Raw genomic sequence first — 288,358 nt, forward strand, 5'->3', positions numbered from 1 at the left:
CAAAGTACGATGTAACTACCACTTGAGTGCACTGGCAGGCAGTTCTTCAGTGATTTAACTCTGTTATTTACAATGCTGTTGAACTCTGTCTTACCCAGCAAATAAGTGCAATGCTATACCTGATTACAATTAAATGTATATTAGTGGTTGGTAGATCAGGGCCAGGAGATACAGCATACAAACCTAATACTTGTTGTCACTATTTACAATAAATTTATCTTATCTTTTATTAGGGTTTGTTTTGCTTTGGTTTTTTACTTATGTTGTCAAATTTTTTAGTTGGTTCATGACTCTCCTGCAGTTTCACTGCAGGGAGGTTTGTGTTGTCAGGTTTGGAAGGATGAGTATTAGTTTGACAAGTCACCCCTCAGGTCTCTTGGTACTTCCTTATTTTCCATGTGTCGTGAGTTAGATGTTTTGAAGATTAATTTTAAACAAAGCAGCATATTTGATTTCCCTTCAGGAGCAGAGAATTTATTTTGAAGAAAGCTCTAATTCTCCTCGTCAAAACCTACGTGATCCCTTTCCTTTTTCTATAGCTAATTAACTGATCTAGCTGCAGGATTTTCCCAATTTCAAGGTAAGTTTTTTTCATTGCAACTGTGTGGATTGTAGCATAACTGTGAAGATCTCTCAATACTGAAAAACCAACTTGCTTTCTTTACTGGTGTGTGTATTGTAAAATTATTCTTTTGCATTGCTATTACTACTGAAGTGAATTATTTTTAGATGAAAGAAGAGAAGTGTAGTGTAAATTTTCCTATCTGAGGATTAAGTGGCACTGGGATAGTTTTATGTTTGCCATAATGAAGGGTGAATTTAATGATTTCCATTTTAATGTATCTCCATGTTGACTAACAGAGGCTTTCCTTTAGTGTTGACTTTAGTATGGGAGTTTTAAGATGAAATCTAAAAAAATAGAAAAAGCTGCGGGCAGAGGGCAAAAAAGATTATTTTTTAGTTTTTTTTAGGAGGAAAGTGGACTGTAACAATAACTTGCCAGGACTGTAGCACAAACAATGGGTTAGGTAAGGCAAGAATAGAAAACTGGAACAAGAACAGGAAGTGCAAAGATGAAAACTATTAAGGAGAATTTCTCATTTCAGGTGCTATCTCTCTAATTGGCTTGGCTTCCTAAAGTAGCTGCTCATTGTTTGGTATTCTGGATCTTCTTTAGACCTGCTTGTACTGCAGGGGCACAGATCTGCAATTCTGAGCAAGTCAGGTTGTCTGTAATTCCTCCTCTGATTCCCTCATTGCTATGTTCAGACTGTATGTATGGTTGTTCTGTATTCCAGTGGCACAGTTCTGTGCTTTCTGCCCCGGATCACCACTTGCAGCCAGAGATGTGTAGGCATTGCTTTGGGTCTGTCATTCCCAGCCGCCGTGCCTGCCTTCTGCTGAGCCGGAGGAAGGGAGTAGGCTCAGCTGCTTCATTCTCCGAGTGTTATTCATAGAAGCTCAGGGGAAGAAAGGTCTCTCCTTTCCAAGTGTCTCAATAAGGATTTTTTGTTCATGTTTTCAAGATAACGGCATACTTAAAAGTTGTTGCTTTATTTGTTTTAGGTGGTTTGTTTCTCTCTCCTTAGGGACATACAGGACAATTTCTCTGGCAACTTTCTTGACTTTCAAATGCCTTATCTATCTGTTTTTAAGTGTTTCCCGCTCTTTCTTTCATTTTCAGAGATACATTTTCATCCTTCAGTGTCATCTCTGATGGCTTACTTTGTTCATTCTCAGGATAAACCTTTGGGGTGGAGGCAGCTTTCTTTGTCCTTTGCTTAAGCCATGCCAGGTGCTTTTGCTTGTAGGAATTTTTATTATTGCGGTGGCATGGTCCTTCAGGGAGTTTTTGCAATGTTTTTAGTGAAGTTCTGGTGACGTTAGCAGGTGTGTCTCCACTTACAGTGATGTTGTTTGGACAGTTTACCCTTTCCTTCCTTCCTGAAGGATATTGCCTTCTCATACTTTTCTCTGGAAAATCAAAGAAATATTTTTTCAACACTGATTTCCTTGTGAGGGAGAGGGAATAGGTTGCAAACACCACTTTTTTTTTTTTTTTTCATTGTAGAATTAGACGACAAGAGCTGAAAATACTTCATAAGAAAAAAAGAGGCTCTTAAAATTTCCCTCTGTCCCTGGAGGTTTATGTGGTTTCTATAAATACTTAATTTCTTTGCGTTGCTTCAGATATTTGACACTTAAAAGTCAGGGAAGAGCCCAGATTCATGTGAGATGTTCTCATTAATTATTCCATGGAAGGATATTTATACTTTTTCTTACAAACTTTGTTTGTATTCCACACAGAACAGGAGTGGAAAGTATGGAAGTTTTTAAGTGGTTCAAAGATACTACTGCTGCCTTTGACCAAATAACTGCCTTAGAGTTTTTGAAAAAACGTGTTTGTGTTTCTTCATTGTTGTCTTATGATGCTGTTTAAAAACTGTGATTTCGCTCTTCCAGTGACTGTTTTTTGGATATTGTTAATGAATTTTATGGGACTGACTCTTGAGTGTCAGAGTCAGGAATAATGCAGTGAAAGTCCATGAATTAATAGCAGTTTAAAATTATGTATGTGTTAAACCCATAGTAGTGGGCATGTTTAATTATTCACCTGAAATCATCGTACAAAAGATGCTTCTCAAACTGGTTTGTAAATTTCATAGGGTGTATTTTATCTCTATAATGTACATAAAAGATGTCCTAGAGAAAGAAAATTGATTAGGAAATTCTGGAGTGCTAGGATTATTTCAAAGCAGTGAGATTCTTTTTTATTTTTTCTCTAAGAACCTCAGTACTTAGTAGTATTATCCATTTCTGCCAATTGCATCAAATGGAAACCTCTCATCATCTCACATTGTTGTAAAATTTAACAGAGATAAAGCAGTTTAGTTCAAGCCATATCGAGATATCCATCCCTTACCCTTAGGCTCATTCCAGTCACCATCTGAGGATGCTCATCCTCACTTTTCCATCGTGGACCCAAAGCTCCTTTTCCCAACTGGCAGTGGCACCAGTAGCTGACAAAGCTCAGACATATTTACTCCCACTTGGCGCACTCCTCTTTGCCTGGCTTCTTGCACAGCTCTTAGTCTGATTGAAACAAACATGATCACTGAGATAAGTCTGGATATATTTGATTATTTGGCTGCTGCTTCAGAAATGAAGATTGTTACTGACTCACCGAACAAGACAGGTGCTATTTACAGAGTGGAGAAGCTGCTCTGCAAACCCAAGTCTGTGACTGAGCAAGCAGCAAAGAAATCCTCTCCTTTGCCCTCTCCAAACCCGGACTTTGGCTGTACAGCTTCTTAGGTTTGCATTTGAAAGGCAGAGCAGGCAATCTGCTGCACGACTGATGTACTGATTAGCCCTCAACCCTTTTGCTGTTTGCATGCACTGAATTGTTTTTCTGCTGGCAGACACACAGAGTTCAGCATCAGATTTTGACACACATGCTGCTGTCCCGACGGATTCACAGAGCGGGCTGTGTTGCAGCTGCTGCATTTTCCACCAGTTAAATTGACAGTTACCTACTGTGTGGAGTTGCTAGGAGAAGGTGAACAGTCATCATTACAGCATATTCCTTCAATAACCTGTAGCGCTCTCTGATTTCTCTTCTGCAGGGATTTATATATGTCTTTGCTGCAGACTTAGCATTTGTACAGTCATATTTTTTTTGAGAGGCTGCTAGATATTTATTCACTAAGAAACAATTCAGGATCAACTAAAGAGAGGAAAGCTCTGGCATTCGAACATATACTCTTTTTGTAGGGTGATGTGGCTGATACTGGCTTCTACCATCTGCTTTCCTATTGCAGCCTGTTTCTCCAACCTGCAGAGCAGAAACCAGCCTTTCTTTCCTTCTGGATTGTTAAAGCCATTCACATTTCTCCTTCATGGCAATGAATCATAGTCCGTTTTAAGGAATCTTTTGTGCCGCTGTGTGTATTCCTACAGCAGGAAAAGTGCATGAGAAAGGAGCTTGAGCAGCCAGTAGTATAGTAGCTGGCTCACCCGTATGGATTAGACTCGTGAGGTCAGAGGAGCTGTGTGTACTTGCTCTGTGCTTGGGGGGGAAGAGTGGATCTGTCTGTCAGTGAATAGCAATTCAGGCAGGATCGTCCCTCAGCTGTTGTAATTCTGATGTGTTTTGATATGACAGCAGCTACTGTCTAACATGCGTGGATCTTCTGAAATTTGTAGTGGACTAAAGACTGCTTTTACTTGCTGCTGAGCCTGACTGTAACTGTATCGCTGTAGGACAATAACGATGGGGGCTCGAGCGACTGAAACAACTCGGGAACTGGAAAGCGCCTCTGCAAAGTATCAAATAGGAGGACATGCAGAGAAAATGTGGCAACGGCTCAAAGGAATGTGAGTAGCTTTTCTCCTTGGCTTTTGTTCTGTTCCTTGGGAAAGATAGTTTTCTTCTGTTTGTTAAAATGACCAATTAGCAAATGGGAGAGTTATTTTTAAGCGGTGAAGAGTATTTGCTCTCATAATGCAGTACATCGTTCTCATTTACAATGGTACTTAGAATTAATGTCAGACTGTATAAGGTTCAGCCACCTCATTTAAAAGATGTATAACTAATGAGAGTTATTATCCAAATTAAAATGCAGGTAGGTCCTTTCAGGTTAACACTTCCATAGCTCTGATATGATTTTGTAAATGTTATCTTCAGAATCAGCATTTCTGGAACTGTTTCATCATTCCTGTCAGTATGTATGGGTAAGTAAATTACTGCAATTCTATAGGACGTATTGGTACCTTGCCTTTTGAGAGTGCCAGTAAAGAAGTCCATATTAAAAGGTGCTTAGCTATTAGGAGGTTGCTGTGTCTCTGGATTTTTGTCAATTATTTTGGTGTTCACTAATGCTAGAAACTGATTGAAGGACTATTTGAACGGACCACTTATGCACCTGCTGTGTCTAATCCACTCCTCTCAAATGCAGTTTTCACTGTAGACTTTTGAATCAGTAAATAAATATCTGCAGGCTGTTGGAGAGAAACTCTGTCAAACTAGTGTATCCTAAATCCCTCAAACTTCGACACCTTCTTTTAGGTATTTGCCTGATTTTTGCTCTGAAAACTGATGTTAGGATGTTACAAATAAATCCATGTTACATTTGTTACTTTGGAAGCAAGGAAATGGCACTCCTATTTTTGCTGGAAAGATTTGAAATACTGGGTTTCTCAAGGTATTCCACAGATGCTATATAGTGCCTCTGCTGCTGAAGGTAAACAGGTTATTTACAGTGCCGAGGATTATGATGCATTGGCTATGGCACTGCTTGTTTCCCCCCTGCATTGGGTAGAAATTCAGAGTGGCTGTGGGGAAGGGGGTTTCCACCATCTCCTTTCTTTCAAGAGGAATTGGTTTGCTCCATTGGAAAGTCACTTTTCAGTTATGGCCAGGAGTTTATCATGTCTTCTCTGTGATATGCTTTTGAATATTTTCTCACACTTTGGGAACAATTTTTCCACTAGAAACCCCAAAATGCACAAAGCAGAGCAAATATTTTGATCATTTGCTGATGCCACACATTTTGCCTCTGAGTTTCCCCTGCTGGAGACCTCCATCAGTTTGTGCAGATTTCCATTTGTGTAGGGTCTAAGCTACTGCATTTTTTTGTTCTATAAGTTCTCTGTTATCACTGGACTCTTGAGTCGAAACATTTCCTTTCATCTGCCTCTGGGATGGTAGCATTAAACTAATGTAATAACTAAACTACACTAATGTAAATAACTAAACATTAATGATACTCAGTATAAGAGCTTCAGGAAATAAGGTTCATTCATTAGAAGTAGTTAAAACAATATATGCAGCCCTACAGCCAAAGTCTGTGTTCTGTATGATAAGTAAAAATCCAACTCGATTTTCTTTACATTGCAATTGCAGCAATGCTGCAATCAAAGACATTATCTGGCAGAGAAGATAGTAATTTGAATTTCATCACTTTACCCCTAGCATTGGTACTGATTTTGTTGATACCTGAGTGGGTAAAACACAAGCACGCTGAAACAAGACTTAGTTGTGAAAATGAGTCGTGTATGTTTCTGTCTTGACTGTAGCTTCTGGTCTTTGAATTAAATATTTTCAGTATGCAGACTGAAAGCTTCTAATGTTTTGTACTTCATGGAAAGAGAAAAAAAACAAATAATGAGGGACTGCTAAATAATTTACATAATACTGTGGCTTTTATAATTCTTTGTTGTGCAGAGGAGTAAAAACAAAAGCCATTCAAGCCACTGCAGGAATTCCAGCTGCCTGACTGAAGGGGAGTGTTGTACACCTTCCACTTCAGAAGACACCTTGTCACAGCCTGGCCAAGGGAGACTCCTCAGGCCATTTAATGCTACTGATTACACCTTTTCTCCCTCAATCTTTTATTCTCTATTGGATGGAATCTTACTATGGACAGTAACTAAATCTCCAACTTAAATGTATTTTGGTGTCAAGAGGACTAGAAGATCTGCTGCCTAGGAGAGTTTGTCTTCACATGCTGATAGAGCATGGTAGGGAGGTCAGAAAGAGAAGCAGTTCTTTAAAGAATTTTGGTTCAGAAAGCAGAAAACCAGACATGAAGCAGAGCTCTTTATGCTTACTGACCTTGCAGGGTTTGGTATTCTTCTTCTGCAGGTAGACTTGACTTAATTCTGTATTGTTCCTCATTGTGTGAAACTGCCTGTTTGTGGTATATGTTGTCTGTCTGACAATTCACTCAATGTTAACACAGCACTGTCAGACATCTCCTGCCATCTTATTTTATTTTGCAAGTAGACATCTTTACAAGTAGCTTCTTGTATCCCTCTCACTGTCAAACATAATGTTAGCGGTGGGTTCCATTTCTGAGCTTTAAATTCATTAGTGAAAAAATGGTTTTCATAGATAAGCATATTTGCTAGAATTGTCTCTGAGAAGCTAGAAAATCTCTGAAAGGAAAAATTTAAAATCCAAGGTCCCAAGAGTTTGGGAAATTGGAGTTCACATGTGGCTAGTATAGGCTAGTTTATGAAATTTTTACTGATTTAAAGAGAATATGTGTTATTGCTGTCACTGGTTAAAACTAATTTGTGCTAACTTGGATGGCAAAAGGGATCTGAAGAAAAGCATAAGCTTCTTTCCTTACCTTCTTCCCTTTCTTTTACACCATATCCAACATAATAGACCCCAACTGCTGCAGAAAGGAGAGTCTAAACTTTTAGACACTAAAAGAGATGTACTTGTGGACCCAGTTTGTTGATCCTGCAATGCTGCAGTGGCAAACTGCACACATACACATTTTGTAGAGACAAAAGGGGCATTAGTCATTGATTTGAGGAAATTTGGCTTGATGTCAAGGAAAGTAGAGAAATGGCTTCCTCCTCAATGCTGAATTATCAGAAGAGAGAATTCTTTTAAAGGCATCAAATGGAATCCAGATTAGCAAAATGTACCAGAACACCCAGTCATTCTTTCACTAAGTCTGTGGATACTGGTGTAAGAGCTATAGAACAGTTTCCAGAACCAGATATGACAAAGAGGTCTTTCCATTCTTTTTCCAGGTTTCTTGTTCCAATTTTATTTTATACAGTATTTGATGTTTGTGTTTACTTATTGCCCTTTTTTCTATGCTCTATTTACCTAAACTGTGATAGTTTAGTAAAGGTTAATTGAAGAGATTATCATTATCAAAAATTAACATATTATGATATAAAGATTTATAAGTTTGTGAGTACTGAACAAATGAAAAGAGAAGAGGTAGAATTACAGGTGGATAACTACGATAAAAAATAGCAGGACAGATTGTCACTTACTGCTAGCTACATCAGGAACAAATGGATATATATATTTCAAGTAATTCTTGTAATTTGGCCTATTTTTACTTTTTTTTTTTTTAATGTGAAAACTTTTCTTTAAAGGAAAATCATAAACTCTTAAAAGTCGTCCAAATGACAAATATGTCTAAGAGGACTTTAAGCAAAACTAAAGTTGATTTCAGAAATGCTCTGAACAGAAAATTGAGGAAATTATATAATGAGATATCTGTTGATTGATATGTGTTTCGTTAGTGCTATAATTACAGTAAGAATAGTTTAATTATAAATTGTGAACAGCTTTTTTTGATTCTAAAACCAAAGTCTGTTTCTGCACCTGAGTAGTCAGGTAAACAATTTATAATTACAATTTTGTAACTTATAAATATGTATCTAATTACATGTATAATATGAAATATTTTAGAATTTTCAATAAGTCCAGATATTTTAGCTACTTAGTATTAGCAATTTAGAGAACTCTTTAACCAGTCATATTAGAATACTGATATTTTTTTGCTTATTAGAAAGGTATTATCGTGTACAGGAGGTATAGAATTAATTTTCAGGTTCATACTAATTTTTTTCTGCAATTTCTGGCATGTTCCAGTGCTGTTGATGGATTAGAGTAAATGCTAGTCCTCCAATTTACTGTGGGTAGGTGAATTGCTGTGCTCATAGAAAGCTCTACTAGGAATGATTACAGATTTAAGAAGTGGTGCAGAAACCATAATTTGCCTATGATATCAGTAAGAACAGTAGCAGAACGTCTTTACAGGTCTCATGGTCTGCAAATAATACAATAAAATATTGAAATTCCCTATTAGAGCTTTAAATGAACATGTACATACACCCCTGACATATGTGTCCAATTGAGTTAAGTATTGTATCTTAGTGCAATGTGAAAGAGATTAAAGATAACATTTTATGAATCTGACTGCTAAACTGCAATTAAATGATCTCAAACTTCTGTATTCTGTATTTTTGTTTAGCTTAGACTTCTGACTCTACGTATGCTACATCCAACACTTTTAAAATTTCCTGAGATATGCTTACTGTGACTATTTACCTTATAAGTGTTCTGTTCAGATTTCTGCCTAGAAAGAGATTGTGTATAGTTGACTGCGCAAATAATTTCTTTCCTCCTATTTTGAACTCCTGTCAGCTCCTTGTGCAGGGGCCCTTGTTTGCCCTGCAGACTGGCGAATTATTATAAACATTTCTTTCAAAAACTTCATTCTCCAGTTTAGCTGTTGCATGTTGAAGCTTGCCACAGTTCCTGAGAGCTAATGGTCAAAAATTTAGAATTCATACTGCCCTCCCCCATATAACTCCCAGATTCTGCTCCACCTCCATAACAGAGTGAAGTCAAAATACCTGGATAGGAGAGAAAAAAAGCCTTTTCTCTTGCTAATTATATAGAGTTAGAAAAATGCAAATGCCTAAATACTGAAATTACACAGTTACCAGTGGAAGTTGTAATAAAAATAGGCATTCATTTCATACTTTTGAAAGGCAAACATAACCTCAGGTTTATCAAAATTGCATCTGACAGTTTTCCTGTAAGATGTCAAAATAATCATTCAGGAGTGAACCCATTTAGTACAGTTCCAATTTGTTTGTGTTTGCCATCAGATCTGGTTTACTTTTGGTATCATCTCTGGAGTAGGGCTAGAACAAAACCATTGCAATTATTTCTGCTGCCATTTACTGGAGACTATTTCACAACTAGGGCTGCAAAAAAGGTTTGAGATCTACTATGGAAGTGAGTCCTACACTGCTTTTGTATTGTTGTATCTAACCTGTAAGTTTTACTTTTGTCAATGCCCCCACCACCCAAGACATCCAGAGCCTTCCAAAAGGAAGGAAAATTAACCAACCCATCAACCCACCAAGGACCAAAAGGGCTAAGCTTGAGGCACAGACTGCAGAGTGATGGAGTACTTTACTCATTCTCTGGTGACAGCAGGTATTTGGTAGCATTTTTGTTTTTCCTTTACTGCCTTCCCGTACAATTTCATGATGTACTTGAGATCATCAATGCAATATATGGAACTTTTAAAACAAGGCCTCGTAAAAAGGAGCTATAGAGGCAGTCAGAACTTACTATGAAGTCAATCCTTTAATTTTGCCAGGGAGGTGGGGAAAACTGAGCAGTTGTGACTAAAAGAAGAGATAACTGCACTCTGCTATGGTTAAGGGAAGCTAAACAGAAATTGAGTACATCAGTTATAAAGTTACAGCTGACAATGAAATGACTCAGTTTTCACAGTCCATAAAGCTTTGCAATTAGTCAGGCAGTGTTGCAGACCGAAGAAGCCAGACTTCTCCCCGACCTCTCTTTTAGAAAGCTGCTTAGGCTTGTAAAGAACTACATTCAGTTTCTGTTAAAGGATGCTGCTGGTTACAGCACAGTCATAGACACACATTTCCTGAACACATATATGCAAGGAATAGTGATCTTAAAGAACTATGTGACTTGCTCCTTAAAGTTTGTGGGATGCTGACTGTTTGCCAGCATATGTAATTCCATAAGTGAAGTCAAATACTGTTAAAATGACGTTGCATTTATTCTTGTGGATTCTGCTGGAAAAGTGATTGCTAGAGAGATTTTCTGTGAGCTGAGGGAGTTTGTCGGATGCAGGGTCCCTAAAAGATGACCTTTTCCAGCAGCCATCATGGATTAAGTTGTTCCCCATGACTCATTCGTGCCTCCTAACTCTCATTGCTGCCTCCATGCTCGCTCTTAGCTGTTTCAGGATGACTGGTTTTCATGCCATTTCTTCTATGGAAAAAAACAGCAATAAGTTTTTTTCTTCCCCTACTATAAATTTAAACCTCATCAATTCCTAGGTTGGATTCCTTCTGTGTTTTCGTACCTAGTTGCATCCTTAAAATGGAGGAAGTTGTCTGAGGATGGGACTACCTGAAGTGAAAGGAGAGGGTCCTGGTTCAGCAGCTCTCTAACGAAACAATTGTAGTCTTGAATCTGTCATGTTTTAAGTCCTTGATTCTGTGATACTGTAAATCCAGCATTAGGGTACCTGGTATTGTATCAAAACATGACAGAAAATGTTGATCCAATATGAACTTTTGAGGGTTCAATTTTGTTCCAGTATTCTTGAAATGTTAACTTTGAAATAGCAAGTTTTATGAAGATCAAGTACTACCCATGTCACTCGAGCTTTATGGTGCTTCTGTAGCCTCTAGAAAGCTGGCCTGAAAGAATGCCAATCTAAACACCCGTGTGGTGTACTTTGGCTAATTCAAGACCATTGTAATCATGTATTGGCACCCCAGCTGAATCAGTTAAGCACTGCTAGGTAATCTGTAACTAGCAGTTACAGAACTGTAATCTAATCCCCCAGGCCTATTGTTTGCCTTTGCTGTATAAAGCTCTTTGTCACCACTGGCAATACTTTGGGTGTCTGCAAATCGGAAAAATGGTGAAAAGTGCTTTATTAAAACTGTTATTCTTCTTGATGTGAATGCCCTGAGAATGAGTACTCATGAGCTGCCATTGTGCTGTTGTGGTCTGTACCTGAAGCTGGACCATAATGAGGTTTACTATGGGTTCTTCTGAATGAGTATGAGAAGTAATGCTCATCTGAGTCAGTGTCATAAAATGACAAAATTACTTGTCTGTTTTATAATTTAGGCAAATACATTTGATTTTAGGCCTTCCAGAGAAACCACTATACCTTGCTGGAGAACACTAAAATGAGACGTATGTTAAAGCTTTGCTTTTTCCAGAATTAGAAGTTCTACAAATATCCCTCCGATGTTTAAAAAAGATTAAGAAAGAAAAGAGAAAAAGAAATGTGCTTTTTCTTGTCTTCCTCACTGATTTCATGGCTGATGCATGATGGCACGAGTAAATTTTTGTAATCGTTATTATTTAGCATTTTTGTCTGATTTTGTTGCTATTTATTTAGTGAGTTTTTTTGAATTAGAGACTGTTGAATTCCAGCAGTTCAACCTTCCAAGCATAATGTAGATATTATTTGAAGCAGTGTTATTTAACAGGGAGTGATCTAAAGGAAGATGTTTGTCTATGCAAGTGCTTATGCTCCATTATCTATTGTTTGACATTGGCTGCAGTTTGTTTGACCCAACCATTCTCCAGACTTTTGGCGCCCCCAGGAAAACAAGTAGCAACCATAAATATTATACAGACATTTAATTGTTGTGAATTTCTCTGATAAATAGTGTTTGGAGGCAGTTGCATTTGAATCATTCACTGTTAGTGTAATTTACGCCAGAAAGACACTAAGAAACCAAGTACTGGGTAGAATTTACTTCTTTCTTTAGTTCATCTACAATACTGAACTATTCTTCTGCCTGGAAAATTTGAAATTAAATTAATTTTTTTTTCTTTTTCTTCTGTGTTGTCTGCAGAATTTATTGAAGAATTAATGTCTAACATTATGCTTAACTGCAGTTAAATGTTTTGTATTTTTATTTACTGTTTGTTTTGAATAGTTTAGTTTTTGTTTTGTTTTTATTTTGTGATAAAATAAAACAAAAATATCAAACACCACTTAGTCTAATTCAGTAGCTTTTTTTCCCCTTTTTACTGGAGGCTTGACGAAGGTTTGATTTTCTTTTCCTCTCAACGGAAGATTTTTATTAATATCACTGTATTTCCTAACCTCAAATATATTCATTTAAGATAACTGAGGCACCTGTTTGGCAGAGATGGCAAACATACCAGACTCAGCTGGAGCTGCAAATTGTTGTCCCTTTTGGACAGTCCCTTTTTATCATCAGTGTGTTATTTTCTGATGCACAGGCAACTGCACTGCAAAAAGCATTACATCATTGGCACTAATTTCCATTAGGGTGGGCTGGAATGCAGAATTCCTGCTCTGAAGAAAACTAAATACTTTCAAAAAACCCTTGAAAAAGGCCCCCAAGATTAAATATTCAGAAAAATGAGTATCCTGAAATTTCTTTTAAAAATTTTGAATAAATATTTCTTTCTGAATTTTTCTACTTCCAATACCTTAAAGTGAGGTGCCAACCACCTCATTATTTGAGAACCGGTTGTCCTAGTCCCTGTGCTGCCAAAGATGACGTGGGAGCACAGCTCTGAGCAACACAGAGGAATAGTTGCCTATAGTCAGGAAATCTCCAAGATCCATATAATTTTATAAGCAAAGTAAGCTGTGCATGAAATCTGAAATTTCCCATTGGAGAAGTTCAATTTGGAAATTACTGACCAACTCTGATTTACTTATTTTCAACTTAACAAGAAGCCATTGGATTTCATAGGTAATTGAAAATTAGATGTTTCTCACAGAAAACTGCTAAAGTATCAGAGAAGGTTTTATGTTTCAGTAGCTACCAAGACACCTTCACCAACCATCATGTCATTAGTTTACAAAACAGGTTTATGAGATAGTCCTATAGCAGTTATGGCAGTAAGATGGAGGTAGCCTTCTTCCTGCCATATACTGCTGTGACAAGGAAACTCTTTTAGTATTATATCTCTCTTGAACAGACATTATAAGTCTTCAATCTAAATAATTAGACCAAAGATGAGACTTCAAATTAATTTATCTGGAGTATTTTAAATTTATGTCTCCCTCTCTCCGTGTAATGGATTTCTTTTATGCTTTTAACAGTGGCCCATTATTACATGGCACTGGAAGTGCCATGTAATAATGTTTTTTCCTGATGTCTCCATCACAGAGACTATTCAAACCTGTCTGTCTTGATTTATTGAGTGAAACAGTACACTTACTTCTAGAAGGAAAACTGCAATCATTAGATGATTGGAAGCATTACTTATAGTGCTGGGAGTATATGTGAAAGAAGTGAAAAGAATTTTTACTCTTAAAAATAAGTCTATCTCTACTGGATATTTTTTGATTGATGTAAATTTTGTTCCTAACTTAAAATGTGGTAAATAGAAATTTGGCTTATTCGGGCCTTTTGACTTTGAAGTTCCTTTCTAAGCAGATTGATTTAATATTGCTTGTTTCTCTAGAAATATTAAAAAATATTTGTCAAAGACATGTCAAAATGAAAGATGGTAATAACATACACATGTAAATAGTTTAGTGATAACTGTGAGGAAGCTTTGCTTCCAAGAGAGGAATATTTAATTTTATTTTTGGTTATTATCTTGAGTAGTTCCATTAGCCATTTTCTACTTCATGTGAACCACACATCAAAAAGAGATTCCTTCTCCACTTGATCACTAGAAAATCCTACTGTTCCAGAAATGTTTAAATATGTAATGTGTAGAAGTAACTAGGCATGAAAGTCTTAAAACATTTTGGTTCAATACACTTATGAACCTATATAATTATTCATATTCCTGGTTTTGTAATTTAAAAAGTATGGTGCATACTTAGAGACTTTTTGATAAGAAATAAAAGATTAGTAATATATTTCTCTCCTGTGAAAGAGAAATTGCATTTCCAAGAATGCCAAATGGACAGCTCATGAACACTTATGTTCTAGGCTATATGATTCTTAATTCTGGTTTAATGTATCAAACTTTTCCTTTTCCTTCACCACTAATGTACTGAATGTGGTTCATATGCTGTATGAAACTGAACATTAGCTAGGAGAAAAATGGTTTACCTACTTAGCAGACAGGGACAAAAAGGTTTAAATGTGAATGTAAACCAGCTGCAAGTCTGTTTTAGAGCTGGATACAAGGTAAACACAGGATATAGAGCATCCCAGAAGATTATGAGGGTTTATGAGAGTTTATAGTTCAATCTAAACTTTCTGAGTTACTCCTATCATTGTTAGAGCCAAACCCCAAATTTTTGTTCAAACACTTAGAGCCTTTTAGAAGACTAAATTATGATAGATTTAATACAACTATGTCAATGTGTGTACTCATATCATATAAAAGGAAAAATAAACATGGTATTAGAATTCTTATAGAAAGTCTTACTTTGATTTGATCCTTTAATTGTAACAAACATGACGTAAGATTTTAATATTATCAATTCCTGGAAAAAAAAATTTGGCTCAGGTGGACATAAGCCATATGGAGCCACCACTGTCATCTCTTTTTCTCCCTTGACTTAGTCAGCTTTGACCAGATAAATTCTGGATACTTGAAAGAGTCAACCTTGTCTTAATATGAGGGCATGTTTAACCTTCTAGTACTTTGCTCATCCTCTTTTCTGTAAGAGAAAGGGCTGTATCCAAAATGGTGTTGTATGTAATGTAAAAATGCCCATGTGTTCCCATAGAAGTATGGAAGCAAAATATAGAGTAGATAATGAGTTAATGAAAGTACATAAGTTCCTATGAGTTTTACCTAAGACTTTTAGTTTGAAAGTTCAGAACATTTTCATCATCGGTTCAATGCTGAAATCATCTTGTTGGTTTGGGAGAGAGGACACAGAAGCTGCAGAGTCCTTGAATCATGTTACTACTTAGGGAAACATGGTTATTAATAGAATTTGATTTTTAAATACTTTTCAACCTTTATATGTCAAATGTAATCTCAAATGCACTCTTAGTTTCAATGACCAAGGGAATAGAATGAAACTTTATACTAAAGACATTAGCTTCACAGAGGAAGATTTCAAGAGGAAGATTTCTACCTTTTCTTGAGGAAAAGGTAGAATTCATAGAAGTTTTAGAGATTAACTGTATTCTTTTCATTCCCAGTAATGAAAAACAGTATTGTAGCTTTACATATGGTAACTCTGAATTGAAATAGACTCAAAAAATACTGTGTAAAGCTCTATAATGGCAATGTAAAGTGATAACAGATGTGATTTCTCACACTAAAATGCATTCTTATCATTTGACAATGATTCTCATTATGATGATCCTGTTGGCATGGAACTGAAATTTTTCTACATTGTACAAGCTATATTAAATCTGTCTTTAGCTGGCACCCATGCCTTACTGAAGTTGGCAGAGTACCACATGCATGGGATCAATTCCAGCTTTCTACATGGGCATGAGTACAAAAATCTCCATATGATGCTTCACTTCTGAAAATTAGTTGATGATTTTCACAAAAGGGCTGCTGCATAATGCAGTTCTGTATCTCAGCAAGAAGTACTTCACGGCCCAGCTATGGGTTCTACTTGCCCAGTCATCTGCTTTTATTCAGTCCATTAGGATCTAATAATATTTAAAGGTACTCCAGTTCCTGGCTGTACAGGGGCTTTGTGGTTCATCCTGAAAAGTCTGAGAATCTTGTAGCTTTACAAGACTGCAGTTCAGAGATGTAAGAAAACTTTAGGATCCAAGAATCAGTTTGTTCCTTCAGGTACAACATGTGTTTTTCTACAGATTTTTCTGAAAATGAACAGCATAAAAGAGGTTTGGGTTTTTTGAATGAAGAAAATATAAGATACGTATAGTTTTTGAGGAATAATTAAGATAATACAGTTGATGTTGTACCTATAGAGCATAAAACATAGAACTTCAACCTGTGATTTCTCAGTCAAGTCCATAATCTAATTAGCTTGGTTCTGGTCTCAGTTATACCAGTATAATTGGACGCGATTGAATTATAACACAATAAATGAGACCTCAAAACATATTTACTTTAATGTGACAAAAGAGCACAGTATTTCATGGAAGCAGTGGAATTTGGCTAAGGTTTATTGGTCATTCCTTTTTATGAACACTGGGCTATGTCAAGTATGTTATAATTCTCAGAGTTAGTTGTTACTGAATATTATTCTTATATTCTTAATTGCTGAGTGAACAAAGCACCTGATAGGACAAGAATGATTCCCTGAGGCTTCTCTTCCCCCTCCCCCCCTTTTTTCCCTTTTCCCAAAGGAAAGAAACATGTTTACCTCCCTTTGTCTATCACTTGGCTGCCACTATAGTAGTAACACAGAAACAGATTGCATCAAATTTGCTATTTATTGCTCTGATTTTGGATTTTTGCCACTCTCGCTAATGAGCTATGTTTTTGCAGATAGACAAATTAAGGATGGGCTCCTCAGCTTACATGCATTTGATTGTATCCCAGTTTGTCATTAAATTTATTTTTAACAATAGAATCAGCAGATTGTAGTTTGTATTATGATTATCTCAAACAGATCTCACCATGTTTAATGCAACTGTGAAGCTTTGACTGCAGATGAGGGAAGTTAGGACTTGAAAGAAAAAACAGTTGCACAGCATCATCTAAAATTTTATTTTTGCAGGTTTTTTGTAGTAATTTGGGGAATGGGAACAGGGAAAAGGGAGAGATAGATGGGACAGGGCAATTTTATCTAATACCACTCCCCCTCAAAACAAATAATTACATTGCGTTCCTTTCTAGTGCAGCATTCAGTTAGCATGACAGGCACAAGATTGTGCGGTATTTGGTATAACAGTAGAAATATCCACCAAATTAAATGATGAAGTCTTAAATGTTGTATTTGCATTTTTATGGGTAGCCGAAGGCTTCTCAATATACACTCAGCAGTTCTAAAAGTGTTTAGCAAAAGTTAGAAGTTTTGTTTTTCTCTGCTGAGTTGCCTCGGAGGAAAGTGTCAGAAGCACAAAAGCCTTTGTTGCTTCACTTCATGATTAAATCCAGCCTTCCCCATTGAAAGAACTCTTTTCTTTTGCATTATTACCCTGTTACAAAATGTCTCTTCCCATCACAAATATTTCAGTTTCCCTATGCTTCTCTTCATAATTAACACTGAAAGCCTAAAATTGTGAGTCTAGAAGCTGCCATTTCTTCATGTGTAAAGAATTAAGCTCAGCATTTACACATGTAAAAGAGATGTTTTACTCAGTAAACTATCACTTTACCAAAAGTAGCCTGCTAAGAAGCAAATGTGGGCTACCATTTTTAATTTAATTATCCACTAAGCACCAATGCCTATGTAGGTGATTGCAGCTACCCAGATTGCCTTATCTTTGTAAACGAATTATGAAAGTGAAAATGAGCAAAGGCATTGTCTGAGAAACAATATATTACCAATTGTAGTGATGTGATTATACAGTTATAACACTTCTATTCAGGCCTTTGTACTTCAATGGAATGTAGCTTTTTTCTGTTCACTTTAACACTTTCCTAACAGATTTAGTAAGCTTAAAAGGGTCACATTTATACTGTGGGAAAAATTAACACTAGAAGTTATACCACTTATCTGTGTCAGCTGCAGTTCACGGCTTTGGATTCAGTAACATGTGCTTGCTTCAGTAGTCAGGTTACTTTCTTCTCACTTCTCCAATCTTTTTTGGAAAGAAGAGTTACCTTTAATCCAGATTGTTTGTAGGAATCCAGATAATTTCAAGGATCTGGCTTCTTGGCACAGTGAAATGGATAATGGATGTGGCATGGAGTGGGACTGAACTGTCGCAGCTGGGGTGCAAGTAATAATTCACTGCTGAAACTGGTGTATTGAGAAACAAAATCCCTAAATTGTATGAAAAAGATTTTCCCTCAGTGAAGCTGAAAAACGCGGGGAAATATTACCCCAGTGCTGTTCACAGCAATGCCAGTGCTGAAGCGCTGTTAAAACCTTAAGATTGCTTCCCTCCCCCAGCGCAATCGGAACAATAGAAAACACAGAATCAAAGATGCAGTGTTTTACATTTGCTTTGGCATCATGCTAACTTAATCAAGAATGAACTTGCTTAAGGATTTTTTCCATAGAAATAGGACAACAAGCCGTTCTGGTACCACTCCCAGAGCATGACTCACAAAGAGAAAGCAGCAGAGAAAGAGAGTGGTTTTTTTTCCTTTCATGAAACCATTCACTTACTTACAAGGTTATGCACTTGTTTTTCTTTCTGAGTGGGTTATTTGATTCTTTTCCTATTAATGTTCGAAAAATTAATCTTAAAGGTAGATGACATCAATTTTTTAAAGGTAGATTGTGTCAATATTGATGAAATGGGTTGTCATCCCCATCTATTTTTGCTTAAAGATGCATGCTACATTCTTTCTGTGTTTAGTCACTTTAATACAATGTGAAATCCTGACATGATTGCAAGTTCTCTTGACTCCTTACAAAATGAGTTTGTTCTAGCAAAACAGACCTAATGATACCAATAAATTTTCTCTCAACATTCATTCATTAGCATTACAAAGTATTGTGATACACAAGACTTCTCTTGATGCTCCTTACTCAAGCTAAACCCAAAGCCAAGCTTTTCACTTAATGTTTTTTAATAGTCACCTTCTAAAAAATATACTGAAATATATGCCCAGACTACCCTCCACTAAAAAACTGATCAGCATTTTTTATCCTACTTGTTACAGAGTTATAAGGTTGCAAAGTCCTGAACTCATATTTAGTTGCAGTTACTTGGTAAAATTATTCCATGTTCATTGTTCCACCTTCTTGTTTTTTTGTCTACTGTAGCTCATTTTCACAGCGTGGGTGAGATTGGAAGGGACCACAGTGGGTCATCTGGTGCAACCTCCCTGCTCAAGCCAGAGCACTTGGCACAGGATTATGTCCAGACAGTTCTTGAATATCTCCACCGAGGGAGACTCCACAACCTCTCTCGGCAATCTGTTCCAGTGCTCAGTCACCCACACAGTAAAGAAGTTCTTCCTCATACTCAAGGTGGAACTTCCTGTGCACCAGTTTCTGCCTGTTGCCTCTTGTGCTATTGCTTGACACCACTAAGAAGAGCCTGGCTTCATCCTCTTGGCCCCCTTCCTTCAGATGCTTGTATACATTGACAGGGTCTCCTCTCAGTCATCTCTTCTCAAGGCTGAACAGGCCCAACTGCATCAGTGTTTCCTCTTAAAAGAGATGCTCTAGTCCCTTAATAATCTTTGTAGCCCTCTGATGGACCTGCTCCAGGAGCTCCATGTCTCTTTTGTACTGAGGAGCCCAGAACTGTACACAGCATTCCAGCTGAGTAGGATCGACTTCCTCAACCTGCTGGCAATGCTCTTCCTAATGCACCTTGGGATACCATTGACATTCTTGTCCACAAGGATTCACTGCTGGCTCATGGACAGCTTGTCCACCAGGACCCCCAGTTCCTTCTCTGCAGAGCTGATTTCCAGCAGGTTGGACCCCAACCCGTATTGGTGCATGGGGTTGTTCTTCCCCAGGTGCAGGACCCTGCATTTGCCATTGTTGAATTTCCAAAGGTTCCTCTCTGCTCATCCCTCCAACCTATCAGGGTCCTGCTGAAGGGCTGCACAGCATCTGGGCCATCGATCCCACCTTTGTGTCCACAGCAAACTTGCTGAGGAGGCATCTGCCCCCTTCATCCACCTCACTGATGAATAAGTTAAACAATACTGGGCCCAGCAGCAAACTGGAGGAACACCATTAGTGACAGGCCTCCAACTAGACCCTGTGCCAATGATTACAACCCTCTGGGATCTGCTGTTCAGCCAGTTCTCAATCCACCCCACTGTCCACTTATCCAGTCCCCACTTCTTGAGTTTGCATATGAGAGCTATAGCTGAGGGCTGCATACTCTAGATAATTCCTGTACCTGCAATGTCAAGATTGATTTCTGTGCTAGGTTTTCATCTTAAAGGGACTTACAATTCTTTTTTTTTTTTTTTTCATCTCAAGTGTAGCAAAACCAAATCACTTGACGAGAAAGTTATATTGAATTCTCTTCATCTCTACTCCTGCTCATCTCTGCACTTTTGGATTATTCAGTGTTTCCCTGATATATACCTGCATGACAGCTCATTTTTCTGGACTAACTTCTGAGGCCTCTGAAATCCAGAGTCAACTGATTAAAAGCTAAAATCTCTATCCCGAAAGAAATGTTAAATTTTATAGACTTCTTACCAGATTGTAAACTGTTTCAAGATGGGGAAATTCATGCATCTTTTTCTTATGTGTTATGCAATCAGTTAATCTGGGAACTCAGTAAGAACCCCAGACAAATGGCTATTGATTTGTTCAGGTGATTTATTGTAATGGGACCTGCCCAAGTCCACCCTGCATGAGAGCGTTATCTTGTTAAAGATGACGATATGCAGGGAGAGCAAGTTCTGAAACCTCTCCTCATGCTCTTCCAGCCTACAAAGAAAGATTCTGGATAGTGGCCAGACTTGGAAAGTAGCTCTACAGGGTTCACAAAAATAGTGTTTTCGTCTGAGATTTCCTGATCTGCTTATAAAGACAGTCTTGCAATAGGGAGTTTTTGTAGTGGGTATATGTGGGTGTACCACAACCTTCCACCCTCTGCATACTCACATAGACTTACATCTCATTATTGTCTAGCTATTAGTTGTATGTGTCTGTGAACAATGATGGCTTCAAGTACTAAGCTGTCAATATGACTTTCCCAGATGAACATCTGAGTAGGCGTAAATGTCATGATAAGCATGCTGCCTTCATGTATCACAGAAAGTTATGATCTCCTTTTTGCTGATTCTTATGTAACTATACTTTTGGCTGATAGAATGAATACTTAATATTTTTTATAGTCAGCTGTATTGAACATATATATGTGAAAATTCCTTTTACTAATAGTGATATTTTTCCTTCAAAATACTTGTCAAATCTGACCAATAGTCTTTCACATATTCTTACTTAGGTGAACTGGAATGCTTTAGAGAATTTAGGTATGCAAGGGTTGGATACACCAATATCAGTTCAAGTCACCAACACCAAATGGCTCTCAGAAACCGCGGAGAAAGAAATTAATTGGATACTTTCTTTTACCTAACAAAATGTAAGGGTAATCTTTAGTGGTAACATCACTACATGCCATTGCTAAACATGTATCTGAGGGGCTGGACTCATCTAAACTTTTGGAAAGCTATAATTAATTTAAAATACACTATTTTATTTGGATTTTTTCTCTGAGTTTTCCAAATTGAAATACTGTTAGATCTATAATAAATAGTGCAAAACTAATAAAAAAATATGGCATGAAATTGATACTTTTGAAAAATTGGAAACTAAAAAGGCATCAAAAGTAGAGCAGTGCAGTCTCCACATTTAAGATAGGTATTGTTAATACAAAATATCACAGAAAGACATTTTGTAGCAAAAAAAAAGTACAATCATTAAGCTCCTGTAAAAGAGCGTATTATTATTATTTACAGTACAGCATGTAAAAACATTTTAGAGTTTCCTGGGCAGTATTGTCTGGGCTTTTTAGGTTCAAGGCTGCTTGTGTGGCTCTTAGGCTGCACTGTTAGTCGTGCTTCTTCCTGGGAATCAAAGTCTGACAAATGTGATGAAATGCAGAATACCGATAAACGGAAAAGGAAACCAAACCCAGAACTTAAATGCAAGATGTTTGGGCAATTCATATGTGAATGTACAGCCTGCCAGTACTCATTTTGTTTAGCATTTACTGCTATGGCAAGCAGACACTTTTAAAAGAAGTTCTTTATTGTAGTTTTGTGGGATTTTTGTGCCGGGGTCAGGAGCAGATGCTTGAACTTTCTAATCTCTTGTTAGACTAGTGCATGGAAAAATCAAGCAATGCTGCCTGCTACTTTCAAACCTTTCAGAGACCTTATTTTCAGTGGCAGTCGCAGAACGTAAGTGTGAAAATTTTTAAACCAAATGTTCACCAGACATCTCTCAGTGTTCATGCGATCCTCAGTGCTCAAAGGCTTTCAGAAAAAGCATGGAGAGGAAGGTATATCTTATATCTTATTCCTTTTTAAAAGATACTGCTGCTTTTACTTGTAAATTAATGCAATAATTGTATAAAATAGAAAATGCTTCTTTGCTTTTATAAACACTGTTTCCTTGGTCTACCTCAGTGAAGAGCATAGCTCTGTGCAGGACATAAGAAACTACGCTCAGGAGTGACTGACAGTTGTTAATTAAATCCCAGATAAAATGGAGAAACGAAGGTTGAACTTTTAGGAAGTAATTAGGGTGTTTCAGTGCCTAGCCCTGAACTTTTGATGGAAACTAAGCAGAGAACTTTAATGGGACTTTTAATAAGACTTTTGATAGTCTCCCCTCAATCTGTAATGCTATTAAGTTCCACCATTACAAGATTCTCCTTGAATAATGGACACAATACTAATTATTTCACTGAAGTATCCATTTATTGCAAAAAAAAAATGTGACTCTGTCTTCTTGCCCCATCTCCTCTTCTTCAGTCCATTTATATGTAACTGGGTCTCTGCAGATCTTTCATCATATCCCATAGCTTAACATTCCTCACAGTTCTTGTTCAGCATTTTTTTTCCTCATGCTTTATTCCAAGTTTCTTCCCCGTACCAGTGTGGAAAGCTTAATATTCTGGCAGTTAAAACAAAGTCTCATTTTTCTGTGAGTCTGTTTTAACCCTTGTTCTGGAAAAAAATGCTGCAGCTTTTTGGGCATATGCCAAAATAAAAGAAAAAGGATAAGTGCCAAGTTCTTAGTTTTAAAGTAAGACCAGCATAAGAGTATGAAATGATTCATCACTTCCTGGCAAGTGAAATTATCACTACAATCACCATTCCCTATCTATTTGCACCCTTTAAAAGGTGCTAAATATTACTGTAAGTTCTGAAAGTTATCATTTCAACTGAATCAACTGAAAAAAATTAGAACATCACAGGTGTGTATTTTAAACAGGAAATGATACTGATCTCCAGGCCTCTAAGAACTGCCTTTCTTACAATAGCCTATAAGAAATATGTTGCATCTGTGTGAAAATGGTATATGCTAAGGTGAGGGTAGTGCCTATACAAAGGAAAATATTTCAGCTGGTTTAGCTATTGTATTTGTCATTGTTGGAAGATGACTGCTCAAATGTGAAACCAGTTTCACCTCTTATCACAGAATCATAGAATATGCTGAGTTGGAAGGGACCCACAAGGATTATTGAGTCAACCCTTAGCGCTGCACAGGACCATCCCTGAGAGTCACACCAGGTGCCTGAGAGTATCATCCAAACCTTTCTTGAACTCTGTCAAGGTTGGTGCTGTGACCACTTCCCTGGGGAGCCTGTTCCAGTGCCCAACCACCCTCTGGGTGAAGAACCCTTTTCTAATATCCAACCTAAACCTCCCCTGACACAACTTTAGGCCATTCCCTTGGGTCCTGTCACTGGGGACCACAGAGAAGAGATCAGTGCCTGCCCCTCCTCTTCCCCTCACAAGGAAGTTGTAACTGCAATGAGGTCTTCCCTTGGTCTCCTCTGCTCCAGGCTTAACAGATCAAGTGACCTCAGCCTCTCCTCATTGGCTTCTCCTCAAGGCCCTTCACCATCTCTGTTGCCCTCCTTTAGATGGTCTCTAAGAGCCTAATATTTTTTTCTTATATTGCAGTGCCCAAAACTGCCACAGTATTAATGGTGAGGCCACACCAATGCTGAGCAGGACAATCCCCTCTCTTGCCTGGCTGGTGATGCTTTGCCTGATGCCTCCCAGGACACAGTTGGCCCTCTTGGCTGCCAGGGCACTGCTGGCTCATACTCAACTTGCCATCAACGAGGACTCCCAGCAATTATTCCTTGCCTAGACTGGGACATTGGAGATACAGTAGTTATGTTTAGTATTCCATTTGCATATTTTTTTATCCATTTTTAAGCAAATCACTTGTAGCTTCACTCCTTTAGGTGCTCTCCGGCAATTATCTATAACCAAAGAATGTTATTTTAACAAGGTAGAGTTGTAATTTCTCTGTATTTTGAACCTTATAAAAATGACTCAAAGCATAATTAATTCTGCCTATAAGTAAACTACTGTGGGATGCATTCTCACCAGTCATTGCTGGAAGTTTAAAACAAAATTCAGACTTGGTAACATATCAATGTACTCATTTCTCACATAACATATGTTGTGAGATCTTTGGGGTAGCAGTGAGATTTTTGTTCTGTTTGTATGGCAACTACACACTGCTGTCTTTATCTACCACTGCAAAATTTGGTAGTATCACAGCAAACAAATGTTTAAAATAAATTGTTTAAAAATTTTACAGTACATGAAAATTTTTTCCAAGTTGTCATGAATGATTGCTGTGTTAGTGAAAAGTCTTTACTTAACAACTAAATGCTATTATTTAGTATTTCAGCATTTATTTTTGCATGTCATCTGAGCTCTGTTCATGCTCAGGGAGGTTAGGCACAAAGAGCTTCCTTTATTTTCCTTATTTTCAGGCATTCAGCTCTAGCTGAAGGTAACCTTGTATTGTTGTGTGTGAGGATCAAAGCCTTCCCAAAATATATCTCATCCTGGAATACTACTAAAAGTGGAGGAATCAAATGTTATGTAACAAAAGAAGTTTTAAGAGTGGCAGAAGGGGAGGAGGAAATTACTTCCATGGAAGTAGTAAGGAATAGAAAAGACCTAATACTCCATAGAACTGATTACTGTGGGAATGGCCAAAACTCACATTATCCTCTAGATTTCTGCTGATTAATTATGTTAGGACAAAACAGCATTTCAAAGCAGGTTTCAGCCTTAGAATGAGTGAATATATTCAGTCTGTCTGGGAGGACTGTGTCAAAGTGTAAATATTTCAGTACTTTTACACCAGGAAAATAAATGGATATTTTGTGTATTGTGATATTCAGACTGGACTAAAGATGTTTTTTAGTAAAAACTAAGATTATGTATATGCAACAAATTACGTGTGATCCTGTGGTTTAGTGAGTCAGCCTGGTCAAGTGCAGTGGCCTTCTTCAAGGTTCTTTAGTATTTCCCACTGTGACTTGAAGGTTTATTTGCATTACTGACTGAGCAAACGTCTGATATCATAGATTGAGTTTGTCAGCAAGCTGGCAGAACATAAGTTTTCCTTTCCTGGCACAGATAACATTAAGAATTTTATCAGGGAATATTATGCAGACTCAAAATCTGTCAAAAATATGAATGACAGTGTGACAGAAACCACCTGTATAGCTCATGATGTTCTTGGATCAAAGTACCAGCAGGAAATTGCTGCAGTATTCCAAATAGTAAGTATGGTTTTGTAACAAAGCAGAAACCTTGAGAACAAGTAGATATTTGCTTTTTGTCACTTTAAAGCAGTTCTTTAAAGCTTATACTAGAGGACATACTGAATTTGTGGCAAGTGCTAGTAAGAAATATTGAGTTACATATCCAGAAATTAACAAGACCTATATGAGGCTGGGGCACCTGATATATGAGGGACAAAAAAGATACTGTTAGATATGACTGCATAGGAAAGGAGTTTCAGAAGAAGATGTTGCTATCAAATCACTAAGATGAAAATTTACTTGATACTGGAAAAGAAAAAGGGGTAGAAAAAAATACCTAGTTCTTGCAAAGACTTTTAGTCCATAAAAATGAAAACACCTTTTGAAGGGAAGAAATTTTATCAGCGCTCAATGTTGACCTTAGTCTGAGTTAAAAGTGACCTGTCCAAGATAAGTCAACGGACTCATGAAAGGTTCAGTGCTTTTAGGTCCCAGCCCGGAGCCTTATCAATCAGTCCACAGTTTACATTCGTACAAGAAGGGAAAATAACTAAGTTATTTTTGCCATTAATCTATTTTAAATGCCACTCACTTCACTTAACTAAGGACGTTCCATGAAGTGATCAGCTTCTATCATCAATATGGCATAAGCGTACAAGACTTTGCATAGTATTAGCAATAACAAGCTAAATCTCTGTAGGTTAGAATCAAAGCTGTCTCCTATGCATTCAAACATCACTTCAGCGTCATAACTTTAGATTAAGGTAAGAAGAACTGTGAGGATAATGTACTTACCACTGATGATGAATGTAGGTTCTGTAGGTGGTTTTGTAGTTGATTAAATTGGTTTTTATCTAATTTATATTTAAATTATAGTTGTCAACATCAATTTAGGTGGAGTCCAAGGAAGGATCATTCCTTAAAACAGTTACTAGTAGAAGGATATTTTCCTGCAAAATTGGAGGTATGCTTTTGATACTACTTGGTTGAAATTAGAGTGCAAGTGTGATCTGTTTGCTCTGTGGTAGCTTTGTCTTTTAGACATAGTTTTTCCACTGCTGTGGTCACTGTGAATGAATACAGTGACTTGCTTCATCACTTCTTTTGTTCTCTGGTTCCTTGAGAAACATATCCATATAGTTGCTTTTAGGGCTTGGAGCAACTTTCTAAGAATCATAAGGTGGCTGGAAAGTATATTTGGCAAAGTTATCAAAGGTCTTTTCTCAGAATAGAAAGGTGTTTCCACTGGCTCTGAAGAGATGGCACGTACCTCTGACACAGGTACATTTTTGTTCTTTAATTTGTAGTATTGTTACTTTACAGCAGGATCTGCAGATACAGTGAGAGCAAAATTAGAATTCAATATGATACTTGTCCAAAAATACATTAAAATTGCCAGACTTTTGCCACATTAAGGTGACAGTAATCAGCTGTACAAACACAGTATGGGGAAAAACTAGCTGCATTGCAATATCACAGAAAAGGATCCAGGAGGTAATCACAAAGTTGAAGAAAAATCAACAGTATCCTGCTGTTATGAAAACAGGTAAAGTATCATGCTGGGAATATAATCTCTGCTAGCACTTGTGAACACTGTCACAGGGATCTGACTTCTGTAGTTCGTGCATCTCTTTCCAAACACTGATCGTTGTCTTGGCTTGTACTGTTTCTGTTGGTTGCTAAATACTACTTATGTACCTGATTTTGAGCTTCACATGTCCACGACAGTGTTATTCTTGAGAGGTTTTGTACCCTTTTTAGTGTTCACAATGTCAACGTGAAGTGAAAAATGTTCTTTATTTGCAAATCCAACTTGTCAAGAGCTAATACAGTCTTTCAGCCATATCATTCTGAGATATTTGTCCCACACCACTATCATAATTTGTTTTGGTTTGGTTTTGTTTTCAGAGAGTCAGACTGTGTGTTTATGTTAATGAGTGATTAGGTCTCCCACTTTTTTACCCTTTTCAAGAATATGTGTTTGCAGTTTTGAAATTTTCAGTTTTAGATGGAATGCAATTTTTTTCAGAATCTGCAAATACAGTTTCATAGTTAGTGTCATTGCCTGATCTAACAGGAAAATGCTGAGATGTGAAGTGCATCAGAACCAGTAATTCTAAGAAATGAAGCTACCTTCTGTTTTATTTCCTCATGGCTGGAAGCCGTTGCTGGAAGAGGCCAATGAAGCATTTTTCTAATCTGCAATTATTCTTCCTGATGTTTCCAAGAAGCCTCAGCTCTCTGGGAGTTTTCAATGGCTCCCTTGCAGTCATGTTTCTTGCTTTTGATACCTTGAGCCACTCAGAAGTCTAATTCGTAATTATTCCAGATCCTTATTCCTCCATGGATATGTAACATAAGCTTCTGCACAACACAGTCACTGTTTGAACTCCTGCTGAACCCCTCCCTGAAGATATGGTTCCCCAAACCAGAGAAATCCAAACCAATGTTTTCCACAGGGATAGGAAAGACAGACACTATCAGAAACAGAAAACAACTTGTTTTTGATAGAAGTGTTCCTGGTATTTCTATGGTCTTCCCTGTGTTTCTTTTGTAAAAATGATCACACCAAAACAGCCTTAGCAGAATTGACCTCAGTGGCCCATTACATTTTCCTTAGGTTATACGCTTTATGAAATGTTTTTCTTAATCATGGTTTTTAAAGATTTAAAAGAAGCATTTCCTGAAGGTCAAAGAGTATAATGGAAGAATTCATATAACTAATCTGGATAGATGATAATTAAATAGCATTTCACTGATCCAAGTGAGAAAAATTTGTAGTCGTAATTGACATTTTACTGACATATAACATGTGGGCACAGATGCTTGGTTGTATAGAGTCAGGGTGAAAGCCAGGTTCATAAATGCCTCAAACACTCTTTAAGAAAGGCTGTTAAATGAACAATTATATTTTAGCACCTGTCATAGAGTCATTAATTATAACAAACTCATTTCATTTTACGTGTGACTTAAATGCTCTTGATTATATGTGTCTTTAGGATGAAGTCATTTCACTGAACCAAACCAGAATCATTCTATGTCACTGAATTTAAAGTCTTTAATATACTATAGTGGCCTCACAATAAATATTGTGAGTTACTTCAAATAAAACTGAAGAATAGGAGCAGTTGTCTCAAGCTGAACACAAGACTTAACACAAGAAGTTCAAGCAATGAGCCTTAAGAAACTGAACAGCAGTATCAGAGTAAAGGGTGCAAGCTCAGTCTGTGTAGTTTGCAGTGAGTCACAGGGCACTGTCAGGTGAACATCAGCTACTAAAGGGTTGATTTGACCCATGCCTGGTTATCTCAGACTATGGCTTGGAAAAATATACCATGCTAAGTGCCCTGCTAAGGGCTGTGTGATAGTACAAGAGGCTGTTCTCTAACATTTGTGTTTCTGAGCTGTACTAGTGCTGCCATCAGGCTATATGGAGGGATGTTTAGTGTCTCCATGGCTAATATTGCTGTTACTTAAAGGGGTGTAATTCCTCATTTGAAAAACTGCACTGAGCTTTGCTAACATATCTGGAAGAATATAGGTCATATCCAAGTTCAGGGCTCTTGGGGGTGAAAAATGTTAAAATTCGGTGAAGAGTGTGTTTTCCCACAGGTTTACTTCATGAGCCTCAAAACTTGTTTCTTTAAAGGAATAGAAGTAGTTCCTTCCTAAGGCTATCTCAAATTGTGTTTTTTATTTTCTACTGCAGATGTCCTGATTAGTTAAGACCTACCATAACTTGATAGGTCTGTTTGCTGGGAGTATGATTTACCACATACAGCATATTTAATGACTATTACTACATCTACTCTTTGAGGACCACGCTGAGGGAGAGTTAGTCATGTACTGAATGCTACTGACATCAGTGGGACTGATGTAATAACAACTTCTCTCCAGTGTGAAGGAAACGTGATCTGTTTTGCAAAATGTACAAGATGAGACTTCTACAACTCATGGTGGGGAATACTGAATTAATCGAATTTTGTTTTGCTGTACCGATTAGTTTTAATGAATTACAATTACAACCCCATGCAGCACTACAGGCTGGGGCAGAGTGACTGGAAAGCTATCCAGTGGAAAAGGAGCCAGGGGTGCTGGTTAACAGCCAGCTGAACATGAACCAGCAGCGTGCCCAGGTGACTGAGAAGGCCAATGGCATCCTGACCTGTATTGGGAATAGTGTAGCCAGCAGGACTGACGAAGTGATTGTCCCCCTGTACTGAGCACTGCTGAGGCTGCACCTCAAATCCCATGTTCAGTTTTGGACCCCTCACTACAAGAAAGACTTTGAGGTGTTGGACTGTGTCCAGAGAAGGGTAATGAAGATGGTGAAGAGTTTAGAAAATGAGTCTGATGAAGAAGGGCTGAGGGAACTGCAGTCTTTTAGCCTGGAGACAAGGAGGCTCAGGGGAGACCTTGCTTTGTACACCTACCTGAAAGGAGGTTGTGGTGGGGTGGGTGTTGGTCTCTTCTCCCAAGTAACAAGCCAATTCTTTGATGAGTTGAAATGATCTCAAGTGGCATCAGGAGTGGTTTAGATTGAATATTAGGAAAAGTTTCCTCACTGAAAGGGTGGTCAAGCATTGGAACAGGCTGCCCAGGGAAGCGGTAGGATCACCATCTCTGGAGGGATTTAAAAGACATGAAGGTATAGTATTTAGGAACATGATTTAGTGGTGGACTTGGGAGTGTTTACAGTTGGACTCAATGATATTAGAGGTCTTTGCCAACCTAAACAGTTCTACGATTATCCTATGAATTGATGGTGTTAAGTGTGCTCAACTGCAGCCATTGTGACTGGTTGGGGCTGCTTACATCACCAGTACGTCTTATGTTTCTTTTTTTCTGTATGCATAGGTTTAATTCTTGTACCAAGTGTCTGGTCTGAATATTCAAAAACATAGAGCAGTAGACAAAGTAAAAGTCTGATAATAACAGAGCCACTAAATGCTTAGCATTCCCCATGGCAACATACTGGGCTTCAGTGAAAACATGAGTTTGTGATACACGTGGTAGTATCTGTTACACATTGTTTGTCTGGATTGGATGTTGTTATCTTGGATATACTAATTCAGGTTCTAGTTTGTCTTGTCAAGATAGTAGCAGTTTGCTTTAATGAATGTATGGATCTCTCTGCTTAATAATAAATTCTGCAAAAGATAATTAAAAATTTTACACTTGGCTATTTATATAATTAATTTAAAATTGGTCTCATTATGTTTTACTGCTTGATAATAATCTGTATAATAGAAGAGATTTACTGTGCTCATGGCAGTGGTATTCAAAAGCTGTTGAGATATGTATTTTATATTAAAGGGAAAATACTAAATATTGGGGGATTTTATTGCTCATAAAAATGAGATTAGAAATTAATTACTACTGTCAAACATTTAATAGGTAGGAGAAAGGAAACAAATAGTGTGAAATGTACTGGTCAAAGAAGAAATTAATGTCAAAATGACCACTGTATTGCACAATGTAATGACAACTTTTGCTTTTGTCATGAGAATTTGTAAATAATAAATGATTAAAGTGCACAATATTTAAGTGTGCTGACTAAGAGGAACCATGAAGCTCCTCAGACACAACAGAAGAATCTCACATCTTTGCATAAATGATTCTCATCTGAATTGTGTTTCAATCATGTAGTTGAAATGGCCAGCTGATGGTATATGATTGTTGTCAGAAGGTACCCACATAACATAGTTCAGAATCATAACAAATAACACAATTTAGCTTTTTTTTTTGACAGGTTTCAAAGAAAAAGGTGACATAGTGTGTGAAGCAAAACTCCTTCCATTAGGGAATGAGTGGAACTGAGTGGTAAAATTCTAGTAAGAGCTACAAAATTGGCATCTTTTGGAAGGAGAGAGAATACACCCAGTCTTCAGTTTAGATAACATAAAATATTACACAGTGGCCAGTTTTAATCTACATGTAATTAAAATTATTTTCCAGATGTTGTTAAGAGGTTTTCAGATACTGGAAAACCTTTTTCTTACTAAATATTGGGTTTTAACTTACATTCAGGAGTACTTTTAAAATTTTTGACTAGGTAAGTGATGTACTGATAAGGTCACTGTAGATTAGCTGACTGTCAAAATTTATCCAAAGGACTCCTGAACGTGAACACACTAGTGAACCCTTCTTCATTATCATTAGGATTATTACCAGTGTTTTCAGTGGGAAATATACTGTATTTCCCACACTTGTATAATTGTACCTACTTTCTCTTGCAATAGGCTGAAGGATTCTTTTATGGTGTTGCACACATACTTTTAAAATCAAGTGAGCTGATACATTTGAAATAGTTTTGGAGTTCTCTCATATCTAGACTACAGTTACCAGGAGAGCATTGTTTTATATAGCTTAGTAATACTAAGAATTAACTTCATGTGGTTGGGAGAGAGAGAAATATTTGATATACAAAACATTTATATTTCTCCTTTGCTTGTTGCTTTACCTCTCTGGAAATGCTCTTGCCAAATAACAGGATGAGTTTCCTTCTGAGTCTCTGTAAAGTTTTGCTAGAAGAGATAAACTTCCTGCTAGTCTTCTGTCATGAGTACACATATACTTGGCACGCTTGGAAGACTGTCATCACAGTAAATAGAGACTTGGGAAGAAGTGTGTGGGGTGCTGGGGAAATGATGAGCTAGTATAAGAAGGAAAATAATGTAGATAACTTATATATAAAATAAAAAATGAATTCTGTGAGTCTTATTATCTTTTAAAGACAGTACTGTGTATTCCAAAGGCCATAATAGAATCTAGATAGAAAGAAAAAAAATTGAGATCATTGCTGTATGCATTACATTTTGTGAATATCTTTGTAATAGAAAGACGAGAATGATCAAAATGTTATTGTGTTAGAATAATAGATTTCTGACTCATGCACAAGACATTTTTTGTCTGTGGCCATGTTACATATGTGAGGATAGAGCTGAACTCAGAATTTAATTTATCACTATTTCTAAGACTTTAAAATGATGAATGTCAGATTTCAAGACATCTATGGGGAAACTGTTATTTAAAGGCAATATTTCACAATCAGAAAGCAAAGATTGGGTATTATTAGTGTTGCTATTTCAGAGAAATAGTTTTGTAAGATGATATGAAATGACCTGTAGAGTTTTTGCTGTTGCAGCTTTTTTTGTACCTACCCAATGGATAATGGCAATGTGACCAAAGAACAGTTGATATAAAAGACATGTCAACAAGTCTCAGATACTGCTAATTCCCTAGGGAAATGCATGTGTTTATAATTCCAGATAGTTTTGTGTCAGTCAAACTGGATATCAGAAATCTAATTATGAAAACCAGAAAATCTCAATAACTGTGCATAGACCAGGGTATTTTAAGCAATGAAGTATCAGAAAACTATGAAATATCTGATCTTGAAGACCATGATGAAAGACAGTGCAAAATATTTTCAAAATCTAAAATGAAAAAAAAATTTTTTTCAAAAAAATAAAGTTTTAAAACTCTGCCACCTACACAGAAATTTGAAACCAGATGTGAACATCAGTTAAGAGTAAAAATCTGTGTAGTGAAGAGGTAGTTATTATAGATTCTTGCCTCTTTATTCCAGACTTCCAGATGAGAACTATTGTATACAGAGAAAATTAATGCAGCCTAGCATATATCTTTTTATTCCTTATAGCATGGCCTCTGTCCTATTAAGTGCCCATATATTTTCCATTAGGAACTGCAGGTTAGCAGAACATTTTTTTTTTTTTGCTATTGTCCAATAACTTTTTTTTGCCATTGTCCAATAACATATGACACAGTTATTCCTGTTTTCTTTTCTAGACAATTTTGAATTTATAAACTTTTTTTTTTGCTATCTTTAAGTATTGTACCAAACAGTTACACTAAGACACATTTTAATCATTACCTTTAAAGTGTTTAGCCATTTTTTTTTCTGATTTTCTGTAGCCCATCTGTACTAAGTCCTGCGGATTTTATTACCCTTTTCCACCTTAAAGAGCAACAATATGCTTAGTCGGTATTTTCTCTATTGTCCAGTATATAGTTGCCATTATATGTATACATTTAGAAAACACATGGCACATCAATTACAGTGTTTTCCAATACAGATTGAAATTCCATCAACTGTGGCCAATAATAATATTGCACTGGCTCAAACCCAAAGAATTCCGTGTTTTGACTTGTGTATCTCAGTGCTAGTTTAGCATCATATATCCCAAAGGAATTTCTGTCTTCTCGTTTCCCCTCCCTTCCTTTCCTTCTCATCCCCTCTTCTCCTTCACTGAAGGTGCAGGATATAAAATCCTAGTAATATTGTGTAGAATCCACTGAAATACAATTGTGATACTGGTCATTTTCTTCAGAAGAGTTTTATTAATCAGGAAAATTAATGTTCCATGAGACACTGGTATTTGTAATTTTTTTTATTTCCAAAACTTCCAATGTTGTTGTTTATTTTTCTTATTTGCTTGAGTTTTACCAGAACTTTTAAGATGTAGTAAAATATAAAAGCACAAGTAAAGGACTGGGAAGTTTCTTAAGCCAAGTTCCTGTGTTCCAGTCTGAGCAGGAGAGTCTTAGCAGGGAAATTAATCTCCTGCAAGACAGTGTTGACGTAAGTCTCCGCTCAATTTGTGTGTGCATGTAAACAGGGAAAGTAAGAGAGAATAAAATAATTTTATAAATATTCTTACTTAGGAGAGGTAAAACGGAAAGCCAGGACTTGAAGGCCTGCACAACTGTTTTCACAGAGCTTTACCACATGTACTACAATAATCTAGTGACATTTGCCAGCTTTTCTCTCTGCATTCTTAATGAGTCACAATTCTCTTCAGTATTGTCTAGTTTTTCAAGCTTGGAGAAGTCAGTAGGTTAAGTTTTAGAGTGGGTTTTGCTGACGTCAACACAAAGAACCAAATTGAGACTGTCCTGCACTGCTCAGAGTGCAGTAAGCTTAATGCAAACCTGGTGTGGCAGCTGGGTAAAAAAAAATTCAGCCTGATCCTTGACAGTATCTATATGAAGAATGTGGGCAACTATAATTTTGCTCTTAAACCATTACACAAGTTTGAATCCTTGCACTGTATACAGCCTTTATGGATTAAATTTAATCCAGCATCCAGCAATCTTCAATATTTCAATAAAAATATTGTTAGGAGTTGGACAACATACATTGACTTCCTACTGTAAAAGGTTTCTTCTTCATGCTTTAGTTAATGATTTAATTACTTTACAAATTTCCAAAACAGCGAGCTGGTACAAGATATTGTACCGAAAAGTAAAATAACATTCTTGTCATAAATCCTGCCTTAGATTTTTATATTTCAGACCTCTAAGAAGAGGAGGATGTAGAAGTATGAAGTCTTTTTTTTTTTTTAATCTACTTAATTAGTGCAGAAAATAAATGGATGCATGAAACTTAGCTCTCCACTTGTTCTCTTATTGCTCATGGACAATAGGGGAAAGCCTCTGACCCCTTGCTTTACTATGGAAGCAAGACAGAAATTATGGCATTTAATGGATGAAAGCTTTAAGTGTCACACTTTGTTGCTAGAATTAAGGACCAAAGTTCAAAGTTTGGATGAATGGCAAATAAGTGAAAAATTGAAAAGCCTAAATGGGACAGTTGATTGGTAAATGGTTTCATGCACACAAATATCTCAAAGTATCAGATTCAGTTAGAAGCTGATAGTAGCAGTTGGCTACCAAAGGATTTTAGAACGATGAGGTTGGATGCTGTATTTAGAGACTATTTACTCTATTTTCTCCTCCAAGACAAGGCTAATAATTTCTAAAGTGTGTTTATATAGTCTTTTAAAAAAATCTACCCTTAGAAACCTACTCCTTGTGATTCCAAGAACAGTTTCCCTCAGCAATTAATGTGTTTATTACTTTCCATTGATAAGTATTCTTTTCACTGTTCAATCTTTATTACCACAACTTGCAGCCCTATAAGCTATTTTGCAGTTTATTATTTCTTGCCCACAGGAGTAAGTAAAATAATCTGTTTCCATAAATTACACAGCTATATTTATAATCTGTAATATTTTAAATTAGGTTTCCTTTTCCTTTTCTTTAGGCTGGATTAAGTGTGACTTTCTACCTTTACTCATATGAGATATTTTCTAGATTTCTGTTTCATCAAGGTTTAGTCCTGTATGTGTCAGCTGAATCGTGTTGCCTCAAAACGAGAAGCAGTGCCTCAGGTGAGCCCTAGGAATACAGAGAATGAGAGGTTGCTCTTCTGGACAGTACTTCTTTTTGTATTTCCCAGGATCATGCTTGGTTTTTGTAAGACTAATAGTTTGTTCAGTGTATGATTCACTGCTACTTCCCGTGCGTTTTCTGAAGAAATGCTGCCTGCCCAATGGGCCAGCAATTATTCCCATTTGTGTGTAGAAGTTGGTATTTTTTCCATATTGTTTTTCCCTGAACATTTCTGCAGTTTGTCAAAGGCATTCAGAAAAGTTTACTGGCTTAATATTTTTCTGGAATAAGCATATCACCTATCTCCATCCAAACCATTGAAGAAAACATCGAATAGTGCTGGCCTTCAGACAGCAAGATGCTTAGATAAATTATCTGTACACTTTGACAGAACTACTACTCTTACAGTATGGTTTACCCATTATTTCTCTCACCAATATTTCAGCATTTTCATAAAGGTAATTTCTTTTTCCCATATGTGGTTGATCATGCACTTGTAATTTCTTTATCTTCCCTTCCTTTTGGTCCTCCCACCTATCTATCTTTCTACAGAGGTAGAAGAGCTCTTAACCCCAACCAGCAACGCCTACACATATCTTTGTAGCCAGTAGATATTTTAACTAGAAAGTAGAAAATATCAACTGTCTGACACATACAGATTACTGGTTCTTAAATTTACCTCTTAATTGCCCACAGCTTTGAAGTTAAACTAGGAAAAATAATTACATTTCTAGACTTCTGGCAAAGAGGTACAGATCACTAAGAAATATGTGGCATTAAAACAAGCAGAATAAAATGTTTTTAGTTCTACCTCATATGTAGTCTTTTGTCTTGAGACATAGTATTAAATATCAAATTACTTAACTATCTTACTTAACTATTAGCTATAAACCTTGAAGTTTGGGAAACTCAGGTTCTGAGAGCGTTAAATCACTACAGGCTTTTGGTTCAAAAAGTCTTCGTTCACACTAACATATGCATGGGAGATGAAATAAAATAGGTTGCATTACATACAATGAGCAGTTGTCATTGGCTGCAATGGGCAAACAATAACAACAATAATTGGAAAATAAATTGAGAAAAACAAATTCAGGTGTTTTCTGCTTGAGTTTCATCCAATGTTGGCAAATTAAATAAGATATCTCTAGGGCATCACTTAAATAGGCTTTTACCATTCTAATTATTCCTAAAAGGATTAGTCTGAAGTAAGAAATATGATGAAGCTTACCTATAGAGGACTTTTTAAAATTACTATAATGCTATCAAGCAAAAGACTTCCTCATTATAATTCAAATGCACCTCTTCAGTGCATTCTGTGTATAAGGTACAGGTATAGCCTACAATTGACTAATGGGCTCTAATACTGCAATCTGCAAAAAGTTACATGCTGGTGAATTTTATTCATGTGATTTTTCCACTGAACTCAAGCTTCAGGCCTGAGTTGAGTTGATCTATCATATCTTTCTGTAATGCCCTCTGTTGAAGGGTTTGTGTGAATACTTATTTAATATGTAGACTTGATTTCTGGATATTATAAAGAAGAAGTCAGTGGGTAGTTGTTGTGTCAAATAGAACAAATGGTCAAAAATGGCTCTTTGGAAGATGAAAACTAATGCAATTTCAAGTAAAGTTCTGAAGTTCTGTTACTATTTCCTATTGACATTTTCGTTCCTTGTCCTTTTTTTTTTTTTTTGACAGCTCAAAAATTCCTTGTAGTCAAAGTAATTGCACTGCAGGAATTTCAGCTCCCCCAAATGATACTTTTTACAGTGCCATACTTGAATGGAAGTCCCATGAACAATAATGTGCATTGGACTAGGCCCAGAAAAATATACTTTTAAGATGTGTTCTAGTTTCAAGACCAATAAAACTGCTAGATAAAAGGTTGGGGAGTTCAGTGGAAACACATATTTGGTATAACTTTCACTGAGAATTTGGAGATATTTTTTTTCTTTCTTGTAACTTTCAGAATTTTACCCCGAGCTACAGATAATCCCTCTAAATAACAGCAATATAACAATATATGCCCGTAATGTGAAACAGAAAGGAAAAGTGATTTTCAGCTTTCTGTATTATCAGTGAGTGAGCACACTTCAAAAAGCAGCAAATTATTTTGAAATGCTGAAAACCCAGAGCAAGAAAACTACATGAAGGAAATTGTAAACCTTGGCAGGGAAGAACAAGTAAGATCATGACTACAAGAAGATCTTTAAAAATATGACAACACTTTGCATACTGTTGAAGAAAGATCTTCAGATCCTTCAAGATCTTGGATAAAACTAGTTGTAATCTGATAAAGATAATTGTTTTCCTGATGCAGATGTATTTCTCTCTACTTCTCAAAGAAATAGAAATGACTGCTGGGGGAATAGGAAACTGAACTGACACAAAATAACTGGTGATGACAGTCTGATAATCTTCCCTTTAGATAGTTACTCCACTGTCATGTCAAGGAAGTAGTTTTATAAAGTGTGGGGATCACTTGCAGGATTCTTTTAGGCTAACCAAACTTGACACCATCACTTTGTTGTATAAGCAGTATATATTAGCTCTAGGAAGAGATTTTGCTTGTTTCAATAGAAAACACTAAACTGCTAGGTTTTCCTTTGTGAAAATACATATTAATGCAATATTTAACATCTCTCTGTTTGTTATATAGCATTATTTTGTGAAAATATCATTAATTTAATAATAATTTGTGCATAATATAATGGAAACTTTCATGGTCATATATAGCCTGACACATCCCAATGTTCCTTATCTGGCCTTTTCTGTACCCTTACACTGTCCCTCAAACTTAATTTGATGATGCCAGCATTATTCACTTAACTGTGTAAATCTACTCCTCTTCTCCTCTCCCTCCAACCACTGATGCAATTGGAGAAGAATCCCAACCATCCTGATCCTACTTGTCCCAAATCAGGAACTCCACACACACAGTGCTTTGCAAGAAGCTGTAAAGGAACTCCAGTGCTGGGACATAGGGAAGAAACTCGGCAGGACCTTTCCACCCTCAGCAGGAAGGGGGCACACGGTTCCAGAGTGTGCAGCTGCACACAGTGATGGCTTGCTGCTAGTTTGCTGCTGCTCTGGCTGAGTTCCATGTTTCCCGTCAAGACCTGTGCCAGCACAGCTTTGTAATGGGCCCTTTGACGTGCCCGGGAAACTGTGTCTCACCTGAACCCCTCATGACTCCCAGTTCACTGAGAGCCATGGTCAGCCGCTTCTGCTTTATTGCTTTGTTTACAGCCTGTGTTCGCTGCGGTTGAATTCTTCCTGATTTATGTCAGTGTGATGTCAGAGCAAGCTTTTCAGTTTGGATCTCTCTTGAAATCTTATCTTGCAAACAGTAACTGTTTGCTACTGTCACTATCTGAACTTGGTCATTTTTATTTTCCTCACTGATGTAGCATTGGTTTGTTTCATGTAGTTGTGGTCCTACCAGCTGCAAACACCATATTCTGCTCCAGCCAATTCTAGGTTATTAGGTTATGTATGCTAAAAATTATGAGCAGTGCTTTAATTTGCATAGTTATATCCACACATCATCCTTAGTGAATAAAAGCCAGATTGTAAAATAATTACAATCTCTTGAAGTAGAGCCAACCTCACAGACCAGATCCATCCGTCTTCATTAATTTGTATACAGTTTTTTTACCAGAACAAATTTTCTGAAGGTACTCGCATGGGAATGCTGAAACAGCTGCACAACTTTTATTTTGAAGAAAAAAAGTTGAGCCTCGGAACAGTGTGTTTTAGAGAGAGAGAGAGAGAGAGAGTGACTCTGCATTTAAGACTTCGACCAGTATGTGTAAGAAGTACTGTCATGGCTGGAATAATCTAACATATTTTTACCTGGGTAGCACTTGGCAAAGCTCCCCCTTTTTCTTGCACAGTTGAAAGGAATCCAGTACAATTCTGTGCTTCAATCAACTTAACTCCAGTTTTGCGCAGCCTGCTTGGTTTGGTAGTGCACGGCTGTGCCTTGCTTATGTGGCCTCTATGGCCCTTTTCTGCTCCACTGTCAGAAAGAGGGAGGGAGGCTTCCCCCAGGACCAAAATACCATTCTGTGTGCTCTCTGCAGCACAGTAGCTAAGAACAAGTTTCCTGATTACTCACTGGGTTTTTTTGGAGTTATTTGCTGGAAGAAGTCTTTTTCCCCACTTTAAATGGATGATTGTGTTACAATCAAGAAAAAGCATCTCCAAAGACCAATCTTTAGGTAAGTGATGCTATTATTACTTTGAACTGAAAATGTTATGAACTTTAGTCCCTACGTCCTATTTGTTAACTTTAAGTTTGTATGCAAATGCACAAAAAATTGTTGAAGATGAAGAGTTTAATATTGCATAGTCTAGTAACATATTAGGTGATTTTGATTCTCAGAATATATTTTTTTTTCCACTTGTACTGAGACTTTGTAGAAGTTATTTTTCTTCTCCTCTCTGTCATCTGCATTCTCTAAAGTTTTGTGTGGGACTGTCTTTATTATGAAAGAGAAGCAGAGTAGCTTTTGAAAACTTTTTTTTGTGTGTTCTATTTTCCTACAGCTCTAAAGTCTCTCAGTGTATGCTGGAATTGTAAAACTTTAATAGTGGAACATGGTTCTTGGTTGGTTTATGTCTGGATGGTAGAGTTTTAATACTTGAAACGCTACATCTTTCAGAATAAAGTAGCTTACTTGCTGGGACGTGCAGACAAGTGCTTAAAGTATAATTAATCTGTAAGTCACTTCTGATAGGAGGGTTCAAGTTTAAAGAGTAATAAGTTGGAATTTTAGTGAGGTGGTTCTTCACAGCGTCCTACATATATTAATTTGATCTATGAAACATATTTCCGATTATTTTATATTTTGAAGTAAATTGTAAAATTCATTTACAGATCAGGATTAGATCAAATTTAGTCGTGCTTTCTACCTTGAGAGACCCCTTTCTTTCCTTTGTCAAGTCCTAGCTTCAGACCAAGCCACCTTGAGTGGGAAATAATGTTTCTCAAACTACTATGAATAAGGACGCAGTGGCTGTAAGATTAAATAAACCCCCAATAGTTCACACTTCTGCTTATGGCTGTTGACATCTTTGACAAAACTCTTACTGGGGGAGAGTAGTAGGACATTGTAACCACAGTGTTGATATACAAATAAATATAAGATTATAAATGGTCCCAGAGCAGATACAAGATTGTTATTTATTGGATCACCACTACTGATGTCATATATTATGGAAGTGCAGTAAGAGTTGGTATTGCAGCTCCAGAGTAAGTTCAGTCAGGTAGTTGTGCCAGGATTATGTCCTACTAATGTTACATGTGGAGAAATCTTTCAGTAGTGTTACAGTTACAGTGCAGAAAGAGAATCTGGACATTAGAAGGTTACTATGTAAGAGAAATTACTTAACTCTTAACCTTAAATTTGAATGTCCTGTGTGTATTTGCTATGCAATTTATATAGTAAATTAAATTAAACATTTTGTACTTTAATAAAGAGGAGCTAAAAACTTTTTTCACAGAAAGCTTATGACTGGCAGTTAAGAGACATTGGATATTTTCCTCAAGGGATATATTTTTTTTTTAAATTTAATCGTTTAATTGAATATATTTCTGTTTAAACATCAATAACTATTTTCAGGGATCTGTGATAATTATCCCATAAGCTGTAATTTAAAAAAAAAAAATCTTTGAAATGCACGTTCTTCACGGTCTTTTGGGGCTATTAAAATTGCAGGTGAATAAATGCATATTTCCTGATGTGTTTGGTAATCTGCTGTAGAAATCTGCTGTAGCTAGTGTAGTACTGGATAGTCTGCAAGAGCTTTCTTAACAGATGTTTCCCTAAATTGTCTTGTGGGAGTGAACTTAACTCAATGAAATACAAGAAGTTTCAACATTTCTTACCAAATCCATTCCTGCAAATCAGTTCTAAATACAGAACGGCAACTAAATACTGCTGGCATGCTTAATCCAGAGCAAGAAAACCCCTAATATGGAAAGCCCCCAAAGAGTCCATGACTCTTCAGTGACTCTTCTGGCAAAAGATCTCTGTAATACTACAGTAAATGCTTAAGAAACGTTTCCAAGGTCGCGACCAGCATAATATTTTAGGCAGCTCAAACAGAAAGACAATCTCTGTATGTCATAAAGATTGTATCGTACAGTAAATACAGATGCTATCCTACTGAATTAAAGAGCTGGGGTTTTTAATGTGTGTTCATTTTCCTTATGACTTCAGAAAATATTTCTCTAGTGAAAAAGTGTTCTTATGCAAGAATTATGAAGACTTAGCCTCAGTCCTTTTAATCCTGTTGTTTTCTGTCCATGTAGGTGAAATGGTTTTACTGGGCACAAATCTTATATCGAGGTAACTGAGTCAGCAGTCTATCAAACATTTTCCTTGAAAAGCAAAAAGAAAATATAAAATTACCAAAGTTTTTTATATATTTATATTTACCCATGTTTTGACTATAGCCAACACTAATTATAGTTACTCTTAAAACCCGGGTCTTGGGAACTATGTTAGAACTTAGTAAGTACCTATGAGTATCTTTCTACTTAGCCAAGTTACATTTACAGTAGATCTGTACTTTCACTTGAGTTGCCCTACCAGTAATGTAAAAATTAGCTTAAATATCTATCCTAAATAATTCTTTCAATATTACTAATACTCTACAGAAGAGTAGGATAGGTATTATGTTTCAAGATGGAAAACTCAATAACAAGAAGATATTTCTGACTTATTTACAATTTTTTTTTTAAAATTCTGAATTCATGAAGAAATAAAAATTTAAAAAAAAAGTTGGGAACCGAGTCTAATTTTGGTACTACCCAGTAGTGCTTGGAAATAACTAAAAAATTCATTCAGAAATATAACTGTGTAAAGAAAAAGCCAAGCTTACGAATCACATTTTACTGATTACTAAAGCACATCAATTTGCATCAGAAATGACTGTCAAGTACTTAGAGATTCCTGCATTCATTAATATCAAAAGAAGAGTCTGCTATATGCAAAGACATATTTCAACAGAACTTGTAGCTTGGATATTCACTGGCTATTTTAAAGCTAACATAAATTACTGAGGACATTCCATATTTTTATTAAGAACAGCATCTTGAGTGTTTTGCTATGACTAGAGATGGTTAAATTAATTCAAACAATAAATAAATCAGCTTTATCAAAGAAAGCAGTGGGAGCTGCATAGCTCCTACATTTAAAATTGAACTGAATAAAACCATCCAAAATATGCTTTAAAGAACAAGTCCTTCTCTGCCAACTGCTTAGATTGGATGACATAATAAGTGTTTTAGTTTCAAATTTCTATGAATTCTGTTAACATAAGAATCTACACAGTGATTAATCAAAGGTTATACTGAAGCTAACATTTTTCTGCACTCTGCTTCAGTCTTTAGGGAATGGGTTGGGTTGTATGATTTTGGTCTTCCTGGTCTTGTCTGTGAATGGAAGCAAAAGGATCAAAGTGTCAGAAGACAAGTTGTTCTTTGAGTATCTCTGCCTTGGTAGGATCCAAGAAAGCCTGGAATTAGTTCAAGAAACCTGTGGGCTTTGAGATTTCCAGATCAATGACAGCTGGATAATAACAAAGAATTTGTCTTAGCTGTATAATGTCTTTGATTTAAGGCTCTTAGTGTGTTTAAAAAATATTAATGCATTACCTTCAAAATACCTCTCCTTTGTTCTGCCCATTTTCTGTGGTTTCATGCAATTTTGGATCAAGGGTTTTCCCTTAGAGCAGTAGGAACAGGAAAATAAGGGGTTATGGTGCTGAAAGCCGGAGAAAGAATAAAGGTGAAAAACATTAGTTTTCCTGCTCCTCCAGGAGCTCTGTTGTTATCTTCTCTATGGTGTCTGCATAAGAGAAGAGGTTATTGTATTGTTGCTGTTGTTCCAGTATCTTTGTTAAGAAATGTATGTTAATGAATATGTATCAATATTGTATTAACACAAGTAACTTGGCTGGATCTCTCTGTAACTTTGAATTCTCCTTTACTAAGAAAATGATCCAGTCCAGTCCTTTGGTCTCTTGCTTCTAGTCCTTTAAAATATATATAGCTGATTAATTATTTTATTTGATACTAAGATCAGGTCTAAAACCGAAATGCCATTGCTTACTGTAATCCACTGACATGGCCCACTATTCCAGCATGATAATTTCACCACCATAGAGCTATTATATAGTGTACAGTATATTGTAAAAGTTTACAAAGACCTAATTTCCAGAAAATGTTTATACTACTATAGTTTGTGGTAAAGAATAATCCGTATCAATAACTTTCGAGTTTTAATAATAAATAGAGTAAATAATAATAAAATATAGAAACAGCATATTCTGTGACTTCTAGATCTTATAAGTTTTTGGCAGAGACTCTTTTCCTCTTGAAAAAATATACTGACAAATATTTTCTAGCAAAAAATAACCATCAGCGTAATGCCCTTACATAGCTTTTCCTTTCTTTTCTTACTTTTTTTTTTTTCCTCTCCTGAATGCTCAATATATTCAGCAGTTTTAACAAGTACAAGAGATACATCCTCGTACTATACCAATGCCTTATTTTTTTTCCCTATTTGTGAGTTCTATCTTACCCTCTTTATCCTCTGGCTTCAATGTAACATGTACTGAACAGGAATATTTGTTTTTTGCATAGGTATAGAATCTGTTGACACCTTTTCAATTCGTCTGTAGAAAAGGTACCAAATCATAATAACATATGAAGAGGAAGCAACTTAGTAAACAAGAAAAAAATTATATCCCTGTGGGCAGCCTGGAAAATAGCAGATTTTAGCTGCTTAGAAGTTTTTTTTTTTAATAAAAGGATGTTTTCTCCCTTTATTTGTAGAGGCCTTCAAGTGTCTCCAAATTATTATCATCTTTATAAATTATGTAGGGAATAAGCAGATATATAGGGAATTTTGAGGTGTTTATGTTGAATTGCACACTGCAATTACGCTGCATATACATTATATTTAATTTTTGCTAGTGATAACTTAATTTTAAATTAGTGTAGCATATTAATTTAATGAATGACAATTTATTCCTGTGGTGTAGGAGGAAGGTGGGCAAGGAAGAGACGATGCAGTTGTCCTTTGCTTCTTGCTCTATGAAGAGGCTGGAATATAAAAACAGTGTCACAAGCAGACCCTGAGATCAGTCTGTTTCTTGGTTGCCCCTTGCCCTAATGGCAAAGTTTGCTGCAACTTCTGCAAAGCTACACATAGTTCATAGTCATGACCATCCTGTTAGTGAGGTTGCTAAAGGAATTTTCTGCCTATGTGCTTCCTTCTACTTCTTCCTCTGTGGTTTTAATGGCTTACACTGATGGGTAAATGCCCCAAAATATTACATAGTTTTGCTGATTTAAACAATCAATATTTTTTTTAAAATGTCAGTACCTTAGAAGAGCTGACTTATAGATGCCATTGAGAAAGAGGTTGGTGTAAAAAAGCAATAATAAAAAATTGGACTTTAGGAGGAGAACTGAGAGGACAGGAGCATGTGCTCCTACCCTGATGAGAAGCTATGAAAAGGGAATTTGATCAAAACAATAAGGGAAGACATTTTTGAGAAGTATCCAGAACGTTATGAAGCATGTGAAAAGTTCTTAGAAATTCAGACTAATAAAATACACTGTTTTTGACAGCTATGACACTTCTAGAAGACAGTGGAAAGAAAGATAAAATGTAAAGGAATATAAAAAAAATGGACAGCAGGTGGTATTTTGTTAATTAAGAAGGCAGGAGAGACAGTAGAGGGAAAAACAGGGAGAATCCAGTTTTCAGACAGATGATACACGTTTATTCAATAGATAGGTTGAAAGGAGGCAGAACCAAGCATGTTAGAAATGCAAAAGAAAAGGAAGTGTCTTACAGTTGCTTTTGTAACTTAAAACTGTTCAGATATGTTTGAACAGCCTTGCATATGTTAGTATTCAATGCATTAATCATACCAGAAGAAAGTGAATAAGTACATTTTAGAAATTTTAGCAAGAACAACCTTAATTAAATGAATTAAATGAATTGGTACTATGTTATAGCATAGCATGGTTTATGACAGAGGTAGCTTGGCCATAACCAGATTGAGATGGGAAATTAGAAGAATGTTTATATCCATGCCAGTAATGCTAGATTACTAGATCCCCCACCTGTGATGGGGGAAATCCTTACTGGTTTTAAGAACAGACTTATGAAAAGGACCATTTGTTCTGGGCCTTTCAATAGCTGAAAACAAAAGATTTTGATGGACAAGAATGATTGCTTTTTTTTTTTTTTTTTTTTTTTGTAGATTTTGGTCTACTAAACTTCCTGACTTAAGGCAGTTCATTAATGAGGGCATGTTTGTTTATTTAGGTGAAATGCATTTTGTTTTATATGGGAACAGACCATAAGAAAAACAATATTGCCTATGTATCTTAAGCCTTTTCTAACAACTTTCCCTTTACTTTGTTCCTACTTAATCAAGAACTTCTTTAACACCGACTTGTTTAACACTAACTTTCATTGTAGCCATCTGAAGAGGAAACGTTAAAGTGAGAATTGATGTGCATTCAGAGATCAATAGTATCATCCACAAGGATTATTTTACTTTAATTCCATAAGGAATAAAAGTGTCATTTGCAAGGTTTGGAAGGACAATCTCAGGAAAGTCAGGTTATGCCTCAACTGGGAGCACAAGGAGGCAGTTTTTCAGATAGTAGCAGATGAGCAGCAGCAGATGATGTGTAGCTGGTTGCTTTTTGGAAGAGTGAAGAAGGAAAGAGTGTAACTTCTCCTGTTCCTGAAGAAACAGGAGTGATGAGCAGTAACTGCACAGCTGTTACCTGGCTTTGTGGTAGTACTGCTTCAAAAGAAGAGAGCAATGAAGAAGGTACCAGAGAAATTTCAAAAGCAGACAGTGACTCTCTTGGACATCCTAGAAAACAAGAAGGTCAACAGACAGCAAAGAAACCGAATTCGAGATCTGAGGCTGAATGAATTTTTTTCCTGGTGAGGAAATTTTTTTTTCTTCTACCTTTCTCTGAAAAGTCAAGAATGAAAGTATATTTTATTCTGGAGTGTAGTTAAATTATTCTGGAGGCAGATTGAAGAAGTAAATAGGAGAATGAGAACAGAGTATGTCAGGAAGACATGACATTCAAAAGATTTCTTTTTTTTTCCCCCTGTCGTAGACTTAGTATTTCAGTACATTCTGTATTTATTATATTTTGGCTCACCCTTAAGGACCTATTGGATAATGTAATTTCAAATAGTTTTCCAAACCAAGGGAGAACAGTAAGGAACAATCCAAAAAAATATTCTGTTTATTACTGGATACTATGGGAATCTCAACTTCTGAAATGTTTAATTTTCCATTAAACAAGCTTACACTTGCAAGCATTCATTTTAATTCTTCAAAATTTCTCCTTTTATGTACATTTGAATGCACATAATACAAAAAAGTGATAGAAACTGTCTACCCACGTAAGAATAATAATTATATGATTTACTTTTCAAATTAATCTGAAGGTGAAAACAGGAATTGGCAAGACATTAAAAAGAATTTATGTTTTAAATATTTCAAACTTTCTGACATGACTGTGCTTCCTTATGAGACAATAATGACAAAATCATGAAGAAAGAGCAAAACCAAAATAAGGACTGAGAAATAGTTTTCATAAAATTTTGAAACTATTGTACCGAATTATTTTCTGAGTTATCCACTCAAGAATGATTTTAAAGTTGTTTTAAAAATGTGAATTTGGGTCACCTTTATAGACAACTGTGTAGGCTGCATTGGCATAAACTTGTGATTTTCTGAACTCAGCTACTAGTGTGCAAAAATGAATTTGTTGGTATGTTCTCTGATGAGAACTTAGTTGGCCATTGCAACACTACATTTAAATTGGTACCACTTGACTTTATATTCTTTTTTGACAATCTGTTTTTATTCAGACAGTGGAAACCTGAAATCAGCAGGAAAGAGGGGTGAATACAAAGGGCTTCATGAATAATACAGGATCATCTAGAAATAATTACTTGACTAATACAAGCAGTTCAGTTATGTTACCCTTAATTAACATCTTAACTAGTATACATAAATTTGTAGTTACATGTTAATAAAATCCTGGCTTTTCATTTATGTATTGTGGTCTCAGGGTAAAATTAGCCTATCCAATGTAAAACTAACCAGACAAATGTAGATTTTCTTCTTGTATCAAACATAACTCACTTTCATCTTCCCTGTATGTCTCTGCAAGGCATTATGTTGTGCTGGGGAGACTTAAGAAATTTAACAAGATTAAGAAAATTAACAAGATGTGTGCATGGAAATTTAGAAAAAGAAATATTTTCCATTGCTTCATCCTTAAGCTTTGAAATTATGACTATAATACTAGGAGACATAAGTCAGGAATGTTTGATGAGCAAGCAAAGAAATTGAAAATTGTGGAAATATGATTTATTGATGAAATATTTGTAAAAATTTTATCCATAGTAAATTACTCTAAGAAGTGCATTCTGAGCATGGATATTTCTAAATCATTATGCTATTATAAAAAAGCATGCCCTCAATTTATTAATCTTGAATATTATGCTTTACCATAATAAGAGTAAATCCAACATTGTCTATTACTAGTTTTTTTACTGTTACTATTTAGTAAGATCGGTCCAGACTGAGACCCTTTTATGCTAAGTGGTGTACTGATAGAGACTGTTAGTGCACTTTGATAATAGATTAATAAAAAGGGAAAAATATTAGTAATGTCATCAGAAGGTGAAGATAACTCAGGGGGATGGCTATGGATGGATGTTCAGTGAGTTAAGGAGAGGGAAAGTCAGGCATGTAGCTGATGCTGAAAGTGAAGATCAGTTTATAGTTACAAACTGAGGAGGAGTCAAGCCTTGCTGGCTTTAAATTGAGGTGATAACTGCATACTGGTAGTGGGAGGGGAAGAGACCTGGGTTTTGGGAAAGGCTGAAGAAATAGCTGGTGATTTTGAGTTGGAAGGGACATAGAAAAGGGGACAAGTCAGATGATGGGGCATGGAGTAAGCAAGTTAGGGTACGTTTACATTGTGAGTTAAGTCTGAAAAATCTCATCCCCTTACCTCCACAAACCTTGCAATGGAGACATGGTTTCTCCAGTGCTGTGTTGTGCCCATTGCTGCCTTGGGAGCCACTGAGGTGCCCCACAAGCTTGCACCAATGCAGGGCTTGGGATGACTGGATGGTAACTTCTGCGACTGTCAAAAAGGTTTTGAGTGTTGCTGCTTCCATTCCAAGGTCTCTCCCTGCTACCTCAAATTTCTGTACTTCATCTATACCTTTTTTCCAAGTCAGAAGTCTCTTCATAATTCATAATCTTTAATGTGGCTAATGGTTATTTTCCTCTTTAATGTAAACAGTTTTGTGAAAGCACCCTTTCAGAGAGATTTGTGTATCCCATCCTCACACATTATTTACACTCATGCTTCTATTCTAGCAGCTGCTGTTATCTGGCCCTTTTGCTCTAAATGGATGCTCAGAGCTGCAGATGAAGAGTCAGATTTTTGAATAAAGGATATCAGCGTCAGAATTGAACTTGTTGTTGATTGTGGTGAATATGTAAATATATACACCCTTACAAAACTGAGTGACTTTAGTGGCAGAGGAACACTTAGAAGCTGGATAGGAGTTTTTGGAGTTGAGAAAGGGAGGATGATGAGAAACTTAAAAGAAATAATGTGAAGCAAAAAAAAAAAAGAAGACAAAAAAGGAAAAGAGGAAAATAAAGAAGTTAATGCAAAATTAAAAGAGGAAGAGAATGAGTAACAGACTGAGTAATGTGGAAATGTAAAGATAAGCAGGTGGTGAGCTGACAAAGAAATTAATGAGAATATGGTCATTTGCAGTTTTACATGCTTACTTATCCCTTAATACACTAAAACATAAATTGTGGTGATTACTTCATGTTATCTATAGTAGACTACAGATAGTGACACCAGTGAAGTATATTAAATATTTAATGTTGGCCTGATGGTCTTCTTGGGACACTGCTGTTGTGCTGTTTTGTACTATTCCCAAGCAAACTTTTACAAGGTTAATGATGAATTCAATAAACATTACAAGATCAGTTGTTGAGTCATTTTCCAACTGGCATGAGTGAGCTTTGTTGTATTTCTCATTGTTAGAAATGCCTGACTATTTAAGGTACTTTAAGGGATCTGAAAAATCCACTCATGGAGCAGATTCTGCTGGGGTTGTGGGTTTTTTCAGTTTACAAAAATTAAGTAAAACAATTTACTGATCATCAGAAATACAGCTTTCATCCAGACCTTCGTCTGGTATTTGAAATGTTACCCAACACAGAGAAATTAAGTCTAGTTCTGAACTTAGGTGGCAATTAGGGACATGATTTAGTGGGACTTGGTAGTGTTAGGTTTACAGTTAGACTCGATGATCTTAAAGGTCTTTTCCAACTTAAATGATTATTTGATTCTTTGATTATATTCTTGTGTATGGCCATTCTGCATGTTGAAGCTCAAAGGTTTCCAGTCCAGGTTCAGACCTTAAACAGTGTTGCTCTTGCCATGTCATGGTGATTGTTATAGACTTTATGGGTAAATGTTTGCATTTTTTCAGAAATTTCAGTTTGATTTCCTGGTGGCATCAATGGTGAAGCAGTTTGTGCTGAGCTGATCTCCCTTAAATTATTAACTCCTTAACTCTAGAAAATCTAGCTTTCACCACCAGAATAACAGGTACTGTTAACATCTCATCTGCAAACTAGTAATGTTTTCTTGCAGCTTTGGATACACACAGACTAGAACTTTTGTTTTATGTAAAACAGGTAAAATGCATTGGTGTAGAACTAATGTATTGCACTAACCTTCTCTATTGATAATGGTCAATTACAAGTAATTGTTTAAACATTGTTGTGAACTGAATTAATAGCTTAATGCTGGAGAAAGTATTTCAGCACTATAACATGTTTCATAGAAATTAAAATTAAATTAATATTGTAACTGAATAACCGTGATGTTGTTTTTAAATAATTAACAGTATTTTGCTGTTCTTTTGAATAGAAACAAATTACTGAATTCCTGTAAGAGTGCATATAGATTTTAAACAATTTTCAGCAAGACTGATCTACCTAGAATGATTGCCCCTTCAGGGCCTAAATTAAAATGTACTGTTGTGTTACCAGGTCTCCCTTTTTACATTCCATCCTCTTGGAATGTGAAAAACAGCTTTAATGATTCTATTACCTGATGTAAAACCAGACTATGTAAAGGTTTTCTTAGGAATCTTGAGGTCTGTGCCTTGGCACAGTCTAAACTCCATTCTGCTCCCGACTGCTTCCACGTCCTGACTCAGCTTCTCTGCATATTCTCCCAATATCTGTGCACTACAATGAGACATGCTGTAAAAACATGCCCTGTTTGAAAAGTTCATTTCCTAAGTTTATGGAGGAATAGCTTCTCATCAACTTCTCAGTAAGAACTTTTTCAAAGTGTACCTCTCTGGCTTTCAGTCATCTCTTTGCCTGAGAAAACTAATCCAGTTCTTTTATAAACTGCACTGGGCACAAGGCAGCTCTGAATGTATGCACAGATGAGAGGCTGGAGAGCAGCCCCATGAAAAGGGACTTGGGGGTCCCAGTCAATGGCAAGTTGAGCATTAGTCAGCAGTGCCCTGGCAGCCAGGAGGGCCAACCATGTCCTGAGTGGCATCAGGCAAAGCATCACCAGCTGGTCGAGGGAGGGGATTGTCCTGCTCTGCTCTGAGGCTGCCTCACCTTGAATATTGTGGCAGTTTTGGGCACAACAATATAGGAAAGATATTAAGCTGTTAGAGGGTGTCCAAAGGAGGGCAACAAAGATGATGAAGGGCCTTAAGGGGAAGCCAATGAGGAGAGGCTGAGGTCACTTGGTCTGTTCAGCCTGAAGAAGAGGAGATTGAGGGGAGACCTCATTGCAGTTACAACTTCCTTGTAGGAAGAGGAGGGGCAGGCACTGATCTCTTCTCTGTGGTGACCAGAGACAAGACCTGATGGAATGGCTTGAAGTTGTGTCACGGGAGGTTTAGGTTGGATATTAGAAAGAGGTTCTTCACCCAGGGGGTGGTTGGGCACTGGAACAGGTTCTCCAGGGAAGTGGTCACAGCACCAAACCTGACAGAGTTCAAAAGGTGTTTGGACAATGCTTTGAGGCATATGGAGTGATTTTTGGAGTTGTCCTGTGCAGAATCAGGAGTTAGACATAATGATCCTTGTGGGTCCCTTCCAACTCAGGTTATTCTATGATTCCATTCTATGAATTTTGTCCTCCAGGTGGTGTTTCTTAAATTTCTAGGGTTTATTATTGTTTTCCTTTTCAGTCTGTGGTATATCCACATCTTTGTTCAAACTGTGATTCCTCAAATAGATGGATTATTCCAGCCACAAATTATTTAGGGCCTAGTTGTTCGAAAAATATCTTATTGTATACAGAAATTTCTTTAAAATCACCTTACGAAGACTTGCATTTTTGTGTTATCATACATCCATACTCATGTTGTCATTTTCAATATAGTTCTCACATTGCTTTCTGCATTGCTGCTGCTTTATCAATTGTCTCCATCTTCTTTCTATAATATTTTTCAATTATATATATTAGATGTTATATTGTGTAGTAAGGTGCATTACTCCAAATGAAATATTTATTTAACCTCCTAGGTGCTTGCAGCTTTATCCATTCTGGTGACTTCCACAATATCTTACCACTGAGCTTTATTTCTTTACATAAGAGAATATGTGAGCTGGTGTCTCATGGTACACAGTTTGAAAAGTGTTCCTTCTTTAGCAGTGAAACATTGTGAATTATTTATTCAACCAGACATATCCTCATCTTAGGTAATTCCATCAAAATTGTATTTACTTTCTTTCTTTATGAGAGTGTCTCATTAGGACAGCATGAAAGAGTTTATTAAAGTCAATATATTACATAAGCACTTCCTCCTTACACATTAGACCACTTAATTAAGCAAAGAAGAAAATAAAAGCATTTAGACATGATTTGCTTTGGACAAATTCATTTTGGCTGTATTTGGTTATTTTTAAACATGTATGCTCTTATGAACGGATTTATTAACTATGAGATTTGTTTCTTTCGGTGAATCTCAAGTAAATGGACAGATTTATTTCCCAGGTTCTTCTTTACCTCCTCGAAGATAGGTACTATGTGCCTTTCCTCAGCCCTCTAACAAACATTCTCTATTAGTTTGTGAAGCTCTAACTAATGACTGAGAGCAAGATTCAGTTAGTTCCTTAAGCATATAACAGTGAATTTCATCAGGCTTTACCTATGTAAGTCCATGCAGGTTTCATTCATTTTATGCCTCAGCCTCTCTGATTTAATTCCCATTCATACTGTATTTCTTCTGCTCCTTCCTTTTTCCTTCCTTTTCCCGTACCTGTAACCTCCAAAGATTTCAACATTTTAAGTAGAATTTTTTTGCACTTTCCTGTCATATTTTTATTATTGTGCATAAAACTAAAATATTGGCCCCTTATCCCTCTCCTTCTGTGAATATTTCTACTTCTTGAAACAATTGTCCTTCCTATATACTTTATGTGCTCTGCCTTATTATTTCACCAAAAAAAACCTCAGAGCTCTTGTCTCATTATCTTTCTGTGCTTTTGGCATTTTCTGTACTTCCTCATCTTGGTAATATGCTGTTAATTTGCTTCATTTGGTCTCTGTGGTAGTCATTTAATAAAGCTACATCTTCCCAAAGGCTCTGTATATTTCCAGTCATTTTGCCTTACGCCATTTGTCTGCATATTTATTTATCTCTTCTGGGACTTTAGTAGGACTTAGAATGCTTGCTGTGCTGCTGATTGCTTCATGGCTCTGAGGATTGTGTCTGGCAGTGCCATCAGTGACCAAGGGTGAACAGCAGCAAGTGAGAATTGATCACGTGCCTCAGGCAGAAGAACGTTTTTTGACATCTTGCACTGACTCCTCCTAGCAGAAGAGTGAGGTGTGAATTTTCTCACCAGCAGGAAACACCTCTCTTAATAGAAGATCTGGGATCTTGGTGGATAGAGGACTTGCAGTGAAACCAGAACACTGTCTGACGTGTGAGTAGGCAGTGGCTGGTCTTATGTGGCTGCTGATCTAAGTGCAGTCTTCACTAGTTAGCTAATTTCCTCACTCCATGCTTCATATTCATCTTGTTTATGAAGCCCATTGTTCCAGGAAATTTCGTGTTCAAAACATGCTCTCCTGCTGCTCTCCTGAACTATGGAGGGACTTCCTTGGCAGACATTTCCCGGATTGAGTGGTACATCTGTGCAGCTTTCTTTGGCAGGAATACAGAGTCTGGTTATCAACATCAGGGTGGATGTCCCCTGAGTCAAGATGATTTTATGGGCCAAGACTCACCAGATGCAGGCTGAAGAGGAGATAGTGGTGTTGTCCTCGTTTTACTTTCCACCCACTGTGATTTTTCTCCTCTGTAGCGTCTGAAATAGCAATGGAAAGACCTGCCTCTGTTATTATTATCAATAGATGAATTTAGCAGGCCAATTCAGTTTATCTCCAAGCTTCGTTAGATTACTACTACACAGCCATATTCATATGACCTGAAGACTGTAGTGGTGCCTAACCATACCTTATAGCACACGTTGCAAATTAGTATGTATTAAAGCTCACCTACCGGGTGGAGAAAGTAGATCAGGGCTGCAGTACTGAGTGTGAGCAAAAGCGTAGAGCCAGGTCTCTAGTCAAAAGACTGGGAAGACTACATGGGGGTTACTGTGTCTTTGCTGTTGAGAATCATCTCCCAGAGGAAGCCCAGTAGCAGTAACTTCTCCATTATAGTGCAGTCAAATAAATTAGTTTAAATAATTGTCAAAGGAGGTTGAAATTAGTGTTTGACTTGGCACTGGAACAACTGCTCACATGGGCAATAAAGCCATGAGTTACCACCTCTCATTTAATGATGGAATGTGACTCCATCTCAGCTTAGCATGGGCTAACACACCAGATGCAAATTTGTATCTATTGTGCTAGCAAAGAAGCTGTGCATAAATTCAAAAATGAAAGCAAAATTAATTAACCATGCTGAAGATTCTCTAGAGAGGTGTCTTATGAAATTAAGTGAAATACAAACCAGTAGACAGACAGTGTGGATTACATACATTCAATTTCTTCATGTTTAGATGTTTAAAAGCACACCTGCGGTTCTGCAAGTGTTCGTTTAAAATAAGAAGGGGGGAGGTGTTCATATATAAAACTCTCCTTATTTTATATAGTGAATATTCATAGAATATAGAGTGACTGGATTAATTGGATTGCTATCATCACTGTCCCAAGATGTTGTGTGGGTCCTGAACAGATCCATTAATGCGGTATTTTGTAGGCTGCAGCACAGATGTTTGAAACTTCCAAGTGAAGTGGCCTTCTGAGATTGTCAAGTATGCACTTATAGAAACTTGCAAACTGGTTTGGTAAAAGGGACTGATTTCATTATAGCCAAATTTTTTCCTGATTATCCTTTGATGGTGTTTCTCTAGTTAAGTAAAAATGTGGTCCTGCAAATAATTGTGTCCATTAGTAGTCACTCTAAGTCTAAGTTAATACATGGTAAATAAACATTTTATCCAACGCCGATTTGGTTTCAACACAGAGTTATTTTTACTTCATATCTCCTACTAATGGAAAAGAAAACATTAAATACCTGCAGTACATGGAGTGATGATAACATAGCATTTACATAAAAAAGGGTCATATTTGTGAGAAGTTAAAAGGTAAAGAAAATGTCAGCAACCTGAATTTATTCATAAATTTTTCTCTTTAAAAGAGCATACAGTCAAAAGTTTGAGTAAGCATGGTATATACAATGGTTGTTGATTCAGTTTGCAAGATAACATTCCTTTAATGCTAATAGTTTAATTTTAAAACTCTATCACATAGCTCTACAGAAGCTTTAGTTCAACTGCTGAGACAGATGCTACATATCTCTCGAGACTGATGCTGCTCTTTGTGAAGATCAATTGAGAAATAGTACACTATTGCTAATGTTGCCTTATCAAATACATGTTGCAGTGCTTCAATATCAGATGATATATTGCAGAAGGAGTCTGAATGTTACAGTTTCACAGTATGCAATAATTTAAAAAAATGAGAAATGGCTTTAGGAATTTTTCACTGCTCCAAGAGCAAAAATCAATTCTTTCAGATCCTCTTTTATGTAGAAATTTACAAGTGAACAAAACAGGCAAATGACAGTTAGAAATGGTTAAATGATTGTATATTAACTTATTTATAAATAAGTACAGGTTTGGTTTAATTTATGCAATAATGGGTTTTACAAATAAAAAGGGATTACTCTATTTACCTATCTTAACATCATGCTAATAGAGTACCTATAGTTACTCAGAAAAAAATCTCTGCTTTGAATCCAGTAACATTTATTAGATAATTTTTTTTAGGGAGAAAAAAGGTAAAATGATCAGTGATAAAGATTCTACTATACTTTTTGTAAATTATTTTAGTGTGTGAATTATTTTAATATGTAATTATTTTCTTTGTATAGACAGCTCTGGTATTCTGGTATTTAAGCTTAATTTATCCACTTCTGTAACCTTGCTAGATTGAAATACAAGCCTTTTTAAGTTTTTGCCCCTTACTTAGACATTGTAATCTCTGTACTAGGAACTCTTTAAAGAGGCTCTATTTATATGTTTATACATATATAAGTCCAGAAATTTTACTGTAAGGCCCTGGTTCCCTTATATTCATGGCTTTTCTCTCCAGTAGTATAGCCAGTTTTCAAAATGTTCCTTGAATTATGAACATCTGGTTGGACTGTGGTGTTCCAATGCTGGTCTCACCAGCACCAAACACAGACGTGTATCACTTCTACATCTACTTAATATTCTCTTGTTATATGTCCAAAAATGTACTTTACTTCTTTTAAGTACAATGTTCAGATGACTCATGTTTGTCTGGTGTCCCTCATGATACTTCTGCAAGATTACATGTGTATATGTATCTTTATCTGTTTATTTGAAAGCTTAACAAAAAAAAAAAAAAAGATTAATTACATTTATTCACTCAAACAAAATGACTCAGTTCAAATGATTTGACCTAATTTAAATCACCTAATCATTGAATCAGAAGGTATTCTGAGCTTAGCCTCATAGTATCTTCTTTTTGTATTTTACCACTTAAATTCAGTATCTACTAGGGTAGAAACAAATTCCAGCTTATGGCTCCCATGCTAATGTCTCAGTCACTGGGTTAAATAACTATTTTCTGACTTAGCTCAGTGATTGTTTCACTACTCAACAAAGGAGTGACTGAAGATTCACTTTGTGATTATATTATGGCATGACAATTAGGATACTTCCATAAGGTATTAGAGACCCCTTCCATATATCAGACAGAGGGAGGATTTGAACAACTGCAGACTTTAATGATCAAGTGTGGTTTAAACTGCATTGATTGTACTTTATGAAATCTTCTGTCATTTCGATTATGTGAATTTTCTATCAGATTTTAGTAATTAAAATTGAAATTAAAGATAAATTATTAATTATAAGCAGATACTTATCAACAAATAATTCCTACTGAGCATGGTTTTAATAACACCAAGGTAGTGGGTTTGATTTCCATGTGGGCCATTCACTTAAGAGATGGACTTTATGATCCTTGTGGGGTCCCTTTCAACTCAGAATATTCTGTGATTCTGTGACTTTATTATCCAGCCTTCTAACACCATGTGACAATCAACACCAATTTGTAAAACACACACAGTGATTTTGGACTCCCTTATGTAGTTTCTTGGTGCCTACCCTGGTACTCTCCAAAGGATCTAGGTTTTTTGCAATACTCATCAGATTTGCAAGGCAACAGAGAGATTTTACACTTCAAACCACATGGATCCTGCCTCTCTGAAGTTCCCTGCAAGCGACATTCTTAATTTCCTGCTTACAGGAATCCTTCTGTCTGGACTTCAGCTCTTGAAGTGGGATACCTCAAAACTCCATAAGGTTTCACCACAGAGACCATGAAAGATATATTTATTTCTCCTATTGCTCAGTCTGTTGCTGATCTCGTTCCCTCAGAAAAGAATTTTCAGGAGGAGGTATAGCAGATGTCAGTATATTTGTCAGCACCAGCTGAACCAGCCATCTTTTATCCTAGATGATTAAAAATCCTTCCAAAAATCTTATGAGAAAAGTTGCTTGACATCTATGTGGAAGCTCTCCAGGAAAATCCTTACAGTGTTGGATGTATTGCACACAGCTGTGCCTAGATGGATAGCTTTACCCATCGGTGAAGAATTCTTTCTTGGACATGGTAAAATTCCATTTGCAAGCAAAGAGATTCTTTACCACCAATCTCCAAGAGAGCAGCTTGTTGTTAGTGTGGGCCTTCATGTGAGTAGCTCTTTATTTGTCTCTGCTGGACTTTCTGGTAGAAGAAGCAGTGAGCAAAAATTCTAAACAAGAAGTACTTTTAATTTCTTCCATATGTAAAAGTCCAAATGTAATTGTTCTGTGAACTCCAACACAAAATTCCCAGGCACCCTTCACAGATTAATTTCATGAGGGCCTGAGGGAGTTTCAAGTCCTTTAATAATGATGCTCAGCTTGTGAACAGAACATCACTGAAGACACTTTGTGGGGATTCAGTAGATTGTCACATCCATTGCAACACGTGTCAGGCATTCTTCAGCATTTGAGAGAGTTCTTTGAGGACTACAGTTTTACTGCAGAAAAAATATGAACCTTTACAATTTAAAGATTCCAGTGTAATGGTAAGGATATTAAAAGTCAGATCTTCATCATTAAGTGGCAGTTGGGAACACAATATCACAAATATTAATTAGGCTCTGCATTTGTCCTTGCAAGAGAGATGCTTCAGTCCCTTAATCATCTTGTGGCCCTTCACTGGACTGGTGGAGCAGTTTTACTCCTTTGCTGTGGAAATTCCAAGCACCTACTCAGCTTAGTAACACAGGCACCAATTCCTGTGGACTATATTCCAGTATGTCAGCTATAGATATTAGCTATTCATATCAATGATATGAATCCATATGAAATGCTTCTGACAAAGTAATAAAAAGCTCTTACAAGGACTACCATTCTACCACTTTCAAAACAATGTTTTGAAAATCCAGAATGTTCCAGTATTGCCAAACCTGAAATCTGACCAGACAGACCCAAATTGCATCAAGAAATAGCATGTGTGCAACATAATGTCCAAATAGCAACGTTTTGTTTGACATATGTTTTTAAAAAGTATGCAAACAATGTTTCATGGTAAATAAAACTGTCTTTGATCCCAGATTTCTCTCTGACATCATGAAACAGATTATTGCAGCTTCAAAAATATAGATTTAATTTTTTAGCTCTAGCTAGATAAACCTGCTGTCAACTGTAGGAAGAGGGATTTGTGGTTTTGTTTGTTTGTTTGTTTTTAATTTGTTCAATGTTCAAGATGTGAATTAAGGCTAGGCAAAATTGTGACAGTCTTTCTTTTCTCCAAAGTGGTCAATAAACTTGACTACTGACTTGCATTTTTAGCAGCAAGAGGTTTGCCTCCTTGAAATCTTATAACAGAGGTCTATTTTGTGTAATTTAAAATTTGTCAATGAAGTTTTGATATTTAAGACTTTAATTTAAAAGTGTTCCTCATTTGAACAGAAACCAACAAAATCATAGATATTGGAAAGTAAAGTTGCCTTTTAGGATAAGAAAAAGTTATAAATCTGCAAGATAAAAGTTAAAAGCCATTGTTAGGAATTCAGAGATCAGGCTCAGAAATGTGCACTTCATTTTGTGTAAAATGCACTTACTAATTTTTAGTTCTTTCCATTTTCTGCTTTGAGAATATTTGGCTTATTTCAGACATTTTGGTACTATGTTTCTACTGAGCTGTGTGAATATGAGATTTTCAAAGGTGTAAAGGAAAAGTGTTCCTTAAGGATTTTGAAAATGTTTCTTTAAAATTGTTTGTAGAACAATGAATTTCAAGAAAAATTGAAAAATGTTTCAGTATCTATTACTGGCATCAGATACAAGATGTGAGGGGGAAGATATGAGAGAGCCAAAAAGCTTTTGGAATGAAAACCTGGAAGACATAGGAACTCTGAGGTTTTAAAATTTTTTCTTAATCTTGACAGATCCCCTGGATGCAAGTAAAGAAATGTTCATAGGTATAGCACTCTTCGTAGATATTTGATTATAAACATGTGGATAGCCATAAGGTAGGACATTATCAAGGTATAGAACTGGTACCCTATTGACCATGAGTGAAAAGAATGAACCTACAGAAAATTAAACATAGATCAGTAACTATGTTCATATAAAGGAGTTACTTGCTGAGCCCTCATCTGGTCCGGAGACCTCTAGGATTATCTCTGTTAGAGTCATATACTCTAGGAACAGCAGAGGAAGCTGACAGGTGATTTCTGTGAGGACCTTCTGGCTATTGAATATATTTCACATTTCCTTCCAAATAAACCTCTACTGCCTACCCCTCAGTAACTCCTGTAGAAATTTGTGTCCCTGACAGTAAATAAAAATGGGAAAAGTAGCTTTACAAAGAAACTGTAAAGACATTGAGAACTTGAAATTTATATACATATATATATTTTGGAGAATCATAGATTATTTTTATCATTGCATTTTAATTTAAAATGTGTCAAGTCATAATTAAAATAAGTAATCTCTCTCTGGAGTTACATATAGAATTGGCTAGGAATGTCTTGTAGTCTTTATTTTCAGAGCTTTTGTTCTTTTTAATACCTCTCAACACAAATAAATAACCTCCCTTTTTATTGCCCTTTGGAGATGGGCATCTCAAAACACTTAGTTTTTTAAGCTGGAGGTCCCAGTATGGATTTGACAGTATCTGACCTTGGGTAAAGTGATTTTTTGAAAGGGTAAGTGAAAATATAAATGTATAAAAATAGTTTCTTATATGCAAAGTAGTGTAAATTTATCTTTTCCTGGAAAATTTTTTATCCATGAGTTTTAAATGCTGCATAGATATAAGTAAGGTGCTTCTTTTTCAATATTTATGAAACATTATGCAAAGTACAGTAATTTCTGGTGTGATAAACTGATTGAAGTGGACAGGGAAACTTTGTCTCATTTAAAGAGTATACAAGCTATTGTTTCTATTCTGCTTTAGAGATGAGATGCTCTGTCTCCTAATCAAAATATTCAGCAATAAAAATTTAGCAAGCTGGAGACCGTTTACAGAAACAAGCCACTAATGTGAATATGAGCTGGAATAGCACAGGAAAACAAGTAGTAATAAAATAGTGTTTCAAGGGAAATGAAAAATATCTTAACTTTAAACAAATTTATATCCTTTGAATGCCATTTCTTGAATGGGAAGTCATAATCTGCTAACATAATGGTGCCCCATCTGCAGGCTTAATAGGAGCCAAATACTGTGGCTGTGCTGTGTTCAGTGCTAATGCAGCTCACTGCTAGGTGGGGGGGAGTGAGTATTTCAGAAGGAGAATAAACCATTACATGCAGACAGGCCTCTGGGCAATAATACAATTCAAGTGGGAAATAAAGACAATAAAGATATAAATGTAGTAGAAGTAATAGAAATTGCAAAATCCAGCTGGGTGAAAGTTTCCTGAAACTTTGCACTTTGGTTATAAAGACCTGTTTCCTTCATTTGTAACCTGGGCAAACCAGGCTAGATGGTTTCCCCAGGCTAATACTTTTTTTTTTTTTAAAGTATTTTCTCTTATTTTAGGCAGAAAAGTAGAGCTATTTCTAAAGCTAGGCAAAATTCTCTTTTCCATGTGAACCAAATCCTGGTGATTTTACTGTAAAGTGGTTCTCAGGTTCCCTGGTACTTGAAATGTGACAGATCATTTTGTCATCTGCATTGTATCTTTTATTGACTTCATGAAGTTTTATCTCAAATTTATCTCAGTTTTTTCTTCTAATAGACTGGGTTTTTAGCTTGCTAGTGTTGTTAAGCACAGTCCCCAGGGGATTCTGTCCAGCACAGAGAGGGACTCTGTCTTCACAGCTCCTCTGTGCCAGCTGGGTTGGGTTTGAAATTCCAAAGCAGCTATGCTAGGGGACTTTCCAAGATAGCCACATTGTTCTCCAGGGTGCTTTTGTTAGCAACTTGTCTATGAGATTCTTGGTTCCTGCAGACCTGAAGCTCAGGGCAAAAGTTCAACATTGTCAAAAGAATTAGAGCTACACCTGCTGCAAAAAGCTGAGTAAGAATCTGCTTGGTAAAGCAAATCAAAAGTCCTCATATATTCTGGGCTTTATTTGCATGCATATGAAAAAAAAATAAAGAGAAAAACATCTTAATTTTGATGCCAGCACAATTTCAGCATGTATTCAGATTGCATTCTTCCTGACAGCTCCATGTACAGTATAGTGCAGTTAGTCCAGAAAGCAGAAAGTTGAAATGCTGGCCCATTTTTTGAGTCAAGTTTTTCTCTTTTGATACCTTACAACTGAAGTCCTGCCATGCACAGCTTTCATAAAACAGTAGTTACCTATTTATTTTTTGCTGCAGAAGCAAACATTCCTCCTTTTTTCCCCCCCTAAAACCTTTGTAGAAATTGTGAAACATAAACCAATACTATTAAATATTAAATATTTCCACAATCTGTTCTGGTCATGCCAAAAAGGTATTAAAAATTTGCTGTTAAAGAGAAGCAAAAAAAGAACATAAAATATACCCAGGGACTTCTGCTAAACAATGAAAATATCATGCATTCTCAGGGAGTATATGAATCAGAAAAATGAGAAGAAATACTTGATTCTGCTTTTAGTATTAGTTTTAGTTATGCTTCTCTCTGTATGAGTTCATAAAGTTCTTTCTTCTTTCTCAGTAGTTACTGCAAGGAAAACCTCTAAAGTCTGTTTTACTATGCAAACCCAGTACTGTCTTCAAGGGAACAAGAGTGCACAAACAGTGTCTTTGCTTGGCAAAGTCACTATCCTACCCCCACTTCACTTGGTAATTTTTGGTATGATGTGACCATCTGAGTTTTCTCAGATGAGAAGGTTTATAGCCTGCAGGGAGCAAAAAGCTCATGGGAAAATTCCTTTTGTAACCTTTTCTCTGTTATTTTTCTTGACTGTTAGTCTTCCATTCTCATCTGTGTAAAATGTGTCTGCCATAATATATAAACTCTTAATTATTTAGTTGCTGTGAAAGTAGAGGACAATTATTCATAAAATTGATTCAGTACAGTTTCTGTTTAATGAAAAAGGGAAACTTGGATTTCTTTAAAAAAATCTAATAGAGAAGGAATATATTCTTATGACATTTTAGCCTTGTAGTCTGGGAATTAATTTCTGTCTGACACAGAACTCGTGATCAGCCTGCAGTTTGTTTAGATCATATTACTTTTTGATATATATATAAAATATTTGATTTTCCTTCCTTCCAATGAAGTATTCTTAAACCACACTCTATAAAAAGGGTTTGATTGACTGATGTATCTAATTCTGTGAAACTGCATATTTTAGAGAAATCACAAAGCTTTTGAAAACTCAGCTGTTCCTCACCATCTTTATATTTTATTTATTATTCAGATTTGAGTGTGCCCAGGGTCCCTTGGGATTTTGATATATTCTGAAAAAGGAGAGAAAAACATTCATTTTGTGCATTCAAAGTAGCACTTCAGTAGAATTATAGTTTCATTTAAAGCTGCTGATTGCTCAGTACTCAAAAAATAGTGAATGAACAGGTGTGGAGTGTGGGCTTTGCTATCTCTAAGTCTTACCGTGTCTGGACTAAGGTTGTGACCTAAGAATTGATTATCCTAAAAACATGCCTGAAACTCTCTTCTTTACTTCTTATTCTGCATTAAACATGGGTGTTCATGTTTAGTTGTCAGTTTGTTATTGAGGTTTTCAAGTGTCGATTGTGTCTTCAGATACGCTTTTAGAAATAATATCATTCACAGCATTATGAACAACATTATGATAAACAATTTTAAAAGTAGATATTTTTTGACTTAATATTTTCTGAAGATTTTAATTCCACTACCTTTCTTCTTTTTATGTTTAAGCTAATATTTGCTCATGAAGGGTGCAAGATTGCAAACGGTTCATATAACATTACCAAGTTGCCTCTAGTGCTATGCAGCCCTCTTCAAAGAAGTGTGGGCAAGAACTCTGTTTGATCATTAGTGCATGCACAGGTAAGAAAACAGCTGCGTGGGAAACTGTACTAAGTAATGATTTTCCATGCTGGGCCTGTCAGCAGTTTTGAAATTTTCCCAGAATAGACAAGAAAGGTACAAAATGGATAAAGAAGCAGATTTACTTGTAGATTGGCCCGTACTTCAAAACACCCTCTCCTCCTGCCACTGGGTTAAGATGGTTCATATACTAAAAAAGACTTCTTATAGAAAAATTTGTATGACAGCCCCCTTCTACTGTTTCTTACATAATTTATATAAACTTCACTGTAAGTGTCCCTTTGATCACATTGATTTTAATCAGCTTTATGTCCATATTTTAAGTCTTGTTGCTCTGCTTAAAGTTTTCTACATTCTGTTAATATTAGGGGTTTTTTCCTTACAGTATATCTATTTATCAATTTCTCTTTTGCCACAGCTTTGTCAATCTACTATATTTCTTAGTGTTACCTTTTATTTTCGTGGCAGAAATGGCTTAGTAGCTAGTCTAAACTACAGCATACACAGAGACAGTCCTGCATGTGAGCACATCTCAGGACTCTAATATTTAGTTAAACAATTTTTATACAAATATAGGTACGGAAAAGAAACATGTCAAGACTAGCATTAAAAACATTCACTGGCAAGTTTTCCTCTACTGAGATCACAAAGATTACTCAGCTAATGCACTGTTTTCTCATTCTGACGTTAGGTATGACCTTGTGCAAAGGCCTTTTCAAAGTGTTGTGTTTCCTTTCAAGATACAGTTTCTGACTGTATCTAAACTTTTTGGCGTCTCCTCTCTGAGTCCTTGTGTAAAGAAGAACTGAACAAAAAAACTACAGTAATTTGGACCTGTTGCTGGAAGTAAGCAGACTTCTGAGAATATATACAAGCTTGCTGTAATGGGTAAATGTGAAAATGATGAGGTATCAAACTGGGTGGCCCATAAACCAGAAACACCTCCGAGTTTCTTAGTGTATTGTTTTGTTGTCATACAAATTTGGAAGGTACATAATTCCCCAAAAGAAAACAACTATTTGGTCGCAACATGCATGGGACCTTTGTTGTACACACACACACACACACACACACACACACTGAGAATGCCAAGTGAGCTTCTTACCTGTGAGTGAGCTTCTTCCCTGTGATGTAATGAGGGATCATGCTGTGCTTAGAAAAACACAGCCTGTCTGTGTGCTGTTATAGGAATAACTTTGGTAAGAAACAGCCTATTTTATTTATGTTATTCCACTGAGACTGGAATAACACCTTGCGGTGCTATTAAGAGTAAAGTCTCAGGCTACACCTACACTACACTGAAGTCTTCTTGGCTTTTGTTTCCTTCCCCTCCCGGTCACAGCAGGATGCAGCAGTAGCCAAGAGGTGAGTCAGTCTAGGCAGGTGAGCTGGGAAAGCTCCATTCCATTTTTTGTTTACCTGGGTTGTGAAGAGTGCTTTCATTTCCTTCAGGTTGCTGAAGTGACTCACCTTGTGTCCGCCCTACCACGTCCCTTCCGAAGAAACTGAAGGGACCATGTGGATGACGAGAGAATATAGTATGGCCACTGCACTGGATATCACTCATTTTACCCTCATTTGGTGAAATCTGAAATTAAATCTGCTAGAAAGGATAGAGAGCAATTCTATGTAAAACAATTGTGCAAATGTCGGCCCTGATATACCAGATTAATCATTATAGTCAATAATTTACATAGATGCACTGTATTTTTAATAGTAAAGGCTAGGAAATTATCTCAAGGATTGGTCCCTGTAGATAAGCTTTATCAGTTCTGCATCACTAATTTAACTCCCTTGTGTATTTACCCATGCTGAGAACTCTGAAATGCCAATTTGCAATGAAATTAGGGTCAGAAGTAGGCCTATTACCATTTAAATTCTACTTTCACCCCTAAATGACGGGCTAAGTTTATGTTGTCCTGTGCAGAGAGGTGTACAGTGAAAGAAATCTGGAAGATGACTGCACATTTCTTGGCCATTCAGGCCATACATGACCCTGTAGTGGCTGTATCACAGAACTGTTGTTCACAGTATAGCCTGTTCCCCCTGGTTTCATTCCTGCATGTTTTTTTTAGCTGAAGCAAGTTTGCATAGTGTATTGGAAATATAAACAGAACTCTAAAAGCCACAAGGCTTTCTTAACTACAGAGCCATCAAACCTTCTGCTTCACAAATAAGTATCATGTTTTCCTTGGATTTATTAGCACTTTCTCACTATTACTTTTTCCACCAGTAATACTATTTTAATATGTCAGAGTTAATTACAACGCTTTTAAAAGGTAGAAAAACCACTGTATTGCAACAACACTCTACCTCCTAATTGTCCTCATAATGTAAAGCTCTTTCTTATTAAATAACTTTTTTCCTTTTATGGAATATATATTCCTGTTATGTGATTTGTTTTTTCTGTAATCCTATTTCATGATAGTTGCTGAACACTGCTTTAAATATTTTGCCAGCTCATATTTGTTTCTCAAACAAACAGGAGGTTTTTATAACTTACCCTGAATCAACCACCTAATTTTGGAAAGCAAAACGTTTCCATGTTACAAAGATTAGCCAGTAAATGAATATTAACTTTTGTTTCTTTGTGACATAAATAACAGGCAGAATGACTTTGCTCCAGGCATTTTTTTTCTCATTTAGGGCAAACAAGATAAGCTTGTTTCTTGAAAGTAAACTCAAAGACTTAAGTTGGGAAAGTAAGTATCTGCAAAGGCATATCAATAAATTGTGCAGCTTGTTAAAACATTCTGAATTGGGATAATCATGATATTTAATGGCTTATTAGTATGTAGCACACCCCAGCTCACTACAGCTGACTTTGAGTTGCTGCTCTGTGCACAGTTACACCTGTGCATTCTCGCTGACGTCAGTCAGGTTTATATGGAAGTTAAGCAAGATCAGTAATTGGCACTAAACATGAAATGTTCTGTTTGTAAAGAAAACAATGTGTGCAGAAAGGAATGAGTATCAAGAGGGTTTTAAAAGTTTTGGCGTATTATTAAGGGGAAATATTTAACAGGGGGGTTAAACTTTAAGCTAAAAACATTTCCCATTGGCTTTATTAGAAATATCTCTTTAGATTTGAAATGAGAAAAAGACACCTATAGACCAACTGTAGTCACCATGACAACTTAAATTCACAAAACACATAATAGTATTATTTGGCAGCATAGTTAGCTTACAAGCTAATACATCAAATCAGCAGAACATAGGCTATCCCACTTCACCTAAAATAATTTTTTTTTCTATCTAAATACAGTAACAAGCTGTAGAGCACAACAGATATGATCTCAGTCTCTGCTCGATGTATTGAATGATTTTTTTGAACTTCATTTGAATAACTAAAACCTTTTCATTTGAAGACAGGTCTTTTTTTGGGGATCTGTGATTCTCTGCAGGGGGGAGTTATATATTTCTTCACAGAATTATGGAAAACAGAGATGGCAGTGACCTACCAGTGTCAAGTCATGCAAGCCTATCTTTTGCCAATACAAAAATATTCCCCTACACTGATTGTTATTGTCTAGTCTAGTTTTAAGAGTTTAAAGCTATGTAGATTCCATTGTTTCCCCTGGGAGCCCAGTTTGTTTCACTGCCAGGAAGCTTTTCTGATACTCAGCCTCAATTTTTCCATGTTTAATTTCAGTCTATTAATATGAGAGTCTCATACTGAATAGCCATTCTACTTTTTGTTTATGATCTTAAAATATTTGCAGATGCTGTGAGTCTAGTCATATGTGAACCAATCTATATTTAATTATTTTTAACTTTCCTCTTCAATTGAGTATTTAAAGCTCCCAGTTAATGCTCTCTTTGAGCAATTTCTACTTTCCATGGCTTTGCTTTCTTATAGGAAAACTTTATTCCATTTTTTCTTATACCAAAGTAACATGAGAAGTAATGTTTCTCTTTTGTTTCCAAGATGCAGTTAAATATCTCCAAATTATAAGATTCTTTTTAATTACATGCTAGCATGAATATTTGATCTCCTGAAGTCTATCTTAATAGTGCTTATTTTCATCTCTTTTTCCCCTTGAAATGCATATTGAAATATATTCTCTCGCATTTTTCCTAGCCTCCAGTGCTATGAAATAATTTTTATAGTAGTGTTTTCTGTGCATTTGCAATACTTTTTAAATCCTCTTTGTTCTCATCTGACTTGAAATCTGAAAATTCCATTAATGTCATTCCCTAATTAAATAATAAGTTAAAAAAAAAAAGTTCTAGTCCTGGATATTAGCAAAAATGCAACATCTCATCCTGATGTTTCTCTGTTTATGGTTTTCATGCCAATTTTCAATCCCAAAACTGTCTCCTATGTGAGCAAATTTGAATTACATTTCCAGGTATTCCAGTGTCTAAATCTTTCTGGAAATCTGGAGATATAATTTCTACTCTACTTAATTAATCTATTTGTTTTAGTATTCCTTCAAGAAGGCACTTGAGATTACTTGGTTCAGTCCTTATAAAAACCAAAAGGTAAATTGTTCATGTTTCCATAATTCCCCAGGTAATCAGTATGTTATTCTCTTAATGCATTTTCTGCATTACTAGGGACATACAAGTTCAAATGACTTGTTGATAGCCACCAGCATTACAATTTACTTCCTTCAGCAATAACATTTACTTTTCACAGGTCTCCAGTTGCTATTAGATGTGTGTATTGTCAGTATACTGGCAAGCTTTTGGAGTTTCTGGTTTTGGTGGTTTTTTTTTCTATTTCCTACATAGGCATATTTGGAGCCCTCATTGGTACCTATGAAACTCTTTCCTATGTAAATCTGTTCATGATGATTATTGTGTTTAACAACAGAGAAAATCTAAACACCTCGCTTTCTGGAAGTGCTTATATTGGAGTGACTTCAATAATCAGCCAAGCTTAGAGGTAGTTATGGACTTAAGGGAATATTTGGATATATCTTTTTGTATCCTGGCATTTATAGTAATCAGCTAATTTAAGACCATGCCTTTCCCAGCTACATTTGAACCACCTCAATGCCTAGAAATCCTCTGTAAATATTACCTTCAGAGCACACAGAGAAGTTAATTATCTCAGTACTGGAGTAATTCAAGCAGCTGGACAGTGGGATTTGTTGTCTACATAGTTCTTGGACCTAGTGAGCTTTCACAAATGGACTTAGGGTTTATGCAAATCTCTATCTGATGTATTTGATCACTTCTGATTAGGCATGGATACCTCAGTCAATACTTCCTTGGATGCAGAAGGGATACCCTCTGGCTAGATTCTTAATTCTTAACCTGATGGAAGTGTGTAGCATGGAGGGATTGCCTCGGTAGGGCACTGGCTGTAGCAGTCACCAGAGTGCCTGTATGGACAACAAAGTAGTTTCTTCAAGAAGATGGCATCTGAAAGAAGTATAAGGGAACTACTTTGGGACTAAAGGAAGTAGACGAATGAAAGGCAGACTTAAAAGAGCAACTAGATCTTTATGGGAGAGGTGTTCCTGACACACACAAGACAGACAAAGATAAAACCTTCATTTTTTTAAGGGTATCCTAGCTCATTTCTTATAATAGAAAGGAAAATACAGTTTTCTGGTAGGAATACAGTTTGTAGGATAGTGTAGTGAGCTTTATACCCTTCTCTGAAACCTTAGTGCTAAAAAATCAAAAAACAACCCTCTTAAATGTGTTACACACAGTTCTGTATTCTGTAGATAAAACCTTTTGGTAGCTTGCATAGGTGACTGTGGGTTAAAAAGGACAAGTATTTTGCTGTTGTATATAGTACCAAGAGGGTTTCAAAATGTGAATTATAAATATGTTCAGAATAACTGGGAGCAAGAAACAAAATGAGCAAGAAAGAAAAAAGAGATCATAATGATATTTTATAAATAAATGATAAATGGTTCTTTACACAACATCATGATATGCTGAGGGATTGCTTGCCAAAGGCCATTGTGGATGCCAGAAGTTTACATGGGTGCAGAAGGAGACTGAAAAACTGCATAAAAGAGTTATACATTTCTAGTCATTTAGAAACCGTCTCTGTGCCAGGGAGTCCTTGATCCCTACATGGCCAGAGGCTAGGAGAGTATCCAATATCACTGTATACTATTTATGCTCTTTTTCTCTTCCCTGGACATCTGCTTTTGGCCATTTTCGAAACTGCATCCTGAGCTAGAGGGACTTCTATTGTGACCCATTGTAGATGTGCTTATGTTACCAGGAACGGAAATAAAAGTATATGATGTCAGGTTTTGCTGCTGAGTTCATAAAGGAATAGTATTTCACTAGAAAGGCTGAGGAAAGGAAAAGAGAAGGGAAGAGACCAATGTTGCTTGAGTTAAGAAAATACGTTTGATACAACATCTAAAACTCATGAAGACCCAAAGCATTTACCCAGCTGGATACTCATGTGAGCAAAATTCATACATCTTTCTTTAAAGTCTTCAGAAGCTAGTAAGAACCACATGGTGATTTAAGGAGTCCACTGTGATTGATAACTAAAAATTAACCCATACTCCTAGTTATCATTAGCTAAAACATCTTTAACTTCATTCAATTAAGTGGATAAATAGGTGTTTCATATTTTCTTTCTCAAGATTCCAAGCTTGTTCTAGTTATTGTAGCTTGTTATGATTTTCCCTCAGTAAAGGTAACTGCAGTGTGAGAAAGGAAAATCTAGCAACTGATCTGATAGTCATGAAGAAAAACTTTTTTAATGGCCTTTATTGGCTTGCAGATCATAGAAGTGTAGAATAATTCAGGTTGGAAAGAACCTCTGGAGGTCTTCTCTACCCTGGCCCCCAAAGCAGGGCCCATTTTGATGAGATTTTTGCAGGGTATTGTTCAGCTGAGTTTGGAAGAAATGGGTCCACTCTTGGAGTTCAAGGATGGAGATAATGTAATTCAGCGTTATTATTTTTAAAAAGTCTATCAATAGCTAAAGAACTGGCTTTATCCCTGTTTCACAGGGATAATACCCATACTTTAGCTGATACGGTGCCATGAAACATGCTTACAAAAGAGAATGCATCATGCTTACTGAATTGGGGGGCATGAACATCTGTAAGAAGTGCAGTGGTTCTCTTTCTGCAAAATAATGTAACATTGTGTTGAAAAAGCTTGGCTATTTCTTCTGTGATAATGAAAAAAACACAACTGGGCAAAAGCCATTGCACCATAAATTGTAAATCAATGAAGTTTAAATGCTGCAGTTTTTTAAATAAATCCTCCAAAAGTTCAAGCTGTACAAAAAAATTCTGAAAAAATTAAAAATATTCCAAAATCTGCATATAGTTCTCCTATCATATTCTGAATAATTCAATTAAATATTGTGCAGTTACAGCATGGTATTTTTAAAGTTCAGAAAGGGGTGTAAACTAACAATCACCACTGATTTTTATTGGGTAACTCTCAAAATCAAGACATTTGTGTCATTCTACTTGATTCTGTAAATCCTTTTATGTGGGGATCTAGTGAGAGGGCACTGAGGTACAGTTCTGATTTGCAAATGGAAAGCAGACAAGGTTTTCTGTTAGGTTCTTGTGCCATGCCACCAGGTCCATTTGTGTGCCAGCATGTGCGTTGCAGTCTGTGGTCAGTAGCTGACAGGGTTCTGTGCTCTGTCTCCCAGGGCTCTGCAGAACGTTCCCAAGAAAATCCACATCGTATCACTGCTTGAAAAAAATTAGTGGGGGAGGAAACAGGCTGGAAAGAGTAGGTGATTATTGTTTAGTTTAGACAAGAGCAGCTGCAAAATTTTATGCAAGTCATAAGAGTAGGTAAGCTCAGCTCTCTGTTCTAACACTCAGGTCTGTGAAGTTTAAACGTGGAAGTAGGCTGTTGTTTTAAATGGACTGGTCATGACTTTACAATTACACACATGCTTAAAGAGCCTGCTGATGGAAGGACTGATTCTGTCTTTTGCTTGCTGATAGCTGCTCTGATTTACATGTCAGAAAGACGTTATGAATTTAAGTTGAACATTTGGTAATGTTGAACTTCTCTGTCAAGCAATATGCACCTCTGACATAGCAGGAAAAATGTGTTTAGCATCTGGGCAGATGGAATTAGAGAAAAGAAGGCAAAAGGCATCTGCTTATGCTTTGAATGTTCATCCCTAGGCATGTTGGAGACTTCTGATAGTTTCAGGAAACTACTTTTTCACTGGTGGCTTCATATGCCTTTACCATTGCTTGTGGGTGGAGTTTCCCCATCTGCACAGCAGATGAGGATTTTGTACAAGCAGTTCTTAACTGAGCAGTTCACAGTTCTTAACTGAGCTGAAAAATATCTATTTTAGGCACAAAAACTTTTCAAGATCATAGTTAAATAAGATAGATATTTCAGTTTGGTTCTGTGGAGTTTATTTATAGATGGGGACAAGATTTGAGAGAAATAAATTGTGGATACTTTACAAAAGAAAAATGTAGCTAAATAATCTGAGTTTCTTCATGAGTACTTTTCAGTGGAGTTCCTATCATTGGCATGTAAATACTACAAGGAAAGTAAATGTTTTTAAAATTATGTCTTGAGAATGCTCTTGAGGTTAGTAGTAAATAATTTTAAATACTGTAAATATTACACATAGGAAACACCATCCCTCCATTCTTTTCTGTAAAACTGTTCAGCAAACTGGCTCTTTCTTTCTTTCTCAGACTTTTTGTAATATTGTATGTGGTCTCTCTCCCAGTGGCTTGCAAAGCAATTCCATTTCTACATAACAAAATTGCTTTCTACATTATGAAATCTTTGCATCAATACATCTCTGAACATCTACCCCAAAATATGGCAACCAGTTGAAATACTTAATAAATCATAGGCAGTAATGGTCCCCTAGTATTGCTGTTTGCTAAGAAGCAGTAGAACTGGCAATGGGAATTCAATCATTGTGTAACAGAGACAAATTTAGAAAAGAAGATGAAACAAAATTAGGATATGTGTCATTTAGTGATACTGAAGTATGTATCTCATCCTGTGGAAGAACTTTTGAAACATTAGAAAATTATTCTCATGTGGTTAGAGCAGAATGAAATGTTAAGTATTATTGTGTTTTTGAACATAATACTTATAAAATGATTTGTAGATGAAAAAAAATCCTGTTATCCTTGCTTATTTTACTAGCAAGAAAAGTCAGTTTGGTAACAAATGGCAGCACTGAGTTGCACAGCTAAATGTCCCATGGAAACAAGGATATTTTCCAAATGGTCTTCAAATGACCCCAGTTTTCATGAATGTAATTTGAATTTTACAATATTGGAGACCTATCACTGGTTACATGAATTTGTTGAGAACTGAAGCGCCACCTCATGATCATTTTGAACATGATGCAGCTGAAAATCAATACTTTTTTCATCATACTGATTATGTATTTTGGCACTCTAGTATCATCTCGCTTTAATTTAAGAATTAGGAAAGATGGTGAAGGTATTTTTCTTACAGTGTAAGACTGACTTAGTAGATTTATGGCAGATTATTCAATATTATGAATATATTGAATGAAAATATACCACTGTTTCCAATAAGATTATTGACATATACATTTGATATCCTTCAAATTTCTTTGCATTGAGTAACAAATTTTCTTACTTGGGCTACTTGTACTACTGCGCTTTATAGAAAAGCAAAAAGACAATGAGCAAAGTCAAAGCAAAAATTTTTTTTGCAAGTGGGTGCACTTTCTATGTTCTTTGATCTTTGATTTCATTGGAAGAAATCTGCATTAAGCAATACCCTTTTGGGGTGAATGATTGCTATAATCAAGTGCCTTACTCAAAATTTCAAACTTTTTTCTCATTTTTGTCATAACTAATATTAGTATGGTGGTTTGTTCTTTCAGCAAATAAGTTAGTTCCCTGCAAATATGGATCCATTGTATTGTAACAGTTAAAAAATGACCTGTTTTTGTCATTTGCCTGAGCTATTGGGAAAGGAAAGAAAATACGTAAATTATGTAACTTCCTAAATAACGAAATATTTGCATTTTGCAATGTCTTGTGGCATTTTAAATTAGCTCTTTATTCTCATTTAACCATCTCATAGATTTGGAGCAATCAACTCATCTGAAACTGTTATTTATGTTTTTTTTAAGTTAGAGAGTAGTACAACCATACTAAACAAAATAGAGAGTACTGCAGAATGATGATTTAAAGGCTAAAATGCAAACATCAGGACTGGAACTTGTAGGAAACATTTTGAGCTTTGTTTAAAAGTTAGGTTTGGCCAGGCTGGTGATTTTCAGTGATCAGTCACTGTGGTGTCTGGAGGCTGTAGTTTTGGGCGATGTAACTACCTGCTGGTTTTTCAGCAGACAGGAGAAACACAAGGCACAGAGTGGCAAGAATAAGCCTGTGAGCCAAGAAAGTTGTGTCCTATTTCCCATGACCCCTGGTACCTCTCTTCTCATGTTCCTCAGTATCCCTATTTGTAGATCAGAGATAAAATTTGTTGTGAAAGTCTCAGCTTGTTTATAAAATGTCACAATATCCTTGGATAGAAAGTGTTATGAAAATATAATCTTTTCTACTAAATACAACCCCACATTACCAGGCTCTTCTGCATTGTGTCTTAACATTTTAGCACAGCTAATTTTTATGCCAATAATCCATATTTACAAAAATGAAGTAGTCAACTCACAAGAAATTAAGTACATTGTCATAAATTGTCATAGTGATTCATGCATCTCTGACAAACAGGTTTATACTTAAGTTACTCCTTGCTTTGACTGGATACCTTGGGATTCAACCACTTCTAGTGGATAAATTTTTATTTTTAAATGTCCAGCAATTAAAAGGAAAAGAGATTAGGAAAGCTTAGATAAACTATTGTTCATATATATTTAACAAAGAAACTCTTAATCATGTATTCATTATAAAATGTGATATGCATATAAATACTACATTTATATGCATTGATGCATTTTGCTCAAGACTGAATATATAAGGCAAATAGGTATAGAAGCTTTTAATTGACCCTGAAATTAGATCAGTTGGTTAAAACTTGGTGCTAGTAAAGCCAGAGTCATGAGTTCTAACCCTGATAAGGGCCATTCACTTAAAAGTTAGCCTCAATGGTCCTTGTGGGTCCTTTCCAACCCAGAACATTCTGTGATTCTGTGATATTGCAGAAAGTTAAAAAAAACTCTTTTTTTTTACCCAGGGATATGAAATCGGTAGAATTCCGTAAAATTTTTAAAAGATTTTTAATTGAGTCAGCTTTTCATATTATATTGACAATAAAGTAACCCTTTCCAAGGTGACATTTTTAGAGTGATGACAGAGCAGAACATGTAGGTTATAAAAGGAGATCAAATAACTTGTTGCTGATTCTGTTGAGCCTTTTACTTGTAACTCTAAATGATATGTGATAAATTACAGATTTCTTCTAAATGTATTTCTTTCAAGCCATTTCATAGATTTCTATTTTTATGAAAGTTTTCAACAAAATGGTTTCTTTCATATAGCATATGTTTCCTATATGAGCATGTGCTTGCTTTTTTTTTTTTTTTTAAACCATCTTTTAAGTCAAAACTTACTTTTGATTTTGGAAAATTCAGAAATCAGATTTGACATTCCCGTAAAAATATAGACTATTTCTAAAAGTGCTAAGTAACCTAAAATCACCATATTTTTGTCTCTGTTTTTCACATTCACATAAATACTTTCTAAATTGAAACCAAGCACAAAACAGGTTTATGTCTTCCTATTTGAAAATCATCAGTCAGATTCATAGTTTTAATGTCACAACCTCTCCTTGTTCAAATTGATAAATATTGCATGATGTGAAGACAAGAAGGATAAAAATTTCCCTTGCATTGAATGTCCTTGCTTAGCAAATACAAGATATGGACATTAGGTTTTTTTCTCTTGTTCTCAACATAATTTTTCGTATCTTACCTTCCTGTTATGAAATTCTTCTGGCTGGGGAATGTGCAGGGTATGATTGTCCCTGACCTTAAGGGAATTCCTCTGTGAGGACTCATGAGACTTCAGCACCCTAAGGCCTTTGCAGGTGCCCTGTCCCAACTGAATTGAACAGTCTTCTAGACAATACAACAGTCTCAGCCATAGTAAATGAATAAATGCATCTCTCAGCAGAAACTATGTAGAAAGTGGCAGGACAGTTATTAACTATTAACTAAGCAGTGGCAGTTACTCCTGTCTCAGGAAACATCGGGATGAGGCTTTGATCTTTTCAGTTTTTTCTTAGAAAATAGGAAAAGTCATAGGAACTTTCATACATTTTTACTACTATTATGCTCCTCTGCTGATGCACCTGTTTTTTTCCCCTGTCTTTTATTTCTATTTCTTTTTGTACCTGTTATTATGATAATATTTCACTAATACCAGTAGTGAAGTGCAGAATCAAGTACATAAGCAAAACATGTAAAATGAATATACTTGACTGGTAGATGAGCCCTGAACAAGCCCTTTGATCTTATTTGACTGACAACTGGCTTTTTAACCTCTCAGAGATATATTTATATGGAGAATCTTTTTCAGAGATCATTTAGTGATAAGAATTTGTATAGTTATTGAGAGTTTTGTGCCAATGCAGAATCACAAGAGAAGAAATGAATATCTTTTTAACCTTTAGCTCTACCTTTTAGCTAACATACAGTGAGATACAGCTCATGGGATGCACAGAGAAAACAAATTATTCCATGTTGTTTCTTATGTTTACTGCAAACATACAATCTTTTTCAAATTCAGTTTGACTATAGGGGTTAATAGCCAAATTTAGATAAAACCATTTGCTTGGAATAACTTTGGAATCTCTTAAAATTAGTATTATGGGGCACTTGGGTTTCTGGGAAGATTCTATTTTAGGCTTCAGTGACGTGTTATGGTATGCTGTGCAATTCTACAGCAAAATAGCTGGCATTATTTGAAAAGTACAGTTTAGTAGTATTTTCCATTGTTCACAAATAAGGCTTACTGATTTAACAGATAGGATTTCTTTCCTTTGGAAAATTGTAAATATTACAATTATAGGTTTGCACCAGAGCCAATGCCAGTGTTCTCAGAAGTGCAGGCTGAACAATTTTTTCTGGGACAGCCGTGTTCTGGTCTTTTCTGTGCAGCTACCCCAGATGCTGTGCTGTGTGGGGCCAGTGGTACTTCTGTGGTATTTCAGTGGGTAAGAAGTATCAGAAGGTCACTGGGATTTTAAAAGAGCTGAAACAAGTGTCTCAGTTATTGCCAGGCCATTTTTTTGACCCGTCTTATTGTCTCTTTATATGTTTTGATGTTTCCTAAAATATAAAGTGAGTAGTCTAATTTTAGTGGAATAGGTTGTATAAAGATAGCAGGAATTGTTTATTTATATTAATTTTATAATGACTTTTTAGGAGAAAACTTCTATATGGCAATAGTCATGTCATAGGCCAGAAACAAATCAAAGAACTTGTAGTAGCTGGATGCTCTCTAAAGCAGTGTAAGATGGTTGTATCTCATTTTTTACAGCGTTGAATGAAAAGAGGTAAAAGAACAGAACTGCCATCTTCTTTGATGAGAATCTCAAAACCAGAATAATGGCTCTATGTGGACATATAGAGCTACTACATTAATTACTTGCATACATATGACAGATGTTTTCCACAGCCTGAACAGATTAGTTTTCTAGTTTGTAGTAGATGAAGTGAAATCGTGTTAACAAATGGTGTTTTCTTTAAAAAAGAAAAAGATACTAAGACTTTATGTATAAGGATGTTGTGTGCAATGGCCCTGAGTCCATTCATACCTGCATAATGGTGTTCATACATTTCTAATGATTTTCAGAACCTCTTTAAATGGAAAGGTCATAATTACTGATCCCTTTAAGGATAGTATTTGTACTATGAGCATGACAAAGAGCAGAGAGACTGTTGAGGTGGCTGTAAAATCTATGTCCAGAGTCTGCCTAGGAAAGTTACTGTGATTGGTTTAATAAGCTCCTCTTATTGCCCTGTGGTATATCATACCTTAATTATAGTCTGTACTTTTGTATAAATGAAACTGTAATTAAGGACGCTAAGATGTGTGTCTCCTCTCCGACAGACTTTTTGAACTCCATGTGGTCCTAGTTAGAGTGGGAATGCAGATGCAGATTCACTAAGTCAGAATTCTGGTATTTAGCCAATTAAATGATAATTCAGTTGTTTCTTTTCAGGTGCTGATTCTTTTTCTCCAACTATAAGTCTTAGCTTGATATAAAAATATGTATGTCTCAAATGTCCAGTATCCATCTTACTTGTACAATTTGAACTTTCTAAATAGACTCTTGTTTTGTAAATTAAATGCTTTAGATCTCACATAGAATTGTAGAGCTTAAAAATTGTTATTGATCATGATAAACTATTTTTTCATTATTGTGTTTGGGTTTTTTTATATGGGATACACTGATAAACTATCTTTTAAGATATTATAATTTTATCTAGCTTTTTATTATTAGCTCATTTCTGAAAATTGTCTTTGAGATAACCATCAGATTTAAACAAGTTTGTCCTTTAGCTCCTTTTCTATCCTCACATAAAAATATTTGGATATAATCTGAAGGGACTTTAGGGTCGAATGAGCTGAAGCCATGAGAAAGAGAGGTGAGAGACTGAATTCCAGCTTCATTTGTATAAGCAGCAATGCCAATCCTGTTTGCTGGGGGCAGGTACCAGCTCATACAGCTGAATGAGAAAAAACATCTCAGCCAGCCTCTCCCCAGGGAACCACAGTGTGTCCTCGGTTTGGAAGGGCAAGGGCAGCGACTAGGAAGATTTTGTGCTGGGAGACAGGAAAGGGGAGGAGGAAGATTCTTACACTGGAGCATTCACATGTTCCCTGGGTAACCTGGTAGTCAGATCTAGTGACTAATAAATTGGATTAGGAGGATAGAGTCCAAGCTAGGACTGCGGAACATAGTTGACCTCAAAGGAGAACAACAAAAACATTGCCATACATTGTACCTGAGTGATTTGGTTCCCATTTATGTTATGGCCAGTACATCATTTACCCAGCAGTGGAAGTGGATTAAATCTGTGCTCCTTTAATACCATTCTGGTGGTGTAAAAAACTGTGGTGTTAAGAATGTCTGTTGCTTTCCTATGAATGTTACTTAGGCGTCACGCTTGACTGAGAAGTGAGGTAAAATCTGGGCACGGTAGTAAATGATGAGGCCTCCTTTGCTAAACCAGATTATAATCAGTCACAAAAGGTGAAAAATTATACAAAATATCCTGACATCTCAGAAGACCGCAGTATATGTGTGCTTTCTCTGTCTCTCTGGCTTTCTCTCTTTTTTCTGTTCTCCTTACAACACACGTACGAGACCAGGCTTTTTATGTCATACTGCAGCAGTAGCACCATCCCACACACTCTCTGTCTCTGAAGAAATGTAACCCTTCTCCTGTTTATCTTTGAGTAGATTTCAGTGATTTCTGAACTGAATATCTTCTGTCTGAAGAAGCCTGTCTGCTTTACCTGTAAAGAATTGGCAGGCTAGGTTTACATCAGTCACTTGAATACAAATATCTAGTGCCATTTGAGACACCTAAGGGTGCCTGAGACATCCACCCAGGGCTGGCAGATATGACACAGGACCATCAGGACACCTGTGCTCTCCTGGAGCAGCAGCTGGCGATCAGGTGAGATACTCCAGGGCATCCAATGGCGCAGGATGCCTGTCTTAGATAACTGATTTGAGCCTGCTGTTTCTGGGCATAATGTGTATTTAATATATACGATGACCGATCAGAAACTAAGCTCCCGTTTTTGTTTTTGTTTTGTTCTGAGGCCAAGTTGTACAAATCTGTATTTACATTGTCTTCCTCTAGATGCTAATGGAACTGCTTGTACACGTAATTGCTTACTGTTGTGGGTAAAATGTACATAACCGAGGTCTCCAGCCTCCCATTCTGGCTATGCAGATGCTGTTCTTGACAGGGACTTTAATAAATGGCATGCCATTCAGAATTTGTCTTGTTCACAGTACTAAAGAAGCAAAGCCACACAACTTTTAAAGCTGATAACTAAAAATGAGGATGTATATTTTTACACAGAAGGCGTTGCATTTTGGGGATTGTAAAATCTTCTGTCAATTCTGGCAGCATATAATTTGTGAAAGAAGCAAAGGACTAGAATATGTAGCATTTATTTCTGAGACCAGATTTATGTTTTCTGTGCCAGAACCACATTAAGCAAATCCTCTTCTTCCTTCTAAAGGAGCTAGCCAGTTTGTAGCTATCAAGAATTTTCTTTTTTCAGGGATAAACATTACTTTGAAAACTTTTCCATGCACCTGGGTAGTGACCAAAGACAACAAATAACGGAACAGGAAACCATAATTCAATTCTTTACTATATAGAAAGCTTCACAGATGACTTAAGCAGCTTTTTTAAGAAGTTGATTTGGTTTTTTGGCTGTTGGAAATGGAAAATCTATCTCTTTTATTGCATTCTGTGTACATTTAATCAACTTGTAATCCCCTCCATAGTTCTGTGCCTATATTGCTTTTTCTTCTATTTCAGAGGACAAGACAGAAAAACAAACATAAAGCATTTCCAATGAGATGACTTTCAAACATACAAATGTTGCACTTTGAACTGTTTGGATGGCTTTAAATGCTGAGAGTTTAGAGCAAAATCAGTATAAGAGAGACCATTCTGTTATTATTTATCCATTTCCTTGCTTGAGATGGGCATTGGTAGCAGTTGTGGTACATGATAGCTTTATTATCAATGCTGCTCTTTTTTCCCCCCATTTCTATGGTTGATTACCCATTTTGTTAATACTTTTCCAAGTCTTGTTTAAGGTTTTCTTTTAACATAATATCAGAGATGAAATGTATGCCAAACTTCCAATGTGAAGATAGACTGAATTGCTCTGCAGGTTGGCTCCTTTCCCTTGACCTCCTTTGAGAAAGCACACAGGCAGCAGAGTGACATCTGGCACTGTTTGTTGGGTCAATGGGAGGAAGCCGATTCCTCCAGTACACCAGGTATATGCAATTCCTTGGAAGTGTGTCCTGTACAGTAATCTGTAGAAATACCTCTCAAACAAAAGGCATGAAAATAAAATTATTCTTTTACTGTGGCAGTAGTTTTCTTCATGTTTTTCTTTTTTGGTTGAACAGGTCCCAGACATTTTCAGCTTTGTGAGCTCTCCAGCTGGTACCAATGGCCAGCTATCTGTATTGATAGACAGGTTAAAGTTCAAGGGACCTTTTGAGGTATGATTCTTCAAGCAGTTTAATACAGTGTTTCTTTCTGACATTTATAGATATTTTCAATTGATGTGTGCCTCCTGAAAGACAAAGAACTGAAGCTGAAATTTTCTATCATTCTGTCAGAAAATGACTGAACAAAACAATAACAAAAATATACATTCTGCCTTCAGGAACCTTTACATCTTCTGTCTCGTAGACACAATATGCTCCAGTTCTCCAGAAGCTTTGTCTTTTTTTAATCCATCCAGTCATTTGATCTAGAAAACTTGACTTCTAAACCTACATTGTTAGTATGGAAATAATACTTGCTAAATATAATAATTAATATTTATTGCAGTTCTGAGAAAGAGGTAGAAAATGCAGAAATCCAAATCTATTGCAGTGAGCAAATCTTTAGATCAGGTACTTTTGTAGAAGACAAAAGTGTCCTGCACAAGACATCTCTCCTGTTCTGAGATGGCAATTTTCTGTCTGGTCTAGCTGGCTCCATAGAGTCAACTGGATCACTAGATTAAATTTCAAATCTTTTGATATAAGTGGGTAATTATTCTTTTCTCTTGAAAGTGGAGCTAGCTTAGATATTATAGTTATAATACATATATTTATGTACAAATAGCTCTTACTAGGTGGTCTGACCTTAAAAAATATGGAATTTGCCACCCTTTGTTGGAGCTGAAGACATGTTCACAGTGATTTAAAATAATGTTGATAATAATTTATTGATTAGAACATAATTAGGAACTTAATAGGTTCATTTATTTTTTTTGAGAATTTTTACATATATGATTTTTGTTCCTCCTTCTCTGTCAGTGCTTTACTACCTGCTCCTTTCTGAAAAAAATGAGTTAATTGCCTTAATTATGCACACAAAGAAACCGCAGAATCACGAATTAAAATGCTTATTTTCATAGTTGGGTATCCTTGTTCCATTCTGGTGTCCTACTCTGAGAGTCCATGAGTGAAGCAGATTCAAAAATCATTAAGACTAGGAACTAGGATCAGAGTATGGTTTGTTGTTGGGCTGCTGAGAGTTCCCCTGATAAAACAGACATTCAGGAATTGGCTGATCTATAGTTACGTCAGCTAAGCAGAGGTCTAGTGTACTTGCTGATGCAGAGCAACAGAACAGTTCTTATCAGATGATCCTTATCAGATGATGCATGTGAGAATCAACTGCTGAAAACATAAAGCTGTTCTATCATGTACCACTCTGAATATTCAGAAAAAAGTAATGTGACTGCATAATGCTTCCGCTGTTCTGTGCTCTACTGATAAAAGCTTTTTGGCAAAATACAATCTTGCTTTTCATAAGAAAATGCCCATTATTCATACTCAAAAGGTTTTCTGATACTGTACAATTTCCAGTGAAATTTTGCTTGAGAAAAACATCCACACTCATAGCCTACTTAATAAAACTACATTGTTTGGAAATAGCTTTTTTGTTTTCTTCCTGGGATATATTGAAAGGTCTGCAAAGCTTTTGTGCTTTTGTTTTCTGTATGAAGTGATCTGGATGCCTATGGCATTAATTGTAAACATAAATGTAAAATATTGAGATTATGTCAAATCTGAATATGGAATAGAATTTGGGCCTTTAGGAGAACGTCTGCAACATTATTGCAAAATTAGACGTTCTTATTTTAAATTTTAGAAGGATAGCTAAATCTAAAAGTTAAATAAAAACAGTCCAGTTCTATAGGAGGATGCTGTAAATGAGCTTACAGACCACATAATTATACTGTCTAATCAAACAGTAAAGGAACTGCTGGGACTTTATTTTTATTAATAGGGAGAATGCAATACCATTAATCCATTTTACAACAGGGTTTATCTCTTTAATTATTGTGAGCAGCTAGTTAAATGCAATGACAGGTCTGATAAATAGAGAATCTGTAAGCATCGTGAACAGGATTATCATGACATATTTATCTTAGTTTCTTTTTAAAATTAAAAATCTCTAAAAGGTCTGAAAAACCTCCTAACTGACTTTCATGGAGTTCCTATAATACTATTTATATAAGAAAAGTTTCCATGTTCATTCACTGATGTAGGTCTGCAAAATACTGTTTAAAGATTTTTCTGTTTAATAAGATTTATGAGACAATATGTTTTGGAAAAGTGCCACACTTCTACAAATGTGGGACTGGGAAGTGCTGACAAGATTCAGGAAGGCAACTCAAACCCAACCTTATTTATCACAAGAAAACACTGGAGAAAATCTGAAGAAAAAGTAATTATAATTTCCAAAGCACATCAAGGCCTAGCATGTGTTAAATTTACAGTGTTATAAGGGCTGCTACCGAAAAACACATTGAGGCTTAAGGTAGCATTTATTCCACTACCAATGAAAGGAAAATTTGGATTGCTTCATAAGACACCTAAAACTGGTAGTTTAAAATAATTTTTAAGCCTTCTGCTAGTTGAAATCTGTTGGACTTTAATGAAGCATGTATAAAAAGGTTGCAAAATCAAATAAATATTTTTTTTAGAAGTTATGTGTTTTCCTCTTAGAATACTTAATGTAATTTCAAAATCATTCTGGCATGTGCCAAATTTATAATTTGGAGCTTGGAAGAGGCTACCAAATATTTCAACAGAAACCAACTATCTTCATCAAGCTGATTCTTGGTATATAACAGGATGAAAGGATGAGGAAAGGAAAGGTTCTTCCCAACGAAGTTTAGGGCTAAGTCACAAGTTCCAGGATATGTAGCTATGGATATAGTAAGAGACAGCTTGATAGTCATGTTGTTTGAGAAATACTTGTGTAATGAATCCTTCTGTGCGTGGGAGAGCTGTTGTGTCTTGCAAGTCCCAGAGTCCTACCTTGCTGACACCAGTTGCTTGGCTCAGCTGCCTTAGAATTTTTCAGGACTGAAATATTTCTGAAGAGCATTGCAAATGAACTAAGTGCATTTAAAGCATAAATTGTGCATCATTGGTGACAGCAGTAAAATATCCTTCATGAACTGTTAATCCATGCATTTTTATTACATGTATGAGGTATTCATGTATTTCCAAATTACTCTGTCTTCATAACTGAAGTTGTTCAATGGCTTTGTAATGAAATTTTGAATATATGGTGAACTAAAAAAAACAAACAAAAAAATCGATGCAGATACTCTTCACTTAGAAAACACTCATTTTGTTTTTTCATGCCATTATACCAAAACATTGGAAAACATGTGTGCTCTTTAAACTAATGTAACTCCTCTGTGTTCTGTGAGATTCATGCCACCTAAAATTCTAATGTGTGATGACTAACACTATTACTGACATCAGCATTATATTATAGAGTGATTGGGATTAGGAAACAGTTGCCTTCAGTCTTACAAAGGGAGATTCATCTTTACTTGTTTTGCATCAATTAAATGTTGAAAATGAATACCTGCATCATCATTAGAATAGGACAAATCTGTAGGAAGCTGCCTAGCCTAGTGACTTGACTGCTATATACTTGCAAGTGTGTTTCTTTCCTAGCAGTGCAGGTAAACATTTGAAAAAGTTTGATCAAATGGTGCATTCTAAACTTAAACTGCAGCTGTGCATTAATAAAATTCTTCACAATGGGAGCTACACAGCTATGGGTAGTATATTTTGTAGATGAAAGGCAAGGTGAGGGAGAGTTCCACCTCCTAATGATGGTACTCCTCAGTTCACCTTTTTGGCATGCCTGTTTGAGTGAAGGGAGTTGAATGGCAGGAAAAAAACCCTCAACCAAACATCAAGAAATAAAACCAGAAAGGACCAGGCTTAGTTTAGAGCAAAAGTGTCAAGGGACCTAAGTAAAGGAAGCCTATAGGGGCAAAGTTTGTATTTCACATGCCTGGCGCTAAGATTAGAGGGAACGCTAAAGAGGTTAAGGAGCACAACTAGAACATGAAAGTGGATAGTGGGCATCCATGAGCCATTACAGGACAGGTGGAGAGAGCAGAGAAGTGCCTATGCTTGGTCAGAGCTGGAGGCAGCTGGAAATGAATGGAAAGATGAATGGTAAAGCAGATGAAAAAGTATAGGTTTTGTTACCGTAATCTTTGCGCTTGTATTTATGTATCCTTGAGATAAATGAAACACTGAGTACTGGTGTTTAAAAAAAAATTGCATCTCTTAGCTTGGCAGCTTTCATAGGCTTCTGAAGAAAAGGGACTCTAGGAGCACAATGCAGCTAGACTTGTGAGGTTAAGGTAATTAATGGAAAAGAATCACAGCCTGGATTTTCAGCCTTAAAATGTTAGGATAGTCTGGTTTGTGATAAGAGGAGGTAAGTCACTGGAGTAAAAGCCAGAAATCCTTCTCTCAAAGGAATTATTCCTACGATTAAATTGTATGTTGTCAGATTTGGGGGGCTCACATCAAGTATAATCAAATATGTATCTGTGTGTCAAGCTATTCTGCCTCTGAATGAAATTAATTAATTCCTCCTACTGCAAAAATAATTTCAATCCATGTCAGACAACTAGATAGTATAAATGAAGTTGTGAAAGTTTAGTAAATTTTAATGTCATTTCTGTAATCATATTTGTGGTAGAGGTGCCAAGATCTCTGTTTCAATAGATCAGAATCTAGCAGAATACCTGTGACTGAGTAAGCAACTCCAACTCTATTAGCACAAATAGATCTTATTTTGATGAATCCTCTTTGAGAGTTATTGTTGTCATTTCATGAGATCATTTTGGTAAGGTTTATTTCTTTGTTCTGTAAGAATATCTTACTCTGCTGTTTTGTGTTCATTTAATGATCCTCCCATTTGAACTTTAATAAAGGTTTTCCAGAGGAGAGTCTGAGGTTAACTATTCTGGATTAAAATTTAAATTAAATACAGCTGATGTGACCTCACAATAATAATCACAGTGAATGAAAAGCCTAATCAAGTATTTAAATACTAGTGCATTTTGAAAACAAGAGTAAAAAACAGGTATTTTGTGGCAAAGCATACTTTAAATTACTCCCTGGATTAACTTCACATTAAATCCAATTCACCATAATACAAATGCCTTGCTTTAATACCTGATCTAGAATCTACAGGAGGAAAATTATTATGTTGCTTTTTACTTACATTTTTTCTTCATTTAGAATACATTAACGTGTATCCACGAGTAGAACATTAGCAGGTTTTTAAGATCTATTCTGATATATGCAGAGTTAGAATCACATTTGTCAGGCAGCAAAATTCAAAGATAATAAAAACTGAAGATTAATTATACAAACTACTTATACTGCTTTGTTCTCTGAACAGTTAAGCCATGGATCGTATCTTTTTATTTTGGGTGCACATATGCCTGCTTTTTTGTTACTGTTAGCTGTTCCTGCATATCTCACTTTAATTGAGTGTTACTGAGCCTTGAGCAAGTTTCTTCATAAAAATATGAAGTATTAGTGTAGTTACTGTATTAAATGTCAGCGTCTCTACTCTGTCTTGTTCACATTTCATTCATGTTCCTCAGCTTTTTATTTTAGAGGAGATGTTTTACCTAACTTTCTTGCATGCTCCCAGTTAATCAATCAGGCATTTCATCATGGGTTTTCTAAAAAGGAAGGAAATCCAAATTTTAGCAACTTTTACATTTGCCTTATACGTTAAAAAGATAGATTTAGATTTCTTCATTGCTTGGTCTTATTCCCCTACATCATGGGGAGTGTGCCTTTTTTACTTCAATGTGTATATATTTTTTTAATAGATGAAATTACTTTTAATAACTTCAGCACTACCAAGTTTTTAATAAGCTGGACCAAAGTTTTCAGCTATGTTTTCAATTACCTTTCATTTGAGTGTTTTGCAATTGTTTTTCTTTTCTGTATTTTTTTTTAGGTGTATCCTCTCAATGGTAAGAAATGTGGGGTTTTTTTCCTCTTTCTTTGTGTTACTTCACAAAATGGAAATCTCTGGATAATGTTGATGCTGAAATCTCTCAGACGGTTTTCTGAATTATGTCCATGAATCTTTAAATAAATTCAAAAATCATATAGAGTCCACAAGTGCTTACAATTGAACTTTTAGTCATCAATAATCATGAAATATGGCATTAAGAAAACCTCAAAACCCACAGAAATAATGAGCTGGGATGTATATAAAATGGCTTAGAAGGCTCACTTCCTAGTATGGTCAAATGGAGTGTTATTGAACACTGCAGGGTAGATAGCCAGCCAGGGTCCTTACGCTGCTGTTCAAGCCATATAAGCACAGAGACAGTCTTCAGCAGTTGCTGTCATTTGCTGAACTAGGAGAGGGTGTTGGCTGCCCAAAAAGGTGATATCCATCTGATTCATTGTCATTTGCACATTATCTTTGCAGAGCGAAATTGCGCTCCGACATGACTATTCTCAATCTGTTACGGCAATAAAATCTTAGAGACCTTTTATGCCAATGATCACAATCAAAGAGGCTGTAAACACTCTCATTAACTCTGAGCTCTTATTTTTGAGGTTTGCTTGATTAAGGCATACATGCAAAACCACATTCTCCAGAACTAAACTGTTAATTAGCATTGCACTTAGTCTCCCTTTCTCCATTATCCATTCAAGAATATCCTGCATTGCATATTCAAGACATCATGTTGATATCTGCAGGTGAAAGCAATATATTGGTAGGAGACTACTGAACAAGACACTTTCTCATTTGCATTAATTTTAGGAAATTTAATTGCTGTATACTTTGCTGCAGAATTTCTCTGTGGTCTTTATTCAGGTAAACACTCCCTTGTGATCACTGCTGGGACTGTTCACTACTGTAATAAAGTTGGCTTGTTTTCTGTGGGCGAACTGCCGGCTTCCTTCTCTGAGGAATGTTACTTCAGATTAAAGTGAATAACTTGATTTCAAAACTGAGAATTCCAATTAAAAATATGCTGCAGTAAAGGATATGAAAAGCAAGGGAAAACAAAACAATGTATTGTTTGAGAATATGACAAGCAAATCATAGTATGTAGTTACACTTGCTAACAAACTGGTTTACTGCCTATTTTGTTTTTTTTATACACACAGAGTTCTTCCTCAGCAAGTGTGTCAACAAACATTATCTTGTAACATTGAATCAAGAACTTACTAGTTTTCTATTTTGAAATGAAAATGTAGCCAGGTTCTTGAAAGGAATGTCAAGGCTTTGCAGAGAAACTGAAGACTAGTGATTCATTCAGTAGACGTATGAAAAATGAAGCAAAATTTGGCAGTTATGTTAGTCATGACCATAAGAGAGCTGAACTTTTCAGGCTGAATTTCACATCCCTGCAGAAGTACATTTAGGGATGTTGTACTGTCATCACTTTGAAGAAGTCAGATTTTAATTTCTGAGTCCTAGAAAGGGACAGACATCAAGGACAGAATTTTATGCTATTGAAGCTGGGTTTGAAGTTTTCTTATAAACAAATGCTTTCTAGAAGCCCAGTAATTTCCCAGCTAAAATCACTTTCTTGTATTGTGTGTATAACAAACAGAACATTTTGAAGCATTTTCACAAGTAATTAAATATAACCCAATGAATTTAGTTATGTGATTAATTTTGAGATCAGTGTGGGCCTTTTTTAGAAAGTAATGGGGCAGCATATCACTTAGCAACTAAGAAAGATGTCCGTTGTGTTGGACAGAAATTCTGAGAACTATTTTAAGTTGTTTGGTTTTTTTTTCCCCAAAAGTATATGAGAGGTGCTTTATAAGGCACAATCCATGTACTTTGCCTTAGGATAGGATGCCGGATCTGATGCTCTAGTTAGCAGCACTACTTGTACAATGATGTTGGTCCTTAGTACTCAGTGATAACTAATTAAAGAACATTCCTTCTACAAGAAAGTTTGCAGCCTTGTAGGAGAAACTCTTATGTTTAGATTGAGTTATGGCAAAGAAAACTGCAGCAACTAAAAAATGGCCTCTAATCCAGTTTATCTTCCCAGGCCTAAAAATCCTGAACCCTCTATTATTGACGTGCCAGGCACTTTGCAGGCTGAGGAAAATGGCAGCTACATACCAGCATTGGCTACAAATGATTTTTTATTTGGTTTGCTACAATTCCTGTCACAAGTGTTTCCAGAACACCAATATGCATATACACCATATATGCTAGATAATGGAATTAACATAATATTGTTCAAGAATTACTTTTTTGGAAATATTCTTCCCGATGAGCTTTGGGGACTTTTTTTCTCTTTACTTCTACTAATCCAGAAGTATTCAAAGATGGAGCTATTGAAGGACAGAGAATTTCAGTTTCTTATCTCACCTTAACTCAAATTTAATTTCGCGTGTAGACAAATCCTAAATCAAGGTCTCATGTGTCAATAAGAATAGCCATGTTACATGTCATTCTATTTATGACCATTCTTAAAGAATATAAGGAAAAAGTTCACCTGCTTTATTCTTTCTTCTGTAAAACATTTCTACAGTTCTCAAGTGTGTTTAAGCTACTCTAATGTTCTACTTCTTATTACCAAGACCTACTTTGAAGTACTTTATTTGGCAATTCTTCAGCGGAACATTTATTTTTAACAATTCCAAATGTCAGAAGTTAGTTTCACACATAGAGTGCTGAATTCTAGCATCTCCTAATTTTTTTTTTTTACATTTTAATTGCAGTATTGCGGTTTTAAATAAAACCCTATTCATAGTTTTACAATGTCATATACATTACATGTACTATATCCTTTCTTCAGAACCACTCAGATGGTAATGATTTTACAGCAAAATTGTACTGTAATTACTACAGCTGTTGTGCTAAAGCATTTATGTCTTGCTCTGTCTTTTGAATCAAAACTTCTTTTAGTGAAAATAGATTTGTCGAAGATGTTAATTATTCAGTAAAAGTACATCTGAATTAAGGTGATGGTATTTTTTCTACAACATTTTAGGCAGACTAACATAACAAACTATTTTAATATTTTATGCAATAGTCTATAGTAGTTCATAATGCAAATATTTGGGTTTTTTACATTTCACGGTTTTATCCCAAAAATACAAACCTGTACTTTGTTCCTCAGAACCCAGGATACACATTAGAAACAAAATTTAAGATAAATTTGCTCTGTCATCCCATCTAGAAGGTGTATTAAAAGTAAAATTTTAATGCTCTAGTACTTCAAGAATTTAAGTTTAATTATAAGTAGAAAAAGTAGGACTTCTGAATCAAATGATGAGTTACAGCTTGGATCCAAGTACAGTTATCTTGGTTGTTATGTTGACCTGTTAGTCCAGCTGAACCAACTACCCTGATTCATCGGATGGCCCCTAATCTAATTGCATGTAGAGAGTCCAGCTGAACTAATGTAAAGTATCTTGAAGGTAAATGAGATTGTTTTGACTGTACAGGTTGAAGACATTGTTACCCATGCACATGTACTATCAGATAGGAGGCCAGGGGGGCAATAACTTCTTGAAAAAAGAAAAAAATCATTTGTAAATAAGCACAGAGGATCCAGATTACTTATCAGGATACAGATTCTACAGCTTGATGCATCAAAAAAATCTGTAACTATTAATTAAACTAATTTAACAGTTACCAGAAATGTTAAGGCTTGGCCACATTTATATATATTGAACTGTGGTACGCAGCAAAGAAATTCTGTCTTGGATCTAATTTTATCTTGGGAAAACAAAAATGTTAATTATATACAGATTATATAGTATTTACTGTAGTTTGATTCCACAGAGAAATCATGGAGCAAACTGGTGTTAATTTAATATTCCTGTTTTTTTTGTGCATGTGTGACTTTTTCAAATAGAGGAAAGGACACTCATGTTGTCATAGTTGATTCTTTGATCACTGGGCAATGATATTATTTTTAGTGTTGAACACTTACCAATCTTCTGTCCTTATCAACTGCAGAAATTGAACCAAAGAGGCTTTCAAAAGCAATGACAGCAACATGTTTTCTTAGTATTAGTAGAGAAAATATTTTCAGTACAAAGTTATCAGTTCTGGTTAATGCAGTTTTAAATCAAAGAACATCCGTTGACTTTTTTATGATAGCTTGTTCTTAAAGTTTCTAAAAGGACTTTGTACCTCTTCGCATGCTGTTTTCAAAGGATGAGTATCAACATTTGTCAACCCACATTTTCTAGTCCCAAGGAGTGAAGGGACTATTCTGCCTTTTAGGAGCTTCTTTGATCACAGTGCTCAAAGCTGCTGTTTGCAGGAAAAATAAAGCTTTTTAAGGAACTATGGGAAATAAGGGCTTGTGTGCCTTTTCTGTGTGCTTATCACATTAGCTCCAACAAGTTAAACATACTGAAGGTCTGCCATCTTCTTCAAGCATGATTTTTGCTGCATGATTTACGGGTTTGCATTTTAGTTCCCAGCTTGTTGTTGATAATGGATTCAGCTAGTTTATGATGAAGACTTAGACATCTTGAAGTATTTGGCAAATTCAAGATGAAATAGCTTTAGCTAGAACTCTAAATAATGTATATAGAAGTCATGGGAACCTATCAGATTAAATGCCAATTAAATATTCAGCGAAAGCCATTAGAATAATAATTTGCAATTTACAAATCAGCCCTATAGATTTTTATTATTTGTCTCTACTTTCATGGATTGATTGTGAAATGGGAATGTCAGATAATGGACATGGACATTGGGGCAATAGAAACAGTCATAGAATTTAGGATAAGAAAAGACTAGTTGATTACTCGTTAGATCTAACAGAAAACAGATAAAACATCTGAATGTATGTACACAGTAAGTAATTTGAAGTTTGAAGATTTTCATTAAGCTTTGACCTGGAAAGAAGTTGAACGGGGACCCAAATTAGTATTGATGGTGGTTCTTTAGTAAAAGTGAGGGAGAAGTTTGAAAGATACTCAAAGCTTGCCTGAGATGGGTTTCATTCTGCAGCTTGGGTGTGAAGAAAGGGAGGTGAGAGAAATTCACATGTGAGAATTCATGATGATGACATAAATCTAATAGTGAAAGTTACTTTCAGGGAAGGATGAGTAACTTGGGGAGGCAAGAGGAACAGCAGGGAAGGGCAGCAGCAGCAGGATCCCAGGTGAGCCTCCTTCTCTGGAATGTCTCTCTAGAGCAGCAGGTGGAGGTGATGGAGGATGGTGAAATGTTACAGGCCTGCAAATAGAAGACTTTTAGTATTAATGAGGTTAAGGCTTCTCAGGCATTTGCAATTTATTTGATTAGGTTTGTTGAGAATTATGCAAAAATTCAAAAATGCTCTGGAGAGCTTGGATGGATTTATGGTTTCACATGGAAACTGTGTAAAACTCCATGGCATTTTGTGATTCCAGCTAGATGCCAAAGAAAACTTAGGAATTTTTACTAAATGTTTTATACACACTTGAACCTGTTACTAAATGAGACACAAAGGATAATATTTATACAGTATTAGATTGGTAAATAATAAATTTATAGGATGAGTAAGGTAAAATGAATTGATGCCTATTAGAGAATGCCTCCCTGAAGGAAAACCACTCCATCTTGCATAAAAATGATCAGTATTTCAACAACCAAAGCAATTCTATCACCATGAAAATGCAGAGTTTTATCATTAAGAAAATGTAATTTCCAGTGTTGTTATATAGCTGCACAACTTGTATTTTAATTCTTCAATATGAGATTGAAGTTTTGGTATATCAAAATGTTGGCTGAATTACCAGCACATTCAATATTTATTTTCTAATGACTGAATCATAATTGCAGATCAGCCTGTACCACTCATAGGCTTAAAATAATCATGAAATACATGTGATTCATGAAGCCCTCAGCAGCCATAAGGCTTCCTGTGCATATGCTCAGACACAGCAACGACTGAGAAGTAATTTTATAAAACAGATTTCTAGCACTGAAAATGTGATATATCTTGCACTTCTCAGTATCAGAATTTATTGAGAGCACCTCTAATTAAAAGAAATATTAGGTAACTGCATTTTTTATGATTTCAGAGAAGTAAAACACACATCAAGGTCTGAGTCAAGAGCTGTCAGTTCTAACCCTTATTCCCCACTGATATGCTGGCCTTGTCTTGCCTGGCAAAATGTCCCTAAATGAGCGCGTTTTTCCCTACCATAATGTAAAAAACCTTGGAGGAAAGGTTAGCCATTTTGAAGCCATGACAGTTGGCCACTTGGTAACTGCGGGTAGGAGCAGGGAAACAGGAGTGGCAACCCAATGAGAACAGTCCTTTACTACCATATTATGTATGTTTTTCAAGCATCTCTCATCCATTTGTATGATCAAGTCTAGTGTTTTATAGCCATATTCCAAATACAACTGTATGTGGAATTTTTCATAGTCAGTATTTTCTTCCATCTTGCAGAAAACACAAGAATAATAAAAGATTTTTTGTAATCTGTATATTTAATTTTTTACTTGAAAAAGTGAGAGCATGGACTTTGTGCATGGTTGATTTTTCTTACTACATTTTTTAATTCCTTATTTACATTGTTTTAAAGTATTTGTTGGAGGGAATGGTGTGTTTAGGTAAAGGTTTATTTTATATATGCATGTTCTTAATAGAAAAGTGTAAAATACAAATGATACCAATTCACATTAATTCACATTTTAGAATTCAAGTGCATAGTGGTATGTTTAATTTGCTGGGACTTTTTCCAAGATTAGGATTTGCTGTTCCCATTTTGAATTTCTCCATATTCAAATCACAAAATATTCTAAGTTGTAAGGGACCCACAGGCATCACTGAGTTCAACTCTTAAGTGAATGGCCCATAGAGGGATGGAACCCACAACCTTGACGTTATCAGCACCAGGCTCTAACCAACTGAGCTAATACTTTCCTAAATCTCAAATATGTGGGTATGCAAAACAATTGGTGGAATTGTCCTTTTTTTTGAGTGTTTGTGTTTAAATGAGGACGTAACATCTGCCTTTGAAAGCTGAGGAACTGCTGGGTGAGCAATGCTTTCTACAGGTGAAAATTATTCAACTGATTATTAAAAGAATCACTACTGGTAGCAAAACTAGTTTCTGGTTTTAATTCTAAATACTTTTAGAGGAAAATTCTCCTCTTCCCCAAAGTTTTGAAAAACTAGTGGTGTGTAAATAAATTAATCATATTGTCAGAATATGGTTATTCTCCTCTTTAATTTTAATTTCACATTACACATCATCCCATTTTTACCTTGTAATGTTCATTTAGAGGGCCAAATAACTTTTATAATAACGTTTACAATTATCCACTTTATTTTATTATTCAATATTAAATAGTCCAAACAGAACATGAAACACTTGGTTACAGAAAGTAATTTTTTTTTCTGCTCTTAAATGTTTTCACACATTGTCACGATTGTCACAACTAGGCTTTTCTCAACTAGTTCATGGGAACATAATGATTAATGATTTACAACTTGGAGTTGATTTAACCAACACAGATAATTTTTTTAACTGGCATCGTGATTGCTGAATAGTAATATTAATAACTATTTCTCTCTAATTAGCATTAGCATGTGTTTATTACTTTCAAAGAGTTACCTGTGTGTTCATGGCCCATCTTCAACAGTGACTTTCACTAATTTCAAAATATAGTAGGAAGCAGGGTTAGTTTACAATTTACTTTTTACAGTTTATTTCACTTCCCCTTTAATAGGATCTGTGACAAAAGCCAGCTTTGTTTTTGTACAAAGTTTCCAAAACAGTCTTAAGTGAAGTCCAGATGTGCAAGTTAGAAAGCTGTATCTTTGCAGTGCTTGGTGGTGGGGAGACTGACGTGGCAAATAAAGACAGTTTTGGGAAAACGGATAAATGGTCTTTTTCTCAGGTTCAGAAATTAACTTCAGGCTGAATTTTCCTCTGCTTGTTCTTGAAGGCTCATAAGCTGAACCTTTGACTCTCATTTATAGCAGTGATCACTAGTAATTTATTTTCCCTTGGAAACAGAGGCGGCAACCTTTAAATTTAATCTGAAATTGAAATTGTCCAACTAGTCTGCCTCTCTACTTTAAGATCTCTCTTCTTAAGTAATCCTCTACCCTGCATCTTTCTTTGTTGTCATTTTAGCCTGTGTTTAAGACAATTATTTAGTATTTCCAAACATTTGTCTCACTGAACTTTGCTTGATTCCATAGAAAAAAACAGTTTTTCATGAAGACATTGCAAAAAGTGATTTTTGATGTCTGATTCCTTTAACTATGTTTTTTTTTATATATAGTTACAGAAACTGTCATAGGAAGTTTTCTCAAATAACATGAAATCACCAAATCTATCCTCGGTAAATTTAGTACAATCCCAGAAAGTTACATTAGATTTAGAAAAACTTTAATTCAAGCTTGGGAGAATTGTAATGAGGAAATTGGGAACAACTGAGTTGTGATTTTGATATTGTTAATCAAGAACATGCTACTTCATCTCCCAGCAAAAACCTTGTTGCTGGGTGGGCCTCAAAGCCTATTGCCCACAGTTGGACATTGGCATCAGCTGCACAGAGGTGAGGACCAGGGAAACACAGGTCCTGGTAACCTCACAGATGGCACTGTTAAAGAGAGGCAGGAGCCTGTAAAAGCACGGACACCACAGCACTGTAAGTGATGTTTACCCAAGATGACAGAAGATGGTTCTCCACCCACTGCTTTTATTAATTGCAGATGTCTCTTTCTCCCTTGAAAATTGGGGCTGCTAGTTGTAAGATGCAATTTTCAGGTATCCCGAGAGAAATAATGTTCCTTTTTACTATGCAAATTTCTTTTTTCAATGTTATATCACATTAATTCTGCATACAATTTTCTTGTACCTTAAAGCAGTTCAAATAGTCCATTTTTCTCTTTCATAAAATAGCCCCTCCAGTTTTTTCTTGTTGCTATTATTTCTTAGTTATTTTTTCTTTTTGTCTATTATTTCTTAGTAACACAGTTCACAGGCAGGGTAATACAATTAGTTCCAATTTTAAGTAGCATTTCTAATAGTACCTCTAATGTTTATTTTCAATTTATCACACTTAAAGAAAACAAACAGATAAACAAAGTCCTGCCCAATACAACTGGAGCAATAATTCTTTCTTGTTACTTTTCCTTGTCCTTTTTACAAGTTTCTCTGTCCTAAGGAATACTAGGGTATGAGTATTTTAACACTTGTTGCTTTGTCTTATAAATTGACACATTTATTCTTTGCTAAAGTATTTGTTTCATTACTGAAATGTCAGCTCCTAAACTCTGTGGCTATTTCACTTTAATGTGTAATATCTTGGGTATATTCAGACCATTCATATACCGTTATAATCTGCTTAATTTTGCTGTGTTGGAAGTCCATTTTTGTAACTTCTGAAGTAGACCTCATTATTATCAATTGACAAGTGTCTGATCAGCAACACTCTGGAGGGATTTTATTGCTGTGTCCAGCTTCTCAGTGGGAAATTGTACTGTAGATAGAGACAGTTTTTTCTTGGAAGTACGCAGAAAAGTTTGGTGGCACAAGTTGCCGTAAAGGACATTCCAGTCAGATATTGGGAAAATATCTGATGTGGCTGGTTCACCACTGAAACTGGTTGTCCAAAGCATTTTTGAAATCTCTATGCCTTCAGAGCTTGAGCAGAAATACCACTCAATAATTTTATGTAACTTTGAAGTTATAGCTGTCTTTGAGGTTAACCCTGTTTTGATCAAGACCTTTTATCAGCTGGGGGTCCCTTCTAACCAAAATTATCCCTTGGTTCTATGGTAGATCTGCAGCAGGTCAGCTAAGAACTCTTGAGGACATCTCTACAAAGTGTGGATGCATGAGGTCATAAGCTCACTGGTGACACAGTGTAGTATCTTCAGAATCACTTTAACTTTGCTTGAGCAGCTTTTCCAGATGACTTAGTCTGTGACTGTGCTCTGCACTTCTATAATTTGAGCTATACCTACAGGGCACATTACGTCTGTTAGCTGTCACCTATGCAGTGAGCTACTGCAACGTCAGAGCAGCTTAAAGGCTCCCCCGGGGACTCCTTTCCTCCTGCAAGCACAAAAGTAATTTCAAATACTTGCCATCTGGTCACTGCTCTGAGAAAATGTGGAACCACTGGAAATCATAGAATTTGAAGCTGTTTTGAACTAATATTGTTCTGCCAGAGCCTGGCCCCCTGCTGTGAAGTGTTACAATTTTTTTTGGTATGTTTTTGTATATTTGAAAACACATTTTCAAATATGCTTTGGAAAGTTTGATTCAGAGACGTGCTCAGTCAAACATGGAGGGAAACAGTGCAAGTGGCAGAAACACCCTATGGCTATTTGCAAGCAGTGGCAATGATGCTGCCGGACTCACGTGAGCATTTTGGCATTGGTGCTCAGGAGGGGCTGCATGTGTGTTGTCATGTTGTGTGCATGTCTGAGGAGCAGACATCCCAGAACAGTAACAGTGTGTGTGTTGGGTACTGAGAGGTGAGTGTCTATGAATAAGCTTCTTCAGTCTATAGGTACCTCTGAAGTGGAAGAAGTTATGTACTGGAACTGTCTCCCATGCATGTGGTTATTTGTGTGTAGGAGATGCGTTCCCAGAGTATTTCATGCACCCACTTCCTTTCTCTGATAAAATGTTTTAACACTTCATTTTCCATTCCGTGCACTGTGTAAAATACTGTAAAATAAGGTTGCTAATAGCCTTGTTTGTTTCATTTTCTATGCTAATTTGAATTAAGGCTTTAGAGAACTGAAGAGGCTCGTCTTGAAACTCCATTTGCTAAAATTATCCTTACAGGCTTGAACATAATTGTACTTAGCCAACGAAATATGAAGAAAAACATGAAAGTGGTCTTATGACAGAACAGTACTTTCCAAATTTATATTTGTTTTGAATATCACTGCATTTTTGTAAATTATACATTTTAATTAGGTCCAATCAAATATTGGACTCAATAAAAATAATATATGGTGTTTATATATACATATATATAAAGAGGTAGCATATTGCAAATTTTCTATATGCTCATTCATAAATCATGACTGTGATCTTTTCTGAAAGTAGTCAGCTTAATGCTGACTCAATTTCAATAAACTTTTTAACTAAATGCTTGTTTCACAATTTTTTTCATGCACATAAAAAAGGTTATTTATTGAAAGTTATGTTAAAATAATGATGAATTCTTAATTACAGAAATCTTTATCGTACATGATACAAAACTGTAGATTGTTTCTACTGAGAGATGCAGAACAGAAAGAAGGAAAATACCCATTAAGTCACAGCTCTGTACAGTTACCAATAAGGTTTTCATTTCACTCCAGTGCTTTGACCACTCTGTATGGTTAAATTGAGAAGTGTCAAAAGTGTCTTCTTGTCAACAGAGAATTTAGGAAAGATCTGATATTCAAGGAGTTTATCTATACAAGTCTATTGCTACGGAGTCATGAGTTGATACATTACGAAATCCCGTTTGGGCGTATCCATGTTTGTACTGTAAAACAAAGTTCTCAAAACTAAAAGTAACAGCACACTCGGGAAAATCTGAATTTTTCGGGTGACATAGGCACTGCCTAATGATGAGTTTTTTGTAAACACAGAAACAACAGACTTCCACATTATCTCACACTAATAGGAATACAAATTCTGCAGCAAAAACATACTGGATGCCAAAAAAAATTAAAGATATCTAAATGAAGCAAAATAAGTATACAGTGAATATGAAAAAATATAATTAACCACCTAAGCACAGAAAAATTATAATAAGACAATATGCAAACTTTTATTTTTTATTTAAAACAAAATTAGAGACTCAGGCATAGTAGTAATGTCAGAAATGAATAGGAAAGTCCTCTGATGGTGGTTAATGAGTCTCCTCTGACTTTCTGGAATGTATATGCCTTTTCTTAATAGATCTTACAAATTTAGCAAGTTATAAAAACATACAACCTGTCATTGTTGCGTCCATTCTAAAACTATAAAAACTAAACTAGCCTTAAGACAAGAGATGGAGTGATGGTCTCTTGCCTCTGCATTGGCTGTTGTGCTGGTTCCAATATTTCAAACAGAAAATGAAGTCAATCAAGTTTGATAAAAGTATCACAGTGATTTTTTTTTTCCCCCCACAGATTAAGATGCTTGGTAAAGCAGCTGGAGAAGGGTGACATTAATGTGGTGGATTTAAAAAAGAATATTGAATATGCAGCATCTGTTCTGGAAGCCGTTTATATTGATGAAACCAGGTAAGTGAAAGGGAAAAACCAAAAAGGAAAAGATGTTGTGAGCTGCATTTTAGAAATTTGGTTTTTGCATGCAATTGTAACTGACATGAGCTGAAGGTCTGTGCACATCAGAAGAAGCTTATGTGACTCTTAGATCTTTTAGTCACAAAGTTAAAGCAAGTAAGTTTCAAAGGTCAGATGTAATTGTTGCCTGGGGAGAAACGCTCAAAGAAATGTGTCAGAATACTATAATCTGGTCAGTAAATACATACATTCTTGAAAAACTGTGATTTATTTTATATTGTTTCATGCTTTGTTTATGATAATTTTTACTGCCAGTATGAATGGTAATCATCTATACCGTGGGTTGACCTCAATTAAATTAGAAATCCTAAGTATTTGACTTCTTTAAAGAATTTTAAGATATGTACTATATTGAAGTTAAATAGCTAACTTACAGCATTTCTTTCTGTATGCTGATCTCTTTAAGTTTTTTTTCTAAGCAGAAAGGTCTTGTAAAGATGTCTGCCAAAACTGCAATACTGTTGGAGTGTACAGTGTATGTCTCAGTTCTATACTGCATTTAAGACTTATTTCATGGACCTAACACTGTCTCTCTGTGTTGTGTTCCCAGCCCCCCCTCCCCTTGCAAATCTACATAGTTGATATCATGCTTGAAGTACTGCTTCAACGTTTTTCTGATTCTTGTGATTTACACACTAAAACTTGCTAGTCCAGAGTTTGGAGCATTTGCTATTGGGGCACTAGAAAGCCTACCCATTTGAAAACAGAAGATTGAAAACAATAGCAAATGAAGCTGGTGCTAGTGATCCATTTTCAGAGATTATACGACAGACTAGGTTGGCAGGATCACTGATACTGGTGTGCTGCTCTTGGAGTGCATGCATATCCAATTCTGTAAAAAGCTGACTAAACAGGGTAAGGTAACATGGAAAACTTTTCTGATCATCCTCCCAGCTGCATGTTCTAGGGGACACTGTTAACTTGATCCCGAGTTAAGAACACAACTTGAAAAGCAATAGGTACCTCAGTGACTTCCAAAGGCCTCACATGTGTTACGAAGATGAACTGAATGAATTTAAGGTAAATATTTTAAAATATTGGTAATTAATATGCCACTATCTATATACTCATGTCAGTTTTTCTGGTTAAGTTAATCCAGCTTCTTTTATATAAAATCAAGGGATAATTTGTGAATTTACGTTAGTTTGCAGTCATATTTGTAGTTCAATTGGTACAGGTCCTTAGGGTGCCAGATTTTTTATCTATCTATCTATCTATCTATCTATCTATCTATCTATCTATCTATCTATCTATCTATCTATCTATCTATCTATCTATCTATCTATCTATCTAAATATATTATGTATATTGAAATTACCAACAAACTTCTATTTTGGCTCATATTACCATAACAGAGGCCATAAAGGAACAAAAGCAGCGTATCACTGAGCAAAGTGCCAGTGGAGGCTGAATTAGCTTGTGTGGTTGCATTTGTCCTTGTTCCCACCAAAGAATACAGGTTCTCTGTCCTGCACAGAACTACCTCTGTGGGAGTCTGGAACTGAGTTAACTGGTCTCACTAGTAGATTAGAAATAATAGTTTAGATCAGAAGCAAAACAGCCTATTCCTGCTGAGCCTGAACATGTAATTTTATACATCACAAAGTTCAAATTACTTCAGTGAGTTTCTTACGTATGATTTGCTGTTCAGTCAGTGTCTGCAACTCACATGAAAATACCCATGCTTTCTGTTTTAATCCCATTCTTGAGCCCTGGATTTTGTCCTGATGAATTTACTGACCCATTGCTTAGGTATCCAAGCAGAGGAAGACCACAGCTTCAACCAGCAGTCTAAAATTTAATCCTGTCTGTGGTGGTCTCTTCTTTCTCACCTTTCTAGGAGACAGACTTCAATATCAGCTGAGGGAAAGAACTCTTAAATATCTCTACAGACAGAATAGGAATAGCAACAAACAGAGAGTTCATTCTAAGCATCCTAACTCATCTTTCTGTTATGATGCATATCCTGTTACACAGGATAATAAAATGCTCCCGCCAACGGTCGCTCACCTATTGCAAAAGGACCTTCTGCAATTCTTCACAGCAACAGAGATGAAAAAAGCAAAAAGACAAGTCAAAACTAAGGTCAATAAAGAGACCTAAGTATCACATATCTCACTGAGGATGTTCAGTAATGTAGCCAAGGATCAAGAAAGAGCCCAGTCTGTTCCACAGCTCTGGGGAACCATTTGTGCTACTTAAAAATTAAATCTCAGGCACTGTTCTAGAAAAAACACTTCTCTTTATAAGCCTGAATTTTTTCCAGTGATCAGTTCCAATTTCTTACAGTAGAAGACACCCATTTTTTCCCCTGTATACTGTTACTTTGAGTTTCTTGAAATCCTGTATCATACTATAAAGTTGTGTATGCACATAGAAGTACATGCAAACGTGTAAGCTGATGGCATATTAAATCTTTATTTATAGTGCAACAATCAGCTGGAAGTAGCTGTAGAATTCACACCCTTTAGCAGAGGATGAAACATTTTTTTCAGGTCCTCTGACTCCCTTTGTCTGCTGCCATGTTTTTCTATGCTATAGTCATTTATCTGAGCATTTTTTATAACTATGTACATATACTTGTTTCCGTACTTGAGCTTTCTAAAACTGTATACAGCTGGGTTGGGGAAAAGGCAGAGAAACAACACAACGGATTCTATTTATGAAGTCCAAAGAAGAAGAGAATAGTATTCTTAGAAACAGGGATAGGCAGCAGGGATAACCTTCCAAAATGAGGAAAAATTGGTTTGGGCCAATGGCTGTCAATATCCCATATAAAAGGTTCTGAGTTGATGGAAAGCTGGAAAGCACAGGCATCAGGTACCTGATAAGTGCTGCTTCCCCATGAGCTTCATTATCTGTGGCCCCATGTCACTTAATAAGCTTGTTTAACAGGTCCTTTTCAGGACTGCTGCATCTGTCAGTGCTGAATAATTGTGAGCTGCACTAAACGCTCCCATGAAAGAGATCTAACACTTTGGTAGCTGAAGCAGAGGTTTATTGTCAGCTGAAAAATAACCGGTGAAACTCTCACAGTTCCAGCCCCTCAGCGGATCTGCTCTGTGGAAGAAGTTCAAACTTACTTAATAGGTGTTATAAATAATTCTGACAAATCTTGAAGAATTTTCTCTGTTAGTACCTTCCACTTGGCTCAAGGCAATGGAAGAAGGATATTTAGATTCAGACAGGAAATAAATACAGCCTGATAATTCAGTCATGACAGCTGTTCCGTTCCTTGTAAACACAGCTCTTCATTCATGCTAAGTAAGAAGAAAGTAAATCTAATAAAATCTAGATGGAAATTACAAGATTTTAAAAATGTATGTGTTCCAAAGATAAATTAAAAAAAAAAATTCTTGTGGAGAATACTTTTAGGTCGTTCTGAGTAAAATCAGAATATTTTATTCCAATTATGTCTTATTTTTTAATGCTTTAATGTTTTAGAAAATGCACTTGATTTCAGGAGGATTTTTATCTGAGCAGTTTAAGTTCCATATGAGGCTTTTAGTTTGTTTCAGGCTGTATAATGCCCTTCTAGAAAACCTTTAACCCCTTGGGAACTTTTGACTTAGAAGAGACTGTGTTTCAGTAATGTATGAAGTAGCTCTGTTGTATATAGCTGGCAATTACTTTGAGCATCTTTGATTCAACAAGACAAAATAACAAACATAGGTTCATGAAGTGAAGGGAAATGTCATTAAGGGTAAGTGGCATTATAACAATATATGTTTGCATGAGAGCTCTGGAAATAGTGCAGGTATTTCAATGATATTATCATGGCAAACACAGTTCTTGATAAAAAGTTTTCATTTAGAAAAAAAGTACCCAGTGTAATACGTATAATGTTAGCTAAAAAGGAGGTCATTAAATCCAAACTTTGCTGTTGTAACGAACACCTTGGACTACACTGAGTTCCCAGTGTACTACTCCAGTAATGCTCCAAATATTTCTGCAGTTTTGGGACTTAAATAGGGACAAATATCCTCAAACATCCAAAAAGGAAATAGTTTAAATTGCAAGACAAAGACCTTTGTCGTTTCATGCCACCAAATGTCTGCGTGAGCCTTGAAGAGCACCACAGAAATATTCGTGACAAGGAAGATAGTGAGATAATAGAACTAAACAACTTGTAAAAAATGTGGACTGACTATTTAGGCTATAAATCATGCACATGTGTATCTTTGTTGCGTGGAGTCCAAGGAAGAAGATTCTAAGGAGCAAATACTTGACTGGATACTGGTGCTCAGAGAGCTCTGTGTTGTGGAGGTGTGAATGGAGCTTAGCAAGAGGCCAACAACTAAATGAAATTCTGCTGTTTCCAGGAGCTGCTGAGGTGAGGAGTCAGTATAGCCAGCTATTGGCCAGCTCTCAGTTTTGATTATGTTTGCAAGCTGGAGAAGGCTGTTCCCTGGTATTTTCAAGTTTTTCAATACTGCAACAGAACCTGAGTCCATGGCAGCTACTCCATATTAGGCTAGGAATTGATATCTCAAAAAATAATAAGCTGGGATACTTATTTGATAACCCTGTGCTTTCTTTCACTCTCTTCTAGGCATCAATATATGTTTAGCAGCTTGTTCTTATTTTAAATGAGAGCAAAAGTCAGTAAAGGCTCCTCCTTTCATGTTTCTTTTAATTTTCATAAGCTGTATTTTATTATCAGTGTTGTGAGACTCTAAGCTAGTGCTACATAAGTTGCTGCTGAGCATCTCACAGTAGGAATCTGTTACTTGATTTTGCAGGGCCATTCACATTCTATTCTCACATGTAGCATACGAGATGTAGCGGGTTTTTCAATTCACATAGTTTCACTAACTGTAAGGCTCTGGTTATGGAAGAAATTGTGCCAATGCAGACACTGTTATCTATTGAGATTAACCAGCAGAGATTATCACACTGCAAATCTCTTAGATGGTGCAAGGATTGAGAAAGTTAAATTCTTTTACATCAAAGAGACGTAGATATTTTTTAAAGCTTTTAAAAAATATATTTTTAGTCTTTCTACCTGAACAGTGGGGCATTCAGTTAATGATGCAATTTATTTTGAAGGATTTAGAAAATATTTCTCCTCAAAATTACCATTTTTGGCAAAATCTATGAATATTAAAGAAAATATTCTGCCTAATGATACAAGGATAAAACAGGTGGAATGGGATGCCCTATTTGGTAGTAATTTGCCAGATGTAAAATACGGTCTGTATGATTCCTCTCTGAGATGACTTAGTTGAGGAGAGATTTGAAGTGGCAATTATTTAAGCATGAAGTTAAATTATAACCTTGAATATTCAGTCAATTTTGCTGTGAGTGTGTATTGCTGTCCTCCACAGCCAGCCCGCGGTTAAATGTACTTTGCCTGAAGTTGTCAGTAACAAATGTACCATTTGAAATAAATCATTCAGTTTATCCATTAGGGGCACCTACAATTGATGCTTTTTTAAAAGCTGCTATTGAGAAAAAGCTTATTGTGTTGAGATTAGTACAGTGTATTTCACCCTTATAAAAGCTTAAAATAAGCCTTTGAAATCTTTAGTATTAAGCTAAAGGTTTGGGGTTTTTTTTTCTGAGGAAAGCTTACAACAGTATTAAAGTTATACAAAAAAATACACTTAAAATCACTGAAAATCTATTAAATTCTGACTAAGACTCCTCAGTTCACTTACCATATTTAATAAATGGAGGGCATGCCTTTTCTGTCTCAAAGTTACTGCTGTTATTTTAGTTCTGAATCATACCCCGAGTTAGTCTCAGCCCTATTGAACTCCAAGAGTACCGCGTTAAGGCAGCCGAATAAAAAAAAAAACCAGAAAAGATAAGAAAAGTAAAAGTAAATACATTGGCTCATAGCTCTACTCCTGAAAAGTGATATTGTTTTTAGGCGTGAGTATCCTGACCTAAAACTAAAGATGTTGTTGGTCTTTGATATATACCTCTGTATTTCCAAATAGGCAGTACATGTCAACAAGTGAACATTTCCAGTAACAATGGTCCTTCCTACATTACTTGTCTTCTGTTGTAATACCTATATTTCATCCAGACTATTTTCCATTTATTTAATTGATTGGTAATTCTTCATATGAGGACAATTCTTCTAAGAATGTGCTAATTTTATGGGTACAACATGTTTGTAAATTCATAATTTCCTTTAGAAAGACCTCTATGTACTAAAAATGCACCTCATTCATTTTTGAAGTTTGCTTATCCTCGATGGGAGTCAAGAGAGTCTTTTAGTGGATGTTAGTAGAAATTGTAATGGACTATAGAGGATGTAAATATTGATTAAATATATTGATTTATGCTAATTCAGGAAGATAGTGAGATAATAGAACTAAACAACTTGTAAAAATGTGGACTGACTATTTAGGCTATAAATTCTTCTGCATTTAAACCTAGAAGAGGACTTTCCTCAATTCGCTCTTAAGGGCTTGATTAATTCACTAATCAGCAAAGAGCTAATACCTCCTTCTCAATCTCTCCTCTGGAAATCTTTTACCACCTCTGTTAGGCAGCATGACTGATCAGCACTGATGGATTTTTTTCCCCCATAGCTATTATCTAATTTTATTTTTTTAATTTTCTTTTCTTTCTTTTTCTCGGTAGTACATCTGATATATTCCTAAGGGAAAAGCAATATACTTCTGACTAGTCCATTACTATATTTAAAATTCTGATTAAATGAAAACAGAGCAAGAAATTATCACCGCTTGAATTTTGAAAAATTATTCTTGGCAAAAACCACAGTACTGTGACAAGAAGATCAAGTTATTAGTTACTATGACTGCAATATTAATTGATTGCTAAGCTGAAATGCCATGGGCCATGTCTTACTTATTCCCACAACTGTCAATGGAAGTTCTACTCATGGAATGAATAGAACTAAATAACCCAGCCTCCCCCTCTCCTTCCCACGCGTATCTCTTCCTCATATTGCATCTACTTAACAGGCTAATGATATATGAGCAAAATAAATGTATGTAACCCTGAAATTCTGACTTCATGTTGAAAAAACGTACTTTCTGTGGCACATTTTGTTACAGCCTTTTTGTTTCATTTCTTAGCATTTTTGGGTGTTCCTTAGCTTTATGGAAGAAAAATTGGTGTGTGTGCCTTGGTATATATTAGTATATATTTTTGCCTAAAAGACTCAGGATGAAAAAAACTCCAGGGCAATTTAAGTAGGAGGTAAGATAAGGGAAGGTTTTACTGAAGCCTCTCAGGCTCTGGGAATACAAACCATGTGCGCGCTCCCTGACTCAGGTGTTACAATTTTTGTAATGTCTATCCAATCCGTGTTTGTCCACCCCCCGGCCTTTGCCCCGTTCTGCCCCTCGGGAATTGAGTCTGGGGGAGTTTTGGAACCCCCTCTTTCTCATCTTCATCTTCTTTGGAGCACGTACAGTCCTTGGAGGCTTTCCAAAGTTCTGGGTTTGAAGGTTGCTTTTCACGGGTGATATCTTGTTGTCCAGGCCAGGGTGCAGATGTTCTTAAACAGAATGAAGGCCTACCTTGAAAAAGAGACTAAATATGTGACTGGAATTTAGGGGGAATTGATGTGGAATGGGGTAATAGGGTTGGGTATGTGTAACTACTGTGCTAAAGGGTGAGGAATATATTAAATACAGCTACTTCTAAAATCTACAAAAATTAAAAAATCAAAAACCTCCAAGGCAACATATATTTATTTAATAGAACTAGGATATTTGAGTTCATGCCTCCCAGTTAAACAGGGTTTATCTCAGTGAGTTTTACTTGAAGACTGATTTTGTGAAACAACTATGTAGCTTTTAAATACCCACAGTCTCTGATCTTCAGGGTGATTGATTTGGAGATGAGACTTTGGGTCTTGCAGTCACTCCGTTCCAAATATTTTCTAAGCTAGAGATTCTAGCCTTGTGTTTGACAGCTATGGTCACTTGTCCACTAATTTACAGAGCGACATTTTTGAACCTATGTAGGAGTTTACATATTGGAGAATGTCACAAAATTATATTGCAATTTACAAATTACATTTTGCTATTTACAGTTATAAATTATATTCCAAAATCTTGCAAAAATCCTTGTAATATTTGATAGGAAGTTCAGTGGTTTAACTGTGTGTCTTTGTTTTGATTCTGTCTTCCGCTTTTGTGATTTTATTTCATCTCCATCCTTTTTTTGTTTTTTAAAGGTATAGAATCATAAAATGTGTTGGGTTGTGTTGTAAGGAACCTTAAAGATCATCTGCTTCCAACCCTCCTCCCATTTGCAGGGGCACCTTCCATCAGACCAGGTTGCTCAGAGCTCCATCCAGACTGACCTTGGACATGTCTAGGGTGGGGCATCCACATCTCTGAGTAACCTGTTCCACTGCTACACCACCCTTGCAGTAAAGAATTTCTTCCTGACATCTAATCTAAATCTCTCCTCTTTTAGTTTAAAATGTTCCCTCTTGTTCTAGCACTATCTGACTGTGTAAGAAGATGCTCTCCCTCTTTTTTATAAGCCCCCTTTAAGTACTGAAAGGCTGCAGTGAGGTATCCCCAGGTTAAAGAAATGCTTTCACAATCAGTGAGTAAAAGGTGAACAATTAGATGTATTTCACAGTACTTATATATCTAGACCCATGGAAATATAATGGAAAGACTGTATTTTATAATCAAAGTAAAAATAGATGAATAAAAGTTGACAAAAGCTGGAAGCTGTGAAATTAGTTGAAATTGGATTCTAAGAATTTTTTATAATTAAGCATATTTTGTATGAAGCAATATATAGTCTAATTTATTTTCCTTCCTACATAAAATTTCCATCAAATTGGGGAATTTGATGGAACCATCAATTTTTTCAGATGTGTAGACCCATATAGGAGCCCTGTCCCTGTAATTACAAAAGAATGGCAGTCATTAGTGAAATTGTTCAAAGGCCATTTCTAGCAATGCATATGCCATGAGTAATTTTCCCCAATATAATTCTTATTCTTCAAAAGGTCAGGAAAGTCTAGAAAATAGACAGTTGTGAGATGAATGACTAGCCCTTATTTCCTCTCCTTGAATGTAGTTCCAGTTAGGCTTCTCAAAGAAACTAATTCTTTTTGAGAAGTTGTTAAGCTTATGTGTTGAGGGAGCTGCAAGATTTTGTACTTGCAGCGTAATTCTATATTGCAGCTGCTTTCCTACTATTGAAGTTGGAAGCAGAGACACTGAAACTCTCTCTCCCCCTTGGCATGTTGTTCAGTCATCTCTTGTCAGAGAGCAGTGGTCTCATGAAAATAACTGATTAAATAAACCCTTTTTACAAATACTGTTTTCTCAGATCTGTCTTCATGAAGTAAGTTCTGTTACTGTCATTTACAGACTGAATAATCCTCCTACTTTACAGGTGAATGGTTAAAATGATTAGATAAATTTCAGTGTGTCTTGCTGGCCCTAATTTGTACTGCAGATGCTCATATCTGCAGAGCTCAGGACTTGGTCCCAAATTCAGGTCTGCATCAGGCTGTAGCAAACTGATGTAGAGCTCTGCTTTATGCTGCACAGGTGATGTGGAATATCCCTGCTGTATGCCGTGAGGCAACCTAATGCCCATGGTCCTTTTATTGCTGGAATGTTTTCATCTAATTTGAGTAACAGTTGGAATAGTTACAAAAATATGTTTTAGGGATTATAAGGTTTATCCCTTACTGTACTAAAAATATATCAAATGTGAAATATTCCTCAGAAATATAAATGTACTGATTTCTGCAGGGATATATAATAATGGTGTTAGACTGGTATGGATTTCAGTGGACTATAGCATTGTTTTTAATGTGGGGAATAAAGCCAATTTATATCCTTTGGCCTATGCCCAATCTCAGCCTTCATTCAGTTTTGCAAGATAATTTGCCCAAATTCTTTCCTCTACACAGGGATTTCCTCTACACAGGTCCTGCTCCTCCAATTTAAATTACTGATTTTTGGCCTGTGTCCCACTTTCAGAAAATTTCATAATTCTTGTCCATTCTGCTCTTCTTGCACTCCATGTTAAAGAACTTTCCTAGACTGATAATTCTATGTCTCTGAAAAATAGGAAAGTTTCTGCTGTTCTTTCAGTAAACTGGGGGAGGATGAGGGGTGCATTTTATGGAATTTTTTTTAGATACAGTTTTAAAACCTTACAAAATAGCCTGCTAGCCAAATGAGCTGCTGAAACTGAGAACAGAGCAGATGAACAAAACTACACTACACTCAATGTTCACCAATAATTTATATGACTCTTCTGACATCATGCTTCCTACTAGGCATCTTCCTATAATCCCTCAGATAGTATTAGATTTATGTAGGGATTCCTTTGAACTGTACCGTATTCAGGCTTTTCTTAAACATCCGTGTTGCTGCTTAATCCCTGTATGTGCCAGAGAAGACCTCAATTTGGCCAGGTTTTGAAAACCTGCAAGAGAAATAGAGAAAGTGAAAGGTGTGAAAGAGACATCAAACTAATATGAGGAGAGAGTGCACAAATAGGGAAAGGAGTTAACAGTTTTGCTAAGAGTAGAAAGAAAAGAAAATGGCAGAGGTGTAAACATGAAAATGGATAGGAAAGTGATAACTTTCCTCTCCCAAATATCCATTCACAAATATGTTATCTGAATTCCCACCAAATTTTTTTCCCAGTAATCCTGTTCACTCAGGAGAAGAGGCCTATGTTTTAACTTGACAAGCAGATTGTTTCATAAAAAAATCACACTCAACAATACTTTGTCCTTTATTGCTTTATGGCCAATTCACACAAACTCGAGGAGTTTCAGAACGGCAGCACTGGAGAAATAGATTTATATAATCAAATAGTATCTGCAATTCAGTTGGTACCACTTTCAACAAAACATTTTAGAAGAGTGGCATGCTTTGCATGTGTTCAGGTCATCCTAACTCTGGGATTTCTTTCATAATTGTGTGAAAGAAAACTTGACAGCTGACTAAATAAGGGATTAGGTTCTTGGAAAATCTCAGCAGTCTGAGTGATATGGGCAAATAACAGCAAGAAAAAGGTTTATAGAAGTGTGGATTGGAAGTGTTGAGTCTGTTTTAAGAGAATATTTAGTTACATGTTCCTTCAGTTTTGTTTAAGTGAAGTTTCTTTTTAATACTTTTTCTATTTTGCAAGATCTATACCTAAGTTTTTCTAGCTTTTTGAACTGCTTAGAACTGTGAAAGCTGACTTGCAATCCAATCTTGTATAATATCTTTATTGCTATGATTTTGTTACCATGCTTTTAATAGGAATACAGATCTCCACAGAGAAGTTCTCTTTATTAAAGAAAATTAATTCTCTTTAATACTTTTATTGCACTGCAATAAAATGACAAGGGTCTTCAGGGTCTTCATTGACATGCATTCACCATAGCATTGCTATGTAATATCATTTACTTTGCATCTAAGTGTCAAAACAATTTTTGCACCATTTTGGGTGAACCACTGGTGTTCTTGGTTATAGCAGCAACCCCTCTTTCTGTAGACGTTCCTGTAAGTCAATCTTTTAGATTTTATAGCTCATTGTTTACACTTCAATCCACCACAGCTTTGATAACTTTGTCGAAAAATCTTCTTTTGCCTTCAGTTGAATATCTTCCATTTTAATATCTTTTACCTTCTGGAACATGACCAGTGGGAGAGAGAAGAGATCTGCTGTGTGCAGCTTCCCTCTGGCCTCTACTAGAGAAGACATTTAGTAATGTGCTGAGTCAATTTACAGACAACCTTGGCTCCTCTGAAATCAAGTTTTGTTGGCTGTTCACCTCTCTGTACTCCTCTTTGCTTCAGTCTGACATCTTGTTGATTACTTTGTATTAATCTTTTTGTAGGAAACTTTTGGACACTGAGGATGAACTCTCTGACATCCAGTCGGATTCGGTCCCGCTGGAAGTGCGGGACTGGTTAGCTTCTACATTCACAAGAGAAATGGGAATAGCGAAGAGGAGATCTGAAGAAAAGCCCAAATTCCGAAGCATTGTGCATGCTGTACAGGCTGGGATTTTTGTAGAAAGGTGAGAGTTTGGTTTTCTTATCGCAGCAAGTGCAGCATTTAACCACAGTGTCTGCCATTGAAGATCCTTTAAGAGATCTTGTGAACCTGAACCAAATCTCTGAGCCAGGTATATGCTTGAGTTTCTGCAATCACTTTGTATATAGAAATCCAGGTGAAACCTCTAAATCTGTAAAATCTCCTGAAGGGTGGAAAATTCTGGGGATGAACTCAAAGGCTTTGCAACTTCTGCAGTAAATTGTACCAAAGACTGCTCTAACATAAAAGAGGGACTTTTCTCATAAGTTCATAAAAAGATTTATGTAATCTTTGGGATCAGACCATTTAATAGCTTAGTGTTATTTCAAAAGCTCTGAAAAATGAATTAAAAGAAGATAAATTGTTCTGGTACTTTTTATAGGAGTGCTATGTCTTGATATTTTATTTATTTTCTTTAGGATGTATCGAAGAACTTCAAGCATGGTTGGTTTGGCATACCCATCAGAAGTGATAGTCACATTTAAGGTGAAATAAGTCTAATCATTGTGGAATTTGAATGTATTTGTACTTATGTTTAGTGACTTTTAGGGTGAAATGAAGTTATTTTTCTACTGAGCATACCCTAGCCATAGTTAGTACTACAGAACTTAACACACAGAACAGAGAAATTAGTAGTTAAAAATTCAAAAACAGCATATGATTCTGTTTAATTGTGATTTCATTTAGACATTATTAGAACAATAGGATGAAATTTGTATAGACATTTTTATAGAAATGTGAGGTGTAGTTTTATCAGCTCCCAGTGGTATGGTAATCAGTGTCTCAGACAGGAGCATTTTTTTCCTTTTTAGGAAAGAAAAAGGAGGTAGTATTGGGATAGAACTAACAAAAGAATCCAAAGCTTGTGGAAGAAGTACAGTATTTGCTCTGAATTTAAGGTATTGCTTCAGTTCACATAAAAGACAATCTTTTATGGAGAGCTGAGTTCCTATGTCTATGTGAGCAATTAAAAACTGGTATTTCTTGAGAATTGAATACCTCAGCTTTTCCCCTAAAAGTCAAACACTGTTACATTATTCTCAAATTTCTTTATTGTTAATGACATCAGTGTTAATGACCTATTTAAAGGATGGTATTCACATTGCTCCATAAGGTTCTTTATACGATTTGTACGCAGAAAGTTAAATTTGAAAGATTAAGACCTTTGACTCAAAGCATGCAAAGTTGCCTAGGTCATGTTACAAGTATTTTATTCATAACTGGCACAACTGTTTTCATCATTAATATTGAAATAGTCATTAATGTTTTAGCTACAGTAGGAGTTTGAAAGAATTGGACAATAAAAAAACCCAACAAACTCTCCTCCTTCCCTCAAAAAAACCTCCAAAATATCTTTTCTAATAATCAACTGGAACCTATTTAAGCAGATGGAAATGTTATGGTTTTTGTTCTTTTGTTTTTTGTTTTTTCTTTTCCCCTCATCTGCAGGATGTTGATAAATGGTCTTTTGACGTATTTACCCTAAATGAAGCAAGTGGAGAGCACAGTCTGAAATTTATGATGTATGAGCTGTTTACCCGATATGACCTTTTGAGCCGTTTCAAGGTCAGGAACTAGCCACAAATAAAATAATGTATGCAAAAATATATATGTCAAATTTAAAATGCAAGGATGACAGCATAAGTTGGACTTTTTTTTTATTGTACAATGCAATGCAAAGAATATGGCAAATCAAATATTGTAATATTCCAATTGTTCTACCAAATGAAACTTCTGCAAGCCAAAAAATGGAAACACCCATGTCATGTCATTTGTAAGCATTACATAAATTGATTATGTATACAGCCTATTTACTCAGCAGGACTGAATCAGTGACCCAGCTTCCTGGAACAAAGATTACTAATAATGCAGAAAACTGTAGTTAGTCTTAAGTACTTTTTTCATGGTCTAGATCATAGTATGTTGCTCACTACTGTCAAGGGGCTTCAGATGAACCTTCCTCTCCTAACCATCTTGAAGGGATATATAAAGGAAAACTGCTTTTCCATGGTGTTTGCAGGGGTTTACAATACCATATGGAGTACTAATAGCCAGTTTTGAAAGGCTGAGATAAAAATATGGATCAAAATGCCAAATTTATCGTTATAATAGAGCCAAATGAAAGTTTTCTTATACTTTCAAAATCTCTCCACTGCAAAACTCCATGTTCCTTTTGAAAAGAATGCTTCACCCTGAAGTTGTTCTGAATCTTTTAATTGTAACAACAAGCTTCACATGCTTGAAGTCAGAACCACACCAGGGCTACCATTAACAACACAGACACGAAGTACACAATGTTACTGGCAGAGTGGGTTTAAGCCCATTCTCAGTTCCATTGTTTACCTTACAGGGCTTTTAAATAAAGAAAAAATTCTTAAGGCAAATGTAATTTCATTATATGGGTGATGTGTTTTAACCCTGGCCACCAAAAAAGCTCACTTCTCTCCCCAGCAGGATGGAAGAAGAGAATTGAAGGTGTAAAAGTGAGAAAATTTGTGGGTTGTGATAAGTACAGTTTAATAACGATAATATGAGAATGATGTTCTCAATAATAATATAGAAAATTAATGAAAATAGCAAAGAGAGATATAAACCCCAAGAAGAAATGATGCAAATGAAAACAATTGCTCACCACAACTGACCGATGCCCAGCCAGTCCCCAGGCAACAGCCCCCCAGGCGGCCTCCCCCTGCTTTGTGCTGCTGACCCTGACACCACATCCTTGGGGTATCCCTTGGGTCAGCTGGGCCTGCTGTCCTGGCTGTGTCCCTTCCCAGCTTCTTGTGCACCCCCAGCCCACTCAGTGGTGGGGTGGGATGGGGAGCAGAAAAGGCCTTGACTCTGAATAACCTCTGCTCAGCTGTAACTAAAACATGTTATCAAGACTCTTTCCAGCACTAATCCAAAACATAGTCTGATAGTATCTACTATGAAGAAAATTAACTCTATCCCTGCCAAAACCAGCACAGTGGGAAAATAAGTGGGACTAGATAGTATCTGTACTTCACATATTGCCTGGAGGAAGGAAAGTCATTTTATGAGATTAAAGGAAACCTTGCCTCAAGCAAGTAAAACTGGTGAAGAAAAGGAGATAATCCTATTTTTAGACTCCTATCTGTCATGCCTGTATTATATGAGCAATCTATCCTGGTATAGACAGACAGGCATGTCTTGAAAACCATTTGGTTGATAGCTCTGCAGTCTCTTGTGCATGGTGTACGTAGAGGGATATAACATCTGCAAAAATTGGATGAAGACTCACTGATGCATGTATGATATTTGACCTTTACATTTTAATTTTTTCTTTCGTTGTTTGCTAACTACATTCTATAGTATGTTACTCGTGGTTTATTTATTGCATGATTGACTTTGCAGCTGTTGCAGGAAAAAAACAGTTATTTTAATGTTTTATTCTCCCTAGATCCCTGTTCCCAATCTTATTTCATTTGCTGAAGCTCTTGAGGTTGGTTACAGCAAATACAAAAATCCATATCACAATTTGGTCCATGCAGCTGACGTTACTCAAACTGTGCATTACATAATGATTCACACTGGTATCATGGTAAGAAATATTGTGAAGTTCAATTTACTTTTTTTTCTCAGACTCTGCTGTTTTGGATAAATGTGTGCATATGTCTTTTCTTAAGGAAAAATCTCCCTTGAAAATTGTGCAGATAGAGATTCCAAACTACCATTCAGGCTGTGAACTTTGTCATTTTAACAGTTTTTCTGAGCTGAAGCTCTCCCTATGTGGAGGGAAAAAATCCTTCTTAAATCTTGTTTCTTTTTGTCGCCTGGACTTGGGTATTATATATCATATTAGAATAGATAGATTTGCAGGAGTGGGCAGGTGAGAAATTTTTACTTTCACATCACAGCATGGGAGGTGTGATCAGGCAAGGAAGCTTTAGTATCTGCTGAGGTCCTGGCTGTTGAAAGATGTACTGAATCAGTGCAGGCTTAGAATTATAGCAGCATAGAATGTTTTGGGTTGGAAGGGACCTTAAAGACAGTCTAGTTCCAACTGCCCTGCCATGGGCAGGGACATCCTCCACTCGACCAAGCTGCTCAAAGCCCCATCTGGCCCAGTCATGCACTCTGCAACTGCTTTTTCTTTTAGTTTACTGCCTTTTTTAGGACTACTCTTGTATACTGTATATGCCTATAGTAGGCAGGATATTGCATTTGTCTTGCAATGTCACAGTATTTTTTATTATTTATTTGGGAACTGAAATGAGTCTGTGCAAGCATTTTTATTTCTAAACACTTATATTTAATACCAGCAGTGGGAGTCTCCTCCCTATCAGCTTGCTAGGCAGAAGTAAATACTGACTGAAAGAGAAGGGACATTGCTATCAATGGCCTTTTGATGATTCGTCTTCACTGTGAATACACTTGTTTACAAAAAAAAAAAAAAAAAAAAAAAAGAAGACAAACCCAAACCAACAAACAAAACTACTTGGAAGAGATAGTATCTGATTTCTGTTTGCAGAGCTATGAAACAATTCCATAAGACTTTGGAAAGGAAAAATTTAGGACTGATTCTAGATGTTTGTGTGCATATATATGCAAAATAAATGTCAGTAAGTCGCTTATGTTAAGCCTTTTCTCGCTTAAAACTTTGCCTTTGGCTGTAGTGGGGGCAAGGAGAAGTCCCTAGGCATTGCAGGCTTTTATTCTACTGTTTGAAGGAAGCAATTTGCTTCGAAGTATCAGGTTTTTAAAGCTACATTTTAACTCCAATACTACTTCCTGAATTAAGCCCGGAGTATTCCCCAGCCAAGATTCCTACTCACATTGAGATGTTTTCTTGAAAAAAATGACTTTCATATCAGGCTGAAGCAGAGCCTAGACAGCTCTTGCCAAGAAAAGTCCAAACCAAAGTTTTTGTATATAATATTGATCTATCAAAATAGTATTTTAATGAAAGAAAAATATTGAAGAGATTAAATCATGGTTCCTAACCTACCCTTGTCTTCTACTGTAAAGTTAATAGCAAAAGTTAAGTGATGTGAGACATGTCTTTGTTGCAGATATACACCTGAGTCAGCAATTTAACAAGGAGGAAAATCCCTGTGTTTTGTTATATACTATAAACATCTCTTTGGCCCATTGTATCTGTGCCCCTCTGCCCTTCAAAAAACATGATAGCATTCAGATTTTCTTTGCGATGCCAGAACAAGGTTCCAGCTTCCAAAGCTGTCCGAGCCAATTTGGGATGTTTTGCCATTGATTAAACAACTTTGCAACACACTTTGTGTGTCTCTGAACACTGAATGAAGGAATCTGTTTCATATTTGAATATCTGCTATTTCACTGAGTTCACACAAGTATGAGAAAGACCTCACCAACACTAGTTTTACATTATTAGCATCTTAACCTTTTAACTGCACTTTGATGTGATTCGGACAACTATTTTCAAGAAAGTTTAGACTTTGCTGCTGTAAAACCTCATTAATGCTGCAAAACCGCTACAAAATATTTCTATAAAATTAGGCCAGTTTTAATTCACATTTTGATTGCCAAATTATGATACTGAATTGCAACATTTCCCTGCCCATGGCAGGGGGGATTGGAACTTTCCAACCCTAACCATTCTATGACTACGATTCTATGATAAAACAGGACAACACTTAGTCAAGAGTGCCTTCAAACAGATGTAGCTTGCCAGGCAGAGGGAACATTTATGGAACTTGGTGTTTGAAAGAGGGCCTAGCGATTCTGCAGCTTGCAAAGTATTTCTGTCCCAAATATCTCTTGCAATTTGAGAATGCATCAGTATCATGAAAATTTTCTATTTAACTTTTTTTTTTTTCCCCTGTTGCCTGGTTTACTCTCCAGAACCCTACTCATTAACAATTTGAAATTTGCTTCTCAAGCTGATAATTTTCAGAGCATGTCCATTCTGCACCTCTTTTAACTCTGCTGTATTTCTGGCAAATACCTGGATTGGAGTCAATTTGATGCAATTCTAGATCAAATTCCAGTGGTGTTTGTCTTTTTTTTTTTTTTTTTTTTTTCAGGTTGATGTGCAATTTGAAGTTAATTGGCTTTTATTGTATCAGGAACTCATACTGACTCCAAAAACTTGCAAAGATTTGCTGTCTTCTTTGTTCATTTCCAAAAGACATACTGAAGCAAATGTTTCAAAAAGCTGGGTTTTAGAAAATCCGTTTCACAATTCATGTTGTTGAGGTCATGTGTTTTGTATTTTTATAGGCAGCTGGAAAACAGCCATATTTCAGCAACTGCCAAAAAATTTGGCTGGTCAGAGTTTATGCTTCTCCACAAGCCCTTAGAAAGATTCCGGTGAAGAATAACACATATTCAGAGTCACAGTTAAAGAAATAAAATTATCATTATATTTTTCAACAGTTGCTGTCTCTCTTAAGAAACAAGATCCAGCCACCTCAGATCAATGTGCTTAAAAGTTAGATATCACAGATGGCACAGAGTTTATTAGCCTTCCCAAGAGATTAAATCCCAGATGATATGACTGAAATGTATAACTCAAGGTTGCATTTATGAAGTTTTCATCTTTATAAAGATTTAAGAATCCAAGTCCCAGGGAATACATCTCGTAAAGAACTTTTGAGTCATCGATCATCTTCCCACCATCCCTTTTCTCCTCCCACGTACCTGTATTGCTCAAAGTAAAGAAGCTTACTCTCAATAAGTGAATTTTGAGATTCCATTTCTTACTCAGTTTTTAATCCATTGTTGTAAACAAATTAGTTTCAAACAGAGCTGAGTTGAAATGTATCTATTTACCTATAAGCAATTTTTAACACTGGAAAACAGCTCTCAATAGAAGAGATATTTTACATTAGGCATTACACCTGCATGTCATAGTATCTTTTGAGAGGGAACAGGTTTCAGCTCTTCACAGTCTTGCAGACTTCCAGATACCTGTTTTTGCCTCTCCCTTTGAGAAAAACACTTGTTAACTGTCTCTCTAAGAGCTTTTTCCTACTTCCTTAGAAATGCTTCAGCTAAAGTACTCTGATTCTCTGATTTGAATACTGATCTCAATTTTGACTGTACAGCTTGTGTCTGTATATGCTACTGTATGAAGTCTCTGTGTCGCCCATAGATATTGTTTGTAAGGAATGTTCTTCTACTTGTAAATGCATTGTGTAGCAACTATTTTGGTTGCTGGAAAAGCTGACCTTAAAAAGACATCTAAAAGAAAAAGTTTATGTTTAGTTACTAATAATTTCTGTGTTTCTATTCTATTTGGTATGTTGAAAATATTGTGAAAGCCAGGACTGGTCATGGCCTGGTTTCTTCTGACACACAATACTATGAAGGTCATCGTTTCCATTTTTAGAACTGCTTACAGTACATTCTCTTTACTGTGTTGTGACCTTTTAAAATCTGTACTGCTTCACCAACAGGCAGTTCTTGTTCTTCGGCAGTCTTATTTTGTTGCTGAATGGCCTATTTTATTATTCTCAAATTACTTATGAATCTTGACGGTTCCCTTTCTTCTTCTTCGAAAGAAGTGCTACTGTTGGCAACTTTTACTACATCTGGCAGCTTATATATCTCATATCCACTCATACACATGTATGTGCATATTCGGGTGCATAAACTTGAGATCATTCTTTGATCCTTTAGAATAGAAGCTTACTTTTATGCCAAAAACATCTCAAATATTCTGGCATTTGACTTAATCAGTCCTGTGACTGTGGGGGTTAATTATGATATGATTTTTCTGCCCCCATTTTTAGATGGAGTAAATTTTATCCTCAAGGATGATTTAGCATTCAAGAAACATAAATTGAAAGAAGATAAAGGTTATTTTACAAACTGAGTGATACAGAACAGCCTCAGTTAGCAAGTTATAAAAGGACACAGAACTCCAGGGTCTGCATTATTTTGTATACATGACCTGTACTACCTTTTGTTCTGTGTAACTGTATGAACCCTTTTTTTTTAATCAGTACAAACTATGATAAAATTTAGAACAGAAAAGTCTCCCATGGGCCTAATTTTAGTACCATGTACACTGGCAAAGTATAGTTAATGCTGATGTTGTATGTTGAATTTGTATGAACTGTATATATAGTTTACTAAAAGATAAATTATAACCTTAACTTCATATCAAGCTTTTAGATTAATATGGCATAATTTGGCAAGTGTCATGTGTGGGGTAACAGATTGGATACTGATAGCAGTTGCAAAGTACACCATATAATTCTCTTGATAACTTCTTATATTTTCAGCTGCCAATATTTACTTTGCTAGTGACCAAATGGATGTTAACTTGGTCTCAGAGAAATCATAACAAGTACAAGGACTTATTTTACTGTATAATACTGAAGTGTTATGGATATATAGTTGCCTGGAATAAGACAAGTGGAAAATTTATTTAAGTTAAAGGTAGTGCAAAATATTTTCAGTACTGTACTGTTTAATCTGAGTTAGGCTGTTACAGTAAATGTGACTAGGATTTGTTTTTCACTTACCAGCACTGGCTCACAGAACTGGAAATTTTAGCAATGATCTTTGCAGCTGCCGTCCATGATTATGAACATACTGGGACCACAAACAATTTTCATATTCAGACAAGGTAAGCAAAGTGATCTCTTAAGAGTCATATCTGGAGTTCACTGTTCATTGGTCTGAGCTGTTTCATATCTCTTACTAGTAAAGCCAGGAAGTAGCCAGGTCATGCTTGATTTTACGAATTGCTTCCTCGACCTCTGTACAGTTAATGGGACCATTCACATGGACAGACAGTATGGAAAAGTAAGGAGATAGCTCCATAACGTTTGAAATCATTCTATTTTGGAGCTGATATGTCAAGAGAAATTTCAAAAATATTCAGAACATGGACTTGAAAACCCCTCACCCCTCTATTTGTTCACTTAAATTCTGATATCTCTGAGTCAAAAATTTCTTCTACTGTGTCCCCATAAAAATACTACCTCTCTTTCAGCATGTGCCTAGGCATACTTCAGGTGCTACATTTTGTTTCATTTTGTATATTAAACTTAGGAAGTCCTGGTGCAGAGGGAGAAACCTTCAATTACAGCTTTAGAAATACCTACCATGAGCCCTCTCCTAGCATGTTTTGACAGCACCTGCAGTAGGCATGAAAAAGAAATCTAGAGAGGAATCCAGTTTGAAAGTTAGGCTAGCTGTATTCTCATGTAGGTGCAGCATATCATTCTAGCTGCTGGTCCTGTACAACAGCATATATCTCTTCCCATTAAAATATTTTCAGCTTACTGAAGGAAAATCCCTGACCAATATATTACTAAGTGATAAATGGTACACCTGATACTTAACCTAATTCAAAGCATCTTATTTTTCTCTTACACTAGGCTATACTTTGATTTTAGTATCCTCAGTTGAGGAGTTTGCTTTAGCTGGTCTTAAAAAAAAATAAATTCAGCATCACACTGGCATATTCTAATAAAACAGCTCAGTGCTAGAAAAATAAATACTTTGAGTGGCAGCATCCTCACACTCACTGATATGGATAAAGTGCCCAAAGGTAACATTTAAATTAAATCTGTAATATACTTGTTCTCCAAGATGTGCCTTTCAGTAATGAACAAATTCTAGATTTGCAGCTGAAATGAGGACGCAATTCTTTTCTCTCTCAGCACAATCTGGCTAAAAATAAACCAGTATGTAGTTCCAAGTTTATATTACTTTTCTATTTTTGTCCTTAATATTTTCCTCTGCAGTACTGCAAGAGTGGAAAATTAATTAAGCTGTTAGCCTTTGAATTTTACTTGCAAACAGGTATTTGTTTTGTAATGTAGCTCATTCTTCTCTCTTACTGTAAGTTGGCCCTGATGTGGCATCCCAGGGCTGTAATTCCAAGCTTCTGAGAAAAGTTGATGGAATTGCTGCCATAATCATAGCAAATCTTAGCACCTCTTAAACCTATCCATAAGTAGCTATGTCCATCAGTGTGCTTCTTAAACATATGTGATTGGCATAATACAGATTTTCACACAATTTCAGTTGGATTATGGATGTAAACATATTGAGTTTTAGCAGGTTATGGTTCATTCCCTCTAAATAAAGTTTCCAATCCTATTTTAATTCTTTAGATACTTAGTACCATATATGACAATATATAATATTGCTCAACAGAACAAGAGGTTCAATATAGCTCAGAGGGAGCTGCACTGCTAAATCATCACACCTTTCTTCTGGTACAGACTTTTCAGTTGACCAAGTTGAAATATTCAGTAATAGTTTTATCAGAATGGTAGTGTAGCAAAGAGGAGAGACCTGAGGTTGCTCAGCAGGTCAGGTAAGGTCTTGGGGAAATAAATTCCCCAAGAATTAATCATGTTTGGAACTAAGTGTGATAAATCCACACTGCATTGAAATTTGTGAAAATTTCAATGTAATTTTGGAATTGTACGTTAGTCTTTAATTAAGAGGGAAAGGATACTGTCAAGTGTGCTATCATTATGGTATGGGTCTTTCTTTAGGAAGCATTCGAACGCAATCAAATTTCAGCTCAAGATTTGACTGTGTTTCTGACAAAAGATGGTGTCTGTTTAAAACATATGAAATTGAAGCTTTTTAATATTTTATTATTTACAACTCCCTCTGATAATGAGCAACATGGGCCAAAGCACATCTCCCAAAACAAGAGTAACTTCTTATCACCCATGCTGTTGGCGAAGACATTGTATTTTAAATGGTTGTATTGCCAAGGTTTACTCTCGGGTAACCTAACTGGATCATTTCTGTTGTTCTGTGGCCCTATCTACAGTCAAGAAGCTCAAAAATCTCACAATTTTTTGTCACACTTAGATCATATAAATAAAACATCATGCATTTAAAACTATGACTTTCCCACAAGTAGTATATACAATGGTATAATTTTTTATGCATCTAAGATGGAAAATTTATCAGTATTCGATACAATAGGAACAAATAAACATAGTTTGATATATATGTGTATATATATATATACATATATAGTCAATAATTCTCATAGAGAATACATAGGCCTACCTTTTACAGTGCCATTATTAGGACACTATTACCAAATCTACCTTTTTTTTTTCAACACTAGGTCAGATGTTGCTATATTGTACAATGATCGTTCTGTTCTTGAAAATCATCATGTAAGTGCTGCTTATAGACTCATGCAAGAAGAAGAGATGAACATCCTGGGTAATTTAAACAAAGATGACTGGAGGTAAGACTTGCAGTGACATTCAAACATAATTCCAGTATTTATAAATAATAAAAACCACCAAGCCTTCCCCGTGGAGTCTATTTTAAGAGTTCAAATTACAGGAAACAACATTGTCACTGAAAAGAGTAATGGATATTTAGAGCCTAGGGAAGGCTGCTGCAGTACTAAGAAATATTGCTTGGGAGACTCCAAACAAAATCAAATTTTCCAAGTGAGATTGTGCATTTATGAGATACAGTGCTGGACTGTGTGGACAGTGTCTCAGGTGAGATAGATCTTCAGGAAAACCACAATGCTGCTCTGGAGCTGGGTTACCTTTGTCTAACAGTGGGTTAAAACCACAGTGCCGAGTCACACTACTGCCAGCTTGAGCACTATTGCCCCTGGGATTTCACCGTAGTCACATCTTGGTTAAGCAGTAAAAAATTTATTATGTGGGGAGTCCAGAAATAATAAGGTAAAGGCCCAGAAGTTTGCCCAGCTGAAAGAGTAAGGATCATAATTGATATATCACAAATACTAAGACATGTAAGGCTAAAATGAACAAGTGTTAGACTAAGACTTTCCCATTATTCAAAAGGACGTGTTATCTTTGTATATCATTGTTTGATACATATAACATTCAAAATATAAGTCTTCTCTGTGTTTCTGTAAACATAGCTATTATTCAGGGATCCTAAAAAAACCCTTTCAAACAGGTGGACTGTAAAGCCAGAGAGATATTCTGCTTCCAGGAAGTCTTGCGCTGTGAATGATGCTACCATGAGTAACAAAGCTATACTCTGTTTAATTTATATTTTCATGAAGCCATACATTTTTGAGGGAATGTCAGATCAAATTTGGTGTGTTGTATATTTACAGATGAAGGACTGTTTTACAGGGTAGATTTACATGATTTTACTTATCTATGTGATGAGAACACCCCTAAGTAAAGCATTTATGCTGGCCCTTTTGGTTTTCAATTTATTCTTTTTCTGTACCTGTTTCTAAAACACAATATTAAAAGTATTGTTAATTTTTTATTTAATACAAAGTGAGAGAGGAAGCATACAGGTTTTCATTCTTTTAAAAAAATTATTCTCAGAGGATACTCAGTTGGATTTAGTTATCAGAAATTTTGTGCTGTAAATTTAGTTCTGGAGAAATATTCCAGAAGTAAATTGTAAACTTCAGCAATAACTGTCTATACACCTAGATTTTCATTGCCGACATGAGCCAGCCTTGTTCTTCTAAAACTATTTTGGGCCTGATAATTTTGGGGCTAATAGGTCTATGTGACCATATTTTTGCCTGTCCTAACAATTGAGAAAGTCATTGTGCTAGTAGACAGCCATCAGAGGCTGGTATTCTGTCTTTTAAAACCATCATTTTAGAGAGAAAATTATTTTCGAATCTTCAGACTTGTTGCCTTGAGTGTTTTTTTTGAAGTGGTGTTGTTTCATATTGTGTCCTACCAGACAGGGCACGACTCCTTCAGGTAGAAAGGAGCAGGTCTTCTCCAGTTGAACTTCAGTTCAAGATTGTGCCAAGAATGGCTTAGAAACACTTATGTGCATCCCTAGTCCTGACTTCTTTGTCACTGGAGGCCACCATAAATTATTATAGTTTGGGAATCCGTGAAGCAACATACACTGACTCCAGCTGACAGAAATCTGGCTGCCAGCTAGTAGAGTTTATCCCAGTCATTCCCATTTGTTATATCACTGAGAAAAAGAGTAATAGGTTGGAAACAAAATAGTTGCCAATGGAAAGAGGAGCCTGCGGTTTCCAGGTGTGTGATGTTTATACATACTGCTCAGGTGGACTGCAAACAGAATAAAGGGGAAATGTGATAGGCTCTCTCCACTTTGTGAAGCACACTCTTCTCTGCGTAGATTGTTTGGTCTGGGTTTCCCATAGTTGTTTTCCCAGTTCAGTTATGGACCATTTTGTCTAACTTTTGTTGCATTTCATTTCTCTGTGGTTTTTTAACCTGTGATAAACTACCACGTTCTTCTGGATGTTGCTTGATCGCACACTGGCTCTGTTTACACTTGCTTTTCTCCCACAGTCTTCTCCCACTGTAACCCAATTGTGTTTTTCTAGAGGATCTTATTTTAATTTTGCAAATTTTCTTTTTATAAAGTGGCCACACAGATCCTATTATATGCAGACAGTTTGAAGTTGGTGAGATATGGCAACCAGAGAAACTAGAATTTATCATCTCTTTTTGGGCCTATTCAGTACAACTTAGAAGAGACCTATTAATTGACTAATAAGCTCAAGCAACTAAACCAGAACGCTCAGTTCTGTGTTTTGTCACTTGGCTAAGCAATTACAGTCTGTACTTTCAAGCAAATAGTAAATTCCAAAATGCCAGTCTGTGCCAACCTGCACAACCTGTTCACGTCTGAGACTTCAATTTAGAGCAGCAGTCATGGAAATTATAGTTTCCTGGTATTCATTTCTAATACCCAGAAATTCCTGTAACCCTGTCATGAGATGCAGTTGTTCATTGGTGCAGTGATGGATCTGTTAGCCACTTAACAGAAGCTCTTCAATTTTGTAATTACTACTGTAGTGAGCTTTTTGGATCTATACTGAAATTCATGCTGTTAAACTAACAGTTTTGAAGTTTGCACTGCATCAAGTTGGCAGTAAATTGAAATGATAATTTGTTCAACTTTTTAATGTACTTCCTGGCACTGATTAATTTCTCTTCTACTGTCATATCTATTTTCTTAGGTGCAGGGATTTAATTTTTAAAAAATTTAACACTGCTGACTATTTAAATGGAGGTTCTGCTAATTATTTCAGCAAGATGAAGCAAAATGACAGAGAATGACTTTATAGTATTACATTTCTCTTCTGCATGTTAACTTTAAGAAGATAAATGTACTAATAAACTGACAACTTTAATTAAGTTTAAAACACAGGCTTTGGGTCTGAGCAGGGAAACACTGCCAGCGTTCTGAGGATGATGTCCTTCGTGGATAATGCATGTGACATTCATAGTAATTTCTCAGTCTTTTCTCAGCTCTGAAAATATGTCCTAATCATTGATATTGTCTTGTTTCTCTCACTTAGTGCCCCTAAAAAACTAAAGAGGGATACCTGTTTGTCTCCCTTTCTCCTTTGATTTACCAGACTTCTAGTGTCCTAGCACCACGTGCATTAATGTCAACAGTTATAGGTGGTGAGGCAGTATTAATGTCTCAAACCATTCCAGTCAGAAGGCATACAATGATACAAAAAAGACTAATAAAACAATATATATTATATGTAATGCACAAAGAATAACATTTCTTTCACAAATTCCCTTGGGATTCTTCTGTGTGAGGATTCCTGTAACTTGAAGATGAACCTTCAGTTCATTCTTCAGTTCCCAACTTGCTTTTGCTCATCTTAGTCTGTTTCTGTATTTCTTTTATTAATTTCCAACTGACTAAATGTCTTCATCACAGACATTTGTCCAGGTAAAGCTGGTTTCTGTTTATAGGTTAACTACTTTTCCAAGAAATTCATGAGCCACTCCTAGTTTCTTCATTACAGCATTGTTCATGTAATTTTTTCACATAGTCTTGTATCTATGTCTTTTTACAGTATCCTATCCATAGGACTTATGGGTATAGGAAGGTTAAGATAGCGTGACAGCACAGGACATGACAATTGCTTAAGTAAAGCAGAGATGGTATACTCAAAACCAGTAATCTTCGGATTTGGGGCCCAAAAAAACATTCTGTGCTATACGTGAATACTATTACCACTTCCCTTCATAGTAAGACAATATCTGCATATCTTTTTGCCAAGATAGCAGGAGCAATGCTGACTATATTACCCTGATGCTTGTAGCTCTTGACTGCCTGATGATCATGGGGAGAGATTTCTGTCCATGAGTTACCTATAAGACCAGCTCAGGTCTCCTTCGATACGGAAGTTGAGACAGTCTTTTTTTCCCTGGGAAGCAATTTGGTAATGGTATCAGTCCAAGAGTAATCTGCTGTGCAATGCTAGTAGACAAAGCATTTTTAGCTCTAGTAGAATTTTATTTAACATTTTCCAGTCAGGTCTCAATTTTCTCTCTCTCTCTAATTATGATGGATGTGGGTGCAGGCAGGAAACAACTGCAGGTGGACAGTCTCTCCTTTGCTGTTAAGCAGCTTTTTAGTGGCCTAAAATCTTCACAAGTGCGTGAGAGGGCAGTACTACATTGTTTGATCCTTATTCAGGTGATGGAGGTAAGAATTAGAGTTTTTCCACTGCCATGACAATATGAGTAAACTGAAAACAGTGTTTTACTTCTCTGTGTGTCTTGTGTAGTAGGAATGAGGTGTTTTGTGAGTAGTGTGAACTTATTTCTGATCACTGTTTAAAAGTTCAGAAATTTAAAGTTCCTAGGAAAATCTTCCATAGAAAGGAGAAGTGTTAATTATTTCAATCTTACAAACAACAGGGTTTAATACTGCAAAGCCATCAGTTTTCATGTAGTGTTAGCAGGTTTTTGTTTGTTTTGATTTTTTTTGGTTTGGTTTTGGTTTTATGTTTGTTTTTTTGTTGTTGTTTTTTTTTTGTTGTTGTTTTGTGGGTTTTTTTTTAATGGGTTTGACTGTGCTTGAAAGGTACAGTTTCAAAGCAATGTAGAGGAGGAGCAGCTGGGATGCAAAATTATTATGAGGTCAGATAAGGTAGGGCATTTTCTAAACACAAGTTGCTATGGCTGCATATTGTTGAATAGCAGCGAGAGGATTGAGTCTTTATCCAGTTACATCAAAGCAAATCAGGAATAAATACATAATGAGGAATATCTGCTTAAATATGTAATTAATTTGACTTGAAAGCAGTCTTGATAGTCTTTATAACAAAGTATTGTAACAGCCCTAAAGAAAACTGCAAATTACCTCCTTAGAACATAGTCCTTTGAAAAAACTGCATGTTAAGTATATCAAAGATATGAATACAATATAAAAGGTCAGTGAAAATTACTAAAATGGGATTCTACTGTTGTAATTGATACTTGGACATCCTTAAGTTTGGGGGTGTATTCATGAAGGTATATGCTACATAATCAAAGTTTTAATGTGGTGAATTGTTCCCCACATATGTACAAGCAATACTTGCACGTAAGTCCTTCTAGGCCATTAAAAAGTATGCAAATATAGACCCAGTGGACTCCTGCATGGTCTATATATAATCCTTCTACATCAAGGAAACTGAATTTTCAAAGTCAGTAATTATTATTGACAAAATTAATTCAATTTAATTTAATATGCAATCAGAATTAATACACTTTCTTACATTATTCATGATTCATAGTTTACTGGTTTCATGGTCATTTAATAGAAAGCTGATGGACAAGCCAACTCTGACCATAATACCAAGATAGAGATAAATTATAAATCCTGAACTTGTTCTGAACCATTAAATAGGCATTACAGTATTTTTGAGAGGGAAGGTAGTTTGTCATAATGATCTTATAGTGATATAATATTGATAATGTTTCAGATATAATACCTCTTGCTCTTCTGAGTGTTTCCACAGCCTTCTTCCTAGGTTTAGTGTGACACACACTCTTCATTAATATGAGGGCAGTAATAAAAGACACAAATGTATCCTCTTGTGTGGTGGTAAGCCAGAGACCAAGTGGTTTTTTGAGTACTCTACTGCTGGACAAAATAAGGAAAGACTTATAATGGGTGAGAGAACTGCATGTAATATTAGTTTATGCTCTAGCAAATAGGAGTTACAAAACAGTGTGACTCTGAAATAATGATTGAAGAGTACATTTTCTGAGGTACATTGCTTTCACAGAATCCCTTTAGGATACAATGTTCAAGTTGTTAATAATTTATTTAAATGCTTTTTAAAACGTAATAAACCCCATGATGTTGTTTTGAAAGTTATAAATTAACAAGTGCCGCTTAAACAAATGTACCATATGTAGAATAAATGAATTTTAATCAGTCATTTTGCTTTTAATTATTCTTAGGGAGTTGCGTAGCTTGGTCATTGAGATGGTCTTGTCTACAGATATGTCAGGTCACTTTCAACAAATTAAAACGATGCGACACACTCTACAGCAGACACAGGGGTAGGTTATTTTCCATTCTCTTCATTATCTGTAGTCTTTCAATGAGCTCATTATACAAGAAAAGAATTTAAATAGTTGCTTTTGTTTTGAGATAATTGGAGCATGTCCTTGAATTGACAGGGTAGACAAAGCCAAAGCCATGTCTTTGATTCTACACGCAGCAGACATAAGCCATCCAGCAAAATCCTGGGAACTGCACTACCGGTGGACCATGGCCCTGATGGAAGAATTTTTTCGACAGGTGCCATTTTTAAAATCCTTTAATAAATCTAGTTCAAGAAGCAATGGTTATGCAACTAAATGTTTCCATAAGTCTACCAGTGAGGTTGCTGTTGGTTGTGATTGACAAGCATAGTCAGTAGCATATATTCTTTACTTTTCATACATACCACTGACATTAATTCAACTTTTGTGTGTGTGAATAAGATGAAATGGTTATAGCTTTATATCTATTTCAGCTGATATCAGAATTTTGAGTGTTGTAGTGGGTTTTTTTTCTTTCAAGTATAATATAACTTGTCAAGCTGTTTGCATTCTCTAACAGAGATTTATATATGCTTTGTGTTAAAAAAAAGCACTAGCAGGGTAGGATAAGGGAAAATAGGAAGAATTCATGTTCAGAGAAGGCAAAAAGTTGTCTCCATTTCACATTTCTTTTCCTTGATAGTATTTTTTTCCTTCCTGGTATTTGCCATCCATATGCCACATAGATGTGAAGGTGTTGCTTTCATAATAGCCTGGTCTAAAACCAGAGGTTAGACAGTACCATCCTGTTAACACTGTGGCCATACATCCTAAACCAAAAATGGAGACACACCTTTGTGACAGTCTTTTCATTTCTGTGAGGTACTGGATTCAAAGGGAAAACCCAGTAGATGTTGGTGTCACTGCTGTCATTTTTTAACTCCCCTCAGCAGGTGAAAACAAACATATCTCCCTGTAACCAATATTTGTGACCACACACATTGTCAACATAACAGTTACTGAAGTATAATTGATAATCAAAATCCAGTTTAGGTATTATACAGTTTCTGTAGTTATGCACAGGTTTTAAAAATGATTAATACAGATAAGGGAACAGTGTGTATCTTGCTCAGCTTGATTGTCTTAATTGTGCTATATGATGACATTTTCAAATCAGATAGGTCACACTGGAAAAAAGAATCAGAGAATAAAAAGACAGTGTGTTAAACCATGAGTTTATTAGGCCCATTTGCCCTATAAGGTTCTTGCTCAGTTCATGGAGATTCTTTACACAAGTTCTCAATAGGGAGCATCAGGGCATCCTTGACTCTGGGCTTTGCACTGGGGAAGCAGACTGGAGAGCTGGTGCCTTAATCTAAATAATGAATGGACTGAGTTTTGTGGAAATAATGAGTAGAGTCATGAGTTTGTGTTTGCTTTTGCAAATGGAAATTGTGAGGATTTTGAACTTGAGAGCAAAAAGGAGGAGCAGATTACCCCAGAAAAAAAGATCATAAAATGACCAACTGTAAAAACATTTTAGACATAGAGAGACAGACTAGACAGAGCCCATGGGGCAGTGAGGCAATGTGTGCAGTCAAGTGGAGGTAGCATTAGCAGTAAACAGTACCACACTGGTCATTGAATGCATAGGATCAGCTAATGTTTTAGTTAATCTTTTATCCACTCATTAGAACTAACTGGTTCCCAAATAAGCTGCTAAAAGACTTGAGAAGGCATTTAACAATAGGACATGCAACCATGTATGTATGTCTGCAACTCAGCAGTAAAATATGAAAGTCTTCTAGGCTGCAGAGGAGCATACAAGAAACTGAATCACTCTTTATATGTACTGCTAAGAACAGTGTGTGAGGAGTAGGTTCAACACTTTTAAAGTGTCATGAAGCAACTGTACCTATATAAATGCACTGAGCAGTGCAGAAGCAGTAGGTGCACGTTCCTAGATGCACTGGCTTGTTGTGCAGCCTCTGGTCTGTTGATCTGACCCTCTGTGACAGAAATCTCTGGAATTTCCAAATGTATGTCAGCCAAGGTAAAGTAGTCCAAATGTATATAAAACCCACTGATTCCTTCTCTTCTTTTCTTTAAAGCTAGTATTCAACTACTTCTACTGCCTTACAGGAAAAACAGCAGAGTCTGAAACAGCTGATACAAATCCAATGCTTTCATAGACAGCTTTTAAAACAGTGATCATCAGCAAAAAATGAACATTCACATTGATAAAAACTTTGTTAAATACAGCTAATGGTTAAAATATGTGCCATTGTTAACTTACAGGAAAAAAGCTGAACCACACTTCAAGTTTAAGCAACAACTACAGAAAGTGTGTTATAATGCCAAGGAAAATCTGAGTTACTTGTTTAAAATAGAAATACAGCCACCCATCTCAGACCCTTAAAAGTAAAGAAATATATAGTTCAAGTAAAAAAAAAATCACAGCTTCTGTAGCATTCTTCTCTCAGTCTGATTAGATCCAAAAACACTAAAAGAGAGTTAAAAGTGAGTTCAACACCTACCTAGACAAAAAATTATTTTTACTTTTTTGATCTGTATCTTAATTTTAAATCTCATTAAATTTTAACAATTAATTTAAGTATTAGTTCTGTGTTCATTATTACAATTTACAATAGGCTTGGACTTACATGACATTTAAGTATTAATTACTATTGTGTTAATCGCAAAGTAAGTCATAATTGGGGTAAAGAGCTACTTGAAAACAAAAAAAATTCAAACTCATTCATTACTAGTGTGAAAATTTCTCTTTTTTAATACCTAGTGAAGGAAAGATTACAAAATTAATATTACTTTAGAAATTCTGTATCCAACAATGACTGAAATTGTAAGACCTACCCCAGTTTGTATTATATTACAATCTGGTTCCTGTATTTACATAGCCATGCTGCTAGCACTTCTCCTAGTAGCAAGGGTTCATGTGTTCTTCCATACCCTGATATCAAATTATTAACACTTGTGTGTAAAATTTAATAGCCATAGTAATAAAACTCTCCACTTTCACGTGAAATGCAATCTGCAAGCTACATCTGTTCCTGTGGCTGAATTGGTTTTATTGGTAATATGGTTCTAAACCTTCCTCAAATATTGTTCAATGATACATGATAAAAAGACAAAGGAAGGTCAATACTGCCCCCTTCATCCATCAGTTTCTGATGAGATCTTTAGGAAAATGGCCTGTTCATATACTGCTCCCCACTGAATGATCATGAAACAACACTCTCCCTAACAAATGTAACATGTAAGTTCATTTTACTTGAAAGTCCAAGTTTTCCTATATCTATAATGGCAGTGTTTCTGGAGACCAGGTTTGTCCAGAAACACAAATTACAACCTCCTTTGGAAGATGTCTCTTCAGGGCTTTATTTGTGCCACTTTTTTTTATGAGCTTTTGTAAAACGGTTGATCTACTGTGCTGAAAATGGAGACACACCCTCCTGTTGACTGTTGCAACAAAAAATACTCTTCTAATGAGTTAAATGTTGAAATGTTTTCAGAACTAGGTTGTGCAAATCATCTTTGTAGTGAAACTGAACTTATACTTTTTTTATGGCTTCCGCAGCAGAGAGACATGTCTGGTACTAAGTTCAAGTCAGTTCATACCCTTGACCTGAGTAAATCCATTGAAGGAATTTTACATGTTGGATGAACCAGTGTAATAGAAGGAAACATTTAGCATTTGGCATACTATTACAAACATGTTGAAGTATGTCCAGGTCCATTACACCTGAGATAGCAGAACTAACCTGTGAATATTGAAGGACTTCATATATGTTACATTTCACTGGCAGATGCCTTGGTATTGAGGAGAACTTGATTGCAGTAAGTTCCTTTATATGAAAATTGTCAAAAGTAAGTTAGAATTTAGATTACTACTTTTAATGAAAATTGGAAGATTTGTCTGTGACTTGTTTTTACTTAGGAATATAAGTTAACAAAGTAACTGAATAAATAATAAGAATATTCAAATTCCTTTGTCTCTCTGTCCTCCTATCAAATATATGCTTGTAATATTAAACACTGTTGTTTGCAGGGAGACAAGGAAGCTGCTTTAGGTCTTCAGTTTTCCCCACTCTGTGACCGCAAGTCCACTTTGGTCGCTCAGTCCCAAATAGGTAACAACAAGTTGTATTTTTCTTTTTCTTGTGTGTTAGGAGCATCTAAATTCACACGAACATTTCATATACTCTTTTATCTCTTTTTGAATTTTAATTGTTCAAAATTCCATTATATAGAAGGTATTTTTTGCACCTATCTCTTCACCAAATTCTTATACTCTTACAGCAGAAATCTCCTGATCTCAAAAGAACGTGACGTAATTTCGTTATATGTGATGCCAGGGAGGGGTAAGAGAGGGATTAACCAAAGTACTGCACATGAGCCTAGCTTCTACTGTACACACTTTAGAGTCTGGTAGATCATGTCCTCAAACTGATTATCAGGAACTTGCAGGTCTGTCTCTACTATAATCTGAAAGCCTGGTACCAGTTTGTAGATGCGTCTCAACTAAAAGCTAATTCATATATCAGATTTCTGGACTGCAATTATGGCTGTCAGTGTGTCAGGGTCAAACTACACAGGGTCAAGCCTCCCTGAACTGACAAGGACCACTGCATTCTGTCACTCAAGATGTCCTTCATTCCATTTCCCTGGGATTTTAAAGGCAACATGCTTGAGTATCATACCTACTGCAGGAGAGAAGCTGAATTCTAGACTGAATCACTGTTGCTAACCTTTGTGCTGTATTGCATGGTTAGAGTATGAAGACATCTGGAAATCTGTTGCTAGCTCATGTTTTAACATTTTTTTTTTCTATTAAGTGCTCAGGAGAGAATAATGCTTCATTCTCTCACTGTGTCATTCCGTATCGTGATGAGCACTTTAAAATGTAAAAGACATTGTTCAGAGCTGACATCTCAGAACTGTGGGATAAATGCTGTCTCCTAAGGATATTACTTGTTCTCTTCACTGATTTGACAGAACCCTCCTACACACTGTGAAATAACACTTTACCTCCACAGAATAATAAACAGCAATTTGAAATATTAACTCCTTGGCAAGAAGCTCCGAATGGTAAAAGAGACAGCGTGACTTCTAGTGCTCTGGCTCAACAGTAGCTTCCCTTCTATTCAATAATTAATATTAATTTCAAATGGTAGATGTGTTCTGCAGCGCATAAAATTTACAAGAAAAAAGAACGAAAAGCTGTAATTATTAATATCTAGTTATATCTATACAGCTTTAGGTGGTTTTTGTTTCAGTTGTGCTTTTTTGTTCAAGATTATACTAGTGGTATCTAGTATATTGAATTGGGACTACAGTTAGAAAATCAGCCTGATAGCAAGTATTTATTTTTAGATTTGAGACTTGTGGAAATGTAAAATCTGATTTTCTCTCTTTTTCTTCTTTAGGTTTCATTGATTTCATTGTAGAACCAACATTTTCTCTTCTTACGGACTCAATGGAGAAAATTGTTATGCCTCTTATAGAGGAAGCATCAAAATCTGAAAGTCCTGCATTTGGGACCCCCAGGTATGAATACACTGCTTAGTTATTGAACTAACTAACATAAGGTCACTTAATAATGTCATTCTCAGAGTTATCTCAATTATTTTAACAGTTGGGAAGGTAACATAAATAGCTGTACGGTATTGCCACCCTGTGGTGCTACATTGTATTTGCAATGTGCTATTACTCCATTGACTGAATGATTGTGTGCATAAAAAGGCAGAATCACAATAGCGATCAGAATAAACACATATAAAATAAGAAATCGATTTTCTACCTCTTTAATATAATCTTTGCAGTAGATTATTGAAATTCCTGGGTCTCTTGTCTTAAACCATTTTCAGTATTATTTTAATTGACAGTACCAAAAGTCATTCTTGTGTTTGGGAGAGACAATCGGAAGTGGAGGTGATGATGAAAGTGGTTTCAGGTTTTTTCTGTTCTTTATTATGTGGCAAGTCACTTGCCCACTTCACCTCTCCATGTTAGTATTATTTCATGTATACACTTGGGACAGAACTGGTGGCACTTATATTCCACTTGAAAGAACTAAATAAGTGAGATGGGAAGGGGGGGTGTTGCACATCAAGCTCTTGATTTTTCATCATGGTAGAAGTTGTGTATAAAACAAACTAGCTATGACAGACAGTGTAATCTGAGTGACTCTGTGCTGAAAGCGTTGTTGGATAGTCAGATACTGCCCTTACACATACTTGCTCTGTTACCACATTTTTTTCACTTAAAAACTGTAACTTGAGCTTTCACTGAGGTTATTAATATGATGAATCTGCTGGGCAATTTTTCATTCGCTGGGCATTAGTTAACTTTTAGTAACAAAATGGTGAACCTACCTCTTTATTTTGACTACTAGAAGTAAGTAGAAATTACTTGAAGTAGGTATCTATGACAGTGTTTTTAGTGTTTTGGGAAGCAGTGTTAAACAAAGGTATTACTGATAATAAATTTCCTTACATACTCACTTCTTCACAAATGAGGCATTAGCAGCTGCAAATGATTAGCAGCTCTGTGCTTCACTTTTGGTTGATGTTCATGACTGAGTCGTAGATCAACAAAGACATCATCCAGCAAAACTTCCTTGTGTGAAGTGGAGGTTAAAGGGACTTTTAATTAGTATGGAATCAAGAGCCACACTTACGAAGAGAATGGAGAGCCTATAGCGTGATACAGAAAAGTTTGAGTCAGGACAGTTGCACAAACACTACTGAGTGGATGCCATGAGTGGTGCAGTGGTGCCTGGAAAACGTTAGGATTATAGTCTATTCTTTCCATTCTATCCCATTCAGCATCTCTGGAGCACATAGAAATTACAGTTAACTCTTCTTGGAAAGTTCTCACTGAAACTATTTCCTGCTTAATGGAAAACTATTTGTAAATGTTGGTAAGACATCTTGTGTCTTAGGCACTCTTTAGTGAAAACTATTATTTCAAGTTAGTTCCTAAGCAACTTGATTCAGATTATCTGTTTGTATATTATTAAAATTGCCTGACTGTGTTCATAATTTGGGTTTTTTTCCCTTGTGCAGTCAAAATAGTTTGGGAGTAGTAAGCAATGCTGAAGCACAAAGACGACCTGGTTTTAAAAGCACAGGTGATGGAGGGACTCACGCAGAAAATTCTCTAGCAACTGTAGACCTAAGGAGCTTTAAGGACAACTTGATGAAGATCATTCAAGCAAACAAAGAAAGATGGAAAGAATTAGCAGCAGAAGGTATGATATATTAAGGTGAAATGTTTTTATAGGTTACTCCCTAAGATCTCACCTACTTCCATTTTTTAATTTCATTTAACCCGTAAAAATACATAGTTGTCTTGTTTTCATATATTTTATGTCTTAATGTTTGTTTAGATGGCCTTGTTTTGCTCTCTCAGGAGATGTAGGTGGTTAGAGTATGAGAGTAAATCCTATAGCCTGTACAATAAGGCTTTGTGCTGCTCAGCTTATCTTTAGAGATTTGGTTTATAAATGTGCATTCTTGCACATTTAATTGTAACTGATACTGACATCTGCTTTAAATGCCAAAATCAACAATTCAAAGTAGCGTGTGCCACCACATTTCTTTAGAAACGTGAAAGTTGTACTTTGCTATTAGAAATGCTATTTGTTCCCCAATGTATGGAACAAAATTTAGTATTGCAGGCTTCTTTGGACTATGCTGTAGGCAATTATTTAAATGACCCAGTGGATCTAAAGATTTGAGCAATCACTGCATGTATTATGCCCAAACAAGGCAAAAAGGGACTCTTCATTTGCCAGTAGACAGTTAATAAAGCCAAACCTGCATCAAGCATCTTAGTTCATAAGCCATACCTGAAAATTTTCTGGAGTTACAGTTATCTAAGTGAAATGTTTTGTGATAATTGTTGAACAGAATTTATAGCTTTGATCCAGGTTAAGTGAATGACATTTGGGAATATGTTGTCCACAGTCTATGTTGTTTCTGAGTAAGTACCTGGAATATTTCAGCATAACATTTCACTGCTGAGACTGGTCTTGCTGTACATGACCTTATACTGACGGCTGGGAATGATATCCTGGAACCCAGTGCCAGCCTTGTTTTTCATCCCATCATCCCAATCAACATGTTTTTTTCTCAGAGGTGTCAGACAAGACAGAAAAACAGTGCTGAACAGTGATAAAATCTGATTTAGTGCTAAATTGCAAATGAATATTCTCATTAGGAGAATATTAAGAACAAGCTTCCATATATCTATTGTGACAAAGACTTGAGTGTTAGATAGAAGAGGCAGCTGAGGAGAAGACTTGACCAATATTGCCCCTTCTTCATGAGTAGCTTCATAAAACCAATTGTCTCCTTCGGTCTTGCCCAACTACTTACCCAAATACTGACTGGTCGAAAGGAGAAAGCTGCTAATTTACAGTGATCAATAATAACAGCAGACCATCAGAGTGTCCAAGGCCACTTAGCTATAGCCTGCAGAAATCAAGGAGCCCTGAGCTAGTGACAAGCAAGGTCCTTCAAAATGGAAGAATGGAGAACTTATCTGGAAGTTTGCCATTTCCAGTTACACGTAACTAACCAGATTGATTCTGGTACATCAGCTTTTTGGTGTATTGTTTTGGAGGTGTACAGTGCTATCAATGAGCACTGTTGTTTCTCCTTCATTCCTAGTGCCTTGTAGTGCTCTATAAATTACTAATATTCTGGGTAAGATTGTTTCTCTATGCAGTCAATATTAATGTGAGGCCAAGCAAAATCCTGAAACTCTGGGCGTGATTTCTACTGTGAAAAACAAGGATGTTAACGTTCAAGACTCCATGGACTTTGTTGAGATTGTGGTTGTCCTAAACTTCTTTCCTTCCATCAAATTGACTAATGAAGTATGTCTAAGTATTTCCTGAAAAGAATTATGGAATTACAGTAAAATGTACATTAGGAAAGCTGATGAGTGAATGAACATAGCTGGTGTTGAGGTCAGAGCCTGATGAACAGTATTGTCTCTGTGTGATTGTGGCTGAATCTGGTCTTTTAAACCTCTGTATAAGGAAGAGATTAATAGAAATCTGCTCCCATAAAGAGATTACTTGCAGCAACATCTGCAGTTGACTGAAGCGCAACATAGAGACTTTCAGGGTGCCTGGTTAGACTCTAAGAGGAACCTTGCAAATAATGCAAATGCTTTTGAGTACACGTTTGTATTTTGTTAGTAAACAGATAGTGTTTGGTTGTTTTTTTTTTCATAAAAGCTGGGGGGGAAAGTTATTGTGAAAGTTATTACATTTTTCATTCATTTGGAATGGAACATCTGGGTCTGTAGTCCATATGTGGGCCTTAAGGACTGCTGGAAAGGAGTTTTTCTCTAAGTGAATGCAGCCATCTATAGAGCATTATCTGAGGTTGCACACAAGTTCTTGTCACATAATGGGAGAGGGAATCTTCCCTAGCTCGTCCAGTATATCTGCTCTGAAGTTGTACCCTGCAAAGGCTGAAAATCCTTAATCAGACTGTGCAAAATGCACATCTAGCAAAGAATAAAAAATATGGCAATATATCGCTTTGCCACTTGAAATTCTTTTCAGATTACAATCAAGTTTGACTAAGCTTGTAAGTGAATAACCTGAGACCTTGAACTTCAGATAGTTAGACTCATCCTTTCTGGATCTCATATTACCTTCTCTGAATCTATTGCTTAATGAAAAGTCTTTAGGTTGCTCTGGGCATATGTATGGAGTTGTGCTTTATTCATAGGTTAGTAGGAGCACATACCGAGAGAAGAGATGCCAGGGATAAGTCACTGCCAGAGTGAAAAGAGTATTGTTATTGCTGTCGTTGTTCCTAGATAGATAATCTATGACAAATCACAAATTGCTGAGCACACTGAGGAGGTCACATGTACTAGAATAGTGTGCTGTGATAGTAAGCAGGCTGGCTGTTAGTGTCGATCTTCAAACACACTTCCTGAACTGACTGCGACAAACAGAAGTTGTGCTGTTAGAAGAACCATCTGCATTCTTGTTGATGGGCTCTGCAAACACTAGATATTGTTCCCAGATTAGCTCAGAGGCTCAGGAAAAGTTGGCTCTATAAGATATGGTACTACAGATGCACAAGGAATATAGAAAGAAAACTAGTAACAATCCATATAATTTCCTGAGGATGACCTGAACTCATTCCAGCTTCTCACATTTTCGGGATAAGGCTACTCGTGTAGCACTGTTTGGGAGGTGGTTCAACTGGAGCAAAGGCTTCTCTAGCAAGGGCTGGAGAAGATGATCTGACTCTTATGCCCAGACAGTCCAGAGCAGAAGACCAATCCCCACTGACAGTGTTGTTGACAGGGCAGCTTTCCAGGAGATGGTGGTGCTACCTCTCCCTGAAAAGACAGTTGCTGTTGAGTCTTGATTTAGAGTAAGCATCTTGTGCAAGGAACAGCACGCTTTGTTTTTGGGAAGTCCTGTTTTAGTAAGGAAAGCCTTTATCTACCTAGGCAGCTGTTTGAAAGCTTCCTTAACAGAAGGCTCAATAAATAGGATGGCTCCACTTTGCTAAAAGGGCCATGTCTTGTATAATTGATGCAGAGGAGCTCAGTGCTCTATAGCCTAAGGGTCTTCAACCTTTCACCACTGGAGAATTAGAGGAATGTTTCTCAGGCCTTTCAGGGAATGCTGTTAACAGGGAATTACCATAATGATCAAACATTTGGATTCTAATTTGAAAGCCTTGATGTTTAATTAATATTCCAAGCCCCGATCACCAGATAATCTGTCTTTGTTCAACTCAGCACAGTGATAAAGATATTGTTCCATCTTGCACTTTTTTCAACACATAATGTTGATGGGTGCTGCTGTTTGCAATTATGGTAGTTGTAGCAAATAGAGAGTAAATTTGCTCAGATGAATCTGAGAGGTTCTTTCATTAGAGAAGATGTTTGATAAGTAGATTTTAAGGTCTGAAAGTTATAGACCTACTGAGAAAGCTATAAGAAACGCAAAACTCGTGGGGAAAGATTTAACTATCAGGTAAGATCCTTTATGGTGCAGTTCTTAGAACACAGAGAGATTGTAACACAGTTATTTAATATTTTAAAAATACAATGTTTATTCCCTATGCTTACAATTTTTGTTTCTTCATGCTTAGATTGTTCTAAAAAGTATTCCAAAAGTTTAGTAATAAAGCAAGCTCAGGTACTCTTAACAGATTGTAAGTGTATGGACTAGTAATCATGCTTACCATCTCTTCAGTAGATATCATTGTAAATAAAGTTACAGGGATTAAATAAGTATAATTATTTTCACTTTACAGGGAACAGAAAGAGACACAGGCAGCTTAGGACACTCACCTGAGATCATATAATAACATGAGGGAATGCAGCATGCACACCAAGTGTTCAGCTGCCAGTCAAATGGGGCCATCATTGAAGTGTGCTATTCATCCTTAGGATAATATAACAACAGTGTTACTTGTTCTCATTTTATGCTTATGTAACTCTTCTAAAGAATTAAGTATTACAGGACCTGACCAAAGGTTGCATTATTTGTGTGGAAAATAATCAGTGACAAATGTCCTCAACGCCCTTTGGCAGTGCACTGGGCTGCATGGCTTGAAAATGTGTGCCTGGGATGACCGACCTCATCCAGGTGGGGTGAAAAATATGAGGTTGAACGAGTCTCTCACACTATCCTCTGCCTCATTTTGATAGCAAAAATATGAAAAAATGACAACTATTGCATCTTTGGAGTAGAGATCAGCTTTTTTTTCACCCATGGGCAGCAATTTTGAATAACAAATGTCTCCTCTGAAAGACCTCTGCATAGTACCTGCAGGCCCCCCTCGGGCACTTTCAGTCCTGCATACTTCCAGTCACAATAACCACGGGGTTCAGTTCCATTTTGTCTGAAAGATTTTCTCTGCAGACTCACTAATAAGAAGAGAGCAGCAGCTGCTGAAATGTGAAAATCCTAGAGTGATGATCTGATAGCATGTTAATGTGATTTAGCAGTCGCTAGGAAGGGTGGGCAGTGGGAGGATGTGTGTGACAGTCACAGAAACTGACTGGCAGTTTGGCACATGAAATCTACCCTAATGGACTGTTTTAATCTGTTGGAGAAAAATCAATTCAGGAGGCTAAAGGAGTTCCATCTACTATCAGTGACAGTGATTTTAATTACAGCGCTAAAATGCTTAGGTCATAAGCAGTTTTTGAGCTAATTCAAAAATGTGTTAAGATCAGTGAGAAAAGGAGCATTATTTGAGTATGTGCAATGAACAGGTTGAGCTAAGAGTAGGAAGAAACATTCAGGATTGACAATATCTGGTAAATTGCAGACTAGAGAATGATAACTGACCTAATAATGGAACCTGTTTTATATCTCCCTGGAGTACACAATGGAGAGCTGACCCACCTCTGCACATGACAATCTACATCATTTAAAGCACCTTTTCCATCTAGTAGGCTCAGAGCAGAGCAGCATGTCCCTTCCATTCCCTGTACTGAAAGTTCCAGCATTCAAGCCCCTGTGCTTACAGCTAAACTGCAAAAGAGAAGTATAAAGCAGAGGTAGCAACCTTAGGAAACCATAAACTCACAAATTATTTGTAATCAAATCCTTTAGTGAAAAGTTTTGATAGCTAATTAAGTCTGCTACTTTTTCTATATGACATAATGCTGTAACATTAAGTGCCACTGGATTATATGGTTTGCACTGGTTTTATATACTCCTATATCTGTGATGAAATTTGTGGGGGGAGTTGAAAGGAGAAGGAATCAGTATCTAAATAAAGCTGTAGGTTACTGCAATTTTTTACTGAGTTTGAAAATGGCAGATTAGTTGGGAAAAATCACAGTTGTTTGGGAACTCTTGGACATGTCTTTAAACTTACTTGGAAATTCCAGAGGCAACAGGATAAGTCCTCTCATTTTCTGCAAAATTTTTATGCTTTGTGCTGGTGTCTTCTCCTTATCTTTAAAATGATTGATGAGCGAACATGTCTTTTAGAATGTTGCAGTTCCTTCCCATATTGTCCTGGTTTTGGTTGTTTGTCACTGCTTCCTGGAATTTTTTTTTAACAGGAAAAAAGAAGGCAGACAAAACTAGAAATCAAAGTTTGGGGTAATATACACAGAGAGTCCGTAATATCCAGCAGCATTCTTCTTTTACAAAGAGTCCTCAAATAATTTAATTCTTAGTGAAGATGAACAGCTTTCGTCATTAATTCAGTAGTTTTCTAATTGTTAAAACTTCCATGTAATTTTGCCTTTCTGTAAGGGTAAGTTATGGTAGCTTATTTTTAAACACAGCCAATGAAAATAGCAATATGATTCAGCAGATACTTGTTTTACTGGAATTTAGTGCTGCAGCAGTCACTGCTGGTTTGAGATGTCCTAATTACACATGGCTTTTTTTCTTCCTCTCCACTCTTGTTAAGTCAGTACATGCTCAAGTGATGCAGTTGCTGTAAATAGAAAAGTGATTTATAAACCCTGTACTGTGCAGGTGATAGTAGTTGAATGCTCTATTTCCTCACAGAAAGGTGAGGAAAAGAAAGATGATGGACAGAAGAGAAAGTTCAAAAATGTAGAAAAGCTTCCTCACCCCTTAGACCATGTCCTGAAAGTGTTGCTGCAGACACAGGCGGTAACAGAGCAGAGCTGGTGGCAAGCAGTGTTACAGCTGATAATGCAGACTCTCCAGAGCTTCTGCAGCAGCAGAGCACTCTTACTTTGGAGACCACAGAGCCCTACAGCACAGTGCTAGAATACCAGCATTTTTCAACTATTCTGAAGTTTGGCTGTTGCCTTACGAGTGCTGCCAGTTTTCCAAACAAAGCAATGCATAACAATTATTTTGCCAACAGCCCAGCCTAAACACAAGGGAAGAACCGCACCATTTCTATCATTTTTATGTGTCAAATGCCATTGTTCCTTCTCATAAAAGACTGTGATTTAAGGCTGGAGATCAGAAATGACACAGAAATACAGAAGAGAGGAATAAGATGGAGTCACCCCTAACAGATAAGTTAGGAGAAGCCATTTGTTTTAAAGATGAATTCACAGAATTTTTTCTGAATTTGCTTGGATTCTTGTAAAGAAAACATTACCAAACAGTTGAATATATGTAAACAGGCCTGGCTTCTGGCACTTAGTTACTGAGTTAAAACAGAGAAAACAACAGTAATACATACCCTGAGTTCACTGCACTGAACAATACACTTCTGCCTGCCTTCATCTGAATGGATATGATAATCCCTAAGCTGTTTAGTGCCTAACTGACCCAGGCCCTCCTCCCCTTCCTCCCCCCCAAAAAAATTTAAAAAATAGAGGAATTTTTCTGAGGGCCAAGATGGATGGTTTTTTAATCCTATGTACCATATTCATATATTTACTCTTACTGAATATTGGCAGTGTTGTAAATGCCAGGTTACCTTGTTCACTTAATATATCCCATTTCCATTTCTGGCTGGCCATGACAACATGTGCCCATAGGGAAAGAGGAGCTTACTCTTCCCAGCAGCCCACTGCCTTGCCGTTGCTCTCGGAGGGTCCTGGCCATTAGTAGCTGTCTGGAAGTAGATGCTACCATGGTATTTATTACAATTCTTACTGTGCAGCAGTGGGGATCAAACATTATGCCAGCTCCATTTCTCTTACACTACTAGTATAACTTATCAGTGCATATTTCTTAGTGGGTTTAGCCCAACCTCTTCTTTGTAAGAACTGCATTGAAATCTGTAGAAAAAAGTGTACCTGTCCAAGTTTTAGATTTCAAATCCAAAACAAGCAGGTCTCTAAAGTTGGGGAAAAATGGCTTAACAATTTAGAAATTGTTTAAATTTTAAAGTTCTTGATTTTTTAAAAAGATATGCTAGAAAGTATAACTGACAAAAGAAAGAAATTATTTAGCTATTCCGTGCTTCTGTGCATCAGATCAGGTTTGGAGATGTTCCTTTCCATTCTGTTTCACAGAACTTTTCTCTGAATTCAGGGGGAACTTTTCTCTGAATTCAGGGGGAACTTTTCTCTGAATTCAGGGGGAACTTTTCTCTGGATTCAGAAAAGTGAGGTGGTGCCAAATACTGATGTGGTAAAAATATTCTTACAGTTTGGGCTATCTTTGAGTTGTCATGTGCAATCACTTCTGGTCTGGATTTGGACTGGTCACTCAAAATCAGAGTTTCTGGGAGCTCCCAGTTGAACTCAATAAGTATCCCAATGCTTGATTTCCTTTCTTAATACAGTGTGCACATCCAAGTTAGAAATTTTATGCAATATCATGCAGCTGCTTTGTGGAAGTGTTGTTCAAACTGCAATTGCTTTCATTTTTTAAATTGATAGTTTGGTATATTCTATAGGAATATATATATATAGGAATATATAGGAAATCTAAATTTATGAAATACAGGTTATATAATAGCAAGGGAAATATGCCCTCCATGAAGATGGTACTTTTTTTTTTTTGTTGGACTCTTTACCTGCCATCACAAGTTTTCCATTCTCTGGGTATTTTTCATCTTCTAGTTACTCCTTGTACTATCTCTCTGTGCTGTTCTGTTCTGTTCTGTCTCCTTTTACTCTGGGCCATTTCATTTTTTTGTTCTCCAAATCTCTGCAATACAGCAAGGAGTAGAGCCTTCCACAAACATTATTTTTTTGGGTTGCTGCTGTCCCCTGAAGTGCAATTTCCCCCATTAGGCATAATGGTAGCAGTAATGGATAGCACGTGTAACCCCTATAACTTGTTCCAGCTGAAGCTCTGTATCAGCTGATGCTTTGGACTTTTCCAGGCTGACAGGCCCATTTCCTTCAGGGCTTCCCTTCAATTCTGATGAATGTGCATCCTAACCAAGGTGCTCCCCTCCATGCCCTCTCTCTCTTGCAGAACTGATGAGCTCTACACTTCCTAGTCCTGTAGTGGTAAACACTCCTGCAGGGGGACATGCCTGCAGCATGGGGTCCTCCTGCTTCCATCCTTCAGGTTACCGTGTGTCTGATGATGCTCCTTGCTCTGTATTATGGCCAAAAAAAGAAGTACATCAAACCAGAAAGAGGACAGCTATGGTTCAGTTGCAGTAGTGCAAGCAGAAGCAGAATCTGAGCCGTATTAAACACAGCAGTGGGCATGCCCTCATGTTCACAGTGTTCCCATGTGCAGCTCTATCTGTCACTACTCTGAAATCAAAAAACTGTGGCATATCCTTCTTATCTAATTCACCTATTTTGTTCCCTCTTTGTAGAAGAACTTGTGAAAAATGTTGATGAACAGGAAAAAGACCAAAGCAGAAATTCCACAGATGCACAGTTACAGGAAGAGACAACAAGGATACAAAATGAGAGTAGTCAGGGAAGTGATGGTACAACCTGTCCTCCCAGATCCATCGTCCTACAAGTAGTCTCTTTCGACACTTCTCTGAGTGATGAATCCAACTCAGAAAAATGCACTAACTCTGATCCGAACCAGAAAGATCTCACCGATGCCCAGCAAGAAACACAGAATACAGACCCACTGAATGGTAATGCTTCATCACACAGCACCAGCCAGTCTAATGAAGCTGCCCAGGGCGAAGCTGCAGCAGTTGTCTGGTATCTCCCTGTCAAACATCAACAGTAATGTAAAATATTGAAATAAGGTGTTGTACAAACCACCAGCATAAGACAGTTTCTTTGGGCATGTGTAAAAGTATGAGCGTCCTAAAACCATCAAGAAGCTGTTTGATATAAACAAATATCAACTTCTTGATATCAGCTGTTTAGTATCCACTGGAAAAGTTTTTACGTAATATACTTTAGTTGAACCAGAAGAATGATTTTGGAGTAATTTAAAGATGCATATTTGCAATTAAATAGCCCTTTGCTACTGGAGAATAAGGTAAACTTTCAAAATAGAGCTATCCAAACATTCTCTCTTCAAATAGGTAATTATGTAATTAAAACATACTCCCTTTAGTTTAGGCACCTAATATGATTGCTGTGTTGTAAACCACATCCTTTGTACTAAATGTGAATCTTAGAGTTAAGGTAGATGGAATTTGCTAACTGTAGTAGTCATGGGACTGTGTCATTCTCTTAATCAGGAGGATCAGTCTCCTGACTGTAGCTGCAGGACAAGTGGAGCAGCCAGAAAATCCCTAAAATGTCAGAATATGTTTTTAGTGTGTAAGTATATTATCGTAAGATGACTATGTTTAGTATCTGGTAATTGCAATACAGTATCAAGAAAAAGATGCCCAAGCAATAGGAATAGATGTTATCAAAGGAAGAGAAAGACACTGTGCATTTTCATTTTATTTTCTGAGTTCGCTTATAGTTAGAATAAACTTTGAGATATCAGGTTTATAAGACAAGACATATAAAGACACTTCTATTCCTGACTTTTCATTAAAATGCTAATCTCATTAATGATTTTATGACAGTAAGCCTTGCAATATTGTGCCAGAAGTATGGCATTGTCTGAGCAGCAACACTGAAGTGCTTGTAAGGCTTAGCTTAGACATGAGTATATGACTTGGTATGTTTCTCATAAACGCTTTTTATGGAGAACACCCACTTATTCTAGAGTTCTGTATTCCAGGGCTCCATGCTTTTATTGTTGGCAGTTCTTTTCCATCAGAAATAACAGATGGTTAATTTAGGGTCCTATATCAAAATATTTACACTAAAATTATTTTCACAGCATTTGAAGCTGTCTAATAACTGACATTTTTATCTTTTGACAAGTATTTTTTACACTCGTTTTTGTATTAAAGCCCAAATTGAAATTAAAGTGCCTTAGGAAAGTTCTTCATCTCCTGGATGAGGAACACAGTCGGGAAAACTGCAGACTGTGCAGAAGGCAGTGGTGGTATAGCTGTCCTTGTGGGTCTTTAGATGGCTGACCAACAAAAATGCTATTTGAGAGATCAGATACAACTCAGCATGCAATTAGTTCACTCTGTCACCTTGTCAGTCTTTACATTCCACCTCTCCAATGAGAACAGAGATTTCTTATCTTAGAACATGCTAATTTCATTTGTTTTTTAATGCAGGGAATTTTCTAGAGAATGCCTTGTATTTTAAAACTTCAAACTGCAAAATTTATGAAAAGGATAAGAAACAATTAAATTTTTAATAGTATATTTCCAAAGGTAACTATAATTTGGAATCTTTTTTTTTTTCTTGAAGATAGTGAAAAAGATTTATTAACATAAATTACACCAATCCAAGGATGTTCATTCACTAGAGATGGCAATATTCAAAAAGAGTTCAGATTAATAATGAAACAGAAATAAGAGTTTAATTTAACTATTTTGTGAAGAAAAATAGTATTGGTAAGGTCCTGAACTAAAAGCCAGGGCACATACACAGAGGACATTGCTCAGTAGTAAACAGGGTCGTATAGCAGGAGACATAACTGCATCAGGATTAATGACATCGTAAGAGAAGCATTCTTTGTTATTCTTTAGGCAACTGCAGAGGCTGAGTGATGAGCCAATGCTCCCTTACTGGGACCCCCCAGCTTACCTCTGCACATCTTGTAGGTTTGGCAGCACACATTGCTGCTGATTGCCACAGAAAGTTTTAGTATAGAAATGCAGGTTTCTTCACTGAAACTAATCATCTTTGTCAAGTCCTTTACAAGCTGTGCTTGTAAAGCTTTCCTGCTGGTGAAAATGTGTAAAAAGTAGAGGCTACTGCTCATGCCATTGATTGAACACACGTCCAGCAGTTGTAAAATCCTTTTCTGAAGAGGTCTTCAAATTAGTTTGAAAACTGTTCATCTGATACAGTTTGTGAACAGATGTAATCATTCATTCTTGGTGTTATCATGAGAGATTATATTGGCAAAATGCTGTTGTCATGGTAAATTCAGAGAATTTATGCATTCCAAAGTATTTGGATCATGCGTTCTAGAACAGAGACTTTTCCCCTATTTAGACCTGTGAATCATTAAAATGTTTCCAGTAGAAATGTGCATCCCTGGTTAGACAGCCTAAGCCTACAGAAAGCAAGTTTGCATTTCTTTTAGTCTCATGAACCTTTCAGGTATCCCCTCATATGTAATTCATAGTCCCTCAAGTCAGAAAACCACTAGATGAAACTGGATTTCTGACTTACATTATCACAAATTTTTAGTAGAATTATATAGAATTACGTAGAATCAGGGTATTGATTAGGTGTTGTTTTTAAAGGCACCTGATATTTGAAGGCATTTTTAGTTGTCATTTTATGCAAAACGTCTGGTCACTGTGGCATGCTGAATTTGCTCTCATCTGTCTCCTTCAATGATTATTTGTGTTCCTTTTCCAGCATAGATAAATATCTAGGTAAATGGAGAGCCTGATGAATGTTTTGCCTTGTTTCTGTAGCATATTAATGTCAGAATTCAATACTCTCTGACCTTTTCGATATTCCACCATGAAGTACATAATATTTAATATCAAATTTACCTATTTGAAAATAGTTCATGCTACATAGGATTTCTGTTTTATCAGAGTGATGCAAAATATACTGAAAGAACACTACAAATATAGGTTACACAGCAAAACAGAGCAGCTGTAATGCATCACAATGCTGATGTGAGTTGCATTGCTGACACTGGCCTGAAGCAGCCAGACTTTCTACAAACTCATGGTGAGACCCAGGTCCTGGCTCTTTGAGAAAGTATTAAATTAATATTGGATTTCAGCAGCTGCAGAAACTGTGCCATCATGTAAGAGACAACAGAAAAGAAAGTCTATGCAGGCATTTAGTACTGGAATAGTTGACAATATTCCATACCAAAGGGAAAAGTCAAGCTAAAACGTTTCAATTTCTCTTTCACAGTGGTAAAATGCTTTAATATCATTCTAAGTGGAGGGAAGCCATTAAGCAGTCAGTGTGGTTGTCTAAATGTAGGTACTTAGTATTATTGAAGAGGTTTTGTTACTGCAGTGTATGTAGAAGCCTCATAGCCTCAAACAGCAGAGCAGCCTCTGTTTTCTCACTCGCCTCTCCTTTTTTCAGTATAAGCTATGTTTGGGATGGTCAAGGGTGAGTGTGTTGTGCATGATGCAGTAGCACTCAGGGCAGAAGGGACATATAGCATGGGTAGCATCCCCACTTTTCACTCTTGCTGGTGGCCAGTGGATCTAGACAGGACTCTTTTAACCAAGGTCAGACGTTTTCAATTGAATGTCACTTCAAACAGGCAGAAGGCAGCATACATATGACCTTACATTTTTAACCTGTTTCACGAATTAGAGTTATTTGAGTATTCTAAGAGACACTGTACATCTATCAGGACATTATTGGCACTCTCCATGCTAGACTCTTCTACCTGTGTACTTTCTGTACTGAGGATGGGGGAGTACAAGGCTAAAGTGATGTCCAGAGCACTTGCTGACTCCTGGGGTGGGGAAGTGAGCAGCTGTGGGTGCTGGGACTGGGAGAATGAGATAGGAAGGAAGAGGAAAAGAAACATGGTTCTTCATGTCGAAATGTCATATTTTAGCTGTCATTGCTCTGTCCTTTATAAAACACAGAAAATTCAGCTAAGTTTTTTGTGAATAAGTGATTCAATTATAACAGAGATGGGGAACATGGGAAAATGATGTGTCTGCGTTCTTGGGCACTGTCAATGAATGTTTGGATATGTATAATTAGGGCATTCCCCATTTTAAAAAAACTAAAAAGGGACTGTTTTACTCACCTTGTATCACATCTCTTTTAAGATGTAGTCTTGTAGATTAGTAGTAATTAGTAACAGGAATAGCTCTGCCCTGGGTCCTGGTCAGTGCAAAGGGAGAACTGGAGGGTCACTGTAAGAAGCACTGCAGTTGTGACTGAATGTTGTTTTTCTCCACAATACCTTTGTCCTTTCCATCATCCCATTTTCATTTAATTGAATGGTACAAGATTAAGTGATTTGGGGTTTAAGAGATAATTTTCTTTTTCTCTCGAGTGATTTATTAATTAGAACATTAATTTTAAAAACTGCTTATGTTTAATTAAATGACTCCACATTTCAATGATTTATAAATGCTAATTGGCACACTTTTAACTTTTCACTTGTAGTGATAGCCACACTAATCCTTAATATCAAAATGCAAGGGAGATAATAAATCTGTGAGAAAACAGATTACCAGTAATTTCGCTCTATATGACAGCAGAGGACTGCCCAGTCACATCAGGTGTGTGAAACATTCAACGTCATCAGCAGGCAGTAACTGAGAGCCTCTGGAGAGTAACCAGGTTAAATAGCAGTGGACAGATCCACACCAACAACATGCCAGTTTGATTTATGGGAATGCAGGTGGCATCAGCTCATCATCCATGCCACACAAATGCTTACTGACCATTCAGTGCCGCGGTGGCTCCGTGGGGCTCAGCTGAGGGTGGAACCCTTTGCAGCTGTGCAGAGTGGGCACAGATTGCTGTGCTGCCTTGATAAGTGAGCATTCCTTGGGCGCAGTGCATGGCTCAACAGGACAACAGGATCCTGGTACTGAGGGAAGGCGTCTGTGTTCATGCATGGGATAAGGATGGAGGGAAGGTTAGATTAAAAAAGCAAATATGTTTATAAAAAGGATGGCGTTTATAAGATAACAACCGTAAGCAACCATTTAAAGGGCAGATTTTATCACACAAAAAACCTGATGAACTAAGAGGAAGAAAGTTATATATCTTAAAAGTTAATATTAAGTTCTCTGAAATTTAAATGTACAAAGATTTTGTTTTAAGGCCTCCTCAAACCACTTCTATCCCACTCCGAAAACTACTCTACATTAAGTATAAAATTTAAATATTTAGATCAATAGATTTTACTTTCATACTTCTTCCCCTCCTTTTTTGTTTTTATGGATAATGATAATAAAGTTTTAGTAAATCCCTTCAAAAACAGCCACAGGCTGAAAGATCTGGTTCTAATTCATGTTAGTCTAATTTTGAGACTTTTAAAAGTCTTTGGAATATTGGTAGTCTGTATTTCACCTACACTAAATTTATGTAAAATAAGGGGGATGGTGTAGGATGCTGCTTGGGGGGATATGGCCCATCTGCTGGTGGCTGCATTACAGTGTGGACAGCACCAACTCTGCCACCATTCAAGGCAGTGAAACAAGGGTAAAATCAGTAGCAATTCTTACTTGTTTACAGTGAAGCCATGGTAGATACATAGGTATTAATTTTCTTCTTTCCTCATTTTTGTTCTCTTGAGTTTCCTCTCTTCTCATTCTCTTTTCTAAACTCTCAGCCTCTTCTTCAACTCTCCATCAGCTTTCAATTTCCCTTTCAGATCACGCATCACCTACTTTCTCTTTGGCTACTTGTACCTTTGTTTTCTGGCTTTCAAAAATATTCCCCTCTCTATTTTTATTTTTATAAATTTTACGCTTCTTCCAGTTCATCTTTTCAAGTTTTGAGACTTCTATGCTCTTCCTTTTTCACATTTTCAGTTCAATGTTCCTACTCTCTTGTGGGATCACTTGGATTAACTGGATAAAATTGAGAAATTACTATATGTAGTTAGTAAATAACACTGTAAGTTTGCTACACTGTCCCCATGCCTACCATCTCAGTGTGTAATTTCCTCAGCTGTGTTCATTCAAAGTTACTGAAGGAATAGTTTAAGCAACAGCTTTATATTATGATTGTTGGTTCGAAATTCATGTTGTATCACTTAGTTTGAAAGCTGCTTGTGTTGCTCTGTGTCATTCCTCCAATTTGATTGAATGAATTGAATTCTTAGAACTTGACACTGCATCTTTCATTATCTCAGCTTACTCTGATTTGAAAGTCTACATTAAAAGAGGATTTAAACAGCATTTCTCTACAGAGGGTGAATTTTGACTTTCAGTAAGGCAGAAGAAAAAAATAAACCAAAACCAAACCCACTTTATTAATACTCATTTTTTTTCATGATGTGATCTATTGATTTCATTCTGTCTTTTGCCTCGTAGATAAACCATGATTAGTTGATTCAATCTGATGCTTACTGTGGTGAGAAAACAATTAAAGAAAGCAGTGATTGAAACCTCATCTTAACCTTAAAAAAGTCTTAAACAACAAGATTCTGTCTGTCTACAGCTGTGCAGATTCTCTTGGTTAACTTCCTCACTCAGGTTTCCAGTCACATTTGTTTATCTTCCAGGTGAACCTAAACACTGTAAGAAGCCAGAAGATATGGTAAAAGCCACGGAGCAGAAAGAAGCACTGATACAAAACTAGATTTTCTATTTCTTAAAAGCTTCTGACATTTCAGGCAGGACAGGTAATTTGGTCATTTCTTTCTTATAATAGGGGGAGTTTTACACCATAAAGGCTTGTTTAGTGCTCTTATTAACCTCTTTGTTCCATCTCAGTTGTGATTTTATTAGAAAATTTTGAAATGGGGACACAATATACCCCACTTTCTATGAGGTATAAAAGCATTCAATATAAAAAAGGGAAAAACTGTACTTTTACATCTCTTAATCCTTAATGTCAGACAGAATGATCATGCAATAAACCATCCTATGAAATACTGAAATTGTAGTATCAAAAATTTATTGTTTATGAATTTTCATTTAACCTCTCTTGCAGGAGAAAAGAAGCACTCTAGCTGTTCCTACCTCGTGCTCTCAGAGGCCGTTATCTGTCAACTTGTTCTTGGATCATCCTGTTTCTGTGGAAAGTGAATGGACAAAATGTTCAAAAGTGTAAAATGTAAAACTGAGCTGGTAACTCAAGGCACTTAACAACTTGCAAGATTTCGGTTGTATTTGTTGTTGCTATTTCTTCTTCTATTCTGCTTTCTTAAATTAGCCAAAATAATTTTTTCAGCCAAAGTTGGACCTTGCTTTGTTGCATCACTGGCATCAAACATTTCCAGTTAACCATGAGATATGTGAAAACACGACATTTATCGTCTGCCTGGGATTGCTGTTACATGTCACTGCTGCTGGCATCCAGTGAAAATGGAAAGTCAAAATGAAATGTGTTTCTAAATACTTGTTCATGCAATCATACTGCATGCAACATAAAAGTCTTACTTGTTAGTTTCCTTAAAATATCTGGAAATAAATATATGTAGACTGTACAGAGAAGTTGCAGAGTTACACTGACCAGCCTGCATAGATGATGATTTTTCTCCACTGTGGTGGCTGCCATATGGACAGAAGTGGTGTTGAACAGAGAAGTATTTGAAATATCTGAGTATTTTGGAAGACATCAGCAATGTTGTCAGCCCTACCATGAAGCTGGTGCTTATTGTTTTATAGGGTAGAAGAGACAGCAACAGGAATACATGAAAATTGCTTCACTTCAGCAAAATAATGTGTTGCCTCTCAGACAGAATTGGAAGGTGACACTGAGGCCTTATATTATGATTTATCTCACATGCAAAGTCAACAACATGCATCCTGCAAAATCTTTGCCAGTGTTTGTTTCTTTCTGAGGGGTGGCAAAAACAGAGCACATAGGCAGTCACCTTTGCAAGAAGCCTCAGAAGGAGCCCAGAAAGAAACTCCATTTTCATCTCCACTTCCCTCAAGCTGCACATGACTCCTCCAGACTTGTCTGGGTGTCCTGTGTGGCTGCAGCCAACCTCATTTCCCTCTGCTGGAACCTGCCAGGAAACTTCCAGGCTCCCCTTCAAGTTGTAGGCTCTTGGGTGGCTCAGGTTGCTGCTCTCCCAGCTCTCATTTTTGGACCCTGTGGTTATTATCTCACTGACCAAAAAGTCTTTATAATCAGCCATGGTCTGCTCTGAAGAGGATTCATGGGGCAGTGGCACTCCTCTCTGTGCAGAGGGTGATTGAGATCTACGTCATTCATCTGCTGTTTCAGGGGTCTGAGTAGAGCTCAACAGGCATCAGGCTCAACTTCAAAAAGGGCACGCTTTGTCCCAGTTGAAGAAGGAGTTGTAAAACAATCACCCTGGACTGAGGGACCCTTACATGTTCATACCTGTTGACTGTCTCTTTTCTGACAGCGGAGCAATCAAAACTGAGCTGGGAACAGTGTAAACTCTGAGCCGTGGGATAAGAGCATGCCAAAAGGTGGGATTCCTGTAATTGAATATGTAAGCCATATGCGTGCTATGCATAAGTAGTATGCATAGTCTTAACTTAAGAAATGTTTGTGCATATAGGATGTAAAAAATGCATTTAAATTGTTTTGTGTATCTGGTCCAGGGCTTGTATTTAGCATGGACAAATTTCTGTACAGTGAAGTTAATGAATGAAATGTTAACAAATGAAGTTGTATCATATATGTTATAATGCAATCAATATTTTTTGCTAAGAGTTAAGAATTTATATATTCTCTGCTAGTGTTTAAGCAAATTATTAGTAGCCTGGACCACTCTGTGCACCTTTGCATCCTTTTTCGGAATGTTGGACTCTTTTTTTTTCCTTTGTAATAAAATGTAAACCATCTTATGGCTTCTTATTGTCCTTATGACAAGAGAAGGAACATAATGGTCATATCAGACATTTCTAATTGTAAGTTGCCATATGCCGTGGCAGTGGAAAATCTTTTTCATTAAGATTGGAGAACTTGGGACCTTATTTCAGATAAGTTGAGCATCTACAGTTCCCATCAAATTTGAAAAGAACAAGAGACGACTGCTATCTTTAAAAACTAGGCCAGTTAGGTATTTGTTTGTTACCGACTGTTTTTCAACATTGTAATTTATGATTCACTGAGACTGAAAGTCTGGAACAATCTTTATATTGTATTTTCAATTCCAGACTTTTACCATAGTTGAACTTGACTTTTTTTCCTGTGTCTCTATCCCATTGTGATTTATTACTCTGCAAAAATTTTCACCTAGAAATACAAGCAGAAAATATAACAGATTTTGCAGAGAACTTGAAACATCCTGTGGGGGTCTCAGTGCCCTGTTGTCATAGCTGGCCCCAAGATCTCCCACTGCAGAAGCTAGAAGGAGCTTCTAATCTCACAGGAGCCAGACATTGCCTGCAGAATTCATTCATTAATTTGGAAGTGCGATTTTTGTATAAATAATCCTATTTGCTCATTTGTATTCAGTTTTAATCACTGTGGTAGATGTTACTGAAATACGAAAAGACTGCTTAGTTTTTCGTTAATGCCAGCTGATTCTCTTTCTTTCTTCCTTCTTTCCTTTATTCTTAGCAAGTTTTTACCTGGCCATGACCCAAAGCTTGGTGTGTTGTTTGGATGAGGAGAAATTTTCTTTGGTGGAGAAGACTGATGCAGCCAACATGTGTTACTTAAGGCTTTGACATGGGGTAAAATTTGTGTTTGGATGGCAGAAAGGTTTCTTGAGAGAGCCTCTCCCTGAGTGGTAGTTTATCTCTGAAACCTGTAAGGCTGCTTTACCAAAACACTGCATGGGGCCATAAGAAATGTTTGTATATGCATCTCTCCCACAGCATTATGGGCATGTACCCTGCATTGAGCACACTGAGGAGCTGTAGCTATAGATGAGTCCTCAAGAGTTTTATTTTGCATTTTTATCTTGAGATATCTGAGAGATATATTATGTAATACTGTTATAGGTTATGATCTAGCCAGTATTTTTTTAATTTAATTTTCAACACGGCAATCTACAACTGTGTGTTTTATTCTGCTATATATGTCCATATTTCCTATGATGATCTTCCCAAATAAATTTGATTTGAGGGCAAGGATTGTGAAGCTCCTGAGTGTTAGTTACAAATCTGCTTTCCTGAAGCATGTTTGCTCATTTTTGTAAGATTGTCTTTGAGAAGTGACAGAGCACATATGGTTGTTTCCAACCCTTTCACCCACTTGGGACTCCACACTTTTTCTGTAACTGTATCAGTTTGCCATACAAAATCACTTACATCCTCATAGCACACTTGAAAACAGTACCTTTAAGCGAGTCTTGAATTCTTAGCCTTTATGTCTAAAACAGCCCTCGCATGAAGAAAAACAACCAATAGTACATTTTTTACACAAAAAAAAAAATCTTACTGCGGGTTGAAGTTGAAGGAACCACTGAGACTGTTCTTGTTAGCAACAGGTCGTCAGGAAGAGTACGATTTTCAGTGGCACCTCCATGACCTGGTGTAAATTTTATAATCCAAGTTCAGTGTTGTGAGTATAAAATGCCCTTTTTTGGGGGGAAGATTTTGTTACTAGGAGATAGAGTTTTTGCTTAGGAAGGCTTTCTACCTGAAAGGCAGCTCTGTCTCAAAGCCAGTTTCAATGCTTTCTCCCCACCCTTCATACCAAGAGAAGTTCTCAGCCTCTCTGATATGTGTGAGGAGAGAGATAACATTTACAGAAAAGCTGCAGGACTGCTGTGGCCAGGGGAGAGTCAGGGGGGCCAACAATGATAAAGCCTGTGAGCGAATGGGAGGTTTGCCTTTTCCTCTGAGGCCTGGTGCTGTCTTGCAGTGCCAAGAAGTTTGTAAGTTTTAATGTCTTTGCCTCCGAAATAAACCCTTTGAATCCCTTCCACTGCTTTGGCATTTCTGGGGAAGATACCTGCATATATTTTACCTTACAAGTGTAACTGGGATTAAATAGGGTCCCTTCCTACTCTGACTGGAAATAAATGGAAAGAATCCCATCGATTCAAACGTATCAAATCCTGACTAGGTACATGATGGGAATAAATCAAGACAACTACTTTATACCTCGTTCTTTGCAGTTCCTTTTTTCCAGCACATGCACAAAGGACTTTCTTCTATTGCAGAGATGCCAGAAGTCAAACAAGCCACTACTGTGACCCAAATGCTTTGAAATTAACAAATCAAGATCACTAGTAGTAAGTGTCTAAAATGGATATGTTTAACAGACTATAGAGTTATTATATGAGAAAGACGAAAATGTAAGTATGCATGACATTCTTCAACAGCAGCTTAAAGAGATTTGTGTTTACAGTAGTTTAGCAAACACAGGTTTGTCTGAGAGGGGAGTGCATCCCTGTTAAATCATGTTTTGAAAAATCACATCCTTGAAAAATGGTATGGAAAAATTAGTGGAAATGGCATTTAATACTATGACTAAAAGAGAGTGTCCTCTGTCAAACACTATGCAAATATTTAGGCTGCTTCTCTGGAATAATTTTCCTTTCCTGGTCATTTAAGTATTTAATGGGTCTCCAGAGACTGCTTTTCCATGTCCCAGGGCAAACATTCAGAAGTTTTATCAAACTGTGAATGTCTAAGTATTCCCTGGAGAATAAAGAAGCAAGTCATAACTATGGAGTTATAAATGGGAAAAATCTCTTATTAAAAAAATGGGATTTTAACTGTTTTGGGCTTAACCTTGCTGCAAAATACTTATAGCCTTTGTGGGGAGAATTGTTACAGAACTTTACATTAGATGAGCTTAGATAGATAATATCTTAACCAAATAAGATTTTCTGACACATTACATAGTATATGAACTTTAAAGCAGATGAGTTTTATGCATTTGCAATGTCCTGTATAGGTCATTATTACAAACCTGAACTAATATAAAATTATAACTAAATAAGATGGTCTAAATCAAAATGGTAGATACAATCTTGACTTTAAGATGGACCAGTTAAGCAGAATAGATGTTGTTTCATTTTTATTTGGGCTGTAGTTATAAAGCTGTCTCATCACCATATAGGACCTATAATCAACACTCCTGAACCTGCAAGAAGGACTTTGGAACTTGTCTAATAATACCATGAACAAACATCAAGTAATACGAAAGTATTTGCTATTATTTATATAAAGCCTGATGTGATTATCTCAATCCAAATTCGGTGAGCCAAAGGGTCGAATTCACCTATGGTGCATTTCCATGAAATCCAGGAGAGATAGTGTCATTATAACAGAAATTATTTGGTCGTTGAATAGTATTTGGTTGTCTCTTGCTTTCTCTGTATTCAACTGGTTTACTGATTGTTTTCTGCAGTGGGGGGTACTCTGGGGGTCTAATATCTCTGCACAAAACACTACTCAACTTTAGACCATCTTAAATTCATTCATTGAAATTATTCTTCCTGTTTTTTTGAAGCTGCTCAGCTTTGAGAGAGAATTGTCTTTTTCTTACCAGTCAGAAATGAACACTCACCTGTATCGCTTGGGGTACTTTAGTAGTTCACAACCGAAATTAATGGCAGCATATTTGTGTCAAGCGTTTAATATGATGCACAATGCCTCTTTATTTTAGCATTCCCATCTGGGAAAGACCCCTATTTTGCTAAGCACAAGGTGGTTTGGGGTAGACAGAATTGTGACTGCAGCCAGAATAGTTCTGAAGGACATGTGTGTTTTCAAGTAAATAGTAGGTACAGGAGCATGGCTACAGAGTTGATATTTCCAGTAAAATTAGAGAATAAAAATGTCATGTGCAATTTAAATATTATTTATAATTGACCTTCATGTCTGTTTTTAATATTCAATCTGCTGAGTGTTTAAAAAAGCAATTAAAAGTCCCATATAATGTTAAAACCCTTGATAAATGTAATAAACAAATGACATATTCAAAAGAGAGAATCTATGTCCCATTAGGAGAGAAAAAGAAAGATGAGAGCAACATATGGCAGTATAATTAGCATGATTAGGGAAGCACATCAACAGAATTTATGCTGCAGGGAAAATGTAATAAGAAACCAACACACTTTCCTCACTGCCTTGAAAACTGCAAATATCACTCTCTGAAAAGGAGAAGATGCAGAAAGGCTCCCTGGCATTTAAAGCTGTAACTTGTGTTCTTCTGTCATTATTAAAGATGCACACAGCCATCTGCAAACCATTTATTTTTTGCAGGGTTCACATTGTCCCATTGCTTTGATTAATAAGGAGCAATATTACACCTCAGCTGCTTTTCAGAAAGATGCTATTTTGGAAACCTAATTAATACCCATTCCACAGTTAGCTTGAGGTGTTCGTTAGTGCCAGATACTGAGTTCTTATTTGTTTCTCATTATGTGGAGAGTATTGCTTCTCAATGACAACGTTTTTGTTTTGCATTTTGGAATAACCTTTCAACACTCCTGCTTACCACAGCCCTCCCTTCAGAAGAGCTAATAACACCTGTCATCATTATTTTCACATGCCTGTTAATGTCTGTTGAAGACATTGTGGGCTATTTACATAGATAGACTATCCTGATGCACAGCAAATATTCCTGCCATTTTCTGAACAGTTAGACCAAAGAGAGAAGCAAAATTAAGGAACTTGGCAATGCAATTAAAATCTCAGCTTACCACTAAGGGTCAGTATATACTAGGCAAATGAGTTATTACAAAATTGAAAGAGTATGTTTGTCTTGACAGTATTACAAAATAATTTTTCTGCCCTAAAAACCCAAGATTATTTAAGAAATAAAACAAAACAAAAAATCTGTAGCAGAATATAGGCACTGAACTTGTATAAACTCCATCAGCCCACCTTGATGTAACTGGAGATTAGCAGCATCTTACCAAGTGGCCTGAGGTTTAGTAGAGGGTGCAAAATGTCTTGCTGGAGATTTGCTCAGAGTGCTGCTATCCTCACTGGAGGACAAAGGGGAGAATATACCAAAGCATAGGAAGCATTTAGCATCCACTTTGTTACCAAGTATAATCCTGTGCATGAAAAAGTTAGATGTAATTGCACGTCAGGAATCAACAGAACAACTGAGGCTCTTTCTGGAGCTCACCATTGCACTGAGCTGAAGAGAAAACAAAGAAAGAAAAGAAAGAACATCTGTGGGCCTAAGGAGCAACATGGATGCAATAGGATTGGGAGAAAGAGGGTCTTGAGGGACAGCATGTCCCTGGACAGCATGCCCCAGGGTTAGAGGAGAGACAATGCCTTATGTACTACAGGAATAAGGTCCCTCATAAACCAAACATGTCTCAAGAGAAAAAATATGAGGAGGGGAACCCTGCACTGAGCTAGGGACATTTCGTTGTACAGTGCTAGCTGCTAGGCTTAAACAAAAGTAGACCTGCAGAAGCCCTGTTAAGGTCCCTCCCCAGCTACCCAGAGCACTGCAGCCTACCCAGCTCATCTCTGGAGAGAGCTGTGACAGCCACCCAATACTTTGCCTTCTGGAATAAAATAAATGCTTTTTTTTTTCAAGAGCAAAAGCCACCACTCGCCTGGTCCCCGGTGTCATATTCTGTTAGAGGAAGTGCAGATGAACTGGAAGTCCCTTCCTTACTGATTGCCTGGGTCCTGGGCACTGTGGGAGTCCCTGGCCCAAGCACAGGCAACAGAACCTCTGCTTGCAACACCACCTTGGAGTAAGAACAGTAGTGTTGGCTGTAACAGTTTTGGTTAAATAACACCAACAGTACAAGAACTAATGGTGATTTTTCAGTTTCCATTACTGAGGAGAACTGATGACATTATGAGAAGAAACTGGGTAAGTCCTTGAAGACTTTAGCAGAATTCATAGCAATATTAAAAAAAAAATAAGGAAAGAAATTCAATAATTAAACTGATAGCAGGATAATAAAAACTTTCCTGTATACTAAACATTATATTTCCCTGAAGGAAGGTATGTTGTTGGCCAAAACCTGGGGTCTTTCTCAAGCAAAATTCCTTTGAGTTCAGTGGAAATTATGCTTCAGAAAGGAGTTTTAAATCTTGAATCTTAATATCTATTTAAGTATTATCTGGTTTTGCACATGGAGGATAAACAACATATACCATCCTCAAAGTCAAATCATGTAATTTTTCGAGATAACTTATTAGCACAATCTCTCAGTAAATCTCTCAGGAGTGAAGAACCTGTCATGGAATAAAGAGTGTAGCATAAGAAATAAGGCTGTAAAACACAATAATGAAACACCTCTAAACCACCATGTATTAGTGAGTTAAGGGATACCCGGAACAGAGTGAGATCAGTCTGAGGCAACAGCTTTCTTTCAATTCTGCAAGTAACATTTCCTGCAACAACTTGAAAGCCAGAACAACAGCAAACATACCACAGGAGGGAAAAGTGGCAAATATAAGAACATGGACAGGGGAAGGAGAAAAGATACAAATCGGAGTTGCTCTTTAAGAAAGAATTGTGTTCATTACTTGCCTGGAAAGCTTTTTCTTTTTTCTGCTCTCTTTTTCCATCAGCCTGTTTGTGGGAAACAAACTAATACAACTCAGTAAAAATCTTGCTTCCACCAAACCTGTAGAACTCCCCAGAAGAAGCAGGTGTTGTGAGAGGAGACAGCTCAGATAGGGAACATATCATCACAGTTTTTCTTTAGGATGTTTTCATATTGGCATTTTCTTTGAGACACCTGGTGTTTACTAACTTTTTGTGTCGTTTCTCAATCCCCTGTTGATTTGTTTACACTAAAACAAAAAACGACATTAATGGATTTTTGTGTTTGTTTTTGTCTGTGCTTGGCGACATAAACACATGGGACAACGATTGACCATGGACTCCCACAAAGAAATCTACATCCTGGAGTGCACCTATGAGGAGTTCACCATGCTGTGAGACAAACAGAGCTTTCAGTTACATGCCAGAGCATACGGGAGGCTCTCTACCTAAGGCTGTTGTTCTTAAATGTCCGCAGCTGCACCAAAACCCAGCAAAGACCTATTTTAGTAAACAGACTGCTTTTCCTGACCTTCCTCTCTGATATCCACACACCCAAACATTTCTGCCACAAGGCTCGCTGTCAATACACTGCAGTATTTCAGCTCTGTTTCATGACAAGTACTTTCCCTATAACTCCACTTTCTGTATGCCTCACACGTGGAAGATTAGACAAACAGAATTTCTGTTTTAAGCTACAAAAGGCGGATGTATAAAAAATATGAGCATCTTGACTTTGTTGTTCAGATGAGGTCCTACCATCAAATGATGTCAGGGTGGATCCATAATAAAATCTCTGCAACAAGTCCTGCCCTTTGCCAGAAATGAGTTCCTATACTCAGATATGCATCTTGCATAAATTTGTGTAACTAAAGAGAGAAAGAAATGGGCTTTTAACATGATAAAACAAAGGTGGAATTATTAGACATGGGGAGATGATAAGATCTGGATTTAGAGATGTATCTAAATATTGGCATGGCTATCTGACACTCTTACTGGACTATGATGATTCATCCAGATCACAAATTCTGTAAAATAGAATTGTTGTCCTTGCACTGCTGCAGTTATAATTCTGGAAACACTCAGATCCAGTTCAAACTAAATCTGGTTGGGGTTTTTTCCCTATTATTTTTAAGGTGTAATCATACTCAGGTCCAACAGTCATCCTGAAACAGGGTGTTCAGTGATGAATTCTCCAAGCTCTTATCAGGTGTTTTGTGTGTTGCCTTTGAAATGCTGAGATTCCAAAGTGTTCAATACCTTTTCCTGGTATCAGCTGTTATAAATCATGTACATGTTTTCATTTGCCCATAGGTCCTAGAGAGTTCTCATCTGGAGCCTGTGGGTACTAATAACCAGCAAAGAGCCATTAATATCCAAAGTGCTTTATTAGCTAGCAACACAGAGGGAGGGTGTGAGGTTAAACACCAATGACTGATTCACAACTTGGGAGTACTGTGGCCGTGAGCAATTATGTGAAGAGCCTGGTGCTGAATAAAAGCAAAGCCATGGCAAAGCTGGGACTGGAGCCCAGCTCTTCTTGCTGCCATTACAGTCCTAACTTGGGACTATTCAAACAGTTTCTGAAGGGTCATTTCCATCTTTTTGTTGTTTGTGACATAAAAAGCTCCCAGTCCTCTAAGTCCCATAGCCGCTTCTGTATAACTGAAGAGTCCTTCTTTTAGTCCTTCTTGCATACCCTTGCTGAGCTGGAGTCATGGATCCTGCTTGCAATGTTTCTACTGAAAATGGAACCAAAGAGGACAGATACAGAGACACAGATGGAGAGAAAAAAATGGCTCAAATATAAAAGAACACTTGTTGACAGATCCTGTTCTCAGCAAGTCTTTGTGGAAGACCTCAAATTAAAAGTGAAATCACCGTGCAAGACATAGACAAAAGGCTCTGTGTTTTCATATAAGTAATCTCTTTTTTTTTTTTTTTTGCTAGCTCAACCCTTTAAAAGAGACTTAAAGCAGGGGAAAGTTAAACTGAGGGTAAAACTTTGTATCAAAGGCAAACAGTTAATACAAAATGACAGTGAATTCATTAAAAAATTTGCCATTGATAAAAAATGGAAATAATCTGTTAGGTGTCACTTTGACAAAACATGTTTTTCCTTCTCCACCTTATTTCATTTTATGCCATAGAGTTTGCACAGTCTAACAAATGAAAAGGTTGGTATGAACCATGACAGACTTCAACCATAAACCTAGGGCTCAGACACAAGTTAAATTTCTGCAGCTTGATATGCTGTCACTTACTGACTGAAATTGTGACAAATGCAGGCAGAGAAGGCTGTAACTGTACTTGCTGCAGGTGATGAAGGTGGATATCGGCATTTCCCGTGGCTCAGCTGGTGCATGGAATCCTTCTTACAGCTCCCACATGCCTGTGTTACCTCTGACTCCCAAAGTGAAACCTTTTCTAATGCCTCCAGATAACAATGATCTCGTGTAAAGAGAAATCATTTTGGCTGTTGGACTAGGCAGCCTCGGACCAAAAGCAAGAAAAGCACTTTAAGCGTCCAGGGAACACAGAGAAGAGTGTCTTTGCATCCTTCTACAGACAAAGAGTCACCTCTGCTTACTTTGTTACCTTCTTTCTATCCACATTACTGCAATTAACTCCACCAACATTGGCAAAAACTGCCCTTAACTGAAAGGATCATTTTATATGAACATTTCTCTGTGCACTAGACAAACCCTCTGTACAATAGACAGTCTTGTCGAAATTAACGTATTATTTATTTTGCACATTTTAAATCAGTTTTATTTACAACAAGCCTTAGAGTACAGCTCACACACAGTAGTTAAGCTCTGGCAGTACTGATGTCAGGTAGCTAACACATTTGCAGATTACATTTCTAAGTCATAGAAAATGAAAGAAAAATGACTTTAAAATAACTGTTTTATCTTCAGGTATAGGGGTCACAGGACACGTTTGCAGGTGTCTGTGAAGCCCATTTGAGGGCACTTCCCAGGGAGCCCCAGAGGCACATGGAGCAGGCGGTGGAGGGTCTGGCACACGCACGGCCCCACAGTTCAGTTACTCTCTGTGATGGGGCTCGAGACAGCTCTGCCCTGGTTAATGGCCCCACTCCTCTTCCCTTTCACCAACTCCCTCTTCTTCTTCTGGAAACACTGAATCACTCTGGCTCTTCAGATGCTTAATCCCTGAAAATATAAAAGTCACAATTAAAGTTGTGTTTTTTGGTTTTTGGGGTTTTTTTGTTTTGTTTTGTCAAGGAAGAAAGAAAGAGAAAACCAAAATAATGGCAAGTTAAATGCCCATACTGACTCCCCTTTACACAAATTTCTTAGTTCAAATAATGCTATGGTGTATTTATAACAGAAATGTTCTCTTCCTTGAATATAGGTTCAAAACAGTATTTGCTTCTCTTTTTTCCTTTGAAACCTTTGATCAGATTAGTGTTGCCCACCTCAAGCAAGTGAAAAGTTTTCAAGGCTTGGACTGTATTCATGGAAATTATTCTACCAGATTTCATCTGGAGCCTCTTTGTGAGACTGATCTGAGGAAGGTCATTGCTTGCATATGATGCCGTGCATGATCCCAACTTCCCGTGTGCATCAGAGGTGTTCTCCAGTGTGCCTTCCCACAGCCTGCCCACCACCTGCAGAGCTGTCCTGGTGCAAAGAGAGCATTACACCTGACAGAGAGGACACTGCTAGCACCAAAGCCATGACAGGATTGGATCATTTCTTACATAGGGAATGTGTTTTTCTGACCTCCAAGTACCACGTGGGGCTGGGTGAAAGGGTTTGAGGAAAGTTATGAATTACCTACTGCTGACTGGTTTCAGCCAACAAGTGAAGTAAACTCTATGAAAATTAATCAAACTACAAAGTAATTTTCCATGTCTCATGTTCAGTACAAGCAAGCAGGTCTCAATGAATGGGCCAAATCCCATCTTCTCAGCTCTGCCTTGTTGTGATAGAAGAATTCGAGCAGGAAAAGGAAGCAACATCAAGCTAAAACGATGACAGAGATGACAGACCGGAGATGAAGGGTTGTTAGTTTCAAAAGATTTAAAGAACAAATGCACAAGAATAACTTCTGAGCCCCTAGTTTTTTAAAAACAAAGTAGGAACATAACTGTTAATCAAATACATGATTTCAACAAAACATAAGCCTGAATTAGGGTTTTTTGGTGTCATTACTGTTGTAACATAAAAAAAGTTTGGTTTCATTGAAGATCATACATTGCTCTTGTCACCATTTCTAATTGTCAGAAAAAAGGCTTCCCTTTTGTATCACTTCCTCTCTGTGACGAGGAGAATTACATCCTAGCTGCTTTAGACAGCAACTGTTAGATAATCAAACACCCCACTGTGCACCCTATGAATTATAGCACTTGTAGGGGCAGTTTTCAAAAAGGTGTGCACCCTTACGGGATACAGGGCAAGATCGAGATTACCTCTAATTATGGGTAAGAGCAATCGATGATGGTCTATGTCTGAGAGTCAGGGAGCCACTGCCATTTAACCTGAAGGTTCCTACATTTCACTGTTTATGTCCACACCACTCCAAAGTATGGGATAGATTCTTTCCATTTCTATCACTTGAAAAAGACTTCAACATAAGTTATTCCAGTTCAACAAAGTTACAAGTAGCTGAATATGGTATCTTACAAGGGGTCATACAACAGCCAGCTCCACTTCTAACAGACTCTGGATTCCTCTCACTTTTTTCTCCACACAAATGACAGTACATGGTTCCCTGGGAAACTGTTGTTCAGATGTAAAACAAGCAAATACATTAACACTCCCAAGCCAAAGTTCTTATAAGTGTGCCCTGCAATAATCAAACCATTTCCAATTAAGCACTTTGGTGCTCAGCTACCACTGAGCTCTTAGCACCCTCTCTTTAGCAACACCCTTTAGTAAGGCAAACACTTTAAATATGATTTCACCTAACTATAGGTTAATGGACATTTGTTTCCAAATTATATTGTGTTTGTAAGGCAAATTTGTCTCCTGTTGTTTACTCTGCACTAACAGAGCCATTTCTTGCACAATTCACAGCACCCTTGTGTCACTACTCTTCAGTATTTCAGACAGGAATTGCTAGGATCCAGAGTGCATAATTTTCAAAGATGAGAAAGGGAAAGTTAGGGACAGAAAAGAAGGCATGTGATATACAGTTAGTAAGATGAAGCTTCATGGAATGGTATTTTTTGTAGAAGTGAAGACTTTTGGTTATGTGGTTTAATTGCAATATTAAATATGGAAATTGTAGTAAATGGAGGGAAATTACATCAGTGAGCATTGCCCATTGACTTTCTCATAGCAAGTAGCTATCAATCTTATTTTATGATTTTTCCTAACCTCCATTCTGCATCCTGCCTTCAGCTCTGCCAGTTATTTAATGCCACAGTGTCACTTGGAAGTAAAGACTCACAGGGCTTCCTGCTCTGACCAATAAGTGCATGGCTCAATGTCTTTATATATATGCCTCAAGATGTTCTGACAACATCAGGTTGACAGAATGAACTGATCCTAAGTATGGCATTATGAAATAAGGTGCTCAACTACACAATGAAACAAGTTAGCATGAATCAACAGGTAAAGAAATTCCTGCCAGTAACATACGAACATGCATGACAGAAAGTGCTGGTGGCTGTCCTGAAAAGACACATTTCATGCACAATGCATCAGATTTTTACAGTGCAAAAAACTGTTTGGGGAAATAAAAATACTTAGTTAAATTATAGCAATCATACTCTTGGATTAAAAGTGTATCTAGCCACATCACATTGCAGTCTGGTGGTCACTGATGAAGCATGATAATAAAGATGAGCATCAAATACAGATTTTAAGATTTTACTCATAGCAAAAAAACAAACCAAAGAGAATATTTGCTGGGGTATGTGGGGGATATTTAGAAGATATTGTTTGTATGTAAAAGCACATCCAAGTTAGAAATGTCAAGTTACTGGTTCCATGTAATTGCAAATAGGGAGGACTGCAAACGTTGATCCATGGAGTCATTTTGTCTCCTCAGTGTCCCTTATTCTAGGCAATGGGTAACTGAATTTGTGGGCACCCTCACTTTCCTGAAGTGCTGTGCCTGCGCTGCCCTCATGCTGCTTTGTTTCTCTCACTGGATGCCCTGTCCTGCTCTCCCTTCCTTGTGGATGGGGCTCACAGGGTCCCAGCCATCTCATGGGGCTGTTCCCCACCTCCTCTGCACCTGGCCCAGTCACTGCTCCACAGTGTCACAGCCTGGCTGCGGCTCTGTTCTTCACCTGGGAAGTCTGACAGCAAAAAGCCCCTTCCAGACCAAACAATGCCCCTTCTAACCACACCCTGGCAACCATTTCGTACACTCAGTGTGTTCAAACTCACCTTCATGCTGCTTTAAAACAAAGCCTGTCTGAACATTTCTAAAGCCAGCTGGAAAAGCATTGTTTTTCCTCAAAGGGCTTATATTTCAGAGTAGGTAATTTAATCCAATTAATGCTGATAAGTAAACCCATAATTCCAAGCCATGTTCAGCAGCCATGCACTAATATGATTTGAACTGGTAATTCTTTTTAGATGAAGTCACTGCCTCAAATCATATTTCTATATTTCTAGATATTTACAAATTATGAGTGTAAATGGGACAACTTTCTGGTATTTTTGTAGTCACGTAATAACATCCATGCTGTTTCATCATCAGCTGTCTTTTTGCTTCTCTCCATCTAACCAAAGCACCAGATTAGAAGGCTAAGCAGTGTCACAGGATATGAAATAACCAAGTGTTCCTGAATTAAGTAAAAAGAACTAAAAAATACTCAAGTAATTAAAGCAGCTCTCCATCCTATTTAACACTTCTTCCTTCACCCCACTTCACTGCCCAAGGAAGAGTGTTGACATTTACTAAACTCAGGATTGAAGTCTGGTTGGCAGCTTGAATTCCCTGAAGTTTGAAGGGTATTTAGTTTTATGATTTGGAGCTGATCCTCTCTCTATCAAAAACACATTTCCAGATTTTCAGGAAGCAGAGAAAGGGAAAGCTGAGCCACATACAAAACAGGCTGATTTTCAGCATTTCAGGACTCAAATCACTTTGAAATTATCATGCAAACAAACCTGGCCAAAGAGGATAACAGTCAAATAAAAATGTCTATTTTATGCCAATGCTAAATGGATTATGCTCTCATTCCTTCAGCAAAAATGAGAATATCAAAAGAAACATCATATATTCACACAACTAAACAAGAAAAAAGACAATGCTTTTTAGCAGTACATTTTGTTTTGCATTTATCAGTCAAATACATTTTGACTTCTCTGATATGTCTCATAATTTTTTCCCAACTGAAAAGAATTCTTGACTTAAAAAAACCAACAAAACAAACAAACAAACCTCTAAAAACCTCACAAAAAAAACCCAAACCAAACAAAACCAAAAAAAAAAGGATTGGAAAAAAAAAAACAGGAAAGAAAAAAAAAAGAACAAAATCAAAACCCAAAGGAAACAAACAAACAAAACCAGAGTAAAACTCTAAAAGTAATGTCATAAAAATCAGCCTCCAGTACAGGTCTTTGGCTGAGTGCAGTGGAAGGCAGCTGTGAAGGTGACAGAGCTCAAAGAGCTGATAGGTCTTCCAGGGCAGCCTCCTCCAGGCATAGGGATAGCCCATACTGATACAGGATAACAAACAGCTGTTTCAGATCATGGGCAACTTTGGAGCACCTAACAGCAGCCTGCCTGTACCAAGGAAAGTTACCTAGAAGAGGGATATGTCTGTTCATGAATTGGAAGAGAGTATATTCTGACTGGATATAAGGAAGAAATTATTTCAATAAATGTACTTAAGCACTGGTGTGGTTTCCCAGTGAAAATGTGAGGTTTGTCTCCAAGGAGCTTTTCAGTACTGAACTAGACAAAGCCTTGAACAACCTGGTTAAATTTGGTGCTGATTCTGCTTCATGCTACAGGTTGAACTTTGGACTTTCCCAAGGTTTCTTGCAACCTAAATAACTATATGGTTTTATGAAATCAAAACTCTGTAAATTCATTTTACAGTTTATAATAGTGTCTTAATATTAACTGTGTGATTGAAGGCTACATTTTGACCCATCTGGAAGCGTAAAATGTCTCCTTTCTCTGGAAAAGAGATGAAGTGTCTACTTGCACCTGTCAGAGTGTTTTCAGGAACAATGTTTCTCTTCACTCCTTAAAACCGTGGGACAAGATTAAATCAGTATTTCTGTACTGATTTTGGAAAACATATAAACTCATAATTAGGTTATGTAGTCCATTTTGATCTATATATACATGTATAGGAGCAATACATTGTTCCCAAACACAAGGGATGAAAATAATGACATTAAGGGGTTGCACCAGATTAAGTGCTAGTGTATTTCCAAAATCAGTGAACACAGAGCACCTCTTGTATGTGACAGATACACCTGTGAGACAAAATCTCACATGGAAGTCACACCCAAGTCATGACCCAGAGCATAGAAATGTAACAGAAAACATGTAATTTCCTGAGATGGAGGCTTAGGAGCTGGCTGTCCTCTGGAGTGAGTCCTGGCACACTACTGCCTGCTGCTGAAATGGCTCATCTTCCCTCTGGGGTTTCAGGGGCAGATCAATGTCTCAGTCACTCGCTACCTGTGTGTGGTGCCTGAGGATGCTGACTACCACTGTAGTTAAAAAAATATGCTCATTGCCTGCAGATGTAACAGATTAAAGAAATATACTGTAGTAATAAAACCAAAGCCTATGCACTCTGTCTCTAAAGAAATCCCCTTCTTGCTCAGCTAAGCATCTGCACAATAGAAGCAACACAGACTCTCAACACTTCACAAGATGTTTTGCCAGATGCTTCCAGAAGCATCCAGTGTTCCATGCGAGGGAATGTGCTCCCTTCTGCTGATCATTGCCAGCAGGACAGCCCCAAGACTGTCCCTGAAATGGGTGCTGCAGTGCAGCTCAGACAGGCACAGCTCAGCCTCAGATTTGGGAGCACCACACTGTGAAAAGCATGAAATCCTTCCTGCTCTTGCCACCTCTGGCAGAAGCTGAGGACCATCAGAGCCCACAGGAAGAGCTGCCTGGCAGAAACCTCCTTTGACAGAAGATGAGGAATTATTAAACAGTTTTCCACTCTGTGACTTTCTTTAACTTAACAGAATACAACATAATCAGCCTCCATTCTCAGCATTTTCTGTTTCATAAAAGTTTAGAAAAAGCAGGTTTAGTCATCTTCAAATGTTCATTGTCAGGTACATGCCAACTACACTGCCAAATTTACTTAAATGTAAGAAGTACATGTCTTGTCTTCCCTCTGCCCCATTTGGAGCAGGTAACAGAAACACAGCTGTCACCACTGGTCATGGAAAAACTCAAAACTTACCCCCTGCACACATACGCCCCAGGCATTTTGACTTTCTTGATAAAAAAATCAGTTGTTTGGCTGGAAAAAAATTAAATCCTACTATATATTTTTTTTGTTTTAAACAGCTGAAATACAGAAGGACATATATTCCATCCTAGAGCAGGACAGGAAACAAGTAAGAAAAATGCTGCAGTTTCCCAAAAACCTATTTTGAGCTTTCTCTTGTTTTCTCTTTGCATAAATGACCCGATATCTATCTCCTTCATCTGTACAATCAGTTCCTGAAACCTTTAATCCATTTTTACTTAATTAAGTCATTTAGATAAGCTCTCCTTGCGTACAAGTTATAATTCAGTCTTAAGCTTTTGTTAGTAATGCTTAAAAACCATTAACCCTGTCCTCAACCCTACTTGCCTCCCCAGATGCTGTACAAGTCTTCTTCCTCCACTGTTCAGCTCACCAAAAACGGTGCTCGCTGCTTCCACCTTATCACCTCTCCCCTCCCCCATCATCCACTTCCTTTGATCAAGTTACCCTTGGAGCCACTCTGAAAGCTTTCTGGCAAAAGTGTATAGTGGTCTCTGTCTTCATGCTTTCCAATTTGTTGATGTCTTTGCCTCTAATACTTCTTTGCCCTCGTTCTTCTTCACTGTTCACTGTTGTAATATTTTTCCCTTGCCATTCTCTGAGAGTCATTCTTCCCTCTCTCCAGTCTCTGAGGACAGATGGCAGAGGCTGCAGGTTTTTTTCTACTCTTAAAAGTACTCCCAGTTTTCAACCATGTACTTCTCAAAGACAAAAATACTAAACACCTGCATAAAGATTCTGACAGATAGAGTTTGTTACTTCTGTCCAAATTAAAACTCTAGACTACATTTTTCATGCAAACTTGTGGAAGTCTAAGATGTTATCTCAAAGTGGTCAAGCTCTCAATTTTCAGTCCTGTCCAAAATGTTCATTTACTATCAACAACACCATCATTTTTTCATGAGATTAAGGCTTACAAATTTCTGATTTCCAATCTTCTCTAGGTCCCCATATCCAATTGTCATCTAAGTCTTGTGCATTTTTCTTTCTTAACATGTCCAACATGGTCTTTACCATTTATCCAGTCATTAAAACTCTCCTTATCCCGGGGTCTTCACTACTACCACATCTCCTTCTCTAAGCTTTATAAACATACCTTTGCTCCAAACACTCCTTTCCCCCTGGAGTTCCCTCCATTGATTCATTCCAAGATATTTCAGACTAACAGTGGCAATTTATGCTTTCAAGGAAAATTAAGTTTCTTCACATATTATGAGCATCATCCACACTCAAATCAGGAAATTATACAGTTTGGCTGCTCAAATTGCTAGACTTTTAAATTAGTATTTTCTTTCTTTCTCCTGCAGTTCTGAAGAAGCACAACTACCAGCCTCCATGACCACTTCCAAATCCTCCTTAAATTCCTCAGTTGTGGAATTTCAGAAACAACCTAAGAACATTTTTGTTGCCATAACTAAGACAGACTGCTGCATTCCTCCCTAACACTCTCTATTCGTTCCTGGGTTTGATTGCTGTACCCTAGCTGGGATTTCCCTGGTGCAAAAATCAGCTCCTGTTAAATGTTTGAATAAGGCTTATGTGGCACAGACCTAATCCCTGATGTGGGTTCCTGGATTAACATCAATATGATATGAAAAGAATTGTGATCAGTGGAGGATTACTGAGTATGAACTGAGCTGGACGATGGCTGATGTTTGTAAACAGAAGATGCATTTTACATACCCTCCCTTGTGTTTCTTCATTCCCGCCTAGAAGAATGGCTTCAATCTGACAACCTGGCAGCTATTATTTCATCTGCTGATGTTCAAGTTCAATAATCACACCACATGACCTGTGGCAGGAGGCTAGTCCTGCTTCCAAGCAGACCTGGCAACAAGAGCAGCATCTCAACCTCTCTAAAGGGAGCAGCCCTGGTGTGTCTCAAGACAGCCCTCTCTTGGGTGGTCTCTGAGTACCCGCAGTTCAAAGCACTAAAAAGTTTTCTGTGACATGACAGGAATAAAACACACAGATCCAGACCTTGACAATTTCTATATATGTGAGTGAGTGAACAGAAAAAACATGAGGGAGAGAAGACCAAATAAAAGTAAATAGATGTGGAAAATTTTGCTTTACAGATGTTGGCAACTGTGAAAAGTCTGCTTGACATGGCCTTTGGAAGTTTTCCAAAATTTGGGTTGTTCTTTGCTGAGAAAAATTGAAAAATGCTGCACTGTGGAACTGTCTCAAAGGACTCTGAATGGTAATCATGTCTATCAGCTTTTGTTAACCAAAGTATTATGGAGGAGTAAAACTAATCACTTGAAGTTTGATAACCAACATTCAGGAGTCACCCTTTCTCCAGTGGGCAACAGGTCTGAACATAATCAGGTCATTTTTTATTAAACAGGGCTTGATCCCGCTCCTCCAGAAGTTAATGAGATTTTCTCTTACTGTTTTTAAAGGAAGAAAAGTTAGCTTTTGCAACTGATTATAAGTTCCAGTTACAAAGAAAAAAACGCAGCTACTGCTTACTTACAATGAATGTATGTAAAATACTATAAATTACGGTTGTATGTGGCTTTAAAGTTTGAGATATGAGATAAACAAAGTGACACAGACAATAGGTGTGCTAGATATTCTCAAACTCCTGCTTAGATTATCCAAGAAAAAGCAAAGTCAGGCTGTCACTGTCATTTACAGCTAATAGAGTCTTCAAAGGCCAGCGGACATGGTGGATCTCCAATGTTTAGAATAAAAAGAATGTAGAGCACCAGTGTGGCAGTTTAAGTTATGCTGACATTTTAGCAATCTATAAATCAGAAAAAAACCCCGTGTGTGTTACATTATTTTATACCTAAGCTCAGGCTGAGAGGGAGAAAAAAATTCTCCTGTGTGTTATGATTATGAGACCAAGATATGATTCAGCCTTACAATTTCGTCTACTTTTTTTTCTCTCTGATGTGCATGACTAAATTAAAACAAATGATCTGAAGCACTGGCAAATACGATAGGTTTATGTAGGTCACATACCTGATCTGAGCAGATCAGATCATCAGCACATTCAGCAGGTCACCATGGCCCCATAGATGTTTGTGAATGTTCATTTGGAAACCCAGCAACAAGGACTGACTAATTTTCTAAATGTCTGCTGGTTGCTACTAACTCTTCTCTTAGCTCCAGTCATACAAGACTCAGTTGTCATGGTGAGCCTTTTAAATGACAAATGTTGAGGCTCATGCTACTTTCTCTCAGTCAAAAGGCTCACTGTTAAACTATCACAATGAAGACTGTATGAGAGCAGCAAAACTCATGTTGTACATGTCTGGCTACTTTCCATTTTGTTCTCTCAGACAGCACTTTCCACTCCATTTTTCCCTCTTGGAAGTGGCTTGAAGCAGCACTGGCTCCATAAGAGTAGCGTGAAGGAGCTTCTTGAGCACAGAAAGGCTTTTGTTGGTCCTCCACAGGCTGGCCAGAACATGCACCAGAGAGAGGGGTCAGCTTTGCTGTTGCTGAAAGGACTGCATCTCCCACTTACAGCAGCCAAAAGAGTAAACAGAGAGGCTTTTGTCGCCCCAGGCAACTTCTGCTAGTATGTAAACATCTTGTTCTGCTTCCTTCCTTCCTTCCTTCCCATGCTAGCCCTCAGACTGCAGAAATCAGCCAGTCTTCAGAGTTCAAATGAAGAGCAGAAGCTCCTGCAGTCAAACAGCCAAGTGGGTGTTTCAGCCTATATCAATCTCAGCCCAACATTAATTACCCTTTGGAAAGCCAGAAAATATTTCTTAGCTGATTCTGTGGAGGATGGCTCTTTGTCAACTACCTCAACAACTTGATCAGAAAAATGTGCAGAGATGATTTCCACATGGGTAATGAATCTGGACAGTACTGCAAGGCTCCACTCCTGCATGGTTCCGGTCTGACTGGCAGCTGGAGGCTGAATCAGGAGGGATTTACAGTTTTTTAGCTGACATGTTTTCATCCCAATTTTTCATAGCTCAGAGATAGGCTTAGAGCTGTTGATAAGTGTGCTTGAACTCAACCAGCACAGGCAGACCTTCAAAGGTGCTGTGCTTTGGCAGGTCCTGGGAAGCTTGTTAGATGGTCAGAATCTCCTCTGAGAAGGCAGCTGTCTGGAAGGCAAATTTTACTGGGCAATGTGTTTATTTGCTGGAATTGCTAAGCCCTCACTTTTAACAACAGCACCACTTTCAGTCAGGCAGCTGTCTGCCTAAGAGTAGGTCAAAATCACAAGACTGGTAGAATTTTTCCCTTATGTCAAAGGATTATTGTAATTCCATCAATAAAAGGCCACATTTTCAAACCTGAATCATAATAAGAGAAGCCAAAAGCTCTGTTACTGTCACAAAGTATGCGTTAGAACTCACTGGCCTTAAAAGTTTATGAGTAGCATTTTCTAAGTGTAGCTTCTTTAAGTTAAATCGTCTTACATTTTCCTAGGCCACTTCTGTCATGATTCTCCACATGCTTCTACAGGATAGTTTATGTATCCCGTTGGAGACACTTTGTAGGCTGACTATCTTAAAATAAGCCAGGAGGCTAAAAGTGGGAAAAGGTTTTACAGCTAAAAAATCACATCAGCAAAGACTTAGGAAAGCTGATGCCATATGAAATGATCCTCAATATTTAGCTACAGCAGGTAAGTCTGTTTAGAGGTAGGGAAAAGACAAATTTTAGTTATACAGACTGCTATGTACTAAATAAAACCACGTTATTTTTCTACCTGCTGTAAGTAAATATGGGAAAAGTTAAGAATAATTAGAAAAATCTGAACTTTCATGAGAAGTCTTAACTTCTGCATTCTAAAATATATGCCATCATTCAACCTAAAATATGGATGACGTGTAGAATTATGCTGAAGGCTGTGCTTTATGCCAGAGGTTCAATTATATAAAAATAGTGGTCCTGTCCAAGCCTTGAAATCAGGGTGTGTTTACAAAAGGGGTCCTCCTCTTGTTTCTAGGAACAAATGCTTTGTTCACAGGTACTATTCCTTGCAGAGGATTAAAAAAAAACCAGTTCTGCTCCCAATATGTCAATATATTAAATGGTAATTTATGTGTGAGAGAGGGAATTGAGTGTCATAGCAGTTTCATTTTCTCTAATCTGTTCCTGACAATAGTGGCAACCAAGAACATTTTAGCTTTTTTTTTTTTTTTTTTTTAATTTATTTGTACTTCCCCAGTTTTTATTGGGAAATCTCTGACCTGGTCTCCTGGCCATTTCTCTTACTACAGCACATTTATTCAAGACTTCATCTTTTTTGATACAAATCAGAAACATATTCTTGTCCCAAACTCCAGTTGAGGCCGTGCAAACCAGTCTTCGAAGCAAATGTCTGAGCATTTTTAAGGGACTTGATTTTAGCAATTAATTCTTGGGGAAAATGCTTTATTAGATAACCTGAACTGAAGGAGACCGAGCTTTTTGGATCTTAGGTTGGCTGAGACTTGCACCTAGTTGGGATGTGAGGTACTTATGGTTGCACTTGACAGAATAGTAGCACGACTTTTTCTTTGCACCATATGTTTTATCTTCAAATGAAATGCCTTCCATTCAAATGGCAATTTTCATTAGGGTTAAAAAATACATTGCCTGGCAGAGCTCTGTCTATGGTAGGGGGAGATGAACCTGCTCAAAAACTTGCAATGAAGGCAGTGTGTGGTGCTGGCAGTGCCTCAGATGCTGAGAAAGGCTGCGACAGCTGGCCCAGAGTGAAGTAGGCCCACTGCACACTGCTGTTCTGGCAGCACACCTGCCAGAAGAGAAGTGAAAAATGAAAATGCTGCTTACCTGCAAAATTCTGAGCAGTAGGAACAAAACATAACATTTTTACTTGTGATTCACTTACAGTGATTTTCTCCCAAATAAAAAGAAATATATGATATAAGCTCCAATTAGTAAAGCAGGGAATGAAACCTTATACAGCAATATAACCTCTCAATGTATGGCAGAACCACTGATAACAATAATACCTGCCTTTTTACTCTCCAGCCCAGCCCCTCCATAACTCTTTTTTTTCCTGAGAAAATAATTTTGTAGGTTCCATTTTAAAAAAACAATGACAAAACCAAATGTACATAACTAAAGGAAAATAGATCCATTCCCTCTGTGAAAAATGTGAAACACCCTAACTTTGTGTTTGGTTGGGTCTCTGGATGGCAAGAAATGGGTTTTTTAATGCCAGGGACATTTATAGATGTAGACTTCAATTGTGTGAATTGGACTCTGTACTGTTTGTACTGCTCAGCAAGCCTTTGCACTGCAATACCACTGCAGGTTGTGCCCCTTCAGGCAGGTAAAGTTTGCTTAGAAAGTTTCTCTGCAAAACTTAGCTAACTTGTGTAGGAAGTAATGTTTTTATGTCCTAAATATGTATGGAATTCTGTTAACTATAAAAGGTAAGCTTAAAAGTAATATATAAAGAATAGGGGCAATATTAAATACCACAGCAGTTTTGAGGAGATATGAGACAGTTAAGATCCTGTCCAGATTGGAGAGCTGTCACTGGATTATCACTCAAGGACCAATAGTTACATTTAGATCCAGTCACAGGTCAGATGTAGACAGAGTCTGGGATCAAATTTTACCAAGATTTTAATTATGGCCCCTTAGAATACGTTATTGGAAATGCTCATCTTTACTTACATGGGGCCAGTGCCACCACAATCTCATCAGTTTTGGCCACGCTGCCTGGAAAAGGTTTTTGCTCAATAAAGAATTATTTTGGAGAGGTTTCTTTTTGATTTTAAGTACAAAAATATGTGATTCTTCTCCTTGCTGTAATAATGACAAATACTGTAAAAATGTAACAAGGTCAAAGCTATCCTTGTTTTACCTCTGCTTCCTAGGTCTTTTTTTCCCTTGTTTTCTGCTAAATGCTGTGACAACATAAGAACTGTCCCCATGGGATGTTCAAGGGCAGCCTGGGCTTGTAGCTAAGCACAGATGTCTACCCATCTTTAAGTGTTTTAATGTCAAATGTACTTGCTAGTGATTCCTTACCTGGTCAGCAGAGAGACTTTCAGGGCCTGATTTTTCATTAGGTGATCTATAACAAACCCAGAGTAACTCCATGCTTGACTTGGTTTAAGCAGGATGCATTCATGCCAGAGCACTTATAAAAATGACAGTAGCAGACTTTGATAGCTGAATACTTGCACTTCCTTGGAGCTGTACAATTTTTGTTTGTTCACAATTAGAAAAAACCCCTGAAATTTCACAATTCCCTTTATGAAAAAAATAAAAGGAAAAAAACCCCACCAAAACAATTAATATTAGCAATACCAAACCATGCAGTTTTGCTTAGTTTGTTAAACATAAATATCTAGACATGCTATAGGAAAATGAATTTGATTTTTTTTACACATTTGAAGCACAATTGAAATTAAGCTTTTTTCATTCAAAACCTTACTGAAAAAAATGCTTTACAAAACATTTTCATCTCCCCATGAGTCATTTCCAAGAAGCTGTGTTTCAGTTTTCTTTAGGCATTCTTATCTGACTTCAGCATTAGTTGACAGCACTATCCAGCTGCTTGCTTTTTCCTGGACAACTGCACTGTTGTGCAGTTTTATATTATATATATATATATATTTATATATAAATATAAATATAATATATAAATATATAAAAGTATGTTTATATAAAAAATATACTTTTTTATATTTTGGCTGAAATGGGGATTTATTAGGTCAAGAACCCTAAACAGTTGAGAAAAAACTTAATGCCACATCCTTAGGGGAGACAATACTTGATGGAGAAGGGGCCGCTCTAATACTGAGAAGCAGAAGCCTGAGTATGTGATGGGGTGAATGAAGTCCTGTGTGTAATGACTTAGAAGCTTTTGCTTTTTCATAGCTTCTTATATTTCATCTCCAGGCCTGGCATGGCATCCCCAGCATTCTTTTCAGTTTATATTCTGGATCCATATTTTCTATTTTTGTTATTCTTTTTGTGGCTATTATTTCTTTCTGTGGTCTGGGGCAGATACAGAGCAAAATTTGTTAATGGCTGATTTCAGTTTCTTGCTGAATACACTGTGCAGCCTGATATTTTTACAGTGAGGATGAAAAGCTTTGCAGCAAGTTTTCAAAAAGAAGACAGGAGCCTATGGTATGAGCTATGAATCGAGCCAGCTTAACTCCCCAGGAGTATTTCTGGAAGATCAGATGCAGTCTCCCTTCTGTTTTCCCTTGGTGCTGGAGAGGTTTTTGTCATTTTAAGAGCTAACTTATTAGAGGCCTACAGCCTACTCTAGTCTTAATTCTTGCTTCTGAGACATTTTCCTAAGACACAGTATCACCCAGACAAACTGACATGTAGAGAGCCCTCTTCCAGAAGCAGGGAATGTCCTTCCATAAAATATGTCACCCACTGGACTAAAGGGTGGAATTCAGATATAGGCAACTGTGGGATGATGTTTTCATTGTGTTGTCATATACTGTTTTGTGAAAGGTTTACAAGTAAAACTGCTATTGAGTCACAGAATTGCTGTGGCTGGAAGGTACTGCCAGGGATTGTCTAGTCAACACAGGGTGGGCTGGAGCAGGTTGCCTAGGACTGTATTCAGTCAGATTTTGAGTATCTCCAACGGTGGAGATTCCATAAGTTTTCTAGGCAACTTTTTCCACTGTTTTACCACTGTCACGGTAAAAAGTCGCAAAAAAAAAAAAAAAAAGTGCCTATCATTATTGTTTCATAAGATATGACTGTATTTATATATAAAATTGCATCTCTGGCAGATAGATTTCCTAATTTTCAATACTGTTTCCAGTCTTCAACATAGGATTTTCCAAAGAATCCATACTCCCAACTACCAAATGCATGCTGGCCCCTGAGAACCCAAGTCTTGTAGGCTAAAAACACAATAAAGAGCTCTGTACATTGATCTCCTCTGGCTGCCCTGAGCAACCATTAGCCCAGGTCCCCAGATTTGTCTGTGCCAATTAGCTCTCACCCACAAAGCTCCCAGTCTGGTGTAGGAACCAGCTAGTGATCATTTTCACTGGGTGCTTTGGATGACTCCCATGACTTGGGAGCATAAAAGGGTTTGAGGTGTGGATGTGGGCTGTGTGGAGCCAGCTGGCCTCAAGAGAGAAGAAAACTCTTGGGCAAGTGCAGCTGTGAGATCTTACGCTGACGAGCACTTCACAACTCGACTGCTTACCTTGTTATTCTAAAAAATAAACTCTTAGGACAAGAAAAGCGTGTCTAGTTCCTTTCTCTCATATAATAGGTTTGTAGGTTTTAGATATGCTCAGAAGCCTTGATTTTAACCTTTTGTCCAATTACAGCTCTTCAGACTGAGTAACCAATATACCCTGCATGAACTCATCATTTTGACCTAGTCTGAGACTATGCAAATATTTTCATTTGCTGGAATCTTCTCAGATACACCAGCCTGCTCTGAAGGAGCAGGGTCAGCACATCTCCCAGTAGGTTTGTGCAGCTGCTTGTGGGGGCTGAGATTTGATGTCATAGCTGGAGAATAAACACCATGAGGTCCTGCAGTACACAGCAACTTTCAGAGACTTAGGTGGGGTCCTCAGCAACCTGAAACTGAGATGGGAGACCAGCCTGGACAACCAGGTGGCTTTGTCCACCAGCCAGGCAGGGTGCTGGTGGCACCAGGGGCATGGGGAGCTTGGCCCCATGGAGCTCGGCTGCCTCGTCAGCAAACCAGCAGCAAACAGCAGCAAAGCAGGAGCAAATGGGCAGGTGCTGTTTACTCACTCGCTGGGGATCCTGTTGGAGAGCCCACCCAAATGCAGGCTGATGCCTTTAACCCTTAAGAGAGGGTTGGTGATCTGTTAAATCCCAATGCAGCTGTCAGCAGGAAGGGGAGGAAGCAGATATCCTGGTTAGTCCTAACCAGGGAATGAACTGTGATCAAACACACACCCTGGTCAGCGAGCAAGTGGGAAGGGGGATGGGAAAGCAGTGACTCTTTTCCACACAACATCGGATCAGAAACACCTTGTTGGTGGAGAACAATTCTCCAAACTGTCCAATCACAGAGACTTCAACTGGAGATAGAGAACAGCATCGTTTTGCTGCAAGGAACAATTTCCACAGAGGAAGGGTACAAATCCCTTGAGTCAAGGGAGACAAACTACAGTGCAGCAATTTATGGTGTTTTGCACAGTCCTATAGATAGATTTTCACATCCTTAAAACAAATGTGAAACAATTTTGTACGCAATGCTTATGCACAACCAGAGTGCTTCTCTGGTACACAAATTCAGTAAAATCGAAGTCCTAGCTTAGACAGTGTCTCTGATTTTTGGGAGAGGAGAAAAGAAAAGAGAACAGTGAAAGGTTTAGTTTGACATCTTTAGTAATATTTTAAATTTGAAATATTTTAATTTTAAAATATTCAGCTAATGGACAACGGGAACCCCACCAAATTCTTATGTTTAACTATTTTGATTGCTTGCAAATTAGAAACCAATGTTAAGGAACCCATAATTCAACGTAAAATGCAGTCACCACAAACATTGCAATAGATACAACTGATCTCACTTTGTAGTTGCTATGGGCAGCAAAACATTATGGCAAAATCTTTTGTGGCTCTTTATTGTGTGAGTGACTTGAGCTTGTAAGAAACCTACCTCTTCTGGTTTGCCTAAGGCATCAAAATACCCCAGAGCCAGCATCCAGTACAACCAGAATGTAATTACACCACAGAAACACTATCTGGCACTCAGAACTGTCAGAGCCTGAAAACAATTATTGCTCTCAATTTTTCTGGAAAGCACAGCCAGAATATCAGTTTACTCAATTTCATTGTGGAAAATATAGACAAAGTATAAAAACAGTAGACTCTTCTCTAAAGGTTTAGACACATTCAGATCACAGTTACAGATTCTTGAAAAATGAGTTTTAACACTTCTTACTTTCCATCTCGCTAAAAGTTAGTTGGAAGGAAAGTCAGACTCTAACCACTCACGGGATTTGGGGAACACCGCTGGTATATTTTGCGTCGAAATTACTCAGATTTAATGTAATTCCACTTATAACCGTTCTTGCCATCCAAGAGTGGAGCTGCACCGCGGAGTCACCAGGGGGAGCCTGCATGCCAAAAATACCACTGACTTATTTTTAACAGCACCGTTTCCTTGTGGATTGCAAGGAGATCGAAAGCTGAATTTACACAATATCTCCTCATTGCTGAAAGAAAAAGAAGAGCCTGGTGCCTCCCTTTGCCTTTGGAGGGGATGGCTGGCCCTTGGGTCCTCATGCTGGGATGGATACATGCAGCCACAGTCCCTCTGCAGCGTGTTCCTCTCCCGCCAGCTTTCCCTGCTCTCGCTTGAACTGGCCTCTTCTTCCTTGAGACTAACGTCTCGAACTGGACACAGTCCCAGCTAGGCTGGCTAGATGCCTTCGGGTTTCCTATACATTACCAGCTGCTCTCCAGGGACAGGAGCAACCCTGGTGTGTCCTGTGTCCCTGTCACCTGGAGAGATGCTGTGGCAGGGAATAGCCCTGCACCGTTTCCAGGGTTTACCAGGCATGTGTGTATATGTACATCTCGCTGTGTGCCAACATACACAGTAGTGGTGTACCCTGAGCTGGGAGAATCACAGCAAGCATTTTAGGTGTGTGTTTTCCTTCTGAGCGGTCACTAAATCCCTCAATTTCTTTAATTGTATTGCTAAAAATACTTTGTAGATTTCTCAAAGCCTGCTGATCATCTCTTCTGGCTATAAAAGACCCATGAAATAACACTGGTTCACAGGCTGGGGGAGCACTGAAAAAAACTGAAGGATCCTCTCTCTGTTTCAAGAAAAATTAGCAGCTACACCAGATCAGAGCTTTTAAACAACATTCTCCTGGCCTGTGCAGCTCACAGGAAAATTAATCCCTTTTCAGATCCATATGCTAGCTGCAGTATTTCCTGTGTTTTTCTGGTCACAGTCACACACATAATTCATGAGAGTGTTCAGTCCTAGTTGCGAGTTTGAAAGGATGTGGTTGAAATCTTCAGGCTGCTCATGTTCTTGTCTCCATGCCAGAGCTCTGGTGGATGGTTTTGGGAACTCTGTGTTCTTGCTAAACTGGGCAGTGTCGCATCCCAAGGGGTGAAGAAAGGGAGAAATTATGGAGGGGAGCAGAACCACATGGCTTTCTGTAGAAAATTTTTGTTTTTCAATAAATTCAGACTAATAGGCCTCCACTTCAAAAGGAAAAATAATCAAATACTTAAAAAAACCAGACAACATCCCCACCACAAGAAACCCAACACAGATGGTCCGTAAGAATCAGGAGCATGGTTTCTTATGGTTTCTCTCAGCCTAACCCCAGAAATAAGAACCATGTTTTTCAGAGACAGAGATATCACAAAGCTAAGCTACTACTTGGACATTGACTTGGGTCAGAGTGATACCTGATGGTAGGAAGCAAAATAGCTGACAGTGACCTACTGTACCTGGAAGAGCAGCTTGTGGCCAGGAGCCACTCTCGTGGAAATCATTGCATTTTCCAAACCTCACAGCCCTTATCCCAGGAGGAGTGAGTGCAAGTGGTAGAAGCTCTGCTGACAGGCTGTGAGCCTGTGCCTACTTACACATGCTCACAAGGACCAGCACAGCTGATGGAATCTTAGATGGAAGGTCGTGGGATGATTTTGCTGTGTCAGGCTAATGCCACTGCTCAGTGCACGGTGGGGCCATTCATGTTACACAAATTCACTATTAACCTTGAGCTTTTCTGTACCTTGTCATTCTGTCTTTCGACAGCGTTGCCTTTAGGGGGTGGGGGATTTTTACAAGTGAAATCTGACTACATGGAGAGGAGACATTAATAGATAAAGAGGAACTGTAGAAATATGCTGTTAGATACAAGTGTAAGGAAGGACTTTCTTTTAAGGGTAAATTAAATAAGACAGCAGCCCACATACTATGGAGGCTTTTTAGAAATACACTACTTGGAGAGGTACCTCTGTATTTATACACTGCATCTATCTCTATCTCCAGAAGACCCCAATATAAATTGAGCAAGCTCCCCCACTGTTTCCCCATCCGCAGACCCCCTGGCAATGCCGTAGGAGGAGTGTGCTCTCCCCAGAGGGTCTGATTTGTGGCACAGAGCGAAGGAGGAGTGAGGACCTGACAAATGCACTTGCCCCCACCGAATGTGTGATCCTGTACCTCCTGTCCAGGAGCCCAGGGGATGTCAAACACTGAACAGGAGCAGCAGCATGTAATCTAGGTCTTCACTTTGCCATCATGCTTGGGATCAAATTCCAGATTTATAATGAAACAAAGGGGCAATTATTATTTATTACAATAGGACTCACTGGAGTCAGTGGCTGCCATGTGGCTTGGTTGTTAATGTCCAGTGTAGAACATACAGTTAAAGCCAGGAAATAAAATTTAATGCCTTCTCAAATGACTGGCTTCATAAGGACCTTACATCTTCTCCTACAAAAATATTCTCTTTTCTTCAAAAGCTGTTTCAATTGGGAACACAAGACTGCCAAAATCTTTTTAATTTCACTATAAATACATCTTATGATATAAAGTAACCAGAACAACACATGCTGCCCTTCCTGGGCTTTCTACTTTACATTTTAAAATATGTACTATGTCTCCCACATTCTCTTTCTATAACATTTTATGTTGTTATCTCTTAAAAGGTTGCCTTTTTAATGTTGTCTGTTATGTTACTTCTTAGAAACAGTATGATGTTTACACTGCTCTACATTTAATACAACAATGTTTAATAACACTATTTTCAAGTCATAAATGCTGTTTCACAGATATTTCTAAGATTAACTTGTATCGTAAAAATAAACCTGTACCCTTCAGAGGGGGCCAGTTCAGCATTCTTTGCACAAAGATTAGAAGGAACTATCAGATATGTGGACTTCACGGTGAGCCAAACGAAGTCAGTGGAAATACTCCCCCAGACTTCGGTCTGTGTTGGACCACACGTGGTAATTCAGGGACTGACATTAGTGCTTGGCACAGCCTTTTCTTTTTCACTCTAGGTAATAGTGGCAGATGACAAGTTATAATACAAACATCCCAGCTTTGCTGTAGAACAGATGTCAAGCTTAGTCTCTACTGAACACCTCGGTCTCTCTATAGGTACTGCAGTATTTATTGGAGCCAAGGCCAGAGCCGTTTTGAAGCAGGAGCCGCCAGCTGTGTGAAGAGAAATGTATTCAAAGTTGCCAACAGTAAGAAATTAAATACAGACTACGGCAGTGTCTGCCAATGTTTTGGGCAGTAGCATAATGGTGGCAGCCAACTGAACTTGAGATGGCAGCAATCTAATGCATCCCCATCACCAACTCAGTGATTCACTAATTAATTTAGGGCTTTTTTTTTTATTGCATCTACAGTCATCATCCTACTGTACAATCTGAGGAAGTAGAGAGGAGGGTAGAGTGGATAGGAAAGAGACCAGGCACTGGAAGGTAGCATCTTTGAAAAGATAGCCAGGGAATTTGTTCAAGGTCATCCTGCTTCAAGTGGTGTGGTCGCAGTGAGATTCATCTGACTAGGATGGGGGTAAGAACAGTATATAAATGAAGAGAACAACTAGTTTTGAAACCAAAGCTGCACCTTTCTTTTTTTGACTTGATTAGGGAAAAAGGAAAAGACACAATGATACAGGACTGCAGCATAAATCTTCTATTCCCACTGCTACAGAAGGTCCAGGCAGTCATAGATCTTCCACCCAGGAAACTAAATGCATTGATGGCACTTTGTCACACTACAACACATGAACAAACAAGAGTAGCATACACAAATAGTGTGTCAGAGCTTAGCCTTCTGTCACCCAAGAAATAACATATTGAGATAGATCTTCCACCTAAAAGAAATGTGTTGAAGAATGGGTGCCACCAGGCTAAAATACAGATGCTCCAGGAACACGGTAGCTCTGCTAAGGGGTTGGAGGAAGACTTTGTCCCAGCCATGTGGATTGCTTCAGCTACCAGACAGTGCCTGCTTTTGTGGAGTAGCCCCAGCCACCCGCCCAGTTATCACAGACCTTTAGCCTACTGGAAAAGGAAGGAGGTTTAAACTACATATTCAGGATTGAAAGGAGAGTTGAAAACCATCTCCTTCTGTTCTGGCCTCATGGCTCATGTGTAGAACAGTGGTCTTTGAAAAAGGATTGTCATTGGAGAGATTGGGAAAATATAATACTCTGAGACAAAGTGACTGACCCACACAAGAAAAGTTTGACTGAGCACCAGCTTGGCCTTGATGTTCAGAAAACTGTGTAAGATGTCTTATATTGTGGCTAACATTAATTTCCTAAAAATAAAGCCTATGTATGAAGCAGAAACAAAAAAAAAGACATAGTATTTTTCTTCCTAGTATAATATCATGCTTCATGTTCTTACACTGATGTCTTTAGTTAACACCAGAAGCTCTTCTGGTGTTTGCCATGTAAGAAGGCAGCCCATAAAATGACACAAGTTTCTGTAGTCACTGCTAAAGACTTAAACACTTCATTCCTCTGCCACTTGAAGTAAATCTAGCCTGAGATTTTTGTTCCACAATGATTCTCATGGGCTCCAAACTCAGTGCTTACTATACTAACAATAATCCTTCATGTCTCCAGACTCTACCCATGTTCGTTGTTAATCTTCAGTCACAAAGTAATAAGATGCATCACACAACATCAAGCTGGCCTAAGGGGTTACAAATTTGGATGAGGGCCACATACTGTACTAATTGCTTCTAATAAATGACATATTTCAGGAGGGACATCATGATTTTAATCATTTATTCTGCATGTTGTTTCCTTTGGAGAGAAGAACAAGCAGGCACTAAACAAGCTGAGCATCTGAAATTCATGGCAGAAGCTAGAAAGAACTCATTTAGTATCAACCATCATTGTAAATACTAGAATTATGCATGTATCAAATCCCTGGGTCTGAACACTTTGGGAACAGCCAGTGAGTTCTGGCTGCTTTAATGACTCAAACCAAAATGATGTCTTTGAATGTTCCTTAGATTTATAACAAATCAGATTTAATCCCATTTCAAATCTTGTAACTGGGGCCTAACTCAAGAAAAAGTCTTTGTTTCTATGCAAAGAAAAATACATTAAGAGGGGAATTTAAAAAATGTATTTCCCAAAAGGCTGAGAGGGAAAACAGTCAAACATACATTTCACTTCTGTGGGGAAAGACTTTAATTATGATTTGATAGCTGTTCATCACAAAGGTGGCCCAGTGAACACAGACAGTGAAAAGAACTTTCTTTAAGGCCTCTTGAAATTAGTAGGACCTCGATCTGATCTAAACAGCCTCTTGCAGGGTGAACTAAGATGAGTGAAGGTTTCCTATTTCCCTGACCTCTAGCACATCCACACTAGTAGACTTGTTGTTAATGAAATCCTCAAACCTCTTGGGAATGTGCGCTTCCTTCACAGGGGGAGACCTTGATAGTACTTAAATAGCCACAAGTATTAATAGCAATAGCTGGTAGATAATGTGGAGACTTGGGAACTCTAGGGAGGTTTGGGAACAGCTCAAGCTGTCTTCCATTTTTCTTTGTAAACCTTTCTTCCTGTCACCGCTGTCTTCATTTCCTTCCAAGGATGAGCTGAGATACCAAACAAAACATGACTACCTAGGTAAAAGGAAACCTGCCTAGGCACAATGTATGTCTTGGGGTGGAAAGCTGCAGTTGCAGCTCTGAGACTCAAATGTGCTCTTAACTTTCAAGGTAATGAGACATCAAGGAAGCACCATTACCTAGGATAAGTGTAATCTGTTTCTGCCTTGGCAGTCTAAGCTGCCTTCATTTGGTTCCTCTCTACCTGTGAGGTTTATCATCCCACCATAGACTTCTCTGGCAATTGTGAGGGGGAAAGAGTGAGGTTCCAGCAAGACTTCCAGGGGCTACTCTAACCCACTAAGCAGAATAGTGAAGATATCTCTAAAGATGCTGTTTGTGCATGGACGAATGGATGGATATTTGTGCTAAAACAGTTGTGCATCTACTTTGGTACAGAAGAAAAGGACCAAAGGGTTCTTGATTTTGTCATACAGAACAAGAAGCAGATTAGTAAAGAGGAAAAAAAAGGCCTTACACAATGAGAATTGACTGGGAAAGATTGCCCCAGGTAAAACTGGTGACTATTCAAATTGAGAAACATTTCTCTGATTGCTTTTATGGCATTTTTCATAGGGAGGTTCAAGCCAACCTCTGCACATGAAGACTGAGAGCTTAAAGCATGAGAAAACTGGAAGTTCAGGCATGAAAGCCTGAGTAACAGAAGTAAAAAGTGACATAAACAAGGGAGATAGAATTGATGAATCCTCAGTTCAGAGTGCTGCTATACCTAGAAAAAACTGTCATGGTGTAAATCACAACATACAGAAAATACGATGGATTAGTTTGGTGCAGTCTTCAGATACTGACCTGTGCCAACATTATGTGCTACATAAGAACATGGAATTAACAAACACTAGTGTGGCAGGTTAGAAGAAGGAATATCTATGAAAGCAAAATGGAAAACCTCTTTGACATCCATTAGGTTTGGTAATATAATACTAAGAAGCACACCATACTGAGCTGTTATCTGGTTGGCTGGCTCAGTCCCTGTCCAGATTACCACTTAAATCAATAGCTCTCACATTGATTTTTCCAGCACACTGTATTCCAGTAAAAGGAACAATGCTCTGAGATGAGTCAGCTATTTATTCTTTCTGTAGGAACTCTGGTTCATTTTCATTTAGGAAAATAAAAGCAGGAGCCAAAGCACACACAGATATCTAGTAATAAGAACCTGCCTGTTGCACCATAACATGACACAGGCTCTGCAGACATGCAGGTTTGCTACAACTTGCTGCAGCAGCCACAGCCCAGCCTTGAGCTAGAGCAAGCTGCTGTAACAATGGGACTGAAATATTTGGCGATTATCCTAAACAGACCATAACATTGAATTTTAGTTTAGTAACTGCTATGGCAGAGGAGAAAAATATGCCCATATTTATATATATATCATATACATATCTATACATATCTACATATCGTAGAATCACAGCATCATAGAATGGTTTGGGTTGTAATGGACACTAAAGATCATCTCATTCCAACCCCCCTGCCATGGACAGGGATGCCACCCACTAGATCAGGTTGCTTAAAGCCCCAGCTAACCTGGCCTTTGATAATTCCAGGGATAGGGCATTCACAACTTCTCTGGGCAATATGAACCCCTTCTCTGGGCAATTTAACTAAGAAGCTGATCTCCACATTTTTACCATGACAGGTAGAACCTCAGCAGTACTGTATTTCTATTTATTGCATATATTTTCATGTATTTGCATGTTCCATGCAACATGTACTATAGTTCTGGTATTGTAACTAGTCATCACTATTGTCTGATGTTGTTTCTGCTCTTTTCAACCATATTTACAATTTCCCATTTTATATAGGTTACTACAACCACAACATGCAGGTTCATTTACTTTCTCTCTTCAGCTTAGCTGTCAGTTCAGAAACCAGCAACCTTTCTCTCACCCAGTTTTGTAACCGTTTAAAGAAACTTACAAAAACTGCAGCAAAAATATTTTCAGTTCAAAGAAGAAATTACAGTCTCAAGAGCTACCTGGGTATTTGGAGTCAGGCTGAAGCGCAACTCTGCCCACAGTTTCTCTTGACCCCTCTCTGCTGCAGACATAGAGAAGATCCTGCCATGGCCCCTCATCTCTCCCACAGCTCTCCACACACAGCTGCTGTCTCGGCTTCCAGGCTTGGCAACTGCCTGCGAGCTTGGCCTGTTTCTGGGAACTTGAGTTAACAGTAGCTAAAAACTACTAAAATGCTGGAGAAGTTAATAAACGAAAATATTTGTCCCTCTTGTCCACTACCTTTATTATCTCCAGCTTTGACTGCAAGGTACCGGATTACAGTCTATCCCACTTTCCATTAATAACAGCCTCAGAGGCATTCTGTGCTCTGCTTTGTGCAGTTTACAAGATATTTCAGGTTAGCTGTGATCTATTTTGAATCACATACTCTCCTACTTTTGTACTGTTCCATGAGAATTAAGTTGATGTAGAAGTAAACTATGCCAGGCACCTCCCCGGGGTCTCAGCAGTGTTACAGGTAACTCTGCGTAGGCAGCAGTCCCTGAGTGAAGATACGAGGATCTATTTTACACAGCTCTTCATTTGCACAGTATTTAGTTTAGGCTTGCACAGGAAAATAATACAGCAGTGAGATCAATAAGTGTTATTTCTATCCATGCAGAGCATTTTCCTTTCACAAAAATTATTGTAATTGACTCTAATAATATTATTTCTAATATTCAGTACACAAACTTTAGCCCATTTTGGCAAACTGATGGTAAGTCTTTTGTGACAGCTGAGTGATGTTTTAACTGTGTCCAAGAAAAGTACTAGAGTACTGAAGCTACAGAACGAGATACATAGAACTGTATGATAGGCTGATATGGTAAATTACCTAATGACAGTGGCAGTATTTCACACAACAAATCAGATATCCCACCTTCTGTGCCAGGTAAAAAATTGTGTTAAGTAGACAAAGGCAAATTTATGTATTCATTATCTACCAAGAGACACTTGGCAGAATAACCTTTGGTCTGCAGTCTGAAAATAATCATTCTCTGACAACTGTCAGTCGGAAGTGCTAGTGAATCACTATAGATCTTGCTTTGCTGGAAGCACCATCAAGTCAAACTCCGTTCAGTTACTTGAGAAGCAAGGCCTAAATGTAGTTGCTCTGATCCCAGCTGATATTCCTGCTGCTTTTATATTTCTAAAAGCATGTTAGCCCTTGAAACATTTACCAAGATTTCTCATTTTATCTTATCTTCCCAAGAAAGGCTTCACACTTCCTATGATCAGATACTTAGCCCACAGTTTTGGCTATTTGCCTTTTCACAGGTGCCTGGAAAGGGAGGCAGAAATTGGGAGAGCGGTTTAAAGAAGAAAAGAGAACTCTATGGGGCCAGCACTAATAGAATTCACATATTCAAGAAGCTCTCTTCATATTTTGGCATTGAATTATCTGTTAGAACAAACTAATAAAAGTATCAAAACTTTTTTTTTTTTAAACCAATAAATTCACCACTGCAGCAAGATTCTGTGCTGAGGATAAATAGATGGTCAGCATCAGGTCAATGCCAGACAGTGACTCCAAAGTGCAAAGGCAGCAGTGGCTGAGCACGAACCCCCTGCAGCTGTGCTGCTCCTGGGCAGAGCCATCGCTCACACCCCGGTGTTTCCTCTGCCAGAGAAGACACCGAGCCACAATGCAAGGGGCCGGGGCAGGACCTGCACAGTACCTTTGAGGGCAGGAGGGGTGAAGACGCTCTGCTTCCTCTGCTTGGGAGAGGCACTCTGGGACTGGGGAGGGACAAAAAACAGAGAAAGGCAGTAAGAGATTCTGTTCATGGCAGCTCTGGGTCTTGCCCCACAGCTGCTTTCAGAGGGGCACATACCCATCTGAGGAGTTTCTAAGAAAAATATATTGTGTACAGCTGATGCCAGTTCCTGGACTTTCATGTACACAGAGAAAACTAAGATTAGATAGAAAAATATGTATTTAATGGACAATCTTTATGACTCCCAGGCAAGACAGACCCAATACTACTGAAAATTACCCTTCACCCTAAAAAAATATTGTTAAACATAAAATTTGGATAGTCTGTGCTTTTAACAGTCTGTGTAACTGATTCTCATAAGGCAAATAAATGTTTACATACATTAAAATAGTTGCATGATTCACATTAATGAATATTCCAATTAAATACAGCATAATCAGTGATTATATGTATAGGTAAGGTAGAACTGAAATTATTAATCTATACATTTTAACATAAATAAGTGGAAAATCTCTCTTGTTCACTTTTTCAATGTGTTCTATTGCACTTAAGAAAATCATTTCAGCAGCCAATCATTTGGTCTTTAATTGAGACTGATTTGAGTGTTATATTTAGATACAGTTAAACTTTTTATTGCATCTATGCACAAAAGATAAAGTATTCCAAAGTAATGGTAGCAAAATTACACATAGAGTAACAGTATAATTATACCAATGTTTAGTTAGCAAAAACTGGTGGGAATACATTCAGTGCTAAAGCAGAGCAGCTTTTGCAAAATGAAAGCAGCTAAATTGGTGTTCATATTATACCAATATGAAATATGTTGATATACAAAGGGTAATAAAGCTACATAAGGTCACACTGATAGCTAGCTTCGGAAGACATAAGCACCATAACACGCCTAACAGAAAGCTTAAGGAAAAGCTGTGTGTAGGCAAGCTTTTTTTTTCTCATCTAATCAATTTCTATTTCTATTTGTATTTATTTATATTTATTTATATTTATATTTGATCATAACAGTGTTGGCTTTTCCCAAATATTTTCTAAAAATGCCTATTATATAGACTGTGAATTTTAATCAGATCTATTTCTTCATGGAACATTTGAGACAGTTCTTAACAGAACCACTTTCATAAAAGTATGGCCAATCCTATTACCTTACCTTATCAGAATGGATGGAATGATAACATTTATAAATAAAATATTATCATCTTTGGAAAGGGAAAGTTATTTATACATGCTATGGGATGGGATAGGCTGTTGATCCTCACCCCAGGAAATCTTTACAAGTCTGTATTTGAGTCCAAATTTGAACCAATCAATACCTCCTGCTGCTATTTAAAATGTTGCCTGCTGCTCTGGGCAATGGGTGAAGGAGAAGGAGATCAGAGAATTGCAGGAACTATGCAAGGGGAGATTAGAAAACAAGATCGGAGGAGCCCACTTTTAACTCGTGCAAACAACATTGCTGCACTGCCTGCTGTAGGCTTGGCAAATGATGGAGAGAGTAGGGAGGAGTTTGTAATGCTTTTGTAGACCAGCAGTAACCTGCAGATCCAAAGCAATGCTTGGATGAGTTTAGCTGGCAGGGGCACCTTGGGCCAGGGTTGTTATGCTTTCCAGGGCATGGCAGCAAGGCAGAGGGGAGGCTTGCCTCTCCCAGTTCCAAGCCACAGGGAGAAGGAGAGCCAGCAGAACTGACACACAACAAAAACAAGGCTGTGTTACTGAGGATGGCATGGCAATGTAAACAAAAATATTAACCAGGATGAATCAGGATGAGTTTCAAAGGGGTTTTAACAATAGACCTATTTTAACAATAAATATGTTTAAAAAAAAAATAAAATCCACTTACCTCTGCCTGTGAGATGCTTGTTCTCTTCTCATCTTTTTCTACAGAAAAAGATATGGAAAAAGAAAAGTTAGTACACAAGTGTTTCTTGGTGCTAACACTTGCAACCCTACAGCACTGCTGTAAATAAGAAATTACCCTTCTGATTTACAGCTTTTCTTTCTCTTTTGTATGTCTCAGAAAACCAGAGGCTCTAATTAGCATTTAGACATAAGAACTTCATCTGAAGCACTTAACTCCTATTTTTTGTCTGTGAATAACAGCAAGCAATGGAGTGCCTTCAGCAGCAGGTCCTTTGTCCAGGCTGGCAGCAGGGCTCTGTGCTTGCAAGTGGGGCTGTCCCGATACAGGATTGCTTTGCCCAGGGACTGCACTTTCTTCTACAGTCACAAAAGGCTTGGTTGCCAAATGGCATGCAGCAAACTCACAAAGGGCTCTATGCACTCAAATCATAATAACCTCACTCAGGTTATTAATACAACAATACTGGCACTGAAGAGCGCCTTGAAGTAATAGGCAAAAATTAACAAAACAAAGCTTAACAAAGAGTAATGTTTCACCTTAGAAATTTCATGATGCTACTGGACTGAAATTTTTCCTGGAACTTCTTACTTTTATTGCCTTAATTTTCTTTGGACTATATGCATGGCAGAATTGGCAAAACTAGAGATTTCTAATAAAATAAGCACCTCTGAGAATCTGTATGAACAACTAAGCAAAATTGTATGAAGCAGGGGAGGCTCAAGGTTCTTACTAAGCACGGTATATAACCAGTCTTTGCATGAGCTAAATTCTTTTGCTACTGCTGTCCCGATACAGTTGATGGCCTGACAGTGTCTGTCTTCTGGCGATGATTTCACAAATACTTGATGAATTACGCATAGGATCTTTGATGCACTGTAGTTTGGAGCTCTAAAATAAAATTCCATTAAAAACAGAGACATCAATCTCTCACTATACCAACGTCCCTTCTAAAATTTTCCACTTGAAGATATCAGTGTTTAATTTTCACTGAGGTGTGGCAAATCTGTAAATGTAGGGAAGAATAAGGTCTAGGCTGTATCACTTTATGTGACTTCTCTAGATATTGGCTGCTAGTGGTGTGCTGTGTATGAGGGTACAAGCTAGTGCAGGCAGCTGGATCACATTTTCTGTTGGATTCTTTACCATTGTATCTGTGTATCTTGCAAACATTAATTGACTTACTGGATTTTTCAATGTATGTGTTTCCCATTACCTCTATCTGAAAGGCATTCAAATCACTCATGCTCAAGGTTAAAAAGTGTAGTTGAAAACAGTGCTGATTACTAAAGCATGATCCCACAGATACAGAATTAGACAGGACAATCAGGAGGCCAGTTTCCTGCCATTGACATTTGTGTGAACTTTGGTAAGGTCACTAAACTCCTCCTTGACTTCCTTACCTGTAAATAAGTATAGCAGTGCCTATTTCAGTATAGCAGTGTCTATTCAACTCCATAAAACACTTTGAGGTATGAAGTTAGGCTGGCCAAATGGGTGATTATTTATGTGCTTGTAATCTTTCTTATTGGTTGTACAGCAAACAGACACAGACTCCAATGAGTCAACACTGGACTTTTTTTTTTTTTTTTTAGCTCAGGATCCTGGATTTACTTTGGAGGCTGAAATTTGAATAAATCCGGAACTTTCAGCAGAGAACAATGAAAAGTAAGTTACATCCTATTCCTTCCCAAAACTCTAAATTTGTCCAGATTAAAAATATATTTTGTAAACCCAAGCTGAGGCTTGCATAAGGAACAAAAACTGTAATCAGCAGCTTTGTCAGGTTTCAGGTTTTGATCCTGAGAATGTGCACAATTGTAACCCTCTGGGCTTGCACATTTAATGTTCTAAGTGATGTGACATTAAAACTACCAGAACTGGAAAATTTCCAGCCTTTCCTTTCACCCAGCAGCCCTTATATGACAGGCAACTTTGGAAAAAAGAACTGGTTAGAGAGATCATGCAGATCCATGGGGTAAATAGTGCCAGTGAAAAGCACCAGACAACACGGACCTTTAAGAGTGACTTACAAAATCACATGAAAACCCCCCATTTTTCAAATCAGTAAAGAGAGATCAGAAATGAGCCTAAAGGAATGAAAGATACAAAGTTGAGGCAGCAACCATGAAGTGTTTCAGGTAAGATGAAGAGAAATGTAGAGCTGGCTGGAGATGCAGTTTGGTCAGTGGTACATTTTGACATGTATTTATTTTTGAGGACAGAAAGAGCACGACATACTTATTTTTGACAGGCATTATAATGGTCAAGACCCAAAGGAGAGTATAGATTTTTAAGGAGAGGTGACAAGGAATGGGAACAAGGGAAGTCTAGATCCCTGAATGACATAGACTGAGGCAGAGAGAAGAAAATAGACAAAACCTCTTTGTGTAGAGGAGGAGGAAAAGATGGAAGGCAAGGGGGACATGTAAGGAAGATATACTAGCTGTGTGTAACTGAGGTAGCAATGAGAGACAGGAAGAGTGGGGTTGTAGCAGCAGAAAAAGGTGGAATTTAGTCATGACAGAGAGCAGAGCTGGAGTGCAGTGCAGGCTGGAGCTCAGTCAGGAGTTCTCTGCCTGGGGAAAGATTTAGAGCCATCTTGATCTAACTGAAGGATTACATTAATAATTGTGTGAACATTCTTCCTTACACAAATAATGGTTTTCCAGTGTAACTTATAATGCTTTGAAGGCAGTCTAAATAAACTAATGAAAGCATGTCTCACTAAAAAAGTATCCTTGTGAGAGTCAATGGAGGTAGGAATTAATGTTCTCACTGGCATCAAGAGATAATGTAGACAACCCCTGTGACAACAGATTATATGAGAAAGGAATGTACAAGGTAAGAAAGAACATCATCAGTTACCTACTGCAAATCAGACATTTCCACCCACAGAAACCAAACCAGCCATGCATCTCCCACCCTCAAATTCATCAACAGTTATAAGCTGAATTTCTTTACTGAACTCTTAGAGCATAAATTACTCTTAAGAAGGGTCAGGAAACAATCAGAAAATAAATCACAAATAGCAGACTATGATACCACTTGATTCCAGGGACAGGATGAAATCCCTCATTTGTCAGCATCCTCTAGTTCCCACCAACTACTGTGCAGGCAGGATTCTGTTCACAAAAATCAGTTATACAGAATGAGAAATTCACTTATCATGTTTATAACTAGGCAGTTATATCACAGAGAATGTGAATTCAAATGATCAGCTATTTCTCTTTTATATTAAACAAAACCCTAGTTCTCAGTAGATAACTTCTCCCTACAGGTTTGCTCTCTTTTGGGCCCAAAAGGGAAGAAGCTGTTTTAATGATGGTCCATTTTTCTCCCTCACAGAATGTAACATTGTTCACAGCTGTGTTTTATTCCAAATCTCAACATATGTTTTCTTCCAGTTAAATTTATTCTCATCTGCTCTAATTACCTAACAGGGATCTAATTACTCAAGTAATTTCTAGACAATTTTTGAGTTTTTGTTTCAAAGAGGTGTAATAGAAATCATAGGAAGAGCTGAGAATTGATTTGTACATACCCAAGTACTGGAAAGTGGAGGTGTACAAAAACAAGATTGGAGCTTTGTTTAGAGGGGCTTTTACACCTGTGCTGAGATAAAAGCAGACAAGGACTTTCCCTTATGTTGGGTGAATAATGTCTGAGCCTAGTCTGATCCTTACCTCATGCAGACTGGAGTAACACCTGGCAAAATAAACAGGGTTTCAGGCTTTAGTCAGTGTCCTCAGGGAAAAAAAAAAAAGTCAATGAAAGGTTCAGTCTAAAGGACATTTCCTTCAGTCCAGATATGTACACAGACTTTCTGAAACAAAGCCTTGTTTTTTTAAGGAGAGACACTTCTGAAAGCCCATCTACCTGCACAGACCCCCTTTCAGCATTAGACCTGTAAGCTTTAGCCTTTACCCAAGGCAAAAATCTCACCCACTTGCAGGGAAACTTGCAAGATTTGGCCTAACTATATTGCTGAAATAGGTGGAAGAAACACCAGGGAATTTGTATCCCAAACTCTCCTGTTAGCAGAGCTCTTTTGAATCTTTATTAGCACATCCCTCTAGCCAAGCTGATATAATAAGCTGAGCTCCCCAAAGGTGTCATTATATGAAGTCAGAAAAGAACCAAGTGGAAGGAGGCTGGTTACAGATGGGATCACAGCTGCTGAGCAGTGCTGATCACTCTTCCCATGAATCCCCACTGTTGTGCAAAGGGAACGTCCATGCTGGGGAAAGCTTTGTGGTCATTTTAGAATAAGATCAAAATTCATCTGCCTTTCTTCTCCCACTGGATAATGTTAATGCACTTGGAGCAGCTATACAGGGCAAGAGGTGACCTGTCTTAAAAGACTTGGCCTCTGATATCACCCAGGGGCTCTGCAGTGGTCTCATCTCGCAAAGGCTTATCTCGTCCAACTAAGTACCCTGCTTGCTTTCCCCGTTTCTGTAGGGTATCAGTCAGGCACTGGAGAAATAGAACAGATCAGAGAGGCCAGCTTTTACACAAAAGCAACTCAGTAAGAGGCTGGTGTAATTGTTGGAGAAAGCTTCTTGTAGAGAGTTTGGAATTTTCCTTGGGAAAACACAGTTGAGCAGTTTCAGATCAAAATCATAGGAGGTTGATAGATTTGGATTTGGTTAATTTTTGTCATAGTATCTACATTTTCCTTATAACTAATAACCATAATAGTCTTTAATTATTCAGATAGTGGGAATAGCCCATGAGCTGCATGCCCATAACAGGTGTTAGTTAAAGAATGATTTAAACGAGAATGGTTTCAATCTGAAAGAAATGAGCCTGGTGAGAGACTTTCGGGGACACAATGTTTAGTCTGGAGTCACTTTATAATCCTGCCCTTGCCCCTGTATATACAGTGTCACTGGAGGCAGCAAAGTAGATGAACAGAAGCATGGATCCAGCCTTTCACGTGCAAACTAGTGCAGGGCACCCCAGGCTAGTGACAAATCAGATACTGCTGCTGCTATGAAATAGTTTAGCCAGTTTCATTTGATTGCATTAGTTTTGATGAAATATCTGAAACAGTAGTGCTGAAACACAGCACTACTGTGTCCATGAACAACATTTGCTGTCAGAAACTGTGAAAGAAATGAACCAATTACTGACTTCTGATCAATGTGCTCAATGATGACATAGAGTTGGAAAAAAAAATAAAATTTCCTGCCTGTGGGCCAACTTATCCATGTCCTATAAAGAAGAGGAGGGTGGCTCTCTCTTCCTGCTGTGGGGTTGGGGGATGCTTGTGTGCTTGGGTAGTTGGGGCAGAATTCTGCTCCCAGCCTTGCTCAGTGCTAACTGCGCAACAAGACAGACCACTTATTTTGAAAACTTACATTTAAATGGAATAGACTCATGAAATTTTAGGACTTAAGAAGAGAAATGTGTAATTTTCAGAACAATCTTTCATTGCCTTGCCATTTAGTGGCAGAAAAATCTAAAATTTTCTGAAAATTTTGTTTCAGTCATTTCATGTTTCAATTTCTCCATCAGTAAAATAAGAATATTTTCTTATCCAATAGCTTGCCTCACTGGTGTTTGACCACCACCACTTGTATAAGCCATTGGTATTTGTAAAACAAGCTGATTGAAATCTGATTTAGAAATTGACTGACATATTTTATTTTTTTTGCCATCACAACTTTTTCTTTCTTCTAGAGGACATAGCAAGATCAAAAATATTTAACGCTTTGCTTTTGCCAGAGTTCTAACTATACATTGCCACATCAGGTAGCATGTCATTGCTTTTTAATAAACCATTGAGGTAAGACAAGGAAAAAAATTCAAAGCAGACAAACATAAAAAATGCTCATGCAGCTAATTTTTTGATTTTTGCTTGCTGTTTTTTATTTGCCAGTATCTATCAATGAAAACTTGTCTACGGTTTTAAATGTCATTACATTTAATTACAAAAAAATATCCTGGTAAGTACTTCTGGAGTGAGTATATGTTTCTAAAACCATTCACATTGCAAAAGCACCTCATTAAATTCCCGTATCCCAGCTGCTCTGGAAGCAAAGCTGGAAGGTCTGCTCCCCTCCTCAGTCAAGTGCTGACAAGAGAGAGCGTACATTGTGGTTCGGCTGCATCTCACACACTAATCAGCAACTAAATTACTGCCTGGCTCTTTAGGGAACACTAATAACAAGATTTGTATAGGAAATATTAATAAAAACATACGGGGGAGAGGCATTTGCATGCCTATCCTACCAGGTGTCTGTTGTTAAGGTGTGTAGCGTGGGAAAGGTCCCACACTGCGCTGACAGCACCATCACCAAGGGACCTGTTGTCACTCTGTCTCACAGATCATAGTGCAGCTTTTTCCATCTAGCTCCTGACTGTAACCAGCCCTTCGTATTTCACTAAAATGCTACAGGCCAGATGAATCTGACACTTAGAATTTTCTTTCCACATAAATCAGTTATTTAGATAACTCTGTATTTCCTGTCTTCAGTATTCAAGTAGCCATTACTAGGATTGAGAAGAGTAGGTGCTGCAATCTCCTTTGTTAAACCAAAACCTTCCTAATGGTGCTCAGTCAGCCACCAAATGAAAAGAACAATCATCCTTTTACTCCCCATACAGAGAACAGCATCTGATCCAAACAGGATCTATATCTCTGATCATACAGACAATATCCAAGGACCCACTTGAAAGTGCACAGCCATAAGAATATGAAATAAAACCACCTTTCACAAATTACACAGATCAAAATTTCTTTAAAACATGCATTCTGGTACCATAATCTATTTTGGAAGAAACTGGAGACACTACAAACCTCAAATGTGAATCTAAATGTATTTGTTTATATCACATGAATCTCAGAAGGGAATTATAGTGCCTGGTTCAACCACCTTATTATTCCAGTTTCATCCCAGACTCATGAAAATCAGTCTTATTTTACTAGCATTAAACTAGAATATAAGAGTGATGAATCAGGTCTCAGGCCTTACAACACAGCAGTCATGAATTATTACAAGCAGCACAGAAATCATCCTTCTCTTAAGCATTTTGTTTCCAATTTTTCATTCTCCCTCCCTAAAATACATACTAAATATTAATATAAAACAAATTCTAGATAAGTTCTATAAATCAAATATAGCTTGTCAAAATACACTCTGGAAGAGAATTAAAATTTAATTATTTTCCCCCTTCTTACTAATAAGGATTGAGTTGTACTGCTTGTTGTCTTGGAGTTGCACTTCTACCTGACTTTGTGGTGTTCCAGCTGCTGCCAGCTCTGTAAGGCTTTTTCTGATATTGTCCTCGTTTTGACTGACAGGACAGAAAACAGGCTTTGTGGAAAAACCTGTAATGAAAAAAAATACTTCTGTGCAGAAGTTTCTCTTCCTGATAGCACAAGAGGCCCTGTTCTGCAATCTTGCTCCATAAGAGAGAAGGTCAGGTGAGCGAGGCATGGGGAACAGACCTTCCTGATGTGAAGTCTTAGATCTATGATATGGGGACCTGGCAGGTCTTCCCAGAGAAAGTAATCAACCCAAGGAGAAATATGCTTGAAATAAATATTCTGTTTGGATAACTAATGTATAGATTGACTTTAATTCACAATATAAACAATGTTAGCCTTGAAGATGCTTTCTTCTAGTTGCTTTTTAAGCAGCACAAAATCCTCTGAAGGAAATGGAGACAGCTTCCAAAGAACAACTGTCTAAATAAGAGGAACCAGGAGGATGTAAGTAAAAATATGGTTTTTTTTTTAAATTTTGATCTCTCAGATGAGACATTTTCTGGATCAAACAAAAATGTTTTACTAAATTACCAGGAATGACTCTGAGCTAAACTTTTCATGTAATTTGCAGTTGACCAGTGTGGATTACTGGCATCAAAACAGTGAGGAATGTCCGGTAGGACCACAGGGTGTCACCGTGGGCAGAAGCCCTAGATCAGAGTTAGTCTCCACCTTGTTTCGAAGCTCCCTGAAATTTATTCATTCCCAGTTAACAGCAAAATACTTCTTTCTGTTTCCAGCACAACAAAGTTAAGCTCAACCAGAAATCTAGGGTGTCTGCTATGCTCTGACCCTTGGCAAAGAGGAGTTCATCAGTGCCTGGCTTGGCTGGCTGATAAGGGGAGCAAAGTGCTGTTTCAGGCAAAATGAGTCCTATAGGAGTTGAAAAAAAGAGAAAAAAAGCGAACTACTTTCTCATTTAATAAATTAGTTCTAGACTTAGTGCAACTGGGAAAGAACTTAAGCCATACATAAACTGGCTTTTAGTCAAAACTCTTGCTCGTTATCTAAAGTAAGTAATGACAGTCATATCAATACCCATTACATCATTGAAAGTCCAGGTTAATTAATTCAATTAAGTAAAAATAAATGAGACAAACTAAACCAAACTCCTGTGATTAGTGATTTGAAATTTAAAATCTTTGGTCTATTGGGAAAGTTGCTGGTAAACTCAGGTCTCAAAATGAACAAAGTAAGATTTGAAAGATACATGATGATCTACATACAACTTTTATGCATAGCTATTTAGGATTATTAAAATGTCCCATTTAGATTGAAATACACATAAGAAAAAAATCCCTTATTCTTGCAGCAAACCAGGGTGACACTGATTTTCTGGCATGAGCCAGAAGGGAATCTGACAGCCATCATTTCTGGGTGCCCCAGGCAGTGCTGGAGGGTCAAACTGAACTAGAAGAAAACATAAGAATATTAGACTTTCACAGAGATATGGAACGAGACTAAGGACAAGGACTGCAAAGTAGATGTAAATCACTATGTGGTGTCTCAAAGTTTGTCCTGCTGTGCAGAACAAGAACTCACCTAATTGTTAGGTTACATTGACATAGGGTCTACTCTGACACAACAGCTGACGTCAATAAAGATTGCATCTTTGCTGTATGGACTAAGGGCAGTTTCTACACTCATAGTGTAATCTCACCAGGCCTGAAACCTGACAGTGAAAGACAAGATTCACATGAAGGAAATAGGAGAGCAGTGAAGATAAAGAAGGGTTTTGAGAGGTTAGAGGAAGGCCAGAGTTGTCAAGTGACTGCCAGCAAATACTCAGAGAAATAGGTTCAGAGCAGAAACATGAGTCTGAAATGAATGTGCTCAAGCAAAACATACTGCTAGACTGCTAAATGTTTGCTCATAATTGCTACCATTTTACCAAATGGTCCCAAAGCTCATACACAAAAAACTTCCCAAACAGCTTGGAATTACTTTGTTCATTGACTAAGTCGCAGCAATGTACTAGTTTGTGAAAAGGCTTAATATGTTCATTAAGTATTTTCAAATACAGAAGGAAGCCAGGTACCTTGAGAAGACAGCTACCCAAGGTTATGAATTCATCAGTAATATTGGATAGTATTAGTAATGTGCTTCTTTACAGCTGCTTGCTTGCTTGAGGTTCAGTCTGTGTTCAAATGACATAGTGAAGAGGCTCAAGATCTAAATACAACTGAGGCAAAGACCATGAAGTAAAATCCATGTTTACCAGGAATATAGTATTAGCCAATCCCTTGTTATACATTTAAACAATTTCCTAATAACTTCATGTGCAGGAATCAATTATGATGGAAAATTCTTTGTGTCAGTGTTACAGCTGCAATAGCTATCACTGTGAGCAGTTCCTTTCTCGGCTGCGATCTGTAGAAGTATTCTAAGCTCTAAAATAAAAAGCAGCAGCAGCCAAAACCAAAAAAGCCCACAAAAACCAACCCAAACCAGCCAAACGTTTCTTAGCAGGCTATAGCTCATAAAGTTGTTTAAAAAATATTGTATCTGAACGGTTATATTTTTACATTCTGGAAAGTGACATTTGCCAGGGGAGAAGAAAACATACAAAACAATAAAATTCTTCCTTAGCCAGTGATTACTAGTGCTGCCTTAGCAGTTTCCTTCCTTTTGGAATAATACCTCAAGGATTTCAGTAAGAATGTATTGTAAAGCTAGTCCTGGCCAACTGCTCATGGTCTGCTTGTGGTTAGAAAGCACATGCAGAAAGCTCCTCACATACATGTATCACCTTACACATGAATCAAGTAAGCTACTAATAATAGTTCTTGGGGTTTAGGACCCTTTTTACAAAAAGAAGATCCAAATACCAGTTTTGTAAATTCATTGTTTGGTTTTCCAAGCTTTCCAAAAGTCAGCAAAACGAGGTTTCATTATCCCATTCTCGCCTTCAGCACAACTAAGTGGGGTGGAACAGACCAGAGCAACCATTGTTAGCTCAGAATAAGTCAGCTGTAATTTCCGAAGGCCTTTTTCAGAATTTCTACTACCCTCACTACACACCAGAGACAGAGGGGACCCTGGGTTTTGTTTTCTACATCTCCATTTGTACTGTCACAATCAGAAACACCTTGCTGGGATTCCTGTGGAATAAGCTGTTCCATACCCTCCTGTGGGATATGCTGTACACATTAAAGCTGAAGTCATGCACCAGCACCAGCATTTTAAGAAGCTTGAAAGCACACATCTAAACAATTACAGCCCTGCTGACTACTTACTGTATTTCAAAAACAGACAGTAAAAACCTAATATTAGTCAGGATGAAAAATCTTCTGGGTCGCAATTCTTTAAAGAGAAAATTCTTTTTTCTCCCCTATACTCCCAATCACTTTTTGGTTCATCACTACAATTCCACTTCAAAGAAAAAAGGTTATGAAATAACCCTTAGTAATACAAACATGTTACTTTCAAACCAGCTGGTTTTTAGGTTAAATTGCTCCCTGATTCTGTAGCTGTCATGCAGATCCTAATATAAGAGCAAAAAGGTGGGGCAAGTGCTTCAGTTGATCCTAGAGATGCTACTGTTTGGTGGTGGTCAAAGAAAGAGCAGGACAGATTCATTCAAATCTTTGCTGTCTACTGCTGCCTGAGAACAGCTATGGCAGGGAACTTCAGAAAGACTTGAAGGAAATACCATCACCACACAGCATTGAGTGGTGGAGGCTCAGTGCAGAAATGTTTAGGCTATGGGATGTCTAGGTATCAGGATAAGCTGTATTGTAGCTATATGGTAAAGCTCACTGCTTTATTGAACTTCCTATTTGTCTTTCTCAAGCTCATTTTCTGCCTGGTGTGACTTTCTCTGCTTATCTCATCAGAACGAAGGACAAGGCCTCAGGTGAAAAACACAACCTTTACAATGCACCTTCATCTATTTAACGCTGCTAACTCCATTAGTGCAGTTTGGTTCCACAAAATGAATAATGCCAAGACATCAATTCTCTGGGGTACATCCGCATGCCAGGTATCCCAGGGAAAACATGAACAAAGAGTGAGCATGTCACTGTGCTCATTCTGCTGCTATGACAGATCCTCCAGTAAACCCACTGGAGAAAAATATTAGAAATTATTTTAGATACAGACACAGGAATAGCATTTTGAAGGGGAGAAGGAGAAAACAGAGCTCCTTTCAACAGACATGTAGCTTAATTCTACCCTAAAACTGCTTTGATTACTGAAAAAAGAGACTTGACTGGTCCAACTGATCTTGTTTCCACCAGCTGATGACACAGGCAGCTCAGACTCACAGGAGAGCAAAGCTAAGCTCTACACCTCCCTGCACTCTTGCTGAGTTCCTGCACCCTTCTGTATTTGGCAAAACCTTTCATGATGGATATGTTCAATTTGTTTAGAGTCTATGCTAGCTTTAGGTCCAAATTCATTAAATTCCCACTTTTGATGTATTTTGAAGTAAAGCTTTAACTTCAGTTAAGCCACATAAAGAGTTAAATTTTATCTCTAAAAGCTCAATAAATGGGCTACCTTGATTGATGCTTTAAGTGCAACCCCTTCCCAATATTCTGAACATAATGAGGTTACTGCTAAAAGCTGGATTCGTTCTCATCTGTCTGCATTATCTATTTATTTCACACACGTCACCATGGTAAATGAGTGCTGCATTAAGTACTAAATAGCAGAGGTCAGAAAAACCGTGTTGTATTTTTTCCCCCTTCAGCAAGGCTGAAACACTTATCAATGGATTTTAATTTATTACCTGATGTAAAATAAAAAAATATAACCCACCCTAGTATTAGCACATTATTGAAGTATGATTTAAACATAATCTCAAAACAAACTAATTTGACATTCTTATTCAAAATATTTTGTCTTACAATGTCTAAATGGACTTAATTTGAAATAGCCGTTGAAATTTTTTACCATTTAAAAAAAAAATTAAAATCCCCGAAATAGAACGTTTACCACAGGCTAAACTGGACATATTTTCTCCAATTTTTTTTTTAAATGCCATCAACCTCCTAAATTGTATGCTCATATAATATATAATATATGAAATATAGCTAAGTATTTTGACTCTGGGAAATAGTTATTACACCTAGGTATTTCATTTTTTAAATAGAAAACTCACCATCAATTCAGAATTCTCACCAAAATAAACTATATGAGGTGTATAAGCATTTGGCACAGTGCAAATCTGTGAAGAGCTCCTCTAGCAAAATATTAAGCCTTATGAATGCAATAAAGTCAGAATCTGTCCCACTGACTTCCTCAGCAGGCTAGGCAGCCATGCATGTTGCTGTTCCCTATACATGGCACAGCTCTGTCATGCTATATGCACGGAGGTGATAAGAAATGTAAACATTCCAAAAGCTTATCAGTCCTCACACTGAATGATCAAGCAGCTGGAGATCTGTAACATGAAGCCATGTATATTAAAAATTATCTGCAAATAATCTCCTGGGGTGGAAGACTTGGTACATTTGGTATAAGGAACAAGGAAAATAGATGAAGAGTACAAGGTTCAGCTCTAAAAATACCTCATTTGCTTTCAGATAGTTCCATGGACATTGACCCTTCCAACACAAAATCAACAGGAAGCAGGGAACAGGAGGAACAAATAAAGTACATGGTACTTAGAACAAAGTAAAGGGTACACATTAGGAGCTTAGCTGCACTGATAATTAAAATATATGTCAATTTTCGTCTCTTGGGTATTTAAGGCTGGAACAAGAAAAATGGATTAAATGCAATTCCACCCATACTAGCAGCAAGTAAACCTTTTAGGTTTTGGCTTCATGTCCTCTCAGCTGCACCACTTCTCTGATCTAGGCAGAAGTCTGAGTCCTGGTTGTCTATATCCAGCCTCTATTTCGATTCACCAGAGCTTACTCAGGCAGTGTTTGCACCCTGCACTGCCCTGTCTCACAGAGGGATGCTGGGCTCCCGTGAACAGGAGGGACTCATGCTTGTTTTCACTAGCCAGTAGTAGAAGCAACCAAGCTCATACAGGCTATATGTCATGTAAAATGTACCTGTGCAGTCGTCAATAAACACTGAAAATGAAGGAAGCATGGATAAAAATAAACATGAAAATTAAGTAAAATAAGCCAATTTTGACCAGAATACATACAACACCTTTTTGTTTTGACTTTTTCTGAGTAGCTGTCAGACCCTTCTCCTCATTAAAGCACTGCTTATTGACTAGAGACAGTCCAGACTTTGGCACTATATCAAATAGTCCGTTTCCTTTGTTTCACACTATGTGGTTAACACAGTGACCAAAATAATCCCAGGGAATATTTCTATTTGTGAATGAATGTGTTTATGCCCTTGAAAATGGTGAAAACATAGCTGGCTGCTTTGGTGATAATCTTTAGTTTAAGCCAAGCAGTGTCCAGTGCATCCCAACCAAGTCAAGCCTTGTCCTCCAGCCTGCTCTTCTTACTGTACTGAAGGAAGCCTGACAGCTCTTTTGACAGGTGGTGACAGTGACATATAAAATCCTCACTCTGTCATGAAAATGGAGCATATTCATGAAATGGAGCATTTTCATGAGTGATGCTAAGGAAAACTTTTTTTAAAATTCATTATTTCTTTCTGGAACCTGTGAGCCATTTCTTCTGGGTTGCATTAAGAACAGCTCAAGCACAGGTTCCTGACTGTTTTCTTTTTTTTTTTTTTTCTAAGTCCTTGTACTTTTCTTTTTTTTCGTGGAGTCTGTACTCCCACTGATACATGCAAGGAACTTTTGCTATGGCTGTCTCAGACACTTCTGTGAGCCTGAACTGCAGAGCAAACTCAGAGTAACCCAAATGAAAGAGCATCTGAGCACAGTGTATATAGGTAAGAAAGGTAAGAAAAAGGGATGTAGTTTGCCACTGAACATTTGCAGTCACACATCAGCCTGCAAACAGCAGGATATTTTCAAGCACAGACATTTTCATATCTGTTCTGGAATCCCTATCACCTGTCACCAAGCATTATGCAATGTTTGTTTTATATATTTCATTGTTTCATTATGGCAGATAGTCCTTTCCAGCACAGGCTGAAAGAACACTGCCCTGACAAGTAGTGTCTGCACTCTGAACATCCTGGTGCCATTGGTAAGGTACTCTGAGCTATACCAGTCTTCTGGCGTGAGGGGACACAAATGTTTTTCATTGCTTATTGCATACCTCTACAAACTCCTAGACTGATATAAAAAGAGACAGCATACTTAAATGGTATACTTATTTAGCATATAGAAAGGCCAGCTATTTTGACCAAAAAAAAAAAATACAGTTAATGACAGTTTTTATTAATGTACTGCTTTTCTGAATGCTTTATTACCACATTAGAAGCCTACATTTGCAATTGAAAACAGCTGCTATTTGGCTCACTCACTTTCTAGTTCTTGAACCAAAGTAAGCAGTATGTCCTACCAGAATCTCAAGCTTTGGAAAAACATATCGGTTTTCATGAACTCTGAGACCAAGAGTTCTCTGCTGATTCAAGTTTCAGTGAGATTTTTCCCTGAGAAAATACAACAGAACTGCTTGACAATGCCCAGAAACAGCTGCCTCTTACATAGTTGGTCTTTTTTGACCACAGTTTATTTTTTCTTGGGAGAAAAAAAACATGTGACCATTATATATAAAACAAACATATGTATTCACCTAGAAGCATTATCTAACTATATTACTCACAAACACTACTGTTGTGCAAAGCATATCACATTTATCCCCTCAAGGATGTGGTTCTGGCACAGTTTGCATCACCAGGAAAGCACATCTGTATGTGGTAATGAGATTTATTGTGCAGGGAAAATCCAGGAGTGCCTAAAACCAATTTAGTATACAAACCTTAACTACTTGGGTTATCATGGAATTGACACAGGTGTAAGGACAGTTTTTCTTTCTACCACCCACCCAGCTGTGTTGTTTGCTACTGCACTAAATACTCAGGTTGCTCATGAAGCATCTCAGCAGAGCTCTGGGGAAATGGCAGTAATCTGAAAGGCATGAATCTCTTTCTGGATAATAGAAAATCAGCTAGGAACAAGAAAGCAAGCCTGCTAATGCCAAAAGATAAACTGCAAGCATGTTCCTTGTCTGAAGACAGGTACAGCTTGCTTTTCTTTAAGTTATGATTTCCAGTGTTCAGTAATCTCAGAGGTACTGAGTTGTTTTATATTGCTTTTGCACTGATAGTATACCATTTCTGCCTTGAAATGAGATTTGTAAAATGCAAAAAGGCAGCACTGGAGAAATGATATCAAAACATGCTACTATGTTTTTCTTATGTCCAAAAACTGAGTAACATTTACATTACAGGCAAGGAAGCCAAAAGAGGCAACAAAGTAGAAATGAGAGATGGAAACAGCAAATATGTAGAAAATTTAGAAACACAGAAGTTTATCCTAATGTTTACCCATATTCTAATGCTTCAAGAAGACTGAACACTTTGACACGAGTTGAACAGTCTTTGCCAGCCAGACTGTTTGGTCTTGTGTTGGCCCTGTGACAAAGCCAGTCTGTACAGGAACACTGGCATTGTTTTCTGATCAAAGTGAGCCCTAATGGTATTAAACCTGAATTGTGGTCTGACATGCTTTCACTTCTCCACTTTGCCACCAGCTTTTTCTTGAGCCATTGCAGTATGATATTCTGCTAGCTTAAAGCATGGTCAGACTTTTATTTCAGATAATAAGAATTGATTTTCATATGTATCCTGCTATGTTTGGTAAGGAGACAGGAGGTTGTGCATGTACAGAAAAGGTTGCTTTTAGGGTATGGTGATATTCAGTTTCTGTTGGCTCCAATGATATTGCAAGAGAAATATGAAGCAGGAGATCTTTAACTTTTGAATTAAATTCTCATGCAGCATAATAGTTAAATATGTCTTTAAAACTAAACGTGTTTATGTTCCTTTTATAAAAGACAGACATGAAGCAACTCTGACTATAGCATAATATGAGTGGGTTACCCCAGTAACACATGCAGCATCCTGCACAAGATGAGATGCTGCTCATTTTTGTTGTTCCATCACCTTATACTTGTCTTTGCTTTCACAGATAGTAAAATGGTCTTATAATATCAAAAAAAAGTAAAACTGATTAGATATTATGAAATCAAACATCAGATGCTCAGAAAACATAGCTCCATTGATAGCAACTGAAGCACAATAGATTTAAGCAACTTCATAATTCGAATCTCAGTTTGCTAGTGCTAGCTTCTCTGCTCAGATGTGGCACAACCCATCAAAGAGCTCTTTACAGAGCACTTACCGAAAGAGTTAAGAGTTTATTTACTGCTGTCACAGAATCACAGGATATGCTGAGTTGGAAGGGACCCACAAGGACCATCGAGTCCAACTCTTAGCGCTGCACAGGACCATCCCTAAAGAATCTGTTGCTTCACAAACTCACATTGTCTACTGCAATCACTGTTACTGCTGCAATTCAAATTTCTCTTTTGTTGACTTTGATTGCAATTATATTTCACACCAATCAGAGCGAACATCAGAAAATGCAACATTAAATGATGCTACAGGCTGGATATTAACTCCTGTAGTCACATATATCACCTGCCTTTAAATCATTTGGTGTAGTCTAACACTGTATCCTTGGAAGCAAGGAAGTCAAGCAGACTCTTCTTATAATTTTTGAGTACATGTCATTAGTTTAAAATGATGTAGCCTTAGTAGATATTCCATCTTCACTTTATAGCACAATTGACCTGACCTAAGTCGGTGAAGACATATTCCTGTCAAAGCTGTAGCAGATATCAGGGATGGATGGGAAGACTTAGTAGAAAACAACTTTTAGATCTTTGTACAGAACACAAACTGAATTTATTATGAAATTCTGAAATGTCCAAACACATTTTACTGCCTTCTGGTTTCCAGATGGGTCCACATCTAGATCAGAATACCACCAAAAATGCTGCTTTTTTTCCTGCTGCAATCAGAAGCAGCTGTAACAAAAAGCTATAGAAAAGTCTGATTCTTAGAAAATGCCTGTCTCTGTTTTTCAAAAAAAGAAAAGTTTAGATAATTAGAGTAAACTCTTCTGGGGTATCCAAACATTTAGAATTGCATTAGGACACACATTTCAAACTCTTGGAAGCATATCCTTCACTAGCTGTTTGCTCCTAATGAAGGAAGTAGAGTACTCCAGTGCATAAAATCCAAGAGTCAGGATTCTAGTTTAGCCCAGCTCTAATTAAAAAAGGTGAGTTTGACAGTATCACTGGAATTCTCTGCTGCTCAGTTTTGCCACTGATCTAGGGAATGCTTCTAAAGCAATTTTTTGGAGTGTCAAGTTAGCAGCCTTACTATTATTATTCTTTTATTACCTGCAAACATGTGCAGTGATTAATTTACTATTTTTGGAGACAAATTGCATTTAGCATCTCACTGAATTCTATTCAAAATCCAATAACTGATCAGCATTTTGGGGTTAAATCAGCAAGGTGTCAAGAACGCCTAGGACTAGCTGACTTGGAAATTTGAACGTATACAATAATTTCAGAAGCTGTAGAGCACCTTGCAAGATCGAGACCATAAGGATTTTTTTAGCATTTGCACCTCCATTGTAAATCTACTGTCTGCCTTTCCAACCTGGCTTTACAGTCCTTGTATTCAGCAGGTTTACACAACCACCTCCACACAACCTATTCAAAACACTCGCCCATATCAAGCTCACCACATGGAAATACTCATGCATGAACCGTGCAGTGAAGGACAGGAAAATGGAGCTGCTGTTAAAGTTTTATTTTTATCTGACTTTATATAAAATGTTAAAAATAGGACAAGATTATCATTTAACCAAAGAATAACATCATTAAGATTAGTTCCCAGTATCCTGAAAGAGTGGATAATATCTAAATTAATAAATATAAATAAGTGAAGATGAATACTAAGTTGGGCTTGTATGGAAGTTGACTGAGACTTACAGCAATCCTGACTCATAATAAAAATGATTTATTTAAAGATTTATTATGAATATTGCAGACATGCACCACTTTGTTTAAAGTAAAATTTCCTGTAAATTAAAGAGTTCTTATTATCTGTTTGGTTTTGATTTGGTATTGTACCAAGTATCTGTTTATAAAAGGAAATGTGATGGTACAAAGTGTACAAGGTGAATTGCAAAAGAGATTAACAGTCAAGGTGAATTTGTTTTAAATTAAGTCCTAGCAACATAGACACTGTAGATCCCATTAGGGTAAGGAAAGTCAGTGTAAGGCAGATTTTTCATGCACCATTACTGAGAGCTGAACTGCCTGAAATTCAGGCCAGAAAGCTACTCTCCAAACTGAGATTGGGGTTACATGGGTCACTCTCAGTGTCAGAAGATAACCTTAACAATATGACATGCTTGAACTTCCCTCATCTGTGTGCTGAACTGCAACGACCTCAACTCCAAGAGTCAGGCTCTCAGAATACTTCTATCTGTATGTTTCTGAGGAATTTCAGCTACTGGTGATGTTGATCAGACCTGAGGACCTGCAGCACAGTGAAACAAGTGGAGATCCTGAAAGACCTAAGACGGTTTTGTTTCACTGAGGTGCCAGGGCACACAGTAATGGTCTTAGAGACACATCAGTGAGAAAAAGCCTGAACCAGTTTTAAAAAGAGAATCAGGTGATTGAGAGATAAGACAGGAAAAAATGTTGCAGAGCACTACAAAGGAAAAATTTGATATAAAGTAGGCACTGTGTTTCAAAGGGATTATACGGTAAGGATTTTTCCATTTTTGCAGAGCTTTTTTGCTTATAATACTGCCTAAATAGCTTATTAAAGAATTTTTCTGAAGTCACATTTATGTGACAAAGTACGTTGCAATCTCAAGTCATCCCATCAAAAGTTTTCTGGGGGGAGTCTTGGATGAATATAATGTATTTGCAGTTGAACAGGAATAATGAAAACACACATTATATGTTTCATCAGAAATCTAGAAAAGAATCTGTTTCATAAAAGCAATTCTCTTGGCTGAATTAGCCCTGGAACTACCCTGGCATCTCTAGAGATTGGACTTTGTAGCTCTCCAAATCCTCCGCCCAAGGAAAGAAAATGTTTTTGGATGGAAGTGCTGGATCTGGGTCATAGTAATTCTCTTTGTACATATAACAAAACATTTACATCAAGTATAAAATTGTGAAAATACTGACATTATCTGAAGGCCAGGAATTACACATGGGGTTTACTCCAAGCAGTCCTAAGATCTTTATCTGATATTTAATGCTGCGACATTAATGACATATTTTTAAAATCATGTAGTTAATAAAACCAGTTTGCAGACAATCCTGTGCATACAAGTTCAGTGATCTAGAAGGTATGTTGGCACCTACCTGGAGGCACATGTTCGTTCATGATGACGAGTGATGCTGGTGTAGGCCTTCTTTTCCTGATCTGTAACAGGTGTAAACCAAGGAGAGTCATTAGGGTCCATCGACTGCCCCGCACACAAAGCAAAGCAAAAAATCCATCTAGTGTTCTCCTGAGCATAGACCAGGCAAAGTTACAAAAGAAACTATTTAAAGAACAGCAGCACTTCACTGTCTTTCTGACAGTTTGTGTGGTCTGACAGGGATCCGGGTCATGCTCTTGCTTGTACGGGCAGAGCAAAGGCATGGGGAGAGCTTTCCAAAATACCTTTAGGATTTGTAATCATCTTAAGTTTTTGGACATGTATTGCTGACAAATATCAGTCATATCTTAAAATATTGACATTTAGCTTTGTGTCAGGAAGATGATTGCAGTAGTTTGTGAGCTTGTATGTGCAAATCCCTAGTGCTGTCATAGTTCTCACAAGTAATAATTAGTAATATTTTGCAAGTGCACTTCTGAGTTGATATTACAGGTATGCCTTGCAATGAATTTATATTTCTAAACTGTGACCAGAGGTGTTACTACTGTTCTTTAACTAAAAAAACTCCAGTATTTAAGACTTTCAAAAGAGTATTTCCGAAAAGCACTATACAGCAGATCTTTACATACCGATATATAATCCTGAATCGTATGAAATTTTTCGTATTCAGAGTTTATCTGGGTAACTACTTTTGTTCCATTAACAGTGGCTGAACTGCATGGTATTGGACTACCCTCCTATAATGCACACATTTGCACTGAAAGCTTTTTGTTGTTTCACTAAAGCCTCCAGGCTTGATATTCTATTGAATTTAAGAGAGGGACCAAGAGTATTTAAGCTAGAAACCATTCTGACACGAAACCTCAATGTCAATGCATTTGTTCTTTTTTATTTGCCGATCCAACATCTGTATTTAGTTGGATTCAAATTTTGCTTTCAGAGGTGTAAGTGGAAAATTACATCAATCAGGGTTAATGGGTTTATTCCAGATTAACATAACTGTAGCTGACAGCAGAATTTACCATTTTAATTTCATCATACGGCCACAGTGAAACTGTATCACACTTGGAACTAAACTCACAACACACACACAAAAAAAAGGACTGCTCATAAATACCAGGCAGAATTTGGGCCACCGCATTTCAAAAGCCATGGGAATTCCAGGAAATCCTAATCCTATGGTTCTCATAGATTTCAGAAAAATACCAAAACACATTCTGCTTGAATTCATTGCAGAACTGTTCAATAAAGCATGGACATTTTGCATCTCAGAAGTACCTATGGGCAAAATGAAGACCTGCAGCAATTCTTTTCTGCACCCTTCTAATATTTCTGCATTCAGTGGTCACTCAAAACTCATTGTTTTCTGGCAAAGGTGTCTTCCTTTTAAGAGACGTGACATCAGAATATTCAGGAAACCAGATACCTGTCCTAAAGGTATAAAGAATTTCATAGCTAATGGAATGGAACGGTCAAGGTTATAATATTCCCCTGGTATCATCTAAAACTAGACTTACCCAAATAGAAGCAAATGCTGAGAATGAGTTGCACTGAGAGAAATGTATTGGGTCACCTAATTAGGATTTATCCCGTTTTTCTCACAAGACTCCCTGTGACTCTTTTTATGCACATCTGTGCATATCCGTACACAGTAATAGGTATCATTTTCTCCTGTCTGTATTGCTACACATATATATATTATGTGTATGTTTTGGGAGTGAGTCAAAACCTAAAATAGCACATGCATCATTCCAGTGGACAAAAGTCAGGCATATTTCTATACGTGTATATTTTTCAAACATGTAAAACACTGTAAGAATGACATAAAGAAGACTACATAAAAATCATGAGATATATGGGAAGTAACTGAAGTGATGACTATAGTGCAAAACATAACTAGTATTTTCTCATGTAAAATATTTCTGTTAGGTACCTATTATCAGCTTCATGTTTTGCTTTATGTACAAATAATATACTTGATTTGTTGAGAATGTGTATTCCTGTGAAGTGTATGTATTAGGGTACAAGTGCAGTTACAGAAAAGCACAATAAATATATACTGAATAAACCTACCCAAGTTATAGAAGCCGTATTCTGGCTAGAGGACATATCCTTCTCCCTCTTTAGGTATACCTAGACATTGCTACAACCTCCAGAGCATTTAATCTACAGTTTCACTACTATAAGTTAGAAAACCATTTAGGCAACAAGTATTACCTGTTCTCACCCCACATCTTGCCCCCATTCCTACCCCCTTCCCTCAAAACAGTGAAAGAAACTCGTCTTCCTTACCTGCTCAGCTGCCTCGGGATCTATTTGACTCTGAAACAAGGGCACAGCAAACTGTATTTTTTTGGGACTGTTGGGCTCCATTGTGATGCTGCGGTGAGTCAGACGAGAGAAGAGCCTGGAGCTTGAGACTGGGTCTGCCCCTTTCCCCAGGCGCCCTCCCCACAGCCAGGCTGAGTGCTCTGCAGTAACAGCTGTAACTCCCGACTTAGCTCGGGAGTCTGCGTGAGTCGAGCAACTCCCTTATTCCACATCCACAGAGATGCCACTAGCTTGGCTATTTTCTTTTTTTTTTCCCCTCTCCCCTCTCTTCAGCAGTCCTTCAGATCCTCTCAGCAGAAAGCTGAAAGGAACAATAAGCTAATTGTGTACCAGCTCACTTCTACATATGCCAAGCATTCACTCAGAAGCTAATTGAAAATGCAATACTAGCATTGCATGGCCTGGAGCCCTGGGATTTGAAAAAGAGGATCTCTCCACCATATATTACTAACTGGCTGCTCAGAAGTGCAATGCAAGCTCCCTCTGAGTATTGCTGATGGGCTCTTAATTATTGATGAACACAAATCAGGAAGTTTTCAGATTTTGGGGGTGGAGGTAGCAGGAGGGGTGGATGCAATAATTCGATCTCTGTTACAGTATGCCAGAACTGCTCTCCTCTTCTCACGTATCAAACAATTGCCTTTGATCTTTGAAATCTTTTTTAAATCTGATAGGTTTAGAATCTTCTAAATCTTATAGGAAGATTTTTTGATGATGATGCTACGCAAATGCCCACACCTTCATGAAGCTTCTCTGGTGTGCTAAGAAGGTTTGCACCTCAGGCTGGGTTTGCAGATTTAGACTGTGATTTCTTTTGGTGGGCTTCATTTTGCATGACTCCAGATACTGAGAACATCCACATTTAAGCCAGCTGTCTCAGTTCCCTCATGCTAAGCATATCAATGGGCATTTAATTCTATCCTAGTTAAGCAGGATATAGTGTTTACTCGAGATTACATTTTTTCTCCATTAACTTTAGCAAAAGGAAAGATGATTCTAGTTACCTCACTTTTAGGTGGTTAAAATTCAGAGGCCAAATACTACTTCAGGGTAAAAAATCTGTGCCTCCTTCCAAGACCAGAAAAATAATTTGGTCAATCATATCAATAGTACTCTCTTGTGAATATAATTATTTTCACTTGTCATTTTCTGTTAATTCAAAAGAAGTGTGTGAAATGATACACAGCAACCTCTGGTTTAACCTATCCCTTTGTAAAAGTCAGAGGAATTTGCAAATGTGTTCTTTCCTCAAGCCACTGAGAGCGCTAAGGATTTTCACAGCTCACCACAAGCTTATTCGGTCACTGAGTACTTTTCCACCTGTGCCAGCAAAGGAGGCAGGGAAAGAGCAAGAATCGTGGATAAGAATAATGCTCTGGCCATACACAGCAGAAAAAAACAGCCAGTCAGGAATGGAATACTTGCTTGGCTTTGATTTTCACAAAGGAAAACTGTGACACATTACTGGAACACCAGGGCATTTCTGAGCAGAGGTAAGCACACTAGGAAGCTGCTTTATGAAGGACCTGATAAAGATCAGGAGGTGAGGATACACTAAAAATGAAGGATCCAGTTGGCTCAGGGATCAAAAATAATTCTCAGTGAGGGCTGAAATTTCCCTCTTCATTCAAATCAAAACTGCAGTTGTTTCCAGCTGACAGCAAGTAGGTAGCAACTTTCCTGTTTGATTTCTTGTGATAGTTTTAGTTGGCATTAACTTAGAATTGTAGAATCACAGAAGAGTCTTCTTGGTGGGGGCCTTCTGGAGATACCTGGTCCCTCCCGCTGCTAGAAGCAGAGCCCAAGATCAGGTTATTCTGGGCCCTCTCAGTCTGAGTCCCGAATATTTTTGATGCTAAGGTGAAGTGCTCACTTTCATTTACCAAAACAAAGGAAAAGATGCACAGAATACTGATGTTCAGTGTTTTGTATGATCATTTTTAAGCCTTCACTACTCCCACAAAGACAAAACATAATTTGCTTTGTAGACTTCCACAGACAATTAGAGCCAAAGTGCAATTGCAGCAGTTCTGCTGGCACAACTAAGTCTAAGACACTGATGTTAGAGAGGCAGATGCTGCTTTCACTAAGGACAATTAGAGAGTTGTTTTCAGGACAGTCTAATTATCCAGTTTCACAAGTCCTTCATGAGCAGACATGCTGTTATCTTCAGCGACAGCTTCAGACATACCAGGGATATATACACACATACATACCAGGGATATATACATACATACAGGGTTACACGGGGGAGGGGGGGGGGGAAAGGAAGGACATAAACAGGGATCTGAAGTTGTGGCTTTCCTCTTGAATTTTCATACTTAAAAGAAAATGATTTTTGTTTTCTCAGTCTCAGATAATGTGAGAAAAATGTTTTCCAGCTGCTTTGCTACTATATATATTAATAAATGACATATTTTAAATGTCAAGTTTCTCTATAAAAAAACCTGTTTGCCATAAAATATCTATTCTAGCTATCTCTGAAATTTCATGTATTAAATTGTGCAATTACAATTATAGTATATGTTACTGATTACAGGAGCTATAATTATTTCAAAGGCTTAAAGTTTCTTACTTTAATGATAAAATAGTTTGAAGAAAAACATTCAGAGAGCGAAAATTTACTAAAATATTAAATGCTCAAAGGATTATGGTGGTGCATTTCAGCTCTAGATTGCTGGACTTTGCTATCTAAAGGAATTATGTCTCAAATGCATTGCCATCAATGGTATATAAAGAAAAAGTTAAACAATCTTATGAAGAAACAAACCAACAAAACCACTTCCTGGCAGGTTCCAAAGGGAGCCAGAAAACAGGACAGAACAAGACACAAGGACAAATCCTTAATGGGGCTGCTATGTCTGGGAGAGAGGCCCACCAGCAATGTGATGTGGAGGTATTTGCTTCCTGCACCTCTCCTCTCTGTGCCTATTTGGAGCTGGCTGCCCAACAATCCTCACATGCATTATAACAATAAAAGTATTTTTAAAATAGTATAAAAGGTACATTTCAGAGAGCACTCAGATACAGCATTACAGGATTACTACCTTGGCTCACTCTTACACCTAATTTGCAGCACTAGAAGTCTCCGGGCAAAGCATGTTTGCATTTTCTATAGACTGCATCACAGTCTGGGGAAGAGCTGAAACACATTTAAGCACTGCCAAGTCCTTTTAGCTCATCTTCTGTTTTTAGTGCACTCCCCATAATGTTTCAAATGCCTTCATGATTCAGCTAAAACTATAATGGAATTAAAAATAATAATAACTGTGCAAGATCTTTCCTTCCTATGTCATTCACTAAGTTCTAGCATGAGGCACTGCCTTTTAATATATCCTACTGTAGTGATGAGCTATCAGAGCACTCACAGCATAGTTCCTGCTTGAGGTATTTCCTCTGTTGTCCTAGGAGAGGTTTATATCTTGTTTCCAGTCAAAGACAAGGCTGCTGAGATGGGAATTCAAGGGTGTCTGTCCTGCACTCTCCTTACACAATTTCTGTTGTGGCTGTGTTACCTCACCTTCTCTGGTGTGGTCAGGGATCTACTGCAGCATCACTCTCAAGAGGAGAGGAGACCTGGAGTTCATTGTAAAGCCAACGTATTTAAGGATTTGGCTCCTAATTTCACCAGGGCAGATGCAGAGAAGCACTAAGTTACAGTACCCTGATCTACTAGGCTGCCTTTTCAGAGCAAGGATTCAGTTTGAAAGTGGTACTTCTTCCAGCGCATCTCTTAGGATACAGCTTTAATCCCCATTGTAGCCACTGATATGTGAGAGTCCTAACAAAGATATGTTGATTTGTTCATTCCTCGGGCACTCCAGCTTTCCTGGGCAGCTCCAGCAGCACTGGGGGAGAAATGCTGCAGAGCACATTGGCTTTCTGTTGCAGCCAAAAGGACCTCAGTGTGCCCCTTCCTTCTGCCTTTTTCTAATAAAATGAGTTTCTTCCCTGCCTTTGTCTGTACAGAAGCATCAGCTTTACAGCTCTTGGTGTTGGTCATGAGCAGAAGAGACATACATTGTCTTTGCTGTGCACACCATAACTCTTCATGGACCGGTTTTCCTGTTGGGGCTCTGCACTGTGCATTGCTCACAGGTGCTAAAATCAGATGCAAGCCTTCCAACAACAAAAAATAAGATATTAAAAATGACCCTAAAATTTTCTGTTCAACCCAGCTAAATACAGCCATTGCAAACAAGGTGACTCCCACTGAGTTGCTGGAAACACAGTCTGCTATTTATGTACAGAAAATGCAAAGAATTTAAAATCTGCAAGGGTGGGAGAACACAGAGCAGATCACATCTGCCTCATGAGTACTAAGTGCTGCCACAGGCAAGACAAAAAGAATAACAGAAAGTCTTGTCAAGCAGTGACCAAGTCAGTGGGACATTCAGTGAGAGCTGATGGCCTGATAATAGCCTAACTCAAATTTCCATCACCAGTTTTCATCCATAGAACATCAGGCTTGGACTTATTAATGTACTAACTATATATGTGGATATGTAAAGCTTAGATAAGTAAAAAAATACAACTATTTTTATTTATACAATCTCTTTAGCTAAGATAATAATTTCTTAGCAGTAAGTTTTAATCAGAATCAGTTTAAAGTAACTTTATCCAAGCACATAAGAACTGATACTGTCTATTCCTGTCTTCCTCTGAAACTCACAGCTCTCCAGACTTTCAAGTAATGTACAAACATTTACTGTAAGGTCCTATCCACTACCATCAGTAGAATACACACCTCCAAAATATAGGAAATGAGTTGGATTAATGGAACATAATCTGATTAGATGGTCAAAAGATCCATGTGTAATATGGACTACAGTTCAATAGTGCAGAAACCAAAATTCTGGTACTGGTTTTAGGAAGGCATTTCAGCAGAAAGATATGCTAGAAATTGCTTCCTTACCAAGAATAGGGTAAGTCTAATACATTTTTCAATAAACAGAAGTGCAGGCAGTGTATATAGGTTTTAGAATTAAATTATATTGTGTTATTTCCATATGAAATCTTTAATGCAAAAACTGACTACACAAATGAATTAAACAATTATATAAAATTAGTTGTTACTGTAATTTTTTTTAAACAGAAGTTAAAATATAGAACACAGAGATGATGACAAAGGAATGAGCTTTCACAGTTTCAGAGTCTGAGTTATAAAACTCCTGTGTGAACACACACCAGTAGTCTGAAAATGAAAAGTCATCAACTGGCTATAAAAGCTCAATATGCCAAATTCGGAACATGTTTTTAAAATTCTCATTTTTGATTTTGAGACTCTTCAGATGTGCCTTATTTCTAGCCTTCTCCTCCCCCTCTGAGGACATGCTAAACCTAAAGAAGTCACAGCAAACCTCAAGATCCTGCCTGCAGCATCTGAAAGGGAGGGACTGAGCCAGCTGGACGTGTATCCGTGGCACACCTGGAGGACAGTATCTGGGTTTTGGTGACCTGGAGAAGGTGGCTGAGGCACAGTTGTTTGTTATTTCCTATACAGGTGTTGTGTGCATCAGGAAAGGATTGCTCCATGAGTAGGACAAGCCAGGAGCCAAGGGCTACCACAATTCACAGATTTCATAGGAAGCAGAACAGCTACTCACTCATTGAGGCAATTCTGGCTTTTCATCGTGCTGCTCTCTCATTGCTACCTTTTCATTACTTAACTGTTGTCCAGGCTTTCTCCTTTTATCCTGACAATGAAAGAAAAAAATGTTTCTGTGTATATTCACCCATCACTTAGCAAGCATCTATGCAGAATCACTATACAAGCTATATCAAACTATCAAGTGATTTTAATTTTTTTTAATTGTCTTGTCTCCTATTTTTACAACTTTTATAACAATATTGTGCATTTTTATTTTACATCATGAATATGAAGGATTACCATCACATCTAAAATCACATATGAAAAATCAAAGTAAATTTGCTTTATGTCAAATTACTGAGTTTCCTGAAAATCAAATCATGTATCCTTTTTATATTATCATTTTAATTCAGAAGAAAGTGTTGCATTGCACTGAAACCATCTAATCAGCAATTATTCTTTTTTATGACGTCACCCAAGTTTCAGAATTCTAGGTTTGTTCCCTGTTGAAAAAATCCTCCAAACCAAAATTTTTCCAGTAGTTTAGGTATGGTTTTGATTTATACTGCTAGTCATGACTTGAACTACTTCGGTTTCCAAATTGGGCTCTTGCTCCTTCTCCCTAATCAGGATCTTCCTGTGGCTAGTCTCACTGAAACAGATTTACCTGTGGTATAACAGAATGAAAATGTTCTGACCTATGCTGTATTTCCAGAGTAAGCCATTTGCTCAGCAGTACACAAAATCCAAAGGCAGTACAAATGCTGCCCCTCAAGGCCAAGCAGAGCAGTACTTGTGAACATCGGTGACCAGACTGCATCAGCAAGGCTCCAAGTTGTCACCTGAAAAGAGATGGCAATCAGAGCAAACTGGTGCTGAGAAAATGCTCAGCTTGGAGCATCTTGGGCATCACTTGCCTTCTAAATAAAGGCCGCCAAGGGCTTGCACACCACAGTTTTAGAGAAAGCAGAAGATACATGGCAGCTTTCCCTCTGTGAAGGTCATGGTCAGCAAAAGCACCTGAAAGAGCTTCAAGATCATATCAATTCTTTTGGCAGAGGCAGGGCCACTTCCAGTCCTCTCCAAACAGTGGACAGCAGCAGGAGCCTCTCCCGCTTCATACTCACCCCTGGCCCTGCAGCTGGCTCTGTGGCCATCCTCAGTCCTTTCCTTTCCAGGTCTCAGACACAGGGTGCGGTGGGTGAGTGGCAGCAGTACCTCACAGGCATTGCAGCACTAACCCAAATGGTGTGGGGGGCTGCTTCCACCTTTTCAGCTATTGCCTCCATCTGCTGAATGCTGAGATGCCTCCACATTTCAGCAGAGGTGACTTTTGTAGCTTTTCACTGCAACAGTGGGGGCTAGAAACATGCTTACTCACCTCAAAACCGACAGAAACAAACAAACAAATAAAAATCCTCCAAGAACTAGGCCCACAAACCTGATTTGAGCTGTGCCACAGACATAGCTCTGCAGCAGGCTAAAGACCATTCTGTCTTGGTACTAACAGGGATGGAGCTGTAATCGACCCACAGAAAATGGCTAGCTCTCAGGATTTCAAAAATATGGCCCTTGGCTTTATATTAGAATCATAGAGTCACAGAATCAGCCAACTGGATGCAGCATTGTTCACCACCACTCTCTGGGCCCAGCCATCCAGCCAGTTTTTAACCCAGCAAAGAGTACACCTGTCCAAGCTGTGGGCTGCCGGCTTCTCCAGGAGAATGCTGTGGGAGACAGCATCAAAGGCTGACTACATCCACAGTCTTTCCCTCATCCATTAAGCAGCTCACCTGGTCCTAAAAAGAGATCATGTTGGTTAAGCAGAACCTACCTTTCCTAAATCCATGCGGGCTGGGTCTGATCCTCAGGTTGTCCCGTATGCGACGTGACTGCACTCGAGATGATCTGTTCCATAACCTTCTCCACCACTGAGGTCAGGCTGACAGGCCCACAGTTCCCAGGATCCTCCTTCAGACCCCTCTTGTAGATGGGTGTCACACTGGCCAGTCTCCAGCTGTCTGGGACTTTTCTGCTTAACCAGAACTGATGATAAATGACGGAGAGTGGTGAGTGGCTTGGTAAGCTCCTCTGCCAGCTCTCTCAGTACCCTCGGGTGAATCCCATCCAGTCACATAAACTCAACTGCCTATGTGGCTCAACAGGTCACTAAGTACTTTCTCCTGGATTGCAGTGGGTCTATTTTGCTCCCTGTCCTTGTCTACCAGCTCAGGGGGCTGGTTCTCTGAGGATTACTGGTCTTTCTGTTAAAGACTGAGGGAAAGAAGCCATTAAGTACCTTAGCTTTTTCCTCATCCTTGGTGAAAATGTTTCCCACTGAGTCTAATAAAGGATGGAGATTTTCCATTATTTTCGTTGTTAATACATTTATAAAAACTTTTAACTATCTTTCACAGCAATGGCCAGATTGAGTTCTAGCTGAGATTTTGCCTTCTAATTTTCTCTCCACATGACCTAATGACAGCCTTGTACTCTCCTTGAGTTGCCTGCTCCTTCTTCCAAAGGTTCTTTTTTTTTCCCGAGTTCCAGCAAAAGTTCTCTGTTCAGCCAGATCTGTTTTCTTCCCTGCTGGCTTGTCTTTCTGCACATGAGGATGGCCTGCTCCTGCACGTCTAAGATTTCCTTTTTAAAGTATGTTCAGCCTTCCTGGACCCCTTTGTTATTAAGGACTGTTTCCCAAGGGACTATCTGAACCAGTGTCCAGTGTCCTGGACAGGTCAAAGTCCATCCCCTGGAAGTCCAAGGTAGAGGTTTTGTTAAATCCCCCCTGCCCCTCTTTACTTCACCAAGAATCAAAAACTGTATCATTTTGTGGCTGCTGTGCCCAAGACAGCCTTCGACCACCACATCTCTCATCAGCCCTTCTCTGTTTGTAAACAGCAGGTCTAGTGGGTCACACCCTCTCCTGGTAGGCTCACTTACCAGCTGTATCAGGAAGTTATCTTCCACACACTCCAGGAATCTCCTACACTGCCTCCTCTCCACTGTGCTGAGTTTCCAGCAGACATCCAGCAAGTTAAAGTCTCCCACAAGAACAAAGGCCACTAATCATGAAACATCAGCCGGCTGCTTATAGAATAATTCATCTGCCTCCTTATCCTGGTTAGGTGCTCTATAAGACTCCCACCAGGATGTCTGCCTTGTTAGCCTTCTCTGATTCTTACCTGTAGGCACTTAACCTTATCATCACTAAGCTTGAGCTCCCTACAGTCTAAACACTCCCTGATGAACAGAGCCACTCTGCTGCCCCTCCTTCCTTGCCTGTCTCTTCTGAAGAGCTTTTATCTGTCCACTTCAGCACTCCAGTCATCACCATGTTTTCGTGATGGTGACTAAGTCACAGCTTTCCTGCTGCACAGTAGCTTCCAGCTCCTGTTGTCTGTTACCAACACTGTGCATTAGTGTAGAGGCATTTCAGCTGGGTTATCGATTTGACCTCCAACACTGGCATCTCTAGGCTCATCTCTAGGGAGCCTGGTTTATCCCCCTCCCTTTTCAAACCTAGTTAAACCTCTCAAATCAGCTCTGCCAACTCATGGGCTAGAATCCTTTCTCTCCTTACAGGTGAACCCCATCTATCTCCAGCAGGTCTGGTGCCATATAAGCCACCTCGCGATTATAAAAGCCATAATTCCACCAGTGCCACCTATCTTTAAGCCACGCGTTGATTAGGTGGGTTCTCCTGTTATTCCTACAACCAACTAGCAATAACAAAGATCACTATCATAGTGAGCTTTAGAAAAACATCCAAAATATCTCTGGAATTACTGCCGGCTTTATTCACAGCAAATTTGATTGACCAATATTTATCAGCCACTAATAAAGGTGTTTTAATATGCACAGAATTCACATCAAATTCCAGGCTGGCAATAAAAAAAGGACAAGATTAATTTGCAAGGAAGGTAGGAGTTTGAATCATTAAACGAAAGAAAAACTCTCCTTGCTCAGAAAACCATTACAGTTGGATCTCCTGTGGCATTCTGGAATAGAATTGTGTACTCATTCAAGCTGCCAGGTAAAGCAGGTATCTACTGCAGCTTGCCATGTGTAAGTGCTGTCAGGGTTTATATTTCAATTTTTAAGCATGCAGAATAAGGTATTCAGAAGAGTTCTAGCTCTACTCACAGGGACAAACTCTGAGGAGAGGTCAAGACTAACCAAATTCTTGGAGCCACAACAGAGGGCAATGATTTTAAGAGTGTGGTTTTAACTGCTAACATTGCTCTCAAATTTGTATCTCACATTTCCTATGCATGAAGGGTCCCTTGAACATCTGAAAGCTTTTGGAAACCCAAGTCCTGAGCTTTCCTGCTGTTCTCCAGTCTATGTACTGTTTGATCAAATCTATGTTACTTATTTTGCCTAAGACTAAACCATGCACAATGAAAAACACTGACACAGATTATAGGCAAAATAAATATTTTATTGGTTTAATATACACCTTTTTTAAGAAATCAGCCCTTGTGTGTCTTCCTAACACAATTTAAAATTTTATAAACTTTTTCATATAATATTGTAATATTTGAAACTATTTTTGATTTAAGACCTTGACATAGTGTGAAGAGTTTTAGTGGATGGAAATGGCAAAGGAGTGAAGAGATTTCAAGCACAGCCAAAAGGGACATTACATATCCACTAAATGTCTATTTGACCACATAAAAACTCCAATGACTTCCAATTTGCTCCATTGGAACAAACGCATATTCACCAGGCTAACTGAAAATATAGTCAGTGAGGGATGGAGAAGGAAAAGAGATTTTTTCCATTTTCCCCATAATACAAGCAAGGTCATTCATCCATTCCAAGTTGCAAATCCTAATTGCTTTCAGAAGATCAGTACTTTTATTGCGTTTTGGTTAATATGAAGCAAAAGAGAACTTCTCTTGGTATGACTGCAAGTAGTCAACACCAAAAAAAACAACACAGTGCTTAAGTAAGGCACTTTCCTATAGAGGGATGAGTAAACAGTAAGGAAGCAAACAAAATTAGCTAAAAGTTATCTTCTACACAGAGATAAGGCTTTCAGTGTCAGAACTTTAAGTAGTTTTAAGTAACCTCATGTCATTCTACCACTCTGCTAATAGTAACCGCCCCAAGAATTAACAGCAATTTTTATGACAGGATTGCTTCCTTCCTCTGAAGTGGCACTAAGTAACAGCAGTGGAAACCATTATTGGTTATTTCAAGCTCTTAAAGTGGATCAGTTATTGCACAATAAATACCTCATAGAGGTCAGTGTTTGGGGAGGAGGGTTGTAGGAGTTTTTTTCTATTTTTTTTTTTTTTTAAAAGCTAGGCTGAATGCGTACGTGTTATCTATAAATTGGTTATGTCTGGAAATCTTCAAGTTTCATGATGCATCATTAGACAAAGAAGTTAGCTACATAAAAATTTACAACAGGGACATACAAATAAATAAAAAACCTTTCAGAGTGCCACAATTTTGTTGATGCTTTAAGGAAAGTAATGAACTAATTAAAGTGTCTAAGTCTTTACAGATGAACTCAAGGAAAGGTACACACCACAGAACCAAGCGTCGAACACAGTAGCCTATCTCAGCAGCTTTAACACCTCCTGAAGCAAAAACAACTTGACACTTTCACCAGTGTGTGCTGCCCAAAGCAGAATCCCACAGCATTTCCGACTATATCCAACCTTACAGAAAAAAAAAGGCAAGATGAAGATCTAAATTAGATTTTTGGAAGTCTGCTTGTTATGTTTAAGTATGTATTTTTATAATATTAATATCTAAGGCAGGCAAACTACAGAAATCCTCTTGCATGATGCATTCACATTCAAAGTCATCACAGAGCATACTGAAACTAAAAATCAAGGACCACTATATAAAAGCTGACACTAGAATGGGCCAACTATAAACCAGCTGATTTTCCAAAGCTATCCAGGATTATCAGTATTCTCTTTATTTAATGAACTTCAATTTTGATCACTTGTGTTTCAAGGGCAAAATGCAAACAAAGGAAGGTTTAAGTTAACAGTGATATTTTATACGATAAAAAAATAAAATCTGGTTCTTGCAGATGCCCAAAGATTACCTGTAGTACCAGTTTCATGGCTGTGCATCTTGTTTTGCAGTTGTAGATCTGCCTTGGGGTGATACAGCTGCTAACAATCCACTTACTATTTCTCGTCTTATTTCACCAACAATAGATTCCTTGATCTGAAAGGGATTAGCCGAAGTTTTAAGGTCAGTAAGTTATATAACCAATGGATAAAACTAAATGATATTGCAGATGCGTTTGACACTATCAACATATAAAAGCATACGCCACCAAAAAGCCAACTTTCAAAAAATGCAAATGGAAAAACATTAGAAGAATGGAAAAACAACTAAGTAATTTTGAAGTTCTTGCCAATCATATAAATGAAAACCAAACTAGTTCTATTTTTCCATATGGTAAATATATTTATGTTTTACACTTAGGATAACTGGTTTTATGCTAAGAAAAAATACATTTCAACTATGCAAAGTTCTGAAAATAGCATTTCAGGATCAAAAGCACTCCAAATGCACTGCTTCTTGACAAGTTGTTATTCTCTTGAAAAGGAAGGCAGGACTGATCTACCTCACAAATGGAGTATAACATCAGCTGTTGTTTTCATGTAATTCAAAAGGAGATGAATCCTAATCACATACTTACAGCAGGAAAGACAAACGGAGAACTCCAAGAGTTGCTTACATCATCAGTTGACCACTGGGATGTGATCTATGCAAGCAAAGACTATTTTCACAGGATTGTGACAAAGCATTTTTCCATTAAGTTTTATATAAAACACACCTAGGAGTTTCTAGTATAAGGCAACTGACAGTGGCTGAGGCTAGAACAAAGGAAGAGTGGAGTGCTGATGGCTACAGTAAAGGAAACAAAGGAGAAAAGGAGGCAAAACATAGTTCTACAAGAGCATATTATGCTGGAAAAGAGCAGGGCATGACAAACAAAAATACTATGGGCTTCTTGCAAGTACAAGAAATCTGTAGCACCAACTATTTTTTTTGGATGGTCTTCAGGAGGGACAAATCAGATGTAGTTCCAAGGGCTGAGGAGAACGACGACTGTGAGAGGGTGCAGTGGGGTAAGAGCCAGAGCCTGGCCCAGAGTCACACACAGAAGCACTCATCAGCTCAGTTAAGCAACACACTTTTCTTTTTCTTGTAAGTCTCCCCTTTTCCTGGTGCGTCAAAAGGATTAAGCAAAACGTCAGAAGGGTGGCAGCAGCATTAGCAACAGGTTGTTTATCCCTTGTTCTCTTTGGCAGGCAGTTCAATTCCTAAACCATTAGTGGCAAAGTTCCTCATTTCATTACCACTTTGCATCAAGCAGAAATTCAGAGACTATAATATTACTGGGAAACAGGTTTGCAGCTGGGTTGTTTGCTGATGAACAGACAAAAGAGAAGCCAGTGTGTAATAGGACCTGTTTTACTGTCAGCTGAAAGTCCAGAGGATGTCTACATTGATACATACACATAGATGTACAAAGCTTTAGAACCACTGTCAGCATAGTAAAGGCTTTGGTATTTAGAAATGCAGGCACAGGAAAACCTGCACAAGGCACCCCAACTGTCCAGCAGGCCACAGTCATAAGTGAGCCCCTGTGTTCTATCCATTTTTCTTCTTCAGTATCACATGGGGTGGTTCTGTGAGTGTGCTACAAAACAGTCATTCTGTGCCCTTCTCTCAACAGATAGACAAAAATAAACCTCACTTTCCAAAGAAAACTGATAAAAGCTTCCCAAATTAGCAAATAAATGGTCTAGTATGACAGACAGTCTTGTGACAAGAGACTGGAAGCAAAGCAGCTCCTGTTCTATTCTCGGCTCTTCCAACAACTTCTGGCTTGACCTTGGTGCCATTTGAGCTCTCTGCTTCTCACCTTCCTGTCTGGATGGTAACTAGGCCACCCTCCACTGCCTCTTTTCACTGCCACTGCTTCCTCCCCCCTCTCCAGCCTCAGCAAGGTCATTCCTGTGTGATGAGCACAGCACTGATTCCTGCAGTGACTCAGTACCACGCGTGTGTCATGACCAATGGCCAATATTTGTCTTTTCCCTTAAAAATCATTTAGGGCAAGGTGCACATTCTATTTGCTCTGCAGAAGACACAGCCTGCTGCCAAGGCTTCCTCTGCACAAAAGACAGAAAAGCAGTCAATGAATGCTCCATCAGTTATTTTTAGCGGCTGAATGAAAAATGATCATTTGAAAGAGGAGAGAACCACTCATTTATGGTACATATACTACATTGGTACAACACTAATATTCAATATTGCAATGATGACATAGTACCACATTCATAGATAGCTTTACAACAGTAAATCAGTGATCTTTCTCCCAAGTAAAGAGTTACCATTACTGTAATATGTTGCTGCTTAATAAAGAACTGACTGTGAGTGAAATGTGCCACTGTGTCAATTCTGAAGATTGGTGTTCTTCATCTACTAATGACAAATGGGAACGAGGCTTTTCACAGTCCTCCTGCTTCTGATCTTGAGGTACATTTCCTAAAATTAAAAGTATTATTTTCTACTCTATTTTCTTCCTGTGCCACTTTTTCATGGCAGCAGCTAGCGAGTTTTTATGCTCAAGATAGTAAGATGAGGAAACCAACACTTGCACACAGGAAGTATGAACAACCAACATATATTTTTGATCAGTGTTGAGCTAACACGGATTTGAATGGAAAATGGAAAGGAAGATTCTCTATCAGACCATCTCTCTCTCATAAAGACTCATTACAGCCTCTTAAAACAGATGTTGACAGGAAAATCATACATTTCTTTATAATGTAACTTCATTGTCATTTAAGATAGAGAACCATTGGCAAAATCAAAACTTCCATTGCTCTTAAGCAGAAAGCTTTTTAAACTTCCACATTTTTTAAACTGGAGAAGAGGACAATGAGAGGGCCTGGTCTCACTCCTAGTGACACTGTGACCTACAAGTAAAGCAATAAGTACTTCACGTGAGACTCCAGTGGAGGTTAAGCTGTATTTTCATCCAAACAAGAGAGCTACTATTTGACATTTTATCATTTCATGTTGTTGGATGTTTTTCTGTAGGAATTAGTCCATTAATGCTAGAAGTTAATACCATGGGATTTTTTAATGCCAGCAAATAGTTACAGGTCAAAGCTCACATGCATTACAGCCCACCCAGGCATATCACACCCACTGCCTCACTTTTCTTTCCCCAACACAAGGTCACGCAGCTACAGAGAACGGGAGGAACAAGCAAGGGTTTAATATTTGTGAGTGCATACATCAGGAATGCATCCTACCAGATTTCATTCCTTTGACAATGAAACTGGAATTCCTTTGCTAACAACAGGGCTACTTAAGCAAGGCATATTTCAATTTATGCTCTGTTTTAGCTCTTATGAAATACAAAAGGTTTTCCTGACCAATGTTTAAAAGCATGTTCTGGGTCTGCAAAATATACCAGGTGCTTTGAGCCAATGCATCTCCACTTTGACCTGCAAGACTTATCCTGAGAATCTTGAGTTGATACGAAAACCACTGCCAATGAAGTTAAACTGAAGGACAATCTCTCTGTGTGCTCAAACATTTACGAAGTGACTCAAGTTCAGTTATTTGCTGACTACTCATCTTTGAATAGTAGCCTCTCAGTTCAGTGTGGATTCTTTCAGCATTACAATGTCCTCAGTGCCACACAACCCAAATAACAATCTCTGTGCAAAGAGTACGTAACTTTATTTGCCATCAATTAATGAAGCTAAAGAGGAACTTTCACACAGGCTAACCTTAGAGAAAATATTGACTGAAATAACTCCGTCCTTTGGCTCCAGCTCTCTTTATTGTCTCTGCTGGCTTTTGCAGGATATTGGAATTCCAGTTGTCCTTCCTATCTCAGTTTCTCCTTTAGCAACCCTCCACCGTGACACCCTCCCCTGATACACAGCCTGTATACATATACATACAAATGCCCCATTCTGGCTTCACCGCAGAATCAGCAGCAAAGTGCAAGGTGTAATAAATATCTCATGTGAAAGTCCCTGAGCATTAGGCAAGGAATCTCTTCAAAAAGACTTAAAAAAAAGAATGAACCAGAAAGAGAGAGAATTTGGGATGTCTGGGACTATTTTATGGTATCTCCAAAACAAGGCCTTTCTCAAGACTCCTTCCAACCCTAGTTACTTTAGAGAAGATGGCAGCAGGAGGATTACGGAGATCAAGACATATGAATGTTTGCCACTGTCTCATTCTTCCCTTGACTTTCAAAGTAGAGACGAACATTGCAGCATCACAAAGTCCACTGTAAAGATCAGTGATGGCCAGGTGTTCAGATCCTAATACCAAGTACAGGTCTGGTGGTACCTCACTGTGAGCTGACTGCAGTACCCTTCCTTCCACAGGATAATGCCACTTTCCATAACTCATCCCACTGACTCTAATGGGGCTATTGATGGGATGAAGCACTCACTACTCAGCATGATAAGGCTACTTACTGAAAGCTGGTCTCCATTTCACCTCACTGCCAGTCTTCACCCTCTTAACCCCAGATGGTTAATGCTTGTGGCTATGCATTATTCTTTGCACTCCCAGCTCTGGTTATTTATGGAGTTGATCAAAGGTAAACAAAGTAAATATCTTTGCATGCTTTGAGCTATTCAGAACACTCCTTGGTAATGCTTTACTGCTTCACAATCTCACTGTAAAGTGCCTGACACATAGCAAAGCCCACAGTTAGTCAGCCAAGAAAACATCTCTACTTTGCAGAGACAGACCCAGCAGACTCTTGTCATCAGATGATGAGTAAAAGGCTACCTTATGGTCTAGTACACTGCCTCTTTCTGCACTAAGAGAAGAGGGGTGAAGATGTGGAAAAAGATTCCCCTGGGACTACAGCTCTTGTTTTATCATGAGATGAGTGGCCTGCATCTCATCTGTTTTAAAGACAAAACTAAGGCAAAGCTGGTTCCAATTACAGCCTCAAGAAAGGCAGATCTGGAAGGTACCACAGTGTTACAGCCTGGCCTGTTCTACATTTCTAGGTGTGACACCTTGCCTGTCTTTTAAGTGGTTTATGGCAGAGCCATGCAAAACCTTTAAGGGACAAGCTAAAGGCTAAGGGTCCAATGACTCTCAGCTAAAGGCTAAATTCCCATTTTTGTATTCACAGCAGAGTTCACTCCACTTTTTCACAGGCACTTCCTTTCAGAACAAGTAGTTTCTTTGGCTTCGTTTTCCCATTTATTTTACTTGCCAGAAAGCAGATCATGCCACTTACAAACAAAACACACAGTTTTAGTCCTGTTTTTTAACCTGGCCTACAGGAAAAATAACCAAGCACTCTCCACTTTCATTGACTACCAATAAAAGTAGTCCAATAGGATTGGTCCAACATCAGTCTTAAAGTCTGAAATAACTTCTCATCCGCCTTCAGCTTGCTTTACTTATATTCTACAGTCCTTAGAGGTTGGGGTAGAGGGACTGGGAAAGTATGTTTACCATTTACTGCAGCGTTGTTTCGGAAACATTATTTCACCATTCGAATTAACTCCAACTTGGCATTTTAGCAAGCAAATATGACACAAATTTTTTCTTGGCAATCTGAAATACTACTTCTTGCTTATTTAACCAAGTAGTTGAGATGACAAGTTCTTTGCCACCTGGACTTACAGTAGCAACTAGCTATTAATTTATGTGCTAATCACTATCACTGAATAAAACATCTGCTGCTTTGCACATGAATATAACTGTGGCTTGAACACCTAGTGACAAATTCTGAGCCTTCAGACACAGTGCAGTAACAGTACAGAGGCGTGGCTTGAGAGGGAAGAGAATATGCCAATGGACAGGAGTTACAGCCAGCCTGTCCTCAGGTTTCAGTAAACACTGTTCAAACATCCTATATCTCAGTCCCTCCTTCCTCACCTCCCGTATGACTTGTTGCAGCTCCTCCTGCTCCACAGTTTTGTGGATTTCATCAACTGAAGGCATGAGAGGGACTTTTTCAAGTTGGTGCTCCACCTCTGGCTTGGGGTCTGCAAGCTCCTCAGAGCTTTCCACCTGCTGTCCAGTGCCTGCTCTCACTGGGGGAGTTGGTGTTAAGGCAACAGAGGCTCGGTACAACTTCTTGCTTTGACTCTTAGACTTTCCTGTTAGTTCAGAGGATCCAACACCAGCTTTTCTACCTGCGTGGCCAGAGCACACTGAAGAGGAATCTGAGTTTCCATGGGAGAATACGGACTCTGTACCCTCTGCTGGGAGAGTTTCTAGTCCAAGATCTCCCAGTCCCAAACCCAGTTCAGACTTCAGAAATGACTGCTCTCGAATAAGTTCAGAGACCTAGGGATTCATAAAAGAAACAGTCGTGAATAAGCATACAAAGAAAGTCACATACAAACACAACTATGTTTTCTTGCTATTTATTTAATCACTTACTCATTCCTTCCATGTAACAAATACAGCTATAAAATAAATACATGCTTTGCCTTTATGACTGCAACAAAGAGAATAATAAAAAGGAATGTGCTTTTTTGAAAGCCAACATAAATAAAAATTGTGGCAGTTCCCCAAGCCACTGACTTTTGCAATACTTATACATCTTGCCAGAGCCATTGACAGAGACACACGTAAGTGGTTTTGTTTGTTTGTTCTTTTCTTTCTGCAGTTTTTGAACTACTTGTTTTCAGTAGCATAAAATGTACAGAAATCTAAAAGATAACTTTTCCCTAGAAAAATTCACCCTGTAGCCATTGTATCAACTAAATGCAAACAACATCTCACTTCTACATATTCCTCTTAAAAGCAAACAAGCCTTTAGAGCTACTTACACCTATAGTTAAATTTGCTTAAGGAAAATTGCAGTTGTTCATAACAAAGCTATTCAAGGGAGTAAAGTATTTCTCAAATTATGTGTCAAATTATTCTCCTGCAACCTTTTTTAAAGTAAACTCTTTGTGGTTCTTTTTCTCAGTAAAACATACAGCACACAACAATTACTTACTGGTTCAATGACATTCAGTGGAGATGGACATGACAGATTATCAGCACTTCTGCTTCCATACATACCCTGAAAAATTAAGTCAGGTTAATGCACTGAGGATTTGTTTAGAGTTGTCAGAAGCTAATATATAAACATTCTGCATCTCAGACCATTTTCTGTAAAACCAGAAATCTGGAAACAGGAAGCAAAGCTGGTTGGAGAAAGTTTGTTTCAGTAATTTTTAAAGCTGGCCCTCTTCTATAAAAGGATTTACAAATAAAAAGATATTTATATGGTTCAAAGAATGCAAGTTTGGCTTGAGATCACAGTAATACCATATTTTCCTGTTCTTGGGTTTCAATTTTTTTCCTATGACAAAATACTGAAGAGGAAGATGTGTCCTGTGCCTGTGCTGTTTCTACAGAAGAGGATTGGCTGAGAAAGAGGAATGAAACCCAGGAAGAACATATGATACTTTTTGTCTGTGCTTCTTTTTGTTTGGCTGATGACAGACTTGCAGAAAAAAGAGGAACAGTCTTCTATTGAGTGAAAAATAGGAGAAAGTACATTGCCATGCCACCAATAAACACACAAGCGTCTCTTTTATTCCCCCTTCTGCTTCTGGGCAGTGTTTGTGGGAGTAGAGCTTCTCCCACTGCTTTACAGGGAGTCATAGGTTCATCTCAAAGAGCTACAAAAGGCAGCAGAGGAAAAAACTGAAGATGACAACTGGATTTTCCTGGGGGCTTTTTTGTGCCATAGATTGACAGAAGTAGAGAGAAAGAACACTCCATATATTGGGAGAGAAATGTTGTGAATTTCTCATCTCTCTGTTCTCATTTCACAAGAAAATCAGTGTAGAGAAATGCCAGAAAGACTATCACCATCCCCCAATTATTGTAGACATGAGCACTACCTACCAAAACTGAGAATTCAGGGCCATGACAAGGAAAAAGAAGAAACCACTGATGGAAGAGGTCTGCCTCAGACCTAAAACCTCAGAAAGTATGTGTTGATACTTATTATCACCAAGAAAGTCACACACCTTTTTCCCAAGATGAAATGCAGACTGAAAATAAGAAAATATGACCCCTGATAATACACACAGCCTCATTAGATTCCCCAGATATCATCCCACTCTCAGAGTTTTAATAGTTATGAGTTATTATTTGTCCCTGCTCATTGCAGGAGGGTTGGGTTAGATGACCTTTAAAGGTCCTTCCTAGCCCAAACTATTCCATGACTCTATGATGAACATTACACTGTGAAAACACATAATGTTGTTGTAAAAATAATACTTACTATGTGTGTCTGAGGTCTGTAAGGTGAAGACATGTGCAGACTTCTCAGCTGGTCTTCCAAAGCAAGCAGGCGTTCTTCTAACTGCATCTCTAACTCCTGTAGCTCCATGCGGACAGACTTTCTCAGGCCCTGTAGCTGATCAGCTTCATATCTACACCAAGACCATCACAAAAAGAACAAAGCATTCACTGCACTCAGCTGCACACTGCAAAGGGACAACTGAGCAGAACAGTCCCATGAGTAAAGGACTTCATACAAGAGAACTCAAAGTGGAACACAGAAAACTCATGGAAAATTTTCATAGCGAAATTAGCTGAACGCCTAAATGGAACAGAAGTCTTTCTCCACTTGTAGAAAATATATATGTTTTCAAGGAGAAAACAAAACAACACAGTGTATCACAGAATATTCTCCAAAAATTTTAGCTTTAAATGTTTAAATACGTGCAAGCCAAAGAAATCAGCATTTATACATATATCTAATCAAACTCAATTTAAAACTGATAAGAACAACAACCACAGAGCAATTCAGTAATCACGTCTTACTTCTCCTGTGTTGTTACAGACTCCCTAGCAGTTGCAGCTACATTTTGGCCAGGAAGCCATTGTCTAAGGACAATCTAACTGATTTCAAACATGTTTACTTTTAAAATGATAGGTCAAGAGCTGATTCAACTAAACTAAATATATAAAAGCAGTTTAAAAAATTATTCCACCTCATACTGCAACTTATGGTAAGCACAAACACATGGAGTTAGAATATGAATGCCATCTGTAGCCTGCCGAGTAGCCACTGAAAGTTGGAAAAGTATCTGACTGCTACAATGTTCATTCTTATTTACACCTACAAAGATGGGTGGGGGGAGAGATCTAAGATAAAAATCTTTAAGACTTTTTCTGCTGCAATATCCTTTGTTCAAGTACCCTGTCATAAAAGTCCTTAAAATCTGCAGCTGTAGAATCACTTTGGAGAAAGGATGAAGAAAAAAAAAATCATCAATTAACAGAAATAGAGGTTAGAAGAAACAAAGAGTAAAAAACTCTAGAATGAAGAAATAGAGTAAACAAGGTTTGGCAAAAACTCAGCTTTACTATTGTTCAAATTGAAACTAATTGATTTCTTGCTCTGATTTCAGGGGCAGTGACATATTTCCTGATACATCAACGTATTTTCTCTTTTTTTTTTCTTTAAAGATCATTTTACCTTTCCTCTTCTGTCATGTGCTGATAAACTGTGGTCTGTTGACGCAACATAGTCAATTCCAAATCCATCATTTGGGTTCTGAATAAGTTTAGATTTCTCCTCACCACTTGTAGCTCCTGGAAAGTATTCTTGGGAGGGAGAGAGGGGGGAAATACAAAAATTAATTACATGGGAAAAATTAAAATAAGTTTGGATCCTGTAACAACATTTTCCCAGATGAGCCCTTTGAGTTAACAGCACCTCAGCAACTTCAGCATACGATGGAAGCTGCCAGTTGTGCATTCACAATTTCTCAAGAAAACAACATTTTCAGCTGCATCATACAAGCAAACACGTGAAGGGGTTTCTGTGTCTTTAAATTAATTCCCTTTTAACATTATTTGCAGGATGAAGCCTTCTGTTATCTCTTGAGAGAAAAGACAAGGAACTGCCCAAAGTTAGCACAATCTGTGATACATTTAGGATGTTTCTTCATATTCAATTTTTACTCAGTATCACTACATAGGCTCACTTACTTCATAGAGAGGTAGAATAGATGATCTCTGAGTAGTGTAACCAGTGGCAGCTGAAAGATCCTGACCCCTCATCACTGGGTACTAGGGAAGAAACAAACGATTTGAAATGGGAGAGTCAGCCATCTCGTTTATGAACTCATCCTCTCAAATGTGCAGACACTTCAAAAGCAGCCACTGTTAAAACACACCCCTTCTGGCATTGAAATTTCTTCTATGTAAATACTGTGGCAGGAATAGGAAACATTAAAAAATGGCAGCACAACCTCTTAAGTAATGCATGTGCACCAAAGCTCTTCAATGCAAGTTTGCTGTGGTTGAAAAACCAAATTAATCCTGTCTGACACAGTGAGTAGAAACAAAAACTAAGTTTTTCTGCACAAAGTATTTTATGCCCGAAAACTCAGTAGTCTAAACTGTCTTAGCTAATGATAAAAAGAACAACTTCAAAACCAGAACTGAGCAAATTAAACTGTGTCCTATTTTGAAATCATGATTACAGTCATATTTGTTGTGGGATTTTCCTCAGTTCTTAGTTTGGGAGGTTTTTGTTCATTTTGGTTGTTAGTCTCACTCCATTGCCTACATCCAAAGAGCCCTGTTTGCTAATGATCTCTCACTAAAACAAGATTGTTGAAGAATTTCTATTTGCATGTTGCAACAACATATGGAGCAAACAGATAAAACTCAGGAGTTATTACATGTAGAGACAGGGCACAACAAAGAACAGTAGAAATAGCAAAAACATTTACCTTTTCAAACATGAAAAAGACAGCTTGTCCAACATAATTTTGAAAGAATTCAAAAGACTATTGATATGCCATGGAAAATTTGAAGCATGTCCATTCATCCAGAGAAGCTGTGCTCAAACATGATCACATCAAGGGGATGGGTTTGTTTTTCCTCTGCCAGCTTTCTCTTGTTCCCTGTTCTATCAGGAATTTATCTATTCCTCTTTATTCCTTCCTAAAATCGTAATCATGTTTGAAACATCTCAACTTTTTATTTAGCCACCAAGTATGCTGTGTGCCAAATTTGATCTCTGCTGTAGGAAAAAACAAGGAATACATTTTCATACAAACCTCTGCAACGAGAAGGGCCGAGCCCCCAAAATGGAACTAGTCTAGACAAAATATGTTGGAGGAAGTGGTCTAGGAGATGTTACTGTCCCCTCTAGTGATTTTTTTTTTCTATTTTTAAATTAAACTATCTTTAGCATGATTTCTGGTTTAATACAGAGGTTTCTTCTTCAGTACGTTTAGTTACCATAGTATATGTCATAAAAGTACTGTAGCACACTGTAACCTTACACAAATCAAGGCTGCAATCGGTATACATGAGGAAATTCTACAAAGAAGGTTAAATTCTGGAAATATTTCCTCCCAGGCACACCATCCACTACCTTGAGCAATGGCTGACTTAAAATGCAGTTGGTCTCAGCTTCCTGCTGCAGAGCTGGTCACAGTACCAAACTTGCTCTGAGAAACAGGGCCAGATGGTATAACCAAAGGAAGAGTGGACTCACCTCTAACTTCTAACAAATGGCAGAATTAACAAAATAACAGGTCCAGAAAAAGCCCACTACAGCCTACCATCTGCAATATGGTGCAGCCAGGCACGTGTCTGTTCTTGGGCTAAACCCACAGAAATCGTAGGTCTACAACTAGGTCTATTCATAAAGAGAGACTGAACTGCTCTGCCCACAGAGCCTCCTGCAGGAGCTTGCAGGCTCCTAAACTGGATCACTACCTAAGAAAACAGTGGTACCAGGATGGGAGAGAAGGGACAGCCGCAACTGGGAGGGGAGGAGCAGAAGGTGAGGCAGAAATTGGTAAAATACATGTGCTTACATTCTTCAGTATTTCTTTTCTGAGGAGATGGACAAAATTTCACATGCTCTGACAAAATCAATTCTTAATAAATGACTGATAATATCAGGAACATGTTGACTAGCTCCAGCGTTGAAAGTGCAAAAAATTGGCATGAAACAGCACAGAAACAGATAGAGATCAATCAGTGACATGACAAGTGAAGCTATGCGACTTGCCAGGAGAAAATACATTTTTATTAGTTGGATAGGAAGTATGTCAAAGAGCAGAAGAAAAGTCAAAGGACTAACCAGATCACTCTGTGATTCTATGAATATGTATTTTTAAATCTAAAGCAAATGACTCTCATCTTAATGGCTGATAAAGAGTACACTGTTCCTCCCTCCCACCCAAGGATATCTATAAAAGCTAAAAAATAAAAAATATTTTAAAAAAATCCAAATCAATCTGAGTCAATTGCAATAAGAAAGCATTAAATGCAAAAATAATGGCGCACTGGAGAGATGACCATAGAATCACAGAATATCCTGACTTGAAAAGGAGCCACAAGCCCAACTGCTGGCCCTGCACAGGAAAACCAAGAGTCACAACACGTGCCTAAGAGCATTGTCCAAACGCTTCTTGAGCTCTGCCAGGCTTGGTGCTGTGACCACTTCCCTGAGGAGCCTGTTTCAATGTCCAACCACTCTCTGGGTGAATAACCTTTTGCTAATATCTAACCTAAAACTCCCCACTTTAAACACTTTAAATTTGCCACTTTAAACAGAAGCTCCTAAAACAGCAGCAAAAAATAAGATGCCCTTTTCTTCAGGGGCAAAATTTGGCTTCCTCTTACCTGTGAGAGGTTCTGCAGAGAGTTTCTGATGTCATGTAGGACCCTGCGTAGCTGCATCTCCACAGTGGAGGGTGGGTTGACGGCAAGAGGTCGATGAGGAACTCCAGTATGCCTTGGAAAGAAGGGACAGTTGAAGGGGGAAAGCATGGCACTGAAGGAAGAGCCAGAGATGCTTGGGACACTGTGGGTGCTGAGCGTTCTCATGTGCTCGCACAGTGGTCTGTCCTGCCACTCGGTGGGGAGGGAGTGGAGGGAGCACGTTGATTGGGACATGTGTGCTGGTGTGTGCAGCGGGCAGCTGTGTACCCTGGTGGGACTGAGCTCCTCAGACAGCCTGTTGGGCCCAGTCTGGGGCACTTCTTTCTTGGAGGATGAAGGCGCAATAAACAGTGTGGATTTGCACACCGGCTGGCTGGCGGCTGCCTCATCCTCGCTTTTGTCATTCTCAGATGCTGCTTTCTCATCATGTGTGTACTTGTAGGTGAAAGAAGGAGGACTGCACAGCGTCTCTTTTCCTGGAGTTAACTGGACATTTACAGAGGACACCACTTTCACTGGATTCAGCAGTGCAGTTGGGAGAGACTGAGAGCGCCTCAGAGGATAGCCTGATTCAGCAAACAAAAGTCTCTGCTTCCTCAGATGATCTTTTGACTTAAGCAGAGTGCATCTGGCCCTGGAATCAGAAGATGAGCTGATGATCCTCATCTCGGCTCTTTGCAAGGCGACTTGAACTCTGTCTACAGGTGATGTGGAGGAACTATCACCTTCCAAAGACTCCATTGACCTGAGGATATGGTGTGTGTGGTACTGAGGAAACTCAAACACACTGCCTTCCTCCAGCAGGTCCAATTCTTTTTCCTTGTTGGAAATGTCTTCCTCTTTAGAGCCGACCTCCCCTTGGACTGTCTCTGATATATGAGATGACTTGCTTTCTTGTCCTTGATTTTTTTCCGTTTTATAGTCAATAGTTTTTCTATCTTCACTCCTGTTACCAGAAGGTGCCCCTACCTTTCGTCTCTCTACTTGAGAGATAATATCCTCTTCATCATCATCATCCTCGTCCTCCTCTTCATCATCATCTTCTTCCTCCTCCTCAAACTTATTGAAACACGGCAGTTCCTTGGCTATCGGTGTCTTCTGTTCCTCACTATGTGACGTCACAGTTGTCTCACTGTCACAGCTGTCAGCACTGCTTCCCATGCCCTGCAAAGACTCCTGAACCTAGGACACATAAGAGACAGCAAAGGAGTGAACATACTGGAGACTCAACTACTGCCTTCTCCAATTCCATATTCATTGGGCATTGGAGTGGGGAGCAGAAAGACTAATGCAGTTAGTGTGCAAGAGACACAGTGAAGGAGAACAAAGAAACCATGATATCAGATACATTACAAGCACAGTCAAGTATGTCACCAGAAGATTTTTTTCTTTTTTAAAGAGAAAACACTTCACACATTCTTTTGATTTGACAATAACTTCTATATTGCCAGAAGAATAGAAGTGGCAGTAGGGTAAAAGAGTAAAATGCTAGTATTTTAGGGAATGATGACTAATGGATAGCTGGGTGACGGTACATAGCATCTCCCATATACAAAGGTTCACAGTGGTGAAATGAAGGGTGGTATTAGGAAATGTATCCAGAGAAGTGAGGAGAACTGCAGACTGTAGTGAAACTACTGTTACAGGACAACACTAAGAATGGGAAAACCAGTCTGCCCTGTTTTAAGTTACAGAATTGTTGAAGACTGATAATCTCACATTAGGATGCTAATCTCAATAGAAGACTGCATTCAGTACTATTAGCTCATCCTTCCTTCCTTTCTCCTGATACTTCTTCCCCTTTTCATTCTAAATCACAGTTTAAACCAGAGCACGTGTAAGGGAGCCAATTTAACAGGTAACAAATGGCAGGAAAAGCATTTTTATGAGAAAGGAAAAAAGAGGTCTATGCATATTCTTTAGGTTGGCCTGACCGACTGGTGTAAAGCGGACAAGACATTTTCCTAAGAGAACTATAAAGTACAGTCTTGCAAGTTTACCATAGTTGGTGCATGAACTAAAAATTCTCCCATCTCTGATTTTTACAGCTCTCACTGCCGTTAGGATATTAATTATTAGTTCCTTACAAAGACATTACGTATGGTGTATGCCAGGCTATATATAGTTCCTTCTCCAACCACCTAGAAGATTTCAGTCACAAAGGTCATCTTTGTAAGTATGCATTGCACTTAAGAACACAGCCACAAAATATTATGACTGTGCACATTCAGATACTTTTCAAATTAAAACTATTATAAGAATAAAAGATTATAATGTCTAGGTGAAATCACGTGGGCTATGTGTGTCTATATCTGGGTCTCTAATCCTCCATCGCATTGTTCAGTTATGAGTAAGGCAAGTAAAACTTCATGAACTTGGATGGAGAATTCTCTAGTTTCTTTGGCAACATGAAACTCCCTCGCAGAATATCCCATCTCAATATAAAAATCTCCCTCGGAAATTTTTATTTTTGAAGTCAGAGATGAAAGGCAATGTAGTTCAAATTTTGAGTTTTCTTCTGAGTTTCAGAGATAAGCTATGGCTGCTAGAGTCAATTATTTAACAGTAGATGGCACTAACTTACCATACTTTTAAGAAACAATATAGACTCCTCTGTATCCCCTTCATCTTTTCACAGGTTCTCTTCACTAGCTGCCAAGTTCTCATTACCCCATGCCTCATCATTCACCCATTTTCTGAATTCAGCTCAGCACTTTGTCTCAATAAAGCAGTGAAGGTGGCAGAAGAGAGCCTAGCAACTCCATGGTACAAACCTTGTGCAGTCTCAATACACCTTTTCAAAACAGCATAACAGAAAGCAGAAAAATCTCTTCCCTTCACAGCCAACACAGATATCAGATAAACACAGATAAACTCCACCAGTATTCCAGTGAAGGGGCAACTTAGCTGCAACATGGTTTTAATGGACTCTTAATCAGGTTGCAACCAATATAAAGATCAGGAGTGACCAACTCTAATCTGATTCACCTTTCAACATGCCTGTCAACTTCAGTGCAGCCATGGTTTAGTAGAGAGCAGAACAACTCAGACTATTATGCCTTTGCAGAGACTCAGGCTTATAATTTCCTTTATTCACTTTCTTCTCTTGGAAAGCATAAGCTTATGTTTAAGGGACACACAAAGACTAGCACTGTCTTGGTTTTTATTTTGGTACTCAGTTGAAAAACTACAAAATTGGAAAGCACAGAATACCAGTACCAAAAGGGAAAAGCAACACTGATGCATGGGGATAGTGAAAAATCTCTTCCTAATAACTGCCAAACAGCTTTTAAAACGCTTGGTGTCCCACATGGGAAAAAACATACAGCAAAAAAAAGTTCAGCAGATGCAAGCCACAGAAATGAAACTACTGAAGGTACCCAGAATCCCATCTCTCTATTCCTTCAAGCTTCGGTTTAAGTCCCAGACAGCTAACTGATGGCCTTGGGGCCAGGGTGTGACTCAAGGCTTTTCTCTGTCTACTGGCAGGCCAACCACATCATGGCTATTACTGTGCAAATGTTTGAGGAGAAGCAAGAGAACAGCTCTCCAAAATATCAGATACAATGCTGTGCAAACATGTGCATTGAGCAGACACCTAAACACCATGCTGGAACAAAAGCTTTCCCTAAGACATGCAGTCTCTGGTCAGTATCACAGCAAGGTCTGGGACAGAGATCAAAGGAACTGGAAGGAGAAAAGGTGTGGAAGCTCAGATTGACTAAAAGTAGTCTACCTTCACAGTAAAGTTAGTATGAAATTGTTTTCACTTTCTATCAGTTGCTAATTTAAAAAAAAAAAAAAGAAAAATACAGAGGTGGGGGAAGAGCAGGAAGGCAAAAATGATACAAAAATTGAAATGATCAGCAGAATAGCAATCATAACCTTAATCTCTACCCACTACAGTCATGAGAGAAATGGACTACAATGCTGGAACCTCAGATAGTGAGAAAAGATACTCCAGAAACAGCAAAGAGGACATACTGAATTTAGATCTTATTCTAGACCCAAGTATATCCAGATTAACCTATCAGAAAGGCTTTCAAATTTGAACACAGTTCTGTACAGGACTTGGCAGGTCCAGCTCTGAAAACTGTAATTTTATAGGACCTAGACTGATGGTCACAATAGCAAACATCAACATCCCTCCTGTCCTTCCAGGTCCCTTCTGTCCCACAATAATCATTCATATTTCAACCACATTAGGAGAACCTTACCTGAAGCTGATTAAATGGAGAACAATCTGTGGAGGAGTCCTCAGCAAAGCCACTGCTGTCGGAGTGCTGACTCGCTGTCCGTAACAGCTGGTCTGTTTAAAGCAAGCAAAATACAACTGTAATTACTTTACAAATCACAGCCTTTCAAGCCCAATCACATTCAGTATGTGCTTTCCTTTTACATCAAAGTAACATTAAGTGGATAACAATTCCTTTTCAAGTTCCACTTTGAACAATACAGAGAAACAACTTGTTTGCTTCAAGCAAAACCTCTCTCACGCAAAGCCCTACTTCTGAAACTTCAAGCAGCAGTGGAAGAGAAGCCACCTTTTACATTTTTCTTTCCTGTGCTGTGGAAAAAAAACACTCTGCAGATATTGTCAGAGCTGGAGTTCCCCTTCAACAAAACTGCATCACTGGTTAATTCACATGCAGCCAGTGGAGGAGTTGCTTTTGTGTTGGCAAGGACAGATTTGACACCCCTCCTAATCACAGAGATAAAGGAGATCCCTCTTCTCCTACCAGCTTACACCACCCCATACACCCAAAGGAACAGCATCACATGAGCAGGGAGATGCAGGGGCCTCTGCCAAGTGCTGGAGATGGTCCTCTGCTGGTTTAGCGAACAAATACAAAATACAAAACATCCCTTTACACATCAATGGGCAATCTGCCAAAGCACATTCCCAGCGCTCATTTTATACATGGCAAGATAAAATTCTCCTGCTTGTTCCTTTCTACTTACATTAGGTAAGTGTTAAAATAGCCTAAAGAGGCTCTAAAATCCTCAGTGTTTCCCAGGAGTGACTTTCTCTGGTGCAAGTAGTGGACTCATAAAGCTGCTTTAAGGAGATCTCAGCAAGCTCTGCAGTACACTACTGCATGTATATTGTTCCCAACGGGAAACAGGAAGCACCCACCAAGTGTGAGTTTACCTTACAGCACCATAAACATTTTGCTCGGCCTGAGGGCAGCATGGGTGACAACCTTATCTCACCTCTAGGTCTCAGGAAAAGTGTACAGGCTTGGAGATAGGAAGCAACCACAGTGGCCTCTAGCCTTTAGACCCCTGCCACCTACTCCTCTTCACCCTTGGGCAAGAGCTTGCTGCTGTCTTCTCAGAGGCTTAATGCAGAATTTCGCCCCACATTCCTTCAACCACTTAAATGTCATCATATAATTAATCCCAGTTCACAGCTCAATGCATTGGAATGCATGATGAAAACTGTTTTGAAACTGTTGGATACTCAAAACTCATTTTATTTAGTATTAGTTTTGATGAACATTGCACTAACGCAGAAATAAGAGCCTGCACAGTTTGTGAACGCCAGGGGAGAGGCAAACTGCCTGCTAAGCTTCTGTATCAGTGATTTCACACAGCTTTTAGGGAGTGCCTTTCAAATTGTGCTGCTGTTCTGTTATCATGGTAGCCACAATATCCTGCGAGGATAAACAACTTTTCTACCTAAAGACAGACATCCCCACCCAACTCCCAGTAAAGACAATGGAAATTACTTCCCTGAGAACTGGACTAGATCTTATTAACTGCCCAATACAATTAATACGGCTGAAAGAGCATGACATGAACAGGTTGTCACTACAGCTGAGGCTGGTGGGAAGCTGTTACCTCCTTCAAGGAGAACAGTTACCTACTTTGGCCTCTTCTCTGTCTCTTTTCCTATGTGGTGAATTCTAATTTAAGAGAAAAAAGCACTACTGGTGAAAGCCTTAGCCTCTCTTAGGGGAGAGATTCCAACTAGGTCAGACAAAGTAACTCACCAGTGCACATACTGGCATCTGTTTTAATGCACATGAAGTTTATTGCTGCTCAAGAGAAATACTGACCTGCTGCTCTATTTCCTTCACAGTCAATATTTCCTTTTCAGCTATAAAAATGAAAATTACATCTATATGTTTCCTCAAATCAATGCTTGGTCTTCTCAGAGACACAGTAAAAAAGTTAAAATCAGGTTTTGGATAATTTTTTATAGCATTTGTTATTTACGCACATGCTTTGACAGCCTTACACAACACACACTGCCAGTCAACAGGTCAGCCTAAAGCTGAGGCATCACAGCTGCCTCATTGTCTTTATGCACGCCAAGAGACTGGCACAATACGAACAAATTCATACTACCTTGGTTCCACCTAAGGAGACATCCCCTTAATACAGTCATCCCTTGCTTTCTGTGTTACAGAGCTGCTACTTTGAACATTTTAAAGCAAATCAGAGAAGACACGTTTTCTAACTATGAGCAGTCATCTACCACACCTTACCCTTGTCTTTTACAAATTCTCAGAGTTCTCCATCATACCACTATGATGTAAATGCAGTCAAAACTTATAAAGAACAGGAATCTCTACTACTTCAGTAGCAAAATGACAAGGTTTGGTTCTGTAAAGACTGGAAATAACAGCTACTATGCTGGGATATACGGATACAAAACGGTATCCACCCTCCCTGTCAACTACTGAACCAGCTATACAATCTGCTCTATGGCACCTGAATATCTCTCAGATTCAAGCAAAGAAGGGGAAAATTGAAAACATTTTTTAAAAAGATACAGAGTTACATTCAGATCTTGATTAAAATGCCTCCTGGCAATGGAGCATCTTAAGAGACAGAGTTTTTGATAAGATAGGGCTCTCCCCTTTTCACCTCATATGCAGAAAACTCAGCACCAAAGGCTGGGTAGTAGGGGCCAACCTGGAATCATCCCTTGCCCTGCATAACCCCAAGACAACTGTACCTTCTGAAAAAAGATCACTGCACCCAAAAGCTACTACACACTTCTGAACTAGTGGGAGGAGGCCTGGGGCAGCATAATAAGGAAAGTGTGGGAGAAGGAACCAGCTAAGATGAACAAAACCAGAAGGAACAATCAAACTCTTATCCCAGTTAAACAGAACACAAATGAAAATGCCCCTTAGACTGCTGTTCTAAGCTCCATAAAAAATAAAATCAAAGTATATTTAGGTACTTCAGCGAAGAAGAAATGTGGGTATTCATAAATACATTAAATAAGCTGAAAAAGTTCTAAACAAAGAACAGATGATGAAGAAACAGATGATGAAGTCTGTGGTTTACAAAACATGAGAACACAGGTTCATCAGAGAATCCCTATCAAAGAACTGAATAATTCATCTATTGTAACATAATAATCAGCCACCAATGGACTGTCAGTCTCACTCCTTCTGTGTCACTCAACTGCTCACATAGAAAAGGAGAAAAAATACCTGGAAACTGTTCATTAAGCTTTAACATTTACATTTCTTGTGCCTGCACTATTGGGAAAGATCTAATGAACTTTGTATGTTCTGAGATAATTAATAAATTAAAATAACATTCCCAACTTTAGTCCCATTACGGGACTAAATATCACCTGTCCCTTTTTCACATATTGATCACACCCTGCACCACAGCACTAACAAAACCAGCCCAGTAGGCAGCCCTGCTGCAAAAACTCTCAGTCCCTGGACTGAGACAGATCTAGCATCTGGACAGATAAGCACAGACTCCCACAAATACTAAATCTATTCCAGATGTTTTCTTCTTACTCCCCCATCTCCAATCTCCTGTGGAGCTGCACCCATAGAGAGATATAAATACAACATTATATTAAGGACAGGAAGTGCTGATGATGTGCTTTCTTCCCTTTCAAAAGCTAAATTTTCAAAATTAATCACTATCAATGTCAGATGCCTTAAAAAAACCCCGGGTCTGTGGCTACTCAAAATTTCACAGAGCCATTGACGTCAACAACCAGAGACTCACAAATTACAATGCCTCAAGAATACTTTGTCCTCTAGGCATTGTACCTATATTTGTCTTCTTTGTTGGGCATTTTTTGGAATGGAAGGTGCTGCTGTATAACTTTGTCAGGAAGAATTTTGTTTTCAAACTAACAAATCTTTCTACCAGATAACTTTTCAATAAGCTTTTTTTTATAGTGGACATTTAGTAGTGCTGTATGTTTACAGTGCAAAGTACCTGAAGGTTTTCATTCTTCTCTACTGTGTTCCTGAAAAAACCCACATGTACAAAAATACATCTGCATTTGAGGTCTGCAACAACAAAACCAGAATGCCAGGTTTGGGCATAATGCATAAACTAGTATAGTCCAATATAATCTGGAAGACATAACCTGAAAACTACATAACACTAGTTACTACAATACAGAATTTCTTGTATACTTTATAAAGGCTTTAACATAAAAGACAGTACTATAGCAAAGTATTCATTTGCAAGTCACTTTGTAAAATCTAAGCTTACCACTTATAGATAAAGCTAATCTGAAAATAAAAAACATGCTTTAATGAGTGAGCCGAAGCAACAGACTGTGTTGTTCAAGAATATCTTAAGTCTCTAGACTATTTCAGTAGGAAAGACAATCTTTTTTTGTTTGTTTGTTTTGTTGGGTTTTTTTATTTGAATACTTTACAACTTACTAAAGGCCTTCTTAAAATGCCTTACAAACTGTTGTAAAATGTCAGAGGAAGCATCCACAGCCCTCTGTTTAAATGTAAAATGACACAGCAAGGTTTATAACAGTCTGTTATAAAGAACCAACGCTCAACCTGCTAATTGACACAGAAGTACCCTCACAAGGAAAAATAAAAAAGTACTTAAGTATTCCTTCAGGGGAAGCACTCAACTGGAACAAATTTTTTGTTTATAAGTGCTTATGCACAGTAGAGCCAACGCCACTGAAAAAGGTGGGTTTGTATGAGGATCATAAACTGAAATCAACATTGCACCAGAAGACCTGTGCTTGAATTTCATGCTAATCCCACCTCATGAGATTGCTAATGAGAGTGGCATTTCACATTCAGACACAATGGCCAGCATTTTTAATAAGAGGTCATTAACTTTGGATGCCTTTAAACTTGGTGAACCTTCACTCTCTGAGAAAACAGGCCTCTATGTTGTCTCATGTTGGACAACTTGCAAAAAAAAAAAAAAAAAAGGCTATAGTTTTTTAAATGTTTTGGATAAGTTCTCCATCAAATGGTCTTCCTCTTGGCAATTTTACTGAAACCTACACAGAACAAAGTCCCAAGATTTCCACATTCTCCAGGTGAAATAAAATGCTGGTCTCAGACTAACTTTCAGCAAATGTGCAGGCATCCATATTCTTAAGTCCCAGAAAACTTCAGGCAATGCTTGCATCATAATAAAATGTCACCATTAATGTATGCCAAGTGTATTCAGAAACGGGTGGGACATACTGCATGGGAAACATGAGCCAGCATACTCTGCTTCTATTTTACTGAAGTCCCATTGCTGGAACTGCTGGTACCTTTCAGCAGATAACACAGAACCATCTGACCCTTGCATGGTGGAAGAAGAAGGCAAAATAACTACTGGGAACAGAACACAAAACTAGCATTTCAGAAGATGAAAAAATTAATTTTTCTTCTCCCTGACTGCAGCTCCTGGTTCCTTAAGCTGCTCTTCTCTGAAAAGCTCTTCCTGCAACTGACAAGGCCAAACAAACAAGAGACCTGCCCTGTAAAAAGTGCATCTCTCTTTTCATGTAATCACTTAAAGCATGTAGTAACGAACTCCAAAATACAGCTAAGGGAACAGCTAGAGATGCAGTTTCTGGCAGTCCTTCTTAGGAGTCTATGTTTGTACTAGAGGAAGCCTAGTGAGTACAATGCTGGGTTGAGCAAAGCACTGATGAAATAGCAGCACAAACTATCACCAATAACCAGGCATTAACCTCCAGCACTCAGTCCAGAGCATTCTCAACCATGTTAATGCAATTCAGCTGACAGCTCACAAGTGTCAGTTCATTTGTGAAAATACAAGTAAGATCATCTCTGTTTCTTAAGACAGGTTTTTCTGCCTCTCCTTATTGTCTAGAGATGGTAGTCATGTTTCAGCAAGAAACTGCATTGCAGCTAAACATCTACTAAGTGCAACAAGCTCTATTTCTTCTTTTATTACATGTATTAGCTAGAACAGACTTCACTTGCTAACATGGGGCAAAGTAACAATCACGAAATGAACTTAAAGATCAACTTTTTCCCCCTCCCAAGCCATAAAACACATAAATAAGAATTTGAGATGAAAGCACAACTAAGTGAGCCACAAGAGCCAGTGCAGTGTTTCCCCTGTGAAGGACTAAAATTTCCATGTGGGTGTAGAGACACTAGTCTTCTGTGCAGCCAGCCTGCAGACAGAGCAGTAGTGCATAGGAAAAACCTACACGTACCATGCAATTTAGGTTTAAAACAATGTAATTTTAGTTTAAATGGGTATCTTAAATTACAGGATCGACTAGGGAAAAAAAAAAATTCCACATAATCTGAATTAACATTTCAGGTCATCTGAGCTATCATCAGTTGTACAGCAGTGAGAACAGCCAGTGAGGTTATAGGGCTGTTGTCTTGTCTATAATTTGGTTGCCACTTTGTAGTAATGTTCTGTGATTTATCAAAAAACCAACCAACCAAAAAAAAGAAAACCAAAAAATTCAGATCTTTTTTATTTATAAAGAGAAAAGAAACTTTAGAAGTTTAAAATATATGAATCAGCCTTTCAGAGGTGGAAGAACAATCAGCAGTTGGCTGTCTCCCAGCAGTTGAAGTCTACTCACCTTTCCTTGATTTGGTCACCGCTAGCTGGTGCGTAGCTGGAACGTGTGGTAGATCCCCCTCTGTACTCTGAATCTGTTGGGAAGAGGAGATGAACATTAGTCAGCCAACTGGAATATGTTCCGGCGCTTAAAATGCCCAAGCTATATACACTGCACATGAAGGACGTGGTTTTGTTGTTTGGTTTTTTCCTCCACTCTAACAGCCTATACTGATTGAAGGAGTGAATCATACCTCCCCCTGAACCAACTTTCATCAGGTATTCAGCAATGCTCCTGCAGGAGAACAGTGATCCTTGGGTAGCACCTCCCACCCAGAGTGCAGGACTCCCCTCTGGTTACACTCAGCATGCAAAAAGACCTGGAAATCACATCCTGTGACAACACAGTCTTCAGTTCCTCTTTGACAAAACACTAAAATTACTGTGTGAAAACACCTTTGACCACCTTTACACTACTATCTTTTTCCATTCAGAACTCTTGGGCCCTCACTTGAATATAAAGAACAAGCAAAATACATTTAGAAAAATGTGTCACAAGATCAGCGCACAAGGACTGTCATCTGCCACCCTACCATTTCCCACAAGCCACCAATCCTCCAGCAGAAGGACCCAGACCTTGCCAGAACCTACTCCAGACTTCACCATGCCACTACTCATGGAAGTACTTCTTGCGCCTTCCAATAGAAAAAAGGAAGGTATTCAGAGCCATGGAGATTTCAACCGGGAAACTTAAAACTACACAAAAATGAATCCTATTACTTAATAACTTTGTGAAACGCAGCCTTATTAAGAAAGCAGTTCTCAGGCAACCATTTAAACAAGGAAAAAAATATGCCTAAAATCTCAGCAGGGAGGCCTTTGTTTTGTTCAAAACATATGTCTTCTCTTTTGCAAGATCCAGAAAAAAATCATAATGGATCACATGCAAGTCTCCATGCACAATCCACTAACGCAACTATCCTCAACCCTTCCCTCTAATGGGCTGCCCACCTAATTTCAAAATTACCAAGCAATGAATTTATTTCCATTTTTTATCAATTTGAAGATGTAAAATTAGGATACTGATGTTTATAGGCCAAAATTTGTACTTGCTAAAGAAGAAGCCATATTTACATTGATATCATCTGTAGAACAGCCACAGGGGTGCATTTTCTCAGTTACAACGGTTTTGAGAAGTACTTGGCCTGAACTTTTCACCATTAATAAGTGAAGAGCATTAATCTTGCATGATAAACCTAAAGGTTTCTGTTCCTTTAGGAAATGAAGACTGTACCAAAGGGGGAAATCCTTATTTTGTCCAAGTTCAGGGCAGCATAGAAGGGGCTCACCATTTAAGTTTAGGAAAAATTTAATTTTTTTTTAAACATGGAACAGCAAGTTTCACAGACACTTTGTTCAAACTGGCCTTCCAGGAAGGGTGTCTTGATTCTGATGGCTAAATCTGCAGCCTTCCAACAGCTAAGCCTCTACTCATTTAAATACTGTCCTTGGCTGGGAGACAGCATTCCAGCTGCGTCCGCAGCACGGTGCAGCTCCTCAAGCACGCAGGAGCTCCTTCCCCGTCCCTTCAGCCAATATTCATGCTGGTAAACGACCTTCACGACTGTAATTGGCCACCTCAGGAGTGGGTGTTTGGGGGAAATCCTGCCCTGACTCACTCCCACACCAGTTATCTTCACAGCCACAGACTTCCGAAGGGCACTCAAACCTCCAAGGCATTCGTAAGCATGGAAAGAGCTTCCTTGATATATCTGTCATCTTTCTTATGCATATGAATGCACTCCAAACCAAGCTGAGAAAACAGGGGGAGGAGTTATTGTTACTGTTTCTAATACAGTTTATTGTTCATTATACCCTGCTTAGAGACGCACAAAAATAAAATCATGCTGCCAGGAATTGTTCTAAATTTTCTTCAACAAAATTGAATTCCTCCCTCCCAGGGATCTGTAGGCAGTTGATACATATATGCTGTATCACATAGACAAAAAATTCACCGCAATCCCATCCCACATCACATGTCATCTTGCCAAAACAGCTGTGTTTATGCCCTGGTATCACTGCACAAAGTGTGTCAACCAAAACTTCACAAATACATCACACTTGTGTAGAATTCAGCAAGTCTTTACAGTCCAACTTACACTGAAGGAAAATTCCACTCCTCCTTTTAATATATACATACACATATATACAAAATATAAACTTTGCCCTAGAGTATCAAAAAATGGATGTCTCCTTTGGGATATGCAGCAAAATGCATTGCTACTCAGTCCCCTCCGATTGTGCCAATGCAAACATTTGTGTAACTACACAACAAACTGGATCAAGAAAATTATCTGGCTGAAGCCAGGAAAAATAAATCAAAATACACTGGTTCCTTTTCCCCCTCTCAACTGGACCAGTCCTTTGTTCTGGTTCAATAGATGGCCACACAACATGTTGGCGAGGACACAGTGGTATAAACAAGCAGCAGGAACCACAAGAGCTGGATTACCTTCTCTGCTTCATGAGCACCTTCAGCTACAACACTAGTTGATCTAGAAGAGCTTGAAATGACAATGACACTACAGGATCTACTAAATCATCATGTCATCATTCACTGTAAAACTTTGGGGATTTTCTATTCACTTGCTTTCTTCCCTCATTTCACCAATGACATCACAATCCTTCATTTTAAATAGCTATTTCACATAGACAAAAATATTAACTGCTGAACTTTTAACAAGAGTCACATTGAAATTTGTCCACCAAAACATCTGCTAATTTAAGAACTGTAATGCAATTCTCCAATTCAAGCTGCAAGCCTGTTAAAAATTTGCATTCTTAAATTTGTAGACCACATGTTTACTAGGCTAATAAACAAAGCACTTACACGAACCTGGAAATGAAACTGCCTTTTGGACAATTATCAATTAAAAAAAGGATATATGCATTTATGAAGATATTAAAAGGCAGCTAGCACAGAATTTGTAACTAAGCCAACCCCAAAGTCATGTCAAACAGTGACTTTCAATGTGCTAATTTCCAGGGAACAAAACAACTTATAGTAGATTGTTATCAAAACCAAAAGTTGCACAAGATGACCACCTCACCCTGCATGATAGCCCCTTTTCTGTTTCATGCAGCAACATTCTTGCTTTATTCACAAATTTATCCTTAATCAATATCAATTAATAAACTGAATTTACTTTTAGGCAACAAAAGTAATGATTTCTAGCTAGAAATTTAAGTAAAGTAAAAATTTAAACCCAAAGGTTTTAATATATACACAGTCTAACCTAAATCTATTTACACATGAAAACTTCCTAAGAGTTATGCCAGTGATTGCAATTACCTGAGCTTCATTAAAAAAAAAAAAAAAAAGACAACTGTCTTGCTGACGCTCAGGAACAACAACAGCAGCAGCAGCAGCAAGTTACCTCATGAAGAGGATCAATTAGAGCAGCCTACAACTGTTGAGAAAGTGCAACAACTCAAAGAATTTAAAGTATTCCTGGAGAAAACACTGTCAACTACATAGGAGGGAACATTCTCTGCTGGCAGATAGCAAGGTATGTAAACTGTATGCACAAACAAAGTCATGTATCTTCACTCACCTCTTCCATCTCAAAGGAGTCCTTCTGCTGCAGCATTAGATTCATTATGGATGGGTTTGCGAGTGGAGCGCAGGGGTCTCTACCCGGCGGTGCCACGGACAGCCTTTGTGTCAGGACACTGCTGTCAGATGTGCTAGAACTGCTGCTGAGGCCTGGAGAGTCCAAAAGACCAGATTCTTCGCATGGTCTGTCCTGGGCATTTGCCAACATGCTACTCTGCACGTCCTCTGGAGGCACAGTCCCCTCTCGTGTATCATCAGTCACAGCAGGAAGGTGTGTGGGTTTATCTGTGTTCCCATCCTTTTTCTGACTACTAGCCATCTCCTCCTTTACAGTAGCCAAAAAAGAGGGAGAATCTTTCTTTTTTGAATATTTTTGTAATTTAGATTCATTTTTAACATCATTTTCCTCGCTCCCTACTTCAGCTGGACTCTTCCCTTTTTCAACAGGTGAAGGACTTGAGCAGCTGCTACCATCAGCTTGCTGTGTGCCACACAGATTGAGTTTTGACAAAGTCTTCATTAACCGACTAGCTGTATTGCTGCGATTTAAAGGGGGAGGGCTGGATGCCTCTTTGCTGGAAGACACTGAATTCAAACTACCAATTTTCTGCAAAGGAGTCCCAGAGACTTGAGAATACAAAGAGGAAAAAGCATTGGCCACAGTAGTAAGCACTTCAATCTGACGAAAACGACCTGTACAAGAATGAAACATAAGGCAGAGATTACAAGGACGTTTGCTGTCATCACATCCAAGACCTGTTGATCTGTCTCTACATGATGCTTTGAATTCTCAAAGACAGCTCTTCATAAATGAAGAGGGAATTTTGATCACAACCTCTGCCCACCCCCACAAACCTCCTACTTATATCAAAGGCCCCAAAGGCTGACTTAACACTGCCTAGTCCTGTAACATGAAAGTGATACCATACTATGAAAAAAAAAAGAAAAACCATTTCAAGAATCTTTACTAAATGCAAAAGAACAGCATGGAAAGCTGTTACAAAGTCAAAAAATGGCACATGTATGTGAGTGCAAGTTACTTTACAAAAGGCTAGGAAGAAAGCGTTACTTGCGTTGCTCTCTCCATCTACAACTACAAGAGCACATTTCAGCTATGCCCTCATTTCAGCAACACTCATTACTGACTTAACAAAGCTCCTGTCCAAGTCAATAGAAATACTGTCCCAGATTTCAACAATGACAAAAATAGGTCACTGCCACCCAGAAACTGAAGAACACAAGAAACAGAGGGATATTGCTATTTGTTCCAGTGCTCTAAAGCTACAACAGAAGACAAGCTTAGGAGTAAGAGATGGAAATGATACAAACCAGAGGCAGCATATTTTACAGGATGCCTTTCATTTCCCTCCTGCACTATAAACCCCTTCCACTCACACCAAGGAGTACAACCCTGATAGTCACCTCTTGCCATATTTAAGACCAAGCAAGAGTTTTATTATGAAATCTGAATGGAATTTGCCCTTTAGGCTGTAAAGGGGTTTTGCCAGAATATTAGACACACACCTTCTTTTGGAGTTGTTTACATAGTTAATAAACTCATAAATAAGCTGTGCTTCAAAAACATACTTACTTGTTAAAGCAAAACTTGGATTTTCCACTTCCATCCGCTGTATTTGGGCATTCAAAAACACTTTGATATCTATCCCTCTGGCAAATGATGATGAATTAAAAAATCTCGCTGGAATTTTTGAAGCAATATCTGGTTCATCTCTTCCAAACCCAAGGTTATAGAGCACTTCTTCAGGATCTTCCTCATACAGCTCCAGTAATTCAGAAACACTAGACAAATGAAAGATGTTTACCATCTACCTCTCTCCTTTCAAGATCCAGTCCCTTCTCTCCAACTGCTAATTCACCCCAGAAGCCAGACTGTTTTATTGAACTTTCAACTCCTACAGCTTAGACTACTTTGGAAAATAATTGTGGAGATCTGTGCATCTGAAGTTTTGGCTCCCATCACCAGAGCCACCAGGCCAGACACATCACAGATCAAATCCTGTAATTTATATCTGTAGAGCTCAGATTTCAAAATGCCATTAAAATTTCAGCCATTTCTAATGTTTAGGTCCATTTGTTATCATTTACTGCTAACTACAACTGAAAACAAGTAGAAGTTTTTCAAGCAATCAAATGCAAATTGCCTTCTCCCTGCTAAATGCAACAATGCACATAAAACAAGCCAAACCCATTTAACTGAGGAACAGACCTTCAAAACATAATACTCTTTTACCTTGAAACAGTTGCACTGCTTTTTCCAGACCCCGTAGAGTTCATACTTCTCCCCTTCTGGTGGAACTGCAGCCTCCTGTCCTTTGCCAGTACACCATTGCTGTCAACACAAACAGAGAAGACCCCTGTGATAAACCTCTTTCGTTCGGGAACTCGATTCTCTGTCTCACTGGAGAGCTAATCCTCCAGCACTGCTGAATTTCTCTTTTCCTCTTCAGTGTTATCTGGTTTATATTAGCCATGTCATTTATTGAAATACAGTAACAAAAGCAAACCCTGGGACGCCTCAGTAAAAATGTACATAGACGGTAAGAACTTGAAGGCAAATGCAAGCTGAGAAAACAAATCCCTGATCTGCCCTTGCTGCCCCACCCTCCCTGATCCCACCCTCCTCCAGTAAGGAAGCCTGGCCTTGGGTGAACAGTCCTTGCCCTGCCATTCCTGACTTCCCTGCGGTGCTGCCTCCTCCAGGACCCACCTCTCCATGGCAAGGCCACTCTCCCTGCCATGGATACCCAGCTCCCCCTCACCCCAGCTGCCACCCACTAGCAGCACGAGACTGCAAACTGCCCTGGACCTGGCTGGGGAAGCTGAAGAGGCTCCAGAGTGGAGGAAATGAATCAAGATGAGTGCCAACCCAGACTGCGGGCCAGTTTCTTTCCCATTCCCAAACTATTTCTTCCCAGCATCTGAAGAAGCTGTCTGAGCATTAGGTGGTACCCTGTGCTCAAACGTACTTTTATTGCCAATCTCTCTGGGGGACAAACTTTTCCAGGGTGAATTTTACCATATAAAGCCTAACATACACACACTCCCACCAGAACAGCTACTGAAAAACCAAAGAAGGCAGAGGATTCACCTAAAAGTGTATTTACAGAGCCCAGCTTCAGAGGATTAGAGACACTGCTGCCCACAGCAGCTGTGCAGTCTTAGCTGAAGTTTCAGTGAGGTTCTAGTTTCAGCACACTCTATTTAGACACTCCAACGATAAAGCAGGAGTCTCTCCTCTCTCAAAGTCTTTTTTTTTCCCCACTCCCAAAGGATATCTGCTGTGACAAGCAAAACTAATCTTCCCTTGAAATTTCTGAAATGGTGACTGATCAGTGAGGCAAAGAAGGCTAATCATGATAAGTTACTAATATTTGTCATTTCTCTTGTTTTCCTCCTGCAACTCCAAAATCTATGTCAGGTCTCCTGGAAGAATAAAAATTTGCATTTTTTTTCTGCATCTCCTAATGATTGTTTCTATGTTATCTAGATCTTCTCCTTGCCTCTTATGTAAACAGAGATGAGCAAAAGAGCTTTACCTCTGTGGTAGCCCCCATGAGTTCCACTGCCCATCCTCCCTCCTGCCCACCAGCATAAACATTCCTCTGAAGTAAACAAACACACAAAAAGATGTTTACCATGTTTCCATTTGAGTATCACTCCGTAGATGATTAGCTGTAGAGAAAGAAGAAGAAGTTATGTCCAGACCCCTTCATAATTACACTTCCACAATCAGTACAAAGAAGCAGACAGTGAGCACATTTACCAATACTCCTGCATAAACCAGATTTTTCTTTTTCCATATAAATGTGATTGTCAGGGGCTGATATAAAGTTAATCTGGTTTATTCAAGCTCTGTTTAAAATAAAATCTCTCATGGACACACGTTTACATACTGTCATTAATCATATAAACCTGAAATTTAAATTGCGATAAGCTAGTAGTTGTTATATAAACCATTTACTGCTTTGCAACTGAAGACGCGATTACCAGCTGCAGGGCTGTTCCTGGGTGGGAAGGGGAGGAGGACAGGCAGGCAGGCACACGAAGATTGCTCCAGTAGAGAAAGTAAAGAACACAAGAAAGGCAGCTGGCCCCATGGCCAGGTGCTGAGACTTTATTTGTTCACCTTTTCATCGGTAAAGTGGGGCACGGCCATGGCTGCCCGAGCTGTGCAATACATGGACAAGAGCTCAGTGAAGCCTGTGGTGCTGATGGGGCCAGAGGACATGCTTGGACTTGAGAGGGCTCTGGAGGGAGGCTGGCTGTCAGGTACCAAGCCACCTGGTCACCAGCCTCTGACAGGGAAGTCAACACTTTCTGCAGCCAGATCGGCCAAGCACCACATGGGAACATCTCAGGCAGCATTATTCTTTTAGAACTGAACCCCACACTTAAATTATGGGTTCCCCGAAGAGGCAACTGAGCATTAACAAACTTGCCCAAGAGACCGGCAAGAAGCACACGTACGTTATAGCAGCCCTCAGAATCAGCTGTGAAAAGAGCAAAGGGATGTCACACGCACTGCCAGGAAAACCCTACATCTCAATTCACTGTGCCAGCAGGGTAAAGTCAGCAACCGAGAGTAAAACACAGTAACCTCCCAACTTCTCTCTTGGTTTCAGAGGCATCACAAAGAAACTGAAACGTATACAAAACACAGATCCCACATTTGTTTGGGGTCTTTTTAATATTCTTGCCCATATATGAAGGTAAGCCTATCTATAAGGATTATCTAGTGTCTAATTTGAACTATAGGTTCAAATAGCTCAGCAGTGGGCTGGGGTCCCTGCCCAATGCCCTCTGTACCATTCACACAGGGCTCTGGCTTGTATCTGGATTCAGGCAGTCACAGCTGCACAAGGGCAGGCCATTCATACCAGCCTCAAAGGGGCTGTCTGTCTGGCAGGGCACACAACACTGCTCCAAGCAGCTCTGTTGTCCTCTTGTTCTTGGATGGGAAGCAAAGCCCAGCAGAAACACTCGCATCCTTACCCAGAAAAATCAACCATCAATTCTAGTACTGGGACCTTTTCATCTGAAAAAGAGGGAAATTACCTTCTGCTAAGTCATGCTAAAGACTCACAAAAAACCAGAAGTCCTTAGATATTATAAGAGTAAAAATTAAAAAGAAAAAAGTTTCATGGTCTTCTAAAATGTATTGACTCTTGTATTCTTGGTCATATGCTCTGACCTTGGATTATCATTACAAAGAAACTTTTCCTATGAAATCTTTGTACTACAGGCAATCTAACAAGTGGAAAAAACTGTCAGTAAGAAAATTTAATCCTATTCAGTCTATTGCAGCAAGGGACTCATTTACTGCTTTTCCACCATTATCAGATCAAGGTCATTACCAGCTAAACTTTTTTCCTTAAAAGTCTTAAATCTTTACAAATTAAAGATATTTCCTTCCTCCAGGCCTTGTCCCACTACTTTGACACCATGGGCAAGACTAATGTGGAAAAAAAGGGCTTTCTACCATACAAGTTCTGACACTTTGCAAAAGCTGTAATTCAAAAAAGATTAAAAGCTAAAGCAGAAGAGTAGTTTTGTCTTTTTTTTTTTAACACTGAAAACAGACAATGTCTTATATCCCCTGTCCTGCAGTTAACTTTTGCTATTTTACTTCAAGATGCTGCTGTTAAAACAGAATCCACAGTGCTTTTGTTAGTTTGCTTATGGACACCTCTAACTCACGATCAAGAGAAAGGCCAGAAGTCTTTTTTACAAAGACGTAAACCAGGAATGGCCACATCTCCTTCCCCTTAAAAAAGGGAAGAGAAAAGAAAAGGCAAGCAGCTAGCAAAGGCAAGTGTATATAGTGGCTAATACAAAATACTTACTCAGCTTTGGTGCTTTTCATTTTTAAAAGCACTTAGCCCTTAATGGGTTTGCCTCTTGGCTGACAGAATTTCATTCCTCCTTTCAAAAGCCCGCACATGCCACTCCCGAGGGATTCAGTGGAAGCGGGGCATGCACGGCTGCCAAGAGTAACCCACAGACAAGAAGAGCAAGTAGGAGAAATCATTTTCTCACAGCCTTGGTGAGTGCTTCAGGCTATGCTGTCACTGTGGGTATTAAAATGAGAAGGCAGAAGCAAATTCAGGGCTGCCTCTGACCTTTGTGTCAGAGACCCAGAATGTTTAACACTAGCAATAGTCTAAATAACTTCAAAAAGCAAATCTTCCTGCATTTTTCTATGTGCTTCATCCTGATTTTCTAGCCAATGCTGTCATTCAAAATAAAAATCAGATGACTGAACATAATTTTTTTTGCTAGAAAAAGAGTCATAATCCTGCCACACCCACCTTCAGCTCCCAGGGATAAGTCATCTTCAAAACTTCCTCCATTTCTCACCAGCATGCCTGAAAACATACAGTTAGCAGTTCAACAACTAAAATGCTCCAGTGTTTTCCTTCCAGCAGCTTATCTAAAGATATTACCAAGATACTTAATTTGATACAGGATATAACCAGACTATATTTACAATCCCTGCATTAGTCATGCAGTAAAAATGCATTAAGAAGTGAGAAGTTATATTTCAGAACACAGAAAAATTACTTTGAAAGAGAACAACTACGAGAGTGTTTTAGTTTTGTGCTCCTGAGTCAATGTGCAAGCAAATTAACTGCAAGCAGGAACCTGGAGGTACCACTCAACACATCTGTGCCTTCCGCTGCTTGGTTATCTATCCTCCAGACATCTTACCAGGGGGATCCAGAGTCTGAGTCCAGCTTAGACATTCCCCTCTCACCTCCCTGTACTGGATTAAGAGTTGAAGTGAAGACTCCAGGCACAGCAATTCCTCTGCACCCTGTCACCACCTTCACATTCCCACTGTACTTTGAACTTTAGTATTCAGACCTGCTCAGTAAAACTTTCAGGTGTGGCAACCAGAGTTATTAGAGGCAGAGACTGCCTAATGATTGCAAGCTTGGAGACAAAATTACCTCCCTGCACATTTTGGGGTTTTTTTTAGAGCTTACTTATATCTCCAGAAAGTCTTATTCAGATTCTTTTCCCCCTTCTCCAATTTCTTGGGCACAATTGCTCCAGTGTAAGAATAACTCTGCAACATGGACCACGCTGTGGTTTGTACTCCTACTAAACAGCCAAAGTCTCAGATGAATGTCCATGAAAGCACAGTTTCCAGCAAAAGAGGTTTCAGTAGATAAAGCCCTTCCTTACCCTTCAACAGAGGATTGCTTTGCTCATCCAGGGAGGCTCCCAGAGGCGTTCTGAAACCACAGAAGAGATTAATACTATTTAAAAAACTTGCTGCTTCATGTCCTTCCTTACAGCATGTAACAAGCTTGTGATAGCAGCAGTTGTCCCTCCCTCCGCCCCCAGAAAGCACAAACATCTGAGGACTGGCAATAACTTCCTAAACGATCCTCAGCCCACTACACAAATACACCTTGTAGAGAAACACACCAAAACTTAATAACTGCAAAGCTCAAACACCTTCAGGGGCAACAGCCCCCTGTTGAGGAAAACCATGGGCTTCTCAGCAAAACACCAAGAAAAAATGAGCACGGGTTTTTGAATGGACTAATTCAATCTCACTGATGCAGTAAAAACTGCTGCCATTTTTCTACACATTTAAAACTTCGTGGAGAGAGAGGTGGAAAGCTGTATTTAGGTGATCAGGAAGAATCAAGATAAAAATCTTGACAGCTATGTTAGCTGTCACTTGCAGTTCTGATACTTTACACTGACTCTTATTTGGATGATGCCTCCTATTGCTAGTTCCCTGAAGGGTAAGAGATTTGCAGAACCTCATGGTGCTCAAAAGGAGCAGCAGAAACCACAAAAATGACAGGTCCAATTCCTCTCTGGGTTCATGCTACACTTGTTGACATTAGCTAGATGTTTCCACATTTTGTCTCTGAGATATATTTAACCAAAGACTTGTCACTACTAAGTACAGCAGCATTAACTTTCAAGGCTCAAAACAAAATCAGAAATATATTACTCATAAAGAAGGGGACAGCAGACGATTTATGTGCCTGTATTATGTATGTTTCATTTGGATTTTTAATTACACAAACACATAAACCTGCCCAAAGACCTAAAAGTAAACAGTGCTCTGATACAGTATTTATTTTGGTGCCATGGCCAAATTAAGCAAGGAAAATTTGCATCTGCTTTCTAACAGACCTTACATTTCACAACCTTATTTTTTTTTCCCTTCTGAAAAGAACTCACTCTTTCCTCATGTGGCCTGCTGATACGGAGCAAGTTCACTTCGATGTGCCTTTTGCAAAGCAAAGCAAAGCCCCACCACAGTGGGACACTAAGGCAACCAGCCAGAGCATCCAGGTGCATAACTGTGTTTCAGGTGACAGGACAGACTCTGCCAAGGCTCAGATCTCCTGTGTTTCTGCGTGTCTGTCCAGTCAGAGTCTAAAAAACATAGGGTATATTGTCTAAACCTGTCATGCTACAATGAGCCTTATGTTCTTGAGGTAATAACTATGCTGGTTGTTTACTCCTCAGCTTTGATGGGTGCGCTTCCAACCTTCTTCCTCTCCTTCCCTGGTGGCTATTCCCATGCCTCTTTTTGATGTAGAAACTTGCTGGTATTGACTTTGACAGCCCAGGTCAGTGCTACATGCACTGGCAGGCAGAAAACCATAAAAGCAACTACCAAAGCTGGCATTTCCTTTTAGAAATTAAGTCCATTACCTCTAAAGCACGTTAGCAGCTACCAGAAAAGCACTCCTGTCCAACACCCCTTGTTGTCCTGCCTGCACTGTTGCACACTATTGCCGTATACCCCCTGCGCTTGAAAAACTTGCATTTAAGAACTAGACACAACATCAGTTTAAACAAGGAACAAGTACCACACAAAAATCCTTTTGGACAACAGCGTGGACAATTCTGCCTTTCTAGTCCAGGCTGGTTTTCACCAGCAAGGGCCATGGCTATGCCTCAGAGTAGCCCTGTGCACTTGGGAACATTAGGGCTGGGGGACTCTTCCACTTACTGTGCCCTCTGGATGGGGCCTCCCTGCTGAAGGCACATCATAGCAGGTCCCCAGCACATCCCAGCAGCCTTGACACAGTGGCCACGCGGGAACGGAGGAGGGAGGCCAACAGCAGGCAGCAAAGAGCAAGTAAGTGGGTATGTGCCTGAATCAAAGGAGCCTCAGGTTTCTATTTGCTTTCGCTCATTTATTATTGTATTTTAATATATATAGCAATAACTTCTCTCAATATTGGCCTACAGAAGAAGTGAATGAACTCTTGATGCCCACACTGCCATGGGGGACACATACTGAGCAGGTAAGATGACAATACACAGCCCATAGGTTTGTTTGCTCAGCTACCAGTTGTGGTCGGGTGGTCTTCCAGAACAGGACACAGATTTTGCACTGTGCTGTGAAAGTGTTTAAACTTCAGCTTTTAAAGCCTTAATTGGGCAGAAGCCATGTTTATTTTAAACTTGAAGCAAAAAAAAATCTCTTCTTTGTGAAGCATTTCAAGAACTCACTTCCTGCATATCTACAGGAGATGGTTCCTAAATACCTCCCACATCCCCTGTATTACTGGCAGAGTTTAAATATATTCAATCAAAATAATACACGTCATAATAAGAGTTGACAAAAATTTCTTCTTTTCTATCTGTATAACACAAACACTTGTGTTTCAGCTATTATAAGCTTTCTTATTACTGCAAACAGCCTTTTCAAAGTATCAGGGAAAGAGCAAAGGAGGCCTTTCTCAAAGGCACAGGATTCCCAAAACATGAATGAACCAGAGAATTTGGGTAACATCTGGCATTTCTTAAGCCTCCATAGTTCTTATCACCATATGATAAATACTTGCTTTTTCTTTTGAGTTTTGCTTTTAGTTGTTTATTTAAAAAACAAAACACCAAAACCAACAACAATTAAAAAAAGAAAAAGAGAAAAAGAAAAAAACAAAACAACAAAATGTGTCTACCAAGGTAAATAACATGGAATATTAGGAACCCTTCTCTCCTCCAAAGCAGATGTGAAACAGAGATGCCAAGTAATAAGAGCCCCAAACCACTAACATGAATATCAAGGGGCAGCCAGTAATTCTTCTTATCCATATTAGAACACTATTGAAGCTTTTAGAAGCAAAGAAAGGAATAAATCTTATAAGCAGATCTATTCATGCAGTAGGTTGATATTAAGTTTTTTGGTACTACTGCCAACTCAAAGCGGAAAATGAGATTTTAAAAGTGCCAATTTTCTTCTGATTTCACAAACACAGAAACTCAGACAAAATGGGAAGAACTGCTTTTAGAAAATATGTAAGAGAGAAAATACTTTATTTTAGTGATTGAATCTTCACTTGAAGTAATGGCTATATGGTAGCTTGTTATAGAGCTAACTTGTAAGAATGAGGTTGTGTGATGAACCAGAAATAGAAGCTCTGTCTGTGTATGACCACACTTGGTAGCAATCAAAGCTCCAAGCAAATAAACAAATAAACAAATAAAAATGTTGGAGTTAAACAAATAGGAACTTTCAGGAATGAAAACAATTGTAAATGTCACTGTTTTTTAAAAATAAAACACTAGAGTATCTGCAGGGCTATTCTGTCATCTGTTAATGCTGTCCTCTTTGCCTATGTACACTGCTATCAAGAGACAATCAGTTCAAGGTTTCTATACATACAGTTACTTATAACACTGCAAATTGAATTATCACTTGACTACACATGCTAGCTACTGCTTGCATGTATATTAGACACAAAAAAATAAACTATTCTGCAGTTTCAAAACACAAGGGATGTGCACCACTTCAGGCAGCTGGCATTGCACCTACCAGACATGAATTATACATGCTGGCATCCTGCATATTAGAGTCAGAGGCTAACTTCTGACTGAATAGCTTGGTTTAAGAAATATTTTTTAAAAATGAAGATTTTATCTTTCTGGGGTGAACACAAGATTCTTCTGAAAGGATTTACAACAGTAAATAGTTATACTTTAAAAGACTTCTGTGGAAGGGCCACAACAGGTTTCACAAACATGTGTCACCTAAATTTGCATTTCTATATTAGTAAAAGACTAAACTTCTGCTTAATTTCCTTCTGTGTAAAATATGCAAATAGAGTGTAAAATAAGATACCCATATTTTAGGAATCAACTGCCAGAGATGCAAACACATTCCGCGGAAGTGTGTGGTGCCAGTTTTAACAATAGTTACCAAAGTACAGGAATAAAACCGCAAACTTTGTGTTATTACTCAAGATTTTGACCATCTATTAGATGTTTATGTTGTCAGTTTGCAGCTTTGTGATATTCCTTAAAGTCTGTATGGAAACAGTAAGGACCACAGGACCAGGGAAGGTTCTAGACAGAAATCCTGCAGATACAGACAAAAGTAGCACTGCAGTATTATGAAGAATTTCTCCGTCAGGGGCCTCTTCTCCTTCCACTCCTCCATTTTTTGCCCTCCTCACGCAAAAAATACTTCTAATAAAGCACTGATTTCATAATACTAATTTTTAAGGATATATTTTGGAAGACCAACAGAACACCAGATTTGAGGTAAAGTCAGAAAAATCTTCTCCCATTCTAGTATTTTGGAGGAATGGTCTGCCAGGTCTTAACATTATATTTTAAGGATACAGTATGATATCAAGCCTGTAGCTCCCAATACCCCCTCCAAGGCACAGCCTGTAAAGATCTGAAGAAAACTATACCGAGGACCCTGTAGCTATAAAGTAACCCACACTTCAGTTACAGAGTAAGCTCAGTCAGCTGCTTATTGGATCAAAAGATCACAAAGGCAGAGCTAATCTCGGTGGTAAATTTTCATCTTAACATAGCTGCTCTCAAAAGGAGAAGGAAACTAGAAATAACAAGTAGGAGAGGTCTTGAAATGTCATCGTTAGCTCCTGGAAAGCTAATTGCTAGCTTCTCCCCATCAACTCCGGCTCCAAGGGCTGTTAGGACTGAATGGAGAAAAAGACGGGACAAAACCAGCTGCTACATTTACGCTTTTATGTGACTGAGGATGAAGAAAAAGTAATGTCGTCAGTGTGTTCCAAACACCAAAGATTATTTTGTAACAGGAACAGGAACACGGACAACATATACCGTGCCTCAAGTTAATGACAGAGGACATTAAGAAACTCAGATAAATCAAGTTAGTCTAAACTGTGCCATCACTCCTGGAGGCCTAGACGCACAAAAACCACTGGCGGGGAAGCAACCGTTTCTTTGAATCTGCACCAAAAACCAGCCAAGGGAACACCGGAAGCTTTAAACTGCAGCCCCTCGGAGAGAAACAGTGCAGCTTCCAAAATAATGCTGCCTTCCTTACCCTCAGCTGAGTTCCTCCCTCGGTGGCCGAAAGCCTTCAGGCTCATTAATGAGACACCAAGGGGAGAGCAGCTGCTGAAAGCCAGCTCCTCTCCTGCCCTACGGACACACGCCGCTGCTCCGCTCGCAGCCTCGGCTGGAGGCACCGCAGGGCGCTCGCAGCGCAGCGCGTTTCGTGCCACGCTCGGCTCCGCGGCGCTGCCCACGCGAACCCGCGGGGACCCGCCGGCGGGGGCGGCGGGAGCACCCACCTGCAGTCCTTCAGCCATATCGCGATCTTCTCGTTGGGAACGCTGTGACAGCCTTAGGGACAGAGCAGGAGAGAGAAGCCGACAGTCAGCACCAGCGAGGCCACCCCGCGGGTATCCCCGTGGCCCGCGAGCTGCCGCCCCCAGCACCGACCTGCTCCTGCGGCCAGCGGCAGCTCTCCGCCGGCGAGATCCTCCTCCTCCTCTTCCTCCTCTTCTTCCTCCTCTTCCTCCTCCTCGCCGCGGGCCAGCGCCGCTGCCGAGAAATCCTCCGCTTCCGATGCCTGCCAGGAGTCGCGGCTTTTGGCCCAGGCCTTCCTCTTCTGTGTCGCCCCTTGCCACTCCTCCGCCGCCGGGGGCTGCTCCATCGAGGCGGCGGCGCCGGCGGGGCTCTCACGCCGGGAGGCGAGTGCCGAGGAGAGCCAGCCTGCTGAGCGAGGGAAGATGTGTCTTCCGTTTGTCCGTCCGTCCGTCCGTGCGGGGGCCACCGGGGGGCGCGGGGCCGCCGTCCGCGCAGCCCCCGGGAGCGCCCCCGCCCCGCCCCGAGCCCGCACCCCGGCCCGCCCCCAGACCCGCTCTCCACCGCCCCCGGCTGCCCCCGGACCGGGGCTCCTGGCCCCGCCGGCACCCGGGAGGCAGCGGGCGGGCAGGGGCTCCGCCGGCGCGGCTGCCCGCGGGTACTCACTCACATGTCGCGCCGCGGGGAGGCGGCGGCGGAGGCTGCGCCCGCCCGGGCTGCGGGCGGCGGCGGCGGCGGCTCTGACTTCCTCATACCGCTGCGGGGACAAAACTCGGCGGCCACGTGACGGCAGCGGGGCCGGCGGCAGCGCGGGGCCTCCCGCCGGGGCCGGGCCGCCGCGGGGCAGGGGTATGGGCAGGGATGCCGGGCAGGGATGCGGGGGTCGGGCCGGCTGGCGCTGGGACAGCGCGGCCCCGCGGGCCTGGCCGGGCTCGGAGGTGCCGACTATGGCCTGGGCCCGCAAAGGATTTTTCCGAACGAAAAGAGACGCAGAGCGGCGAAGAGAGACTTTGCGAGGTTTTATCAAAGGCGAACAGGAGTGCCGAGGAGAGAGGAGGCACAAGGAGAGGAACAGCTTGGTTTAGCACACACAGCCTTCTGTCTCGGTTGCAAGGGTGTGAAATCAGATCAAACTCTGCTCGGACACAGGCAGGGATCTGCAGGGACACCAGCAGCACCAAACATGTCCTGCTAAAATCTTAGGTGCATTTGAAACTTTTCTAGTCTCCTTCAGGATTACTCAAACCGCCAGAATCAACTGAAAATCCAGCAAAAGGCAAACAAGTCTCCATGTCTGGGAAGGAGGTACCAGACAAAAGGCTGCTTTCACTGTCAGGGATTTAGAGCCGTTTCTCAACCACTGTCTCCTGTTTGAAGTGCCAGCTAAGGTCCCTGCAGCAAGAGCCCTGTGCCAGGCGCCCTGCCCACAGCACGGCTGAGTCAGTCACTGCGGGCATAATGGGCCAGCTGGTGCCACCCTGGGCAGCAGGACCCCACTACCTTCCTGCATGGGGTCAGACTGTCACATCCCAGCCACTGCTGAATGAACCCTGAACACCCAGCAAGCTCACCTGCAGCCGTGGGCATGGGAAAAATAAGCTTTTGTAAAAGGTCTATTACAGCATCTTCAGGAAAAGATGCTGAATTAGTAAGCACAAACAGCAAAAAGGACCTGAGTCCTCTGGAGGTTTTAAACCAGCGTTGACAGGCAGGCACATGAGATACCTCTTGTTTAAAGGCAAATCTGCCTTTGGAAGAACCAGGTTAGCAGTGCCCAGTAAATATCCTTTCATATTCTACCTTTATAGTTAAAAGCTTTCAAGGCATTTCTCTGAAATGTTCCCCTATAAAATGAAAAATTGACTTGATAAGAAAAAAAACATGTCTTTTTCATAACCCCTCCATGCCACCCACTACTTTACATATTTACAGCCTTACTAAGATAAATTTCCCCTCATCACAAGTCATTTTCCTAAACACGCTCTTAATTTTCTGAATGCTTTGTATTGAAATTAAACTAGAAGAATAGTAGCACAAAGAAAGTCTATTTGTATTTAATTTGTCCCTGAAAATGTTCATTGCTATACGCATTTTGGGATGGCCTTTTTAAATGCCAGGATTTCTTTTTAAAAGTGCAAACTACACTTGAATCTTTCTTGTTGGTCTTCAAAATAATCAACATTTTCTCAGCAGAGCATGTTTCACACACTACATATTTTGCATAAGCTAAAATGGAGTGTGTCCTGAGCCATGGGTGTCCCAATGGGCGAGTCAGAAGATCAACACAGGCTCTGTGCCCTTCAGCACAGCACACTGGGACTTGGACTTCACCTGAAGTTCCTCACAGGTGTATTTATAGTACTGGAATCTTAAAATCTAATTTTTCTGGCTTTGTTGGCAAGAGCCTAGCACAGCATTACTTATAATGGCCAATATTTCCATTTTATGAGTATGCATAAATAGATATATCTATTTAAGATGGCTCTTTGAGGCTGAGGGATGAGAGCTGTGAGGGAGGCAGGGAGAACCCAGAGAAGTTCAATCCTGCCATGCTTTTGCTACCTCGGAGGGAGCACAATTGCTTCTGGGAAGTTACAGTTTCACCAACACAGCTAAGTTGCAAGCTAAAAGCAGCTACTGTCTGGGCGTACCAATACATCCTTAAGGAGTTCTTAATCCACAAATTACTGACATTATTGTCTATAATTGCTTGTCTGTTGTGACAACACTTACTCAGAGAATGTCTGAAATGTAAACAGCAGCCAATAGCTTTTTGCAATGAAGTCCTGCCAGTACAGCACTAGGCTCTTACTTATTAGGATAATATCTGGCTTATTATTTCTTCTAATATTTGTAACCAAAAAGTGAGTTTGTTCTGTAGTGAAAGTTTCTCTTGCTTCAGAATGTAATTTGCTAGTTGTACTTCAAAGAAATAGCTGATTGGGAAAAAAGTCATGTCAAGTCTTCTGTCACTTAAATCAGGTCAACTTCTTTTTTCCCAAATTATTTTGAAAACATTCAAATAAAAAATTTTATAGGCAGTAATTAGATAAGAGATAAACTATGCTTTACATTATAAATCCCTACAGGAAGACTTATAGCCACAGGACCATTAGCAGTACTTCCAAGCATCACAGTAAAAAACACACAGACATTTTAAGAATAATAATAACTCTCACATTTGTCATCTGGGTGTTGGCCCTGAACATATGAATGTGTGTATAAATACACACAGAGAAATACAATTTAGCCCAACAAATGTCACTAAGTCACTGTCTTTTGTTCTTAAAAGAGCAAAAACCTTTGAAGAGGACTTAATTCAATTTTTGCCTGCAAAGGATTCTTTCAGCTGCAGCATTGTCTAAAAAAATACATTCCTACATAACTCAAAGATATAAATGAGGTGCTTCCACCAGTTCCCATGGGAACTTGTTCCCATATCTGAGTCCATTGTAAGTAGCATTTTCCTGCTACAGTAGGGCTGGTCTTCCCCATGCTTTTGAGCACATAATTTCCCTAATAGATCTGTACAATCCTTCAGTGCTCAGGAAGAATTACAGAATTTATCTGTGTTCCTCCATACAGTATAGAAGGATAAGCATAACTCTGGAAACCAAAGAAATATTTACAGGCTGCATAGCTGGGCTCTTGGTAGCATGGTCACAGCCTGCGCTTCGCCCTCTGCTGCCTCCCCAGGAACTACAGACAACCATTGCTCCCAGGATGGGAGCAAATGGGATCAAGAGGTGCTGGTAAGGTCTGGAATGGCCAGATTTGGAAGCTGTTTTCTCCGTTTTCCAGCTCAGCAGATGGTTAAGCCCACCCCATCAGGATGACCATCTGGAGGTGGACAACATGCTGCCAGTCAGCCACCAAAGCCCCACTGGGCAGATCTCACCACAGAGGAGACCATGCAAGTGAGTAACACACACAGAAAATACTAGACAGAGTAACTAGGAATAGGTTTATGGTTCAAAATAAAAATAAAAAAAACACCGCCAAGAACAAAAAACACAACCATAAAACCCAAGCAAAACTCTCTGTCCCTAGTGTCTTCCTTTCACAGAAGAAATGGGAGTAATTTCACAGGTTGTAACATTTACAGAAGTAGTGCAATATGACAAAAACCTTCTGTTGGACTTTCACATGGCAGCAGAACTGGTTCTTGACAAGGGGAGAAACTCCATGCTGCTGCCTAATGTAGGTTTGATTCTGGGACTTGCAGCTCCAAGTCAGCAATGTTTCATGACCACAATTGGATTTCCATGTTACTGGCAGACAGAAGGGAGGAAGAGCTAACAAATAGTTCACCTTTGCAAGCATTGTAACAAAAAAATATTCCTACATAGTAACAAAACTATGATAAATACTGTGCAGTTATTTGCTTTGGCAGGGTCTGTGTTTAAGAGCTGGAGAATGCATGAAGAAACACACAACCCAGTGTCATGCACATCTTTAAAGTTTCCACAGCTCCATCTTAGTGAAAGCACTTTGTTAAATTAAGCAATTTCTTTCTAAGCCAAGATTATTTAAAAAGAAAAAAGAAAAAGTCTACTGAGGCCTCTGTTATGCTATAAAGAGAAAGACAATCTGGCCAGACATGGGTAGTATCCATTCCGCGTTAAGAGAAAGGGCCCACCACTGCCTTTTGTGATATTCTATTCAAATTATTCAGATGGCCCACTACAGGCATGGGCAGTTTGGCCTCCTGGCTTTTCCATTACACATCCTGAATCTGCAAATGAAAGCAAAAGGCTGGAAGTTGTTCTTTGCAGAGCTCCTCCAAGGTCCTGGTAGTTGGGAAGGTGCTGCTGCCTTTCTTCAAGTTGCTTTAGCAACTTCCCAGCTTTTCCATTCTAGTGATGGTAGGAGACTGACCAGCCCCTCTTTCTCCTATAGAGCATCTGTAGTCTGCTGCAGAAAATGCCTCTTTTTCTGTCCTTTTTTGTTTGCCTCATAAGCCATTATCTGTTGTTTTAGGTCTTTTGAGAATCTTGTCTCTCTCACTGTGCTGATATCAATCGTGCCCATAACATCTGCCATTTCAGACCTTTGGGATTTTCTTAACATACTTAGAAATTGAAACTCCACTTATTTCATATCATCATGTCTTGCCAGAACCAAATTGAGTAACTGGAATACTGTGTTGCTAAGGCAGAACAGAGTGTCCCTGGTATCCTATATATAAGGCATAAGATGATAAATAATGAAAATTATGCCATGAAAAAATGGTATTATGTATTCTTTATTTTTCCTAAATTTTCATTTTCAAAATTACATATTTAAAGTGAAATGCTGAAAGATAAAGATAATTACATCTGGAGTCTCATTCAAATATCTTTTTCTGTAAAGAAAAAAAATTATATACTTGACTTGGAACCATCACTGTTACCAGACAGATGTTCTTTCTCAAATACGTGGAGTAGAAAGGATGGAAAGTAACCTGGTAGTTTTACTCTAATAAATTAAAGTGTTAGGACAGTGTCTATGGCTTTGCCAGTCATTTTGTTTAAACATGAGTGATATGCATGGTGTTTCTATAAGGTAAGAAACAAATGCATTGAAACTAATGCAAAACTGCATCTCTCCAGGCTTTTTTCAAACCAAATGTTGTCTGGTTTATTAAGCGACTTGTACTTCTGGTACCTCTTGCAGCAGTAGGAAGGAGGAAAAAAGCCACTTCCGTCAGGGCGTTTACAAGAGCTATAGCATAGCAAGGGGAAGTTTCTAAAGGAAGAGCCGGATATCTGTACTGAAGTGGATTACAGCTGCACCACCGAATCAGATGGAGAGCACTGAGGCCAAATGTACATAAATGTATGAAAACAAACAGCATGGAGAAGAGGGAAGAGTAAAAGTGGCTTTAAATCTTTCAAGATGTAAATGCACTTCGTGTCAGCAAATTATGTCAGTGGGTAGTTGTAATTTTTGATGTTCATATTTTTACCAAGAGAGCAGGCTAAGGAAATAAATCCACAGATGCAGGAAATTAAGGCTGTGGTTCATTTTAATTTTTAAGCCACTCCTGTGCATTTTCTCATTCAATACTGTTTTTCTTTAAATTTAGAGACTGTGTTCGTTCCCTTTCTGAGCTCTTACAAGCTCTTACAAGCTCTTCTGAGCCCTTACAAGACTATGGCATTGTGGCCATTTCTGTTTATACATCTGTGTCCTATACTGTAGGATTCTGTTCTCTACTTTTACAGCTGAATAACTTTTAAGATGGCATTTCATTTACAAATATTGTTTCTGCTCATATGTTTTAAATCTTGTGTGTTCTAAATGGCTGATAGAAGAACTATACATGAAAAAAAAAGGAGAGAGATATTTACCTACACTTAAAAGATCTTTCTTTATCTTATCTTTCACATTCAAAAGCACTCAGCTAATATTTTGTCCTATTTAGTCCTGTTTCTGCTCTCATTGGGATCCCTGATAAAACTGTGTATTTAGAATAATTAAGCTTTCTAACATGCATTGAGGTAGGGAGTAGCCATTACATTGTCCACACTCACAGTGATCTGCACGAAGACAAAACAAGAAGACTCAGCACATCCAGGTCTGACCAACATACTGTACGTTTTCTTCAAAATCCTCTTAGAAAATTAATTGAAAGATTTTTTTTTTTTTTGCAATGAATCAATGAAATAAAGTTTCATCAGCTCTAGAATGAAGACAGTTTCCTATGGATTTAGGTTGGGTATTTTTGCTTCCCCTAAGTCTTCAATCCTTAGAGCATTTGTAATGTGTCTCTCTTCTGCATATTGCCTGTTGTCCAATAATGAGCAACTTCGTGGTACAGCCTTTGCAACTCAGACCTCCAACGATCTATTTCATGAAACATAATGAATACTTAGCATCATTGAATGCTCTTCCCTCTCTAGATTTGGGCTGAAATTGGTCAGTGAGATCAAAAATTATGACCAGAGGAGGAGAAGAAAATAATCTATATAACAACCAGTTTTGTAGAAAGTAAGATTTAAAAAAACCCAAACACACAAAGTCGACACAAAAGCTGTGCATAAGTGAGCCCAGAGGACATGTTCCTTGCTTGTCATCTGAAACGGAACAGCTCAGGGCACGTGAGTAGTTACTTGTAAAAATATGCTTTCAGATATTTACCCAATGTGCTAATTCATTTCAGGAGTTGACTCAGCTTTGAAATTAATGCATTTCCTTTCCCCGGGAAGTACAAGAAGTTCCAAAGCGATAAGAGTATTGCCTTGAGGCATTGATCAAGTTATCCTACAGCTGTGACAAGTGGTAGGACAAAAGCATCAGGAGAAAATTCGAAACAGAAACCAATAAGAGTTCCCAAGCAAAACCACAGCTAAGGTGGGCTAGACAGTCCTGAGAAATTCACATTATTTGCTATAAATCTCACTCACTCAGTGCTGAGACATTAGTTCAAACAATTCAGCTCTGAAAGGCATTTCTATCCACTTCATCCTTGGCAGTGGGAGCATGGGAGTGAGGTAGGTTGGTGGGAGGAAGGGGATTCAGGTGTTGCAGCTCCTTTGAGCAAAGACTTGGCCAACAATAGACTGTCAATTAAAAACTACTGTAGAAGGAAACAAGAAATTTTTTACTGTATTTAAAAAGCCAGTTTATAATCCCATTAAAATGAAGCTGGAATAAAAGGAAGAAAATAGTAATTTTCTCTTGCAGTATGCATAATGTAACTACTCTGAATTTAAGAGTAGTCAGAGAATTGTGTAAAGACCAGATTTTCTGTGTGAAGCTTCATAAAGACAAAAAGGCATGTTTGACTTCATGAGCTCATCCACACCAATGAATAAATTCTAAAGAAAGATTTATGTACACAATTCAATAACTTCTTGATGAGTCACTATGGTATTTCAACTCTTTTCCATAGATATTTAATGGCCAGATGGTATCATGCTAAAGAGGATTTTCCAGTCTAACAACTCCATCTTGTTGTATGTATTTTTAAATGCTTTTAAATGGATACTCCACTGTTTGAAGTACAGGATATTTCTCTAGCTGACTGGTCAGAAGCTGGTCTGATCCAGTAGCAACCAACAGCCATTCCTGGCCTGCAGTTCTTTGGTGACTTACATGAATTCATTTGATGTGCTCAACAGAAGTAGCTCCCACCGGGCAGAAGGCCAAGTGGCAAAAGCGTCACATTTCTTACTAATCAGGTACGTCAGTGCTGTCTGCAGTTATGGCTGGCCAACCCTTTGTGCACAAAAATCCCATTAACTTTAAAATTAGCTCCTTAAAGAGCATAGAAAGTGCTGGTAGTGGTAAATGTGACACCAAAAATAAACGGGAGCAGAATTTGTCCTTCCCAGAGAAATTATTCTGTTACAAGGAAGTTCAAGCCTTCTAGTGTTAAATTATCAGAGGACTTTATCTGTTCAGCCCCCTTTAGATGCAAAAGTAGTACTGCCTTTGAGAGCATTGATTAATTCAAACTCACATAGTTCCAACCCCTGAACTCTGCCATCAATTGCCACATCCATTTACTAGATTAAAATATTAACTGGAATTCCAAGTGCAGTGTCCAAAAATATAAATTCATCTCTTTAAAGTAGCTGTCAGCCAGAGGAAAACTTTCCTTCCTTGCTGTGCACTTGGAAGAGTCAATGACTGCATGTTCCCTACAAAGCTGATTAAGCCCACAGAGGTCTCACTGCACTGTTTTCCACTTCCCTGCAGTTATGTAGCACTCTGGTACCTGTGCCTCTCTCCAAGTACAGTCATTTAATATGGGAATGGTTCAATTATTACAGGTAGAAAATTAGGAGCAGTAGATATCGAAGGGTTAGAAAAAAAAAGTCCCACTAAAGAGAAGGACTCTGCCTTTTGTGTAAATAAGTTAGGAATTACTTTGATTAGGGGAGATACTACAGAACACAGCTAAAGGATAACATGACTTTTTTTTACCAAGACTTCTATCCCTACTGCTAGAGCAGGCTGCACTGGACTGTGATGGTATATTTGACGCATGTCCTTTTCAACAGACTTCTAACCTCACTCTAGGAAGGAATGGATCAGTGCATCTTGAATTGGGGTTTCCTGACAGCAACAAGAATTTGGTTTTAAAACACTTCTCATATATCAGTTAGGCTCCACTAGCATTGGAAAACATTAAATATAGGAAAAAATTCATTAGTGATGTTTAAGGACTATTTTGACACTTCCATGAATGGAGGCAGCTGTTCTGTGCTTAGAAACGTGCCATTTGTGATCCTCCCTTCCTCTGTACCATACTCTGGTAGATGTAGGGATCAGAGGTGTTGTACATTAATCTCTAAAATGTATTGAGTGTCACTGCTGTCATGCAGTGTTTTCATCTGTGCCTGTCCTGACACACACACACCTTTTCAGAGCTTTTGACTCATGCAAAGCTGGAGGAGGACTGTGTGTCCTCCTGTCTTCCCACAGAAAATGTGCTATTCACTCCTCAAAACACACTAGGACACAGCAAAGTGCCACATGTGCAACAAGTGTAGGTCTGGGTGTCCCTGGAAGGGAGCATAGGAGACTACACTAGGGTCTTCCTCCCCACAAGTGAGAGGAAGTGACTCTGCAGCTTCCATGAAAAGCTAAAGTTTTCAAAGGATAGGAGCTGCTCCCAAAGTGGTCAGAGGAAGGTAAGAAAGGCTGATGAGGGAGAACTCCTTCCTCTACCTTCCATTCTCCAAAGGAAGTTCCCCAACACTTTCCAGGTGATTTGGCAATGCCATGGTGCTAAGTAACATTATGATAACGTTTTTTTGTGGCAATACTGAGAAACATTCGAATGGCATCACCAAAATATACCTAAAGTGATCAAAGATGCAGAGAAATGCCAGAGCAGCCTGACATTTGAAGCCGTATAAGTACCCTTTCAGGGGATAATGTACAAAGATCTGGACATTTTTCCCCTCAGTTGTTCAAGAAAGCATGTTAACAGTGCATTGTCACAGCTGAACATACGTGTTAAAGCTGAGGTCTCCAAAACAGTATCTTGGGATCTCACGGATATAGAAACTTTAGTTTCTCAAGGTGGATTTGATCAGAGTGACAGGCTTACCATGTAGAATAACTCATCATTTTAATCACCATTACTGAGCATCTCAAAATCTACTCCTTACAGAAAGCAATGGCATCTCTAACAAAAATGCTCCAGCACCTCAGTCTTACCAGCAGCTTTATCACCCTTCCGTTCTGATGCCTTTTTTTTTTAGTGGCTGTGTGCCCTCATGCACACAGGAGAAGATCACATTCACACAGTAAGACTTATCTGGGAAATGCAGAGGTCATTAATCGCATGAAGCCAGCAGAGCCCCACAGGAAACATGCCTCCTTGCTGAAATGTGGTCTTGCTTTTGTGCAGACAAATAAAAAAAAAGACTGTCAAAGCATTTTCTGATATGGAGTTCTTTGTTCTAAAGATTACATGTGAAGGAATAAGTATGCTGGCACTGGTAAGCACACCATGAGCTAGGAGCTTTTTATTTGCTAGTTATTGTTTGTATTTTAAATGCTAAAGTGAAATGACGCAAGTGCCCTTTTTCTTGTCATATTGTTTGCTTTAGCTTTCATTGGATACAATCCAATGGTACCTTTACGTAGGCTCCTGTATAATTAAGATAATGTGCACATTCTCTGAAAGGAAATAATTAAGAGCCTCTCATGGAGAATGCACTGATTTTCATGTCCTTGCTTTTTAAGTGGGTATAGCTCACACTCCATTGATTAACTTCTTGGTAGTCCAGGTATACTTCAAAAATTAATCCCATGTTAAGCTTCCAAAGCAGCTTTCAGCTGAAAGCATTCAAGCTACTTTGTAGGCTATAATTCACTAATTACAAACACGAATGTCTTGTTATTCCTAATTTTAAGATGTTCCTTTCTCATTTAAAAAAAAAAAAAACAAACAAAGCAACAATCTTTTTTTCTTCAGAAACGCCCCAGAGTTTTCGGATTTTACAGGTTTTTGTTTGGTTTTTTTTTAAAAGTAAAACAAAACAAAAAAAGCAGCGCTATAAACTCTCAGAGTAATTGTCAGGTGCCTTGGTTATAGAGGTTAAATCAAGAAATCCAGAGAAACAGGGATGATTCTTGGGGAAGAAACCTGGGGGTTTAACAACTGAATGAAGATGATAAAGGAATGTACAGTTTTCCTGTATATTTGCAATTGCAAACAAGAAGCATAAACTTTTCCATTGCCTATAAATAACAACCTCCTCTTGCTACAAACTCTCTACAGCCTCTGCATGTGTTGACAATAGGTGAGGTGTGTCCTGATAGCGAACTATCAGTGCTGTGAACCTTCAGGTTGCTGTGCAGTGTAACACCCACTCCTCCCCAACCCAGCAAGCTCACCTGCAAGTGCCCCGTGGGTGCCTCTGCATTCAGACAGCCCTATCTCCAATACACCTCTCCATGGAGGACATTCCTCCTCTAGATCTAATGGGGGAGTCAAGAAAACACTGTAAAACTAAACCAAATCCATGGTACGAGAGAGGGAAAGTCTCTGCTACTGCTGTGCTCACTTCCCTTTATTGTGAGTTCAAGATGAGGATTGATTTTTTTCATCTTTAAAACCTATCCAAAAATTTAGTAGACTTCAGGGGAGATTTGACATCTAAAACTGGTTACTTAAGTAAAAACAGATAAAAGTACAACATGTAGTTACTACAGGCATATTTGTAGATGATCAGTGTGCAACAACAAAAATTGGTTATTAAATAGGTATTTGGTAAATTCTAAAATTTGCAACTGAAGACTAAAGAGTAAGTGTATTAAACCAGGAACTGCTTGACTCAACATGCTTCAGCTAAAATTGTATCAAAGTAATTACAAAACCTGATTAAACAAGGCTTCATTCCCACATGCAACTCCACCTTACTGCCTTGGCAAAGTCTTAAGCTGGTAACACCCTTTTACTGGTTTTCACAAAGCATATTTGCAATTAATAAAAGCAGAGCAGAGGAGTTCATGTTTAGTCCCAACAAACTGATGGTGTCCAGGGAATTGATGCTTTCTGACAAAGAGTGATGTGATGGTTCAAAAAACCTACTTTGCATCAGTTTGTATTTTCTATCTGACTTCAAAGTCAGCAGAGTCAGTCCAGCACTGAGGATCTGTGCCAGCCACTGCTCTAGATTCCAAACCACCCTCCTCACCCACTTCTGCCAGATGAGAGTTGATTTACTTACAAAAAAGGTCCTAGTGCTCTCAGTAGTAAAGACTGATAAAGCATTCTCACTTCAGAAGTCCATCAGAAGAGGAAATCAATTGCTCTAAATACAGATTACTATTTTTTGCAACATGCAAACTGCAGCCACTTACAATTCTTTTGTGCATTAATGTGTATCTTAATATATCAGTTCTTGAAAGCCAATGCTGTGATAGAACTTATGCTGTGAATCTGTCAGCTGAGCTTACTGCTTGCTGGAAAATTAGATACTGAGATTTCAACAGGGCTTCCAGCTAAGCTCCTATGCACCCAAGTAAACTGTAAAACGTTTCAAAAACTATGACTAAGAAAACTGAAATAAAGTAGTTAAAAACTCCATCCAGACAAGCTTCATCTGTACCATCAAGGACATCCAAACAATCTAATTTCAATTGTATTTCAACCTCTCACCCAGTTTTGGAGAACAGAGAACATTTCTTCCACCCCCATCCTTTGCAAACTTTCCGTGCTTCTTCTATTTAAATAAAAAAAAGAAGAATGTGCAACATTTTGTCAGACCAGTCACAATATTCCAGCCTCAGGAATTTGTTGTCATATAAGGTTACCTCAGTTGTAGTGCAGTACCCGAGTATTTTTTACCCTTTGCTAACACATAGGAAATGGATTAGGGAAGGAAGTGAAAGACAGCATGTCCCTCTGCTAAACATCATAAAAATCAGATACTGCCAAATAATTCTTGAAAAAATATATTAAACAGCTAGATTATTGACTCTTCTACTCTTCCTTGACTGCACCAGTTTTGTGGATGAGTGGGATTTTAAGTAATTTAGCCTTTCCAAACAGTTTGCTCTGGAGAGAGCATTCTGCACCCACCCACACATTCTGAGGGCTGCATGGACTGTCCTCACCAGTTTCCAAGGGACATTATGCATCCTGTTGCTCTAGAAGGATCTGGGGAAGGAATTCTTGTCCTTGGGCACAGGAAAACTTTGCTCTTAAAACTAGCAGGGACAAAAAGACACCTCAGAGTTTTGGGCACACTCCTCACAGGATGATAAGGCAGCTTCGTAGAAAAACCAATTAAATTGTTCAGATTAGCCCATTACCTAAAGCTTACAAAAAACTCCACTGTGGAGTTGGGGTGTTTTTAAGAAATGGATATATATGTACTATCTCCCAGCAACAGATAGAAAACTTTATTACAAGTCCAAACATCATAAAAACAGTGATCTACTACAGAAGCAGCAGTGCTGCTCCTGACTAGAAGTGGCAAGCTGCTGTTCCTGAGCAACACCCTGCTGGGGGTAGGTTTAGCTGATGTAAAATGTGCCAGGTAACTTGATTTCTATTATTGCTTTTCTCTAATATGAAAACTAAAGTGATTCAAAATCAAATTAAGTCCTTTCTTCCAGATCTGCTAAATAAATGTAATGGGTTGAATTCCTGCAGATAGGTTTGCTCCCCAGAGAGAACAGCATGTGTGCTTGCTTCTTCTGAATGTTGTTATTTGATGAGCACTACTAAACCTGTTAGTTATACAGATTCACAATGTATTTTCCCATAAAGCATTAATCCAAGATAAAAGAGGAAATTAAGCAAGATCCCTGTAAGAATATGCAGCAATCACCCACACAAACAGACACTGCCTATGGTCAGAAATCTGGTAAATCTACCAGGCTTTACGTAAATCTCACAAATCAGTGTCTCTCACCTAGATTTGCACACATTACACTGTGGCTGAGGCAGATGTGCAGGCACTGGCAGTAGCTCTGGTCCCAGGTATCAGCACATCTGGTCTTCTGACTACAAACACTCAAGGCTTTGAAGAGAGAAAGCATTTTCATATATCTGAAAAATTGTACCAGAATTCAAAATTCAGCAATTTGTTTCCTTCTATCACAAGCCCAAACACTGTCATTGACCAGCATTATTTGAGAAAACCACTAACTTTGTTTTCTCTGATTAGCTATTTCCATTATTAAATTGTCATCTTCAGTAATAAATTGCTAAAGCTGTGAATTCAGATGGACACTCATTAGCAAAGGTGTTTAACTTAGCTCCTTATTCTCTCATGTTTGCAAAAAAAGTGAAAATACAGAAATAAAACCTTTTAATCCAAAAGTATTGCCCATTTAAGGCATTATGAGACAGTTCTAGTCACACAGTTTACCATATTGAGTAGAAATTAACTGATTAGCATCTCCCTAGTAACTTTGGAGAATTAAGATACATAATCTTCTGATATAACAGTTTTCTTCCCAGGTGGAAGATGCTCTGTGATTCACAGACTGGCAGCACAGCTGCTTTTTGTCCTGTTCTGTGACCTGTCTGGGATATAAAGTAGCTGTTAGAGCAAAAGGAACAGCTGCACTACGTCTGAATGCTCCCACCATGAACTCCAAAGCTATCTGACAGTTATGTAGTAGAAAAAACACAGAACATGAAAATGTTTGGCACAGAGCAAGTCAATCAGCCAGAGAGCAGGTTGGATGCCATTCCTTACAATTGTGAAATCATCTGCAAGCAGATATTCCAGCATCTCCAATTGCTCCTGCAACAGCTCTTTGGAATTTTTAAACTAAACTTGTTTTATTTGACATTTGGAGGCCAAAGGCAAACAGTTGATATTGCAGGGTCTTTGTGAAGATTAGCTGGTGGTCAAATCCAGGAGTCACTAAATTGCAGCTCTGTCATGAGCAAACCTCTACAGCTCTACCTGCCTCTATGAGGAGAAGCTGAAGAGCTGCCCTGCCAAGTGGGAGAATTGCACTCATTTTCTTTCATATTTTATATAACGCAGTCCAAACCTTTTCCTTTGGTTTGGTGATAGGACACCAAAGACCCATCCTCATATACTGAGGGAGAACACTGGAATATTCTCTATTTTATGCATGACTTTGCCTAGCAGAACATTTTATAGGGGGAAAAAAAACAACAAACAAGCCTGAAGTACATTAGTTTTTAAGGCTCAGATTTCTGAGTATTTACAGCTAATTCCTTTGTTTGTAATGGTGATGGTTCCTTTATGAGCCCAATGTAGGGGGGCACCACCCAGCAGTTGTGAGATCACAGCATCCTGCCAGGCAAGCAGAAAAAAACCTCATGTTTTATAACTGAAGAAGTGGTAAATATCCCAAGAGCATGAAACCAGATTTTTGGGCTTAATCTCCCTTTCATGGCTACTCTTACACCTTCAACCTCTAAAAGTCCCTCCGATGCAGAGAAATCCCAAAATATCGCCTGCTGAGTGCAGCAGCGGCCGGGCACAAGGACAGCATGCTCTGTGGCTGCCCAAACCAAGATAAAATCTTCATCTAAATGTGCACTACTACTCTGGAAACAGGGTCTTAAGGCTGCCAGTGCTAGTAGTGCTCCATCAATCACTGATATCACTGTGGGCTTATTCAATAAAAATATATCTTAAAGATCAAACCAACCCTTCTCCCCTTTGATTGTTTACCCAGATGAAATATTACTCGCTACAATATTAACTATGCTGTGGCAATGAGGACAGGATCACATACACGGGAAAAGATGATATGGTATTAAAAGAAACCCTAGACCTTTCTTGCATCCTGAAGGAAAGAGGGATAGAAGAGGATTTTAATTATTAACTTGGATTAGCTATCACAGTACCTGAGAAACTGCCATACGGAACATATTCCAGTATAGTTCATACTCTTAATGGCCTCGAGCCTTCCAAGAAAAAAATTCTGTGTTACATAAACTGATATCAAAGTGGCCTTGCTTTTCCTTTCCCTAGAGCTACAAATATATGAGCTATGCAAGAGCCATTAATGTGCAGTTAATGTGTCCAGTAAAATTTGTAGTGAAACATACTGTGGTTACTTGCAATAAGCATTTGGATGGAATAAAATTATAGTAGTGAGAGACTTGAAGAAACTCCCACTATGTTACCCTTCCACTTTAATTTCTTCTCAACAAAGTTCCTTGCTATGATTACGACTGTGCTTCAGACCAGAGTGTGAAGGACGTAAGGCATGAAGAACTATGTGTTATTCAGCCCTTTAATTATACAACTCAACCATCCCTAAAAAAAAAAAAATCAACTAGTAATATCCATGAAAAGACATCATAGACACCTCCTTTATATTTTGCACAGATAGAAGACGAAATAAGAATCAGAACCAATGAAAGCAGCATGAACACCAGTGGCATTACCTTACAGCCTCTTTGAGCCTGTATCAAGTTTCCATCACTATTTTTCAAATTTACATTTTGTACCGGAGACACAATTTTTGGTGCTTGTAGACATACTTTCCTTCTGCAGAGATGTTACAAGTAATGGTACATATTTATATGAAAGCACCAGGATTAAAATAACAGAAACTGATTGACTGTTTCTCCAAAAGCAGTGTGTATAGGCAAACCCAGGCAGGGTTTCCAGAAATGCTTGTGAAAGCTTGAAGATCAGTGTCCTCTGATTCTGAGAGACAGGTTTGAGGAGAAGAAAGAGAAATGAGAGCACAAGTGAAATGATTTTTCAGACTGTGGCTTGGCTTTAGGAGATCTACTTTCAAATCTTCTTCCATATTACTCAGTAAAACAAGCAAGGACCTATCACAGGCACAGAAAGAGCAGGTGTACAGTCACCCATGCAATTTTGGTTAGTAGAAGTACATGGTGGATAAAATGGATTCAAACTCCAGCTGCTGTGCTCTGAGCTAGTGAATGTGCAGAGAGCCATAGGGAACAGTGTGGCTCTGTGCCTTTCAGTCAGTTATAGTGCTAACAAATGCAAGAGCTCATTGTTTCTTCGACCTCTTTTTGCTTACACAAGGACAACATTCCTCACTATTTTTCTCTGCAAAGCAAGTAAGGGCATTTCAGAAAAGAGCAGCTGAAATGGGTGTTGCAGAATATGCAAATGTCATGATAAGATTGACTCTAAGAAAAGCATGTTGTATACCAAATGCATCCTGTATGAGGCCAATATTATCCTTTGAATGATGGGGTACTGTAATTCATTGATAGGCTGAGTGTTCCACATTTCTTTCTGGATAATCACAATCTGAGGGAAAGTTAGGATGTAAAATAGTAGTAATCCTCAAAGGTTCACACACATATATATGAGCACAGGAAGACACAATTGCAAACAAATCCCAAATGGAATAGCACCAGCCTGGCTTTTATCATTTTCGGAGAGCTCTTACCTCTCCATAAACCAGGTGCTTCTCGGGGCTCTCCACCCCCTCTTCCTAAGAAAGCATCTGAATCAGTTCCACCTACACTGGAAGGAGTGAAAATAAGGGGAAAAAAATCAGATGTTATCTTGGAGTTTGAATAAATATAAACATAATTTCTGTCAGATTTGGCTTTTCTGTTACTTGGGTATTTTAAACAGCTGTTTATTTGAACACAGTTGTGCAAGTTTTTTTACAGCTTGTAAATTCAGACTTGAGACTACGGGGCATGCGGTTCCCTTCAGACATAACTAGCTTAAAATAACAAAGCCCAAAAATTCCTTCTTAAGAAGCTCAAGGCCATTTGTTTAAAGTCTGAAAAGGATCAGGATCCTGTAATTCCAGGCATTGTTATGAAAACGGTGAAAAGTTTCCTTTATATTACCTGACTGGGTGCACTCTGCAGCTGTATCCCACTGCAGAACCACCACAAAAATCAGCTTGTCGTGTGTATGGTGGTTGCAGAGAAGACTCTTGCTACGAACATATTACAGCTACATGTAGCACACCTTAGAGGAGGGGTGACTGAAGGAAAGACTGAAACATGTTGGCTTTAAAAAAAAGAAAAAAGACAAACCAACCACCAAACAAGTGAGCAGCAGGATATCTTTCACAGTTTCATAGCCTGGTGCTCTCACAGTTTATGGATGTGTTAAAACTGGAAAAAAATTAAATTTGACTCATCTTTAGCACAGTAAAGAGAAAAATGCCACAGACATGATAGTGACAAAACAAAACTTTTCTGAGAAGATCAAAACGTAGCCCCTGAAGGGCTTTGCTGTAGTTGAAGTTTGAGAACAGCTGTATACATGGTGTATATCAGTCAGCAATGAACTAGAAGGGCCAACTGCCAAGAGACACAGAAAGAAAACAACAGAAACAGAAGAGATACATTCAGGAATAGGAGATGCAAGTTTTTTGTTGTAACAAAGGGTAACTTCATACTATGTAGCTGGTAGAACAATGTCAGTCTTTGAGATGCTTTGATTTAGTAAACAGTTCTTTGCTAGGCAAGCTACATTTTTGGGTACTGAAGGCAAGTGTGGGCAGGCACTAAGAGAAAGAGGGACAGGGATGCATTAAGTACTGCTCCCTTGCCTGGGAGAATAACCTCAGCTTGAAGATAGCGAGTGGCAGAGTAAAGAACAAGTACTTTGGAAAAGTCACATAAGCAAAGCATCAAAAGGCATTTGTTTCAACTTACTGTTTCCCTTTAATGGCTGTGGGCTGAATGTATGATTTCCATTCAGTCTCTCATGCTATTTTTACCCCCATGTATGGACATGACATCTCTCCTCTTCAACTCAGGCCTTTGGAGTTTTTCCCAGCACTGTGAAGGAACAGAGAATATTACACTTTTTATATTTAGCTACTGTAGTTTCAAGTTAAACATGTCTGATTTTCAATAATGGATACTTTGAACCCACAGAAGGTTGCTTAAAAATTACTTTGGTTAAATGGAAAACTAGCAAACACTATTACTAATACAAAGGGCATATTTGTCTCTACCTGTTATGACTAACAGATTGTCAGAGGAACAGAAAACATGAGAATTTAATGCTGTAGTTTACACAGAATATTTAAAATATTTGTTTTTTGAAGAGTGAACCTGTGGTTTGATAATGCAAAGAAGGGAATTTCAGCTGAGTTGTAGCTTCTAACTGAAAGAAGAGACACAGCTTATAGACAGCTCCAATTACAATGAAGTATTGATAAAGAGGAGGTGTAATATTATTTGCAGGCACAAACTCATCACTCAGGAATGCCAGGTTGCAATGTTTATCTACAAAACACCAAGAATGCTCTTCCATTGTATAGCCAGTAACTACATTATCTTGCAAATCACATCTCCAGGGCCTACTGTATTACTGCCTTAACCCATCTCACAATTTATTTGAGCATTATGTTAAAACCCGTTATATACTGCTGAGGCTTGTAAGATGCCTGCTCCATTTGATGGTATAGGTGGTGTTCAGTCACAGGAATGGAATTTGCAAGCCTGAACTGAATGCTTACATCCTCTGTGCACTGAAAGGCTTCAATGCCTGTGGTTACCATGCACAACGCCCACATGTAAAAATGCCTGAAAAGCTTCTCCAGATTTTAACACCATCCAAAATACCAAATCATAGACCAAATCTGCTTTGGAGTGAAATGCCTACATCATTCTTCAGGGAAGAACAAGTTTGCCCCTGATACCACAATAGCAACACAGGGCACAAGACAGGGACTCTTGAGTCTGCTTTGTACAGATACTGAGATGGCCCTCTGCTTTCCCAGCATCCAGACAAAATGTAGAAGCTCTCCTGGCACTGTGCATATCTTCTTGGTACCCCACGGCTTCATGGTCTTCACAGAGAAGGGTGAAGGGGTCCCTTTAGCAGAAGAGCTGCAGAGTTCCAAAGTTTCCTGTCTGGAGAAAACATGACCTGCAGTTCCTTTTGTCTGCAAATGTGCTGAGCTCATTTCTCACATCCCACTTTATCTCCAGGCTTTTCGATAATGATACTTCCCTCTACAACCTTCTGTACTTTTCAATGACAGTGGGTATGAAAGTTCTGTGCTTTTTGCTGATCGTCTTTTAATCACCAAATCTTACTCATGCTCACATGACATTTCGCAAATCAGCCTCACAGGCAGGCTCTGCAAGAGGGATCCCAGGTGACAAAGCGGCTTATTTGTAAATGCAGTGGCTCTGCCTAGGCTGAGTGCAACTCTCAGAGCCTACATAGCTTGTCTGGCAAAAACATGGATACCCACGGATGTCCAGGTGTTTAAGTGCCAGAGCTCTTGCGATCTGATCTTAGATGCAGGTGAATAGGTTCTCCCTTAATTTGCACTTTAGTTCTCTAGATCCCTTTTAGAATCTGATGTGGCATTCTGTAACACAAACTGTCATACTAATTCTCCAGATCGTTCAGGATAAAGTTTGCTGAAAGTCAACTCATCTTGTTCTGAGGGTAATTGTTACAGATGACTGTACATCACAAAAAGACAGATACTGTTCAGTCGGGAATCCTAGCCTCTCCAAAAGGCATGAAGGGACATGGAGAGGCAGAGGTTGGCGTGTTTTCCACTAGGCCAAGCAAAAGAGATTGCTAAAACAGATTGTAAACCTTTTCAAACTAAATGCTTCCAATGGAAACTTCTTTTGCCATCAATGCTGAAAAATCCAGGTAGCAGCAGAACCCAGAGACATGCCACAAGCCAGCAGGCAAAGTAAGCCTCTCCTGCTCTCCAGGTAGGCAGCCCCAGGGACACAAGCACCCACAGGGGATGATGGCTCCCTCTGAAGGTGTGGCTGTGTGGTCTGTGCCCCTGTACTGAGTGAGGGCAGCCCAGTGACAGCCCCCAGTCCAGGGCATCGGGCATCTCGATGAGGATGAGGCAGGTCTGAGCTGTATAAGAGGAGAGGGAAAAAGGTTTCTTGCTCAGTACACAAAAGCAGACTTCTCATTCCTTAGTGCCAGCTGACACCAAGACTGTTGGAGGAGCAGAAGTTCCACATTAAGCTGAGAAATGAGCACCTTAAGGAAGTTTGTTCCACTGTTCATCCTTGAGGCCATAGTGAAGACTCACAGAGCAGAAGTACCTTAAGCAGCAAGCTGATAGACTGAAAGTGGGAAGGTGAGAAGACTGAGATGGAAACAAGCAGCTGGGAATAAAAGGAGGCATAAATGACTGACAAAAGTGATGACTGCGATTTAAGACACAAATACCTCAGTTACAAAGTGGAAAATAAAAAGCACACATCAGAAAAGGTTATCAAACATCCATCATTCATTCAATTAAACATTCTTAACTCAAAGCTAATCATAATTCTTAGCTTGTTAGTCTTACAAGTTAAAAATTCCAGATTTCCCGGCCCACATTCTTATGTTAGAAATAGGTCAACAACAATACAGCAAGATCACTGGCATCAGGGAGCAAACTCACAAAGTGTAACCACAGCACTCAGACAACATGAGCAGATAATTTTTCACAGTACCTGGCAGCCAGCTTGGAATGGGTTTATTATTAGTCTATTAAGCCTTTCTTTTTTAGCAGCAATCTTCACTTAAACATGTATCTTCCCTTCTTGTCATCATGAAAACCTAATTCCCTTTCCTGAAGGTATAAAGTCGTTGACAGAACAAAAGGTGTTCTCTTTTAATGTTCAACATGTTTGAACATCAGCTGTTGCCTAATGGTACTCTCCATCCATTTGTGGAGCTGAGTTTGTTCCAGTGCTGGCAGGGGTAACTTAGTTACCAGAACATCGACTTCCTAAACCTTTCAGGAGAACAGGAGGATGCTGAGGCTGTAAGCACAACACTGCATTCTCAAAGAAAACTGTCTGTTTCTTGGCAACTGGATAAACAGTCTCTCTCAATTAACATAGTCTAGTCCACATCTGTTGTTAAAACATTAGCAGAAATATTTGAGCCCTTTCAGATTGTTGATAATGAAATTACACAGACAAGATATTAGATTGTTCATTTGGAAACTGGTTTAATTAATAGCCTGCACATTTTATTTGTACCCTTTCTAAAGTCCATGATTCATGTTTCATTTCTTCTCTCTTCTGTAGCATCTCTTGTTGTGGAGTTATGAAAAAGCAAGAAGAAAAACACTTATTTTTTTTCCCAATTAATTCAAGGCAGAGTATTAGAACATCTGTTGAAATATACCTACTTGCTTATGTGTTCAATAAAAGTCACATGCAGCAAAAGGATTAGGAAGGCCACTTGACAGTCTTGTGTTCAAGGCTCATTCTGGCCAGAGCATTGTGTTTTGTCTTCAGTGCCTATAGTTTTATATATATATAGTTTTTGTTTTTCACAGAGAGGGAGTATTACTCTGTTCCTTGTGCTTTTTCCTCCTTGTGAAATGCTAACATTTGCTGTCAGATTCCTGCCTTAGAGCTCACAGGCAACTCTCTCCATTTTATGGTTTAAATCTCAAAGGTGGTGGGAGTTTTGCCTTTCAGGCAAAGTTCCAAAGTTGGTAAATGTCCCTAATGAACTTGTAAACACATTTCTCCGAATAAAAGGAACTGTCAGAGATTTCTAGAAACAAGAGGGATGCACTGTCCTCAGTCTACTTGATGGCTTTTTTCTACTCTAAAGCTTTTTTTCCTGCTGTAATTTTCATACCCTAATTCCATTTTTAAATTCTTACTACACAGGGCAGTCACTTTGTTTGAGACAAAGTAAATATAATTCACAATAAAGTCAGAAAACTGTTTTAAGTAAATAGCATTAAAAAAAATCATACCTTGGGCCCAGGAGCTCCAAATTTCCACTAGAAAAGAAACCTTCACCAAGAGTCTATTCTGGGCTCTTCACAGAGCACCACAGACACTATTATTGACCTGGCCTATCCATGAACCTCCTGATATTTTTAGTATGCCATCAAGTAAAAAAGTATTTCCTACCTTAAGAATAACTATTACTTCCTACACTGCCTCTTTTTGGAGTAAAAGCTACAGAAAACTTTTATTACAAATGATAGCTTTTTCCAGGACTGCGTTTGATGAAGCCACTTTCTTTTCCTATTGATCAATATTACATACTTATATTTTGTTGAATGACAAACAAAAGCCTAGGGGAAATTAAACACTGAAATCTGCAGACACTCTGGAGCAATATTTGTTTAACAGCTGCCGAACTCTGGAAGTAACAGCAAAGAGTATTATGTAAGAAAATCCTGTAACCCAAACAGATAATATTCTGGTT

At 38.1% G+C, this 288,358-nt stretch overlaps 3 protein-coding genes and 2 long non-coding RNA genes across 5 annotated transcripts; 2 read left to right on the forward strand and 3 right to left on the reverse strand.

The window, feature by feature from the left end:
• The first annotated feature begins 3,596 nt into the window (after positions 1-3,596).
• Positions 3,597-151,697, forward strand: PDE1A (phosphodiesterase 1A). The gene is given in 17 exon segments (XM_064660678.1): positions 3,597-3,994; positions 3,997-4,039; positions 4,264-4,377; positions 99,056-99,169; positions 111,042-111,224; positions 111,661-111,727; positions 112,691-112,807; positions 114,663-114,803; positions 119,716-119,816; positions 122,298-122,423; positions 128,389-128,490; positions 128,611-128,731; positions 132,521-132,602; positions 133,899-134,019; positions 135,540-135,724; positions 144,708-144,983; positions 151,577-151,697. Coding segments are annotated over 17 exon segments (1,992 nt in total). The 5' UTR covers positions 3,597-3,972; the 3' UTR covers positions 151,654-151,697.
• Positions 151,698-163,159: 11,462 nt separating this feature from the next.
• Positions 163,160-216,368, reverse strand: PPP1R1C (protein phosphatase 1 regulatory inhibitor subunit 1C). The gene is given in 6 exon segments (XM_064660693.1): positions 163,160-163,610; positions 190,126-190,186; positions 192,020-192,057; positions 211,625-211,685; positions 213,937-214,083; positions 214,086-216,368. Coding segments are annotated over 6 exon segments (498 nt in total). The 5' UTR covers positions 214,188-216,368; the 3' UTR covers positions 163,160-163,521.
• A 7,620-nt stretch (positions 216,369-223,988) lies between these two features.
• ITPRID2 (ITPR interacting domain containing 2) lies at positions 223,989-265,766 on the reverse strand. The gene is made up of 18 exons (XM_064660675.1): positions 265,416-265,766; positions 265,265-265,316; positions 259,896-259,945; positions 259,016-259,072; positions 256,343-256,379; positions 254,938-255,036; positions 254,278-254,486; positions 252,685-253,379; positions 249,093-249,165; positions 242,488-242,579; positions 238,232-239,452; positions 235,571-235,651; positions 235,056-235,183; positions 233,853-234,003; positions 232,572-232,637; positions 231,497-231,910; positions 225,639-225,763; positions 223,989-225,240 (listed from the first exon to the last, which is right to left on the reverse strand). Exons 1-17 carry the CDS (start codon positions 265,627-265,629, stop codon positions 225,653-225,655), a joined length of 3,750 nt encoding a protein of 1,249 aa, XP_064516745.1. The 5' UTR covers positions 265,630-265,766; the 3' UTR covers positions 223,989-225,240; positions 225,639-225,652.
• On the forward strand, positions 239,448-241,034 carry LOC135417085 (uncharacterized). Its single transcript, XR_010431890.1, has 3 exons — positions 239,448-239,635; positions 240,319-240,442; positions 240,909-241,034. It is a non-coding gene; the product is annotated as an uncharacterized LOC135417085 (long non-coding RNA).
• Positions 265,767-271,409: 5,643 nt separating the features above from the next.
• On the reverse strand, positions 271,410-286,915 carry LOC135417084 (uncharacterized). The gene is made up of 3 exons (XR_010431889.1): positions 286,630-286,915; positions 283,846-283,971; positions 271,410-282,688 (listed from the first exon to the last, which is right to left on the reverse strand). It is a non-coding gene; the product is annotated as an uncharacterized LOC135417084 (long non-coding RNA).
• Positions 286,916-288,358: the final 1,443 nt, after the last annotated feature.

This window comes from Pseudopipra pipra, chromosome 7 (genome assembly GCF_036250125.1).
Source record: "Pseudopipra pipra isolate bDixPip1 chromosome 7, bDixPip1.hap1, whole genome shotgun sequence".
In the NCBI taxonomy this organism is placed as follows: Eukaryota; Metazoa; Chordata; class Aves; order Passeriformes; family Pipridae; genus Pseudopipra; species Pseudopipra pipra.

Bases quoted from the DNA above. Each gene is read 5' to 3' on its own strand.
- ITPRID2 (XM_064660675.1), bottom strand. From the start codon at position 265,629: ATGGAGCAGCCCCCGGCGGCGGAGGAGTGGCAAGGGGCGACACAGAAG. The intron at 265,317-265,415 runs GTCGGTGCTGGG...TCTGTCCCTAAG, and splicing joins GCCGCTGGCCGCAGGAGCAG to GCTGTCACAGCGTTCCCAAC. The intron at 253,380-254,277 runs GTAAGTATGTTT...ATTCTTGTACAG, and splicing joins TCCAAGTTTTGCTTTAACAA to GTCGTTTTCGTCAGATTGAA.